Source organism: Saimiri boliviensis, chromosome 5 (assembly GCF_048565385.1).
Source record: "Saimiri boliviensis isolate mSaiBol1 chromosome 5, mSaiBol1.pri, whole genome shotgun sequence".
Taxonomy (NCBI): domain Eukaryota; kingdom Metazoa; phylum Chordata; class Mammalia; order Primates; family Cebidae; genus Saimiri; species Saimiri boliviensis.
This window is the reverse complement of record NC_133453.1, coordinates 95,877,842-96,166,199: the sequence shown is the minus strand read 5'-3', so window position 1 is coordinate 96,166,199 and position 288,358 is coordinate 95,877,842. Positions and strand designations below refer to the sequence as shown.

Here is a 288,358-nt window from a genome sequence, read left to right as displayed (position 1 = left end):
AATCATTCTACAACCTCCTCCTTCTAATGTTATGCAGAATGAATTTGTTCAGCACATGAATAATAAAATATTTCCATAAACTTTAAAAAATGTTATGAACAGAAAAAAAATCTTAAAATAAGGCAGAACCTTGATTTACTGAGATCACAGGTAGGTTAAAAAAGAAATAAGTAAAATCTAATGGTAGAAAAATGAGAGTTATTCAATATAATCAATTTTTTAAAAAAATATTAGTGCCTGTGGTTTGCTCGTAGTACTTTTAAAATAATAAATCTTAACAAAAAAGATGCATTTTTACTATTCGCATTTACTTTTTCTGAGAAATCAGACTTGCCCAGTATTTAAGAATACAGGCTTAAAGTCAACTGATATGGATGAATACAGAATCAGCTACTTCTTAACTGTGTAATCTTGGGGATAATATTGAACCACTCTGAGGTTTAGTATGTTTATCTGTAAAGTAGGAATAATTATTTGGGTTTCTGAGAGATTAAATCAATGATACATACAGAATGATAAAGTATCTTCTTGATATTTGGAATGTAATGAAACTTTTAGTGACTATATGAAACCTTAAATGTTAAATCTTGAGAGAAGATAATATTGATAAGGTCATAGTCCTGACCTTCATTGGATATTTATTTCTACTTTTTAATTTTTATTTAGATTGATTGATTGATTGATTGATTGAGATGGAATTTTGCCGTTATCGCCCAGGCTGGAGTGCAGTGGTGCGATCTTGGCTCACTGCAATTTCCACCTCCTGGTTCAAGTGATTCTCCTGCCTCAGCCTCCTGAGTAGCTGGGAATACAGGCGCCTACAACCACACCTGGCTTATTTATTTATTTATTTATTTATTTGTTGTGTTTTTAGTAGAGATGGGGTTTTGCCATGTTGGTCAGGCTGGTCACAAATTTCTGATCTCAGGTATACGCCTGCCTCAGCCTCCCAAAGTGCTGGGATTACAAGCGTGAGCCATCCGGCCGGCCGGAAACTTATCTCCATTTTCTATACACACTTTGAATCCTGAACAGAAAACCAGCAACTGATTCATCATAGTCATGTGGGACTTAAGTCAAAGAGTATAGCAGGATCAAAGAAAATGTAAGCCTGCTTTCAGAAAACAAAAGTATCTCAGAGCACATCCCCTACCCAAACTAAGCTAAGGTTACCATGAAGAATAAAGAAGATCACATGGTTAATGAGTATGCAATACGGCCTTTAAAGAAATGTAGCAGAATATAAAATGGGAAAAATACAGTAGAAATATAATGCTTACTCATAGAAAACCACAAGGAAAAGAGATTATTTGGAAGTTAATGACTGCAAAGGAAGACAAGCTGCGGTTTTCTCGCAGCTAAAGACTATGGAATAAAAGATGAACGCTAAGCTACTTAGGTGTGATGCTATGAATTCCAACTGTGTATAGAAGAGGGTTTGACAGAAGACTAATTTCTCATGAAGAAAATGTTTTAAAAATTAAGTACTTGAATCAATATATCATTCTGGTTTAAAAGCAAAAGTGTGGCATCTAGGGAATGAATTTTTATTTTTTAATCAAATGTAAATTTAAAAATAAAGATCCTTTACAATTTTATTTTAAGTGATCGATGCTACCATGAGTGATTACTTTAATTTTATTTTTGTAAGGCACACATTGATTAAAGATTAACTATTTGTCTCTAGTAATTTATCAACAGAAAAATGCTATTTTATAAAATATTCTAAAATAATAGAAATGCTTGTCATTATAGAAATATCCTATTTATTTCAAACAGTTTACAAGGTATCAATTCTATAATATGGACCTAATTTTTTTTGTAACTCATTTTAAAAGTTAATACTTGAGAATTAGGAATTTCATTTTATTGCACAATACTTGTCAGATTAATCAATCATTTTTGTTCATTCTCAAATTTTCAAGTGGTAGTGGAATACGAATTGGCAATCCATATTTATTCATTGATGCCCTGAGGAAACACAACTTTTCGTCGAATAAGTTCATTTCATAGAACTAAGCAAAATGTTTTCTCAAATTTGACCTCGACGTGGTGTTTTCCAAGACTTTTAGTACAATACATATTTTTTTTTTTAATTTGGCTAACATAATGAAATATGTCAAGCCTGTGAGATGCATGAGATAATTCACAAAATCTCTTTGATGAATTTCTTCTCAATATTTTTCAATTATTCCCTACTGGACTCTTAGTTGCAGTCCTTTCCCTTGTGTTAAATTTTGTATGTAAATAAACAGGATTTTCTCTTTTTAAAATTTTTGTTTAAATAGCTTTTGGGTTACAAATTTTTTTTGTTACATGGATGAATTATATAGTGGTGAATTATAAGATTTTAGTGCACCTGTCGCCCAAGTAGTGTACACTGTTCCTAATGTGTTTTATTTAACCCCAGCCACCTTTCCACCCTCCCGCTCTGAGTCTCTCAATTCTGTTATATCACTCTGTATGCATTTGTGCATTCATAGCTTAGCTCCCACTTATGAGTGAGACCAGACAATATTTAGTTTTCCATTCCCAAATTACTTCATTTAGAACAATGACCTCCAGCTCCATCCATGTTGCTGCAAAAGACATTATTATTTATTTCATTGCTGAGTAGTATTCTATGGTGTATATATAACACATTTTCTTATCCAGTCTTTGGTTGATTGGCACTTAGGCTGATTCCACTGCTTTGCAATTGCAAATTGTGCTGCTATAAACATGTGTGTGTGGGTGTCTTTCTCATATAATGACTTCTTTTCCTTTGGGTAGATACCTAGAGGTAGCATTGCTGGATCGAATGGTAGATCCACTTTCAGCTCTTTCAGGAATTTTCATACTGTTTCCTATAGAGGTTGTACTAATTTACATTTCTACCAGCAATGTAAAAGTATTACATTTTTATCACATCAAGGCCAACGTCTGTTGTTTCATGACTTTTTAATAATGGTCATTCTTTCAGGAATAAGGTAGTATCTCATTGTGGTTTTAATTTGCATTTCCCTGATGATTAATGACATTGAGCATTTTTTCACATGATAAATATGATTTTCTATAAGAAATTCTTAAGACAAATCTATAATACATTTTACTTTGAAAAACTATAGCTTGCTATTATTTATGTTTTGAAATATAGTGGTCATGTTTAAGTGTGAGTATTAAACAAAAGCTGAAATAAAATTTAGGTACCATTTTCTGTGTATCTTTTTTATAAGACAGAGATTAACATTATGGTTTAGTTTTTATTTGAGATATTATTTTTCAATGTTAAGAAATCTTCCATCACATTTGTAACCAGAGAGGCTCTGTATTAGTCCGTTCCCACTCTGCTATAAAGGACTGCTTGAGACTGGGTAATTTATTTTAAAAAGAGGTTGAATTGATTCACATTTTACATGGCTGGGGAGGCCTCAGAAAGCTTGCAATCATGGTGGAAGGGGAAGCAAACACATCCTTCTCCATACGATGGCAAGAAGGAGAAGTGCTGAGCAAAAGGAGGGAAAGCCACTTATAAAACCATCGGATCTCATGAGAACTCACTAATTATTATGAGAACAGCATGGAGGTAACTGCTCCCATGATTCAATTACCTCCCACCAGGTTCCTCCTGTGACACGTGGGATTTATGGGAACTACAATTCAAGATGAGATTTGGGTGGAGATAAAGCCAAACATTATCAGGTTACAAATTCTCTACTGAAATTATTCTTTTCTTCATTGTATAAATTTAAATAACTTAAACTGGATTCTGTGTGGTTGTATTAATTAAAATGCTGCCTTGCAAATTCATGCAGCTTAGGATAAGAAAGAGAACATTAATTACTGTTTTCTTACACCTGTCACTGCAGACCTCTCAATAACCCTTTGAACATCCTTTACCATGCTGTATCAGCTTACTCCAGTTTGCTAAAACCACAAAACACGAACAAAAGTATGCTTACTTCTCTATGGTGGAGCAACTAAAGACAAAAATTAATTTCATAAGTTAATAAAAGTTATTTAATAAAAGTTATTTTTAAAATAGAGTGGGAAGTTGCTGAGAGCAACCATGGAGTAAAAGAGAAAACAAAAAGTAGCTGCTAGATTAAAAGGAAATTAACTATTATTATGTACAACCACATATATGAACCTCAAATGCTCTATGTTCAGTACAAGAAACCAAACTCAAAAGGTATGATCCCGTTTATATTTTAGGCAAAACTCTGTAGTAAAGACAAAACTGTAGAGGCAGAGATAGATCCGTAGTGGCTAGGGATGTGATGAAGGAAATAAATGAATTACAAAGGAGCATGAGAAAACTTTATGAAGTTAAGAACCTGCCAGACTCCTTGACTGTGCAGATGTTCACCTGATGATATATATTTATCAAAATTCATGGAACTAGACACCTTTAAAAAAGATGTCGCTCAATATAATTATACCTTAGTAAACTTCATGATTTTAAAAAATGGATGCTATTCAATATTATTTTTCATATCCCTTAAATACAACTTCAGAGATTCTCTTATAAGAATAGCCCTAGCTTCCCGCTTGCTGCTCCAACCGGAAATTTCATCTCCTCTTAATCTCATTTCCCATTTCCAGGGTCCCCAAACTCCTGCCTTCTCAATCCCACCCAAAATAATGTCCAAATCTCTTAAAACACAAATAATCAATTCACTTAGAAATAATTTATTGCGCCGGGCGCGGTGGCTCAAGCCTGTAATCCCAGCACTTTGGGAGGCCGAGGCGGGTGGATCACGAGATCGAGAGATCGAGACCATCCTGGTCAACATGGTGAAACCCCGTGTCTACTAAAAATACAAAAAATTAGCTGGACATGGTGGCGTGTGCCTGTAATCCCAGCTACTCAGGAGGCTGAGGCAGGAGAATTGCCTGAGCCCAGGAGGCGGAGGTTGCGGTGAGCTGAGATCGCACCATTGCACTCCAACCTGGGTAACAAGAGCAAAACTCCGTCTCAAAAAAAAAAAAAAAGAAAAAGAAATAATTTATTGCCAGACAGGGAGATTTTTACCGGTCATTATTTTGAACGAAATCATTGTTTTTACCTGATCATAACCAAGGTCTTTCAAAAGTGTTTCTTTTCCTTCTTTTTTCTTTTTTTTCATAATGAACCACCTATCTCAAAGATGTGCTGTGTATACCCTCTCAAATGACAGTGGAAGCTATACATTAGAGTCTTCCCCACCAGACTTCCCAGTCCCAGGTGTAATTTTAAACAAGGGTTCTGTTGCCAAGTACACGTGTTTTCTTTCTTTCTGGTAGCTCTCATAAAAAGGAAAGGACTAGGTAATAGAAAGTTCATTTCCTACTTGAAATTTATTTTCAAACTATCATTTTTGGTTATCTAGTCTCTCTTCAGTTACTAGTCAGTCATATTATTTGTACAAATGACATAAAAGAAGAAAAACATTATTAATTTATCCATTTATTTGCTTACTTTCTTCCATAGATTTTCATTCAGAAAATATTTTACATTCAAAACGGATTCCATGTTAACAAAAATGTGTGTTAATTCAAAGTGATAAAACATATTAAAAAATACGTTGTATAGTTGTCTTCAAAAGTATTACACAGTAATTTCAAGCTTATGGGTATAAATGAGATTAATTCATATCTCCAGACCATCTCACCCATAGCTGAGCCAGTTCCCCAGGGTGTCATGCATATTGAAAGACAAGTATCTACAACCTTTCACATTTCTGCATGTCTTCCGAACAGAAGGCCTGGATGAGTATGCTTCAGAATATCTTATTGTATCAGTCAGGGGTCTCTAGAGGGACAGAACTAATAGGATAGATGAATATATGAAGAGGGATTTATTAGAAGAATTGACTCACACGATCACAAGGTAAAGTCTCACAATAGGTGGCCTGCAGGTTGAGGAACCAGGAAACCAAACCAACTCCCAAAAGCTCAGAAGTAGGGAAGCCGGCAATGCAGCCATCACTCTGTGGCCAAAGAGCATGAGAGCCACTGGCAAGTCGCTGGTGTAAGTCCATGACTCCAAAAGCTGAATAACTTGGAGTCTGATGTTTGAGGGCAGGCAGCATCCAGCACTGGAGAAAGATGGAGGCCAGAAGACTCAGCAATTCTGCTCTTTCCATTCCTGGTTTTATGCAGGCAGCTGATTAGATAGTGCCCACCCAAATAGAGGGTGGACCTGCCTGTCCCAGTCCTCTGATTCCAATGTTAATCTCCTTTGGCAACACCCTCACAGACACATCCAGGAACAATCACTTTAGAGACCTCTTTGACATTTTATTACAAATTTAAAAATAAATCTATTCAATGCCTGAGCAATTTAACTACTAGATTTTATCAAAGAAAATGGAAAAATGGAAGCATATTTATAAAAAGAGTTATTTATTACAGCCTAAAATTGGAAACACTAAATGTCTATAAAGAAGAAGAAGAAAAATATATATATATATATATTGCAGTTTATTCATACAATGCATGGCCAGGAGCAGAGTAAACCAAGGAAGGTATGTGTGTGTATGCATATAAGTGTGTGTGCATGTGTGTGTGTGTTTACATAAATGTGCATATATATAGGGACACACATACAAATATATGATATACATTTATCATGACTAGCTACATAACTTACAGGTTGCAGAATGGAAATATGAATCCTCTTGTTCAAAAGGCAGAAAAGTAAGTGTCATTACTGTGTTGCACAAAGCCAGTATTAAATGCTCCTAAGAGCATGTGGTAGAGTATGTGGAATTACTGAAATTACACGGCTCCTATGTCATAACTGAGCTATGCATATGAATTTTGTTCTTGCTAGAATGATGGAAATGTACACTAACTCAACTGTATTTATTTCATTTGGATACAGCCATGTTTAACCAATACTTACTACCTTCAGCTTACCGATTTATAAGAACTAATTGAAGGAAAAAGAACTATGAGTCGCCCTATCTTTTCAGTTCTTTCCCATTCAGTGTCACCATTTTTAGTATAAGATGTTGACTAATAAAGGGAAGCAAGACTCTGAAGAAAGGATACATTAGGATTCCTTGGTTGCCCGTGTTTCATAAAATGCCATTGCCTACTTTCGGTGTTGGAAGCAAGCTCTGGCTCAAACGAAAGTGTGACCTCTTCAAGCTGTCAGCATCTCCACTTGCTCAGTCGCAGACATAACATGCTTCTCCTGTACCACTTTGATTATTGTTTAACTCCCATGTATTGCAGCTCCACCAGCTATATGTGAATGGAGTGGCAAGGAAAGACAGCAGACGTATTATTTTATGTTTCTCTTCTGCTAATGTGCGTGCTTCATTGTCCCATTGGACTTCATTTACAAATCACAAGTTCAAAGATAAAATTATCAACAATTTTCAAGATGGCAACAGCAGAAAATTAAACCAAACATAGGTGCTTCTGGACCTGGGAGCATTTGAGACTATACATGCCGCATATGCAGAAACCAGCCCTTAGCAGTGGATAGATAGATAGATAGTTAGATGATAGAGAAATATAGAGATAGATGATAGATAGACTGATTGATCTATACTAGAAAAGCACTCTTTAAAAGGTGATATGGCTTGGATTTTTGTCCCTGCCCAAGTCTCATATTGAATTGTATTCACCAGTGTTGGAGGTGGGGGCTGGTGGGAGGTAATTGGATCCTGGGGACGGAATTCCCCCTTGCTGTTTTAATAGTAAGTAAGTTCTCAGGAGACCTAGTTGTTTAAAATTGTGTAGCACCTCCCACTTTCCTCTCTTCCTCCTTCTCTGGCCATGAAAGATGTGACTTCGTCTTCTTTATCTTCTGCTATCTTTGTAAGTTTCCCAGCCATGCTTCCTGTACAGCCGGTGGAATGCCAAGCCAATTAAACCTCTTTATATATTACCCAGTCTCAGGTAGTTCTTTATAGCAGTGCAAGAATGGACTAATACAAAAGGTAAAAACAAACAAACAAACAAACAAACAAACAAAAACTTCAAAGGAGAAACATGATGAGAAGAAGTAATCAAAATCTGAATATATTTTCATGAGACAAAAGAGTTTTGATGTGGGCTTGTTGAGGAAAAGATAAATCAAAAGTGACTCAAGGTTTTTGGCCCGAGAAACTAGAAAAGTCGAGTTATTATGTAATGAAATGGCAATGACTACAGGAGGAGGTGGTTTGAGAGATGAGAGAGATCAGAAGTGCAATTTTGGATGTACTAAGTTTAAGTGCCATTATACATCCAAGTGTAAATGTCAATTAGGCAGTTGGATATGTGAGTGTGGAGAGCAGAGAAGACATCTGAGCTGGAGATTTAATTTGAGAGTAGTCAACATACTGGTGACACGATATTTAAAGCCGTGAGAAGTGAGAAAAACTAATGCAAGAAGTAAGTGTAGATGGATATGAGAAAGGTGTGAGGACTGAGCCTTGGACGACTTCACTATTTAGAGATTAAAGAAATGACGTGTGACCTACAATGGAAACTTCAAAATTAACTTTGGCAAATGACTTAATCTCTCCAAATGTTTTTTATTTAATTGTGAAATAAGGATATTGACACTGACCACTTAAGATTGCTAGAAAATAAAAGACACGAATTTTAATTATCTAAAATATCCAGAATACACAACAAGATTGCCTTCTCATTGTAAGTGCAGGGTCTCTTATCTCTGGTTCATTTCCCATCCTTTCCTCAAAGGTCTCAAAACAAACAAATATACAAACTTGATTATTTTATTTATTTATTTATTTGTGTTACTTCTACTTGTTTCCTTAATGTTTTTCATTACTGGTCAATTGTTCAAGACAGGAAACATGATTTATTTGTCTTGGTGAGTACATTAAACACATTGCCTCACAATGAGGGTTGTTTTTTTTTTTTTTCAAATAATAATTATACTCTCAGAAGTAATGTGACTTCACAGTTCTTAAGAAGTCAGGACAATCAGGAATCTGACCTGTAAGAAATATGTTTTACATTTCTTATAGTTATGTTTCCTTTAACTTGGTGAACTAAAAATAATTTGAGAATGAATTTTTCATATTTTTCTTAAGAGCTAAGAAGAGTAACAGTGAAAATTCTAAATATGATAGCACCCATGGGAAATAAGTAACTCTTCTAACCTACTCTAAGATCTAAGTAGAAAACTAAATGTTCTCTGGCATTCTGTAGGACTTTTAAAATGTCAAGATAGCCTCCACTTCGATTATTCATAAATTTGAAGTGCCTCCATTAACATTCAAGCTTGCAAAGTACCTCTCTCTGGTTTTAGTGGAAAAACAGAGCTTTTTACATGAATGATAACTTATATACAATTGTGTTAAAGGGCTTTAACTGAACCCAGGGAGAAATAAAAAATGTTACATCTAACCCTATTCAAAGCTACTAAGCCTCTGATTTGGGTTATATATAGCTAAGTCAAAAAAATCACATAAATTTCAGCTAAATAATTTTCCTTTCTTGCACAGCTTTTCTCAATGGCTAGCCACTGAAAATATGCAAAAGGTCCTAGAATGGAAGCATTAAAAATTGACCCTGATGTTTAGTTCAGTGTTTAACTTACAGAGGTATTCTCTCGAAGAATGTGAAACTGGGAAATACTGGCCATTCTAGGGATGATGTCAGAACACAAACTGGAAAAGAAGAAACCACTCTGAATATACAAAACAAGAGGGAATGAAATGCAAGGAACCAGCTAGACTAATGATGAAACACTCCAGAAAACAACCAGTGAACAGGAGACAATAAGGCAACCTAGAGATTAACAATAGGAAGTTCCTGCATTTTCCACCACTAAACTAAAGGGACAAAGTAAGCAGGTGATTTTACCAGGGACAAAAGACCAGGATTATCTAGTGAAATCTGGGGCCAAGTTCACACTGACTTGCCAGCACATTCTTTCTGTATAGGACAGTGATTACAAAATTTTATGTTCATAAAAGTTACGTGAGCAATTGCTTAAAATGCAGATTCCCAGTACTCACCGCCAGAGATTCTGTTTCAGTAGAATCTGATGTAGCAGTATTAATCCCAGGAACATGTAAAACAAATACTCTTGGTGATTTTAATATATGCGGCCCGTGGGTCACATTTGTAAGTGCGTCATTAAGGAGTGATTTTCACGGAAGGCCAAATTATAGCAAAACTGCTATTTGAAGAGAAATCAGCCCAATATGGGAAGTGATGGAATTAGAAAATGTTCTGAATGCATTAATTTTATGCTTCCATTAATGCCTGGCTCTTCCATTGCTTTTCTCAGACTCCGTACTGATCACATTCCACCTCTCTCAAATAAAACATTTGAATTTAAAGATATATACTAATTAGAATTCCTTAGATTGCAAGTAATAGAGACAGATTCAGGTTGCCTCAGGATTTTATATCAAGTTACTGAGCAGTAAAATGAGAAAAAAAAAATTAAATGATGGTACAGCTGCTCCTGTGCTCCTGTAAAACTGAACTTGTAAACTATTATTTAGGACATTATAGTTAACATCACTTCTGGTGACCTAATAGAAGGTCTCACGACCTAGTCTTTCTTACACTCGCACATACATGAGGTTTTGCACCTCTTACTTCCTTAGTCACTCTTATGACTCAGTTTTCTTATTACCTCCTTCTTTTTGTGTGCCTTTTTCTCTCTAATTCTACATCCTTCTCAAATGATTCATTCATTGCTAACTCTGAACTTAAAGCTATTTATCTCTTTACATTCAAAGCTCTCCAAAAATGTCGCAATCAAGTAAATGAAATAATGAGATAGTATCCTATATGGAGCCTATATTGAGCAGAGGTCTCAGATTTGTTTAGGCTCTTCAGCAAGAATCATATTTCAGTCCTGCTTTAAGACTGCATTTCTTTGCATATTATTAATGGACAATTGCTCAAGTAATTTCAGCACATGACTAATTTTACCAATTTAAATTTGATGTTTTTTTTCTAAAGTCCATCTTAAAATTATGAATACTTTACTGTTAAATGCATGTGCTCACCAAATATTCACTACTGAAAATGAATTATCTACTACTCAAATATCTCTACTAAAGATGTTTTCACAATATAATTTGTTTGCCTAATCTAACATCGCAGATCATTTATTATTCCAAGGATCTTCCTTAAGAAATTAGCAACTGCTTTACTAAAACATTAATTAATACATACTAATGGTGTCCGAAAGACGTGGAATATGTATAATCATATATTCTTTTTCCAGTAGAATAGCTACTCAAATATTTAAAAATGTCTGTTATGGCTGTCTTAAGTCTTTTTTTTTTTTTTTTTTTTTTTTTTTTTTTTTTTTTTTTTTTTTTTTGAGTGGAAGGTGGGAAGGACAGAGCCTAGCTCTGTTGCCCAGGTTGGAATGTAGTGACATGATCATGGTTCATTGCAGCCTCAATCTCCTGGCCTGAAACAATCCTCCCACTTAAGCGTCCCAATTAGCTAGGACTACAAGAATACTCCACCACACCCAGCTAATTTTTATTTTTATTTTGTAGAGATGGGGGTCTCACTATGTTGCCCAGGCTAATCTCAAAGTCTGACAATCCCCCCAACTCAGCCTCCCAAAGCATTGGGATTACAGGCATAAGCCACTGCACCCAGTTCTCTTAAGTTTTTTTTCTCCAGGATAAATTCACCAAGTTCCTTTAATCTTTCCTCATGGGTGAGAGTTTTCAGACACTTCTGAATATACACTTATTTGCCAATAACTCTGTTACCCTGTGGTGTACAGTATTAGAGAAAATATTTCAAGTGTGAATGCCTAGTAGATGGAATGACTAACATTCTTTACATGGACGTGATATTTGATTAATACAACTTAATACCATGTCATTGACAATATTTTTAGTGGCATGATTAGGGTGCTGACACATAACTGAATTTGTCATGGTCAACAAAACACAAGACTTTATTATGATAGTGCCTTTGTACTAGATAGTCATTACCTACACAATGATTGTTTTATCATTACTAATAAAGGCACAAATTGGCATTTGTTCCTTCAAAATTTTATAATATTAATTTTTGTAAGAATAATTTGAAATATTAAATCATTTAATTTTAGAACCAAAAAATATGTTTCCATCTGCAGAGTCAAAACAACCAGAATTGACAAGATAATCTCTATAGTCCAGAGTTATTTGACCTGCCCTATACGTCAATTCTGTAGTTCTCTAATTCTACATGGGGTTATCTAAATATCATATCTATAACTAATGAAACTAATTTGGTTTCCAGTTAGCATTCACAGCAACATGCATGAGTCTGGAGGAGGACATTATGTTAAGTAAAAAAGTCAGGTACAAAAAGATAAATACTGAATGTTCTCACCCATATGTTGAAGCTAAAAAGAAAAATGTTCTTCATAGAAGTAAAGAATATTATTGTTGTTATTAGAGGCTGGAAAGAGTTGAGGGAGAGGAAGATAGGGAGAGGATGATTAACAGTCAAAGCCATAACTAGATGGGAGAAGTATGTTCTATAGCACTAGGGTGAATAGCTGTAACAATACTTTATTGTGTATTTTTATAAGCTAAAATAGAGGATTTTGAATATTCGCAACACTAAGAAACAATACATATTTATGGTGATAGATATGCCAATTACCCTAATTTAAGTATTACACATTGTACACGTGAATCAAATATTCCTCTGTATCTTATAAATATGTACAGTTACTATATGTCAGCTACAAATAAAAAAAGTGTATGAAGAGAAAAAGACATTAAACAAATATAATATACAGCAAAATAATGGAGCAGAATACATGACTCTTGGAGCTGCAAAATATATATTCTACCATATATCTGGATCACAACAAATGAATGGATAAACATATAGGGCACATAAGCTAATAGTACCAGCCTTAAAAAGTAAGGACATTCTGAGACATGCTAAAACATAGATTAATCTTGAAAACATTATGCAAATAAGTGAAATAAGCCAGTCACAAAAGACAAATAATGTATAATTCTGTTCATATGAAGTACTTAAAGACATCAAATTCATGGAAAGGGAAAATAGATGAAGATTGCCAGGGGCTAAGGGAACAGGTAATGGGGAGTTGTTTAATGAGTACAGTGCTTTAGTTTTGCTAGATGAAAAATAATCTGTGGATTGGTGGTGACGGTTGCACAACAATGTCAATTTGCTTAATGCTACCGAACTGTACAATAAAAATGGTAAAAATGATAAATTTCATGTTACGTATTTTTTACCAGAGTTTTCAAATATACTGTATTAGACACTGGCCTGGACAAATAATTTTCAATAATACCTCAAAAGCAAATGCAACAAAATCAAAAATAAACAAATAGAATTTAATTAAACAAAAGAGCTTCCAGACAGCCAAAAAAGCTCTAAAAAAAACCAAACACAAACTACAGAATGGGAGTAGATATTTACAAACTATACATACAACAAAGCACTAGTATTCAAATCTATAAAGAAGTTAAATGGCTCAACAAAAAGAAAAATTCTGTTAAAAATGTGTGGTAAAAGATATAAACAGACACTTCTCAAAAGGCATGCATACAGCTAACAAACATATTTAAAAATGCTCAACATCACTGATCATCAAAGAACTGCACATCAAACCACAGTGAACTACTAACTCACACCAGTCAGAATGGCAGTTATTACAAAGTCAAAAAATAACAGATGTTGGCAAGGCTGTGGAGAAAAGGGAATGCTTAAACCCTTCTGATGGGAATGTAAATTAGTTCAGCCAATGGGGAAAACAGTGTGGAGATTTCTCAAAGAATTAAAAATAGAACTACCATTAGACCCAGCAACTTCACTACTGGGCATATACTCAAAGAAAAATAAATTATTCTACCAAAAAGATACATCCACTTGTATGTTCATTGCAGCACTATTCACAATAGTAACGACATGGAATCAACCTAGGTGACCTTCATTGGGGTGATGAGTAAAGAAAATTTGGTACATATACATACTGGGTTACTATGCAGCCATAAAAAAGAATACAATCATGTCCTTTGCAGCAACATGGATACTGCTGGTGGCTGTTATCCTAAGCAAACTAATGCAGAAATCGAAAACCAAATATTACATGTTCTCATTTATAAGTGTGAGCTAAATCTTGAGTTCACATGAACATAAATATGGAAACATTAGACACGGGGACTCCAAACAGAAGGAGGCAGTGAAGGGGCAAGGGCTTAAAAACTTCCTGTTGAGGACTATGTTCACTATCTGACTATGTGATGGGAGCCTAATGGCAGCACCACACAATATGCCCTCATAACAAATGTACCCCCAGCAAATGTACCCCCTGAATCTAAAACAAAAATGGAAATTTAAAAAAACTAATAATAATTAACTAATAATAATTAAAGCCACATGGCGGCTTATACTTATAATCTCAGCAATTTCAGAGGCCAAAATGGGAAGATTACTGCTTGAGGCCAGGAGTTCAGGACTAGCCTGGGAAATATAGTGAGATCCTACTTCTAACAAAAAATCTGAATTTAACCAGGTGTGGTGGTGGACACCTGTAGTCCTAACTACTCAGGAAGCTGAGGCAGCAAAATCCCTTGTACCCAGGGGTTTGAGTCTGCAGTGAGCTGCAATTAGGCCACTGCAGTTCTGGCCTAGGCAACAGAGCCTGACCCAGTTTCAAAATAGTAATAAAAAGAAATAATTTTAAAAAATTAAGACAGTATCTTACATGTTAGAATGAAATCATGTTCTTAATTTGTCTTTACAACTTTTTAAGGTATGATCTTTCCATGGCATGATCTGAAACCATGTTTCTTACACTTGGGTTAAGGACTTCATTACACTCTTCAAAATGATTGAGGGGACTTCTGTATCTGGTCAAGATGGAAGCAGGTAAATCCACTATAAAATATCTTTTTGGTCACAGAAGAAGTCATGAAAAATTTAAAGTCATATATATTATGTTATTTTACTAAAATGGAGTTAAATTAGAAATCAGTAACTCAAAGTTTAATACTCTCCAACCATTCGCTAACTAAATTAAACACTTATTAATGTCCCATGGTTTGAAGAAGAATTGAAAGACAACATTGGAGAGTATTTGGAATAGAGTAAAAATGGAAACAAAATATGTTAATATTTTTAGATACAGCTAAAACAATATTTAGAGGGACACTTATGGCACTAAAACACACATATTTAAAAGAAGAAAGTTTCAGCTTAGCTCCTACCTTACTAAAAGAAAAAATAACATACTAAACCCAAAGTAAGCAGAAAAATAAATAAAGACCAAAACAGATATCAATGAAGTAGAAAACAGATTAAAAACAATAGACCAAAGCCAATGAATTTGTTTAACTTTTTTAAAAGTAATAAAACTCCATCCAGACTGATCAGGAAAGAGAAAACATGTTAATTAACAATGTCGAGGTTGAGCTAGGTGATGTCACTAAAAAAAATGCCAGATATGGCTGGGGACAGTGGGTCATGCCTGTAATCCTAGCACTTTGAAAGGCCGAGGCAGGCAGATCTCCTGAGGATGGTAGTTCGAGACCGGCCTGGCCAACATGGAGAAATCCTGTCTCTAATAAAAATACGAAATTAGTTGGGTGTGGTAGTGCATGTATGTAAGCCCAGCTACTAAGGAGGCTGATGCAGAAGAATCACTTGAAACTGGGAGGCAAAGGTTGCAGTGAGCCGAGATTGCACCATTGCACTCCAGTATGAGTGACAGTGTGAGACTTCATGTCAAAAAAAGAAAAATTGACACATATTACAACTATAACTTTATGACAACAAATTTGACATCTTAGATAAAATTAACAGTTCTTAAAAGACATAAGTTACTAAAGTTCACTTCAGAACAGTTAGATCACCTGTATATTTCTATATTCACACAGTCACTACCACCCCTAAACTGACCACTCTGGGGGGACCTGGAAATCATCCCACCACTGCCTATTACAGCCAGTACCTGCATGTACCACCAATAGGACCTAAGGAAAATAATGCCTGGGCTGGCTTTGCAACTCCACTGTTCTAAACTATGCAGTCCAGGGGCCTGAAGATCATCCAGCCCAGTCTACCACTGTTGGCATGTGAGCAGTCCTCCCAGGGACTGAAGGTTGGACCCACCCACCCTGCTATTACTACCATAGCTAGCATTCACCTGCGTGTACTACCTGCAGGCCTAGAGATGACTGAAAATCACATAATAGCCATCACCAACACCAGCATGCACCACTCAAGACCCAGCGGTCACTGCCTCTGATATCACTCATGCCACACCTGCGGTCCAGGGTCTGTAAAGCCCCTTACCCATCTGGCTCATCACTGCCACTAACAGCTTCTAAGCAAGCTACCTGGAGGCCCAAGAATTGACCTGCCTGGATATGCTAACACTGGTACCAGCGTATGTCACTCTGGTGACCAAGGACTGGCACAGCCAACCGACTGTTGTCACCACTGGGAATAGTCCCCAGCGAACTTCACTATGACCACCACTTAAAACTGCACTTTACCCCACCAAGGAAATCACAGACACCATGGATGCTATTTACATTTGCAAAATCATACAGAGACTACACTATTCATGCACCTAGAATCAAAGTCAAAGTGCCATATCCAGCAGATACCATAGACACATATTCAGGAAAAAGTTTTCCTCTCTGAAAGCAAATTCAAAACATAAGGAGAAGAGACTGTTTCACCAGATGCTTGGATATCAATACAAATACACAAGAAACATAAACAGGAAAGAAAATATGACACTGCCAAATGAATACAATAATTCTTCAGCAACATAGCCCAACTAAAAATAAATTTATGAAATCCTGGAAAAAGAATTTTAAAAAATGGTTTTAAAGAAATTCAGTGAGATAAAAGAGAATGCTAAAAACAAACAAACAAAAAATCAGAAAACCAATTCAGAAAATAAATGGGAAATAACCAAAGGGATAGATATTATTAAAAAGAATCAAACAGAAATTCTGGAACTAAATAATTTATTCAACGACCTACCAAATATATTTTTAAACATTAACAAGAGATGAGATCAGTCAGAAGAAATAATTTCAGAATGTGAAGACAGGTCTTTGGAAATAATCCAGTCAGACAAAAATGGAGACCTGAGATTCATGCCATCCCTGACTAACACAGCTGGCTGTTGTATATACCACCAGGGTGCCAGAGGACAAGACATTCGGCCTGGTTTGCAATTCCTTTGTGCCAAAGCATGCTGTCCAAGAGCCTTGGAATTGCCCGGCCCAGGCTACTACTGAGAAAAAAGAAATAAAAATGTTTTTAAAGAATCAAAAAGAATGAAGAAAGACTACATGAAATATAGGACATCATAAAGCAGCCAAATGTTTGAATTTATGGAGTCTCAGAGGCAAAGAGAAATAAATGGTGTTAGAAAACATTTTTTTAAATAGATTAAAAGCTTACCAAGTCTAGCAAGAGATTTAGACATCTAGATACAGAAGGCTCACAGACCCCCTGAATGGATACAATGCAAAAAGATCTTCTCCATGGAACATCAAAGTCAAACTGTCAAAAGTCAAAAACAAGGGCAGAATGCTAAAAACAGCAAAAGAAAATCATCTAGCCATTTATAAAGAAATCCTCATTAGATTAAGAGTGGATTTCTCAGCAGAAGCCTTACAGGCCAGGAAAGAATGAGACGACATATTTAAAATGCTAAAAGAAACAACTGGCAGTCAAGAATAGTATATTCAGCAAAGTTATTCTTCATGAAGAACAAATAAAGTTTATTTCAGACAAGCGAAGGCTGAGGTAATTCATTACCAATAGACCAGCTGTACTAGAAATGTTTGAGGGAGTCCTACTCTGGAATTGAAAAAAATGATATCTAATATGAAGAAAACATATGAAAATATTTTGTAATCACTGGTAGAGCAAACACATAAGCAAGAAAGAGAAAATACTCTAATGTTAGCATTACAGAATTACTAACTCACAATAAGAAACAATAAAAGAGAAAAAATGATATATAAAACCACCAGAAATCAATTCATAAATGGCAAGAAGTAGGATATCAGATAGCAATAATAACCTCAAAAATAAACAGCTTGCCATTTTAAAGATAGATTGGATGAATGAATTAACAACCATGACTTAACAATATGCTGCCTACAAAACACATCCCACTTGTAAGATATGTATGGAGAGACAGGAAAAAGATGGAAACAGGTATTTAATGCAAACAAACACCAAAAGCCAGCAGTAGTATACTTATATCAAATGAAACAGACTTTAAGACAAAAGCAGTAAAAAAAAAGTACAAGAAGGTTATTATATAACAATAAAGATATCAATTCAGCATAGGTTATAACAATTCTAAACTTATATTCCCCCAACACCAGAGTAACCAGATACATTTTTCCCATAAGCACATGGAATATTCTCCAGGACAGAAAATATGTTAAGCCATTAAACAAGTCTCAACAAACTTTAAAAATTAAATGAAGTATCTTTTCAGATCACAATGCAATAAAACTATAAATCAATAAGAAGAGAAATTTTGAAAGCTGTACAAATGCATGGAAATTAAAGCATATGTTCCTGAATGACTATTAGGTCATGTAAGAAATTAAGGAGATAATTTTTAAAATTCTTGAAACAAATGATAATTGAAACGACATAGGAAAACCTATGGAATACTGTAAGAGGAGTGTTAAGAGGAAAATTTATAGCAATAAAAACAATCAAAAAAGTAGAAAATTTTAAAATAAAGAATATAAGAGTATACCTCAAGGAGCTAGAAAAGCAAGAACAAACCATAGCCCAAATTAGTAAAAGGAAAGAAATAATAAAGATTAGCACAGGACTAAACCAAAAAAAAGACTAAAATAACAGAAGTTTATTAAAATAAAAAGTTGGTTTTTTGAAAAAATAGACAAAACCAATAAACCACTTGCTATACTAAGCAAGGGTGGGGGGGGGGAGGGAGAGAGAGAGAGAGAGAGAGAGAGAGAGAGAGAGAGAGAGAGAGATCCAAATAAACAAAATTGGAAATGAAAAAAGGAGACATTACAAGTGATACCACAGAAATACAAAAGTTGTTTAAATACCACTACGAACAACAATATGCTAACAAACTGGAAAACCTAGAAGTGGATAAATTCCTGGGCACATACAACTTACTATGGTTGAACAAGGAAGAAACAGAAAACCTGAACAGACTGATAATAAGTAATGAGATTGAATTGGTAATAAAAAGTTTTCAACAGAGAATGGTTTAGGACTGAATGACTTCACTGACAAATTTTACCAAACTTTCAAAGAAGAACGAAGACCAGTTTTTCTCAAACTATTCTAAAACAATGAAAAAGAGAAGATTTGTCCTGGCTCATTCTACAAGGCCAGCATTTCTATACACCAGTAATGATCCAGCTGAGGACAATATCCAGAAACCAATTCTATTTATAATAGCCTAAAAAACAAAACAAAACAAAACAAAACAAAACAAACTGGGAATAAGTTAACCAAGGACATGAAAGATCTCTACAAGAAATTCCATAAAACTAGTGAAATTGAAGAGGATAAAACAAACAAAAAAAAAATACATCTTATGCTCATGGATCAGATGGATTAAGATTGTTAAAATGATCATACTGCCTACAGAAATCCACAGAATTTAAATGCAATTCCTATTAAAATACCAATGCCACATGGAAATAGAAAAAGAAATTCTAAAATTTGTAAAGAATCAAAAAAGAGATCAAATAGTCAAAGCAATCCTGAGGGAGGAAAAAAAGTTGCAGGTATTATGCTAACCAACTTTGAAATATATTGCGAGACTATAGAAACCAAAACAACTGGTATAAAAACAGACACACATACATAGAGATCAATGGAATCAATCTAGCATCTAGAAATAAATACACTTAATTACAGCGAACTGTTTTTTTTTTTTTTGTTTTGTTTTGTTTTGTTTTGTTTTTTACAAAGATGCTAAGAACATACACTGGGGAAAGGACACTCTCTTCAATAAATGGTACTGGCAAAATTGGACATCTTTGGGTAGAAAAATAAAACTAAACCCTTATCTTTCACCATATACAAAAATCAACTCAAAATAGATTAAAGATTTAAATGTAAGACCTGAAATTATACAATGACAAGAAGAAAACATATAGTGAAAAAACTTCAGGACATAGGTTTAGTCAAAGATTTTTTGGCTAAGTTCACAAAAGCATAGATATCAAAGCAAAATAGACAAATGAGACTTTATTAAACTAAAAAGTTTATGTGCAACAAAGGAAACAGCAGAGTGAAGAGACAACACATGGAATGGAAGAAAGTATTTCCAAACTGTTTCTCGAATAAGAGACTAATATCTAGAATATATAAGAAACTCAATAGTTCCTATAAACAAATTTTAAAATGGGCAAAGAACATGAATAGACATATTTTTAAAAAGAAGGTTGTTTTGGCAGAGTGTAGGGGCCCACACCTGTAATCTTGGCATTTTGGGAGGCTGAGGTGAGTAGATCACTTGAGGCTAGGACTTGGAGACCAGCTGACCAACAAAGCCCAACCCTGTCTCTACCAAAAATAAAAAAATTAGGCAGGTTTGGTGGAACATGCCTGTAATTCCATCTATTTAGGAGGCTGATACATGAGAATCTCTTCAACCTGGTAGATGGAGGTTGTAGTGAGCTAAGATCACACCACTGCATGCCAGATGGGGTAACAGAGCAAGACTCTTTTTCTCTGTCTCTGTTAAAAAGAAAGAGAAAAAGAAAAAGAAGACTGTGTGAGGTCATTCTTACATTACTATGCTATAAATAAATACCTAAGACTGGACAATTTAAAAAGAAAATAGGTTTAATTGGCTCATGATTCTACAGACTGTATAAGCATGAGACTGGCATCTGCTCAGCTTCTTGGGAGGCCTCAGGGAGCTTTTAATCATGGTGGAAGGTAAAGAAGGAAGAAGAGCAGCAACATATGATATTATGGCAAGAGGAGGAGCAAAAGAGAGAGGGGGTTAGATGCCAAAAACTAACCTGAACTCACTCATCACTAAGGAGATAATATTAAGCCACTCATGGGGAATACACTCCCATGATCCAAACATCTCTCAAAAGATCCCATCTCCAATGCTGGGGGTTACATTTTAGCATGAGATTTTGTAGGAACACAGATCCAAACCTTATCAAAGCTGTACAAATGGCCAAGAAGTATATAAAAATTTTCCAACGTAATTAATCTTCAGTGAAATGCAAACCAAAACCACAATGAGATATCATCTTACTCCAGTCAGAATGGTTATCATTAAAAAGCCAAAAAACAGATGCTAGTGGGAGTACAGAGGGGAAAGAGGACTCATACACTGTTGGTGGGAATGTAGAATAGTAAAGCCATTATGGAAAACAGTATGGATATTTCTCAAAAAAAAAAAAAACTGAAGATAGAAATACCATACAACCCAGCAACCACACTATTATTTATCCAAAAAAAAAAATTGTAAAAAGGGATACCTGCACTCACATATTTATTGAAGCACTATTCACAATATCAAAGATATGAAATCAAACCAAGTGTCTATTAATGAATAAACAGATAAAGGAAATGTGGTATCCCTACACATTGAAATAATATTTAGTTGTAAAAAATAAAATCATGTCAATTAAAGCAGCATGGATGGGACTGGAGGATCATTATGTTAAATGAAGAAAGCTGAGCACATAAAGACAAATATGTCATGTTGTTACTATATGTGATAGCTAGAAAAGTTAATATCATGGAGGTAGAGAATAGAATGGTAGACACCAGAGACTGGGAAGGATGTGTAGGTACAGAGGCAATGGAAAGAGGCTGGTTAATAGGTACAAAGATAGATTGAAGATATAAGTTCCGATATTTATAATAGAGTAGGATGACTATAATTAGATACAATGCATTGTCTATTTCAAAGTAGCTAGAATAATGGACCTGAAATTTTCCCAACACATAGAAATGATAAATGTGTAATGGATACTCCAAATTCCCTGACTTGATCATTACATATCCAATGAATGTATGAAATAATAACATATAATCCATAAATCTGTGAAATATGTACATCAGTAAAAATAAACAATGAACATATTTCAACATAACAATTTATTATATAAGCAGAAAAAGAGCACATGACAAAATTTTAAAATTTGAAAAATGGTTATTAGCAAAATAGTAATAGAAGAAACTTCCCAGTCCAATAAAGAGCATCTGTATAAAATTCAAAGGTAACATCATCTCTACTGGTGAAACACTGAAGGCATTCTTCTTAAGAGCAGAAACAAATCAAGGATGTTCATCTCATTTCTGCTCAATATTGTATTGTAATGTATAGCCAGTGTAATAAGTCAATAAAAAGTAATAAAATGCATCTAAGTTGGAAAGGAATAAATAAAATTGTCTTTGTTTGTAGACAAAATAATTGTATACCTCTAAGATGAGTAAAATAATGAATGAAATCTCCAAAGAAGCTACTACAACTAAGAAGTGATATTGTTAAGGTTGGAGAATAAAAAAATAATTTAAAAAATCAATTTTATGTACTAGCCTAAAACAATTGGAAAATGAATTAAAACAGAAATGGAAACTATGTATCTAATATCATCCAGGTATGAAATTATAATATCTACTTACATAATAATATTTTAGTTTATTATGACAAAGTATATTTGCTGAATTTCTGGTGTTAAAACTTGAAATGGAAAGCTTCTGACAAGGGATAATTAAGCAAGATATGTGAAATAATGCATTTAAAAGTACAAAATATTTCTGGAAGAAATTATTGAAGTTGTAAATTATTTGATTTTTGTGGATACATAGTAGGTATCTCTATTCGTGGGGTACATGAGATCTTTTGATACAGGCATGCAATGTGTAATAATTACAGCATGGAAATGGGGTATTCATCCCCACATGCATTTATTCTTTCTATTACAAAGAATGCAATGACAATTTTTTAGTTATTTTTAAATGTACAATTAAATTATTATTGATTATAGTCACCCTGTTGCACTATTAAATACTAGGTCTTAGTCGTGTTTTCTAATTCATTTTTTCGTACCCATTAATCATCCCCAGCTCCTACCCACATCCCTACTACCCTTCCAAGGCTCTCATAACCCTCATTCGACTCTCTGTTTCCATGAGTTCAATTCTTTCGATTTTTACATCCTACAAATGAGAATGTGTGATGTTTCTCTTCCTGTGCCTGGCTGGTTTACCTAACATAATGACCTCCAGTTGAATCCATGTTGATGCAAATGACAAAAATCTCATATTTTTTTGGATGAATAGTACTCCATTTTCTATATGTACTACATTTTCTTTATCTAGTCATCTGCTGATGGACACTTGGGTTGCTTCCAAATCATGGCTATTGTGAACAGTGCTGTAGCAAACATGGGAGTGCAGATATCTCTTTGATATACTCATTTTCTTTCTTTTGGGTATCTCCCCAGCAGTAGGATTCCTGAATCATATGATATCTCTATTTTTAGTTTTCTGAGGACTCTCCAAACTGTTCTCCATAATGGTTATGCTAATTTGTATTGCCACCAACTGCATACTAGGGTTCTATTTTCTCCACATCCTCATCAGTATTTGTTATTGCTTGTCTTTGGATATAAGCCATTTTAACTGGTGTGACATATGTTATTGTTGTTTTAATTTGTATTCTTCTGATGATTAGTGATGCTGGATGTCTTTTCATGAGCCTGTTTGCCATTTTTATGTATTCTTTTCAGAAATGTCTATTCAAATCTTTGGACAATTTTAAAAATCAGGTTATTAGATTTTTGCCTATAGAGTTGTTTATGCTCCTTATATATTCCTGTTACTAATCCCTTGCCAGATGGATCGTTTGCAAATATTTTCTCACATTCTGTGTAATATGGTTGGATCCATGTCCAAATCTCTTGTCCAGTAGAAATTCCCAGAGTTCAAGGTTAGGGCCTGGTGGCATGTGATTAGATCATGGGAGCAGTTCTCATGAATGATTTAGCACCATCGCCTTGGTGCTACATTCTCATAATATTGTAGTGAGTGAGTTTTCATGAGAACTGGTTGTTTAAAAGTATGTAGCTTCTTCCTCACTCCCTGACTCCTTCATTTTGCTCTGGCCATGTAGAGTGCCTTCTCCCTCTTTGCCTTCTGCCATGAATGTAGGTTTCTTTCCTGAAGCCTCGCCACAAGCCAAGCAGATGATGTCAGCTGCTGGTGAGTGTATCAGTCTGGGGTCTGCAGGATGGTGGCCCTGTTCTCAGAGCTCTATTAGGGAATGCCCCAGTAGGGACTCTGAGTGGAGTCTTCAATCTCACATTTTCCTTCCACGCTTTCCCAGTAGAGGTTCTCAATGAAGGCTTTGCCCCTGCAGCAGACAACTGCCTGGACATCCAGTCTTTTCTATACATCCTCTGAAATCCAGTATATGTTTTTGGGACCTTTGCTGAAAATGAGTTTACTGTAGGTGTATGGATTTGTTTCTGGCTTCTCTTTTCTGTTACATTGGTCTGTGTCTCTTTTATGCCATTTACATGCTGTTTTGTTTTCTATAGCTCTGTAGTATAATTTGAAGTCAGGTAATGTGACTCCTCAAATTTTGTTCTAATTACTTAGGTTAACCTTGGCTATTATGGGTCTTTTGTGGTTCAATAAAATTTTTTTTTTTTAATTTTCCATTTCTGTAAAGAATGTCATTGGTAGAGATTGCATTGAATCTGTAGACTGCTTTGGGTAGTATGAACATTTTAACAACATTGATTTTTCCAATCTATGAACAGGGATTTTTTTTTTTGGTGTCCTCTTCAAATTCTTTTATCATTGTTTTATAGCTTTTATTGTAGAGATCTTTCCCTTATTTGATTAATTCCTAGGTATTTAATTTGATTGTGGTGATGTAAATGGGATTACATTTTTATTTATTTTTCAGATTGCTCACTGTTGGCATACAGAAATGCTACTTAATTTTATATGTTGATTTTGTGTTCTGCAACTCTATCAAATGTATCAGTTATAATTTATTTTGTATGTATATATCATCTTTAGGCTTTTCCAAATACAGGATCATATCATCTGCTAACAAAGGTAATTTGATTTCTTTCTTTCTAATTTAAATGCGATTTATATTTTTTCTCTTGTCTAATTCTTCTAGCTAAGACTTCTGATACTACATTGAATAGCAGTGGTGAAAGGGGCATACTTGTCATGTTGGGCATACTCATCATGTTCCAGATCTTAGAGAAATGACTTTCATTTTTTCCTCATTCAGTATAGTACTAGTGGTGGGTCTGTCATATATGACTTTTATTATGTTGAGGTATGTTCCTTCTATACATAGATTTTTTTTTTAGCACTTTTATCCTCAAGGGATGTTGAATTTTAACATGCTTTTTCAGCATCGATTTAAATAATGACGTGGTTTTTGTCCTTCATTCTGTTGATATGATACATCACATTGATTTGTCTGTGTTGAACCATCCTTGCATCCATGGGATAAATTCAACTTGGTCATGATGAATGATATTTTTAATGTATTATTGAATTCGGTTTGCTAATATTTTCTTAAGTATTTTGGCATCAATTTTTATTAAGGATACTGGCCTATAGTTTTCTTTTTTTGATGTATGTATCTTTGTCTGGTTTTGCTATCAGGATAATACCAGCTTCATACAATGAATTTGTAAGTACTCTTTCCTCCTCTATTTTTTGAAATAGTTTCAATAGGATTAGAATTAGTACTTCTTTAAATGTTTTATAGAATTCAGAAGTAAAGCCATCTTGGGCTTCTCTTTACTGGGAGACTTCTTATTATTTCAGTTTCATTAATTATTATTGATCTGCTCAGGTTTTGGATTTCTTTATGGTTCAATCTTGGTAGTTGTACAGTAGACAGGAAACTTGGTAGGTAGGAACTTGTTCATTTCTTCTAGATTTTCCAATTTACGACATATCATGCTCATAGCAGCCCATAATGATCCTTTGAATTTCTGCAGTATCAGTTGTAATGTCATCTTTTCATCTCTTATTTTATTCACTTGGATTTTCTCTCTTTTTTCATAGTCTGGTTAAAGATGTATCCATTTTGTCTAACTTTTCAAGAAACCAACTTTTTGTTTTATTGGCTTTTTGTATTGTTTTGTTCATTTCAATTTCATTTGTTTCTGCCCCAATCTTTATAACTTCTTTTTTTTCTACTAGTTTTGGGTTTGGTTTTTTTGCTTTTCTAATTCTTTAAGATACATCATTAGGTTGTTTATTTGAGGTTTTTCTTCTTTATTGATGTAGGCACTTAAGTCTATATACTTACTTCTTAATCTGGCTGTTTCTATATCCTATAGGTTTTGGTGTGTTGTGTGAAGTGATATCATCTGTTTCAAAAATTTAAAAAAAAATTTTTTTAAAAGTTCTTCATTGACCCATTAGCCATTCAGAAACATATTGTTTAATTTTCATGTATTTGTATAGTTTCCCAAATCCCTCTTGGTTTTGATTTCTAGTTTTATTTCACTGTGGTCAGAGAAGATACTTTATATTATTCTAGTTTTTCTGCATGCTTTAAGATTTGTTTTCTGACATAACAACATTGAGAGATATAGTTAAAATAATTTACATTTTTATAATCTTTTACTAATTGACTCATTTATGAATATAGTTACCTTCTTTGTCAATTCTTCATGGTTTTTGTTTCCTTTTTCAGGCGAAAAACCCGTAGGTGTGCCCTTTTGAGACTATTTTCTAGATCTTGTAGGCATGCTCTATTGTTTTTTATTCTTTTGGCTCATCTCACTCTGGATTTTCAAATAGCCTGTCTTCAAGCTCACAAATTCTTTTTTTCTGCTGGATCAATTCTACTATCATACTATTCTGATGTATTTTTCAGTATGTCAGTTGCATTTTTCATAATGAAATTTTAGAATGTCAGTTTGCAATTTTCTAGAATTTCTGCTTCTTTTAATTTCAATCTCTTTGCAAAATTTATCTGAGTAAGTTCCAGATTTCTTCCCTGTGTTATATTGAATTTCTGTGCATTTCCTTAAAACAGTTATTTTGAATTGTCTGTCTGAAAGGTCATATATCTGTTTCTCCAGTATTAGTTCCTGGTGCTTTATTTAGTACATTTGTTCAGGTCATGTTTTCCTGGATGGCCTTGATACTTATAGATGTTCATCTGTGCCTGGACATTGAAATGTTAGGTATTTATTTCAGACTTCAGAGTCTGGGCTTGTTTATATACATCCTTCTTAGGAAAGCTTTTCACATATTCATAAGGACTTGGATGTTGTAATGTAAGCTGTTTCTGCTTTAGGTGTTACCCCAAGCCAACTAACTCCATGGTTCTTGCAGAATTTTAGAGGTACCACCTTGTATTGAACAGGATCTGGATGAAGTTTTGGGATTATCAGGCAGAAACTCATTCTTTATCCTAACTTTCTCCCAAGCAGACAAAGTATGCCTGTGGTCACTACAACTAGGGCTGTGTTGGGTCAGACCTGAAACTTGCACAGTGCTGGGTCTCGCCCAAGGCCTACCTAACCACTCCCTGGCTACTGCCTATGTTCACTCAAGATCTTGCAGCTCTGCCATCAGCAGGTGGCGAAGACAGCTATGCCTGTGTCTTTTCTTTCATGATGGCAAGATCCCCCAGGCCCCAGGTAGGTCTAAAAATTCTGTCTGAGAGCCAAGAACCAGAACTACAGCCAAAATCTTAGAAATGTTCCTAGTGTTCTATTGTAGTGTAGCTAAGCTGTTACTCAAATCACAAGATACAGTTACTCCCACTCTTCCCTCCCCTTTTTAAAGGCAGAGGAGCCTCACTTCACGGCCACTGCCACCACAGGCCCACAGGGAGTACTGCCAAACTACTGCTAGTGCCCCTTAACCCTTTTCCCTTTTAGAAAAAAAAAAAAAAAAAAAAAAAAAAAGGCAGCTCTCTGCCAGAGCTCATTTAACTTTACATAAACGTAATCTTTGAGGCTGAAGCAAATCTGACTGATTTTTGATGTAAAAATAAAACATAAAAACTGTTCTTGAAGTTATTTCTAAACAGATCTCACATCTGAATCATCAGAATCATCTATTTTGGAAAAATCAGATTCATCCAATGAATCTTCAGCCAACAACTGATTGAGAAAGATGTTAACATCACACATAGGAATACTACATTTTATAGGGTTTGACATTTTCCGCAATTGAGAATTACTATATTTTGTAAACCGAAATACCACTACTAAAAACAGAATGCTGTAAATAGAATGACATCTTTTGTTTCCAAAGTCAATGTATTAAAGTGATATGAAAATAATAAAAGTGAGTTATTTTATGACAAAGTTATCTTTGGGTAGACGTTGCAGAGACAGTTGCCTCAGGTGAGTATTCTTGGGCAAACAGGAAAAAGATCATAGCCTAAAGGTTCTTCAGTCAGCTTGTAGCGAATGCCACGTGACCTGGGACTCACCCTTCAGGCATTCCCAAATGCCACATATGAGTCAAAGCCTGGAATAGGGGACCCCAAGAGCCCATTGTTGCTCTAACCTCTGTGGCCAAGCTGGTATGTAAGGTGCAAGACAAAGTCCTCCACTTTTACTTCTGCTTTTCTCAAGTAGAAAGGGTCTTGCTTCATAACCACCACAGCTGGGAATGTGCTTAGTCACCTGAAGCCAGCAAGCCTCAGAGTCTTCCCCAAGGCCCACAATCTACTACCTGGTTATTTTCATGAAAATAACTATGTTCAAAGACAAAAAACTTACTGAAAACTGGGACAAGAGTTTACAGTTTTGCAAATCTCTTTTTAAGCCTGACAATAGAAAACAATTAGATTCTCATATGATTTTGCTTTCAGTCTATTGGTATACGTGGTACTGGTTGATTAACTAAGGAAAACGCAGCCTCACACAGATACATAGCTGAAAAACACAATAATATTTTAATAGCCTTTTTTTCAGATAATTGTGACCATTATTTGATATTATATCAAAACTCAACAAGTGGAAATGTCTTAAAGGTGTGTTGCAATGTAAAAATTCAAATATATCAATATATTTCTCATGGTTTATTACATTAAAATCCATTATGCTATAGTGCACATTAAATGGATTTTATCCATGTATGAATGTCTCATGGATTGTAAATGAGAAAAATCTTGATTCTCTGAGTTCTGCAATTCTTTCCTGGTTATAACTAATCTCATTGCACAATCTTTAAGTAACAAATTTCAGTTTCATCTTGAGAAAAGAGGCTGTTTTCCCCTCTATCACCATTCGCCAGACCTTTGAGTTGAACTTTGGTTAAGTAAGTTAAAATAGTTAAGATCAGAACCCTGTGAGTAAATCTCTACCTTCCATCTCTTTATGCTTATTGTTATATGTGTAAAAACTGTTCTACTGCAAATAAATATTTATATTATTCTTATTACAGACTATGAGGTCTTCAAGATCTGCTTCCTCAAATATATTAACATCCTTCTTACTATCCTATTTGCTAAACTCAGAGTTTCCAGAATTCAACGTACTTGTACACATTTTGTCAACTTTGCTCACATCCATACATATACATGCATTCTTATTCTGGAGAGCTCTTTATCTTCTTAAGCAAAAAAGTTTAATACTGTGCTAAAACAAGATTATTTGCTATTATTTGAGACAAGCTTCCTTTACCATTTTGGATGAGATAGCGGGTTCCTTTCATGTACTGATATTAATACCTGATCCTAGCATTGTCTTGGTCTTCTTATGAATTAAGGAAAAGTAATCCTTCCATTTGGGCATGGGCTACACCTGAGTTGGCAGCCTAATGGAACCTTATTCAACGAGAACGAAGCAGGTCTTTCTCTAGCTGGACACAGCCTCCACGTAGGCACAAGAATAGAAGGGAAGAACTGGCTAGAACTTTGATATAACTCACCAGAAGTAGGAGTCCTCGTAAGATGACAATACACAAAAGCCTTTCTGCCTGTCCTAACCTGCCTACAGGGTTTAAATCAAATTAATTAATTAATTAAAATTTAATTAATTAATTAATTTTATTATTTATTTAAAATATTTTTATTTAATTATTTATTTGAATTATTTATTTAATTTATTTAAATTATTTAATTTTTATTTAATTATTTTTAATTAATTAAACATTTATTATTTAATCATTTAAAATATTTATTATTTAATTATTTAAAAATATTTAAAATAAATGTTTAAACATTTATTATGTAATCATATATTTAATCAAATTAATTAAATTAATTTTAATTAAAAATTAATTTTTTAATTATATAAGAATTATATAATTAGATTTCCTTTTAATTATGTAAAACCACCCTCAGGTAAACTACAAGCAACTTGAGAGAAGAATCTCCACTGTACCTGTGTCCCTAGGGTGCAGCACACAATCTGACACACAGAAATGTTCACCGTATGTATGACGAATAAGTGCATGTTGATGAAACATACCAACATGAATATCTGCAAGAAGAAATGATGTTCATCAGGGACTTCTCTCTGAGCTTGTGTCATGGTATATCTGTCTTGTATCCCTCAACCATCAAATTCAATACACCATCAATCTTCATTTGATAGATTAGTGTGGAAATTTAAAGCATTAAAATGAAATAATTCACAGAAAAAGATTTCTTTCTTTTCAAAATGGAAGTGTGAGATGTGAAAAGTACATGAATAAATATATTTTAAATACTAATTTGGGTGATAACCAAAGGAGAGAAAATGAAATTTTCAAACCTGCTTCTAGATCATGGAAGGTTCAGAGGAAATGAGACACCATGGAAGAGCACACATTTTTAACCTTGATGAGAATGGGTAGGTATGCTGGCTCAGTTCCTTTCTGGTCACATGAATTTGGGCAGACTGGTTATCTTCTCTGATCACAGGTTTGTCATTTGTAAAATAAATGTATCATTACCTCCATTGCAAGGTTGTTGCGAAGATTTAAAAATGAATGATGCATATAAAATACCTAGAATGGTATTTGGAACATTGCAGGCACTATGTGGTAGTTCTCCACAATTAAATATGATACAAATAGGAGAGCTATATATCTCATATTACATAAAGTAAAAGACTCTAAATAATTTTAGATCTAAAGTTCAAAGATGATAATAATTTATTTTACTGTTGGGTTATATCTGTTTTGGACACTTCCTTATATTTTCATATCAGTGATAAATACATAAAAAGGTGTACATTTAAAACTATTTAAGTGAATATACAGAATTTTTACGATGCATATTTTCTTCAAGTTGACTCCTGAGGAACCATTAAAACCAAAGAGACAGAGAAATGCATAGTTGCTTTATTATTTAATATTATATTTGGCTTCAAATAAACAAAAACATAACCTAGAACAACTTTGAAAATTTGAGTTTTGTTATATATACGGTAAAACCTTCAGAGGAAGCAGCCTAGAGCTGGTGAAGAAGCTCAATGTGCCAGGAAGGATGCAGGTTCTTCTATTTCCTACCACCACCACTGCCCCTGAATTTTCACGGTCCACTCTTTTTCATCTTTTACAGTGTTCACTCTCATGCTTGTTCTTCCTGGTTGGCAGGATAAATTTTATACCCCCAGAGATCACTCAGCTGCCATACCTGCAAGGATGAATGGAATTTTAATTTTGGCTTTCCAGAACTTAGAGTAGAGGAGATTGGGAAGTGAAGAGATTAGGAAGCATGTTGACTGAGGCCAACTACGATATCTTCTACAGCAACACATGTAGATGTTATTGTTGGCCTCAGTCAACGTATTCTTCTATCATACACGTTTAAATTTAAATTTCAAATTAAATTAAATTTCAAATGTGTATGATAACCAACACAAGGTTATCATATGCATGTTTGAAATTTAATTTAAACAAATTTATCAGCATTCTACATTATACTTCTTACTTCAATTGCTTTTGTACTTCAATATTAAAAATGTCAGCAGCAAAAAATGCACCCTGTTTTAATGCTGTGTGTTTAATAAAGATGCATCCTAAGACTTTTATATATAGAAAATTTGTTGAAAGAGATAGTAGCTTTATTTTGTTGATCCCCAATAATTCAAATTAGATTTTTTTACATGAATTACATAGTTACTTTTAAAGTTTTGATGCAATTATAAAATATCTTAGATTTGAACACTAAGTATTTTTTCAAGTAAGACATACATTCTGTGAACCAATTGTTAACTTGCAATATGTAGATGGTGTCTTTTACTAAAACCGTCAATATTTTATTATAATAAGGCATATTTTAAATAGTGGCAAATGAGAATACATAATATGCTGGGAAAAGAAACTGCTTTATGAAATAGAATCTGATACCACTAAGTAAGGAATAAATTTGTCTATATTTCTGAAAGATCTGTCAGTAGAGCAGACAGCTCTATAAGTGGGTGTTTCTTTTGTATTAACATCAAATCTTTAGATGACAATTTACAATATTTATATTTTATTTTTCAAGTGCTTACAAAAGTAATTTTTGATCACTTGTCAAAAACTAATTTACTTTGTGCATGTTAGAGCAAAATTAGGCAACCTGACTTGAAATATGACATAACCTTGGAAACTTTCAACATTTTTGTGTTTAGCCAGTCAGAATTTTTATCTTCCTTTCTAGTATTCCTGTATCTGCCTCTTATTTTTAGCACCCATTAACTTAGTTTTTACTGAAGTAGGAAGCACAAAAGTATCATAACTACTTTCCTTTTTGTTATTTTAGAACAAAACCAAATAAGTCAAATTAATTCCATTTATCTCATAAAAAATTCTTAAAATCAAGGCACATTCACATAATTATTTTCTTTGTTCCTTTTTTCTCCTTTTCTGTTTTATGCTACATGTTTACTGACCTGTTTTTATTATTTGTATAAGTATCTATCATGTTTATGAATGTCTGTTTCTTGGATGAAAAAAACACACATGGAATTGTAGCCTTTAAACATATGTTTTGGGTATATGTTCAGCTAGTGACATTGGTAAGGGATATAATTTGTAAGAGAATCATAGAAGCCAAGGAGAAATTACAGAGAAGTAGAAAGGCCCAGGAGGACAGATGTATTTACCGAGGCAGTGTAATGACAGATAAGCAGTATCAGTAATATCTAGTGATAAAAGACTGAAGGATTAACACATAATTTTGAGAGAAATGTACACTTCACATGGTTTGTTCAAAGATATCACTAATATATATTTTAAATTATTATGATGGTTAATTTTACATGTCAACTTAGAGGATATTTCTGAGTTCAGGATTTAAATCAGTGAGTTTTAGGTAAAGTAGATTGCCTTTTATAATGTGAGTGGGTCTTATTCAATAAGTTGATGGCTGACTGGAACAAAAAGACCAGCCTCCTCAAGCATGAGGGAGTTCTCCAGCAAACTGCATTAGGACTTCCTCTGCACAGGTGCCTATTCTGGGTCTCTAGCCTGCCAGCCATACTTTGGACTTTCCAGCCTCCATAATTGTGTGAGCCAATTTCTTAGAGTAAATCTCTTTATATATGTATCGGTTCCATTTCTTTAAAGAATTCTGATTAATACAATTATTCACAAAGAAGCTCAAATTTTGTGATAGGGAAAGTTGTAAAAGGTAGTCAAGTCTTCTTCATGGAATTACCAGTGCATTACACTTCACAAATATGTAAATTATTTACTGGTAATCACAGAAAATAAAATTATTTAGCTTCAATAATTACAGCTTTTCGAATTGAGATGGCTTCTTTTTTTACTACTTCTCACACACTACTCATAAGAATATTAAGTCAATACTTGATTTCTGATTTACTTTTTTAAAAACAAGTTTTTAAGTTATAGCACATCTCATTACTTGTTTTTTCTCACAACTCTGTAATTTGAATGTCTTTTCTAATCTTTGAGAAATAATGGTCAAAGCTTTGCTTAGTCAAGTTATAGCAGAATACTCTTTCTAGCCACCTGTTTTATCGAATTAATGGGCAATTAGTTGACTCAAACTGAGAAATGATTTCAAATTCACAGACTACAGAAAATATTTGCAAGAGGTCAGTAAAGAAATTAGTGAAAATGTTTTGAAAGATCAAAGTTTTTTCTCAATATTGCTTTGATTAAATTTATATTATGGATACATTTTATCATGCTACGCATTATGTTCATTTTCTTTATCTTTTTAAATAATTTTGTTGTAATTCACATACCAAAAAAATTCACCCACTGAAAGTATGCAATAGTGTTCAATATACTTACAGAGTTGTGCAGCCTTCCCATAATTTAATTTTAGAACATTTTCATTACCCACAAAGAAAACCCTCAGTAGTAACTTCCCATTTAACAGCCAACCCATCACCACCATAGAAAGCCTTACTTTCGATCTCTAAAATTTTCTCTATTCTGGGCATTTCATATTAATAGAATCATACAATTTCATTGTATGTATAGACCATGCAAATAAAAGTTAATGTTTTCAAGTTTCATCTATTTTGTACTGTGTACCTGGGCTTTGTTCTTTTTTTTTTTTTTTTTGAGACGGAGTTTCACTCTTGTTACCCAGGCTGGAGTGTAATGGCGCCATCTCAGCTCACAGCAACCTCCGCCTCCTGGGTTCAGGCAATTCTCCTGCCTCAGCCTCCTGAGTAGCTGGGGTTACAGGCACGCACCACCATGCCCAGCTAATTTTTTGTATTTTTAGTAGAGACGGGGTTTCACCATATTGACCAGGATGGTCTTGATTTCTGGACCTCGTGATCCACCAGCCTCGGCCTCCCAAAGTGCTGGGATTACAGGCGTGAGCCACCTCACCCGGCCCTGGCTTTGTTCTTTTAAATTGCCAAATAATATTTTAGTAATGGTTATACCACATTTTGATTATCAAATTCATCAATTGATGGCCATTAAATTTGCTGTGACTTTATAGTTTTTATGAATATGCTTCTATGAACATTAATGTACTAGTTTTTTGGAACACCTATTTTTAACTTTCTTATCTATATATAACTAGAAGTGGAATTTTGGGGCCACAGAGTAACTCTGCTTAACGTTTTGATGAGTTGTTAAACTGTTTCCAAATTAATGGTACCTTTTTGAAACGAAAACAACAATGCATGAGGGTTTCAGTTTCTCCATATTCTTATCAACATTTTTTATTGTCTTTTTATTTTAGCCACATTAGTGGTATCTTATTATGATTTGGGTTTTTATTACCTTAATGGCATTAATTTTGAGCATATTCACTAGCTTGTTAGCCATTGGTATATCATCCTTGCAGAAATGTGCATTCATATATTTGCTTATTTATTGAGATCTAGGATTACAAATAACAAATGCTCGATAAATATATATAGAATAAGTGAAAATGACTGCTTTTTCTAATTAATTTTGCTAATTAGTGGGCTATAAAGTTAGCATGCATCTCTTTTTATATCACCTGTAAAATAAATTAAATTGAATCTCTAATTAAAAACTCCTATAGTCAATATCATTATTAATGTAAACTGTTTTAATTTCTCCCTGAGATCTGGAAAAAACAATGTCTGCTATCAAAACATTTATTCAACATGTAATTGGAAGTCATAATCAGTGCAAGAGGATAAGAAAAATAAGAAGTTTGGAGAGGAGGAAACGGCTATTGCTAATCTGTATTTTCTTTTCTATTTAAGAAATCTTTGTTATAACAAGTTCATGGACATATTCTCCACTGTTATTTTCTAGAAACAAGCTATCAATAGAACTTTCCATGATAAGGAAACTGTCCTAAATCTGTGCTGATTATTACAGCAGTCACTAGCTGTATGGAAACGTTGGACTCTTAAAATGTAGCTATTACTATTGATAAAAATTTTTAATTCAATTTGTTTAGAGACAGGTTCTCCCTCTGTAAGAACTTTTGTTGATCAAACATGTCATTAAGAGAGTAAAAAAGATGACTCAGCAAGTACAAGTATATATTTTAATTATATATATTTGACAGATTTCATTGAAGAACACATATTTTTAATTCCTATAAATCAATAAGAAAAAAAGTCAACCAAATAGAAAAACAGAGCAAAGACTTGAAAAGACACTTCACAAAAAAAGATACTAAATGTCCAATCAACATCAAAAGTATACTGAAAGAAATATATTTATATATGTGAACATATGTGTACCAAAGTACATGAATTAACATGCACATGGCAGCACTAATTTAGCAGCTCCAAATCTGAAACATCTAAAATGTATGCTAATAGTTAAATAAGTAAATAAACTGCACTATATTCATACAATGTAATATTAAATGAGTTTACTATCACATTAAATATTAATTTAAGTAATATTTAATATTACATTTAATATTACCTTAAATGGGGATTCCTCCTCAACTCATTCTATGAGATAAGTATCATCCTAATATCAAAACTTGGCAGAGATACAACAAAAAAAGAAAACTTCAGGTTAATATCCTTGATGAACATCGATGCAAAAATTCTCAACACAATACTTGCAAATGGAATCCAGCAGCACATCAAAAAGCTATTCCACTACATCAAGTATGCTTCATCCTCGGGATTCAAGATTGGTTCAACATAAATCAATAAAAGTTCACATAAACAGAAATAAAGACAAAAACGACATGATTATCTCAATGGATACAGAAAAGGTTTGGGATAAAATTCAGTGTCTATTCATGTTAAAAACGCTCAATAAACTAAGTTTTGAGGGAACATACCTCAAAATAATAAGAGCCATCTATGACAAACCCACAGCTAACATCATACTGAACTGCCAAAAGCTGGAAGCATTTCTCTTGAAAACCAGAACAAGAGCAGGATGTTCTCTCTCACCACTTCTATTCAACATAATATTGGAAGTCCTAGCCAGAGCAATCAGGCAAGATAAAGAAATAAAGACATCCAAATAAGAAGAAAAGAAGTCAAACTCTCCCTGTTTGCAGACTAAATGATTCTATATCACATAAGTTTTGGGATACAAAATCAACATACAGAAATCACTAGCAGTCCTATACAGAAATAATAGTCAAGCCAAGAGTCAAATCAGTAGAGCAATCCTATTCACAACTACCACAAAAAAATAAAAAAAATAAGATACCTAGGAATACAACTACCCAGAGAGATGAAATAGCTCTACAATGAGAACTACAAAATACTGCTCAAAGGAACCAGAGAAGACACAAACAAATTGAAAAACATCCTGTGGACAGGCAGAATCAATATCATTTAATTGGCCATACTGCTCAAAGCAATTTATAGATTAAATGATATTCCTATCAAACTACCAATGACATTCTTCATAGAAATAGAAAAAAAATAAAAATTATATGGAATCAAAAAACAGCCCAAATAGCCAAGTCAATACTAAGCAAAAAGAACAAAGCTGGAGGCATCGCAACACTTCAAATTACACTGCAGGGCTACAGTAATCAAAATAGAATAGTACTTGTACAAAAACAGGAACATAGACCAGTAGAACAGAATAAAGAGGCCAGAAACAAGACCATGTATCTATGACCATCTGATCTTTGACAAAGTTGGCAAAAGCAAACAATGGGAGAAAGACTTCCTTTTCATTACATGGTGCTGGGATAACTAACTGGCCAGCCACATGCAGATTGAAGCTGAATGTCTTCCTTACCCCATATACAAAAATCAACTCAAGATGGATTAAAGACTTTAATGTAAAGCCCCAAACTACAAAAACCCTGGAGGATGACCTGAGCAACACAATCTTGGAGATAGAAATGAGCAAAGATTTCATGACAATGATGCTAAAAGCAACTGAGACAAAAGCAAAAATTGACAAATGAAATATAATTAAACTTAAAAGATTCTGCACAGCGAAAGCTTTCTGCATGCCAAAAGCTTTTTGATAGTTGCTGAGTACTATCAACAGGAAAAAAAAAAAAAAAACAGGCAATCTACAGAATGGGAGAAAATTTTTACAAGCTGTACATCTGACAAAATTCTGATATCTAACATCTATAAAGAACTTAAACAATTTACAAGAAGAGACAACCCCACTGAAAAGTGGAAAAAGGACATTAACAAACACTTTTCAAAAGAAGACATACATGTGGCCAACAAGCATATGAGAAAAAGCTCAATATCACTGATCATTAGAGAAATGCAAATCAAACCACTATGATAGACCATTTTATACCAGTCAGAATGGCTACGATTAAAAGGTCAAAAAATAACATGCTGGAAAGGTTGTGGAGAAAAGCGAATGCTTATACACTGTTGGTAGGAGTATAAATTAGTTCAACTGTTGTGAAAGTAGCATGGCAATTCCTCCAAGAGCTCAAAGCAGAACTACCATTTGACCCAGGAATCCCATTACTGGTATATGCCCAAAGGAATACAAAGCATTCTGCCATAAAGGCACATGCACACATAAACACTTATAATAGCAAAGACATTTACAATAGCACTATTTACAATAGCAAAGACATGGAATCAACCTAAATCTCCATTAATGATAGATCAGATAAAATCTGGTACATGTATACCATGGAATACTATGCAGCCATAAAAAGAACAATATAATGTCTTTTATGGGGATGTGGATGGAGCTGGAAGCCATTATCCTTAGCAATCTACTTCAGGAACAGAAAACCAAATACCAATATGTTCTCACTTACAAGTAAGAGCTAGTGGTGAAAACTCATGAACACAGAAACAGGAATGACAGATACTGGGATCTACTTGAGGGTGGAGGATGGGAGAAGGAAAAAAGAAGAAAAAATCACAACTGGGTACTAGGCTTAATACCTGGGTGCTGAAATAATCTGTACAACAAATTTCTGTGACATGAGATTACCTATATAACAAATGTTTAAATAGAGCCCTGAACCTAAAACCAATTTTTTTTAAGTAAGACCTTAAAACATTCTCTAATGTTAAATGTACTGCCAAATCCTGAAGAAAGACCTCTATTGACAGCATTTATTTTCCTAACTATAATTACTCTTCAATTATTTATCCACTCTGTTGAAGTTGTCTCTAGTAATTTATTATTTAAATTATTTTCTTCATATTCTTTCAGTAACATTACTTATTAACATTTGAGTTTTGAGTGCATAATTTTCACTCAACTTAAACAAAGGTCTTAAAAATAAACAAGTTACTCATATATTAGCAGTCATGGCATTAAAATTTATCTTTGAACTTCGTCCCATTTAGAGATTCATTCTTCTTTTCCCAGAACACCTGCACTCTACTCTGTTCACGTTTCTGATTTTCTCCCTTCCTTCTAACATTCAGGAGCCCTCTTGAAAACAGAGATCCTGAGAAAGGACTGAAACTCCTCATTTTTTAACCTTTACCCTTGTCATAACCACTGTCACAAATATATTTTAGATAAATCAGATGAAATTTCAATATTTTAATTTTTGACATACAAAACTATCCTGTGGTTCAAACTAAAATATTATCACTTTTTCTTATTCTCAAAATTCTGCTCATTCAATGTCACTTTACTCAGGAGAATTTCCCCAATTGCCTTATCCTGAAAAGATTTCTCCTCCCTAGGGAAATATAATCTGCAATCACACTGTCATTGATCCATCGTGTCATCACTTCTGGAGGTGTCTCCTGAGGGGAGACTAAGCACAAGTTTCAGCCAGGAGAACCGTGTTCAAATCCTGACTCTTACTTGCTGGGTGATGTTGGATAAGTTATTTGACCTCCCTTAAGTCTCGGTTCCCACACTTATAAAAGTTTCTGTAAGTACTGAGATTAGGAATTTAATATTTTATATACTGTGAATTTTATATAGTGCTCAATAAATGTAATTTTTAAAAATTCAAAAATGTTCCACTTTAAGCAGTTCTTTCAAATCACACAGAACTAATTTATAACAGTGACCACCAAACTCCCTACTATGTGACTTTTAGAAGCTAAGAAAGCTCTGTTGGTGCTAATTTTGTAAGATTTTTAAATTGATAACTGGCAACAGAAATATTCCCATACACCACTGTTATGTATTTACATTAGGTATATAATAATATGTTATCTCCAAAATATCACCTGTATGTGACATTATGAGGTATATATATGACATTATAGATATATATGGCATTATATTATATATAATACTGTAATTGTATCAGATGTAGCTTTCTTTATAATAAATATAAAACTAATAGTTTTTTAGGTTATCGCAGATAGGTATTTAGCTTTCTCCAAATCTTTTTTATGTCTTCTGCACTGCAATAGATATTCTTAGGTATTCACAATTTCACATGGCTGAGTATAAAGCTATAAGACAAATTCCTGAAACTACTTGGGTAAGTGAGATTTTTAATTTTGATAGATATTGCCATAATTGTACATTAAGGTGGAAGAAATTTACCTTCAAATAAGTCAAATATAATTTTAGCAGTTGTTTTAGAATGATAATTCTGTGTCAAATCTGGAAGATGTATTATAGCAAGAAACAATGACATGTGAGACACTAATTTAAATGCTAATACAGTGATAGAAAAAGGCAATAAGAAGTGAGAGGAAGTAACAATTTCTAGAAGTATTGAAGTAGCAGCTTTGAGAGGATTGAGATAATGGTACCTTTGAGTGCTCTATCCATAATGGCCTTAAGTATATCTTTTACTAAATCAATCAAACTGAAGTCCCAATAATTCAAGAGAAATCCAGTCCATTACCACCTCAACCTTTGACTTCTCGGCTCCTCTTGCCAAATTCTCACTTCATTAAAGTGCTACTAAAATGAATTCCCTTTGTCAGATATCTTCACTACTCTACATTAAGCCATTAGCATGAACTTTTCTCTCTTAAGACTTTTGGCCTTAAAGGTTAGCAAACCCCAAGTTCAAGTATTAGGATAATATCATTGAAAGCCTAAAGAATAAAAAAGTATCCTTAAATATGACTCCTTATTTAACCTCCAAATTATACCAAATTATACCAAGTTAAGCATTAAGAATTCTATAATCCCTAGAGGAGAGCTGTCCACGCGATTTACATGTAGAGAAATGTATGAATTTCCTCTGGAGACACTGAAATTTATCAGAGAATACGAGCAGCAACTCTTGATTATTGGCTTAAATCCTTTACCATTGATCAATCAGTTTCCAAAATCCTTATGGTATGCATGAAATACATTTTCTTCCTGATATGAGAAAACCTTAACCCTATGTTACTCTTCCAAATGTTATGTATCTATAAATTGGAAGAATGTAACTAAAGTTGTTTGTGATGCAATTTCACCTGGGAGAATGCTAGGACAGACAGCTAGGTTTTTGTGAAAATTTTTATTCAATACTTTTGCTCAGACCTGTATTCCATTTGAGAATCTCACTTTGGCTCACTTCTTCCCAAGATGGTATAACTAGCTGATTATGACATAAGAACAGTTTGGAAGATGGAAAAGGCAGTGATCCCTGGAAGACCACGTGAAAGCCTTAAGCAGATATCTTACTATCGGTGATGTCTATGGATTATGGGTATGCCAAACGCTTTTATTTTAATTTAGATTCAAACTGCATGCTAATATCTCTGAAATCTACAGCTAGCATAGGCAAGGTTGAAAGTGCGATAGAGCAAACAAAAACTAAACTAAATAAAACTGTTCATTTAAAGCAGCCAGGGAATTTTCTGCCTTCAAATTTTTAGAGATGATCCTACTTTCAGAGGGGCTGTTTTATTGTTCCAGGAACACTACACACTGAAAATGTGCTTTTTAATTTTGAGGATGTAAATCAGTGATGTGATTCCAAGGAATGCAATTGCCTTGTAAGACAATATAAAAAGGCTAGCTTTGTTGCAAGCAGAGTTGCATTTCCACAGATTGTGCTTCCCTGAGAGGATTGTTTTACCAAGGATGTATTTAGAATGTGCTGTCTCTGAAAATTAGCAAGCCCTTGGGGAAATTTTTATGAAAACAATGGCCACAAGATGTCAGCAATACAGACCCCTAAGGACTTCAGGAAAGACCTGAAAGCTCAATTAACTTGAGCTTGGGAAACAAAAATCAAACAGACAAAACTGTACATTGGAAATAAATTGGGCTTAGCTAAACATTGAACCATTAGAGTAGATTGTTGATTTCTCATGCTATTATTATTCAAGGCAAATAGTGTGTTTTTCAAGAGAGGGGCTGATGGAAGACTATTTTGTCCCAGTAGGATTGTTCTTTAGAAGAAGTTGAGCAGTTTCATGAGTGTGATTGTAAGTGAAACCGTCTTTAAACAGGGTAGAAATATTTATTAAAATCATTCAGGAAGAGGGCAAACTTGGAATAGATACTGAATTGGTGAGTTTTGCATTGGAAGAAAAGAGAAATATCTGTCCTTCCATGGGTAGTAGGATTGTCATGCTAAAGAGTAGTAAGATTGTCATGTTAAAGAATACTGGTTTAGATGGGTGGTAAGCAGAGGAATTAGGAGAAGTGGAAATTGGCCAATACAACATAGACACAGGCTGGAAGCCAGACAGGAGCTATCTTGTTAGGAGCCACTTAATAGTAAGTTATAGTTTAGGTGTATCTTTGAGCTCTGAGATTGGCATGTCTAGTACCAGTTATAAATTATGAACAAAGTTTTGTCTCTCTTTTCTAATGTTTTAAATTTCAACTTCCTCAATGAGAAATTAAGGACAAATTTAGGCTCATAGTTGAGGAGGGCAAGAAAGAAAAATCACAGATACAACACATTTATTTGCTCATTTTCCAGATGCTTGTCACAGACACTATTCTAGACGCAGGGAATACATGGGTGAGCAAAACAGTCTTGATAAATGAGACAACGTCTCTTATAGAGCTAACATTCTAAAGTGACGAGATCAATTAGGTAATCAGCAATTTTTAACAAAATGAATAGTATAAAAATTTTAGATACAAATTAGTATTATCAGAATAATAAAATAAGTTAATATAATAGATGATGGAGACATTATTTGGAAAGATGGCCAAGAAGGTCTCTTTTAAGAATGACTTTTGAATAGACACCTGAAATGATGAGAAGCCAGCCAACTCCTTATGGAGTTCTGTAAGGAGCTTAGTAAAAGTATTGTGTATGGAGAAACACCAAACTCCATAACCTTAAAGAAAACAGAGCTGTACTGTCCAATAGATGGGTAGAGAGTAAGGATCAATAGACCAGAACCAGATTCCAAAGTGAAGTGGAAACTGAAGACCAAGTTTGCTTTCTGGAATATGTAAGTGTAGTCTAGAAATTTTCAGAAATTATTTAGGAGGGGAACTTAGTGAAAAATACACACACACACACACACACACACAGACACACACTCTCTCTCTCTCTCTCTATATATATATATATGTAATAAAATTAGAGTGAGGCATACCATTCTGAAATACAAATACTGAGGGCAAATATGAGCTATTTTGTTACTTATATGCAAGTAAGTCATTGCCATTCCATTTATAGTTATATTTTTAATACAATACAATAACTAACTTGCTCTGAATAGGCATTAATTTTTGAAGCCAATATATCTAGATTTATACATACACACACACACACACACACACACACAGAGAGAGAGAGAGAGAGAGAGAGAGAAATCTTTGTTCACTTCAAAATTAAACTCAACCTTCACAACACGTCCCATTTTTTATTTGGGGATTTATGTACCAAAAAAACTGACATATTAATAGTGCCACGGTAAAACATGTGACCTAGGCTAAGTCCATTAGCAGTTTCTGGAGTTTTTAAAAGATTTCTGAGGCTAGATACAAGAAGCAAACATGTAATCTCATGAGCTGCTAGAAGCCGTCTTCATACCATGATAGGAAAAGCTTTAGAATGATACCAACCAATTTTAAGGCAAAGTGGAAAGTCAGAGGAAGCATCTTCCTTGGGAATGTCATTGAATATTGAGTCTCTCAATCAATCATTATCTGAAGACAGTGCTATATCAAATCTTCTGGTCATGTAAATCAAACACTTTCTTTTACTATATAAAACTTTTGTTTTTTGAATCTGGGTCTCACACTATTGCCCTGGCTAGAGAGCAGTTGCTCAATTATAGCTCACTGAAGCCTCAAACTGTTGTGCTTAAGCAATCCTCCTGCTTCTGTCTCCAGAGCATCTGGGACTACAGCAAACACCACCGTGCCCAGACAGCTTTTAAACTTTTAAATTTTTTTTAATAGATGGGGTCTTGCTACGTTGGTAGGGCTGGTCTCAAACTTCTGGCCTCAAGTGATCCTTCTACCTGAGCCTTCCAAAGTGCTGGGATTGTAGCTGTGAATCATCACACCTGGCCAAGACAATTTTAGCCATGTTTATTTATTCTTATTTCTAGCCCCCACCCTCTCCCAAAATTATAATATAAATTTGCCTGTAAATTGGTAGTTAGCTTATAGTTCATCAGAGTGCAGTGACTGGAAAATTTGTTAAATGATATGGAATTCTTATAAGAAAAAATGATAGACAAAATCCTAAAATCAGATCAGATGCACATAGAGTTTTATAAATATTGTAATGTCAGCACATCTTTTATGCCATAATTGATGCTCAACTATTTTTATATTACCAAAAATGTAGATATGTGAAGGTTTTCTTCCAAGAAGCTTGGTGCTCTTTGCAAGCATCACATAAATCCTCCTCATTATATCTCTGTAAAATAGTCAGGTGATAAGTGTTATTATTCATATTTAACCTGAGACAAGAGCAATTTAAAACTCTTATAATTCCATTTATCTAAAAAGATAAAACTAATTACCCCAGAAACATTAAATATAACTTGGCAGTGAGACATATTGGTACTGAGTTGCTTTAAAGTTCAATGCAACTAAATGCCTTTAAGTCTTTAAGCTTTTCTTTTTTACCATTTGAGAGAGCCAAAAGCTGATAAAGAAACTATCCAGTGCTCACTTCAAAATATTCACTTATGTGCTAATTTATGTGTCCCAGTTACACTATTAAAACAATAGTGTAATTTTAAAACTTAATCAATATGTTATTTATGTATAAAAAGACTAAATAAGGTCATCAAATAGAACAATGTTTTGAGATATTACTTAATAATGTATTAAAATAGTAAATGATAGACTTAACATTGATTCATTTAACTTTGTCTACCCCCCTCACCCTCAGTATTTCTTTAAACTGAAAACACAGGTTTTGAGAGATGAGTTGTCAGAGTTAGAAACTATTAAACTATTATAAGTATGTGGCAAGAAAAAATCTACATTAACCAATTGAGATAATTTATTAATTAGAAACTTACAATTACCTGCATTGTCAAATATGAGTACATAATCGCTCTTTCCCATAGTAGTTCTCTGTGAGTTTTAATCTCATTTTGTTTCTGTCATTAAATATTAAACATTTAGCATACATTGGGGTTACAGTTAGGAAATTCAAACTAAGCACAGTATCATTATTAAATGGGTATATCCTATCCACACAGATTGTCACAAAATCTGGTGCTTTGAATTAACTAGCTTAATTAATTAATCCATGATTGCCATCCAAATAGTCAAGTGTTCTTCAAGTATCATTTTTATACAAATGAGAGATCAGGTATCTTCCATAGACCTTCAAAAGAATAAATAGATTATAAATTTACTTTTTATAAAATCCCGTCAAAGGAAAGTAATGAATTTTTGTAAAGGGAGATTCTTATACAATGTTACTGGAAAAGAAATCAACTTTAACTCTTAAATGCTTTCTAGATTAATATGCTACTAGGAAATTCATTTTGGTGTGCACATCTATCACTTTAAGCTACTAATTGAAATGTCCTGGCCACAAAAGTCACCTTAGAGAGTGCAGGGTCATGACTCAGAAAAGTCAAATACTATTTCCAGTAAGTGTTCCTCCTGAAATGTAGAAAGACTCAGTAATTAAAAGTTTCTGTGATTGAAGTAAAAATTCTTGTAAACTAAGCATGGGTTTTTAATAAGAACTAAAAATTGGTATATCTGTTCTTTTAAAAAATTACAAGCTGGATTTTATTTATTTTTAATTATTAATTTATTTTTATAGAGACAGGGTCTTACTCTGTCACCCAGGTTGGAGAGCAGTGGTGCCATCAAAGTACACTGCAGCCTCGAATTCTTTTGCTCAAGTAATCCTCCTGCTTCAGTCTACGGAGCAGCTGGGACTACAGGCAAATGCCACTATACGCAGCCAGCTTTTTATTTTACTTTTCTGTAAAGATGGGGTCTCATTATATTGCTGGGGATGGTCTGAAACTTGCACTGCAGCCTCACACTCCAGGGCTCAAGTAATCCTCCCCCTTCAGCCTCCTGATTAGCTAGGACTACAGGTGTGCTCCACCATGCCAGGCTAAGAGCCAGTTTTGAAACAAAAATTTCCAAATGTATTTCAGTTTATTTCTAAAATTGCTGAAAATGGTAAGGCAATAATTTAGATAGCAGATGTCTTCATATTTTGGCAAACGGAATACATTAAATGCTGTAACAGTCTAGTTTCTTAAGTTAGACAATGTAGAAAAATAATCAAATACTCAAAAAAGCAATGTTACCCTAATCTTGATGGCATGTGGTTAGTGAGTTATCTTAAAAAAAAAAAAAAAACCAAGATGTTTCTACATTTTAATGAATGGCATTAATAACATTTATCCTGAAGACTTACTCAGGATTTTTTATTTGAATCTGTCAGTGTTGATAATACTGTGATTGTATACAAAAAAAGTAGATTGGTTAACACAGAAACCAATGGAAACCTTCCTAAAGTTTACTTCATAAAGGAATTTCTCAATTATGTTCATCTAATGACTATCTCATATGTGATATACATGTGCATGCACACACACAAAGGATGAAGACACTTAGCAACATAACCTACATGATAAAACTCCTTATCACATCTTAGGTCATGATGTGCAGTGCCGAAATGAGATTTAGATTTGGGTAGGGATTTGAGGGAGTAGTTGAGTAGCAGGTATCATCAGATAAGGCTCAGGTATAGAGTAGGATTTCAGGGATGAAGTGGGGGACGAAGTAGTTAAAATGTTGCAGTAAATTGTAATACTTAGTCTATTGGTTCATTTGTGTTGCTATTAAGAAATACCTGAGGGTGGGTAATTTATAAGGAAAAATGATTTTATTGCTCACAGAATGCAGGCTGTACAGGAAGCATGGGACCAGCATCTATTTCACTTCTGGAGGCCTTAGGGAGCTTTTACTCTTGGTGGAAGGCAAAGGGGGAGCAGACACTTCATATGACAAAAGCAAAAGCAAGAAGGAGAGTGGGGCGCCACACTTTTAAAAAAACAGATCACTTGAGAATGCATCATTGTTAGGAGAGCTCCAAGCCATGTGGGTTCTGCTCCCATGACCCCACCAGGCCCCACCTCTAAAATTGGGTATTGAATCTCAACAAGAGATTTAGATGGGACAAGTATGCAAACTGTATAACCTCAGAAAAATAAACTAATACAATAGATTATAAAGTAATTCATCAACTTGTGGCTGGGCATGGTGGCTAAGGCCTGTAATCCCAGCACTTTGGGAGGCCGAGGTGAGCAGATCACAAGGTCAGAAGTTTGAGACCAGCCTGGCCAATATGGTGAAACCCCATCTCTACTAAAATTACAAAATTTATCAGGGTGTCATGGCATGCACCTGAATACTCAGGTGCTCAGGAGGCTTGGGAGGCTGAGGCAGGAGAATCGCTTGAACCCAGGAGGCAGACATTGCAGTGAGCCAAGGTTGCACTCCAGCTTGGGTAACAGAGAAAGACTCTATTTCAAAAAATAAAAAATAAAAAAAAACGTAATTCATTGATGTTAAGTTTCAAATAAGTCACATAGATCTAAACCAGTAGCCTGTAGCCTCATTCCTTAGAATTGATACTTAAGAAATTAAGTATTTAAAAACCTTAGTGAGTACAGAAAAAACTGTATCAGTGAAAATGCTTTTTTGTGGTGACATTACATCTGCAGAAGTTACAAACAGTCTAAAATTACAATATGCAATTAGCTTATGTATTTCAGATTCACCTACTTGATAATTTTTGTGGTTTTTTTTTTTTTTTTTTTTTTTGGTCAGTAGCATTTCTTGAGTACCTTGTATATTCCAGGAAACATTACACGTGTTAGAGATAGAGTGGTGATACATTGTACAAGGGTCCTATCTTGTTGGAATTAGCTACATATCAGTCATAATCAGCTATGATAATCTTGAAGACTGTACAAGTATATAGAACAATGGTTATGCATTTTACAATTATTGACATTTAAAAATATATTTATATAGAGGTTATAAACATAGTGCAGAGCATTCTAAGGCATCCTTCACTCAGCTACCCCCAATGATAACATTTACGTAGCCAAAGTATAATGATCAAAACCAGGAAATTGGCATTGGCTTAACACTATTAACTAAATTATAGATTTCAGGCATATTTCACTAGGTTTTTACAGGCACACTTTATGTGTGCGCATGTGTCTCTGTGTGTGTGCATGTATAGTTCTATATGACTGTTTCACATATGCAGACTTGTAACCACCAAAAAATCAGGATACAGTAATATTCTCTCACTTCAAACAAAATTCCCCTTGCTATAATCTTCTACTCACACCCTTCCCACAGCATTAACCTTTGACTACCACTGATGTGTTCCCCATCACTATAATTTTATGGTTTCCAGAATAGTATACAAGTGGAATGATACAAAATGCAAGCTTTTTAAATTCTCTTTTTCACTTAGCATAAGGAACTTGAGATCCATCTAATTTGTTGCATGTCTCAAGAATTTGTTCTTTTATATTGCTAAGCCATATTCTCTTGTGAGGATGAATCACAATCTGTTTACACATTCACCCATAGAACATTTAACAATTGACTTTTGATCCTACCAGAGTGATATACATTATTAATATCTATTTTTCAATTATACAATACATGTATACCCAGCAAGGTGACTAGATCTATTAGGTGATTAATAAATACTTATTGCTTGAGTCAATTTCCAGGAAAAAATATAGAAAACATATAATTATATAGTTCACTCTGTGAAATATGTAGCAATTGATTTCATAATTTTGTTTTTATAGACTTCTATGTTTAAAAAAACATGGGCTATGTAACATTATAATTAATCTTCTAATGCTATCTTATTCACTATGATACCTTTGACATTCTATTAATAATTTTCTCCAAAACCTAGGTTATATTATCTCATTTAATGATCACAATTTTTAAAAAACTTTCTGTGAAGAAGGATTATTCTCCTCATATTCCAGATAAGAATACTGGAGTTCAGCAAATTAGCATACAAATTAGTTAAATAAGACACTAATTGCCTCATAGAAAAATGAAGTACATTAATAAGATGTCCAGTAATTTTAAAAACTATTTAACTATTCTAGTAAGCCCAAACATACTTATTGAAAGACCAATATTTTTTAACTATGGAACTATCAAAGATTTGTTTTAAGTGGTAAATACCCAAGACTTGTGATTCACTACTTATGGGATCAAAAGTTAGCATTAAGTTCCAGAGGACAATTAGCTATAAATATCTTCACCAATGTGACTTAATAAATCGATTTTTCTGAAAAAAATCATTATATATGTGTGGGGCATACATATATACAAATATGTATACACATATTTCTGCACACTCACACACATATACACCTGTATATATTTATTTACAAAGATGTTTATGCTAATAACAAAAACCTAAAAATTTTTAGCTCAGACACAATTTAAATATATAAAGTATAAAATAGCAACATTTATAGAATTTTGCAGGTAAATTAAACTGATTTTTTTTTCATGTTTTCAGTTATTTGTGATCCTGTTTTTTTGAGACAGGGTTTCACTCTGCTCATAATTTTTAAATATTTCCTGTGTTTTACAATATAGTATAATATCTGTTTGTAATAATTACATATTTTAAAATCAGAATATATATAAATATATATGTGTATATACACACACACATATATATATATACACAGAATATACATACAAATATATGGTTTACATCATTATATATTTTCTATGCTTGAAAATCCCTTCTCACTTTATGTCTTCCTTGGTTTTCACAATAGCCATTTAAGAATGTCATTATTGTTCAGTTTTGCTGTCAGACTACTGAGACCTAAATTGATAAGTGATCTGCCAATATCTCACAGATAATAAATGCCATAGTTCTCACAAGCAAGTTTTCTTTCTCAGAGTGTAGTATTCTTTTTACTGCACTCTGCTGACTGCATATGAAGTGTTACACTTCATGGGTAATAAATATATTTCACCATATTTGTGCACCATAATACTTAGGCTTGCCTAAGCAGTAGTTTTAAGTACATGGGCTTAAATTGATTATAGCAACTTTAAAAATTATTTAGTACTTGAAAATGTAAATGGCAACAAATTCATTTCCTATCAAAAACAAGATTTCCTAGTAGCTAAATATTGAATGGATCTATGCCATTCGTATTTCTGATACTCAGTTGCTATGAAGGACATTGAATTTCTCTGTAATGCAAGCATAGCCCAGGGGTGCTATGTTTAAAACGACATTGGCATTTCTATTAAAATTCCAGCCTTTCAAGGGTTTATGCCAAAGCCATAAAAATTCACTTTGATAGAAAGGCAGAATTGAAAGTCTCTGTGGAGATTGTTTTCTTTCTTTTTCATATAAAATCAGCCTACCTGCTTGTTTTCTTCATGAAATCCAAACACTTTAGCTGAACAAGAATTTTGTGCACCTGCTTGGTTGTTCAGTATACCAGCTCTCTACAAACCTGAGAAAACTGTAAGTTAGTTGTACAGTCTAAAGGCTTGTCAATCTTTGCTTATAAATCTAAAAACTCTTTGTTAATAGTAATGGACTGCAGAGCCAGAACGTTTTGAGTCACTGTGTCAACAGTTTATATTGACCAAAAAACCAAATGTTAGCTTTTCCACATTGTTAAAAAACTTCTATGATTTATGTTTTATGTTTTGAAGGGTGACACTCAAGCCTGTCCACTAACGCAGGGACACGCGAATTTAGAAATTTTGTCTTTATAATTGTTTTTCTGTCACTCAATTAAATATCTTCATGGAGTCCTAGAATTCTTTGTTTAGAATTGTGTTATTACTGTAGAAGATAAGTAGGAATACTAGACATAGCTCTGGGGTTTTTCTACTTTTAATTTAGGTTCAGGGAATACATGTGCAAATTTGTTCCATAGATAAATTATGTGTCACTGAGGTTTGGTGTACGGATGATCCCATCACTTAGGTAGTGAGCATAGTACCTGATAGGTAGATTTGAGCCCCATGCTCCGCTCAAGCATTCTACAGTGTCTGTTTTTCCCATTCTTGTGTCCATGTTTATTTAACATTTAGCTTCCTCTTATAAGTGAAAACATGCAATATTTGGTTTTCTGTTTTTATGTTAGTTTGCTTGGGATGATGACCTCCAGCTGCATCCATGTAGCTGGAAAGGGCATGCTTTCATTCTTTTTTATGGTTGCATAGTATTCCATGGTGTGTATGAACCACATTTTCTTTATCCAGTCTACCAGTGATGGGCATCTTAGTTGAACCCATATAGCCTTTGCTGTTGAATGTGATAAATATACAATTCCATGTGTCTTTTTGGTACAACAATTTATTTTCTTTTGGGTATATACCCAGTAGAGGGATTGCCGGGTCAAATGGCAATTCTATTTTAAGTTCTTTGAGAAATCTTCAAACTGCTTTCCACAGTGGCTGAACTAATTTACGCTCCCACCAGAAGTATATAAGTATTCCCTTTTCTCTACTACCTCACTATTGTTTTTCAACTTTTTATAATAGCCGTTCTGACTGGTGTGAGATGGTGTCTCATTGTGGTTTTGATTTACATTTCTCTAATGATTAGTAATAATGGACATTTTTTTTCACATATTTGTTGGCTGCCTGTATGTCTGCTTTTGATAAGTGTCTCTTCATGGTTTGTACCCATTTTTATTTTTATTTTTGTTTGAACTGTTTAAGTCCCATATAGATTCTGGATATTAGACCTTTATCAAATGCATAGTTTGTGTATATTTTCTCCCTTTCTGTAGGTTGTCTGTTTACTCCGTTGATAGTTTCTTTTGCTGTGCTTAAGCTCTTTAATTGAATCCCACTTGTTAATTTTTGTTTTCTCTGTTCTTAAAGGAGGAAATCAGATTAGCTCATGAAACATGCAGTTCAAATACATTGTAAAACATTCACTAAAAACCTAGATGAAAATTATAATGATGTTAAACACACTTTAACAGGGAATAACCTTATTTTTTAAGGATTTTATGACAGAAAACAACATGTCAACCTAATGCATAAGGAACATTAAGAAATATATAAAGATTTATCAAACAAAGTCTCAATTTTTTCAATTATAAGATGAGAATTAGCTCTGATCAGTGTTTTTTAAAATGAAAGAGTGCTGTTATACCTCCTTTAAAGTCATGAAAAGTCATCATGAAATTAAATAAATGGGTCACAACCAGCATTCTTCTAATAAATAAAATGGTATGGAATAGAAAAAATAGAGAATACCAAAGCCTATCATATGAGGGTAAGTGCTGTTTCATGGAACATTTTTTAAAAGATATGTTGGTACGCATCTCTCCCTGTATGTGATGTGTGTGTATAATCCACCATAAAATATATGTCCTCCTGTGGGTCATCATACATACAATTTTGATTAGATGGACTAGTTTCCTTTTATTTCCTAAGTTCTATAGTTTTGTAAACTGTCTCATATTTCATCAGGCTGTAACAACACTATGTCACATTAAACACTAATTTCCACTGGATTTAAACTTTCATCAGTTTAAGCAAGAAATTTGTCTCTTCTAAAATCCCCATTTTCCAAAATTGTTGTTATACAGAATATAGAGGCCGGTGGTATCCTTCTTGTGTCATGATGATTCTAGTATAATTTTTCTACTCTGGCATTTTTTTCTAGGAACTGAACCAAGCTTGTCCTGAGACTCATTTTCAGTCCTTGAAGTTTCTGCAAGTGTTGTATTTCATGCACAGTATCATGTTGACCCTGAAGCACCAAAGCTCTATTCCTGGGATCTCGTAGTGCAGTTAATGAACCGAATTATTTAAGTGTCTAGCTTGAACCTACTTGTTTTTATCAGATATCAAACCTAATCCAACTGACTAATAAGCCAATAAATGCTGTTCTATCAATTATCAATTTTTGTCATTACTCTCTCCTCTCCTTAAGTCTTCTTGCAAAAAGATTGTCCATATACCTCCAGCCAAAAGGTAAGGGCAATTTGTGGAGATCATTTGTCTATTTGCTCTTGACCCCTAACCTCCATTCTGCCTGACTCTGCTATGTGTTAGGAGACTGAGGTAAGCATATTATATTTCTCAAACCTCCTCTGACAGCTGGCTTTTTCATGAGTACTTATCATTAGGAGAGGGAAAATAAAATCAGAAAGCAGGAAAAAGTTTTTGCTTTCTGGTTCATTCACTTTGGTAGTTTTTGAAAACTGCTAGAAATGCAAAAAAGAGAGGATGATACTGGACTTCAGCAATCTGGCAAAAGCTCCCTTTTTTGTATCAGCCCTGGCCTGGTTACGCTGCAACCTCTTTGGTGGATCAAACAGCAGCTACAACAGAATTTCTAACAGAATTTCATCAGGCACGAGCTCACGTACTCCAGGTCAAGGACTTTCACAGCTTTTGACCTTTGAGTATCATATCTTTTGCCTTTCCTTTAGACAATATCACCCTTTCTCTCTTTTGATATTCTTGTCTTTTCTACATGTTTAAAGCCGGTACTCCCTAGGGCATTTCCTCTAAATTACTAGAATTGATCTATTTCTCTAACTGAACTCTGACTCAGTCCTTCCACATAAATGGGGATGGAAGACATATCACCAGAAACAGCACTATTTTGAACATCTGAGTTCCAGCTCTACTTTAGTCTATGGAATAAGAGATGAAGGCGTTTGCCTTGGGTTTAGGAGTAGTCTTAGCATTATTTTTTCCTTATTGATGCTTGGGGTAAATTAGAACACTGTTCAATAAAAATTCATTGCCGCTGATCTCCATATAGGGAGTACATTTCCCTACTCCACAGATGTGGAACATAGCCATGTATTTTCCTTTGATCCATGAGATATGAGGTAAGTAACAGCAATAAAGTAGCAAGCTTATGCCTTAGAAGGCGTCACATATTTCTGTCAATCCCTTGGGCATATCCTGACTGCTACCAGAAAAAAACTCATGCTTCAATTGGCTGCTTCTTCTCTCATCCATGCATGGATCAGAACTACCCCAACACACATGCAGACATGCAGCCCAAAGCTCAGTTGTCTCAGCCAAACTACAGGCCTGAGAAAATGGGAATAAAAGCTTTGTTTGTCTTTGAGATTTTGAAATGTGTTGATATGCTGACAAAGTTACTATTTTCATGGTTTTCTATGATATTTTACCTTTTCCTTCCTTATTGACTTATCTTTATGTAATTGATAATGTAGATAATCCCTGTGATCAATATCTGTGCAACTCTCTGATCTTGTTATTGTAACCTATTGTGACTGGTTGCATAACATCTGGTGATTTTATTTAAAGCCATGAGACAATGAAAATGTTACTAATTTTTCAGTACTTGCATAACATAGAAAGCAACTAGCAGGCTTGGTCAACAATTTCAAGAAATATTTCTTGGTTGGGCATGGTGGCTCACGCCTGTAATACCAGCACTTTGGGAGGCTGAGGCAGGTGGATCATGAGGTCAAGAGTTTGAGACCAGCCTGACCAATACGGTGAATCCCCATCTCAAAAAAAGGAAGGAAGGAAGGAAGGAAAGAAAGAAAGAAAGAAAAAGAAAGAAGGAAAGAAAGAAAGAATATTTCTAAAAAAGAAATTTAGCTTAAGCTAAAAATTTGTTATCCTTTATTTGTTTATGCATTTGTTCATTATTCATTATTGTAGGGAGTCCATGAGGCCCACACATTGATGTGCCAGAATGTAGGGATCCATCTTCCCATGTTGGGCACCAAAATGTAGGGAACCAGTCCTACGTCACCCGTAGGTACCCTGAGTTCGGTGGCAACAAAGGATGAGAAAAAGACAGATTAAGAGAGACAGTGGGACCCGGGGGACAAGAACTTTATTACTCTGGAGGAAACAGTAAAGACCCGGAGCTCTAATCATCCACACTGTTTATTGATTACAATGACTTTGATCTATAGGGTAGGAGTGGAGTGATGATGGAGTGAATCAGTGAGCTGAAACTGGTGAATCTTTCTAAGGACTGGTAACAGTGGCAGTTTGGGAGTTTCACAAAAGAAGAACATGTGGTTATCTTTAACCTATTATCTATGTGCACCTGGTGGAATGCAGGCCTTAAAAGGAGCCTACGAGTCTGGATACCTCATAGTGCTACAAAGGGGTTTTACATCTTTGAGCACAATGTTTATGATAATGGAGCCGAGGTCAGTCTGCACCGAAACATGAGGCATGAAGAGGCCTTCCTCCTCAGAGGCCTTCTGTAGACTTCCGCAGTTTGTTGTTCCTTGTTTATGTGTTACTCATAACCAGTTTATGTAGGCACTCTGTAAGTCCTTTCTCCTTTGCTGTTTTTCCCAACAATTATTATTTAAAGTGTGGAGAATACAGTATAAATCAAACAAAGGTCCTTGATCTCATTCTAAAACAATATAAATGAATAAATCGGCAATATAATGCCATATGCTATTTTAGATAGGTTGATCAGTGAAGATCTTTGGCCTTTTGCCATAGTCATCATAAACACTAGCAGAGTTTATGTTTGTGTTATTGTTGAAATATATGTATAAATCAATCATTTTATATATAAGATTAGTCCACAAATTTTCCTTTTTTCATTCTTTTTTTATTCAGCAATTTTTAAAATGAGATTCTGTGCCTTGCAAAATACTTTATGATGAAAAAGTTGGCATTTATTAGAAAGTTACCAAAGGGTATCTTTCAGAACCTGAATATAAGTATTTAAAGCAGACATATCAAATGATTGGAAATAGAAATTAGCAAATTAGCTTTCTCCATGTCTCTTTTCTGGATTTCCTCTGCTCTTTACTCTGCTTGATGAATATCTAATTTATTCCTTACTCTGCAAAATTACTTTCTCTAATTGCCCATGACCCAATATGGCCACTTTAGCCCCAGATTTAGAGATACTACACAAAGATAACTGATAACATTTTCTAATTCCAAATTCTTAGTAAAGGGAATCTTATTAACATTTACTAAGAGCCCAAGCTCAAAACTTCTCTAGGTCAGTGATTCCCAAAGTGCGATTTTTGTACCTGTAAGAGTAGCAACACCTGCTAATGCATTTAAGATGCAAATTCACAGGCCCAGCTCCAGACCTACTGAATTAGAACCTCCAGGGATGGCTGTCAGAAATCTGTGTCTTAAGCCTTTCAGGTGATCCTAATGCATATTAAACTTTGAGAACCACTGCTCTAGGTCACGCCTCTAGTACTAATGAAGTATATGAAAGTAGATCACTTATTTCATATAAAACTTAGTCATTTTTATGAACCATGGGGTAGGGCTGGGATGGATTTTGAAGAAATTTATTTTAAATGAAACAGAAAAATATGGGATAGAAAAGAAATGATTAACCTACTTAGTACATCCTAGGATCCTTCTCATCTTCGGTTCCATTAGGGAAATTAATTAAGCATAGACTGCCTTTCATCCAAGATTAGAATTTTTGTTAATAGAAATTACTTCTATTAATACAAAAAAATTATTTTTCATATATGAGTAAGTCATAAATTAGAACACACAAGAAATGTGTGCTTTCAATTTTTTTCCAGAGGAATCAGATCCAAATACATAGAAAAACACTTTAATCATAAGACCCATCGTAAAAAGTAGAGTGTTTGAATTTCTCTTATATTGTGTTTTAGATTTTAAAATAATATAAGTATTCTTTTTAGAACAGTTTGATAGCTAAATAACTTCCTGAGAATCCCAGCACAATATGGTTAATAAATACTGGATAAAGCTATGTGATGATCATAAAGTCTTTTCTCTGACATCCTTACATGCTATGTTAGTATTCAATTCATAAAGGCAGCAATGAGATTTAATGCATTGCTTGTTCAAAATATTTTCCAGTAAAATAAAGGCCTTGGTATTAGAGTACGTCATAGTAGAAGAGAAATTTCTGGTGATTTAATAAGCACTATTTACTCTGAAGAAGTAGGAATCAAATAAAACCCGCATCATCATAATGCTGTCCCAGGTACTGAACAAAGAAAACTACAGGATGTACCCTTTGTCCTTCAATAGTTTACAATCTGAGAACATTTCTTTTGCCTTAAAGAAACTGATTTAAGCAATCTAGCACAGAGAAGAAGTCACACACAGTGTTCCCAGGCAGTTAAAAAGTGGTTGAAACAGAAATGGAAGAGACAGGACTCATTTTGTATACACGGAAATACACAACTTCTAAGGATATGAAGACTTAACCTTCCACCTGTGTTAAACACTCATAAGGCAAAAAATAACTTCCTTGATTTCTGTTCAAAATTTTCCCACTGCAGTTCACTATCTTTGCTTCTCTGCTTCCTCTCTCAATGATAAACTTCTAAAGTAAACCATAGAAAGTGAGACAAAAATATATTTGTTTTGGGAAGATTACAGCCAAATAAAACACATTATTGAGAGCAGATGTGTGCAAAAGACAATGAAGAGAGAAGAATGTGTGTCATGGTAGAGACAAAGAGAAACAGTGAAACAAGACAGAGACATGACCTTAATTTGGCATGAAATAACAGAAAGAAAGCAGTGAGGATTAGAAGGTGCTTGAAAAAATGGAAAACTAAATCATAATCAAGAGTTTGAAAACTGTAAGTTTTTAAAAATACTATAAATATTTAGTATATACAAAAATAGATAGATTAAAAAACAATTCCTGAACCCACCGACAATGTAATCACAAGAACATTTCATACCTGTGTGCTCCTACTTGATTTTAACACCATCCTGAATTTTTTCATCATTCTCGTTTGTTATAAAATGAGTTTTATGAAATGTGCTTGTGTCAAAAGATGCATAAATTTGAAATCAAATTTAAATATTTTTAAAAGAAGATAAAAATAATTTTAAAAATAATGCTTTAGAAAATGACACTTATCTGTACATATAACTGATAAAACATGAAGATAAAAGTGGATCTAAAACTGGAAAATCAGCAAAGAATATATCAACAAAGTAAGCAGTTTGTAGATGGAGTTCAAATGATCCCTCATTTATGAATATGTATTATCAGTAGCAATTATAGAAATTTAAATTTGTAAAAACAATAATATATTACTTTATCACCCATAATAGTGTAAACAGTTGAAAAAAATATTAATATGCCAACAACGACCTGACAAATTCTGGGGAAATAGTGGTTTCTTTCATAGCTGATAGTATAGTAAAGCAGTGGATCACTGCTGGAGAAGACATTTGGCAGTAACTGTTAATAGTAAAAATGTGCACACACTGAGAGACAGAAATTCTAATTTTAAGTATTTAAGACAGAAGGAGCAAATGCATGCATGTATATGGAGGCATAGTAGGGTGTTTAATGAAGACATGCTTGCCAAAACAAACAGAAATCCTAACACTACCAAAACAATTAAATCTAGTTTGTTCATTTGATAGAATAACACACAGCAGCTTTGAAGCATAAACTAGACCTGCAGACATACCTCAGAGATATTGTGGGTTCAGTTCCAAATCATTGCAATATAGCAAGTTATACGTATTTTTTGGTTTCCCAGTACATAAAAAGTTACATTTGTAATGTATTGCAGTCTATTAAGTGTGCAAAATTATTATGTCTAAAAAATGCACACATCAATTTAAAATATTTTATTGCTAAAAAATGTTTACTATTGTCTGAGCCCTTCAGTGAGTTATAATCTTTTGCTGGCACAAAGATTGTAATCATTTTACTTCAATGTTGATGAGTGCTGACTGATCAGGTGCTAGTCACTAATGGTTGGGAAGGCTGTGGCAGTTTCTTAAAATAAAACACCATAGTGGGAGTATCGCTTGAGCCTGAGAGGTTGAGCCTGCAGTGAGCCATGATTGAACTCTGCATTCCAGCCTAGGCAAAAAAGCATGACCCTTTCACTAAGAAAATAAAATAAAATATAAAATAAAATAAAACTAAGACAACAATACCATATGGATTGACTCTTCCTTTTACAAGAGATTTCTTTGTAGCTTATGATGCTGTTTGATAACATTTAACTCACAAGTAGAGCTTCTTTTAAAATGCTTTGTTAACAAAACTTACAGACTATTCTAAATCTATTGTCATTTAAACACTGTTTAGAGCATCTTGAGGATGAGGAGGTTCTGTCTCAAGAAATCACTTTTGTTGCTCATCCTTAAACAGTAATTCCTCATCCATTAAAGTTTATCATGAGATTGCAGAACTCAGTCACATCTTCAGGCTTCACTTTTAGTTCTAGTTCTCTTGCTATTTCCATGACATCTACAGTTACTTCCTCCATTGAAGGCTTGAAAAGTCATTCACCATGACTGGAATTGGCTTCTTTGAAACTCCTGTTAATGTTGTTATTTTGACCTCAACCCACAAATCATGTTCTTGATGTCATCTAGAATAGTGAATTCTTTCCAGAAGGTTTTGAAATTATTTTGCCTGGTCCATCAGAGAAATCACTCTCTATGGCAGCAACTGCCTTCCAAAATGTATTTCTTTTTTTTTTTTTTTTTTTTTTTTTTTTTTTTGAGACAGAGTTTCGCTCTTGTTACCCAGGCTGGAGCGCAATGGCGCGATCTCGGCTCACCGCAACCTCCGCCTCCTGGGTTCAAGCAATTCTCCTGCCTCAGCCTCCTGAGTAGCTGGGATTACAGGCACGTGCCACCATGCCCAGCTAATTTTTTGTATCTTTAGTAGAGACGGGGTTTCACCATGTTGACCAGGATGGTCTTGATCTCTCGACCTTGTGATCCACCCACCTCGGTCTCCCAAAGTGCTGGGATTACAGGCTTGAGCCACCGTGCCCGGCCCCCAAAATGTATTTCTTAAATAATGAAACTTAAAAGTCAAAATTACTCCTGGATGGTTGCAGGTACTCCGTTTGGTGGAAAAAAAAAAAAATTACTCTTTGATCCATGGACTGTGGGACGGTTACATTAGCATGAATGAAAGCATGAATCTCCTAGTGCATCTCTCTCAAAGCCCTTGGATGATCAAGTGCATGTCAATGAGTGGTACTATTTTGACACCAATCTTTTTATGTAAGCAATGTCTCAACAACGGACTCAAAATATTCAGTAAACCATGCCGTAAACAGATGTGCTGTCATCCAGGCTTTGTTGTTTCATTTAGAGAAGACAGGTAGAGTAGATGTAGCATAATTGCTGAGGGCCCTAGGATTTTTGGAGCAGTAAATGAGCATTGACTTCGACTTAAAGTCATCAACTGCATTAACCTCCAAAAAGAGAGTCCACCTGTTTTTGAAATTTCAAAGCCAGGCATTGACTTCTCCCTTCTAGCTTGAAAGTTTTAGACAGCATCTTCTTCCAATAAAAGGTTATTTCATCTACATTGAAATTCTGTTTTTTTTTAGTGTAACCACCTTTATCAATTATCTTAACTAGATCTTCTGAATAATTTGTTGCAGCTTCTACATCAACACTTGTCTCACCTTGTACTTTTGTGTAATGGAGATGGCTTCTTGCCTTAAACCTCATGACCCAACCTCTGCTAGCTTCAAACTTTTCATCTGCAGCTTTCTCACCTCTCTCAGCCTTCATAGAATTGAAGAGAGTTAGGGCCTTTCTCGGGATTAGGCTTTGGTTTAAGGAAATGTTGGTTTCTTGATCTATCCAGAACACTAAATTTTTTTTTCATATCAGCAAGAAGGCTGTTTGGCTTTCTGTCATTCCTGTGTTCACTGCAGCAGCACTTCTAATTTCCTTCAAGAATGTTTCCTTTGCACTAACAAGGTGGTTAACATTGATGCAGGAAATCTAACTTTCTGCCTGTCTCTGCTTTCAACACGCCTTCCTCGCTTAGCCTAATTATTTCTGGCTCTTTACGTAAAGTAAGAGATAAGCAACTCTTTCTTTCACTTGAACACTCAGAGGCCATTGTAAGGTTCTAGTGGGCCTAATTTCAACATTCTTGTGTCTCCGTGAATAGGGCAGCCTAAGAAGGATGAGAGAGACAGGAGAGTGGCCAATGGCTGGAACAGTCAGAACACAAACAATATTTATTGATTAAGTTCACCATATCATATAAGTATGGTTTGTGGCACCCCCAAAACAATGATAAGAGTGACATCAAAGATCATTGCTCACAGGTCACTACAATACATAATAATAGTAATTTTAAAAATAGAAATACTGACAGAATTACTAAAATGTAACAGAGACAGGAAGTGAGCACATGCTGCTGGAAAAAAAATGGCACTCTTAAACTTGCTCAACAAGTTTAACAACAACAGGTTTGCCCCAAACCTTCATACTGTAAAAATAAAAAAAAAGCACAGTGTTTGCAAAGCACAAGAAAGTGTCATGCTATATGTGTATGGCTATATATGGGTTAACATAGGCAGATTAAAAACATATTTGGGTGGAAAAAAAGAAAATTATAAAATGAAACATACACCATACTCTTAATTATATAATATCAAAAACCTGCACCATAAATTTTATAAATGTTCTCACACATATTTGGAAATATAAACCGTCTCTTTGTTTTACCATAGGGGAATGCACGCAAATCAGGCAAGGATGGGGAAAGTGGAAGATAGTTGTTCAAAAGGACCTCCACCTTCTGTAAGCGGGTTTCTTCTTGGATGTTGTGGGTTCTTGGCCTCCAACCTCTTAGAGAATAAGCGGTGGGGCTGCTTCAGCTGCACCAGATGCTTGCGAAAGTAACATATCGCAGACAAAAAGTGTTGCAGAAAGGTGGTTTTGTTTAGGTAGAGAAAAGAGAAGGAAAGGTAAAGAAGAGAAGGACTTCCACAAAGAGTGCGGAAGGGGATTGCAGAGAGGGAATCCAGGAGGGAGCTCCCACCGTGTGGGCGGGGATTCCAGAAAGTTGGAAATCCAGCGCAGGTGAAGGAGCACGGACTTCTATCCTGGGAGAAACCCCCACCTTCTCCAAGCCCCTGGGCCAATCAAAGGAGTTCCTTAGAACTTCGCTGGAGTGATTGACTTTTAGTTTCTTCTCGCGCATGCGAAATTCAAACATAAACCGTTCAATCTCCCGGATGAAGAGAGATGGGAGGGGTCTTGGCACCAGGAAATTATTGCCTTTAAAGCTATGCCCCATCATGGACCCAAAAAAGAACGCATTCCCTCACTTCCAATCTCACATTCTTGTTATTTAAAAGACCAATGCAATAAAGTATTGCTTGTGTCACCAAAATTTAAAAAATGAAAATAAAAGTAAGATTTAGAAGGCATTTTCAGGAAAGCAAAAGCTTGAATCACACACTCAGGCTGGACTCTAAATGTAATGTATGTTATCTTTTCATGAAATTAGATGCACTGAATTATCATGGTGTGAAACTTGCAAATAACTGCTCTTCTTTTGAATCTGTTTACCTACATCTTATAGTTTTGATCTATCCCCCCAAGAAAAGTATGTACATAGCTTAGCAAGATTATTTCACTTGTTAGCTGAGTACTAGATGGTTACCATGCACCCCTCTCTGCTATGCATAATAGGAATACATCAGTAAACAAAACAACAGAATCTTTCCATGTGGAAATTATATTGTAGTATAATATGTAAAAATGTTAGACGATAGATAGTAGATGATATTAAAAATACAACAGAAGGTAAGATATAAAAGTTGAGGGAGTAATTGGGAATGAAATGTAGGCATAAGGATTATTAAAAGTTGTTACAAGTTTTGAATCATACCCTGAGTTGAATGGGAAGCAGTTGCTGAGTTGTAGGCAAAAAAATTATTTGTATATCCTTGGGTGTTGTGTTGAGAATAGAGCAAAGCAGAGCCAAGGTAGAAATGATAAGAATTGTTAGGATTCTACAGTAATCTGCACAATAGAATATGTTGTTTGGACTAGTGTAGTAACAGAGAGATGATGAGAAATGTTCAAATCAAGATCTGTTTTGAGTGTGAAGTCCATAGTATTTGCTGTCGGATATCCTATGGATTTCACAGGGATATTTTGCTCCAGAGAATGTAGTTATGTTAGTACAAATAAGCAATTTGAAATTTTAAAGAAAAGCATCATGGTCTATATTAATTTAACTTATGGAACAAAAAAAAAACTGGAATATGTGGATATTTTATTTTGATCCTAAAATGAATGTCTTTTTATAAAAAAAGCTAATGTATTAATATAACATTTTGGACTTCGATTTTAAGACTTGACCATAAATGATAAGAACTTAAACAAAGTCTCCAGTTAAACTAGCGAAACTTGAATATTCTCACTATGCTACTGTTTCATCACTCATGAGGCACTGATTTTTTTTTTTCATGTATTGAAATCAATAGTGTCTCCCAACAGCAATCAACTAGTGAGGATAATTGTCATTACTTCTATATGGGCAACCATCAAAATGCCAGATCGAAACTTATCGAAAAGGTAGCAGTGTCTTGCAGGAAGGCCCGGAGATAATTTTGTGATTTTTTAAAATTCTTAGATACTATGAGTAAAGAAATTGAAACAGAGAATATTTTGTAAAAATCTTGAAGTGGCATTTAAAAGTAAGCTAGATCATCATAATTATAAAGTTGTCTTAAGAACCGATTACTAAAGCGTTCTTCTATATATGATTTTAGGAAATACTATATTGTCAATGTTTTTGAAGATGATATCAATTGCTGAACTGAAAAATTACTCAGAAGATTTATAGTCTTATGTAAAATTTGTAGGAATAACTAAAACTGTTTTTTATTCTTTTCCACATGCTTGCATAAGGTTGATGAAGATATATCCCTTAAAAAGCTCTTTTAGTATACACATATAAAACACAAATGTAAGTGACAATAAGCATTGACTTTTAGTTTAATTGGAAGTATCTTTTTTAGAATTAACACTGCATCCTATAGTGAATGGTGAAGTACTCAATGTGTTTTAAAGTGATAGTTTTTCTTTTAATCAGAAGTAAGATCAAGTTAGCTTTAGAGGCTGCGATATCATCAAAGTGCATTGAGTCATAATTAGGAGGTCTAATTGTGACATTGACTTGCAGGAAGACAGTTGAAACCGGAATGCTTATTTTACTGGTCTCTAATGCAAAAATAAAAAACGATTAGGAAATAACACTATCTGGTAGAAGTAATTCTGTAAATTCACTTAGTGTCTCAAACATGGTTGTGGAATTTTTGCATGGCTTTTTATATACAAAATAGTAATCTACATGGCACATAGCATTTAGTAATCATTTTACCAGTGATGTGGCAATGAAGTTCAAAACAGTAACTTTTGAATTAACTATCTAGAAAAGCTCAAATATATAGCATCAACTCTTAAGTCAGTGAAGTTACCTCTTCGGGAGCCAGAGTTAGTATAATCCTTTTGGAAAATAGAAAAACAAATAAGTGCATCTGTTTCTTTGATAATAGAAAAATAAGTACAATTAAATAGAAACTGTAAATCAAATGTTTCTCTGACCACCACACATAAAGTAACATTTTGGTCACTGTCGCCTGCTTCTGCCTATGACCTGCTCCTTTGGTCATAATATGCATTATATTAGCATTTTCTATTATCTATTTTGTATGGTCGTTCTGTCTCTCAAGGGCATAATATCTACCAGAATAAAAACTGGTCAGGTTTTCTTACTGCTATATGTTTGGCTCTAGGGAAGTACCTGAGATACAGGAAGTTTCCAATTAATATTTGTGGTATGAATGAATAAATGTGGTGTTTGAAAAGAGCTTTGAGTAAAAATACTAAGTACAATATAAATGTAACAATATTGTTAATAATGAGAAAGGGGTACACGAATCTTAGCCTATATTTTCAAAGGCACATAGTACATATACAAAGTATGTAAGTGGGATTGTTCCCACATCAGTATATATAGAGAGAATATATACACTTTACGTACAGAGTATATATATACTGATATATATATCAGCATACTCTGTGTGTGTGTGTGTGTGTGTGTGTATATATATATACATATATATACACATCAGTATACACATATATATATATACACACATATCCTAAGAACCCATTACTAAAGTGTTCTTCTATATATGATTTTAGGAGATACTATATTATCAATGTTTTTGAAGATGTTATTTATCAATTGCTGAATTGATAAGTTACTCAGAAAATTTGTAGTCTAATTATGGAAAATTTACAAGAACAACTCAACCTGTTTTGAAATTACTCTTTCCCACTTACATACATAAGGTTGATAAACATATAACCCTTCAAAAACTCTTAGTATACACATATATACACTGATGTATATATACAGAGTATATATACTGATGTGGGAACAATCCCAATTGTCTGTGATGTCCAGGGAGTGAAGTGTTTTCAATCTAGAGGATAAGGCAAGGGTTAAGAAAATCAAATTTGATTTTTCTTTTATTATTCTGGCTTCTCTTGCTTCCATTGCATCCTGTCATATTTTAAGGTTAATTTTAATGTCATATATTCAATGACATGGAACAATTTGGTGATGGCTTTAGGAAGAATTTTTAGAGTAATTTTTATATCATATTTACTGAAACTTGAATTATTCCACTGTCTTTTCAATTGTTATATTTATACATTTTGATTATAAAATCACAGAGAGTTTTTTACTGCTTTGTGGTTCTTCCTGTTGCTTAAATTTAGAATATAGGTTTTAGTTATGAGTAAAAATTATTTATCTATTTTCTAAATACTTTAATTTGAAGTTGTTATTTAACCTTTTTCTTTAGTTTAGAGCTTTTCATCAACCATCTGTGAAATATTTATCAATGACTTTATATGCTTTGTGTTTGGCCTTAAGAAAAACAATTTTGTAAATAGTAGTTAGTGAATAAATAGTATACTCGCATTGACATTTAGATAAACCAGTCTTTGAAGGTTTTTTTTTTGTTTTGTTTTGTTTTTTTGTTTTTTGGTTGGTTTTTTTTTTTTTTTTTTTTTTTTCAATAACTGCTGGGTAAGCATACTTCACTTCTGGATATATAACTAAGCACAGTTACAGAACCGATCAAATGTTTAGTTGCTAAACAACCATTTTTCATATATTTTCTCTCCTTTTTAATGCAGAGAGGGCATTTTTAAAAAATTCCTGACAGTTAATATTTAGAATTTTCCAAATTGAATCTCATCTCAAATTCAAAGATTACCTCCACTGAGATAAACAGTAATACATTTAATAATGTTCTACAATAATTTAACAAAAGATGAATGTTCCCTTTTCTGTCCCTTTCTCTGACTGTAAATTATTCAGGCCATGATAATATTACTAAGAAGTAACACTTTTATGTCCTAATTAAATGTCACTAAGCACTAAGTATGTAATTACATGTAACTAAAATACTACATACTCTATTTATATTAACCAATTTAATCTCAAAACAGTCCCATGAGGAAGGTAATGTTTCAGAATCTCAGAAAAACAATATGGAGAGGTTAAGAAACATTCCCCAGATTAAGAAACTTTAAATGCAGATCCTTCCAACTCTAGTCCCAAATCTTAACCAAGATATAATAAAAAAGTAACATACCATAACAAGATACAACTTTATAAATTATAGAATAATTTTGTTAGAGTGGAAATGTCAATGGCTGATAAAAATGTATTTCTATTGTTATTTCTAACATTGCTATGTCTTAAAAAGCTGACTTGAGAGGACTGAAACTGATCTATATTTGAGAAAATACTGAGGTATATCTGCTACCATGGTAAACAAATCTGTAAATTGAATATGGTCACCTCCATTATATCTTTTATTATATCTTTGTTTAATTCTAAATTAAATAACACATATATGTCATTAGCACAATGTAAATTGGCTCAAATATGTTAGCATAGATGATTGCTTTGACCCATCCAGGCATTTAAAAATTATTAGTCATTTATCTTATAACTAGTCATACTAAACATTTTTTAATATAAATTCATTCCAAAGTAAGCTACAGAACATCTTCATATTCTTACCTATAGATGATAATATTTACATGTAATAAATATTAAATAAATATTTTAAATAAACAGACAACAGTATTAAGAACAGAAAAGTAATTGTTCACAAAAAGACATGAGGCATACCGATTATAAGATATTTACTTGTTTGCCCTGCAGGTATCTTAAAATTAATTTGTGATGTGTGATAGGCTAAGTAATAGCCCCTCAAAGATGTCCCTGTCCTAATCCCAACCCCTGAAACCTGTGAATGTGGTACGCTACATGAAAAAGGAAACTTTACAGATGTGACTAAGGATCTTGAGATATGGAGATTACATTGAATTATAAGAGAGAGGAGGCAAAAAGAACAAAGTCAGTAAAAGGAGATGTGACAATGCAATTAAGGGTTGGGATGATGCACTTTGAACACACAAGGAGGGCCAGGACCAAAGACTGCAGTCAGCCTCTAAGTACTGGAAAAGGAAATGGGATTCTCTCCTGAAGCTTCCAGAAAAAACATAGCCATACCAACACCTTAGCTTTAGACTTCTGACTACCAGAATTTTAAGAAAATAAGTTTGTGTCATTCTACATCACTATGTTGAGATAATTTCTTATAGCAGTATTAGAAAGCTAATAAATTATCGTTGTTTAATAGGACTTCTCAGACTTGCACCTCTGGCCAAGATTTGCTATCGCACCAGAAATAATCAAACCAAATAAAGCAAAACAAAAATGAACAAACAAACATAGATGAAAACCCGTTTTCAAAGTACTGGACATCAAATAATGAAAGATAGTCATTTTTTACAGGGAAATGAAATGAGTAAATATTGAATAAATATTGAATTGAGTCCTATAATTTTCCTAGTTTGCTGTCTTCAGAGAAATTTCAGGCCATGGCACATTAAGGAGGAAACTCGACGTAACACGGAGAACTAGCTGAGTTGAGGAGACAGAACTAAGAATTTGAAAGGAACATGGTAGCTAGATTTCACAGAACAGAGTATCTGAAAAGAGAGAACAGCTTCCCAGACATAGAGCCCTGGGAAAGCCACAATGAGGAAACTGCCTGAGGCTGGGGAAATGGCAACCATAATTAGAATGAGTAGGGCTTGGAACACACGCAGCTGGGAACTGTGTCCAACTCTTTCAGACACACTGGATAAATTCATAATACATGTGACACAGAACTCAGAAACTTTATCTCGGTAGTTGGGAATCTATACCTGTGAATTGAGCACAACTAACAAATTTTAAAAGTAACAGCTAAAAGGGTCAAACTTCTTTCCAGGTAACTTAATCTGAGTCTCCAAAGTTCAATGAGATATTACTATATACCTACTAGAATGGCTATCATAAAAAGTAGTGAAAACACCAAATGCTGGTGAAGATACAGAGAAGTAGCTGGTGAAAATGTAAAATATTAACAGCCATTCTGGAAAGCACTTTGGCAGTTTTTGAAAATATTAAATATGTAGCTGCCTTACAACCTAGCAACTGCATTTCTGAATATTTATCTCAGCAATGTGAAGACTACATGTTCACACAAAACACTTACATGAATGTTTATAGCAGTTTTATTCATAATAGGCAAAACCTAGAAACAACCTATATGCCTCTTACTGAGTGAATAAACAAATTGTGGTACATTTGCACTGTGGAATGCTACTTAATAAAAAGAATAAGCTATTGATACACACAAGAACTTGAATAAATCTCCAGAAAATTATGCTGAGTGGAAACATCCAATCCCAAAAAGTTACATACTGTATGATTCCATTTAAAGAACATTCTTGAAATAATAAAATGTCAGAAATAGAGATTAGATTAGTGGTTTCCATTGGCTAAGAAGTGAGGAGAGTAAAGTGGGTGTAGTTGCAGAAAAAAACAACATGAAGAATCTGTGTGTTAATGAAGAATCTTCCTGACAGGCCCAGCACAGGTCTTTTCCCAGGCACCCTGGCCTCCACTGCCAGGACACACTTGTTTGAGCTATAAAACTATTTATAAATGGATGATATCTGTCTTACTTTAAATTGGTAAATGAAGAGAATATATACTCTGAACTAAGATCCTTATGTGGAAATTGGAAATCAGTGTTAAAATAATAGAAAACTCCTAAACCCCTCACATATGTGAAAGGGTTAGTAGAAGATTAAGAGAAGGTTGTGAAAAAATTACATCTGGAGTAAATTGTGATTTTGCTGTCATTTTCACCTTTGACGTTGGTACTTCTCCCTTTGTTTGAAGTCAGTGGTGAGTAAAGATTGTAATGTGTGACCCCTGTAATTTGATTAGAGACAACTGGTGTCTTTTCTTGTCTGTATCATTTAAAGTGAGAGCAATCTGTTTTGATCTAGACTGAATGATAGGTGACTTCACTAGCATTGGTGGTGTATCTAATCAGAGTCTTCTAGACACGGATGTGTGAATATCTTCTGTGAGCCAGTTGTGGGCCATGCACATGAAGAAAAGCTATTATGAGATTGACTTAGGTCCCATAAATAAGGGCTGCCGAGAAGGTAATTAACTGGAGCAGAAGAGAGTGGAAGAAAGACAGATGTTTAAAGTACTCATATTAGTCTGCATGTAGATGCACTCACCCAAGTCATGGAAGACAGAATTATATCCAGGGTTCTCAGAACAAGATACAAAAGCACTGAGAAGAGAAAGGCAGCTGTAAATATCTGCAAGTTTCAGAAAGTGAGATGCCAGTTTATAAGAGTATCAAATAGATAAGAATTTCCTTGCTTCCATTTTCTCATCTCCACTCTGCCCCTCAACACATTCCTTCCCTTGGGGTCATACTTATGGTGTCCAAAACTACTTTTTAGGCAGCTCAGGGAGGAAACGTGAAAGGGCTGGATGGTAAAGCCAACCACTCCCTCTTTCCTATTGCAGACCTTTCAGCTGAATCAGATCTCAACCAGGGACAGTGAGGAAAGATCTTCACCTAAATTAAGCTTAAAGTTTTGAGTATTACATGGATTTTTTTCTAAGTTGACATGGCATTTTTTAAAAATTCTAATTGACCAGTAAACTATATTATACAGAAACATCTTGCAAATAGTGAAAATCAGGGATTGAAGATCTAGTTGAACCTGCATAGGAACTAGGAGAGATGTTTCTTTATGGTTATATGCCATTAATCCTAACTTTGAAAATATTGTGATTCATTTAATAAATAAGAATTCATTTAGTAAATACGTAAATTTGCTTAAAAATTGCTGAAAACCATTTAAAATTACTTTCTGAAAGAGAATTTCAACAGAAACATGAATAAGATCAAGTAGTACACAGTGAATTCAACCTGTTTGTATACAATCCCTGTACCAGAGCATCAGAATGTTCCTTTGAACACATGATGTCACTGATGATGGCACTTCTGATAATGGGCCTGTGAATGTGATTCTGCATTTAATGAAGAAACTTGTAGCATAATAACCTTTAACTATTATGAATATTTATAACAAAAATGTTATGCTTCTATATAACTGAAAAGATGTCAGTTTTTTCCCACTTACGAATAAGCTGTACATCTATGTGGGGAGCTTTATTAATCTTGATTAAAGTAATGATTTCATAACTATTTCCTATGAAAATCCTGGGCTGGGAGTCAGCAGCTCTGAGTTCTTTTTTGGCTCTGTTGCTGACTTAATGCACAACTCTAGAAGTGCTTTCTAACCTCTGAATCCTCTCTTTCATATATATTAAAGATATATGTCACAGCTACTCCAAATAGGCCAAGAAATTAGGCCTGTATATGGTATAGTTTCCCAATATCTGAAACCATCCTTTACCTTGCACTTAAAGAAGGCATATTTGAAGATTGAAATTTGCCTAAAAACGACCAAAAAAAAAAGTTTTTAAAATCCCATTTATAATACCATCAGAAAATAAAAATAAAGAATGCATTTAATGAGATGTGCATAATGTCTGCACAGGAAACTCAAAAAATCTTCAGTGAGAAATTAAAGAAGAGCTAGATAAGGAAAGGGATTTACCTTATTCATAGATTGGAAGCCTCAATATTTTTAAGCTCTCAGTGCCCCTCAAGTTGATTTATTGATTCAATACTATCCCAATCAAAATCCTAGTAGGATTTTTAGGGGGTAAAAATTGGCAAGATGGAAGGTGCTAGAGTAATTGTATATTCATATGGGGGAAAACTGAATCTTTCCCTCCATCTCATACAATACAAAACAATGCATGCAAATTCACAGAGGCACAAAGTAGAACAGTGTTTGTCAGAAGTTGGGGTGATGGTGGAATGGGTAATTATTGTTTAACAGAGTTTCAGTAGTGTTTGATGAGAAGTTCTAAAGATGAATAGTGATTATTTCACAACAGTGTGAATATACATAATGCCAATAACCTGTACAATTAAAAATGGATAAAATAGTACATTTCATATAATGTATATTTTACTATAATTAAAATGAAAAGAAATAATTTGGGCTTTGAAAATCAGAGTGGCACTAAAAGCAACCTCTCCTAACTAACGTGTGGCTTATCAAGTAGGATAGAGAAACCATTTAGCCTCTCTTAAAGGTTTGGGAAAAGATACTGAGTAAAAGCATACTTCAGACTTGAAAGCACACATTATACTGATGGAATAAAAATATATAGCAAATGTATGTTGAAAATACGGGCTTAAACCTGAAAGAAAATTAAATAACATGACTAGCAAGTGTGTGTTGAAAATATGTACTTAGAACTGATAGAAAATGAAATAACATAGCTTCCACCAGATCAAAACACTTAGATAGCCCTAGAGATCTGGCTTCTTGTACAGTTCAGTCATTTATGGACAGCTCCTGCAGTGATCAAAAATGTTTACTGATGGATATGTTTATTATCTTGATTTGCGATGATGTCTTCAACAAGCTATATATGTCAAATCCATTACATTATGCACTTTAAATATGTGTAGATTTGGTTTTTGTTTTTGTTTTGTTTTTTGTGTTGTTTTTTTTTTTTTTCTGAGACAGGGTCTTGCTTTGTCACCCAGGCCAGAGTGCAGTGGTACAATTACAACTTACTGCGGCCTTGATCTCCTGAGCTCAAGTGATTCTCCTGCCTCAGCCTCTTAAGTAGCTGGGACTACAGGTGCATGCCACCATGTCCAAGTCACTTTTTGGTTTTTTGTAGAGATGAGGTCTCATTATGTTGCCCAGGCTGGCCTCGAACTCCTGAACTCAAGTTATTGTCTCACCTTGGCTCTCAAAGTGTTGGGATTACAGGCATGAGTCACTGAGGCTGGCCAATATGTACAGCTTAATGTACACCAATTATTCTTCAATAAAGCTGTGAAAAAATAATTTTAGTGGATGATAGACAAAAGCATAAAAGCCATAAATATAAAACTTCTAGGAAAAAAGAATAATATCTCTATGACTTTACAGTAGACAAAGATTTCTTAGGCAGAGCACAAAGAGAACCAACAATAAAATCAGAAAAAGACAAGACTTAAACCACAAAATAATATGTGCTTATTAAATGAATCATTAAGAAAATGGAAAAGTAAACCACACACTTGGAGACAATATTGGCAATGCATATTTGATAAAGAATTTGTGCATAGGATTTATGTTAAAAAATCTCTAAAACCCAATAATTTTTTTAAAAAGCAAGCACAATAAAAACTGGCAAAACATTTGACACTTCCCCAAAGAACATACAACTGGCTAGTAAAACTATAAAAATGTACAATATTATTAGTCATCATGGAAATGCCAGTAAAAACCACAATAAAAAATCATTTCACTAGAATGACTAAAATTTAAAAGAATGGAAATACCAAGAATTCATAAACATGTAGAGATGCTGGAATTTCCACATATTGTGATAAAAGAGAAACTGTGTCATCACTTGGAAAACTCTGGCAAATTGCTATACAGTAATACTTACTGCATGACCTAGAAATTCAATCCTAGATATTTTCCCAAGAAATCAAAATGCATATTCCCAAAAAGACTTTTATAAGAATGTTTGTTATAGGTCTATTTAGAATATTAAAAGCTGGAAACAAAGTAAAATGTGAAAGAGTAAACAAATAGTAGGTATTTATATAACAGCACACTATTCAGCAATATAAATCAAAATGTGATCACGCCACACAACAGCATGGATGAATCTCACAGAAATCATTTTGAGCAAAAGACACCAGATATTCAAAATTCCCTTTACTTTCAGTTACAGAACAGAAAACATTGGTGATGGAGATTAGATCAATGTTCACCTGGCATGGGAAAAGATTGAGTGCACAGGTGCATGAGGAAACATTCAGAGGTCACAGAAATGTTCTCAGTTGTAGTAGTGGCTACACAGAAGCATATATTTGTCAAAACTCATTGAACCAATCACTTAACATCTGTGCGTGTTATGTCAAATATATCTTATGATGGTTAATTTTATGTGTTAACTTTGAGGTGTTTTTGAATAAGATTAATGTTTAAATATGTGAACTGTGAATAGGGGAGATTGCCTCCCATGATGTCACTGGGCATCATCTAATCACTTGAAGACAAGAAAATGACAGGTCTCACTGTTCAAGAAAGAATTCTCTAGTCAATTGCCCTCAGACTTCATCTGCACCATTGGCTCTCCTGGGTCTCCAGACTGCTAGCCCGCACTATCGCTTTTGGATATGCCAATCTCCATAATCTTGTAAGCCAATTATTTATAATAAGATAGATCTCTATCTAGAGATAGACAGACAGACAGATAGATAGACAGACAGACAGACAGACAGATAGATAGATAGATAGATAGATAGATAGATAGATGACGCAAAATATGCATATATCTTCTTCGTTCAGTTTCTCTGGACAACTCTATTATAGAACTCATCCAGGAAATTGTATAGAACAAATTCCTTAGAAACAATATGTTTGCTCTTTAAGAAAATTCTTGTAAGTCAATAGATTTCATGCCAAGCTAAGTATCAGAGAGTACACTTCAGAGATTACCAAAAATATTTTTGATTTTTCCTTATGAATCTTGAATGTTTCTACTACTAAAAAAATCAAGTTTGTGCTTCATTCTTCTGATCTCATCAATTTAACCACCCCAACCTCCTCCTTCCTAAAATTCCTAAGTCATTTTCCTCCATTAAATCTATTTCTAAGCAGTTATTTCTGTTTGTTCTTACTCCTAGACCATCATTTTCATGGCCGGGCTCCTACAGCAGAGTCTGTTGTTAGGCCATGACCCACCTGGTATCTCACAGCTGGAAGCTCTTGGAGTCTAAAAAGGACCCTTCTTCTTGAAAGCAAATGCCCATATCTGCCTCCCCAGCACTGTGTTCCTCTGCTCACCTGTTTGGCTTTTATCTACTGTTTCTGCTGATTTTCTTGGAATTTTGCTTTGTAGGAGTCAGCCAATTCTTGAGAGAAATTTGCAGGCAGATTTTTAAACTCATTTTTCTGAAGTTTCCTCTCTCCAGGACTTTTTTTCTGTCAAATCCTATCCATTTTCCCTACCAAACACACCCCTATAAAACTGGCCATTTTCAGCTTGGGCTGTATTACCATGAACTGAATGTTGGCAACCTTGAGAAGAGAGAGCCAAAATACCTGCATGTCAGTATTTTTCGTCCCCTTCTCTTAAAAGAGCCTTGCATCTTGCCTTTCTTAGTTCTCTCTAATGCCTTTTAATGGTTGCTTTGAATAGTTTATCTACATTTAATTATTGCTTTCAGGGACATGTTGGATAGTACTAGGGGTAACCACAGCAACCTTTAAAAATGTAAGTTAGGTAAAGTCACTCCTTGCCTTAAAACCCTTTAATGGCTTGTCACTACACCCTGAACAAATTCAAATACATAGTTTTGACTTAGAAGGGGCTTGTAATCTAACCCTTGCCTATCTTACCTAGTTCACCTACAGTCACCGTCCCATTTTTTTCAATGCAATCCAGTCACATATACCTCCTTACAAGTCTTTAAATAAGCCCCTTCCTGCCTTTATATTTGCTGTCATCTCACATCTGTTGGAAACACTGATTTCTAATTCTGTTATTGGCTAGTTTCTTCTCCTTCCCATGACTGATGCAAATGCAACTTTTCAGAGAGGTCCTTCTTGACCATATTATGTAATTTCATAGTCCCTTGTTAGTCATGATTTCTGCACACTGTTTTTCACCTTTTGCTTTCAGTGTATATCACAATAAATATAAATAATAAATATTTATATATTTATTATATATAAATATATATTTATTATTTGTTATATATAAATATATATTTATTAATTATATTTATAATATAAATAATATAATAAATAATAATAAATATATAAATATAATAAATAATAAATCACGGGCAAAGTCATACACAAAGAGCAGGGGCAAATGAAGCAAAAATAAGGATTTAACTGGGCAGAGGAGAATGTAATAACATCTGCAAAGTCAGTTTACAGAGCCTAATGCAAATGTAAAAGTTCATGGGAAGAAGATGAGAAAAATGAAAAAAGGTGTAGATGTGAGACGGTCCAAAGTGTTCTGTGTAATAAAGAGATTTGCTTCACTCTGTAATTTATTATCCCAATGAGCATTAATTAGAACTTAAGACCATTGTCTGAAAAACTATAATCAAGGTGTTCTTGAGTACCTGAAAGAGGCAGTCTGTGCATCTCTGATTAATTTTCAAAGGATATACTCACAAAACAAGAAATTTCTGACTTAAAGAATATAGGCATGTTTAAGGTTTATTATTCTAGTTTGTCAAAGTATTCTAAGACTGAATGTGCCAATTTACAAATAACTGGTAACATCCAAGAGTGCTAGTGCTTTGCCACATCCTCTCCAATCCAGAATAGTGCTGCTTTTTAACACTTTTCTCAGTTTAATGGAAAACGACACTTTCTTTTATTTTCAAGAGAAATTGAATGTATTTTCTCATATTTATTAATTGTATTTCAACAGTAATGAACTTTTTGTATACCTGAACCACTTTTTTATTTATACACACATTGTTTTTACTAATTCAAATAACTTTTTATATATCATGACAAGTTTTGATTGATGGTTTCAAATGAACAATTAAAAACATGAAATGATTCTATTTCTATCAGTACTTAAGCCAGATTTGCTTTGTGTATCTCTGGCTTCTTTTATGCAAGTGAAGAAATTTAACATTTTAACAGTGTCTTTTCTTCTTAATTCTTTTGGGCAATTAATTGAGTCTTTTGTTCTCAAATATAAACTATCTCCAAAGTATTTCACCTATTTATTTTGCGGTAAGATTAGTAGTTCTTTATTATACACATGGTATATATCTTTAAAGTGTTTTACTTTTAATTATATTCTAACTTTTGCCCTACTGAAAGTTTTATTTTATGTGGATAAATGTATGATTTTTTTCTTTATGGCTTCTCTTGTGGTACTATATTTTTAAAGTACTTTCTCATCCTAAGGTGCACTCAATTTTTTTAGTCACTTTAAAATGTTATGTCTTACAATTTAAATACATCTAGAATTTATTTTGACTTATGTGGTAAAATCTGGAATCTAAGTTACTATTTCCTAATTGTCAGTCAATTATCACTATATATGATAAAATAATCTTTTATCTCCTTAGCTTTAAGATCTCAATTTTTAAAAAAATAATCAATATAAATGCAAAATATGTATATACCATATAAGAATTCAGTACACCCACACACACCTGGATCTGCTTCCAGGCATTTTTCTCTGCTCCTTTCATATATCCACTAACATTTATAATTGTAGTTCTTAATTGCTAATTGTAAGATAAATAGAATTAAATTACAAATGATATTAGCCATTAAATTAGTAATCAAACTAAACAGTTAAGTATAGTATATAACATCTTCACTTTACATGTATATCTTTATATATCTTAAGGCAAAACACATTTCATGGTCCTTCTTTTAAAAAGCTATTGAATATTTTACTTTCTTTATTCTTAAAAATGTGCAATATTAAATGATTATCTTAAACCACATTTTATAAAGTGGCATTTGATGTAAAATTGAGAGTCATCTGGAGTTTAAAGTAAATATAAGGAGACAATTGTTTTCTGTAGAACTGGGATAAAAGTAGATTTCAAAGATTTGTTCAGCACTGTTGTTATTCATCCTGTGCTGTGCTGAGAACACAGAAACCTTTCAGTAAATATTTATTGATTGATTGAAAAACATACTTGAAGGCTTTTAAAATGTGATCTATTTCTCCAAGCTGTGCAAATAAAATTACACAGATAAAAAATACCCCTTTACAATTTTTATGACACACGCGTGTCAATCAGTTTGAATCAACAATTAATATAATGTACATTAGTTACTCATAGAAATCCCAGTTGTTTTAGAGTATATAGAAAGAAGTAGAAGATGCAATAAGTCTATCTTCTCAAAGAGTTTATAATCAAATCAGAGAAATATGTAATGTGCATTCAACCATTAAGAGAAAATTAAGAATTCCGAGAAGGGAGACGTTTGTAATGTCCAGAATCTCACAGTTTCCTCTCTTTGCCAAAAGAACAATACTCTTTTCCCTCAGGTACACAGAACAATAGGCAGGGAAATGATACAGCAGAGATTTGCTCCCCTAATGCCCAGGAATCCTAATGACAAAACTCCAGTGAACTATTACCATAGAAGTAAGTAGACTTCGTGGCTTCAATGGCAATTATCTTAGGTTGAATCCTTTTGAAGAGACATGCAATTGTGAAAACTAAAATACGATGTTTCAAATTTTTTTACACTCTTGTGCATTTTCCTTTTCTAAAAAAAAAAAAAAAAAAAAAAAAAAATCCCTTCTTTTTTAATTCTGTTTTGAGGCAAGTGGCTTGAGTTGTTGACATGGGTATCAACATAAGTATTCGCTTGGCTATTCTATAGTTTTTAATACTGCTCAGCTGTTTATGATAACTATTTTCTACATACATATTTTCTTTAATGACATACTAACTTTATAAGCACAGCTTATTTTAAAATTTTGTCAGTTTAACGGAAAATGACGCTTCCTTTTAATTGCAAGAGAAATTGAATGTATTTCCTACATTTATTAATTGTATTTCAACACTTAAGAACTTTTTGTATACAACCACTTTTCTATGTATACACACATTGTTTTTACTAAACTCAAATAACTTTTCATATATTATTGCAGGTTTTGATTGATGTTTTCAAATGAACAATTAACCAGTTTTAGTATTGCCCAGCTGTTGAGGTTAACTATTTTCTACATATCTCTTTTCTTTAACAACAGAGTAGCATTATAAGTACAGCAATACAAAGGAAACAAGAAAAGAATATTAAACACATTCAGGCTTACTGTGTGTTGTGTCTGTGGGCATGCAGCTTAGGCATCTTCAAGGGAATATACAATTCAATCGTTTTGACTATTGTTACTCTGGGCCAACTTACATGCAAGAATAAAGCAGAGCAGTTAACAAGCTAATAATAAAAGTTATATTCAGGCTCAAATGTAAATAATTAGGTAAGACTTTGTAGTTTTATTGTTAATATATGTATGTCATATGCTTTATAATAGTCTCTGTAATAGTTTATGTTTGCTTGAAGAATCAGTTCAAAACAAAAAGCTTTACAATAGACATGTCAACTTGAGCATGACATTTCAGATTTTATCCTGCAATGTTTATGAATTCTTTGCTCCATTAAGGCTTCACCTTAATAACCTTAGAAAGCCCTATGAGATTATCCATTTTAGTGCCTGTTGATTGACATTTATATCTTTCAGCACCAAAAGCTTTTATTTTGAAATTATTTATTAAGGGATTAAACTATTTCACCACATGCAGAGAATAAACACCTATTTTTCCTCTGATAAAATAGCAAGAAAAATAAATAAATAGGTGGATTTACAGATGTGTACCAAAACATCATGAAAGCATAGTTGATTCTGCTAACAAAGCTACCTTAATAATCAGTAAAGATCACTACCGATCGACTTCATGATAGCAATTGACATCAATAGTAAAGACAATCAGAATCATTCTTCCAAATATACTGCATCCTGGCTCAGTTATCTAACCTAGACAGGCATGGTTGCAGATACTAAACTCTCTCTGTCAGTCTCTTTTTCCTTCATTTTCTCTACAAATATTTTATAGAAAACAGATTGCATAGCCCACTTTTGACATTAGAGTTTCAGTAAGAAAATGAAACATTCTCTTTCTCTCCCCTAGACATAGGTAAAGATGGGTGGGATGGGTCCAAGACACATATGTTCTCAGTAACTTCTTGGTTTTGATGTGTGGCAATGAGTGAAAATGAAGTAACCAGGGTATCTAACTCCCAAATCACTTCTTGTACTCAGGGTGAATTGATCAACAGAGTTTATTTTCCCCAGGAAAGCCCTGTGAGCTAAAAGTTAACAATTTATGATGGTAAATATTATTTCATAAGTTAGGAACTTGGTTTTAGCAGTTATTCTTCTGAACAATTCACAAAGTTGTATCCAGAATGATCCAGCAACTAAGACAAAAACCTTTGAACTTCTTAACTCTTTGTAAAATGAATGTTCTAACCTAAGTGATAATTCCCAGTCTTAATGATCAATAAGAGTTTTTCCCATAGCTTCCTATTCTAGTCTACCCCTACCTATAATCTCTCCCAAAGAACTCTCAACAAATAGAACTTCTTGAACAAGTATGATGTTCTTCATCATCTTCTGTAAATCAACTTAGACATGTTTCTGTTGATATCAAAATTATGACACAGCTACTTGTTAGAATGGCAGCTGTTTATTCAATGTTCTCTCCTGCTACATTCATACCAGTAGCACATGGTATTGATAGTGCTACTTCACAGAGTTAGGAGAATTCCATGAATTGATGTATGAGTAACACTTAGAACAGAATAAGCCTTTACTAAACATTAATAGACTCCTTTGCCTCTTGCTGTGGCTGTTGGTATTGCATGCATATCTACCTCACCCTCCAGCTTCCTCTCCAACCATCCCCCCGACAACCATGGTTGGGACCATTGCAGCTACTAACCCGAAGGCAACTGGGAGTGGAATGATGGGGACGAGGAAGACACAACCTTCACTTTACCATTTGGACGCTGGAGTGAAAAAGGTCCTCCTCTAAATCCCTCTCTACAGTATTGTGGCTGAAGTGCAACTTTTACAAATGTTTCACTGAAAGTTCGTGAGTAACCAAGTGGTATACAATCAGCAGTTATTTCTAATTGCCAATGCTTGTGGTTCTTTTCAAAGTCCACTAGTCCAGGCTTATATTCATGGAAAAATCTAGCACTCAAGTTGACAACTTGCTTACAACGGCTAGGGGTCAGCTCAGTTTTCACCATCAAAAAAGCAGTGGAGCATTCTCTTCTAGGTTCAGTTATTATAGAGTCCGGGGAGGAAAATTTCCCCATCACCCAAACCCAAGGCTTCTATCCTGAATTCTCATTTCTTGTCCCTGATTCTGTCTTTCCTCCAAGTCATTCTCAACAAGAAGTCATTTCTGCAATGTAACAATGCAGTTTAATGTAATTTAATCCAATCTAAATCTCTTAAAGAAAAGAGATGTTTCTACCATCTGTCTCCTCCTGTCTCCTCACCCAGGCCGAAAACAGCAACAATGTCAGAAGAGATAGAGCTCTGACTCAGAAAAATGCACACAATTTTATATTGCAAAGCTGCATATTTAGCTTCTCCAGCTAAATCATCTGCATTTAGGTTAATGGGCACTTCGGTTCTTCCCATAGAGCAATGGTTAGATGCATTATGGGACATTATGAACATTTACAGATACATTTGCTAATTATTCCAAAAATTGTTTTAATTGCCTATTATATGTTTGCCACTGATAAATAAAAATAAATATGCAATTTTTAAGAAAAAGGAAAATATTAGGCTGTCTTTTGAAGCTAAAATTTAGTGATAGAGAAATAAGCTAAAAACAGATTATTATGAATGTTATGAATTTCTGTAAGTTTTGTAAAAGAAATAGAACCTGGGTAAGTATTGAAAATACTTACAAAAAAATTATTTCACTAAATGTAATTAAAAGTAGTATTAAAAATTATGAAATGTGGGGAAAAGTAGCAAATTTGGCATGCATATTGGGATAAACCTTTTGAAAATAGTATTGATTTCCAGGAACAAATAGAAAAGCATACATCATGTGAACAATACTGTCCTTATGCGATAATCAATAAACAACAAGAGTAGCCTGCTGCCCTTCCTCACCTGCTACCTGCCCTATTTATTATAGTTTCAGTCACCTTTTAGAATTCCTATATGTGTTTCTTATTTACTGCTTTTCCTGTTTATTCCCACTAAGTTCCAAAAGTGAAAGATTTTCTTGTCTGATGAATACCACAAACCATGAATGGTGCCTTACATGCAGCAGGGGCTCAATAAATATCTTTAATAAAAGCATATGTATGTAAATTAATCAACAAATGAACATATTAAAAAAACTGATAATTTCAAGACAAAAAATACCCATAATATTAGATGAATTATAAAATTAACTTGCATTTGTGATTTTAAAAAAATAAGATAGGTGACCACCAGATATAGTGTCTCAGGCCTGTAGTCCTAGCTTAGGAGGGTTGCATAAGGCCGGGTGTCCAAGACCAGCCTGGGCAACAGAGTGAGAATCTATCTTTAAAAAAATAATAAAAATAAAAATTAGCCTGATGTAGTGGTGCATGCCTACAGTCCCAACTATTCAGGAGGCTGAGGCAGGAGAATCCCTTGAGCCCAGGAGTTTGAGGCTGGAGTAAGCTATGATCTTGCCCAGCCTGGGCAGAGTGAGACCATGTTTCAAAATAAGCATTAATAAAAGTGATTTTATTAATCTTCATTATCTTTCCTTGTACCTACAGAAGCCTGGTGCAATTTCTATAGTTTGTCATTTTAATCGCTTATATGTTTTATTAATATGCAAGAAAACAGTGAGAAGGAATATGGGAATAATTTGTATTTCCATATTCCAATTTATATGAGCAAATGTAGGGATTTTAAAAATATGCTAATATAATAGTCAATATGTTCAATCATCAACTCTGCAAATACTTTTTGAGCACCTACTATGTAACAGTCATATAACTCAAAAAAAAAAAAAAGAATTTCTTACCTCATGGAAACAAATGTAAACCAATACACAAACTGAATCATCCCAGAGAATGCTAAATTTAAATGAAAAAATAGGGTGAGTAAAAAATAGGGATTTCACTTTTTGTTAAACTATTTATGGGCAATCTCCCCTGTGGGTGACTTTTGAACTGATGCAGAATGGGAAAATTGCACTTGCTGCAAGGAGATTGAAGAGAAGAATATTCTAGGCAGAGAGGAGAGTGAGTACAAAACACTAGAGGTGACCGAAATGGACTGTTTGAGGAATGAAATGAAGGCCATTGTATTTGGAAATAGCTGAGAAACAAAAGAATTACAATGTGAGTTCAACTCAGAAAATTATCAGGAGCTAAATCATGTAAGGCTTGGATGACTATGGATAGAATTTGGTCTTCATTTCTTGTTCCCTTGTAATTTTCCAGAGAGTGTCATGCTACAAATAATGCAATTTGATTCCTACTTTCAAAAGATATTCCAGCTATATACAGAAAAAGGCCATACTTGGGGGGAAAAAATATTTATTATGTGTAGTTTCTATTAAATTCCTCAATGAGAAAGTGTAACAAAAAGGTAGTATTGAATTACTACTACAATTCTATGCATATGTATTGCCTTTCATGCATTAAAAGTCACAATTTTTATAATTTTATTCATGTATATCACAAATATAAAACTTCTAATTTTTCATTTTTTTCTTCAGACACATTTTAAGTTTTTTTTTTGTTTGTTTTTTCTTTTTCCTTTCCGGTTTTTTTTTTTTTTTTTTTTTTAGAACTAACCTAAATTCTCCTGGGTGTGGGAGAGAAAATTAATGACAATTATTCCAGTCCAAGACTCTTACTTTCTATAAAGTAACCCTAAAGTTTGGCTTACTTCAGCCCTAAAAGAAATGACATATTAACCCTGGCTGACTATAATGGGTAAATATGATCAGTATTTTACTTCTTACGTCTCCTGAAAAACTAAAACCTGACAGGATATGGTAAATTTAGAGTCTTACCCATGAAGCTGTACCAACTTTAGTTTGGCCAGTAAGTAGGTATTTTTAAATTTGTACGATAGATGTGACTAAAACAATTGGTCTTGTTGACATTGTTACCTTTGGGTGGATATAAATAAATATTAACAATATAATTTACCATTGCACATTTTGGCAAGAAAATTTTTACCATTCATAAAGTCAGGTTGAGCTTATTCTCCATGGCAGCGTCACAGCCTACTTCTGATGGAAAACATTTTTAATCACAATTGGCTAAGTCATTTGTCTTAGTGAGACCTCACAGGCAATAGATGGCATCAGCAAGTGGATATAGGAAAACTGTCATCATTAATTATACTGAGGACTGCAGTTGGGGTCCCTGAGCTTCCAGTCACAGACTTATAATGTGGGTAATACAATTTGTGAATCAAAGACAATTAAGTGTCATATATAATTGATGTCGTTCTATTTGCCTCTTTAATTGCAAGATCAACTCTGAGTCTACACGATGGTGACTAGTATCCAACTAATTCTTTGGCTGTGTAATCTGGATTTATTAGTGGCATTTTATTTGAGCTTCCTGAAAAGTTTCATGACAAACAGCAGTAATGAGTAACTTTAGCCAGTATATACACAAACAAAGTGAAAGACTGAAGAAAGTCTCTGGCTAGTGTTTCTCTGTAAATGTTGATCATCAGGATGAGTAAAATTTCAAGGAAAATTTGCAAACATAGAGTTTTCATTTTTAGAAAATTATTGGCTGGACACCATGCCTCCCACCTGGAATCCAAGCACTTTGGGAGGCCAAGGTGGGCAGATTGTTTGAGCTCAGGAGTTCAAGATGAGCCTGGGAAGCATAGAGACAGCCCATCTCTGCAAAAAACTCGAAAATTAGCCAGATGTGGTGATGTGCACCTGTAGTCTCAGCTATTCAGTAGGCTGAGGTCGGGAAGGATTGCCTGAACCCAGGGATGTCAAGGCTGCAGTGCACTGTGATCACACCACTGCACTCCATCTTGGGTGACAGACTGAGATCCTGTCTCGAAAATAATAACAATAATATTAAATGAATAGAAGAAATTCCTGTAAAAGTCATTTAAAATAAAATTATTCATGAGTGCCAACATTTTGACAAATGGAATGTAACTTTAGAATGTCTTTAATTGGATAAACAAGAGTATATAAGAAAACTTGCTGCATCTTTTAGCCCTGGTATAGTAAATGCAAATTCAGTCAACACTAATGGCTATAAATCAATATTAATTTGATTACTTATGCATTCAACTATTGCCCTAGTATTTTCTCTTGTGGAATTTACAGTTTAAAATGCATTTTCTACTTACACTCTTCCATATTGATCAGGATTATAGTTTCTTATCAGCTCTGGTTCTGTAGCATTTTGCTATGCTATTTTTTCCTTTTACGCTCATTCATGTCTTTCATATTTTTAGTCTATTGAGCATTGCACTTTAATTTTGGTCAGTCTATTTTTCTTCTCTAAAATTACATTGGCATTTCTACTAACATGTATTAGAATTTCTATATGCTGATTCATCTACTTTTTATATTTAGGAAATTTTTAAAAAGAAATTTTATGTGCCCAAATTCTCCTCTCCTCTCCATGCAGAGATCTCTGGTTACATAAATCAGTGATCAAAAATGCACCTACCTGTCACTTAAAACATTTTGCAAAATGTAAGGTAGCTTTTTGTAGAAATCCCAAGTTAACCTTCTAAAAGGTTCATTTATAAACCACTAAGAGATTTACATGATTCTTAGAAACAATCACTATTTACTTCTCTCTTCTTGGTATTCACATTTGTAAATTAATGTGTGTGTGTATGTGTGTGTGTGTGCGTGTGTGTGTGTGTGTGTGTGTTCAGTGGACTTGGGAGAATTAGTCAGCTCGGTATGATTATGTAAAAACCACGTTTAACCAAACATAGAGGAACTTAATGACATTTTTTATGTGTATCTTTCCTTCCTTTCCTTTTCCTCCTTTTGCCATTGACCTATGAATATAAAATAGCTTAGGGATGGCAACACTGTTTAAAGATGTTAGTTCTTGCTAACTCCCACACAGTGTAAGTGCCTCTAGAAATACAGAGTAACATAGGCACATTGCAACTTGATCTTCTTTGCTGTATTTTGTGTGTGCATGTGCGTGTGTGTGTGTGTGTGTGAGAGAGAGAGAGAGAGACAGAGAGAGAGAGGGTATGTGTGGCGTGTGTGTGTGCATGTTGGGGGAAGGTCTGGCAAGTGGGCTGTGAAGAAAAATAAAATACTAGATGTCATTAATATGATTATAGCTATCCTTCTTACATTAACTCATTTCCTCTCTGCAATTTTTGTTATTATTGATTGAATCTAAAGAATTTTCAGACTAAGCTAAACTTAAGTCAATTTGGCTACCACTCTGTTAAGGCAGACAAATTCTGAAACGGCACTGCTTTAATACATACCTTCTCGATTTCCCTCTTTCTCTTGAACTAAATAAAAGCCTTTAAATTCACCAACCTGTAATGAGGTATGAAAACAGTACGCCATTAACACAGTAATGCTTTGTCCCAGGGTCACTTTCATATGGCTAAGAGAAAACATCACACTCTCTTTGACTCAAAGTAGCCTACATATTCAATATGGTATATATACACAATGGAATATTATTCAGCCTTAACAAAAAAAATGGAATATCCTGCCATTTGCAATAACGTGGCTGAACCTGAAGGACATTATGCTAAGTGAAATAACCAGGTACCAAAATAAAATTACTGCATGATCTCACTTACAGGTGGAATCCAAAAAAGTTGAACTTATAGAATGAGACAGTGTGATGATTGCCAGAGGCTGAGGGAGGAGGATGAACAGGGAAAAGAGAGAAGCTGGTCAAAGGGCACAAAGTTTCAGACAGGTGGAATAAATTTGGGTTATCTATTGTGGAGAATGGTGACTGTAATAAATGAATATACATCGTGTATCTCAAAATTGCTGAAATAATAGATTTTAAATACTTTCATTCTCCGAAATAAGTGTGTGAGGTAATAGATTCCTTAGCTAAGCTGATTTATACATTATATACATTTATCAAAGAATCACACATTACCTTGTAAATACACATAATTATTATTTGTCATTTAAAATATGATTTTTAAAACATACTCATGTTCTGAAGGTGAATTCTTTCCAGCTACAAGCTTTCTCTATCCAAAACTGATATTTTATCTTCCATATCCACAGAAAAAACAAAATTGTATGGGATGAGGTCTTGCTATGGAGCTTAGGCTGGTGATAAATGCCTTGCCTCGGCCTTCCAAGTAGCTCCACAGAAAATTTTACTAAGAGTTAGACGGAATAGGATAGAAAAGGGCATTCTGTGATCATGTTATTATGTGTAAAACTTCCTGTGACCAAGAGCTCATCTAGTGATTCTCATCTATATTTGACCTTGCTCGTAAGTCAATGGATCGTTCATGGCATGTTAGAAACATAAATAAGATAATAATGCACTGATGACCGTTCTATACAGGTTTTCAAAGAAATGTCCCACAAAAACATCTCTAGACATATATAATATTATGTATTATATACATATATCCTAGGGAGATTCTGAAATCTAAAAAATTTCCCACAGTAGGTACAATTGTCCTTAAATATCCACAAAGGATTGGTGTCAAGACAATTCACAGATATCAATATCAATGGATGCTCAAATCCCTAGAAAAAAAAAAATCACGCCTCTAATTCTAGCAGTTCGGGAGGCTGAGGTAGGCAGATCCCTGGAGATCAGGAGGTTAAGACCAGCCTGGGAAAACCTTGTCTCTAGAAAACAATTAAAAAATTAACCAGGCAGGCATAGTGGCATGTACCTGTAGTCCCAACTACTAGGGAGACTGAGGTGGGAGGTTTGCTTGAGGCTGCAGTGAGCTGTTATCATGCCGTTGAACTCAGCCTGAGCAATGGAGCAAGACCCTATCTTTAAAAAAAAAAATCAGTATTTTCATATAACCTATGTACATCCTCTTGTATTCTTTAAATCATCTCTAGAATATTTACAATAGTCAATACAATGTAAATGCTATGTATATCTGTATTTGCATTATTTTTTGCTGTATTTTCAATTGTGTTTTTTTTTTCTGAATATTTTTGATCTGAATCTTTTTGAATCTATGGATAAAAAACCCATGGATCCAGAGGGCTGACTGTACTGAACTGGGACTTGACATTAGACTCAATCCCTTCAAACAATACTTAGAATTGACAAACATCTCCAGAAAGGATAAAAAACAATGACCCAGTCTTGTGCCCATTATGGTGAGCAGTTGAAGGGGGTCAGAATATGCCACCCTAAACATGCCACTTTGACATAAGAATTATTTTGAGTTGAGTTCCAGAAGAGTTCTCTGCTCTCTCTTTTAACTGCCTAAAAGTAGAGCATAAATTTCCCTTTGTGAAGGAATCCTCCTCTTTCCTTATGTCAGGAATAAAAGAGCATTCATCACTAAGAAAGAATTTACACTAAGAGATATTTACATCAAGAGACCTTACTAAAATAACCTTATCTTCCCTCATAAGCTTCCTAGTCACTTCGCCAGGATTTCTTGACCCTGAAGCCCAGATTCCTTTTCTTTTATTAAAAACTGGTCCCCAAGTCAAACCACTTTGAGTTTTCCTTATTTTCTGTGAATTCCCACAAATATAAAATATTAAACTGTACTAATCTCCCTTTTTCTAGTTTAATTCATGAACCCCTAGTTACTTAAAGTAATAGAATAGCACAAAAGATCCTCCTTCTAAGACAATAGTATGTATAATTTTTTAATTTAAAAAAATTTAAAAGTCTCCATACATTATCCAGTGACCAGTCCCAATAGTTTAAATTCAACCAACCCTAATGGGTGAATTCATGTCAGGCATTTCCTTCTCATACATTGATATGAAAATATTTCTGAAACAAGTGAAGCACTAAAACGTAATTGAAAAGGCAAGCAGTACGGGAACACTAGCTAAATTGAAGTGTGAGACAGAGAATAATGGAGGATACCTATAAAGGGGCTTCCTATCTTACTATTTTCTCTATATTTGACCATGCTCATAAATCAATTTATTATTCATGTTAGAAACATAAATTAGGTCATAATATCTTAAATTAATGCACTGACGACAGTTCCACAGAGAGTTTCAAGGAAAGTACTGATGCTTTTGGAGCTCCTTTTTGACATTCGGGTTGGCATCAAGTACAAAACATCTCCTCCTACCCATTCTTTAGGGACCTACTAAGCGACAGAATTTTGATGGGGCAGCACCCAAGTCCATGTAGCAGATAAGATACTTTTGCTTTTATGATGCCATCTGCAGAGAAATAAATCATCTTAAAGTTGACTGAGTGTGTCCTATGTTCACCTGCTTGAACAAGTTTAATGTAATTGACTGACAATAATAAAAGGGGATTAGAGAAAAAAAAGGCCTCAGTATTGTCAAGTGAGTGTCACCCGATCCCTGACTTCTGAAAGATGGTCAGGATACAGATGGGCTGAAAGAAAGAAGAAGCTATCCAAGGAGAGCAAAGACAGACAGGACATAAGGAGTGTGACAGCGTGGCATCTGTGTTTGTGCTGGGAGAGTCTGCATGCAGTGGAAGAAATGGGAGGAGAGGTACTTTGCATAGTTAAAAGGTTAGTCTGATTGAAATAGACAGTGTATGTTGTTAACTAATAAGGGATAATTTAAAACTGTACAGTTCACTGAAATTATTGAATGCTATAATTGGGGTTTATTTTTGTATCACATTTGACATCTCAGCACAGTAGCACAGGTAGCACACCGAGAATTAATTAATTGAGAGCATCCTCTGGAGGTGAGGCTTTCATGCCTTTTCCTCCTCTGCATACCCGCATATGAACCTAATGGAAAATCTGCATCCAGACAGACCAGGATTCTATATCTAGCAAAATATTGAGGCCATTTTTGAAGGGATTATATAAAGAGAAAGAAAGAATATGTAGAAAAACAAAAATTGGTGGAACCCATATCTGTAATGAGAGTTGAGTATATTACTCTAAATGTTTATACACAATGAACTATAACATCTCTGCAATGAGTTTTGCTATAACTTTTGCTCCTCCCATTGAATAACTAGCGGAAACCATTGGCCAGAGTTTTTCTGATGATCTACTGGATTTGTTGCCTGTGTCTTGTCCTCTTGCTTCATGATCCACATTAATCCTCAGATAGTTCTTAATATTCTCTGGTTAATTCCTTTAGCAGCATTTGATGTTTTATTTCTGCTGTTCATTCCAGCTTGAGTGGCTTATTAGTGTGGTCTTGTCCTCTTAGCAATAAATTTTTGAAATGACAGACAGAGAATTCTAAACTTCCCTTAGAGGAACTTATGAATAGAACCAATGTTAAGAGAAATGGGCCAATAGGCCACTTACACATGCGGATTTTCTACCTTTGAATTATCCCAATCTTAGAAACTTAGACAAGCATTGTGTTATAAGCAGATAAATACTCAGAGCATAATACTTAATAACTTACTTCCAAAATTTGGTGGATTTCTTTGCAAATATTTATGAATATACAATATCACTCCATGCCTGGACCTAATATTCAATATGAGAACGCTGAGTGCCTGCTTGCATTGCTGATCAAATCCTTTGCGTTCTCGTGTCCACCATGTGGTGTAGCTATAAAGATGGATAGCAGCAGAAAAACTAGCAGGCCCCTGTGCAGTGAGTCACATGGGAATGACAGACGGCATGACAAATAGACAAAGCAATCAATCAGTCAACATTCATATGCCATGCCACTACTAGGGTCCCCGCTAGGAATCAAAGAAATAGATGACATTGATCTTGCTTAAAAAGATCAATTTGGAGGTCCAACATTTATTCCAATATTTTCAAATATTTATTTCAGTGTTCCAAAATTTAAATATTTATTAAATAATTAAAATTTTAAGAGCAAATGACATTAAAGGAAGTTAAATATCAGTGTTATGTGGAATCATCAGGGCTAAAAAGGCTTGAAAAATATCTTTTTTTTTTTTTTGGTAAGACTTTGCAGCAGGATTTAAGACAGAAGTTTCAGAAACAAGTATGAAAGGTACTGTAAGAAGTGGGAACAAATGTAACAAAGACAGTGAAAAATGACTGAATGTGGTATATTATGGAAATAGGGAAATAGTGAGATTTTGCTTAAGAGAAACCTTCATCAAAACACAGCCTGAAGTACCAGAAGACCATCTGCTCAGCAATAGCAAATGTAGAGATTCACTTAGCATAAGCAAAGAAGCAACAATTCAAGGGAAAAAAACAAAAGGTATGTAAAATTAAAAGAGCTGGCTAGGTGTGGTGGCTCATGCCTGCAAACCCAGCACTTTGGGAGGCTAAGGTAAAAAAATATTGCTTGAGCTCAGGAGTTTGGCACCAGAATTGGCAACATAGGGAGACTCTGTCTCTGCAAAAAATAAAAATAAAAAACAGCCAGACACAGTGACACATACTTGTGATCCCAGCTACTTGGTGAGAGGCTGAGGTGGGAGGATTGTTTGAGTCTCAGAGGCTGAGGCTGCAGTGAGGCTTGATGGAACCAGTGCATTCCAGCCTCGACAACAAAATGAGTCTCTGTCTCCAAAAAATACGTGAATAAAGTTAAAAGAGCTTTAAAATCCTGTTTCTTACTGATAGTCTGTTGACATTTTGCACACAATAGGTGTCCAAATTATACTACAGAATTATTGTCTGGGCAGAATAAAATACATCGCTTTAAGAGTCAAATCAAGACATGTTTCCACCCGAATATGTTTTGACTTTGGAGATTTAGAAAGATCAATTTCTATCAGTGGTAGAGGGCTATACTCTGAATATCAAGTTTAAGATCCATCATTTGCTTGAGCTACATTATAGTAGTTTAATTTTTAAAACAACACAGTTGAAATAGTTTTTGGAGCTAGATAATAGATTGTAATACAGACTAGAAGGAATTGCAGTACATTTCTTCAGGGCACAAAGCAGGTGCAGTTATGTCTCTGCATGTGCATCTGATGCTTATGTATTTTAACTGTAAATTGTTTCTTTTAAGAGAGAATATTATATTGAATATTGATGCAAAGGCATTATATGTTTGTGTTTTATTTTCCTGAGATATAAAACTCATTCTCCACCAATAATGAGACTTCGATGAAATATTCCAAAGTGTTTGTAACAAATCTGGCATTTAAGGAAGCAGATTTATATAAGCTATAGCTGAGATTTTTTTTCTGTATCTGTTTCTGGTTTCTTCATAATATTTTATGCAGGCTTATTATGATTTTATCTATAGGTGCATTTAAGTATGTTTTGAATAATGGGAGGAAAATTAAAACTTGAAATTTATCAAAAAACTTAAAAGTGAGTTACCACAACAAAGAGTTCTTAAATAACAAATTTTAGAAGTCGGATAAAATTCTTCCTAAGTGCTTTCATTATATAAAGCAAATAGCTGAACCATGTCAGGTTGTAACATAGTAATCAAGAGAAAGGGATTCCAGGCTGAGTTGCAGCTTTCACTTTAAGCCCCGTGGAGGTCAGGCTGCTTCTCACATGGTTGCTGATGGAAGCTGTAGCTTCAGCTTTTGTGGTTAAGAAGCTGGGTATGTCATGGACCAATATTTCAGATACACTTGCATTCAAGAATGATTTTTCCAGTTCTTCCCCAAGAAAAACTGTTCATCTTGATGGAAACATGACAGAAGTCTTGCAAAAGTACAAAAAGGGTGAAACAAATTATTTTGAGGTGTTGAAGAGCCAGTTGTGAGATTCAGACATAAAGGATGACCAGTTCTTGAACTGGCTGCTAGAATTTCGCTCTTCTATCCTGTACTTGGCAAAAAACTTTCAGCAGCTCCCCAGTATTATATTGAGATTGCCTTGATTGAACAGAATTCAAACAGTGGTGAAAAGAGTATCTGGCTTCTCTGGGTAATTTGTATCAACAGACTGTCTTCCTTAGCCCATGGCTCATCATAATTGCTTCTCATTTGGGGTACCCTCCCTGAATGATCATTAAGAAGAGCCATGTAAACATTTCAGATTCTGATGATGGAGATGATTATCTTCCTGCAAAATTTTGACACGTTATAGAAACTTGCAAATAATAGCAAGATGTGTCCCTCTGGCACAGTGGTTTTTTTTTTTTTTTTTTTTTTTTTTTTTTTTTTTTTTTTTTTTTTTTTGGCCATACTGGTTCAATCAGAGAGAACACTGAAATATTACATTCACAACATACTAAGGATTAGTATGTATTTTCCAACCTTGAGAAATGAAATTCTGGAGCTTGTTATTAAAAATATACTCAAGTTGGATGTCAATGCATCCTGGCAGGATATTGAAAATGTTGAGGAAACAGCTCAAACTTGTGATGTGATGGGTCCCATGGAATGATTGTTTAATGTGAACGAAGATGAAGAGACCGTTTCGAAGGCTGACCCCAAATGGCTGGGTCAGATGGTACACCCTGTAGCTGAATGCCTGGACATTCTGCTGTCTTTGCTTTTGCAGAACGTGATGTCTGCTATGTACAATTGATGGTAAGGTTGATAACAACAAAACAAATGATTTATAATATATCACAAACTGATAAAACATATTTGACAAACTCCTGTTGCTCGTGCCTGCCTACTGTCATGTACAGTTTTTCATGTTTTACTTCCATAGCCTAAAATTGGGACTCTCAGGAGCGTTTTTGGAACATCGCTGGGAAAAAAAAATGCAGGATTCAAATAATCCTGCCATCATCAGGTGAGCTGCTGGAAATAATATTGGAAGCTCTTTGGTAAGTGTTAAATTCATTCCTCTCATTACAACTATAAACTCATGTCTAGGTCTTTTGGTTAACTGGCCACACAAATACCTTAAAAACAAGGATCAGAAAACAAAGGCTTTTGGTGATGATGCTCTCCATCGATCATTTCATTCAGCCTTCCAAGTTATGTTCGGCACCTTTGTTTTTAGACACAAGCAGCTTTTAAGTGGAAACCTGAAAGAAGGTTTGAGATGTCTTCAATGCCTAAATTTTTAAGGGATACTGCCTAATCAGCTAAATCCTCCGAAGATTTGCCTGCCCTCAACAGTTACCTTATTCGCTGCTATCACAGGTAAAAAAACAGCTAGTCTGCTCCACTAACAGTGAGAGGAACAACGGCCGGAAATACAACTGATGGGAACTCGGTGTGAATGTGCACCAACCCATTGGACGCCTTCTTCCACTTTAATCCTTGTGTCCTTAAGCGGTCAAAGAAAATCATTGATTCTATTTATCAGATATGAGAAGACATAAGTGCTGAAGAACCTCAGGAATTTAAGAAACCTATGAAACAGGAGATGGCAGAAGATGAAGATTATCTTGTGAAAGGTGAAGTGCCACAAAATGATACTACGATTGGGAGTATGCTGAGCCACTTTGATGTAATGCACATTTCCCAAGTCCTTCAAGTAGTGTGGGCTCCACACGTGTGTTATACCTGGCAGATCACCTTCTCATCTCGGGGATTTGTGATTGAGATGCAGCGTTCTTTCCCATCACTTATCTCGCTCTTCAGCACCTGTTCATGTGGGCACCACCTCGAACTAGAATGAGCACCTGACTCGGATATCATACTTTCGAGTTAGACTTGAGTGTCTGAACAGACGTTTTTTTTTTTTTTGTTTTTTTTTTTTTTCTTTTTTGTTCCCCTTAGCGACAAAATTAGAAGACTGAATGTCATGTGCAATATTTTACAGTGGGGCTGATGATAAATGTCGAAGACTTTGCTTGTTTGTTTAAGAAGGACTTTGCTTATGCCTTATAGCTTTTTTGACCTAATTATTGTGTAATTTCTAGTATAGACGGAAGCCTATTTTGACAGACTGTCTTTTTAACGTAGAATTTGTCAGAGCCATAGTCATGAAACTTTGCTTTTAGTGGAGAATCTTCTAGGGGAAATCCTGTATTTAAAGACTCTGAATACAATGTGTTATTTTTGCTACACTGTTTACCTTCTGCTGTAGTTATGTGTTGGAATATTCCTGTAGGGTGAGGAGAAAATGGAAACCGGGGAAACATCCAGACCCGGTCTGGGACAAAAGGGCTTCGGGCCGGCACTGATCTCTAGGTACCCCAGAAACCGATGAAAGCCAGCAGAAATTACAAAGACAGAATCGGGCCGGGTGCGGTGGCTCACGCCTGTAATCCCAGCACTTTGGGAGGCCGAGGCGGGTGGATCACGAGGTCGAGAAATCGAGACCATCCTGGTCAACGTGGTGAAACCCCGTCTCTACTAAAAATACAAAAAATTAGCTGGGCATGGTGGCATGTGCCTGTAATCCCAGCTACTCAGGAGGCTGAGGCAGGAGAATTGCCTGAACCCAGGAGGCAGAGGTTGCAGTGAGCCGAGATCGCGCCATTGCACTCCAGCCTGGGTAACAATAGCGAAACTCCGTCTCAAAAAAAAAAAAAAAAGAAAAAGAAAAACAGAATCAGGCAAATAATATACTTTCATGGTGAGAAAATGAGTTAAAAAAAAAATGGATATCCAAGTAAATGTGATTTACATTGACAGAAAGACTTGAGCTTACATTAAACAAATGACATCGTATTTTCCCCTTTGACTTTCAAGTGCCCCATTAGAACTAGAAATGGTCTTTGGTAGTAGTTAGGTAGAGTGTTTTTTTGACCTGTTATCAGTTGGTTATTTTGAAAATTTCTTTGTTCAAAGAGGAAAAAAATTAGGGCCGGGTGGTGTGGCTCTTGACTGTAATCCCAACACTTTGGGAGGCTGAGGAAGGAAGATTGCCTGAGTTCAAAAGTTTGAGACCAGCCTGGCCAAAATAGCAAAATCTCGTGTCTACAAAAAGCACACAACAATTGGCTGGGCATGCAGCTTTAGTCCTAGCTACTCTGGAGGCTGAGGCAGGAGGATGATGTGAGCCCAGGAGGTGGAAGCTGCAGTGAGCTGTGTTTGCACCCCTGCAATCCAGGCTGGACAACACAGTGAGACCCCATCTCTTAAAAAAAATATATAGGTTATTCGGTGGAATGGTTTTGCTAGTAATAATAAGCCAAACTTAACACTGCAGTCTTTGTCCAATGGCTATGCCTATCATGGATTCAGGTTGGTGAAATCCCTTTCTATGAACCTCTTTTTCTATTTTCATAACTAAGCACTGGGAGAGAGGGCAAGTCTAAGACAACCTGGCTTTATAACAAATTTGCCCAGGCACTGCCAGAGTCATTTTGAAGTTCGAGTATATTTTTGCTTTGTTTCTTTTGTTGTTGTTGTGGTTGAGACCTTATGCATTTATTATGCATACTTTTTTGTTTACTTTGGAAATGGCCGTCTTCAAGCATATTTATTTTTCTGCCACTTCTATTTATTTAAAGGCAAGCAATATTTTCTTGATCACACATATTTTGTATTGAACCACTTCCTCTTTCCTAAGGCTTTGTATGCTACTGCATAATTACACTGGTGGCAATGTAGAGTTTGAATTTTAATCTATAAATTTTTTTTTGGAAAACAGAAATTGCCATTGATTCAAGGTCTGGATATTGGTGATTTGATTATGGTGACTTGGTGGAAAGTCATTTGAGAACCTTATGGTTCTCTTTTTTAACTGCTGACACAAAGGGGATATTTGTATATTGGATAAAATGAGTAAATGAAATTGTATTTATAGAAGTTTAAAAATTACAGTAGGGGTAATCTTTGTGGGTTGGAAGACAGTTTTAATGCAGAAGGATCTATTTACCAATAAGTCTGTTTAGTTTCAAAAGAATTTGAGGTAAAAAATTCATTGTGAAAATAAAGCAATGATATGATTAATCTAGAACTTTCATTCTTATGCCAATAAAGGGAGGTACCCCAATTTTAAAAAGACTTTTCACGTTAAAAAAGAGAGAGAGAGAGAGAGAGAGAGAGAGAAGGGAGAGAGAAACTGACTGTAATTCAGGACTCTATACCCAGCCCTGAATCATTCATTTGCCAGGGAAAATAAAGCTATCTATTGATATGCAAATAATCAAAACCATGCTATTCTACACTCATTAGGGGAGATACGGAACAAATTAAAACCATACAACAAACAACTAGAACAGATTGCTCAAGTATCATTACAGATGACTTTAAATGAGAGAGCCTCCAAGCAAGAAAAGGACATTTTATGAGCTCCATTCAGGGGGAAAAAGATTGGGGATGCCAGAAGTCAAATAATAAATACAGTAATTATGATATTTGGTCAGCCTACATGCTTTATTGAAGCACAACCAAAGTCCTAGTCTTTACTAATTCTCTATCCAATTGTGCTCAGCCTGAAGCTATATCTATGTAGTTTTATTTTAGTGTCTACATTTTTGTGAACAAGATTTCAATTGATTTTTCTTTTATATTCATATTTTATTGTTTCGATCTTCCTGTTTTTTACTTCTTAAATAATCTAAAACACACTTATTCCTTGGATCATAATTTGATGGGGAAGAAATTTATCATCTGAGTGCTTAATCATTGTGTATGTCTTTCTTAGTGTTATGCTACTTAATATAATTTGGGATTTTACTTCTCAGACTCAAGAAAGAATTTCATATGATTATTAATATTCTCTCTGTCCTCACACTCTAATTGCCTTACTCAAATCATGCCCACTCACTCAACTCTTTCTTTTTCCAAAGTGACAGTCACAGCTCCAGTAGCCCAACTTGTCAGAGACACTTCTGTCTCCTACAGGAGCCAAATTTGTATGTTTTTTTCTTTTCACCCAGGTCCAGAGCCCTTTAGGCCCATAACTTCAGCCCGACAAACTGCTTTGCTGTTTTTCTACTTCTTATTCACAGAAATATGTCTCCTTTTAAGTACAGCTATGATTATTTTGCTGTACTTTTATCATATTATCATATTATCTATTATTATTTTCATAATATTGTTTTATCATAGTATTTATTATTGTTGTTTCGAGGAGTATATTGTGTGGAAGTCTTCCCTCTTCCTGTCTCTTTCCCTCTATCTCTCTCCCAAACACATACACACCAAACACATACACACATATATGTTATTTTCTTCTCTCTCTCACACACACCAAACACATACACACGTATATGTTATTTTCTTTCCTTTGATCTATTCCTAACTCAGTTCCCTCTTAGAATAAGAATTGATTATTTCCTTCATAATCTAGATTCTTCCCAAACCACTGTTCATGCCATTATTTATATCCAGAGGACTTTTGAATAATATATAGTATATGCATGTATGTTTTATCCTCAAAAATTGCATTATATACTACATAGCATGAAAATGTCATGATTGTGGTTTTTGCTGAATATTTTACTTTTGCTATCGCTGTCGATATAGATAGATATTATTCTTTCTATTGTTATATACTATTCCCTTACATGGATATCACATACTGTGTCTCTTCATTTTTCTTAGGTTTGACAACATTTCTAATCCTTGCTATGGAAAGCATGCTTATATGGACAATAGCCCACATTTCTCTCTGTAAGTGAAGAAGTGTTTCTGTGGGATCCAGTACAGATAAGGCTGATTTCCAGCTGGATGGGAAGAGCGCTATCTGTATCTCTGGAGATGCCTAAAAGTCTGGTTTTTTTACCCTTTTACCAAGGAAAGGGCAGTGGAATTCATGATATTCTGTTCAGGGTTTGAAACTTTCCTAGGTACCCAAAGTTTAGCTTCCTTTAACTCTGTCACCCAGGCTGGAGTGCAGTGGCAGAATCTCAGCTCCCTGCAACCTTGACCTCTCAGGCTCAAGCAGTCTTTCCACCTCAGTCTCCCGAGTAGCTGAGACTACAGCCATGCAGCCCAATACTGGGCTAATTTTTGTATTTTTTGTAGAGATGGGGTTTTGCACTGTTGCCAGGCTGCTCTTCAACTCTTGGACTCAAGCAATCTGCCTGTCTTGGTCTCCCAGAGTGTTGGCATTCCAGAAATGCGCCACTATACCCAGCCCAAAGTTAGCTTCTTTATTGATGACTTTGTCTTAACCCATTGGATAAGACTTTGTCTTAACCCATTGGATAAAGTATTGAGAGCATTTGAGGGGAGCTCTTCCAAAGACAAAATTCCTAGCACAGATCCTAGAAATTTGAGTCAGAGACTCAGCTCAGTCTTAAAGCTCAAAGATAGGACTCCGAAGAGCTCACGCTATAGGTATCTCCTGGATTTCCAATGCTTGCTTGCATTCTTTAGATAATAGGTTGGTGCAAAAGCCTTAAAAGCCTCAAGGAGGTCTGGTGAGTCACTTCAAATAACTAATGTGGGGAAAACAGTACAGACACATACCCAGGAGTGAAACTGTGAGAACACTGGGTTTGTTTCTAGCTCATGTCAATAAACTACATAAAGCTATTCATAACGGCTTTACTAGGATGGAGTCCACAGTGGACTTCCTACTTTTTCACAGTCTTTCCAGCTGTAAATATGATCTAAATTTTTAATTTTTAACAACATGATTAGTATACAAAAATATTTCAGCATGGCTTTAACATGCATTTCTCTGATCTCTAAAGTGTCCATCTCTTTAAAAATGTATTGGCTATTCAGGTTTTCCCTCTTGGAAATTGCTTAATTCCTTGGAAATTTTTCCGTTGTGTTTCTGTCTTTCTCCCTGAGGAACTTCTTAAATATTCCAGATATAAATATTTTTCTAATCTGTTACTTTCCTGTTAACTGGGCCTATTATATCTCTACTTCAGTTTCCTTATTTGTAATGTAGAAATAATAATACCTATAACTCTTTTTTTTTTGCCTATAAGGTTAAATGAGATAATGCATATAAAACACTAATACAACATCTAACACATAGTTAGGGTTTAATATTTACCACGAATTTATTAAACATCTTTCACATTGAATTGACTTTTTTTTGTACCTAGATATGTGTATAAATTTAGGAAATTTATTTTAATCTAGATTTAAACTAAGTGTTTTTTCAGTAGCATATTTAATCCCAGACCAAAATTTCAGACTAGACATATAAAGTTTAGCATGTAGACTACTGTGATAGATGAAGATGTGCTGAAAAGTAAGGAGCGTTACTCTGTTCTTGAACTCACATTCGCTGAGCACTCCTGCCTGTCTGGGAAAGCGATCCTACCCTTAAATCTGACCTCCCTTTCTGCATCAGGCACCTGAACTGCTGATGATGGAGGGGTTCACAAAAGTGTCCATCAAATCTGTATCTTTATATTTTCAAAACTGTGACACTTACATCATTATTACTCTTGCCCTTCCTGCTTGGTGTATTACCCAGGTTGTCAAAATATTTTTAAAAAGACATGAAACACAAAATCTATATTGTATCTGATTTCCTTTCCTGAAGAAAAACAAACCTAGAAGGGAAAAGAAAAAAAAATGCTGCTAATGTCATGATAGAGAGTAAAATCATTCATAAACTGATGAGTCAAGATGTGTTTTCTAAAATTCATATTATAGATATTAGCAAATCCAGATATGAAAGACAATGGGGCAAATGGAATGTTCTTAAATGTGCATAGATTTTTTCTGAGTAGAAAGTTTTTCTTTCAGTTGCTAAACAAATTCTCTAAACATTAAAAAGATTTCAGATGTTATCAGGAAATAATCATTTATTTAATATAATCAGTCAAGTAAATTGCTATTTAGTAAATTCCCACTCCAATGTCCATTCTTAGCTCTGTTAATTCATACTCTATTCTTAGTTGGTGTCTTTACTAGCAAGGTGTCCTGGTGAGCATTTTACATTCACTTATGCAAATCAGATTAGTCAAAGATGCGCACTGCCCCAAGATTGTGTACATTCAGCCAAGGTTGAGAGACAGCATTCCATTCCTTAGTGTTTGTGCCTGGAGTATTCTGGAGTATTCTGCTGCAGAAATGAAAGACCACATCTAGGTACAGAGGAAAAGAGTGAAGTGTGAGCTTTTATTAGCAATGTCTGCCATAAGCAAATGAGAAGGAATAGGTTCACATGTAAACACTGGAAACCTCTCTGACTTCTCCAAGCAGAGCAGTTATTACCTCTTGCTGTTCCATGAGGATGTAATTTCAGAATATTTTGAAGGGCTCAATTCTAATCATGTTCTCTGGACATCTAACAGACTAAATATAAATTTAAAATAATTACTTTATTTGGAAGATTTCAGATCAGCTATGGGCTTTTACTACTTTAATCAATAAATTTAATTAATTTGTCAGGTAGATTACCAGATATAACAGATTTAGAAATTGAACATATGCTAGGGTTTTCCAAGTGTATTCATAATTGTTTTGTAAACCATATGTCAATAGGCTCAAGTCTCACAAATATAAAGGAAAGTGTTTCTTTTATTGTTTTGTACTTTAATTGTGCTGTAATCAAGATATCGAGCACAAGAAGAAGGAGTAATAGACACAATAGGGATATCTCACATATCATGAGTTGGACTCATTTAATAAACAAAGACTTGAAATCAACAGTTAAGCTAAGAGACAGAGTTGCAAAGAATAACCTTGTCATATGATCTTTAGCTGAAAAGGTAGTAAACACAGTCTTTTTTGTGGACATGCAGTGGAAAGAATTAGTTCTAACTGCGGGTTTCTCCTACGATCACAGAAGCAACTTTATTTTTGAGAGAGTAGGCTGTTGGGTGTGACAATGAGGAAAGAAGTGCGGATAAAGCATTTCCTCTTTGTAAAGCTTCTCCAGCCAGAGTTTAATAATCTCAAGGGGCATTCTTATTAATGTGATAACTGTTTTTATTTCTTTTTTTTATTTTTGAGATAGGCTCTTGCTGTGTCGCTCAGGCTGGAGTGCAGTGGTGCAATCTTGGCTCACTGCAACCCTGCCTCCTGGGTTCGAGTGATTTTGTGCCTCAGACTCCTGAGTAGCTAGGGTTACAAGCACACACCACCACACTCAGCTAATTTTTGTATTTTTAGTGAAGTCAGGGTTTTGCCATGTTGTCCAGGACAGTCTCAAACTCCTGGTTTTAAGTGATCTGCCCACCTTGGCCTCCCAGAGTACCGAGATTACTGGAATGAGTCATTGCACCCAGCCTAATGTGATGGCTTCTTTAAAAAAAGCATTTGTTTTTTCTGGTGGATTTTTTTTTTTAATTTTAATTGAAATTGCATGTCTCTGCCACGTTTTACTTGTAAAATATTGTTGGTGAAAATTAGACTAAAATGAATTTACTGACCAATGACTAAAAATCATGATCATATTTCAACATACTTTTCTATTTGAAAACTGAAAGTAAGTACTTGCATATTAAAGGATTTTAAACTTAACCTGTAAAAAATAATACATATTGTTTGTGTAGAATAACTTTCTCTTTTATCTACTTAATTTATGCCTACTCATGCTAAGAGCCCAAGCTTTACTCATGCTAGATCTAGAGAGTAAACTGATACTCAGACATATGGCTCAACATTGTTTTTTGTTTTTTAGTTTTATTGTGTTTTTAAGTTTTCTATTCCATTGTCATAATGCTTTTATTTTTGCTGTCAATTTTAATTTGTGATATTTTAATACATTTAATTTATTAACATAACTATTTATTAGTGGATTTTGGTGAAGACACAACACAGAGGCAATATATCTAATTCATTATATAATTTAATAATCTGAATTCAGGAAACATTTGATTACCTCCTATGTAAAAGGCACTAAAGAAAGATAAAACTTCAAAACCTTTTTACAAATATTCTAGTAAAAAAGATAATTGACTTGGTCTATTTGCATTGCTATAACAAAACAACTTAGACTGGCTCATTTTTAAAAAATAAAAAATGTATTTCTCACTGTTCTGGAGTCTGGGAAATCCAATATCATGGATATTGGAATTATAAAGACAGGGAATGAAGTTAGGAAACTCCAAAAAGTGTTGTAACATGATGACACAGGATTTGTCTGGGTTTTTCAGATCCTCTGCCTGGGCTCGATCTGCCCACTTGGCCTGGCGGGCTGTTGTCGGCTCACTCCCAGGTTCCTTGATCACCACATCTCTGCACACAGCCCGCAGAGGGACCAGATGTGCCCCAAGGGGCTTCCACGGCTGGGTGCCCGCCTTAAGACAAGGGGGACGAGGTGGTGCTCGGAAACTCAGAGATTCGAGCAACCGCGGAGCACCAAGTGGGTGTCACAGCTTCTTCTAGGGGTGTCCCGAGGTCTGAGCCACCAGGGAATGTCACGGCTGTCTCTCTCCTTCTTGCCTCTTGCATCTCGGAGAGTGAGGACACGCTGTATAAGCTCGTTGGTTCTAGCCGCCTGTGGCCTGAATGAACCTGGGAGTGTGTGACAGCACTGGCTCAGAGTCCCAAGGTCTGGGCCCCTCGAAGGATCACAGCTCTTCTCATTCCCGCGCCCGCAGCTCAGTGAGCTGGCCAGGAGTGTTACAGCCTTTTTCGCTCCCATTATTCAGCAGTTTCCAGGTTTTTGTCCTGCAACCAAGAATAAGGTACACAGACACCGCAGAGTGAGCAAGGCAGAGAATCATGTTATTGAGCAACAGAAAAGCTCTCAACAACAAGAGGGGACCCAAAGTGGGCAGCCCCCTGTGTGAGAGGGGGCCCAAAAGCAGGTAGCTGTCTGTGTGGCTGAGTCTGGGGTTTTTATAGGTTGGGACGAGGAGGCAGGGGTTGTAGGTAGCCCTGGAAAAGGCAACATTCCAGTGATTAAAAAGCGTTATTCATCACGCCTATAATCCCAGCACTTTGGGAGACCAAGGTGGGCAGATCACCTGAGGTCAGGAGTTCGAGACCAGCCTGACCAACATGGTGAAACCACGCTTCTACTAAAAATACAAAATTAACCAGGCTTGATGGCACACCTGTAATTCCAGCTATTCGGGAGGCTGAGGCAGAAGAATCACTTGAACCCAGGAGACAGAGGTTGCAGTGAGCCGGGACGGCACCACTGAACTCCAGCCTGGACTCTGTCTAAGGAAAAAAAAAAAAAAAAAAAAAAAAGCATTATTCAGAAAGGACCAATTAGGAAAGAGTGAGCAGACAGGAATATTCTCATTCTGGTTGGGCATAGAGTCTATCTGGAACTGGCAACTGGATTTTCAGGCTTTAAGTTGGCTTTGGTTTGAAAACTGGGTTTTATCAGGAATCCAATTCTGTCTGCCTAGGAATTTGTCTGTTTCCTGCCACTGTCAATAACCAGTTAGACTGAGACCCACAGTGGGAGGGGAAATGGTATAGAAGGAAGGAGTAGACAGTCATTGGTCAAATTGAAGACTTCATGTTTTCTGTTTAAAAAAAAAAACAACAACAACAACAACAGAATTATGATTCTATGCTTTTTGTGAAAAGTTATGGATAAGAAGAAATTAAAAAGCAATTTCTTCTGCCTATGCCTTCTTGCTGATGATTTGTTTGTTCTATATTAGCGTCTTTCTATCAAGTAAAAATCTAGAGTATCCTGCTTAGCTACTCGTTGGTGTCAGTAAAACATTAACCTACTATATTGCATTCAGCCTGTGTCAGTGCAGTGAGTCCAAAGGTGCATTTGTCAAGCACGGCAAAGATACAGGGTTGCTGTATCAGAGGAATTGTTTTTTATTTGTTTGTTTTGTTTTGTTGTTAGAGAGAGGGTCTCTCTTTGTTGCAAAGGCTGAAACACAATGGCAGAATCGATATAAATGGTATGTAGATATTTATTTAGGTATATGTCTTTTTAAAAAACTAAATCAAATGACACAAGTGTTGAAAAAGAAGAAATCAAATAAAATATACAAAAATATAAACAAAAAGATTTTCCTCTATTAAGATAAAAAATTAAATGCATTAACAAATGGGAATATTTTATTGAGTAAAGTGAAAATAAATAATAATAGTTTTTATTTATCAAAAACATTAACCTGTGTATACACTATATATTTCAATACTTTTTTCCAGTTTGTCATTTGTCTTTTGTCTTTATGCAGGAAAGTCAGGAATGAGGCACGATCATCAAACCTGGAAACTAGAGAGCACTGAAGCCACTCAAGAGTCTGAAGCACGGGTAAGGTGAGGCCAAGTGGCCAAGAGATGCCCATGAAGGGAATGCAGGGAGAGATCCCAGCCTTCACAGAATGGGAAGCTTGCAGTTACAGTGAAGAAACAGTTTTAACTTAGCATGACATTTATAAGTTGGAAGAAAACATTTCCAACAAATAGAACTGATTATTACTCAGGATATAAAATGTTCTACTACAAATAATGCAACAGGAATATGAACCAAAGTTATGATTACCTTTGCCTTAGCATTTAGCTAGAGGTTTTGAAATCCTCTTGATTACATCACAGCTGAGAACTACTGAGAGTCAATGATCCTGCTCCCTTCACTGTGTTGTGGCAAAGAGGATAAGAACCGCTGTTCCTGGGAAGTTTGATAGAAAATTGCAAGGTCATCTTTTCATGGTGCAGATCCTTTCTCCTTGAGAACATCCATATTGAATTGTTTTTCATATCCCATAAAAAGACCATTTTTAAAATTTAAAACATTAACAATTTTTAATAATGAACATTAAAATAGCCAGGAAATAATTAGAATTATGAAATTAAACCAATGAGAGAAAGTCAAAGAACAGAATCCAAGAAACTAAAAAGTTGAATAAAAATAAAGAATAAACACCATCATATAAGAAATAATAAAGGTTAAATTGTGTAACAGAAAACCAATTTAAAATAATTAATACTGAAATCAGTAAAATAAAAATAAGCATAATGGGGAATTATGGAATAAACTAGGGAAAGAAATAAAAAAACTAAAAAATGACAAAAGAATTAATATTGAAATAATAATAAAAGAAAATGTAAGAAACAAATTGGACAAAAGTGAAAGAGATAACGAACTTGACTGGAAAAAATAGAGTTAAAAAATAAGTTGAGGGGACAACTCAGTGGCTCATACCTGTAATTTCGGCACTTTGGAAGGCTGAGGTGGGCAGATTGCTTGAGCTCAGGAGTTTGAGACCAGCCTGGGCAACATGGTGAAAACCCGTCTCTACAAAAATACAAAAATTAGCTGGATGTGGTAGTGTGCACCTGTGGTTCCAGCTACTCGGGGAAGTAGAGGTGGGAGGATTGCTCGAACCCAGGAGGCAGAGGTTGCAGTGAGCCATGAGTACACCACTGCATTCTAGCCTGGGCTGCAGAATGAGACCCTATCTCAAAAAGAAAATGGAAAAAAAAAAAAAAAGTCGAGAGTAAGGGGATGCAGGGATTTCACTGTACTTTCTGCTCGGTTTTGCTATGAAACTAAAATTGCAAAATCCGATAGAATAAAATCTCTATAAAAGAATAAACTTTTTTAAATTAAAAATAAGCTGAAAAAGGAAAATACAGTTCAAAGCCATGTAAAACAACAAATACGGTAAAACAATGCAGTGGGGGAAAAGCTGTATTTTAGGCAGAATTAGTATATCCTGAATAAAAAGAATTAGCATTGTTATGAGTGATATAGCTCAAAGTTATTGCACATGTACTTGACTGTTTACTTCGCATGTTTGTACAATTAAACTTTGTATAATCTTTTTACAAAAAATGTAAATACAGAATCTTTCAAGGTGAAAATAAAATCTGAAAAAAAATTAGCTCTGATGAAAATAGATGTGATACAATTCCTTATCAGCTATTTTTAATTGAAGTAGTATTTTGCAGCTTAGATTCCTATTCTTAGCAAGTTTTGGAACTTTAGCATAACTTCATAAAATGAACAGGAAAACTTATCTTGTCGTATGGTCTGGAATAGTTTGAATAACATGAGACTATCCTAATCTTCAATGTTGTGTTAGAATTCATATGCAAAACTTTTCAAACATAATGTTGCCTTCTATTTTTTTTCTGTACTTTCTGGCAATAGGGATGTTTCCTTTTATACACTAACTCTTTAAACACATTTTTAATCTCCTCTAAAGCAACTGTTTTCTTCAAGTATTTCTCTTATTTGGTCAGTTTTAAAAAATTGTATTTTGCTAACTATATTTTTCCTGTAAGTTACAAAAATATTTCTATAAAGGATACTATTTTCTTACATGAATACAAGTTAAAATTTCAAATGCATTTGTTCTTTTGTTTCTTGCTAGCTCTTATTCTTTATTTTTTATTTTCCTTCTTTCTTTCTTTCTTTCTTTCTTTTTTAGTAGAGACCAGGTTTCACCGTGTTAGCCAGGATGGTCTTGATCTCCTGACCTCGTGATCCACCTGCCTCAGCCTCCCAAAGTGCTGGGATTACAAGCGTGAGCCACTGCTCCCAGTTCTTTTATTCTTATCTAATTGTCTGCACCTTCCTTGTCTAGATTCAGAGCCCCTTAGAAGTACTTTTCTTTGGCTTTTGAGGCTATACTGCACCATTCTTCAGATTCGAGTCAAATGAACACTTTCTCCCTGTCTGCAATGTGGGATTAAGACAATTTAGGAATTTGCTATATTTTGGTGTCTGTGTACTATAAGCTATGGGAAGTCACACGACTGGCAAATTGGATATCAATACTGGACACTGCCAAAATGGGAACTTTAATAGCATGTATTAGTGACACTAGAAAACACTTTGCCAGACAAACATAGGTAGTAAAGCCAAATGCCAGAAGAGGATTTTGGAGTGACATCTCCAAACGTCAGCTCTATACTACCCCTGTTGATAGTCATTTTTAAAATTAAGAAAGGTTTTTTGTTATGAGTTGTTACGGTAAAAGAGGGCATGCGTATTGTACTTTGTACTATGGGGAGGAAAACCTGGTGTATGAGCGAGCGCTTTGTCTTTAAATGGAGAGTTTCTAATGCCTGTTCCCATTTTCCAGAGTCATCATGATGTCAGTGATGTTGTTATGTGGTCAGTGATGTCAATATTACTCAAACTTTCGGTTTTCCGTGTTTTACAGGGACCTCAGGGAATCCGTAGTTATCAAAGGGGTGATAATAGCAGTGACAGTATTCCTTTGCAGCGAACTGTATTATTAAATAAACAGTAACATCAACAACTACCATTACAAAATGGTTTATTTATTTGAAAGCAAACCATTGCTCTACTGTGGGAGTTTAAAAATCCTTCACGGTAACTTACTAATTAATCAATCTTCTATATATTCAAACATGATAACTCATTAAAATAGGACCAGCAATGTTAAAAGCATTTTCTTACATCTAAATGATTTTGGATATGCTTTATAGCTGAGCTCTGATTCTTTTATCAACCACTATTTGAATACAAAGGGAAAGAAGTGGATTATTACATTAATTCTAAATCCTCACGAAAACAATCAGAAAATTGGGCAAATTGACTTGCAAACACATACACAGAAAACCGCTAAAGTTTCCCTGCTACAGCACACGGTTTAGATCAGGCGTCCCCAAACTAAGGCCCTCTGAGGCCATTTATCCGGCCCCCCGCCGCACTTCAGGAAGGGGCACCTCTTTCATTGGTGGTCAGTGAGAGGAGCACAGTATGTGGCGGCCCTCCAACGGTCGGAGGGACAGTGAACTGGCCCCCTGTGTAAAAAGTTTGGGGACGCCTGGTTTAGATTGTTTTCTATACCTTTGTGAATTTAACAGTGAGGGAAAAGTTCTAATCTAGTAAAAAAGGAATGGGTTATAGGAATTTTCAATTCTAAATAAATTTTAGTCACCAACTGACAAAATGTCATTTGCTTATAATGAGCCCTTGCATTTTTCTCTGAAAAACTGAATATACGATATATAGAGGATGGGAAAGTCCCTGCCCATTACTGGGAAATTTTTCTAACAACCAGAACATGTACTTCACGGGAAAAAAAAAAAAATAGATTGTCTAAATAGAGCATAGTGATTCATTCGCATATTAATTTGCTTTGCTTTCCTAGTTCTAGAAGTGAGGGAGAGGAGAAGAAAGAAGAGAATGGGGAGGACACGAGAATGCCGTGGAGGGAGGAGAGGAAAAAAGAAAAGGAGAGAGAGGAAGAGAGAAAGGGAAGGCAAAAGGAGGGCACTGGAGAAAGAAGAGAGGCCAGAGGGAAAGAAGAGGGAGCAGCAGGAAAGCAAAGAGAGGAGAAGGAAGGGTGCATAAGCGGAGGGGAAGAAGGGAGAAGAGAGAATTTTGTGTGTGCGGTTTTTCCTATTGCCCCCTACCCCTATAGGGAAGATGCTGTATTCCTTGGCAGAAATTGCTTAAGGCAAATCTTCCGACCTGGCATTGAGCAAGTTTTGTTACGTTATATTGGTCATCCCCAAGGGGGAGTTTGGAAAGACTGAGTGTGCGGAGCTCCAGGGATAGGGCGAGGGGAAAGGAGAGTCAGGAGGGAAGAGAAGGAAGCAATGGGCCCCTCCCACATGGGAAATTCCCAATACCCTGTGGAAAGAAGAGAGTCCCAATAATGACTCAGAGTAAATTTCCCTCCTAAGAAGTCAGACGTGAACTCTGAATTTTTATTTAATGAAAAAAAAAAAAAAAAAAAAAGCGTATTGTGAAATTTTCAATTTACCCTAGTTTGAGCTGCAGCTTTTCACTACTTCTTCCCTAACTTGTCCCTCAAGATGAAGTTTTTCATTTCATTTCTAGAGGCTACTTTCCATAATGGGACCAGAATCAGCCACCAAGCAGTGGCCCTGTCTCTAATCTTATCACTCATTTATGTACTGAGGACCCAGCTTTAGAGTGTCATGATCGGACTCAGTGCAGCCTTGGATTCTTTTTTTTTTTTTTTAATTTATTTATTTTACTTTAGGTGCATACTATACTATATCTGGCATTTCTCCCCGTGTTATCCCTCCCCATCCAGCCTTGGATTCTTATAGAAAGAGTTTGCTGCTCTGAATTATTTGGTTAATGATCCAGCAAGTGCCCATTTTAGTCTACTAAATGCTAGGCAATGGCTAAACTGTGACAAAAAGGCCCCAAAGAATAAGAATAAAGTTTACAGTTCAAGATTACCTTCTGGGAGAACAAAACTTCCCCGTATTTCCAATCATCAATTTATATAAAATAAACTAAATCTTATCTAAAAACAAATGAACCTATTCAATAGATATTTATTTAGCTCCGTACATAGGCAGAGCTCTAAGGAGGATAAAATCATTCTTTTCCTCTCAGAAACATATCATATTGTGAGCGGGATGACATACCTGGAAATTAATAGACAACTCAGATTTTTACAACAGCTTATTCTGGCAACACTCTTTTTCTTCCTGTTTCCAAAAGAAGGAATGGTGGCTTACGCTGTTCTTTGTTTAACCTCCACTGCTGGCCATGTAGTGGGTCTTGCTTTCGCCCCTCCCTGTGTGACTTGCTCTCTCACAATCCCCGTACGTATTTAGCAGCCTAGGTTATTATAAAAGTTTTGCTCCCCATCACATCCCTGGCATTTCACTTTGTGCTTGGTGCAAGTAGTACTCGTAATATTTTTCTTGAGTGAATGAAGGTGTCAACTGAAGAATGATAGGTTCGTAAATTTGGAAAGGAGAGCTTCATTTCACATAAAGTGTTGCAGCCTGCAGAGTGGCATTCTGACCTCTGAGAAGCACAGCCTCTGGTCAGAAGCTGGAAACCAACATTATGAGGGAGGGGAAAAAGAAAAGAATTTATGCTGAGCAGGGTAGCTGAATATACATCTTCAATAAGCTATAGGGGGATCCATGAATATTCGTGAAAGGAGAAAGGTGCGCATGCACAATCAAGTTTCATGCCTCTTCGTGAGATCCGTGTTTATAAAATGACAGCCTTAATACAATCTGAAGGGGCAGTTTTCAGCCCAATGTGAAGCAGAAGACATGAAAACTTTTACTGCACATTCTCCATAGACTAGCCAGAAACACTCCAGAATCAGTGATCTCTTTTTGTTCCAAACCACATAAGGGAGGGATAACGTCAGACGATGGTTGATGTCAGTGGTGGAGTCTTTCGAAATAACTGGTTTCTGTTTAGCCACAGGGCAGAAAGCCTAATCATAGTTAGTGATGGAGCAGGTATGTATTCCACCTCCTATCCTGTCATGGCCAAAAACTTAGTTTTCAAGTTTATTCTGGGGTCCCCTTGGCCAAGAGGGTGTCTGTTCAGTTGGTATAGAGGATTAAGATTTTATTTTTATTTCTCAAGTGTAACAAATTTTAAGAGAGAAAGAAATTTATAAAACATAAGAAATAGAGGTATAGCTTGGAACTCCAAGCAAGTTCTTTAAAAGTGACTAAGTTAAACAATAGTTTTTAAGATAATATTTTGATGAAATTGTTTTTAATCATATTATTATGAGATTTTAGAAGAAGCAGATCATGTGAAAACAAAACCTTGGTATGTCCCTATCTATCTCTATCTCTAAATCTATAGTCAGTCTTTAAAAGAGTGACACAAAAATGACACAGACCCACTCTCTGGTTCACTCCCCATATATTAGAACCTGGTAATCTTCCAAAGTTTTTACAGCATAAGGCGTACACAGAATAGATTTTTTTTTAAAAAAAGTATATTTTCTGAAATTCCCTGAATGAATTCAAATTTTTACTCTTCCAAGTTAATCAATTGGTAGTCTATAGGATTATTGTAAAGATACAATTGATGAAATTAAATATGTTTTCTTATCACTGGTCGATTACTTGGATTAAGGTAATTTCATGGACTTTATCTCCCCTCTTGGAAAGTGGAGAGTAGCACTTTTTGTCTGGTTAATAAAGATTAAAAAAAAAAAAAAGAATATGTCATTTTTGACCTTGTGTCATGGTACCTATGGTTTTCTACATGCATGGTTTCATCATCTTCATAATCTTGGGAAGAAGATATTGTTATGTTCATTTTATAAACAGGAGACTGAACTGCCACAAGGATTAAGTGAATTTCTCAGGATTATACAACAAACACTTGATAGAAATGATTAAATAACACTTTACTTGATTTGTTGTGGGTTACTAAACAAAGCATAGGTGTGCATAAGTCATTCAATTATTCGGGCACAGTCTCCACGCTTATTTCTAATACCAAAAGTCTTCGCTCTTAGTTTTTAATAACTACAAGGATAGTCACTGAAAGATCCAAGCTCCGGAATGAGCCTAAAGAGGTAATCAAAGTGGAACAATAATTCACAATCTTGGCCGGGAACAATAATTCACAATCTTGGCCGGGCGCGGTGACTCAAGCCTGTAATCCCAGCACTTTGGGAGGCCGAGGCGGGTGGATCACGAGGTCGAGAGATCGAGACCATCCTGGTCAACATGGTGAAACCCCGTCTCTACTAAAAATATAAAAAATGAGCTGGGCATGGTGGCTCGTGCCTGTAATCCCAGCTACTCAGGAGGCTGAGGCAGGAGAATTGCCTGAACCCAGGAGGCGGAGGTTGCGGTGAGCCGAGATCACGCCATTGCACTCCAGCCTGGGTAACAAGAGCAAAACTCTGTCTCAAAAAAAAAAAAAAAAAAAAAAAAAAAAAAAAATTAAAAAATTTAAAAAATTAAAAAATTCACAATCTTAAAGGAATAATTTGTATTAATGGGTTTGCCAGGATAGTTTCCACTTGAAACTTCAAATCTTCTTTCTTCCTTGTCTTGTGAACGGTCCAGATTTATTTCTTAGTTTTCTTTAAACTCACGTATTAGGCAATGGGGTGTATTCTGGAACTGAGAGCATATTTCAAACTTTTGACTAAGAAGTTTGGCCATAAGACTAAAGTCCTCAGTGTATTTGACCATGTGTACTGTCTCAAAAATTCAGAGTTCAATGTGAAGAAGTAAGGCAAAATTTGGAATTCAGCTCTAAGACAAACTCATCAATTCAGGTGCCAGAAATTTAAATACTTAAAGGACAAGGAAGTATATGTTTACCTGAGTCTAAAGAGCAAAGTTGCTTCTGGAAAGAAGCCCTGACTGGAGGTGCTGGCATTTGAAATATTGGGCGGGCACACGGGTTGCTTAAATTTCTGACAGTGGCTGGTGATTACAGATTGGTTAGTGGGAAGTAAAGCACGTTTGTAAATTCTCCACTGGGTGGAATCTGAGCAGTTCTTTGAATCTCTCACCCTAAAATCTGGCCTGAACATTGGCAAGAAATTCCTGAGAGTTCCTTGAAAGGTTCTGGGAGCCGAGCACCCCACTGGAATCCTAGGTAAGCTCAAGGTGCTGATAAAAACTCTCTACCCTAATGTTTACTCTGTGTTTTTTCCAAATGGAACTTCTCTCAGCTAGAATCCTTGTCACAGTGTTTTAAAGGTTTTTTTCTGTTGCTCTCTTCTTTTTCTTTTCTTCTCATATTCTTTTCATAAATAAAAATGGTATGACTTTCCTAAAAGCCCCACCTTTAAAAATGGGTTAAATGAAGATATCTTTACCAATGTAATGGAAAAGAACTCAAATCCATAGTGTACTGCTGTGTGTCTACTGAATATGGATACATTTGATAAATCAAAGTTAGTCCTGTTCTTACTTGAGTTTAAACAGTAAGATTAGGTCAAACTCCAGATGCGGGAAAGATATTCTTAAACAGACTTTAAGTCTGCTGTTTACTGGTAACTTTAATTGTCTTTTTATGCTGCTACATGTCGTATTAAATATTTATTTAGAGAAGTGAAAATGCCTATTTCTGGCCCAGAGTTTCTTCCCCTTTCATTTTATGAAACTGTCATTTCCCCAAGAAGAGATAGTTGAGACACTTTTTAAAAATACACTAGATTTTCTTTTTTTTCTTTTGAGGAGGTGAGGTGTTACTTGGTAGTAACATTGAAGCAAATGTATTGATTTTATTAATGTGCTCAGCAAGTAATTCATATCCTAGATTTGAAATATACATTTGTAACAGAGTAATGTTACCCATTTCTCAATGATATGCTTAAAGAATCTTGCTCAATAAGTATATTGTTTTTCCTTTTTTCTTTATTAATGAAAAACTACACGCTTTCTCCACATATTTTTAAGTCAGGTTCTAAACTTTGAACTCCTAGGTACAATTTGTTCCTTTCAGGAGCAAATGTGGAACTATGTAACGATTAACAGTTATTTATTTAACTGTTTAGCCCTAGATAGTAGGTGACTAGCAGATTCTGAATTCTGTGATTTCCTTAAAATCAATCAGTTTTTAAGTATTATACAAGTTTTTTTTTAATTTTAAAGCTGTAGCTATCTAAACAAAATCGTGAAAACACTATTTCCAAACCTAAATTAAGGTCACATTGGTACTGTCTATCAGAAGTTATTGATAATTTTTTAAAATTACAAATTATCTTTTATATTTTTATAAAGGACCTAATGTCATTTGAGCTTAACCACAATCCTTTGAAGAAAGTGGAATTTAACTTTAAATAGCATTGACAAACAGAGCAGTTAGGTGACTTGCCTGAGACCATATGATATGTGTGTCCCCACTTCTTGACAAAATTAACACTAAATATGTAAAATTTGAAAAATTTGTAAAATATGTAAAAGTTGAAGTTTTTAATGCCATAACATTATGGCTTATGAACACGAATTGTCTTAGCTGATGAAGTCAATGAAGAATTAAGCAGCAGTTAGTATGAATGAATAAACTTCATCCTTAGAGTGAGTGCACTATGCTACCCCGGGAACTATAGACTATATTTAAGTCTATGTGAAGTTGCGCACACTGGTGGAGCGGGGCAGGGTGCACTCGTTGGGGAGATACTATGCCCATCATGTATCTCAAGGTACCCCAGGTGTGACAGGCCCAGAACCAGAGCTAGCCACTTTAACTTTCGCTTAGCTGAGGCTGGACTGGGAAGGACGGATTCAAAAAGGCAGATCAATTCATATATACCTTGTGGTCCTTTGCAGACTGAGTGTAGGACTGCAAAAAGAAGCCAGAGACAAAAGGAAATGAGCTGAAGACACACACACACACACACACACACACACACACACACACACACAAATCAGGAAGCAACATGCAAAAATAATAATAATAATGAAGTGAGAAGTTCAAGGCGCCTAGTAGGAAATGTGCTATGTACATTCCACTCACGAACTTTGCCAAAGACCAACACAAGGGACTCAGCATCTCTGGCACAGTTAAGTACCATACAGTGCACTCCACTATCCTTGTAGTCCATTTGTGTTTCTACTCTGTCTGTGCCAGGGTTTCATCTCAAAATGGAGGAAAAGGATTCTGATGCCTCAAGATTATTAGAAGGATTAAATAAGATACAGATAGAAAGAGGCTAATGAGTATCATTTTTAAAATAAGGAAAGTTGAATCTTATTCAAAATATGTTGGTAACAAGCTAATCTCTTTATTCAAGTAACCCCACTTAGAGTTGAAAGTCACCTCCTATGAACTCAGAGCGCTCACCTTCCAAAGAAAATTGCAAATATAAGGCAAGCTCTCTTGACTCTGAATTTCATTAGAAATGTTTGCCTAGGTCTTTCACATATGGTCAGAATGAGAGAGGGTGTGCATCTAGTAATATGTCATGTCGAATTTTTGTTTATTCTCTCAAACTGCCACTTTGGGGGCAGGGGTACTCTGCCTAAATGAGGTAGCTATAAAGATAAATTAAACATAATTCAGGCCCCCAGGTAGAGTTCAGTTCAATACGGTAGAACAGTAACTCAGTCTAGCTACTGTAAGTAACATATTTGTAGTAAAACTAATTTGATAGTGAAACAGAAAAGGATCTCAGGGAATTTTAGGAATAGCCAAGAGAAATTGATTCCCTGAAGCCTTGCACATGGCATGTTGCATGAAGGATTCAGTGACTCTCAAGATGGGCTTGTCCTGTCACCTTTTCAGGAGACATAGCTATTCAATACCCTGCCATTGTGTAACTAAGTGACTCTCACTTGCTGCTGGAATCACTTCATGCTTTTCATGCTTTAACAATCACTGGTTCTGTTTTACTTTGAAAAATCAGTCATCCCATGACAGTATTCCTCCTAGACCCTAGTATTTCATAGCTTTTATCTACGAACATTTTAAATTCTTGCTCCTGTATCTAACTGAAAGAATAAGCACATCTCGCAGCTCACATTCCTGAAAGAATTTGATTATATGCTCAGCTAAACATCATCACTGTTTGATTAGAGCTTTAACAGCAAATAATTCACAGATCTTTGATGAAGCTACAATGTCGTTAGTGGGTAAGTGTCCAACAGAAGTCTAATAAACTATGGCCAGGCAATTGATAATGCCAAGTGGTAAAGACACAGTCATCACTCTTTAAAATGCAGGTTCCTTTATCAGAAAGCTATAGGTGGGACCCATTTAGAATCAAGTTTTAGGCATAGCAAGTGTTTTTTATCTTTTCTATCCATACGTGTGTTCAAATAAATATAGTAACTGGTACAATTATCATAAATAAAGTTCATATCTTAATTGTTATAGGTGTTCAGAGGAAGACAGGCTACTTTTACTCGAGACATTGTAACAGGCCTCATGAAAAATTATTTGAGCTAGGGCTTTGAAGGATGGCTAGAATCCAAACAAGTTCAAGGGGAGCAAAACGCTTTAGGCAAAGGGAATGGCATGAGAAAAATCACAGAAATAGAAAATTTTATGTGGAGGACAAATAATACTTATGGTCAGATATTGAAAGCACCATTCATCAATGTTGAAGTCATACGCTTTTGTACAGAACCATGGATTGAAGCAGTTAGGAGTCATGACTGATATCAAAGTAAAAATCATGCAATGGTGAAGCTTGGTATCTTTGTCTGGGAATATAAAGGATGGCTTATCAGTGGAGACCACTGACAATTGAGAAAGAAAGAGCCCATAAAATACAAGAATGAAAATTGAGAGTGCAAGAAGAATGCCTGTTTTACTGGCATTACGCAACACTCAGATATACATCTCTTCATTGCCAAACACTGTGTGTGTTAGTGAAGGTAAAAGAGGAAGAGAGACAGAAGAACACAGACTGAATTGAATTATAGAGCTTTAGTTTTGTTTTCGTTTCGGACCCCAGGGGTTCTAGGCCTTAAGAACAGTCTGAATTGAAAAATATTAAACATATCTTGTGATCTAATATTCCCCTATAACATAGACTCAAATATTCAATTACCACCTTGACATTTCTACCTGCATTTTCAATACTTGTTGCCCAGGATGGAGTGCAGGATGCAATTAGCTCACTGCAACCTCGAACTCCTGGTCTCCTACCTCATCCTCCTCTGTAGCTAGGACCACAGGTGCATGCCAGCACACCTGTTGGTTTATTTGCAGAGATGAGCTCTTGCTAAGTTGCCCAGTCTGGCCTCGAACTCCTGGCTTCAAGCAATCCTCTGCCTCAGGCTCCCAATGCTGTGGTAACAGGTGTGAACCAAGACACCCAGCCCACTAAACTGAATTTCAATTTCCTTCTTCAAAATTTTTCTTCCCCACATATTTTTATTTCAGCACATTTCACATATTTGCCCATAACCCAAAGCTAGAAGAAAGCTCCTTTCGTGTCCTTACTAGAAGTAATCTATCAGCCAGTCCTATCTACTTTTTCGCCAAATCTCTCACAAATCCACACTCTTCTCTCTACCTTTGCCCTCATCACCAAATTTAATTCACCACCGTTTCTCTCCTGAACTACTGCATTAGCCTTAATTGGTCTCCCTTTCAACTCTTAAAACTCATTACAGAGCAAAGTGATTTTCATTTAATGTAAAATTGTATCACATTACTTTTCTACTCAAAGCTCTCCAATGGTTTCCCATTAAACTTAGAAACAATTTCAATTTCGTTCTGGCTCCCAAATTTCTTTATGATTACCTTCTGCCTCTGCTTTTCGCACATCGCAGTTCATTACCCTTCCTTCTCTCTTCTTCCCTCCCTAGTGCGTTTAGTTGAATAAGCCAAGCCCATTTTTACCCTAGGAGCTTTGTACTTGTTGCCATGTTCCTCCAGGTTCAGGTCTTCACATGATGTAGAAATGCTCATCTATCACTTTTTCAGAAAGATGAACATGACCCTCTAAGGTAGCTCTTCCATGCTCCAGTGGACTCTACCTTAAAGGTTCTACCTTATAGAGCTACCTTAAAGGGTTATGTTCATCTTTCTGAGAAAGTCACACTCCAGCGACTGTGTCCCATTACTCTGCTGTCCCATTACTCATAGCTCTTAAATCTGAAACTACATTGTTTTTCTATTCTTCCACTAAAAATAAACTGTACAAGGGTTGGCACTAATGCACTATCTCTTACACTGCTGTCCTGCCAGTGCTCGGAGTCACATGGTAGGTACCAAATAAATATTTGTTGAAAGAGTAAATAAATAAATTAATTAAATGAAATCAGCAAAACTATATGTAAATTTAACCAGCCCAAAGAAATTTTATTTCCTGTAATATCATTCTTGTTCAATTAAAAAAAAAAAAAACTAAACTTAGAGGAAATATAAACAAACAAGCAAGCTCAGGTGAAATTTTAAAAATCTGTGTTTCAATCTCCAAGGTCATTTATCCTTTTCCAAAAAGGAAATGTGGCATGATGATTAAACAGAGTATAGTGTGGTTTCAAGAAACATCACACAGTCCTGTTTGTTCTAAGATAATACATATGGTGTTGACAAAGAAGAAATTTATAATTATTAACAGCACCAGGTGGATGAATCTCTTTGGTATTCATATGAACAAAATGCTAACATTTTAAGTAAAATTACCTTTTGCATGAATATGATTTTCACTCACAGCAAACAATTTTGTTCAGGTTCAGTATGCTCATAGTTTTCAAACCATGATCCAAGACACACTGGGGGTGGGACAGTGGCGTTGGGAAACAGAGAAAGACAAGCTAAGTGAGTCACTGCTTTCCTGCACTTTGACAAAGATCATCCTTACCATTTTTTCCTCATAAGATACCTAGAGGAAAAGGTTATGATGTTATATATGTTTGGAAGCCACAAATGACATATTCCTGGATAATAAGAATGGAATGAGCTCATGTTTAGTGAGAACTTACTCTGTCCTGAGCACTATTATCTAATTTAGTTCTTTTAATGTCTCTAAGTTACTATTATTTTCTTTTCTTTCTTCTTTTTTCTTTTCTTTGAGTTGCAGTCTTGCTCTGTCGCTCATACAGTGGTGCAATCCCAGCTCACTGAAACCTTCATCTCCTGGGTTCAAGCAATTATCTTGCCTCAGCCTCCTGACTAGCTGAGATTACAGGTGCCTGCCACCACGCTCAGCTAATTTTTGTATTTTTTTAAGGACAGATGGGATCTCACCATATTGGCCAGGCTGGTCTCGAACTCCTGACCTCAAGTGATCCGCCCACCTCAGCCTCCCAAAGTGCTGGGATTACAGGCATGAACCACCACGCCTGGCCTATTTTCTTTTCTTTTTTTTTTTTAAATACGTGAGAAAAACTCATGCATGGGGTTTAATGCTGGTTGGTTAAGTATATTATTTCTGAAGTTGGGAAAAAATAAGTCTAAAGGGCTCTTTTCCACAGGAAAATGATGGTGTCTAGATTATGTTTTATTATTCTATTTCAGTTTAAGAGAACAACTTGTAATGGAGCCTTCATCTCTTGAGCTGCCGGCTGACACAGTGCAGCGCATTGCAGCTCAACTCAAATGCCACCCAACGGATGAAAGGGTCGCTCTCTACCTAGATGAGGAAGATAAGCTGAGGCACTTCAGAGAGTGCTTTTATATTCCCAAAATGCGAGATCTGCCTCCAAGTAAGAACACTGAGAAGATTTTTTAAACGGATTTATTGATTTATTTATTTTTGCTACTGCATGTGTTCATTATAGTCTTTGAAAATCATTGTTTTATTACATAATAGAGCCGTTGCAATTATGTTTGAAAAACAAAAGGACCCTGGTGCTCTCAATCAACCTGTCAGCCTACCTTAGCCTCAAATTCTCTGTTTTCTCTCCTCCTCTGAAAATGCATACAGGGTACTTATACTGTCAACTACTTCTCTGAACAATCGAGTGACTGATTGAAAATTATAGGCAGATACATTTATTTGTTCTCTCAGCACTTGGGATTCAAAGCAATTCTTTTAGAATACAATGTTAGAATAGCTCCTATATTGTGCCACTTAGTTTATGATAATGTGATGTTTGTCTTAGAGAGAATATTATTTTGTGACCTGGATATAATAGGAGGGATGTTATATGAATAGCCATCTTTTCATGCTGTAAAGATGGCGAGGGTAAGAGTCACCAAGAAAAGAAACAATGAATGTCCAATAAATACATACTATATTTTAAAATAATATAGTAATCTGACTCTGTTCTGGGTTTGGGGAAGTCATTTTAAAATAATCAAACATAAGTAGCAAAGATATAGCAATAAAAAGAAATTCATCAGATTTAGCTTTACACCATTTTTTCATTAATTAAAAAAAGGTTCCCAGTTTGAATGGAATTAGTCTACCAAACTGGGTTTCACATGCTTTATAATAGTCTGATTTCATTTTATTCAGATTAAATGAGGTGCAATTTTGGGTACAGTACTCAGGATTCACGAAGGCCAGCTAATAACATTTTAGGATGTCTGGTTCATATAACACTAATATATACTATGTAACAGATGTGAAAACACCTATTCATCTTCTACTATGTACCTAACAAACCATAGAACTCTGGAAGGATGAAAGAAGAAAAATACCTGTATCCAACCTAAAATTGCATATTACCAATTGAGGGAGACATTGATAGAAATGACAGGTAGAAGATACCAAATAAAACAAGACCAAATAAAATAAGTGAAGGGATCTGAGACAACAGAAGAAAAATCTAGGTCATTCTGGAAGCTAAAATTAAAAGGACATTTTGATTTGACTCTTAAGAGATAAAATACTGGTGATATGTGCATCACACAATGTGGAAACCTTTAGAAATAACGAGGACCCACATGAGTCAAGTCAGGTCTGGTTGATAGTGGCCCTGCCTTGATGTGCTCTCTGGCCCACAGGACTCCTGTACTGAATCAGAATCCAGTTTAAAAACAGCATTGTGCCCCACTAATCACCAGGAAAATGCACGTCAAAACCACAGGGAGCTATCACCTCACACCCCTTCCTCTGAGTACTATTAAAAAGTGCAGGATATAAATATTGCCTAGGATGTAGAGTGATTGGAACTCTTTTGCACTGTTAGTGTGAACATAAAATGATGCAGTCACTCTAGGATGTCAGTTTCCTCAAAAACTGAAGAAGAGAATTACCATATGATCCAGCAATCTCACTTCTGGATATATTGCCAAAAGAATTAAAAGCAGGATCCCCAAAATATATTAGTATACCCATGTTCATAATAGTGTTATTCATGATAGCCAAAAGGTGGAAGTGGAATTAACCCACATGTCCATCAATGCATGAAAAGACAAGCAAAATGTGTGTGTGTGTGTGTGTGTGTGTGTGTGTGTGTGTGTTTGTGTGTGTGTGTGATGAAACCTTATTAAGTTTTAAAAAGAAAGGAACCCGTGATGCATGCTACATGGGCCATATGCATGAACCATGAGGACATCATGCCAAGTGAAATAATCAAGATGCAAAATGAAATATCCTGGATAATTCCAATTATAACAGTATCTAGATTAGTCAGATTTACAGAAATGGAAAGTAGAATGGTAGTTGTCACAAGCTTGAAGAGGGAGAAGGGGGGAGTTATTGCTTAATGGGTATAAAATTTCAATTTTGCAAGGGTGAGAAATTCTGGAGATTGATTGCACAACAATGTGAATGTACTTAACTGAATTGTATACTTAATATTGTTATGAGGGTAAATTTTAGGTGCATTTTAGCACAGTATTTTAAATACTTATCAAAAATAAAAATGTTTCCCCTTAGATAAAAAGCAGCATTGTACATATAACCACCTCTATTATACTTGAGTTGACTTAGAATCCTAATTATAGGTATAGTATTGATTTTCATTAGTTATCCAATAGAAAGTAATTCTGAAGGACTACTACGTTGGATAAGTCATTGCTGATTCTTAAAGAGAAGATACTGAAATTGATTTAATAAAGAATTTAAACAATTTGCTTGTTTAAAAAATATAGTTTTGCTGGACACAGTGGCTTACACCTGTAATCCCAGCACTTAGGGAGGCTGAGGCTGGAGGATCACTTGAGTCTAGAAGTTTGATACCAGCCTGAGCAACATGACAAAACCCCATCTCTACTAATGATACAAAAATTAATTAGGCATGATGGTATATACCTATAGTCACAGTTACTCCAGAAGCTGAAGTAGAAGGATCACCTGAGCCCAGTAGTTCAAGGCTGCAGTGAGCCATGATCACACCACCGCACTCCAGCCTAGGTGTTAAAGGAAGACCTGTCTCTAAATAACAATAATTATTCTAATAATTTGAATGACATAAGACTTTATTGACCCCAAGTGTTCTTTGACATCAGTGATCGTCAAAATGCGGTCCCTTAATCAAAAGCAGGATGTTCACCAGAGACCTTATCAGAATTGCAAGTTCTTGGGTCCTAACTCAGAATTACTGAATCGAGATTCTGAAGGTGAGGCCCAGCCTTCTGTTCTAGATCAGCTAGGATGACATGGTATCCCAGAATTGGGTCAATTAATTCCCGTTCTTGCTATTTTCACTTCAGTTGCATCTTACTGCCTAAGAATTCATCCATTCCGCAAATATTTATTAGTAATTTACCCTCCTCGAGACACTTCTCTCAGAACAGTTCAGAGAACCAGAGAGCAAAGCTGTCATATGAATGTCTATCTAGTATGACAACAGATAATAACCAAACTTAGAAACAATTACGTGCTACCTTTAGGTAGCACTTTACGTGATAATGAGGACTGTGAAGATGAGGGTGTAATCTTACCCAAGGTAGTCTGGGAAGGAAATGCTGGTGAGGTGCCATGTGAGCAGAGATGACAGCACTGTGAGGAAATGAGCCTCATGGAGCACAGGTGAAGCTGAGCCTGGTGGTGGTCCAAGTTCATGTTGGACATAGGTACCAACTCAGGAGCACATGATGTTATAGGGGCAAAAAGATAATACATTTTTCATATCTATCACAAGGGGAATGGCTGATGCTTCTATAACAAAGACAGGTAAGCAATAGAAAAACCCAGGGAAAACTCGTGATTTTATGCTAAGTCAAATGAAAGAAATGAATAGATGTGAAGAACTAGAATTGGAATAAAACATTACGATCTAACAGTAATCAGTGGGCAGTGGCAGGGGGACTCAGCAAGGTCTATATTTTTTAATTCTTCTTGGTCCCTCTGTGTAGCATTCCTTCTCTCTGAATACAGGGCAAGGCACCTGTCATGTGAAGGTCTATCAGGAAGAAGGGAAAAGGTCAGTGAATGAGCTTTCTAGGTTTTATGGTTTGCTTTAGGAGAGGATTTCAGTTTCTTTGACTCACCTGGCTGCAGAGTACAGGGCAGTGGATTGGAGAAGATCCAAAAGACCTTGTTTCTGAGGCCCTAACAATCTTCTTCAGTTCAAAGTCCTCAGCATTCCAAGGTGCCATATTTTAGAGTATTATGTTCTGACCCCCAATGGTGTTGAAAGTTCCTTCTTTTTTGTTTTGACAAGACGTAAATTCATCAGGAAACCAATGTTTCCTATCTTATTAAAACCTTCCAAGAGCCTCTAAAAATGATAAATCACATCAAATCATTTTGGGAGACTAGCATAACACCAAAAACAAATGTCTTTTAGCAGCTCTTAACAATGGAAAACAAAGAACAGAAATAAACAAGTTTTGAACAAATGTAAGGATCACAATTCCCAATACGAGATTTTTTTTTTTTTAATCTTGAAGAAAGGCTATAGGCATAACCTGTAGTTTTGATTTTTTCCATTACATATAATGTTTTCTCTAAGTTTCTAATGTAATTTTATTAAAATAAGTACTTTTCTATTCTAAGATGGTGTCTGAGATGTTATCGGGGAAAGGGGTCAAAAATATTTTTAATCAGTTTTTGTACTTATGTTCAAGAGCACAGTTGAAAAACAAGCAAAGGAAAGGAGGAAGAGAGAGCAAAGAAAAAAAAGAAAGAAGAAAGGAAGAAATAAGAAAGAAAAGGAAGAGAAATGCAGGGCATACATATGGAAAGACATCTTTCTATTTTTTTTAAATCATAAATATTCCTGTTTGAAACATCCTTATACCTAGATTTCTGAAAGCATATTGGATAACCTCATAAGATTTATGGTTTTTACGTGGGCACAAGACAAAGACAATCTTTTTCACAGTGTCAAACTGCCATCCAGGAAACTAGGTGTGCAAATTTACATTTCCTCCAACAGTAAAGGCAATTGCCTCACTGACTTTGGGGATTAGTAGGTTTGTTTTCGTTTCTGCTATTTGGGGCCAGGGTCTTGCTCTGTCACCAAGGCTGGAGTGCAGTGGTGTGATCTCAGCTCACTGCAGACGACCTCCCAAGGTGAAGTGATCCTTCCACCTTAGACCCCAGAGTAGCTGAGACTATTGGTGCATGCCACCACAACTGGCTAATTTTTGTATATTTTGTTGAGGCGGGGTTTTGCTGTGTTGGCCAGGCTGGTCACAAACTCCTGGACTCAAGCAGTCCTCCTGCCTCAGCTTCCCAAAGTGCTGGGATTACAGGTGTAAGCCACCAGGCCAGGCAGGGTTAGCAGTTTTAAGAATATCTGCTCATTAGATAACAAAAAATTATTCCATTCTTGTTTGAATTTGCTTCTTAGACAACCTTTGGAGATAGTTTTCATAAACTCCTTGGCCATTGCTTTTCTTTTTGTCTTAAGTTGCTCTTAATGTATAAATTTAATTTAAAACTAAAATAAATATAAGTGGTAATTAAAAAAAAATTTCTCTTAAGGATATAAATTCCTTCTTTCATGTATCTTAGGGATTTTAAGTGAAAATGTCCAGTCTATATAGCAGGCTAATAGCTAATAGCAACACCAGAAATGGATTCCAAATATTGTGACTGCTAGCCCAGGTCTCTTGACTCAATCCTGCTTTTGCTTTTTTTTTTTAAATTATTCAATTGAAATATAATTTATGGACCATAAAATTCACCCATTTTAAGTATACAATTTAATAATGTTTAGTAAGTGCATAAGATTACACTACCATCATAATCCACTTTCAGAACATTTCTTCATTCCTCTTTTTTATCTCTAGCCTAGGCAACTAGTAATCTATTGAACTTGCCATTATTTTGACCTGTATAGAAAATTATTAACTCGAAGAAATTTTTTACTAGTAAACTATATTTGGAATTATTTATTTTAAAAAGTCAGTGCTCCTTTCACTATTCTTTTCATAGCCAAATAATCCTCTACTTCAGTCTTACCACATATCCAGGAGAGAGATCAGTAAGTGACAATCAACTTTAGTAGACTCTAGTAAGTAGGTATAAATTTGAAGTCATCCAAACAAGATCATCTGTTACTTTACCCATGTAATTATTTGGCCTCGGATATAACTGGGATAACAAAATAGTCATGCTTAAGTCTGTCTCCAGGGCTTCCATATAACATCGTAGAGAGCCTCTTAAATGCAACTGTTTGGAGGCTTAGAAGGCTGCGACAGATATGAAGTATCAGTGCATGAAATATAGGAAAACATACTTTTCTCTATAAACTAGAATTCTTTACTCAACAACAGATAAAGATATGTTAAATAAAAGGTTTTATCCAGCTATAAAAGGATATGTATTTATAACTAATTTTAATAATCTAGTAAATCTCTAATTTTCATAAGAAAAGCAATTAAGTGTATTCCTTAGTTAGAAGTTGCATTTTATAGACATTGCAACTTTTTTTTTTTAGATGGGGTCTTGTTCTGCCTCTCTCTGTCACCCAGGCTGGAGTGTAGTGGTACAATTTTGTCTCATAACAACCTCCATCCCCCTGAGCTCAACGAATCCTCCCTCCTCACCCCACACATCAATTAGGTGGGACAACAGATGTGTGCCACTACACCTGGCTAAGTTTTTATATTTTTGGTAGAGATAGGGTTTCACCATGTTTCCCAGGCTGGTTTCAGACTCCTGAGCTCAAGTCATCTGCCCATCTCAGCCTCCAAAGTGTTGGTATTACAGGCAACAGCCACAGCACCTGGCCAACATTACAAACTTTTCATGTTACTTGAATTCTGCATTCTAGTGGGCATATTTGTTATCTTGCCATCTCATTTGCATTGGACTGTCTGCTCCCTGAGTGTAGGAACTGTCTTCTTTCTCTGTGAATGAGTGGGAGTCACCCAGGCAGACCTTAGAGTAGAGTGAGGTCCAGTCACAAAGGGGGAACAGCATTTGCAAACACACAATAGAAAACATAGTTGCTTTGACCCATAAAAATAGTTTTACATGATCAAATTATGTCATGTAAAAAGCTGGGTGTGGGTAAATAGTAAATAATAAGGTGTGGAATAGGGAATGCAGGATGCTAGGATAATTGGTATAATTGGGTGGATAGTAAATGAGTGCTTAAGACTAGCAGTAAATATGAAGAAGTAAATGTAATACAAGTGGATTAAAAGGAAAATATTCAATAAATATATAAAATACTATTAAATAAACCTGATTTAGTAGTAAGAGAGACATAGCATGAACCATACTTTCTGGTTTATATGAATAGAGGTGATATTTACTGATACAATTAACTCATTTGGGAGCTAGTCATTGAAAGAGAAACTTGTTTTTTCCTTGTTTGTTTGCCGCTCTGTCACCTGTGGCCTTGACTTCCAAGTCCAAGTAGGTGGCAGCTGTTACAAGCAGTGAGAAGCAGACAGGGACAAAGAAGAAAAGACAAATATGCGTGTGCGCTCCCCCTTGAGAAAGGTTTCAGAGGTTGCCTCGTGACCTGTTCACTTAAGCCCGCTGGACCACTGGTTGGTCATGGCCTTGCCTATCTGCAAAGAAGATTGAGTATAAAACACAGTTTTTGTTATTGGTGGCCACATGCAAAGCTAACAATTCTATTTCTGTAAAGAAAAAATGAAATGGCACTTAGGGTACAGCTAGCAGTTGAGTTTAGTTAGAAGGTAGTAATGTGACAGCCATCAGCATTTAGGTAATAGTTGAAATGGTGGGGATGGATGATATTATCTAGGCATCATACCCAAGTGAGAAGAAGGTGGTGGAAACAAAATCTTAAGAATTGACAAAGAACTCTAGAAAGAGCCAAAGACATAGAAGAACAAGGAAAATGTAGTATTCTCAAACCAAGGAAAGTGACACATTCAAAGAAATGATAGCTTGCCATCATCAGCTATCACAGAGACTGTATAAGCCTTTCATGTTAGCAGTCAGGAGAGATTTATTAAATTGCCTTAACTTTAACAGCTTCAGTGGAATGACAGGGAGGGAAACTATTTATTTCTAGGTGTCATTGAAGGAGTAAAGTATTGGAAATGAGATTTTTAGACTTCTTTTCCAAAAAACCTTACTATAAAAGGAAACCTAGCAAAGAACAAAAGGAAATGAATGAATGTTTTTCAAGGAAGGTAGGGGCTTGAATATGATTATGCACTGAGAAGACAGTATGGGAAAAAGAGAAGCAGACAGGCAGATAACAGAGGTAAACCCTATTTTCAACCAAGCAGAGTCCGTACTGGTTCTGTTGTCTATTTCTACCTTTTTCAGGTCATGGAATCCAATATTCTAAGATAATGCAAATTGCTGAAGACCACCTTTGTCTACTCTCTAAGGATATATTGGCATCTATGTCTAAGGTCAGCATTAGACAGATTGAGGTTTTACAAAGAAATCTCAAGACAGATTGAGGTTTTACAAAGAAATCTCAAGGTCCCAACCAACTGTTCCATATTTTTGACAATGTGATACCAGGCATACCTCAGCCATAGGACAAAGGACTGGGAATAGAGAGATTCTTACCAGGAGAGTACACTTTCACTTGGCTGGGACAATGCTTGGTCTTTTCTTGTCTTGGGAACTCTTTCCTCAAGGGATTTTATCCACAAAGATGTGGAAAATCTCTTTTGGAATCCTCGGAATACCAAGTATTTCTCCCTCAGATGCCATACCAACCACCAATCTAGGCCTCGGAGAGAACTAATGGGTTCCAAATTAGACAAGAATATCTAAGGAGTGTGTGCAAGTGAACTGTAGTGACCCCACATTTTTCTCCATCTTTCTCCTGAAATTATAGGAAAAATATTCAAAGTCCAAGAAGCTTGTTGGGAGAATAGCCTTGTATGGGGCATCCCTATCAGAAAAATGAAATGAATATTTCCTCAGCACACCACCAGGAAATTTAATATTATGAGGTATAGAGCAACACAAAAAAAGTTCACTCACTACATTCTGAATAATAGTAAAGAGAAGAATATACTTTTTATTGAGTAAAATGCACAAATCATACATCTCCATGAATTTTATAACATAAGCACATCTGTGTAACAAGATCCTACATCAAGAAACAGCATTGCCAGCACTTGCGGAAACTGCCTTGTACCCACCTTCAGGCACTGCCTCTACAGGGTTAACCAGTGTTTCTGTAGCCAGTATTTGAGTATCAGTTTCTGAAGTTTTACCTAAAATTCACTCCAAGTTCTTATTCATTCAAAGACCCAAACACGGGGATCTGGTCTAACATATGTGAATGCCACAACTTTAACATATATTTAAGAAAATAGGTTTAATAGAAAATAGGTTTCAAATGAAATTATGTATGTTTCCATAGAGAGAGAGAAATGGAATATTTGTTTGTTTGTTTGTTTTTGAAATGGAATTTCGCTCTTGTTGCCAAGGCTGGAGTGCAATGGTGCAATCTCATCTCACCGCAACCTCCACCTCCCAGGTTCAAGTGATTCTCCTGCCTCAACCTCCTGAATAGCTGGATTGCAGGCATGTACCACCATGCTCAGCTAATTTTGTATGTTTAGTAGAGACGGGGTTTCTCCATGTTAGTCAGACTGATCTCGAACTCCTGACTTTGGTGATCTGCCTGCCTCAGCCTCCCAAAGTGCTGGGATTACAGGTATAAGCCACTATGACGGGCTTACTTCCTTCTTTAAACTAATGTCATAGTTCAATTATTTAAGCCAGACAGTTAAAACTGGTTCTTTCTGTTCAAGTGTATGACTCACCCCTGTAACCCAACACTCTGGAAGGCTAAGCCAGGAGGGTGGCTTGAGTCTAGGAACTCAACATCAGCCTGGGTAACATAGTGAGACCCTGTCACTACACACCTTTATCATGTTCATAATTTTATTTAACAAATGCTACTGGATCATGATGTTTCCTGCATTTTATTTTTTTTTAATTTCATCCTAAGATCTTTTATCCCTCATTAAGAGGGATTGGTAGAATGGTCTCTTTCCTGACAGAAGTGTGAAATAACTTGCTCATCAGGAGAATTTTTTATTGATATTGTTAATATTTAAATTCACATTCCATAAAATGGAATATTTTTTCATACAGTCTGAATTTTAACACATGTATAGAATAATATAAACGCCTCTTCTTTCAGTATATAGAACAATTCCATAACCCCCAAAAGACTCCTTTATGCTAGCCCTTTGTAACCAATCTCTCTGCTATATGTATAATCCCTGACAGCCACTAATCTATTTTATATCCCTATACCTATTTTATATCCCTATTGTCTTTTCCAGAATATATGCAAAATATTCTCTTTTCCAGTATATGTGAAGAAATTATATACTGTATTCAGTCTTTATATTGATTTCCTTTATTTAAGGAAATGCCTTTGAGATTAGCAGTTATGTCAATGAAGTGTTTCTTTTTATTGCTGAATAGTCTTCTACCCTAAGAATGGACTGCATTTATTCATTTGCCCACTAAAGAGCATTTCAGCTGTGCCCAGCTTTGGTGATTATGAATAGCTACTACAAACATTCATGTACAGGATTTTATGTAAATGTAAATTTTTTATCTAAAATTATTTTAAGATCAGATAGTAAATATTTCACTCTTTACAGGTTTCAGGTATTCTTTTTTATTTTTACTTTTTGAGATAGGATCTTGCCCTGCCACCCAGGCTGGAGTGCAGTGGCATAATCACAGCTCACTGCAGCCTTGATCTCTCTGGCTCAAGTAATACTTCCATCTTAGTCTCGTGTATAGCAAGAGCTACAGGTGTGCACCACCACACCAGCCTAAGATTTTAACTTTTTGTAGGGATGAGGTCTCACTCTGTTGCCTAGGCTGATCTTGAACTAGACTCAAGCAGTCCCTATTCCTTGGCCTTCCAAAGTGCTAGGATTGCAGGTGTGAGCCACTTCACCTTGCCAGGCCTCATATATTCTTTCTCTTTTTTTTTTTTTCCTTTGACCTTTCCTAGTTTTCCTTCTTCCATTTATAAATTGTAAAAACATTCTTAGCTTTCAGGCCATACAAAAACAGGTCATGGGCTTGATTTGGAACTCAATCCACAGTTTGTCAAGTCCTGTTTTAGAATGCTACAAGTCGATTGCTGGATCATATTATAGGTACATGTTTAACTGTAGAAGAAACTGACACATTTTTCCAGAGTGGCTGTACCATTTTGCATTTTGCATTGCCACCATAATGTGTGCAAATGCCTATTGTTCTCCATCTTCACCCCCAGTTGGTATTGTCAGGTTTTTTATGGTTTTGTTTTTAGTCATATGTGTATGTAGAAGTATCTTATTTTGGTATTTATATGCATTTTCCTAGTGGATGATGAACTCAACATTAAACATTTCATAAGCTTATGTACCATCCATACTCTAGAGAAATGTCTCCTCAAATCTTTTGACTACTTTTTTTAATTGGAATTTTCTTTAATTGTTGAATTTTGTTGTTTGAGCAGGGGGAGGTGGATCTGTTTTTTATTATTATTTTTAAGACACAGTCTTGTTCCATTACCAGGCTGGAGTGAAGTGGTACAGTTAGAGCTCACTCCATCCTTGACCATCTTGGGCTCAAGAAAAATCTCCTGCTTTAGCTTCTCGAATAGCTGAGACCAGGCATGTGCCACCATGCCTGGCTAATTTTAAGAGACAGGGTCTTGCTTTGTTGCCCAGGCTGGTCTTAAACTCCTGGCTTCAAGAGATCCTCCCACCTTGGCATTTCAAGGTGCTTAGACAACAGATGTGAGTCATGTTTTTTGTTTTAAAAGAGTTCTTTATGCATTCAGGGTACAAGTTGTTTGTTAAATAAGCGATATGAAAATATCTTCTCACAGTCTAGCTATCTTTCTAATCTCTTATTAGCATCTATAAAAGAACAAATGATTTTAACTTTGAGGATGCACAATATATATTTTTTTCTTTTATGGATTGTGCTTTAGGTACCATGTCTAAAAGCTCCTCACCTAACCATCAGTCCTAAAGATTTCTTTGGCCCATAATTTATTTAGAAGTGTGTTGTTTTATTTCCAAATCTTTGGACATTTCTCAGTTTTCTTTTTATTATTGATTTGTAGTTTAATTCTATTGTGGTTAGAGAACATTTGTAAAGGTTTGTTTTTGACCCAGAAACAATGGTTTCTCTTAATGCCTCTCCATGTGCATTTGAAAGAATATTTATTCTGCTGCTATTTGCTGGCATGTTCTTTAAAAGCCAGTTACGTTCATTTGCTTCATGGTGTTTTCAGTTCTGGGGATTATTTGTCTACTGATAAAATGTAGACCTAGTTCCTCAGAGGACGCTGGTCGCAGATTTATGGACATAATCATAAATCCCACTTAAGCACTATTCCAAATTGCTGAAACTCAATTCAATATTACTACCAACAATAACAACACAACAAATAAATCACGTTAGTACCACAGTTATTAAGACTGGGACAGTTTTACAATTAGACAGTTCTTACCCAACAAATTTATATTAGATCCTTGTATTTTTCTTGGTAATACTAGAGATCCAAATAATCAAACCACAAATGAGCCAAACACAGTTGAAATCTTTATGCTTTCTATTACTAATTATAATACAATCAGCAACAATTTCAGGTTCACCAATCTGTAGAAACATTGTATATCTTTAGGGATATGCTTTTCTTCTTTTTCTTTAAATTTGGAAATAAATTATTGGTTAAAAAAATAAGCAACACTCAAGTTTCTCAAATGAACAATCATAGTATGTTGGAATTTTAACCTATATTTTCTAAACAGAAGAGCATTCTAATAAAATCCCTAAACTCACTTGGCTTTTTAGTAGAGTAATATTTTCACATGCAGATATGGAGGAAAATATGTTAAATGTAAATTCTTTTTTCTTCACTCTATTCATTTATGTATTTATTTATTTGAGACAGGATGTCTCTTTGTCACCTAGGCTGGAATCCAGTGATGCTATCAGAGCTCACTGCAGCCTCAACTTCCTGGATTCAAGTGATCCTCCCACTGCAGCCTCCTGTGTAGCAGGGACCACAGGCATGCACCACCACCTGTGGTTAATTTTTTTAAAATTTTTTCCCAGACGTGGTGTCCAGCTCCTGAGATCAAGTGGTATGCCCACCTTGGCCTCCCAAGATGCTGAAATTACAGGCATGAGTCACTGCACTCAGCTGAATTCTTCTCAAAACCAGTAAACCACACGTTTCCCATAGAAGTTAACTTCCACAGAGATGTTTGTTCTTTTTTTTTTTTTTTTTTTTTTTTTCATACTGCTTTACTGCCAGGCCAAAAAATTGTCATCAAGATCCTAGCAATTCCTTCAACCAACCCCAGGACTTCACTTCCAAAATAACTATTTAGCATCAAATGTGCTCTTAAATCATAGACCACAACTTTCATAAGCTTTAATTCTTAGCTGTGTCTTAGGATTTTCCTGAAATATGAAAGGCAGGAAGTTGTATTCCCTAGTTCGAGGGGAAAAAATCAATTTGGATTCAATGGTATATAAACACAAGAAATATTTACTTCAAAAAAATTGTTATAAAGCAAAATATGTTACAAACTAATTTTTCAATCTGACCTCAAATACCTAGATAGTAATATTGCAAAAATAAACATTAATTATGCAGAAAGAATTTTTAAAATTTTGCAATGCTGAAATTAATGAGAGGAAATACTGATACTTCAAATATTTTTTACCCAGACAAGCCATTTAAAAAATATTGGAGCTTATCTTTGCTTTTTTATCAAAAGGTATTGTTACTTCTAGATTTCCTCTTCAATTTGTAAAAAGAAAAGGAAAATATAGTTAGTTTCTTATTAAACTTACAACTGATTTTCAATATGAGTTTGTTCATTGAGTGTTTGCATATGTGTGAGTTTGGGAGTTAGAAGTATGTTGAGATTTTTATTCTTTTAGCTCTTGGGGCAACTGGACTGGGCCCTTCACCTCTGTCCTAAAGTAGCCTTTTAATTTTATTACAAATGGCAAACAGTGTAATTTCCTGTATGTTTCATCCGTGAAAAATATTGGAAAGTTTTGAGTTCATATGTATTCTATTACTGAATTTTAAAATATTTAAAATGGACTTAATTAAATCTTAAATTACAGTAAACTTACACTGTATTAAGTTGAAGGTAAGCTACCTTCTGTGACCTTGGATAATTTAATTAAATAAAGGAGTCTCATTTTTTTGTTGTTGTTTACTTTTTGTTTTGTTTTTAATGAGTATATTAAATGCCAGGCCATCTGCAGTGAGTTCACATAAGGAATTGGTTGGGGATCTTTTTAAAGAATATGCCTAAATTAGAGTCCCTCGTCAAAAAATTTAGAGTTTCTGAGTCAAACCCAGGGACTGTGATAGCCCAGTATCTAATCCCTTATAAAATATAAAATGCTCTATTTTCTAATTATAGAATTAAAACAAATTATTTCAGGAATATTATTATTACCAGTTTTAACAGTAACATATCTGTATATGTGTAATATTAACATGAATGGCAGTTTATGTCATTCAAACACAGACTGTCTGGTACTTGTATCTAACAATGCATTTACAATTGTGGTCATGCATGGCCAATGTTGATTATGTTAATAGGATGTTCTAAACATACATCAAATGCTTTTTTTGTGGAAGTCATTTTGACAGATAATCCGTATATGTAGAAGATACAAATCTTTACACAAAAGCTTTAACATAGTTGCAATTCAAATTCAAATTAGCTTTATTGGGATGCCAACAATGAATATATTAAGGGGGCATACAGGCATAACTCATTTTATTACACTTCGCTGTCTTGTATTATTATTTTTTTAATTTCAACTTTTATTATAGTTTCAGGGGATACAGGTGCAAGTTTATTATATGGGTAAATCACATGATGCCAAGATTTGGAGTACAAATGATCCTGTTACCCAGGTAGTGAACATTGTACCCAAAAGGTAGTATTGTTCCTACCTTCATAGCTCTATGTACCAAATGTTTAGCTCTCATCTAAAAAGGAGAACATATAGTATTCAGTTCTCTGATCATGAATTAATTCACTTAAGATAATGGCCTCCAGCTATATCCATGGTATTGCAAAGGTCATGATTGCATTCTTTTTATGACTATGTAGAATTTCTTGGTATATTTGTAGCACATGCTCTTTGTCCAATCCACCACTGAAGGGCATCTAGATTAATTCTATATCTTTGCTTTTGTGAATAGTTCTGCAGTGAATCTACAAGTGCTTGTGTTCTTCTAGCAGAACAACGTATTTTCCTTTAGGTATATACCTGGTAATGGGATTGCTGGGTCAAATAGTAGTTCTATTTTAAATCCTGTGAGAAATCTCCACTGCTTTCCACAGTGGCTAAACTAATTCATATTTCTACCGAAGATGTACAAGTTTTTGTTTTCTTTGCAACCTTATTTTTTTATTTTTTAGTAATAGCTGTTCTGACTGTTGTGAGATGGTCTCTCATTGTGGTTTTGATTTGCATTTCACTAACAACTATTAATGTTGAGCATTTTTTCATTTATTTGCTGGCTGCCTGTATGTTTTCTTTTGAGAAGTGCCTATTCATGTTCTTTGCCCATTTTTTAATGGAGTTATTTGTTTTTTGCTTGTAGAATTGCTTAAGTTCCTTATAGATTCTGGATATTTGATCTTTACAAGGCATAGTTTGTGAATATCTTCACCCATTCTGTAGGTCTGTTTACTCTGCTGACAGTTTCTTTTGCTGTGCAAAAGCTCTTTAGCTTCATTAGGTCCCACCTCTCAGTTTTAGGGGTTTCTTGAAACTGCTATTGAGGACTCAGTCACAAATCCTTTGTCAAGCCCACTGTCCAGGATGATATTTCTTAGGTTTTCTTCTAGGAATTTTACAATTTTAAGCCTTACGTTTTAGTCTTATCCATCTTGAGTAAATAGTTGTATATGGTGAAAGGTAGGGGTCCAGTTCCATTCTTCTGCATATTGCTGGCCAGTTATCCCAGCATCACCTATTAAATAAGAGTTCTTACCCCATTGCTTGTTTTTGTCAACTTTGTCAAAGATTAAACTGTTGTAGATATGTGGCTTTATTTTGGGTTCTTTGTCATGTTCCATTGGTCTATGTATATGTTTTGGTCCCAGTACCATGCTGTTTTGGTTATTGTAGCTTTATAGTTTGAAAACAGGTAATATGATGCCATCAGCCTTGTTGTTTTTGCTTAGGATTGCTTTGGGTATTCAGACTCTTTATTGGTCACATATAAATTTTTAGAATAGATTTTTCCATTTCTGTGAGAAATGATATTAATAGTTTGATGGGAATAGTTTTGAACCTCTAAATTGCTTTGAGCAATATTGTGGTTTCCATAATATAGATTCTTCCAATCCATGAGTATGGAATGTTTTTCTATTTGTTTGTGTCATCTATGATTTTTCTTTGAGCAGTGTTTGTAGTTCTCCTTATAGAGACCTGTCTCTTCCTTGGTTAGATATATTTCTTGTTGTTTCACTGTTTTTTGGCTGTTGCAAATGAGATTGTATTATTGATTTGGCTCTCAGCTTGAACATTATTGGCATATAGAAATGCTCCTGATTTTTTAATGTTGATTTTGTATCCTGAAAATTTACCAAAGATGTTTAGCAGTTCTAAGAGCATTTTGTGGAGTATTTAGGATTTTCTAAGTATAGAATCTTATCATTAGTAAAGATAGATAATTCTTTTTCTATTTAGATGTCTTTTCTTTCTTTCTCTTGACTGATTGCCCTGGCTAGGATTTCCAGTACTATATTGAACAGGACTGGAAGTGCTGTTCTCACTCTCAACAGGAGTGAGAGATATCTTTGACTTGTTCCAGTTCTTGAGAATGCTTCCAACTTTTACTCATTCAGTATGATGTTGGCTGTGGGTTTATCACAGATGGCTCTTATTATTTTGAGGTATGTTCATTTAATACCTAATTGTTAAGGGTTTTTATCATAAAGGGATATTGGATTTTACTGAAAGCTTCTTCTATACCTATTGACATGATCATAAGGTTTTTGCTCTCAATTCTCTTTATATAGTGAATCACATTTGTAGATTTACATGTGTTGAACCAACCTTGCATCCCAGGAATAAAACTTACTTGAATATGGTGAAATAAATTTTTGATGTGCTTCTGGATTTCCGTTGCTAGTCTTTTGCTGATGATTTTTGCATCTGTGGGGATACCGACCTGTAATTTCGTTGTTGTTGTTGTTGTTGTTATTGTTATTTCTTTGCCAGATTTTGGTATTGAGTGATGTTGGCTTCCTAGAATGAGTTGGGAGGATTCACCTTCTTCTTTTTTTGGAATAGTTTCAGCAGTATTGGTACCAGCTCTTCTTTGTAAGTTTGACAGAATTTGGCTGTGAATCCTTCTGGTGTAGAGCTTTCTTTGGTTGGTAAGTTTTTTACGACTGATTCAACTTTGAAACTCTATTGGAATATTCAGGGTCTTAGTTTCTAACTGGTTTGGTCTTAGGAGGTTGTATCTTTCCAGGAATTTATCTATCTATTTCCTTCAGATTGTCTAGTTTTCATGAATAAAGTGTTCAAAAGAGTCTCTGACGAACTTTTGCATTTCTGTAGGATTAGTTGTAATGTCATCTTCGTTTTTTCTGATTGTGCATATTTGAATCTTCTTTATTTTTCCCTTTTTAATCTAGATGGTAGTCTGCCAATCTTGTTTATCCCTTTAAAGAAACAGCTTTTTGTTTTGATAATCCTTTTAGGACTTGATTTCATTCTTTCCTGCTTTGATTTCAGTTATTTATTTTACCAACATTGGGGTTAGTTTGTTCTTGGTTTTCTAGTTCCTCTTGGTGTGTTATTTTTGTTAACTGTAGATCTTTCTAACTTTTGATGTAGGTGCTTAGCACTATAAATTTTCCTCATAATACTGTGTTTGCTGCATCTCAGAGATTTTGGCATGTTGGTGTGTCTCTGTTTTCATTTATTTCAAATAATTTTTTGATATCTGCCTTAATTTCATTTTTCACCCCAAAGTCATTCAGGAGTAAGATGCTTAATTTCTATGTAATAGTTTACTTCTGAAAGATCTTCTTGGTATTGATTTCTACTTTTATTCCACTGCAGCCTGAAAGTATGTTTGGTATGAATTTGATTTTTTTTAATTAATTGAGATTTGCTTTATCTCAAAGCCTGTGGTCAATTTTAGAGTATGATCTGCGGTTGATGGGTGGAATATTTTGTAGATGTCAATTAGGTCCAACTGGTTAAGTATTGAATAGAAGTTTAAAACTTCTTTATTAGTTTTCTGACTTGACGATCTATCTAATGCTGTCAGTGGGTGCTGAAATCCCCTACTAGTATTAACTATCTAAGTCTTTTCATAGGTCTAGAAGTACTTGTTTTATGAATCTGGGTGTTCCAATGTTTGGTATGTATATATTTAGGATAGTATAGTGTTCTTGCTTAATTGAACCCTTTATCATTATGTATTGTCCTTCTTTGACTTGTTTTATTGTGTTTTCTTAGACAATCTGGCCACTCCTTGGCACCATTTCAGCAGCCTCTATTGGGGATATGGTAGCTGATGCCTAGCTGCTCAAGGATCCAAGGCCTGTGAGCTTCAGTGGTGCCCCTGCAAAGACTCTAGGCTGATCTCTGTGTTGATTTGGAGTTCCACTGGGGTCAAGGGCTTCTCCCATGCCCAGGATTGCAAAGGTCTATGGCAGAAATTTGGATCCCCTGGGAACCCTCACTCATCAACCCTTTCCTGACTTTAGGGAGCTTTCCCCAGCCCTATACTGGTCCCAAGTGGGCAGGTCCTTGGCTTCGCTCCTGTTTTCTCTGTGGAGCCTATGGTTCTTGTTGAATCCAAACATGATCTCTTAGATGATCTACTTAAAGAGGTATCATTTACTCGCCACTTTGTTTCCTCTCTCAATTAGAGCAGCACAAGCACACAGTAGCTACTTCTAGTCAGCCACCTGGAACACCTCACCTGTTTTCCTGATTGGAAAACTGCCCATACCTGGGGAGTTCTGATTTTGCTTTACAGTGCTTTACAGATACTGCTTTTTTTTTTTTTCCACAAAATGATAGTGGCAACTCCAATTCCAGCAAGTCTATCAGCATCATTTTTCCAAGAGCATGTGCTCACTTTGTGTTTCTGTGGCACATTTTGGCAATTCTCACAATATTTCAAACTTTTCCATTAGTATATCTGTAATAGTAATACGTGATCAGTGCTCTTTGATATTATTATTGTAATTATTTTGAAGCAACATGAACTGTGTTCATATAAGATGGTGAACTTTATCAATAAATGTTGTGTGTGTTCTGACTGTGCCAGAGACCAGTTGTTCTCAGCCTCCTTCTCTTTCCTTGGTCCCCTCTATTTTCTAAAATACAACAACTTTGAAATAAGGGCAATGAATAACCCTAAAATGGCCTCCAGGTTTTCAAGTGAAGGGATAAGTCGCAGATTTCTCATTCTAAACCAAAAACTACAAATGATCAAGCTTAAAGAGAAAGATAAGGCAAAAGCTGAAATAGGCTGAAAATATGACCTCTTATTCCAAACAGTTAGCTATGCTGTAAATGGAAAACAAACAAACAATAAAAACAGTTATTGAAGGAAATTCAAAGTGCTACTTCAGGGAACACGTAAAAGACTGGAAAGCAAAACAGCCTTACTACTCACATGGAGACAGTTTAAGTGGTCTGGATAGAAGATCAAACCAGCCACGTTTTTTTTAAGCCAAAGCCTAAGTCAGAGCAAGGCCGTAACTTTCCTTAATTGTATAAAGGCTTAGCAAGCTGAGGAAGCTGCAAAAGAAGAGTTTGAAGTTAGCAGAAGTTGGTTCATGAGGTTTAAGGAAAGAAGTTGCCTCCGTAACATAAATATGCAAGGTGAAGCAGCAAGTGCTGATGCGGAAGTACAGCAAGTTATCTGGAAGATCTAGCTAAGACAATTGATGAAGATGGCTATATTAAACAACAGATTTGTAGGATTCTTTTTTTAATTTTTTTTAAATTTTACTTTAAGTTCTGCGATACATGTGCAGAACAGTTTGTTACATAGGTATACAGGGTTTTCAGGATGAAACAGCCTTCTCTTGGAAGAAGATACCATTTAGTGTTTCATTGTGCCTTTGCAAAAATTTTGCTTAAGAACCTAGAACAGGTGACTCGAGTCAGAGGCAAGAAAACTATAACATGGTACCATGAGTCCCAAAATAAACATTCAGTATATAAAGGATCATAAGATTTGAATTTGTCTGTAAAGCAAAAAGAGTTTGATATATAAATGTTGGTCTCTTGAGGAACAACTTAATCAATTTTGCTCTCTAATTTAAAGTTGAGCTGTTTTTCTCTTTTAAATCCCCCAGATGGTGGCTTTCCAGCCTGGATAATTACAAAAATAAAATGAACCAGCCTGGATACATTCAAAAGCATTTTATTCACCCTAACTGTTGTTTTATTAACCTAAACCAGTTGGTATGGGCCAGCTCTGAAATGAACATGTGGAAATAAATAACATCTTTGTCATGAAAAATGATCACTTACCTGATAGCACCCTACGAATGTGGTTGATAGTCACCAGTTGTATTAACAAGTTTTTTTTTTTTTTGGAGAAAAAATAGTTATTTTAAAACGACTTCATCTTAAGAAAAATATTAAGAAATTTGAAGACTTTTCTGATGATGTTATGGCTACATATTTTAAGCCTTTATTTTTGAATCCTTGCTTATTTCAGGGGCTTCCATTGTCAGTATACAAATGAAGAGTCTTATCTGCTTTCTAAATATGTTCATAACTCATAGATGCCAATAAGAATATTCAGTTCTTTGGGGGAGATGATCAGAAAGAAGTGGGCTAAAAAGCAGATCTGGGGATCTCCAATCCGTAATCAAATATCGAGATTAATTGTATCACTTGCACTTATATTGATTTCAATTGGAGTAGCTCACCCAAGGGAATAATAAAAATCTGGAATAAAACTGATTTATGAAAACCAAAAAAAAAAAAAAAAAGAAGATGCCATTTAGAATTTTCATAGCTAGAGAGAAGTTGGTCCCTTGTTTCAGCACTTCAAGGACAAGCTGACTTTCTTGTTAGGGGCTAATGCAGCTGGTGCCTTTAAGTCAATGCTCATTGACCATTCTGAAACTATTAGGGCCCTTAAGTATTTTGCTAAATCTACTCTGCCTCTGGTATATACATAGAACAACAAAGCTTGGATGACACCGCATGTGTTTAAAGCAAGGTTTACTGAACATTTTTAGCCCAGTAATGAAACTTACTGCTCAGAAAAAATAAATTCCTTTCAAAACATTACTACTCACTGAACATATACCCGGTCACTCGAGAGCTCTGCTGGAGATGTACAGGGACATCATCAAAGTTTTCATGTTTGCTAACACAACATTCATCTTGCAGCCTGTGACCAAGGAGTAATTTTTGCTTTCAAGTTTTATTATTTAAGAAATACATTTTATGGCCAGGCACGGTGGCTCATGCCTGTAATTCCAGCACTTTGGGAGGCCAAAGACAGGAGTTCGAGACCAGCCTGACCAACATAGTGAAACCCCATCTCTACTAAAAATACAATAATTAGCCGGGCATGGCAGTGCCCACGTGTAATCCTAGATATTCAGGAGGCTGAGGCAAGTGAATCATTTGAATCTGGGTTTGGAGGTTGCAGTGAGCCAAGACAGCACCACTGCACTCCAGCCTGGGCAATAGAGCAAGACTCTGTTCCCCACGCCCTGCAAAAGAAATACATTTTATAAAACTATAGCTGCTGTAGATAGTAATTCCTCTGCTGGATCTGGGTGAGGAAATTGAAAATTTTCTGGAAAAGATTCAGCATTCTAGATGCCATTAAGAACCTCTATGATTCATAAGAGGAGTAAGAAATACCAACATTAGCATAAATTTGGAAGAAGTAATTTCAACTCTTATGGCTAACTTTGAGGGATTGAAGACTTCACTGGAAGAAGTAACTGCAGAGGTGGTAAAAATCACAAAAGGACTAAAATTAGGATTGGAATCTGAAGATGTGACTGAATTGCTGCAATCTAATAAGAAAACTTGAATGAGGAGTTGCTTCTTATGGCTGAGCAAAAATAAAAAAGTGGTTTCTTGGCCGAGTGTGGTGGCTCAAGCCTGTAATCCCAGCATTTTGGGAGGCCGAGGCGGGTGGATCATGAGGTCAAGAGATTGATACCATCCTGGTCAACACGGTGAAACCTCGTCTCTACTAAAAATACAAAAAAATTAGCTGGGCATGGTGGCGCGTGCCTGTAATCCCAGTTACTCAGGAGGCTGAGGCAGGAGAATTGCCTGAACCCAGGAGGCGAATTGCAATGAGCCAAGATCACGCCATTGCACTCCAGCCTGGGTAACAAGAGCAAAATTCCGTCTCAAAAAAAAAAAAAAAAAAAAAAAAAAAAAAAAGTGGTTTCTTGAGATAAACTATGCTCCTGCTGAAGATGCTGTGAACCTTGTTGAAATAACAACAAAGAATTTAAAATATTCCATAAAAGTGGATAAAATCCTATCAAATAGTATTGCATATTCCAAATAAATCTTTTTTTTTTTTTTTTTTTTTTTAAAAGACAGAATTTCACAAGGTTGCCTGGGATGGAGTGCAATGGCACATTCTCAGCTCACTGCAACCTCTGCCTACCAGGTTCCTGAATCAGTCTCCCTCCAGAGTGGCTGGGATTAGAGGCACAGACCACCACATCCAGCTAACTTTTTGTATTTTTAGTAGAAACATGATTTCACTATGTTGGCTAGACTGGTCTCAAACTTCTGACCTAGAGATCTACCCACCTCAGCCTTCTAAAGTGCTGAGGTTACAGATGTGAGCCACTGCACTCAGCTGAACTCCGAAGAGATCTTGTGAAAGGAGAGTCAGTGCAATAAATCACTGTTGTCTGATTTTAAGAAATTGCCTCAAGCACTCCTACTTTCAGCAACCATCACCTTGTTAAGTCAGCAGCCATCAATATTCAGGCAAGATCCTCTGCCAGCAAAACATTTATGACTCACTGAAGTCTCACTGATTGCATTTTTGAGCAACAAAGTATTTTTAAAATAAAGATATGGACATTGTTTCTAGAAACAATGCTATTGCACCCTCAATAGACTATGGTAAACTGTAAACCTAATTTTTATATGCACTGGGAAACCAAAAAATTTGTGTAACTTGCATTATTGTGACACTCACTTTTTTGTAATGGTGGAAATGAACCCACAATTTCTCCAACCTATGCCAGCATTTCCTTTGAGAAAAGTGAACTTGCTGAAAAGTAGCATAGTGAAAACTATACGGCTCCAGTGGCTAGAGGAACACCAGGGTCCTTGGTCTTGTGCCAATTTAGATAAAATGACATGGACACACATGGAGTGGATTTAAGGAACAAAGAGTTTATTTTTATTTTTATTTATTTATTTTTTTGAGACAGAGTCTCTCTCTGTCTCCCAGGCTGGAGTGCAGTGGTGTGATCTCCGCTCTTGCAACTTCCGCCTCCCCAGTTCAAGCGATTATCCTGACTCAGCATCCCAAGTAACCAGGACTACGGGCGTGTGCCACCACACTAGGTTAATTTTTGTATTTTTAGTAGAGACGGGGTTTCACCATATTGGTCAGGCTGGTCTCGAACTCCTGATCTTGTCATCCTCCTGCCTTGGCCTCCCAAAGTGCCAGGATTAGAGGCAGGAGCCACCATGCCCAGCCGGAACAGAGAGTTTAATAGGCAAGAAAGGAAGAAGCAGCCCCCCTGGGGTGGGGGGAGGTGTTCAAGCCAAGAGAGGAAACCCTGAGTGCCTCGGAAAACAGCCAGTTATATTAGGAGGCTGGAGGAGACATTGTTTGATTTGCATAGAGCCCAGGGATTGGTTTGATGAGGTATGTCATTCAGGTAGGCCCATAAAAAAACTGGCCCTTTCAGCCTAGCCTTTTAATATGCAAATACAAGGTACCTTGATGTTCTGCACACATGGGTGGGGATATAGAGGGGAGGCCATGTTGCCAGGCACATGTGGGAACAGGAGGAAGATGATGGAAATCATCATGTTTGGGCGGACCCAGTTTCTAATGGCCTGCGATTCATATTAAAGCTTGCCTGCCTGGCTGTAATAACTGGGGATTTCCTGCTAGACAAAAAAACATTTCTGGAGCTGCTTTAAAAGAAACAGAAACTTCCCAAGAACCTCTTTTCATCTCTATATGCTTAAAATAATTTCTTATTAACTTCTATAACAAAAGATACTTCAAAAAGGTCGTGCCTGAGAAGTCTGCTTGTTGGGTTCTGGTAATTTTTGCATAAATATTCTAGAAATATATTGTATGAGGTGGGAAGTGGTGGTAGTGAGCAGATCATGAGATATCAGCTGAAGTATGTATTAATTCAGAAGACTGGAGATTGAAGGTCTCCAGTGGGAAAGAGATTTTAACAAACTCACCAAAAGTAACTCATAAGGCAAAGAGCTAATCAAAAAGCACCAAAGATGGACTAAGGTTTTCTTGCCTTTCTTTTTCCACTCCATTGGAGGAATTAGAAGCAGCAGCAGTGAGGAACAAGAGAAATAAATTGTTTATAGACACATTCCTTTGTTCCAAACTGCAGTTTTCTGAACTTAAGTCAGGCATGAGCTAGGATTGGGGAGAAGATTTAAATCGGAAGTGATCATGATATTTTGAAACTGGTTCCCAGGTTAAACTTCATATCAACTAAGAGTAAGCTCATAAGGTCCACAGTGGTGGACATTTTTGATGCACTAAAATGCTCCCCAAGCAATCAAGCAAGTTTCCAGAACCATGAGCTTTATAGCAATCATATTGTAGCCTTTTCCAAGAAAGGACCATTCAAGAAGAATGGCTCTAACACTGTTGACTTAAGAACTAACTGCATCAAACTCTGTTTGTCAAAAGCTAAAACTCTTGAGCTCATAAATAAGTTCAAAGTCAAGTGAACCTTTAAGCACGGTGCTATGAGTTCAATTATCTTTCCTAAAAATTCATATCTTGACCACCTAACCACCTGTGTCTAAGAATGTCTTTACAAAAATAATCGAGTTAAAATGAGGTCATTAGAGTGGACCCTAATTCCATACATTGTGATGTTCTTATTAAAGGGGAAAATTGGGGAACAAACAGGCATACTGGGAGAATGTCATATGCACAGAAAGATGGTCATCTATAAGCCAAGCGGAGAGGCCTAGAACAGATTCTTCCCTCACAGTGCTTGAAAGGAATTAACCTTGCCAATGTTTGATTTTGGACTTAGAGTGTACAAAATTGTGAGACAATAAATTTCTGTTTAAGCTACCCAGTTTGTGTAACTTTGTTATAGAAGCCCTAGTAAACTAGGAGACGTGTTACATGAAGCAAGTACTCCCAGCTCAAGGAAGATTTATTGAATGTGGACACTTGGCTGATAGGGAGAACTGATGAACTCTTTTAACAACACCTGATCTGTGCCAGAATTTGAAGTGTGACCCTAAGGCAAGGCTCGGGAAACTCTCCTTTCTTTGTGGAATAAACTTTTTAGGATCACTACCACCTTTATTTATCTATGGCTTTTTTCATCCTACCGTAACAAAAAAAGAGGAATTGCAACGGAGACCACATAGCCTAAAAAGCCTCAAGTATTACTATCTCACTTTTTCCAGAAAAAGTTTGCCTTGCCTTGCCTTCCTTAAAACAAGGATACTGGTTAAAGATCCTGCCTGCTGGGTGTTAACAGAATGAATGCAGCAAGTGATCTGATCTGAACATAAACCCACAGGATCCCCAGATCATGACACCGCTCAGTGTTTTCTCAAAGTAGATCTGGACAGTATGGATTAAGAGGAAGAAGTTGAGACATCTTACCCCCTTTTCCTCTCCCTAATAAGATCAAGCTAAATTCAATGGAGGAAGACTTTCCAGAGAACAAGAAGCAAAGGCACTAAAAGAAACAGTTAGAAAATGATACCTAGAAGAAGAGTGAGCTGCAGTCTTGAAGCACTGTGACTTAACCAAAGCTTGGGGATCTGTTAACAAGACATGTTGATCAAGCAGTTCACTTTGAAAAGGAAAGTTCCCATAAGCTCCACGACCTTTGTGAAAAGACCATTGAAGTGAAACAGAAAACCAAGAGGACCACTGAGAAACTCCAAAAAAAAAAAAAAAAAAAAAAAAGTAACCCCTAATTGGCAACACCTACTTTAAAGAAAAATGTAATAATATCATAAGTTCTACAATAAATGTTTATCGTAGCACTAAACTCACAATATGCTAAAAATTGTCAGTGCAGGAGACAGAAAATATCCTGATGAACAGGAATGACTGGTATACATTAATCCTGACTTGCCTTTGGGAAAAAAAAAAGGTAAATGCAGTAAATGCTTCAGAAAGGAGACTCTCTCCCACTTCATAAGCATTAAATATTAAACAAGCGGTCCAACAGAATCCATGACATTGAGGTGTACAAGAGTCAGGAGTTGGCACTAAAGGACCAGGAGTTATGGATGGACCTAGAGCTCTCATATTCTCAAGGGTTGTATAGAGAGAGCATAGGAACCATGAAAAATGTAGTTATATTCCCAAAGGCATTAAACTTAGACTCAAGCTAAAAGGAGATAATCAGCAATGTCCAATGTGACAAGAACGATTGATGTGATAACGTTTTCTTTAAAATTTTTTTTTTCAATTAAATAGAGATGGAGTCTCACTGTTGTTCAGGCTTGTCTCTAACTCCTGGGCTCAAGTGATCCTCCCAGTTTTGCCTCCAAAAGTGCCGGATTACAGGCATGGGCCACGGTGCCTGGCTGACATGATAACTTTGATGATGGGAAATGGGGATGCATATCTAACCCTAGGTCCCGAAAATAATGGGTATCTTAACCAACTGGACTCTTCTGGCACACATGTGTAAACAATACGTACACATCTTTTACTGGTCAGGTTTAAAAGTTGCCAATGAAAAGCAATATCCATTAAAGGGATCTGGTTGAAATATATCTTTAAAAAGTCTTTAGAGGTTTAATTAAGCAGTCTGAAGTAAGACCAACATAGTACTGAATGATTCCAATGAGATATAAAGGAGCAGCTTAGTCTTTTTCTTCCCTAAGAATTAAGAGAAAACTCAGTAGTTTACAAGTATTATTGTTAACTTGTGACTTTCTGGACTATGCTTGAAGCACATGGATTGGTTTGTTTGCAGTGGTAAGATGAGGATAAAACTCATCAAAGTTTGATTTATATAAATAAGAAGTAGATTTGGAAAGCAATCTTTGCCTATATGCATTAGTACTGTGCATACTTGTGTATGGATATAGAATGTAAAAATGGATAAATTCAGTATATCTACTTTAGTTATACAAATAATTATTTACATATTTTTTAATTGCCATGTCTACAACACAAATTAATACGATGTTAGTACTGGCCTAAATCCTGGTAATCTTCTTATACAATTAGATAGGCTGATGTATTTCCTATTTAAAAAAAAAATGTTTTTAACTCTTTTGTAATCCTTTGGTATTCATGATTGGAAGTAGTTGCTAATTTAGATTTCCTCATGGAGCACAGTAAATATCAGATATCATCATAATAGCCTCTATAGTCTTCAATTATATTTTAAAATGTAAATGCAAAAGTTAATTATTTTTTAGAAGACCTGATGTCATCCTTGGGAGTAATTTTTAATTACTTTTTATCCTTCTTGGAGTTGATTATATTAATTATTTGTACTGGCTTAATAATATCATATGGAAAATTTCTTTCTTTTGACATTTCTTCTGTTTCAGTTGATTTATCATTAGTGAATAAAGATGAAAATGCCATCTATTTCTTGGGAAATTCTCTTGGGCTTCAACCAAAAATGGTTAAAACGTATCTTGAAGAAGAACTAGATAAGTGGGCCAAAATGTAAGTATTATTTTCAAAGCTACTATACTACATCTCATACAAAAATTTACAAAATCACATTAGGTTGTCTAGTATTTGGAAAGCTGTGTAACAGAATCCTAGTACAGTCATCCCTTGGTATCTGTGGAGCATTAGTTCCAGGGCCTCCCTATAATTCCAAAATCCTCAATGGCCAAGTCTCTTAGATACAAATGGCATAATATTTCCACAGAACCTAGGCCTATTCGTATACTTTAAATAATCTCTAGATTACTTATAATACCTAGTATAGCATAAATGTTATATAAATACCTGTTATACTGTATTGTTTAGGGAATAGTGACAAGAAAAAAATTCTGTATATGTTCAGTATATATGCAGCCATTCATATTTTTCCCCACATATTTTTGATCCGCTGTTGGTTAAATCCATAGATAGGGAGCCCATGGATACAAAGAGAAATCTTAGCTGCTCAATAGTCTTATTTTATTGGTGAAATAACTGAGGATCAGAATAAGGTGACATGGCAAGTTAGTGGCAGAGTCAGGACCAAAACTTTTACAATATTTAAACATTTAAGTTTCTCTCTTGTGTTGACATCTCTAAACCACATGTTATCATTTTATTTTATTTCTTTAATAATTAACAGAGGAGTTAATGTTTAGAAGCTTCATTTCTTCACAATTAGGCTAAATTATGAATACCTATTTTTGTGATAACCAGAAATATTTTAAAAATATCTTCTGATTATTTGAAACTGAAAAAATCGATATGAAGGTGAGCCAATCATGACGGTCATGAAAAAGTTTCAGAAAGATGAAACCAAACCAAATAGAATTTCAGAAGAAAATAGCTGTGATAGAAACTCAGAATACTTTCTTTACCTTTCTTCATTCTTCATGCTACTGGCTTTTCAAATTGGGAACAGTATCCCATTCTTTTAAGTTTTGTAGGCCAGGCACGGTGGCTCATGCCTGTAATCCCAGCTCTTTGGGAGGCCAAGGTGGGCAGATCACCTGAGGTCAGGAGTTTGAAAACAGCCGGGACAGCATGGTGAAGCCTCATCTCTACTAACAAAATACAGTAATTAGGCCAGGAGCAGTGGCTCACACCTGTAATCCCAGGACTTTGGGAGGCCAACACTGGTTGATCACCTCAGATCAGGAGTTCGAGACCAGCTTGACCAACATGGTAAAACCTCATCTCTACTAAAAATACAAAAATTAACCCGGTGTGGTAATAGGCACCTGTAATCCCAGCTATTCGGGAGGCTGAGGCCATAGAATCAGTTGAACTCAGGAGGCAGATGTTGCAGTGAGCAGAGATTGCACCACTGCACTCCATCCTAGGTGATAGAGTGAGACTCTATCTGTATCCATGGGCTCCCTATCTGAGGAGCATTAGTTCCAGGGCCTCCCTATAATTCCAAAATCCACAGTGGTCAGGTTCCTTAGATACAAAGGGCATAATATTTCCATAGAACCTAGGCCTATTCCGTATATATTAAATAAATAAATAAATAAATAAATAAATAAAGTTTAGCTTACACTGACCACACAAATGATTATAACCATGGCCATTAGATAACATTACAAAGTTCTTAATTGTAGTGATTAAGAATGTAATTTCACAACCTGATGCAAGAATGATAAAAGTTTATGTAATTTATTAATCATGTTATAACTTTATCTGTATAACTTTTATGCATAATTTGCAAAATACATATCACCACATTTGTTCTACTAGGTTTTAGTATTTAATAAATGGGGGTCACAGTTAATAAAAATGGTTAATATTCATTTTTGGCCTTAATGTAAGAGAGGGCAAATAATTAGATTGAACGGATTTGAACTTTATAGAGTGTCCTTGCCTCTTGGATGTTCATTCAGCAAGGCTGTGCATTTTTATCCTTTAGGCATTTAAAATATATTCTGCCCTGCTATTCTCTTCCTATCTTTATGGTCATTCTACTTAAGTAAGAAACCAGTTGATTATTTTCAAGACTTTAAAGTTGCATTTCAGGAAAGTACCTCTTGCCCTTCTATTGTTTCATCTTTTATATTTCACCTTGTAGTGATAGAAAATTTCATCTTTTTAATTAAACCTTCTTACTGAGTTTTCATTAGACAGATGATTCAAAAAGATTGTCTATTTTAATGCTTCAGACAATGTATAGTGAATTAAAGAAGACTGCTAAGCAAATGGACATCTGTTCCATCCTCGCTTTGTTCATTTTATTTAGTCTTCTTGTAATCTGTAGTGACTCAGTCAACATCATGGCCCTGCCCATAAATGTCCGCAGTGTTAGGGGTGCCTGATCACATGCCTACTCTCCCTACCTCACCAAACATTTTTGATCCCAAAAGGCTTTCCTCATTATTATTTTTTACCTCCCTAATATTTAGCTTAAAATCCAACTTTTGAGCTTTTCCAGCTGAAGTTCTGTTGGGAGGAAACTTTTTCCCACCAAGTACTTAGGTCAAAGTGATTGGAGGCCTGCCAATTAATTGACAACAGACAGGTTAACAGGAGAAAAGTTTATTTCACACTCAGAAGAATTCTACAAGGGGTAATTTGCTGAACAGCCACAGGTAAAGGCTTATACCAGCTTAACTAAAAAGAAGAGTTTTAGAGCTTCAGTGGAAAAATACAAAGGTTTCTATTGGGCTTTTTCATCCTGATGCTAATGGGCAGTATCCTTCCTAGCTGGAAGCTCCCAAGAGGGAGATGAATAGCAGCTGAATTTGTACCTCCGGGTGCTAAGGTCCATCTAACTCTGAGGATGGGTCAGTGGCAGCTGTATTTTTAGGAGGCTTTGCTTAAGTTTAGATAGCATTTCTTTCTGTGGCAGCTCTTTGTTCAAATGTGTTCAAAGTAGTCAGATCAGGCATGGTGGCTCATGGCTGTATTCCCAGCACTTCGGGAGGCTCACGTGGATCACTTTAGCCCAGGAATTAAAACCAGCCTGAGCAACAAAGCTACAGGTGCAGTGGCTACTGTCTGTAATCCCAGCACTTTCGGAGGCTGAGGCGGGTGGATCACAGGAGCCCAGGAGTTCCGGACCAGCCTGGGCGACACTGTGAGATTTCATCTCTACAAAAAAAAATACAAAAATTAGCTGGGCATAGTGGCTCATGCCTGTAGTCCCAGACACGGAGATCCCAGAGGCTGAGGTGAGGGGATGAATTGCTCCCAGGAGGTCAAGGCTGAAGTGAGCTGTGATTGTGCCACTTCACTCCAGCCTGGGCTACAGCAAGAGCCTGTCTTTAAATATATACATACATACAAGTAGTCTTCATGACGCTTTAGTGGGCTGTTGATCTCTTCATTTTTCTTTCTGACTGTTGCCTTGTTTTTTGTACTAAAATCAAACCCTGCATGTGTTCAGCTGCCTCCAGATCCAGGGCCTGCCCTGATTGTGGTAAGTTTTGCCTGATCATTTCTTCCTCTTTGCCTCCTTCAGTGCCACTTCTGCTCTGCTTCTTGGCTGATACTCAAGCCAGGTCAGTGACCCCCTTTCTTTTTGACTGATAGATTATGGGAATTGCTGAGTGAAAAACAGCTACACATTTACTAAATACTATAATGCACATTGAAAGTAGTTGCTTAGTTGAAAAAGGTAATGTTAAAAATGTATAATCTTGACCAGGCACCATGGTTCAATAATGTAATCCCCAACACTTTGGGATGCCAAGGCAGGCAGATCACTTGAGCTCAAGAGTTCGAGACTAGCTTGAGCAACATGGTAAAACCCTATCTCTACAAAATAGGCCAAAAAATTTAGCTGGACCTAGTGGCACATGCCTGTAGTCCCAGCTATTCTGGAGGTTGAAGTGGGAGGATTGCCTGAGCCTGGAAGGGGTGGGTTGCAGTGACCCTAGATTGTGCCACTGTGCTCCAGCCTGGGCAACAGAGTGAGACCCAGTCTCAAAAATATATATATAATCTTAACAGTAATATAAAAATTAGAGTGCCTTGGCAAAGCAAGATTTTACACAGGCATACAGATGTCAAATTTCTGTCCATCAGAATACTATAAGGTAGGAAATGCCATTTGGCTCATGGATTCCACCTTCTCCAGTTTTATGGCCAATTGTAGGCATACTGCCTACCACACTTAAGTATTGAATAAATGATTTTTTGTCATAATACAGCCTAAGTTTGAAATTTATAGCTACCATGTTTGATTTCTTATACTAAGGAAAAGTCAAGAATAGAGGTACAACTAGAAATATTTTAGGATCTGGCTTAGTTTGTTCCTGTTGCTATACAAAGTACCTGAGACTGGATAATTTATAGAAAAGAGAAATTAATATTCTTATAGTTCTGGAGGCTGGGAAGTCCAAAATCAAGGTGCTGGCAGATTTAATGTGTGGTGAGGTCTGCTCTCTGCTCCCAAGATGGTACTTTTTGCTGCATCCTCACATGGCAGAAGAGGCAAACCCCTGCCTCCCACCTCTTTTATAAGGGTCCTAATCCCATTCATGAGGGCCCTGCCCTTATGACTGAATCGCCTCCTAAAGACTCTACCTCTTAACTGTCACATTGGCAGATCAAGTTTTAACATATGAATTTTAAGGGGACACTTTCAGATGATAGCAGAACCAAATGATTTCTAAAACACGCTTACTTAAGGCAACCTGTGAAATAGTTTTCTTAGAAGCTTTTAGCTCTGCATTAGTTTTAAAATGCTATTACCATGGTTTTGCATTTTTATTTTCAACTCTACTGGATTTCTAAAGATTAATAACATATTGAAGAATATATTTGTTTTGTAAAACGGCAATATTTAGACAATTTCAATATTCTGAAATAGAAAACTTTTTGGGTGATTATATTTATTTGATAATAATTACAAACAAAATGGTTTTGTAACAATAAGAAGCAACAATATGCCTGAAATCTATCGGTCTGTTGGAATGAGTAGGCAATAAGCATAAAGTATTTGGGGGGAAATATTTTATATTAAATATTTACTAATGACCTAGATTATTTTAATGGAGAATAACAGTGGTTAATGATCATAATGCCACAATTCAGCTAGAACAGAAGAATATATCAGTTCTGAAGAGCATTATGATATGCTGGGAAATGGGTATTATGTCCCCAAAATAGAATCACAATATTTAGGTCATTTACATTGTCAAATCTGCTACATAACGGTGTTCTCTCTTTTTCGTAAGAGCAAAAACCTACTACAGTTTTGCCTGTACAGGGATTCTTCTAAGAACTCTGACAGTTTAGGTAAGATTATATAAAGATGAAGATATCTTTTCAAATTACATATCAGGAATAAACCACTTAGTTTACTTTACATGACAGCATGTTGTGCTGACAGGTCACTTATAAAACACGCCAGAGAGATGCAGATGCCTCCTGCAGCCCTCTAGCCTCCTTTAGTTTAAGCATTTCTTCCTCTAAAAACAATAGTGTTAGAATAAGAGAGCATAAGAAAATACATACTGTGGCATGTTACAAAGATTTTCCACATATCTTTTTTGCTTTTGTTTTTCTAATTAACATTCTTTTTATTTATTTATTTATTTATTTTTTATTTATTTATTTTTGGAGTCAGGGTCCCACTCTGTTGCCCAGGCTGGAGTGCAGTGGTGTGATCATAGCTCACTGCAGCCTCAAACTCCCAAGCCCAAGGTATCCTCCCACCTCAGTCTCCTGAGTAGCTGCGACTACAGGCACATGCCATCAAGCTTGACTAAGTTTTTCTTTAATTTTGAAAAGACAGTATCCCCCTATATTGCCCAGGCTGTTCTTAAACACCTGGGCTCAAGCGACCAACTGGCCTTGACCTCTCAAAATGCTGGGATTACAGGCATGAGTCACCATCCCTGACCTCCTGACATCTTTATTGGCTAATCATCAATTGGGTCATGGAAAAAAATTATAATGTAAAGAAGGCAGGCTGTGAAATCTTAATTATTTACTTATGGAAGGAAAGTTTCTCAAAATAGGCCATTTTTCATTTTGTGGGATGGTTAAATCATGGTCCTACTTTAAATAGGACCCAAGTTTCTGTTAACTTCCTAATTCAATTTTACATCCTGCAATCCTAATTTCATGAGTAAACACTCCTAGTAGATGTCTCAGAAAACACGCACTTATTGCAATGATTTATCCTGAAGCTGAGTTAACTCTCTCCCATGCTCTCTTTTCCTCTCCAGCATTTGTAAAAGAAGATTGCATCTATGCTGCAACTATTTTAAGTAGTTTTGTATGAGCAATATAATAATTTTTTTAACTCTAATACTGATGTTTATAACTGCACTTTAATCTGCATCAACTCTTTCTAATGACAGGCCACTTTACTTTGGGTTTATTTGGGTAACACTTTCTAAATACATTTCACTACCGCAGGCTAGTGGGCTAACGAAATGAAGAAGCAGACTGTGTGGTATTTTAAGGGGAGGAAGATGCCAAAAGCATTGCAGGAAGAAACATATCCTTAAAGATTATTAACACGGTGTCTGCCAGAGTGAGGAGTAGGTGGCATAATATTCTGAGATATAAATTCTCTGAGGCAGAACATAGAATTTTACTACCTAAATGTAATAAGATGTATTGTGCTATCAGCAAAGGCCATGGAGCTCTATGTGATTAAAATAAAAAAGGATCCAAGTATCTGCCTTTAACTACCATTTAATGATAATGATTTTTGTCTTTAGCATTTATATTGGAAATCTTGAAAGAGGCAAACTGCAGGCTATCTGATACTAATATGAATAATAATAACTAACAAATGCCTGTTTCTTCCATCCTTAGTTCATAGCAGTCTATGTTTATTTTCAATGAAAGTCCTCTTCCTTCATCTTAGTTTATATGATAATAGAAATGTTAGTTTAAAAATTGACTTCTATCCACATGCTGATGAAGGGAGTTTTTGCATTAGATTCACAGTAGGAAAGAAGACTCAGAACGGGATACTATGCAACTGTCTCTTTCATGTGTTATCTCATTTATTTCTCATGGAAATCCTTTAAGGTCCATAGTGTTACCCATTTACTTGTACAAATGTGGAAAATGAAGCCCTTGTAGCTTCTAATAAATGTGGTCTCATGACCAGTAGTGACCTGGAGCAGGCTTATACCAGATGACAAAAGCCAATTATTAAGTACTCAGAATTTTTTCTGGTAGTATGAAATCACCCGTGATGGGAGTGGGTGATTTATATCCTGGAAACCTGCAAAGGAGGAAAAACAGTGCTCCAGTCCCCTGGTCTTTCCACCCCACTTTGGGCATGTTTACCAGCCCACCACTGCCAGTTTACTGACACAGATTCAAACCCAAGTTGGTACTGTACTAAAAGCACATTTTCATTCCTTTCCTTCAAGCTGACAAAGCTTTTGAATTCCAAAAGAATTCAGAACTCTTACCCAGAGAAAATGGGGTTCATTCATGTGTTGAGTAATAAAGGTCTTTCCAGGGACATGGATGAAGCTGAAAACCATCATTCTCAGCAAACTAACACAGGAACAGGAAACCAAACACCACATGTTCTCACTCATATGTGGGAGTTGAACAATGAAAACACATGGACACAGGAAGGGGAACATCACACACCAGGGCCAGTCGGGAGGTGGGAGGTTAGGGGAGGGATAGCATTAGGAATACCTAATGTAGGTGACAGGTTGATGGGTGCAGCAAACCAACGTGGCACGTGTATACTTATGTAAGAAACCTGCACGTTCCGCACGTGTATCCCAGAACTTAAAGTATAATAAAAATAAAAAGTCAGAGGAAGATATAGTGACTCAAATATTTAATATTTATCTTTTTAATTGTGAAACTGCCTTTGGGATATTTGTTTATTATCAAATAAGTTTTAAAATATTGCTTAATTCTAAAATATTATTTAAAATAAATGATTTTTCTGTTGTTAAAAAAAAAAGAGAGCAGGTTTTGATCAATAGGAATTTGATTACTTGGCACAAGTATGGAGGACACTGAGAGTTTTCACAAAAGCAGTATCTCCCAGAGGGAAAGTGACAGGGGCATTTTATGAAGTAATAAGGGAGAAGGTACATCATGGCATGTAGAGGAAGGGACCCAGTTGCACAGATGTAGTGAGTAATCATTCCAGTGTGTAGGTCACTTATGATAATGAAGCTATAGCTCCTCTCTAGGATGGAGACTTTAGCATGATAAGGAGGAAAATTCACCGGGGCTCCTCTCTGAGTTGCTGGGGTCTGTCAGAAGCTAGCTTCAACCCACAAGCTGACAGCATTCCACACCAGGCTTGGGAAAAAAAAAAAAAAAAAAAAAAAAAAAAAAAAAAAAAAAAAAAAAAAACAGGTGTCAGGAGGGCAGGTGGCTGTAAAACAGGCTGATGGCTTAAATCTAAAGTTCCCTGGTAAAAATTAAAAAATTAAAAATAAAATAAATGTTATGATCCCTGGAGACCCCCTGCCTGCTTACAGAACTATCAAATTCAGGGCATCGTAAGATACAACAACGTAACAGCACTCAGAGGCATTTCACCTTAGTCCTGTGTTTTGATTTCTTCTTCTTCTATGTTTTCCTGTATTTGCCCTCTTCATTTCACTGAAATTTCTTAAAAGTTGCAGTACTCTATGTATTTTGCATTTTTCTACTATGACTCCTGGGATATTGACTAGACTAATAAAATTGAGCTGAAATGTGACAGATTGAATTGCTAGCAAATAGGTCAAGCCAAGTAGTGCTGGCTTTGATTATTCCTAAATTTTGTTATTTACCTATAAAATGGTATGAGTATAATCATATTTTATATACTTCTCTTAAATTTACATATTTATAGCCATTTTAAAATGTCAATTTATAATTATTTCTGTCTCTAGCCTTACAAAATAGTATGTAAGTTTCAGTATAGATACTATACTAAAGGTATAAAGGTGTAGATTCTATATTTTAAAATGTCAAAATAATTAAGACCAAAACAGACTCTAGAATGTAGCAAGATATTAAAATAATATATAAACAATCTCCCCTCTTCCTAACAAAAAGAAAATAAAAGAAATTTATTTTTTTTCTTTTTTTTTTTTCTTTTTCTTTTTAGAGTTAGGGGAAAATAGAGAAAGAGGTGAGATGCAGGTGAGAGGAGGATAAATGATGGTATAGGGTCCCTGAGAGGTCGGGGCATGGTGGAATTCATTTTTTTGTTTGTTTGTTTTTTTTTTTGTTTTTGGTTTTTGTTTTGTAAGAAAAAGAATAAAGAAGAGGAAGAAAGAGAAAGAGGGAGAGAGGATGGGGGTATTGCTTTATTGCCTGGGCTAGAATGCAGTCTAAATATGGGTATGCCTATAATTGTCTTATAATGGAGACATAAAAGAAAATGAGGGAAGAGAATAACAAATAAGGAGCCAACCAACATTTCGTTTAAACTTCTAAGTTGATTTGATGTGGTACTGATAAGAGTGTATATTTTGTGTATTTAAAGTGGAGAGTTCTATAAATGTTAATTACGTTTACTTGTTCCAAATCTGAGTTCAAGTCCTGGATATCGTTGTTAATTTTCTGTCTCATTGATCTGTCTAATATTAATGTTGAAGTCTCCCACTATTATTGTGTGGGAGTCTAAGTCTCTTTATTAGTCTTGTATGTCTGGGTATTCCTGTATTGGGTGCGTATATATTTAGGATCTTTAGCTCTTCTTGTTGTTGCATTGATCCTTTTATCATTATATAATGTCCTTCTTTGCTTCTTTTGATCTTTGTTGCTTTAACGACTATTTTATCAGAGGCAAAAATTGTAACTTCTGCTTTTTATTTATTTATTTTAGCTCTCTGTTTGGTTGGTAAATCTTTCTCCCTCCCTTGTTTTGAGTCTGTGTATCCTTAAATGTGAGATGGGTCTGGATGCAGCATACTGATGGGTTTTAGTTTTTTATTCATATTGGCTGTCTGTCTTTGGATTGGGGGATTTAGTCGATTTAAATTTAGAATTAATAATGACATGTGAGTTTAATACTGCCATTTAATATTAGCTGGCTATTTTGCCCATTAGTTGATGTAAATTCTTCATTTTATTGATGCTCTTTTTAGTATTTTTTAGAAAGGCTGATACTGTTTGTTCCTTTCTATGTGTAGTGGTTCTTTCAGAAGCTCTTGTAAAGCAGGCCTGGTGGTAATGAAATCTCTGAGTGCTTGCTTGTTCACAAAAAACTTTGTTTTTCCTTCACTTATGAAGCTTAGTTTGGCTGGATGTGAAATTCTTGGTTGAAGGTTCTTTTCTTTAAGGATGTTGAATATTGGTCCCCACTCTCTTCTGGCTTGTAGGGTTTCTGCTGAGAGATCTGCTGTAAGTCTGATAGGCTTCCCTTTGTGGGTAACCTGACCTTTCTCTCTGGCTGCCCTTAGTATTTTCTCCTTCATTTCAACCCTGGTGAATCTGACGATTATGTGCCTTGGAGTTGCTTTTCTTGAGGAATATCTTTGTGGTGTTCTCTGTATTACCTGGAGTTGAATATTACCCTGCCTTACTAGGTTGGGAAAATTTTCCTGAATAATATCCTGAAGCGTATTTTCCAGCTTGGATTCATTCTCTTCGTCACATTCAGGTACACCTATCAAGCGTAGATTAGGTCTTTTCACATAGTCCCATATTTCTTGGAGACTTTGCTCGTTCGTTTTTATCCTTTTTTCTCTAATCTTGTCTTCTTGTTTTATTTCATTGAGTTGGTCTTCGACCTCTGATATCCTTTCTTCTGCTTGATCAATTCGGCTGTTAAAACTTGTGCATACTTCACGTAGTTCTCGTATTGTGTTTTTCAGCTCCATCAATTCACTTATATTCCTCTCTAAATTGTGTATTCTTGTTAACATTTCATCAAACCTTTTTTTAAAGTTCTTTGTTTCTTTAGATTGAGTTAGAACAAGTTCTTTTAATTCACAGAAGTTTCTCATTATTCACATTTTGAAGCCTGCTTCTGTAATTGGAACACACTCGTTCTCCATCAAGCCTTGTTCTGTTGCTGATGAGGAACTGTGATCCCCTGCTGAGGAAGAGGCATTCTGATCTTGGGTATTCTCAGCCTTTTTTGGCTGTTTTCTTGCCTCGTTATAAATTTATCCATCTGTGGTCTTTGTATTTACCATCTTTGTAATTGGATTTCTGAGTGGACGTCCAACTTACTGATTCCCAGCACCGAAATCTGAGCAACCCACTGCACCAACTAAATCAGTGACGTTAAGATTGATGGTGCTTTTCTGACGCTGCACCAAGAACCGACGCTCTGAGGCACCAGCAAAACCTCCTCGCCGGTCACAAGAGTCATGCCGGCGACCCGTGGGGCTCCTCTGCTGGGAATCTCCTGGTGCGTGAGCAACAAGAATTCATGTGAAGGTGTGGCATCCTCTCGTTCTTTGTGCTTTCACTGGGAGCTACAATCCCGAGCTGCTAGTGATCAGCCATCTTAGATCTCTCTCCAAGAAATTTAAAAAGAGAAGTTAAAAGACATTGATCCCAAGTATTATATATTTTGTTTTAAAAAAGCTTGATTTTATATAAATTACTAACACATTGAAAGATCCACATAGAAATGTTTATTTGCTAAAGCTGATATTTGAAATAATCACACCCATGCACACAAAAGTTAAGAAATGTTTGTCCTTTTTCAATTTCAGAGCAGCCTATGGTCATGAAGTAGGGAAGCGTCCTTGGATTACAGGAGATGAGAGTATTGTAGGCCTTATGAAGGACATTGTAGGTAAGTACAAAACACTGAAGTTTTTCCAAGTGAATTGTAAAGATATTATAATTTAGTTATGAACACAGGTTGTAAAGTCAAAATCTTATTGAAGAGCATCATGATTTTCTATTTTAATCTATAATAAAGAGGAAGAATACTTTTAAACTTGTTAATTCAAAGATTGCTATTGTGAGCATAATAAGGTTATTTATATAAAAATAAAATATGTATGTTATTATTTTTTCTTGTATACTTTAAAAGTAATATTTATCACACCCATGAAAAACACATGCATTATATTAATCTACAATTGAATAAATTTCATAAAAATCAACTGAAATGAAATTTTTATAATTTCACTATTAATAAAATGAACATTTTGACATGCTAAAGGTGTAAAACACCAATCATGTTTTTGCTCATTTCAATTCAGTCTTTGGTGATCTATTTAAATTTTAGCTTCATGCTACCGAAAATGACATAGCTGATGCGTTTTTAGTCTAAATCGGGCTATTCTAAAGAGAGTTATATATACTATCGGTAGTATTTAAGATAGTTTTAGATGATAAATGTGTTAAAATTTTGGAAAAAGTTATTTATTTAAATGGCTTAAATATTGAGCATTGTTTAAAATTTAAGGTACTGAACAAAAACATTATTTACATTTTGAATTGGAGTGGTACTATTTGGAACTTTTACAGGACTTAGGAAAAACTCAAGTTTTCAAATCGTTTGTGAAAGCTTATTCTCTTACAAGCAAATATAAAAATATCTTTATGGCTGCATTCCACTTGAATCTTGACCAGTAATTAGAGAGAAAATCAACATGGCTAGAAGGGAAATGGGGTGAGGAAAGCTGGACTTAACGCATAGGAAAAACTATGGCAACTGGCAAATCATTAAACTCTGGAGAGTATCTTGTTTATTTAAAAAGTAATTACTGATTATTTGCTGTGTGTCATGACTTGTGGGAGCTCTGAGGACGTAAAAGTGAATGAGGGCTGGGCATGGTGAGGCACACCTATAATCCCAGCAGTTTGACAATCTGAGGCGGGTGGATTGTTTGAGCTCAGGAGTTAGAGACCAACTTGGCCAACACAGTGAGATACCACCTCTGCAAAAAAAAAAAAAAAAAAAAAAAGTCAAAAATTAGCCAAGCTTGGTGGTACACAGCTGTAGTCCCAGCTAGTTGAGAGGCTGAGGTGGGAGGTTAGAAAAAAAAAAAAATTACAAAATCTAAACCCTGAAAGATAAAACAGAATGACAAAGGAGATGATATTAATGATATCTGGAGAGTTGGATAGCAGATAGACAGCCAGTTCCAGTAAAGGTCAAAACCAAGAATCTCCTCCCACACCAGTAGATTCTCAAAACACAGTGCACTTGATCAGGCCAACAGAATTACCTAGAGCAGTGAATATTCTGATGGAGAAAATTCTCATCCCAACAATCCCGAATTGCATTTAAATATGTTCAAAATTGCTGGGTGATAAATCCTTCATTTGTGTTCATTTGTTAGAAGCCAATTCAGACATTCAAATGTCTTAACATATAAATAAACAAACAGACCAAAAAAACTGAAAAAAGAATCACATTTAATTTGACCAGGGAATATATGTTTCTCTTAGCTGTGGATTTTTTTTCTACTTTTATTTTGTATCCTTTCAGAACATAAACTTCATTCTAATCCTGTTACTTTGTTCTTAATATTTATCATCCTCTAAAGAGATGTTAGAATGTTTATGTACAAGCTAGGGAAATGGTAAAGTAATATTATTCAGTGAGATTTATTTATAAAGCCAATAAAACCTGCAAAAAGGTTTCCTTTGACCATTTAAAACTTTACAGCTCTTTTGCTACTTATTAAATGTGCAGGAGTTTTGTTGCCCAGTAAATACATGTATGTCACATAAAGATCACTGAAATTTCAAACCAACCACCTCTCATTATTGTTACCAAGGAAAAACAAAAGATAAGAGAAAGACTAAATGTTCAGTCTTGTTTAGAAAAGTAAAAGGAATAAACTTATTTTAAATTTCTAAAAGAAAATTTGTCAACCATAGATGCGGGGAATTTCTACCTGTCTTTGAAAAACCACATAGTAATATAATTTATATTCTGCCCAAAGACTGCCTCCACTTCAGATGCCAGTCAAAAGTCCTATGAACCACCCTTACTTCTGATGGACCACCTGTAAATTCAAGGATTTCCACAGTGCCCTTCACAGGTTCCATAATTCGCTAGAGCAGCTTGCAGAACTTTGCTTTCACTTTACTTTCTGTTGACCAGTTTACTATAAAGATACAATTCAGAAACAGCCAATGGAAGAGACGGATAGGACACAGAAATGAGGAGCTTCCTTGCCTTCTCTGAGCCTGCCACTCTCTTGGCACTTAAATATGTTCATCAGCCTAGAACCTCTCTGAGTCTTACTGTTCAAGAGTTTCTATAAAGCTCAATCCCAGCCCTCCTCTCCCTCTGGTAGGTCAGTGGGTAGAGCTAAAATTCCACATCTTGTCCCTCTAATCACTTGGTCTTTTTGATGAGCAGCCCCTCATCCTGAGACATCTCTCAGGGCCGCAACCTAAGTCACTTCATTAGCATCAACTCTCTTGTGATTTAAGGGGGCTTGTTATGAATAACAAAATACACTTTTACCACTTGGAATATCCAAGGGTTTTAGGAGCCCTGTGCCCTGAGCTGGGAACAAAAACCAAATATTTCTTGTTATACCACACCTATGGGACAAAGTTCCTTTAGTTTTCTGCATTTTTGTCTTTGAATGCTGCATTGGTTAAATCAGATGTGTTTGATCTCAAATGTAATGTGTGATAGAGAGAGTAAAAATTATTTCTTAACATGGCAAAGAGTTCTGTAGACCTGAAACTTCATAAACAAAATATTTATAACTTTCCCAGTCTCAAACCTTACATGGCAGATGTATTGTCACATTTTATTTGAAGTCTTTTTAGTGGTCTGGGTTGTAAATCAGAGTTATGAAGGGTGTGACAGCTCCTACGGTTAGGGAGTTTGGAGCCACAGGAATTTAAGAAATTTGCCATGCTGGCTTGTTACGGAACCCATGGCCTCACCTGTAGGTAACTTAGCTTCCTTAACCTTTGGGTATATCTTTATCAATAAAAGAGCATCTGTTTTGGTCTTTCAGATCATACTATTATCTCCAAAATTTTTAACTTCCAAAATTTTATACATATTAGTCAGAGAAATGGTCCTTACTTAAGTCAAATTGAAAAATGAATAAACCAGGTACAGTGGCTCATGCCTGTAATCCCAGCATTTTGGGAAGTAAGGCAGGAGGATTGCTTGAGTCCACAAGTTTAAGACCAGCCTGGGCAACACAGTGAATCCCCACTTCTGCAAGAAACACATACACACAAAAAGTAGCCGGGCATGGTGGTGCGTGCCTGTAGTCCCAGCTATTCAAAAGGCTGAGGTGGGAGGATTGCTGAAACCTGGGAGTTTGTGGCTCCAATGAGCCATGATCATGCTGCTGCATTCCAGCATGGGTGACAGAAAAAATATGTATATAACTTCACTTAATCAGACTCTTTTAGAATGTGTTTGTGTGTGTGTGTTAATTTTATTTGCAATAAAATTAAGCCACGCAGCTTCCCATTTTGCTTTGGTTACTAAGAAGTTCTGAGAAAAATTTGATCAATTTTGAAGTAACAAAAACATTTCATCAATTCTAATGTGTTTCTCATCTGCATTTACTATGTTGATACTTTCTATCATTCTTCCTCAAATAGTTTTGTATTACAATTTATCTCATACCCTCTTTGGAAGTGTGGATTTAAGTGATGAAATAATTAAAATAATTGTATTATAACTGCAGTAAAGAGTAGCAAAGATCAAATTTATTTTTCCTGCTTGCTAATGTTACCAGTAGCGAATCCATATGGGTGTGCCGCAACCTCAATTCTTGCCTCTTCAGAAGAAATAATTCAACTGAGGGGCATAAGGCAGGAGAGATCAGGATCAAGTTTTAGATCCGGAGCAAAAGTTTATTAAGATTTACAGCAGGAATGAAAAGATGTAAAAATACGCTTGAAAAAGGAGGCAGCAACTTGAGAGATCAAGTGTGTGGTTTGGCCTTTGACTATGGGTTTTATTTGTTGGCGTGCTTCTGGGGGTTTGTGTCCCTCCCCTCTGATTCTTCCCTTGGGGTGGACTGTCCTCGTGTGCATTGGCCTTGCCAGCACTTGGGAGGGTCTGCATGTGCAGTGTGTTTACTGGAGACATGCGTATGCTCACTTGAGACATTCTTCCCTTGCCAGCTGAATGTCCCTAGAAAGTCATGTAAGAGGCATTAAAACACTGCCGTTTTGTCTCTTCATGTACATGCTGAAGCCTACTCACCCAAATCCTGAGATATTGGGAAGCTGCTGATCACTAGTTTCAGGTTTTTTTCTATCTTTTGGGAGACTTTCTTTCCCCAGCACTGGATGCAATCAATTGTTATTTTAGATGGACAGTTAACATCACCTGATGGTCACCTGACATTCTTGGTGATGGGAGGGAGGACTCTCCTGCCCTGCTCATGTCTGCCTGACTACCTACTGTAACACTAGGCTATCTAAATGTGCCATGAGCAGGCAGACAGGTTGTATATTTTGGATCATGATTGAATCTTCCATGTTTTTAAAATCACAGCCTTCAGTTTACCATAATTTTCTTTTTAAAAAAAATGAACAAGAGGATAATAAAAATTATGTAATTGTGTACAAATTGATAGAGCAGATAAAGAAGAAAAAAAAATAATAAGCAACCCTATTTATTCATAGACATAGAAAAACTTCAATTTCAGATGAGAAGAAAAACTATGAATGAAGCATTTTATAGAGAGCCAACAATTCTGCAAAACATGGAATAACTTTCCCTTATAATTAATGTCGTATTATCAACATGGTAGAAATAAAATTGCTGAAGAATATTATTAATGTTATTATTAAGCTTATTTTTCCCTGGATACATAAAAATCACAAAGGATTAGCTACATGCATTTTAGATTATAAAAATGGTATAATGTGACCATAAATTTGCTTTATGAAATTTGTGGCTGACCCTCACAGAAGCAATAATCCCTGGAAGCTGTCCCCGCCACAGTTACAGACCCTCAGTCATGCACCAGCCACTTCTAAAGGCTGCTGAAATTTGTTACTTGAAAAATGGAGTGTAAAGTTCTTGGAGTTTGCCTAATTACAAACCTTGCAGGCAATCCACAATAATAGTTTTGTCTGCTGAATAAAATATACAGAACATGGTATGGCAGTTATGAGACCCATAATGAACCCTCTTATCCAAAGATAAATAGCTTAGGGCCTTGTCATCCCCACTTTGCAAGAGATTTGAAATTATGTTAGGATTAAAAAGGCACAGAGTTGGTTATGAGCCTGGTCTCAAGTCAAATACACAGAGTATTTTCTGTAAACCATGCTTGAATCCTAAAAGAACACTCTTATTTTATTTTTTTCTTCTACAAGACTTTCAGTCCATTAGTTCATCTCTTTGCACATCAGTTTTCTTGTTATGAAATGAAGAAAATCAGAGTAGGTACCACATTGAGTTGCTATGCAGACTGAAATAATACAAGTCACATGTTTAGAAGTGCTGAAATACTTAAGGGATCCATAAACATTAGCTTGCTTTGAGACCAGAAGGCAGTTGTTTGCACTTAACTAAACTTTATCTTCTGGTAAAGCAAAAATATGATGTTCAATAAATAAACAAACAAGAAATAAACAAGCAGAGAAGCGCTCTTCAGAGTAGAGCACTGGCTCACACTCATCTCAGAAGTGATTCAAATCTTGACATTTATTGCAGTGAGTCATAGACGATCTTATAAAGTAAAGATCCTTTCCAAACCTGCTAAGCTTTCTGGAAGCATTTAAAAAAATTTTCCCCTACGTAATTGGAGCTCTCGATGTTTCCACATTAACTCAAAATAATTAGGAAAAAGTAAAGGAATAAAGAAAAATAACTTGAGTAAACTTCGGTTAACTTCTTAAAAAAACATTTTTAATGGAATGTTGATGATATTGACACATCTTAGAACAATATTGGTTTCAGAAATCTAATTTGAACTGAAAAAGATAGTCCAATCAGGTAAATAATCTTTTGAAAATACAGGCATAACTTGAAGATATTGTGGCTTGGCTCCAGACTGCTGCAGTAAAGCAAATATTGCAGTCAAGCGGGTCATACAAATTTTTAGTTAACCAGTACATATAAAAGTTATGTTTACACTGTACTGTAGTCTATTAAGTGTACAATAGCATTACATCTAAAAAGCAATGTGGATATCTTAATTTAAAAACAATTTTATTGCTAAAAAATGCTAACAATCATCTGAGCCTAAAGTGAGCTGTAATCTTTTGCTGATGGCGGGTGTCTTGCCTCTATGTTGATGGCTGCTGACCAGTTGCAATGGTGTTACCTGAAGGTTAAACCGGCTATGGCAATTTCTTAGAATAAGACAATAATCGGGTTTGCCACATCAATTGACTCTTCCTTTCATGAAAGAAGTCCCTGTAGCTTGTGATGCTATTTGATAATATTCTACTCACAGTAGACCTTGTTTCAAAACTTGAGGCAATCCTCTGAAATCCTGCCACTGCTTTGTCAATTGAAGTAATGAAATATTCAAATCCTTTGTTGTCATTTCAACAATGTTCACAGCATCTTCACAATCTTCCAAATCTTAATGAACCATTTTTCCTTGCTCTTTCATAAAAAGGAATCCCTCATTTGTTCAAGATTTATTATGAGATTGCAACAATTCAGTCACAACTTCAAGCTCCACCTCTAATTCTAGTTATTTGACTATTCCACTACATCTGCAATTATTTCCTCCACTTGAAGTCTTGAACACCTCAAAATCATCCATGAGGGCTGGAATCAAAGTCTTTCAAATTTCTGTTAATGTTGATATTTTGACCTCCCATGAACCATGAATGTTCTTAGTGGCATCCAGAATGGTGGCTTCTTTCCAGAAGGTTTTCAACTGACTTTGCCCAGATCCATCAGAAGGGTCACTATCTGTGGCAACAATATCCTTCAAAATGTATTTATTTCCAATTTTTTTTTTTTTTTTTTGAGACAGAGTCTCACTCTATTGCCCAGGCTGGAGTACAGTGGCTCGATCTTGACTCGCTGCAACTTCTGCCTCCCGGGTTCAAGTGATTCTCCTGTCTCAAACTCCCGAGTAGCTGGGATTACAGGCATGCACCAACATGCCTGTCTATTTTTTATAATTTTAATATTGGCCAGACTGGTCTTGAACTCCTGACCTCAGGTGATCCACCCACTTTGGCCTACCAAAGTGTTGGAATTACAGGCATGAGCCACTGCACCTGGCCTTTTATTCAAATTTTTTATTTTTATTTATTTTTATTTTTATTATTTATTTTTGAGATGGAGTCATGCTCTGTCATACAGGCTGGAATATAGTGATGCAATCACAGCTCACTGCAGCCTTGATTTCCTGGGCTCCAGCAATTCTCCTGCCTCAGCTTCCTCCGAGTAGCTGGGACCACAGGCATGTGCTACTATGCCTGGCTAATTTTTGTATTTGTGGGTATAGATGGAGTTTCACTGTGTTGCTCAGGCTGATCTCAAACTCCTGAGCTCAAGCAATCCAACTGCGCAGGCCTCCCAAAGTTCTGGGATTACAGTGCCCAGCTGCTAACTTTTATTCTTAAAGAATACTAACCGAAAGACAAAATAAATCCATGATCCATGGACTGCAGAAGGGATGCTGTGTTAGCAAACTTGAAAACTTTAATATTATTGTACATCTCCATCAGAGTTTTTAGATGACTTAGGTACACTGTCAATAGCAGTCAATGTTTTGAAAAACATCTTTTTTTTTTTTTTTTTTTTTTTTCCTGAGCAGTAAATCTCAACAGTGGGCTTAACACCTTCAGCAAACCATGCTGTAAATAGTCGTCCAGGCTTTGTCATTTCGTTTATAAAGCACAGGAAGAGTAGATTTGGCGTAATTCTCCAGAACCCTGGGATTTTTTTAATGGTAAATAAGTATTGTCCTAAACTTAAAGTCATTAGCTACTTTAACCCAAATAAGATTCTGTCTGTCCCTTGAAGATTTGTAGCCAAGACCTTCTTTCTAGCCATAAAAGTCCTAGATAGCATCTTCTTCCAATAGAAGACTCTTTCATCTGCATTGAAAATCTGTTGTTTAGTGAAGCCTGCATCAATGATCAAAGTTTAATTTTCTGGATAATTTGCTGCAGATTCTCCATCAGCACTTGCTGCTTCACTTTACACTTTTTGTTTTTCAATAGCCAACTTGAGACAAGTTGATTAGTAATTTCATGGTACCCTTTCATGGGCTGATTCTCACCTCGCTCCTTCCCCAAGCATCTTCTGTGAGTGATGTCAGACACGATATCCTTTTGTTGTTCTTTGTCCAGCCATCCTTAAAGACCCCAGATACAACTCATCTGTAAATGATCTCAGTATGTGTCATCTTAAGTCATCTTGTTAACACAGACATCTCTGAGTTTCCCAAGAAAACTTCGGTTGAGTTCTCTAAGTTGAAACCTTGAGAGAGGAAGATTTTCAAGCAGGAACCAGACAAATTCATGTAAAACTTGCCACTACACTTCTTCAGGCTCCACTTCTAATTCTAGTTATTTAGCTTTTCCATTACATCTATAATTATTTCCTACGATTGAAGTCTTGAATCCCTCAAAGTCATCCATGAGGGCTGGATGACCCTGTGGTCACACCTGTGTCATAGAAAAGTTCTGTTTTTTATACTGCAGATGGGATTTCCTCTTCAAGCTTACTATACTGTGTCTTTTAAAAATGTAGGTGAAGACATCAGTATAAAAGTTAATGTCCCAAACAGCATTATCCTGAATATTGCTGTTTCTTTAAAAGCCTTTCTCGCAGCTCTTCCAAGATGGCCATTAACATTGCCTTCCTTGCCCATTTCCTTGATCCCTTGAATGGGCTCAAAACTTTGGTATACAAAAGCATTCATTGCACTTACTTGGTTAAGAAAGATGATACACCAGGTTCTTTTGATCCAAAGATTATCCTGGGAATACTTCATTTGGGCCAAAACGAGGGATTATTCCAAAGAAGAATGAAGAAGCAATTACTCCTGCCCCTAGTAATATACTCTTGGACAATGATTATGGCTTGCATTTCTGCTGATGTGCTATAATTACATGTAAGTATATAAGGAACCTGGGGTAAAATCATGGACTTTCTCTCTTTTGCTGGCATCATCTGCAGAAATATCATGGGCATCATGAAAGGCTAGATAGCTGTAGGCTGAAAAAGAGCAGGGTTCAGTTTGCTGCTGTCAGGATGCCCTGTTGAGAGAGTGCTCTTCAAAGGTTTTTGTATCCTTGGGTCCTGCAAATCAGGCCTGGATGCATCTTCATTTTAGAAGAGCAGTAGCCTCTATTTTTTCAGTTGAAATGACCAAATTTATAAGATCTAATAATTGTGTCCACTGAAGAAATTATCAAAAAGGGATCTGCATTTGACAATACAGAAGGATATGTGGACCCTATGCATGCAGTAGCACTGCTGCAGCCTGTTCACTGCCTGGCTCCCATGCTCCTCTTCCTGGAACTTATGTCCACCTTGAACTTCCAATCTTCCATGCTAGTTTCACACTTTTCTTCTTCATCTTCCTCACCTCTCTGATGCTTCAAAAACTGAAGAGAATTGAGGCTGTGCTCTGGTTTAGGCTTTGGCTTAATAAGATTTGGGGGCTAATTTGATCATCTGACCAGACCACTCAAACTTTATCCATATCAGCAATAAGTCTGTTTTCACACTATTGATAAAGACATACCCAAGACTGGGCCATTTACAAAGGAAAGAGGTTTAATGGATAACTCATAGTTCCATGTAGCTGGGAAGGCCCAGGATAGTGGCAGAAGGTAAGGAGCTTCAAGTCACATCTTATGTGAATGGCAGCAGGCAAAAAGAGAGTTGTGTAGGGAAAATCCCCTTTTTAAGCCATCAGATCTCATGAGACTTATTCACCATCAGAAGGACAGCACAGGAAAGACCTGGCCTCATGCTTTAATTACCTCCCACCAGGTCCCTCCCACAACACATGGGAATTCAAACCATTCCACTCTTGGCCCCTCCCCAAATCATGTCCTCACATTTCAAAACCAATCATGCTTTTCCAACAGTCCCCAAAGTTTTAACTCATTTCAGCATTAACTAAAATGTCCACAGTCCAAAGTCTCATCTGAGACAAGGAAGGTCCCTTCCACCTATGAGCCTGTAAGATCAATGATAAGTTAATTATTTCCTAGATACAATGGAGGTACAGGCATTGGGTAAATACAGCTGATCAAAATGGTAGAAATTGGCCAAAACAAAGAGGCTACACGTCCATGCAAGTCCAAAATCCAGTGGGGCAGTCAAATCTTAAAGCTCCAAAATGATTTTTGACTCTATGTCTCACATCTGGGTGATACTATCCAAGAAGTGGGTTCCCATGGGGTCTTGGGCAGCTCAGCCCCTGTAGCTTTGCAAGGTACAGCCTCACTCCTAGCTGCCTTCATGGGCTGGCATTTAGTAACTGTTGCTCTTCTGGGCACATGATGCAAACTGTCAGTGGATCTATTATTCTGAGTTCTGTAGAAAGGTGGCTCTTTTCTCACAGCTCCACTAGGTGGTGCCGCAGTAGGGGGCTCCCACCCCCCTATTCCCTTCTGCACTGCCCTAGCAGAGGTTCTCCATGAGGACCCTATCTCTACAGCAAACTTCTGACTGGGCATCTAGGCATTTTATGTATCTGAAATCTAGACGGCAGTTTCCAAACCTTGACTTCTGTGCACTCACAAGCTCAACACCACATGGAAGCTGCCAAAGCTTAAGGCTTGCACCCTCTGAAGCCACGGCCTTAGCTGTATGTACTTTGGTCCCTTTCAGCCACAGTTGGAGTGGCTTGGACCCAGGGCACCAAGTCCCTAGGCTGTGCAAAGCAGGGGAGTCCTGGGTCCAGCCCATAAAACCACTTTTTCCTCCTAAGCCTCTGAGCCTGTGATGGAAGGGACTGCCTTCAAGACTTCTGATATGCCTTGGAGAAGCTTCTTGGGGATTAACATTCAGCTCCTTGTTACTTATGCGAATTTCTTCAGCTGCCTTGAATTTCTCCTCAAAAAAATGGGTTTCCTTTTCTACCTTGTTGTCAGGCTGAAAATTTTCCAAACTTTTATGCTGTGTTTCTCTTTTAAAACTGAATGCCTTTTGGTGGCACATGCCTGTAATCCCAGCTACTCAGGAGGCTGAGGCAGGAGAATTACCTGAACCACCTAGGAGGCGGAGGTTGCGGTGAGCCGAGATTGAGCCATTGCACTCCAGCCTGGGTAACAAGAGTGAAACTCTGTCTCAAAAAACAAAACAAAACAACAACAAAAAAAAACTGAATGCCTTTAACAGTACCTAAGTCACCTCTTGAATGCTTTGCTGCTTAGAAATTTCTTCTGCCAGATACCATAAAATCATCCCTCTCAAGTTCAAAGTTCCATAAATTTCTAAGGCAGGGGCAGAATGCCACCAGTCTCTTTGCTAAAGCATAACAAAAGTCACCTTTGTTTCAGTTCCCAACAAGTTTCTCATATCCATCTGAGACCACTTCAGCCTGGATTTCATTGTGCATATCATTATCAGCATTTTGGTCAAAGCCATTTAACAAGTCTCTAGGAATTTCCAAACTTTCCCATATTTTCCTGTCTGGTTCTGAGCCCTCCAAACCATTCCAACCTCTGCCTGTTACCCAGTTCCAAAGTTACTTCCACATTTTTGGGTATCTTTTCAGCAATGCCCTACTCTACTGGTACCAATTTACTGTATTAGTTTGTTTTCATGCTGTGATAAAGACATACCTGAGACTGGGCAATTTACAAAAAAAAAAAAAAAAAAAAAAAGAGGCTTACAGGAGAATTCATAGTTCCACGTTGCTGGGGAAACCTCACAATCACAGCAGAAGACAAGGAGGAGCAAGTCACATATTACATGGATGGCAGGAGGCAAAGAGAGAGCTTGTGTAGGGAAACTCCTGTTTTTAAAACCATCAGATCTCATGAGACTTACTCATTATCATGAGGACAGCACAGGAAAGACCTGCCCCCATGATTACTTCCCACCAGGTTCCTACCACAACACATGGGAATTCAAAATGAGATTTGGGTGGGGACACAGCCAAACCTTATCAAGACTGTTGATCTTTCTTATCATTCTTGTGTTTGCTGAAGTAGCAATTTTAACTTCCTTCAAGAACATTTTCTTTTTATTTACAACTTGGCTAACTGTTTGGCAAAAGAGACCTAGCTTTCAGCCTCCCTCAGCTTTTGGCATGTCTTCCTTATTAAGCTTAATCATTTCTGGCTTTGGTTTAAAGTGAGAGACTTGTGACTTTTCCTTTCACTTGAACACTTAGAGGTCATTGTAGGGTTATTAATTGGCTTAATTTCAAAGTTGAGTCTCAGGAAATAGAAAGGCTGGAGAAGTGGGAGAGAAATGGGGGAAGGGCTGATCAGTGGAGCAGTCAGAACATACAACATTTCTTAAGTTATCTGTTTTATATGAGTGTGTTTTGTAGCATGCTAAAATAATTACAGTATTAACATCAAAGATCATTGATCACAAAAGTAATAATAAAGTTTGAAATATTACAAGAATTATCAAAATGTGGTACAGAGACATGAGGTGAGCAGATGCTTTTGGAAAAGTAGCACTGATAAGCTCTCTTGATGGAGGATTGCCACAGACCTTCAATTTGTTTGTTTGTTTGTTTGTTTGTTTGTTTAAAAAAAAAAAAGACCAGGTGTGGTGGCTTACACCTATAATCCCTCCAGCACTTTGGGAGGCTAAGGCAGGCAGTTCACCTGAGCTCAGGAGTTTGAGACCAGCCTGGACATGGTAAAGCCCTGTCTCTACCAAAAATACAAAAAATTAGCTGGACATGGTGGAATGTCCTCCTACGTGGAGGTAGGAGGATTGCTTGAGCTTGGGAGACAGAGGCTGCAGTGAGCTGTGATTCTGCCTCTGTACTCCAGCCTGGGTGACACAATAAACAAAACAAACAAACAAACAAAAAACAGTAAAGTGAAGTTCAATGAAACAAAATGTGCTCGTACACTAAAAATCAGTCTGTTGTAGCTGATGTTAAGAACACTAAATTCTTTAGTGTCTTTAGGTCATATTTGTAATAAACAGTTCTGTTAATGCTTTAAAAATTTACTATTAGCACCACCCCCAGTTATAAGTATACACATTCATGCATGTTGGACTAACCCTGTCCTTGGACAAAGGTAAGTAGCAGATGAAGACTGCATTTTTTGCTGTGCTCAGTTAAGTTTAATTTAGGGTGGTCCATTGTACAATAATGTTTGTGTATGTGTACAGACAAATTATTCAAATCAGGAAGGGATTATTTACAAAGAATTGACCGAAGCATGAGAAGACCATTGGAAGTGAGAAGAAGGAAGCTCCTTACCAAGTATAAGGGTAGTTTAATTCTGCCCAGCACATCTGGAGGGGAACATGTGCATATGTTCATCACATTCCCAAGCCAGAAAAATTTTAGGTGATTTAAAATGAACATTGTATTGTTTGAAGAACAAAAGTGTTCTAGGAATAATCTTTTTCTTTTTCTTTTCTTTCTTTTTTTTTTTTTTAGATAGAGTCTCCTTCTGTCACCTAGGAGCTGATAGCACCGCCACCTCTCCTCTCCCACTCCGCCACCTTCTCCAGGCTTAAGCAATACTCCAACTCAGCCTTCTAAGTAGCGGGCCCCACAGGCATTCACCACCACACCCAGCTACTTTTCTGTGTTTTCAGTAGAGACAGGGTCTCACTACATTGCTCAGGCTGGTCTTGAACTCCTCAGCTCAAACAATCTGCCCACTTTGGCTTCCCAAAGTGCTGGGATTACAGGTGTAAGCCATCACGCCCAGCCTATATCCAAATTTCTTTTTATATGTTTTTTGTTTCTTATTTCTTTCTTTGTTTTTGTTTTTGCTTTTTTAAAATACAGGTTCTCACTCCGTCACCCAGACTAGAGTGTGGAGTGCAGTGGTGCAATTATAGTTCACTGCAGCCTTTAGCACTCTTTCTGTCTCAGCTTCCTGAGTAGCTGGGACTACAGGAGCATGCCACTACAGCAGGCTAATTTTTAAAAATTGTTCGCAGAGACAGAATCTCACTATGTTGCCCAGGCTGATCTTGAACACTTGGGCTCAAGCATTCCTCCTGCCTCAGCCTCCCACTATATTCATTTTAATCAGAATGTGATGTTTAAGCAAAATTAGAATATCTGAGCTTCTACAGCAAGTCTCCCCCTTCCTGCCTCTTCCATTTCTTGATGTTCATTTGTTGTAACTATTTTTTCTTTTATTTTTGCCTCACTTTATTCTTTGAAATGCTTCGCTGTCTACTAATTCTGTATTTTTTTCATATTACTTTTTCTTTCCCCCTTCTACTCGCCCTGCCACTCTTTTTAAATAAATAGTTTTCACAAAAGATGTGTGTAAATAACAGAGAGTCAAGAGTAAGATGAAGTTAGATACTTTAGATAGTTTTTGTTTTAGAAACAGCAGTAAAAGTTCACATCGTGGTGGTTCTGTGGTCGGCAGGTTCAAGCCAACCTATTCCAACAAATTCAAGCCAACAAATCTGAGGAAGTTGAAAGGCCCAAGAAAGAGACTGACAAAACCAGTTTATCAGAAAGAAAACATTTAATAGGGACTGAGAAACAGAAGTCACCATGTCCTGGGAACTGGCAACCGCAAGATTAGATAGTGAGTCCCTTACACCATTACCCACCAGATGTAGGACTTATATATAACAGAAAGATTATGTGGGACAAATGAAGTCAACCCCTCAGGGAAAGGCAAAAATGCTATGTGAATCTACCTAAGGGCAGGATTTATAGTAGCAGTAGTTAAAATAGAAATCTTAAAGGCATACCCAGCATAAGGGTTATTCAGAAGTCACCATGGTGGAATAAAACCCAATATGGAGTTGCTTTAGCCTCCACAATAATGGAGAGAAACAAATATAACGGAGATGGCAGTATTTTTTAGACCGTATTTCAAAGAAATCTTCTCTTTGAAATGTGGAGAAGAAGGTGTATGTCACGATATGCAACATAAGCTTATCATATTCATATCTGTTTAATATATCTAGGACAAATTATGTAGTTCTAGGAATATATACAGTGAGAGTTTTCTTTTTGAGATACGGGGTTTCACCATGTTGGTCAGGCTGGTCTCGAACTCCTGACTTCGTGATTCGCCCGCCTTGGCCTCCCAAAGTGCTGGGATTACAGATGTGAGCCACTGTGCCTGGCCACAGTAAGAGCTTTCTTATTGTCCCTTCACTTTAGATATTATTCACCTTACAATGATCGGATATGCATATTTTAACATGGACCACTTGTTCATCAACCTTATATATCAAATGGAGAAATCTATGTAGCAAATGCAAGAAGTTGTTTTCCTTGACCCAATAAAGATACAGGACCTTCCTTAAATGGCTATGTTAAAACATAAATTCTTAAATTATGTACTTATTTACATGGCTTCTTCCTTCTAGTAAACTTATCCTGGAATGTATCTATTACATTTATTCTACTTACTGTCTATTCTTTTAAAATGGGACTCTATCAGAAATATCCCTCTGGATACAAAATGTAGGATTTGTGTTACACATTTTCTCTAACATCTAGTTCAGCCTTAAAACATTAAAGTACACATCCCATTTTTCTCAGTGACAGTAAAGGGGCATAATTTCTATTACATAGGTCTAATTGTCTTGAAGAAATATAAGAACTCAAAACATGGAAGGTATTATTATTTTGTTATTATGTTTTGAATTCTTAAGTAGCCAATATATTCTCTGTCTCTGGGTCTGTTTCTAGGGTCAAAACCCTTGTTAGCAGGAATTAGATCAGATTATATTAATAATTATATAGTGGATGTCTTACTTTTGCTATTTTCTCATCAGACAATACATGTCTATATTATCTTTTATCTCAGTGTGTATGAATAAACGTCAGAGCTATTTGGGTCATAATTTGCTATACAGCTTTGTTGTCTTGTATATCTCACTGTAATAGCAGTGAGTTATGATTTACAAAGTAGCCTCCTTTTATTAAAGGTGCATTTTAATTTGATGTTAGAAACAAGCAACTTTAAAAATGTAATTGGCCTTAATACCTTTGAAGATGTACTTACAAAAATATGCTCCTTGGGAATTTGACAATCGAGCTGATAATAGGATATATCATTTTTAGTTTACAGGAAAAAGCAAGTGTTTCATTATTTTGTTATTTACTACATCATAAAAGAAATATAATTTTTAGCTAGCTATGTGCTTCTAAGTCCAGATATCATTTGATAAAATGAGTCAAGTGGGAAAACTATTTCTTTGTGATGACACATCAAACATGCCCTTATCTCTAAAGACATTAAGAATGATTGAGTGAAGCCTTCCTACTTTGTTTTTTCAGTATCTTTAGACATAATAGAAACATCTAAATTATATGTTTATTTTACAGGAGCCAGTGAGAAAGAAATAGCCCTAATGAATGCTTTGACTGTAAATTTACATCTTCTACTGGTAAGTTTTCTTTCACACTAAAGTTTAGAACACATTCGTTTATAGCATCTGATGTTTTTCTATCTTTAATCCATGAGCTTCTAGGGTTTACTTAAAAACAAATTGTGAAGTTATTTTCATTTTTGCTAGGAAATGCTGGACCATGATATAATAGCTTCTTCCTAATCTTGGAAGAGTTGACTCTTGAGAAGAGCTTTAGAATAATGAACAGTTCTTATCTGAGAAAATAAAGAATAAGAGCCATATTGGGTAAATAGACAAACTACTTTCAAGCCTACAAGACACTGATGTACAATGCTAGCAAAGTACTGAGCTTTTTGAAGAGACAATTTTCCAATATCTTCAGCAGAATAAGTTAATGGATCAGTATAGTTTTGTAGATTGATATAGGTTAAAAAAGACTTGGAGAATTAAATTTTTTAAAAGGGGTCTAGTACTTTAAAAGACTTAATGTATTTAAAGTACTTCTTACATCTTACTCAATTAATAGTTTTACTTTAAAGTGTCCAATGTGTTATCTGTTTGGGATATTGTGTTAATGGTGACTGCCCAAGGCTTTGAAAAATTGACTTCATTTTTTAAGTATGTTTTGGAAACATGTCTTCAAGTTCAGATATCCCTGAATTTGACTCCCAGCTCAGTTACATAATGCCTATTTGACATGGAAAAAGATTTTTGCCATCTCTAAGTATTAATAGTCTCCTTTGTAAAAATGGGAAAAATAATATCTACCTCAAAGATCTGCTTGAGGATTAAATGTAATAATATGTGAAAATTGCTTTAGCACCCTGGTCAGTGATCAACATCCAGTTAACAGTAGCTATCATCTTCATTGTTATTACTGTAATATCACTCTCTAGGAAGAGTGTGGAGAAGTGAAACAGCCTCACTTTAACAAATGACCTACTGTCAATACGAATAAGACATACATAGACCATAATATTTCAATGTCATATCATTGAAATTACTATGAAATGTTTTGGAGAGGTAATTTTTCAATTAACATCTTTTTTTATTAATCATCTGATTTTAAGTTTTATCAATTAATATATAAGCAAAGTTTGAGAATTTGTTATCTCATTCACATTTCCCCCATTTGCTGTTTCATTGATAAGCAAATTGAGTCAATATCTTCTTTCTCTTTGCAATTCACTGGAAACATGGCTAATTGAAAAGATAGCCTTGACAGACAGTTTAGATGTGGAGTTAATTAATGTCTTTAAAATGCTGGAAATTATAAAATGAAAGTGTGGCATAAAATGAACAAATGTATAAATTGGGCATTAATGCTTTCTCAATAAATCCGTTTTATTGCAGTTATCATTTTTTAAGCCTACGCCAAAACGGTATAAAATTCTTCTAGAAGCCAAAGCCTTTCCTTCTGATCATGTAAGGATGTCTTCAAATTATATTTATGTTCTTTTCTATTCTTCTGAGAGGAGCATATCATTTGCCTGACTTGAATGTATACTCACTAGTTTTCTCCAAGTAATCTTACAATAAAAAGATCTGTCAAATGCGTTTGATTTAGATTTTTAAAATAGATTGTAGCTTTATTTCTTTTGTTAAAATGAAACACATGTTAAGGGAAGAGAGGATTGGATAGGAACATTGATTTATTAGTCTTTTTAAAGATAATTGAGCAAACTGCTGGTCTAAATCAAGTACAGTTATAAATGTTTGATTAATGCTTGTTGCTGTTTTATTTCATGAAATCAAATCAATACAAGTGCCAGTGCTTAACCCTTTAGTTAAATGGAATAGAAACTTTTATTTGTCCAGTTTGTTTTCATAGCATGCTAGCATAAATGTTGGTCCATTATTATCAAAAAATTATTAATTAGATATTTAAAACATTTCTTGTCATTTACTAGAAAAAGTCATGTTTTACTTTATTTCATCAGAAACTTGATTTCTTGCTTGAAAAGATGTTTGTTCTTACTTGATAAGAAATTTAATGGTTTCAGACACAAACACAAAAAAAAGTACATTGTAAGACTGGGAACAGTGGCTCACACCTGTAATCTCAGCACTTCAGGAAGCCAAGGCTGGAGGATCACTTGAGTCCAGGAGTTTGAGACCAGCCTGGACAACATAGTGAGACCCCTGTCTCTGTAAAGTAATTAATTAATTAATCAATTAATTAAATTTTAAAAAGTACATTGTATATTTTAGTTTCAGTGTTAGAGAAACTTTATTTTTCTATATTATTCCTGTCAATTATTCTAGCCTACATCTTGTAATTTTAGGGCAAGTAATTATGTCAAAATGAATAAAACCCTAATATCTTGCTAAAATGTGTAAAAACCCTGATATCTTTCAAAGATTCCAGGTCAGTGTGGTGCTTATCCCCTTATATATCTTGTACTCTTAATGAAGTAAACTTCATAATGCCTTTTTTTTTTTTTTTTTTTTTTTTTTAGCTAACTTACTCTTCCTAGAGTAAACCATTTATACTTCCTGTGTTCAAGAATAGCAAATCTCTACTGTTCACTTTTCTTATTGCACAAATTCTGGTTTTGACTAAGATGATTTAATTTCTTATTCTAAAGTCTCTTATAATTCCTTAAGTCAAGAAGATCCCTATGTTTTCAACCATCTCAAAGAATGTTCAGAATTCTATATGTAAATTTTGTTAAGTGGTTCTTCTCTCTTGTGTATTTTGTTTAGGTCTTTTAAACTTCACTTTGGAGTTAATGTCATAAGATGCCTTTATTTTTATTTATTATTTGTTTTTTCAGTGTATTTTTGTGCTCTCAGCTTGATTTGATATATAAATCATTTTTCCTTTTTAGTATGCTATTGAGTCACAGCTACAACTTCATGGACTTAACATTGAAGAAAGTATGCGGATGATAAAGCCAAGAGAGGTATATGAGAAAGAAATAAATGTTCATTATGCACTATTTAGTATTGATTTTTTTTTCATTTTTCTCAAAAGTTTATTAAAATCTTCATTACTTTAGTGGAACTTTCAAGAAAGCATAAAGGACGTATACTTCTGTTACTATTAGATCATTTTGCTTAAAATAGAGAATAACTCAGATATCTATTTATTTTCATTTTTCAAGGGCTAGCCATATGCAAGCAAGCTATTTTTCTATTAATACCACTGGAGTCTGCCATATTCTTCGATGGGATTGGAAAAGGGTGACAAATTTAGTGTACCATTTTCAATTTCAAATGTCATGCCCATGGGTGCCATTAAAATCATGCTGAAGACCAGAATTATTTGTTGAAGTGGAATCGTGACTATCTTTCATGTCCCCTCTTATCGTATTAGACTTTTTCTTTGTGTTTAGACTAGGATAGTGTAGAACAGGATGTGGTATAGTGGGAAGAGCTTGGACTTTACAGCCTGGCTAATATTTCCAGTGAAATCGCAGACTCTCTAGCTTACTCGGTATGTGACTTTGGGAAAGTTAAATTATTCTCTGAGACTCCTTTATATTTAAACAGGTAGCAAAAGAATGTATCTAATCAGGCTTGACCTAAGATCTAAATGTGTACTTTACATTAATAGAGATATAAGGCTCAGCTGCATAGACTTTGACATATAAACCCTGCAGCTTGTGTAATTTGTCACCATGAAAATCATACAGAATAAATTTTAGGTTTCACATAAGATGCTCCCAGGCCACTAAGTCATTGTTTGAACAATTACTTCTTTCAACCCAGAATTACTTTGAATAAATTAAAGATGTACTCTATTCACTTCAATTTGCCAACATACAATAAATTAATGGAATAAAAAGTTCTCACAAGAGAGGATATAAATTGTTAATTACTAGCAAAAATGAATATAGCTGCTAATATAAGTGGCCAGATTGTGGAGTTTCATGAGTTACTCATAATCTTGGAACACTGTTGAGCATTACCTAGAACAAGTCAACATGAGAGAGGGCAATATCCTGTCACTAAGAAATATATTTCTTCTATGCTTAATACAGATTTTTTAAGATAAAAATTAAGTGTTAATATATATGTATATGGTATTTTCCTTAACATTTTATTGCAAATTATGTGGGTAAATCTTATTAGATGATTTTAAGAATAAAGAATTTTGGATTGCCAAGTTATTAATTTTACTTACAATTAATGAAATACTTTTCTTTATATAAAGTATGCTTCACTTAATAAATTTAGAGATTTTAGTGATAATCTCATTGATACTGATATGCCAATTTTTTGATGCCCGTTTTGTAAACAAATTCCAGTTTCTTCTAGTAGAGAGTGCATTACACACTCTCTCTCTCTCTCTCACTCTCTGTCTCTCTCTCTCAACATGGAGCAGAGTAACTGGCAGATAGCAAGACAGTTAAAAATTAAAAGTAAAATGTAAGATAATATCTTAATGCACTTTCCCCAAATATTGATGTTATTAATGATGCAGTGACCTCAAAATCATGTCAGACAGCACTGGAGAAAATTCATGAAAACTTCTTGAGTAGATCAGAAATGCTAAAATACCCATAGATACTTCATATTTAACTAAATTTTTTCAGCTCTAGTTGTTGACAAGACCAAATCTAAATTCACTCACAACTTTCAGTAAGTAATCAATCATTAGTTGTAGTGGGAAGATATAAGGAAAAAAACTTCTCTAATATAGTGAGTTTTATTGATATTTTTCTTTTTGTTGGAGTCTTGATCTTTAGATTAGTTTGGAGGAGATTTTACTCTTAATATAATAGAAGATATTGGCTAGGTAATACTCAGATGAAAGATATGCAAGTGTTATGTTTTCTTTGTTTAGTTTGGTTTTTTTGAGACAGAGTCTTGCTCTGTTGCCCAGGCTGGAGCACAGTGGCACTATTCTCGTGCCTCAGCCTCCAGAGTACCTGGGATTACAGGCATGCATCACCACACCCAGCTAATTTTTTGTGTTTTTAATAGAGCCTGGGTGTCACCATGTTGGCCAAACTGGTCTTGAATTCCTGACCTCAAGTGATCTGCCCACCTTGGCCTCCCAAAATGCTGGAATTACAGGCATGAGCCACCACACCTGACATGTTTTCTTTTTCTGGAAAAAATAGCAGGATACTAGATTGACAAATGGAATACCAGTTTCCAACAGTGTATCTTGCTATATAATACTTAATGGACTTCTTGCACTTTGTGCTGTTTTGTTGATCAGGAATAAGGTACAAACAACTTATAGCTGTGGAAATAGTACCGATTAATTAAAAAATACTGGAGAACAAATCAACCAATTAGATTTTTGCAGATTTTTACTTTAAAAACCGCTTTTTAATGTTCTGTTATCATTTCTTAATAATAAAAATTATGCTCAAATGCTGCTCTTATGGCAGAATTTTAAAGAGGTTTATCAAAAAAAAATCTTCTATTTTATAATGCAGAAGACCTCATGGTGAAATTTAGATTGGCAAATATGAAATGACAAATTTATTATTGCTGGTGTGACATAACTTGTGCCTAACTTGATTTAGGGGGAAGAAACCTTAAGAATAGAGGATATCCTTGAAGTAATTGAGAAGGAAGGAGATTCAGTTGCATTGATCCTGTTCAGCGGGGTGCATTTTTACACTGGACAGCACTTTAATATTCCTGCCATCACAAAAGCTGGACAAGCGAAGGTGTGTATGTCATTTTTTTCTTCCCATCTTACTCCAAACATCACTCTACTTAAGAGTATTCTAATTGTATTACTTGTGAAGTACTTAAGCTTGTGTCTCAGTAAAACTATTTCAATAGTTAAAAAAGAGTAAGCCTTACATTTAAAAGAAAATCTGTATTGTTTTTTGCTTTAGGCAACTCTATTTAAACTGCTATTATTTTTTTTTTCAACTTCTGTGGTCTCACCTCCTTAGTAGCAGCTGCTCTCTGCATTTGCCTCTAGTCAGCAGGCCAGGCAAGCTGCAGGTGATGTCATTGGTACTCAGCTGGTCAGTCAGCAGGAAGCAGACTAAATACTGAGGAGAGGAGCTACATGCTAGGTCTGTTAAAAACTCAACTGGTACTTTGTCATCCTATAACTCATTCTAAATATAAATCAGTTTTCACTTAGCTCTGAGTATCTAAAGATGGAAAAATGCAGAATTAAACTTTATCAGTAGATCAAATTTTATACAAGTTACTTTAAAGAGGCCATTTTATTCCTAAGAATCTTGAAACTTTTTTATACAGCCTATAATGAGAGCTTTATTTTTTTCCTACACACTACTAAATCATAGTTAAATTGTTTCGAAGTTATGTCTCTTTGTATATAAGTGTTTGTAAAAAGTTTTTCTAGTATTTATTTGAAAAAGATTAAAGGGGCAACATTCAACCGTCACAATTTGTGTTTAAAATCCTTAAATAGCACTTCTGTTTCATTTAGCAATCAAGTCATGTATTTAAAAATGTGACAATTGAATTTTATCCTGAACATTAATAAGTTATGGGATTAATATATGTGTGAGGTCTACTTAATATATTCAGTTATTGAAACTAATGAATGGAACTAATGAAAAGATATTCAGTACTGCTATCAGCAGTCTCTAGGAATTTCTAACCACGATTTCCAACTGGTTTGATGGATAACTCTGAAAGTGGTGCATTACAAAAGATATAAAGATAATGTCTTCTTAATTTAGATATCAAATGTTAAGCACCAAAATAAAGGGAGGCCAATAAAAAAATCATATTTTAAAATGTTATGCAAGTAATCAGCAGTCCCTGCTTCCTTAGTATACATGTATGTCTCATTAACCTTCCTGGATATGAGACAGCAAGATACAGAAGAAAGACCATGGGTTTTCGATCACACAATCTGAAGTTCAAATCTTGGTTAGGTCATTTAATTGTTACATGATCTTGAGCACGTTGTTTAACTCTCCGCATCTCTCTCTTTGAGAGTGCTAATTTAACATAACAGCACCCACCTTATAAATTCAGCGTGAGAATGGTGAATATAAAACATCCAATGGATTGGCATGCATTTTGCTATTAAATGATGGTTCCTTTACCTTTCTACTGTTCTCAATGATATGACATTACAAAGTGGTTGAGATAGACACTGTCTTTGTTTCCCACTAAGACGCAAAATAAACTTGTTTACTTTAGGTTTTATATGTAAATCTCATACATAAGTACTTTGTTTTTTTTTGTTTGTTTGTTTGTTTTTTTTTTTTGAGACAGACTTTCACTCTTGTTACCCAGGCTGGAGTGCAATGGCATGATCTCGACTCACCACAACCTCCACCTCCTGGGTTCAGGCAATTCTCCTGCCTCAGCCTCCTGAGTAGCTGGGATTACAGGCACACACCACCATGCCCAGCTAATTTTTTGTATTTTTAGTAGAGATGGGGTTTCACCATGTTGACCAGGATGGTCTCGATCTCTTGACCTCATGATCCATCCGCCTCGGCCTCCCAAAGTGCTGGGATTACAGGCTTGAGCCACTGTGCCTGGCTACATAAGTACTTTGATTGCTAAAGCCATTTGTTAAGTGTTTTGCAGGCTTTCTTTAACTTAAAAAATATAATAAATGCCTACTAAGTTTAATAAAAATATAATAAATGCCTCCTGGAACTCTCAGTCCAATAGATAAAGGTAGGAATAAGCAGCTTTAAATGTAACTACAAAGAAGTAATCAATACTATGGTAATAAAATGGGGATATAGCAGATGTAGATGTATCCATTATCAAGATTGTTCTAACGAATTTTTACCCTCTTGCTAGACAGTTCCTCCTATTATCAATCAAGGTGAAGCAAAGTTGTTTGAAGTGTAGACTTCCATATGTCTCATGGGTGGTCTAGTCATCTAAGAATACAGCTGAAAGAGAGGCAGAGAGGAAATTAAAAGTGTCAATTACGAAAGAGATGGAAAATTCTAGGGACAAAGGGCATAACACAATCATTATTAGGTTTGGACATTTGAGGCATAAAAATGTTTCCAGAAATAAAACTTGGTGGGAATACAAAATGATAGTGGGATGGAGTAATGAAAGTCAATCAGGAGGTTCTGAAGTAAAAACTTCACAGTCATGTATTAAGGAAGTGGAAATAGAAATTTTGAAAAATATTTTAATTTAAGAAATGTATACACACCAAAAACAGCATGATTCATAAGCAAATAGCTTCATGGGTTATTTGAGCCCTTATAACCATCACCTCTATCAAGATAAAAGTATTTCCAACAGTCAGAATCCTTAATTGTGTCTTCTTCCAAATACTACCTGTTACCTTCTGTCTTTGTCCACTTGGGCTGCTATAACAAAATACCTTAAACTGGGTAATACAAAAACAACATAAATATATTGCTAACAGTTCCAGAGGCTTGGAAGTATAAGGTCAAGATGCCAGGCGACTTGGAGTCTGCATAGGGCTGCTGTCTGTTTCACAGATGATGCCTTTTTGCTTTGCCCTTCCTCTCATGGCAGAAAGGGTATGGGGCTTTCTAGAGACTCTAATACAAAGTGACTAATTCCATTCATGAGGAATCACTTAATCATGACTTAATCAGTTGCAAAGACCTGGCCTCCTAATTCAGTCACATTGGGCATAAGGTTATAACATATAAAATTGGGGGTTGAAGAGACCAACATTTAGACCACAGCATTTCCCTTTCAAATTTACCATTCTCCTGACTTCTAACCACATAGTCAGCTTTATCCATTTTGAACTTTATATAAGTGCATTATTTTCTCTAGTTTTGAACTTTATATGAAGGCATATACAGATTGAATATTGCTTACCTGAAATACTCGGAACCAGAAGTGTTCTGGATATTTTTGAATATTTGCATTATATTTACTGGTTGAGCACACCAAATCTGGAAATCTCAAGTGCTCCACTGAGATTTTTTTTTTCTTTGAGCATTATGTCAGTTTTCAAGTTTTGGATTTTGGAGCCTTTCAGATTTCTGAATTTGGGATTTTGGATGCTCATCTTTTTTAAATATTTTTTTTGTGTTTGGCTTATTTGCTGACTTTTATATGTGTAAAATTTATTCATGAAGTATATAGCAGTACTTTGTTTTCATTTTAATTTCAGTGTATTTTTACATAGTATGAAATAGACCACGGGTTTTTTTTTTCCATTTTAATTGGAGTAGATATTTGAATTTTATTTTCATTTGAGAACTATTAATGTAACAATACATGGTACTCTAAATATTTACATAAATTTCTTTAGGTACACATTTACACATATTTCTCTAACATATATACCTAGAAGTATAATTTCTGGATCATAAAGTATATGTATATTTATTCCTAATTAATAATGTCAATCCTACAAAAAAGTTGTTCTTCTACCAGCGTATATTAGACTTTGTTTCTCTACAGCCTCAACAATAGTTACTATTTTCAGTCTTCATAATTTTAGCTGTTCTAATCAGTTTGCAGTGGTAATGTATTGCTGTTTTATTTTACAATTATTAATAAGATTGAGAAACTTCCAAATATTTATTAGCTTTCTAGATATCTTGTATGAAATGCTTGTTCAAATGTCTTGCCCATTTTTCTATATAGTTATCTGTCTTTTCCTAATTTGATTGTAGGTGGTATAGTAATTGATTTTGAAGGAGAGAGAAAATACAAGATTTCCAGTAGTCATCAAAGAAGAAAATTAATTAATAAAAAGAACAATTGATAGTATGACTTTGATTCACACAATGAAGTTAAGATACTAAGGTTTTCTGTTTGTTTGTTTTTTAACTGAGGTGGTCTGAGATTGTAGCAGGTAGGGGAGGGCAGGAAAAACAAGTTAGAAAGCTCAGTAGCAGGGGAAGGCAGCATGTGGTGAGAGACATCAGTTTGAATATGTCACTTCAAGTTGAAGATATGCCAACTCATCTTTTTGGAGCTCTATCTTACTTCCAGGCTTCCATATTTTTCATATTCTGTTACTCGTTTCTACTGGGAGTTTCTTCTTTCCTATACCCACTAATTGTAGATGTTTACAATTGTCTCCTGCATTATTACCTCTAGTGATTTTTAATCACTGCCATAATTCAGCTATCACTGTCAAGTTCAGACTCCAGGCTACTCATACAATAGCAAATAGCCTGCATCGTCCCAGTATGTCTTGATGTCCTATGTGTATTTTGGGATCAATATGCTCCAAAGAGATTTGTGTCACCCACAGGATTTCTCTACTGTATTATCATTCCACCATCTTTCTGGACTAGTACACTCAGCTTTTCTATTCTTGACCTTTCTAACCAATCTCTTATTAATTTCATCTTCTCAGAGTCTGTCTTTATTTCAATATTTCTGAATCAAATATGAGTGTTTTCAGCTGCAAGAAACAATATTAACCTCAGCTGAAAAACACAGATTTCTTTTTCTCACCATGTTAAGACTTAATGCAAGAGGCTGCTGGGTGCACTCAGCAACTCACTTATGTCTGAGTGCCATTACCCAAGTCTCCTTAGAGTTTTCTCAGACGTTTGCCATCACTCTCACAAGATATTTGTCTCAAATTCAGATATCTCATTTCTATTTAAGGCAGAGAGAAGGAAGAAAGGAGAAGCAGCAGGACAGCTTCATCTGTTTCTTTCACCCTAAGTGCTAAATCTTAACCAGAAAAAAAAAAAAAAAAACCTAGCAGATTCCTGCTAATGACTCACTGCTTCCTGAAATGGCAGCTAAGAAAGAGCATGAGTAAGGAAATATTTCACATCTATGGCCCTATAATAGAGAGAGACTATGAGGAAGGGGTTGGGAATGAGATTCAAGTTAGCTAAACATAATATTTCTTACTTTCCTCAATTATACCCTCATAGGATCTCATTGTTCCTAACCCATTTTTCTCTTTTCTCTTTCATTGCTCCTTTTTCCTTTTTTCCTCTCCCTTTATCATTTCCCCTCCCTTTCCATTATTTATTTTCCTCCCCTTCCTTGCTCTCTCTCTTTCTTTTTTCTTTTATCATCTCATTTCAAGAAGCATTTGAAATAATTCATAAAAAATTAATAAGGTGACAATAAAACATAAAGAGGGAGAAATCAAGGCTATATGCCTAGATCATCTTGAGATGTGAATAGACTATCCCACAAACTTAGTTTATGATACAAAATAGGAAAGAAATAATGAAAAAATATTTTCAATAAGAACTCTTGGTATGTTAGGTAGAATAGTTATTGGTTACAAATAGAGTCACAAATGTGTTTACAATGATAGATGTTTATATTTTATTCATGCATCAGGCAGAAATTAACTTTCTCTTCATGCATTAATTCAGGTTTCCAGTGATTCAGGATTGTGTTCTTTGGCTTTTGTGTCCTAGAGCCTCTGGATTCAGTCAAAGGAATGCACACTGACTTCTTAAAAGTCTTCGCTTAGAAATGGCAAAATTTACTTCCACTTAAATTTCATTGATTAACACTCAGTCCATGCCCTTTTCTGTGAAATGAAGTATTACTGCATGCTCAAGAACATCTGTTAGTTTTGCTACACCTGGAACTAGATATTGTGTGTTGCTGATGGAGTAGGAGACTTATTCTTATATGCAGTACAGTATTTGCATTACATAATGCATAGATCAGGAAGACACAGTCAGACCTGGACTTGACCCTAGGTCTCTATATTACTTTTCAGCATAGTTTTAATTCACTTACTAATGTAATTTAATTTGTCCATTTAACAAATGAGAAAAATAATAGTGTCTACTTTATAGGTTTGTTCTAAAGAGAACTAAAAGAGATACCATTTTAAAAATACTTAGTGCTTAGCAGATGGTAAGCACTTAGTAAATGTTAGTAGTTGTCAACATGTTAAGAAAAAAAAAAGTACTATCCAGGCTTGTTGGAAAAGAAATAATGAAGAAATGAGATTTTTAGACAGAAAGCAAAATATCTAGAAATTTTTTTATTAAAGGCTTTTACTGAATAGTTCCATACTAGAATTAAAAAAAAAAAAAAAAAAAAAAAAGACTAAGCAGTTTGGTCAAGACTCAAGAGACTAGACTGGAGTTTTAAAAAGTCGACAGATGAAACTTATAAAAACTTTAATAATCTTATTTTTTTAAAAACTCAGGGCAAACTCTTCATACTCCATCCTTTTCCAATTTCATCTAAAGTGGCTTACAGCACATGGAAACTTAAATGGGGCCTGGTAGTCAGGAAGGTCCGAATAAATATTTGTTGAATGAATGAATGATTCCCTTAATTTTTCATATCTTTTATGCATTTAATCTACCTAAATGGTTGCTGCCATATTTAGATTGTTTTTAGCGTATTGAAAATTCAATGCAAATGGTGGTTAAAAAAAGATGAAATTCTACAAACTCCAACATTGTTTTATTAGCTTCTACCTCTTTGTGTGCCGTAAGATGCTTTGTTTAGGTGCAAATATCTCACATCTCTTAAACCTAACCATAAGCTGTTTAAATTATTAATAAATAATCACAATGATAGCTCAAGCAGTTTGAATAAAAATGAATTACTTCTGGATCCAAATAATTTAAGGCAAAATCAGAAATACGAATAAAGACATCATTAGTAAAACCGTTTAGTAAAATCACAGTTACTCAAACCACACTTACATGTAAATGTCCACCTTAGCGACCCTTCCATTTATCTTCAGGTAGGCCGAATTATTTTTTAAAAACAATTTTGAGATTATTTTAAAACATAAATGATTGAATGATCAAGCCTCAAATTTCTACAGAAAGCTTGGCTGTGATGCTTCTTGTCCTGACGATTAGAAGTTAACTCTCATAATATCATAGTAGAATAACATCTCTGTAATATCTCTATTACAGTAGAATAATGTCAATAACATATGGGATATCAGAACTTGAGCAATGAATTAGCTAGAATAAATGAGTACTAAATACTTTTATATACAAATATATAAATTAGCATAATGTATAAAATTTTTATTCATAAAAATTAACCTCTTTCATAAATATTTAATATTGGAATGTTAAATAGTAAGTCATCTTCACCAGAAATTGTTGACATTAAAGATATTTTCTATTGTCATTGCCCATTCGCCCAGTAGGGTCTTATCATTAGTGTATAAGAAGAATCTTGTCTCTATTGTTCCTATGGTAGAACCATGGAGTAGCATGCATTTGGATCTTTTATCAATAAATATTTGATCAGTAAATTATAATAAAGGAGTTGCAAATACAAACACCTAATTTAGCCTGGAGTGTCAGGGTGAGATCTTCTTAAAGAAGATGAGATTTAAGCCAATTATAGAAGTATGGGTAGAAATTATCAGGTAATATGCCCTCCAGGGGACTTTTTTGTGTGTGGTAGGAACTGTTCTAGAAAGTTAAAAATGTTGGTAGGATTTCAGGAAGCAAGTATTTCAGCGTGATTTGTAAAATTTTAGAAGAGGAAGGACAATAACTGAGTCTATAAAGCAGGCCAAAGGCCAGCTAAAGGAGGTCCCACTGAACCTTTTAGCTTTGCCCTGAAGACCCATGGAAAGCCACTGAAAGGTTTTAGCCATTCAAGGAGCCAGATTTTTATTAATTTTACAAAGAAATCTCCTGCATATGGTGAAGAGAATAGACTGGAAAGCAATACAAAAAGAGGCAATTGCAGCATTTTTACAAGAATTTAAAAACTCTCTGTTGGCTGGGCACCATGGCTCACACCTGTAGTCCCAGCACTTTGGAAGTCTGAGGTGGGTGGATTGCATAAGTCTAGGAGTTCAAGAACCTGAACAACATTGTGAAACATCGTCTATATAAAAATTTAAAAAAAAATTAAAAATAGCTGGGTGTGATGGTGTGTGCCTGTAGTTCGAGCAACTCAGGAGGCTGAGGTGGGAGTATTAATTGAGCCCAGGAGGTGGAGGCTGCAGTGAACTGAGGTTACACCATGGCACTCCAGCCAGCTGGACAGAGTGAGACTGTGTCACAAAATAAATAAATAAATGAATACACTCTGTCATTATGATACAGTTCAAAAGATGAAGGTATGAAAGGAGTGATCCATTTCATGCACATAATTTTTTTAATCTCTCAGAAAATCATTTTTATTTATCCTCATTCCCTCAGTGATAATAAAAACTGCTGTTGTATAAGCATCAGAAATAAAATATCTATACTGAACTCCTATATTTAACTCATCTTTGATTCTAGTCACAGAATTCAAGACAAAAACAGGTTAAACACACACACACATATATGTATATATTTATAGGTACGTTTATATATGTGTATATATGTATGTGTGTATATCTACTTGACGCATATTTTCAGAGTGATAAATGATGTACTATGTCTGTTCATGTCAAATATTGACTAAGGAATTTGAACCTGTACTTCGATGAAGCAGAAAATGACATAAAGCTTAGATGCAATGTTCCATTAACTAATTGGCCTTTACTCTTCACTTTGGAAATAGTGGAGGGTTGTTTTGTTCAGACAGGGAGTGAACAATCTGTAGTCTTAAATCAATGCAGGTGGAAGGCTGAAATATATCAAATAAGTTAAAATATGTTGGTGAGGATCAGTGTCCAAGAATCTGAAAATTTTGAGCTATTTCTAAGAAGTCTTCATCAAGTATTTAATTTAAATTTTTGATTAAACAGACCATTTGAAAAATAATGATTAATTCTCAATGAGAATTGAGCCTGGACTCCAGATGTTGTTATAGAATTACAAATCTGGGAAAAACAAGCATTCTGGTTGTCAGTCAGGATCTCTGCTTCTGCAACCACCCTTATCAAAGCCGTGAGGGATATCTATTTCTCCTGATCTAGTCTCATTCATTGGCATAACAGCTAAACTTAGGGACTCCCAAAGGAAGTATTACAGTTAAGTTTTTTGTAGGTGATATATATTTCATAAAACACTTAAGTTGCCTAAGGCCCAGGGTATATTCTTGAATATTCCATTTTTCATGCCTCTTGACTAACCAAGGAAAGCAGATTTGTCTGGTTGAACTGAAAAACAAAAGTGTTTCAACATGAAATGTATACATCAGTTCCAATTTATTCTACCCTCCATAAAAATGGAAAGGAAAGGCTGTGTCCCATGGCAATAAAAGTAGAATTCCAAAAGATCTTTAGGCAGAAAAAAATTCCCAATAAAATATGAGAGATTTCTTCCACATCGTTCTCTGAAATTCAATTCTTTCATCAGTTACATTATTTATGCAAACAAGATTAGGGATGTCAACATGAAAGGTTAGTTGATTTGAAGGGAAAATGTTTATTTTCCCAGCAGATAATCTATCTTATGGAGGAGGGTAGTGAGGAAAGAAGATAATCGTCACATCGGCCTCTATAAAAACCGGCATCAAAGGAAGCAATTTAGAAGCAATATCTTCGAGAATTGTCCCATAGGTATCTATGCAATATTATCAAATTCAATATGTAAATAAATATTTTAAAATAAAGTAAATTTGGTTGAGGAATAGGCCATTCAGGTTGACACAGTAATCAGCAGAAAAAATACCTTATGGGAGACTATTATTTTATATCTAAGTGGGGCTATCTCCAGATAGAATTGTCACTAGCCTGTGATGGATAAATTAAATACTTGCTTTAAGTCCAATTTATACTAAGACAAGTAGGTAAATTAATAAATAAAGATTGAAAGTCACCACGTGTGTCTGAAAAGTCAGTTGGACTTTGTTGGGAGGGTTGTGATTGGCCCCATGTTTTGCTTACTTGAATTTCCTACATCATGTTTCTCCCACAGGGTGACCATTTTTCTTTCACTATCTGTGGCATAGAATGCAAATAACTTTAGCTCTTTATGATTTTGCATATGCTGAATTATCAATATCATATTTTCCACTGTTCTCCTTCATGTAACTTTTATATCAGCTAAGCCTGAAGTTGCACATCTTCCCTTTCCAGACAACCCACTTTGTGTCTCCTTGTCTTTGTTTTTATCTTTCCCTCCACCTACATATTCCCACATGTGAGCATTCTCTTTTCCTCTACTCCAGCTCAACCATTACTTGCTTCATAGGTTACAGCTTGTCCTAGAGATTTGCTTTGTGTAGGCCCTCATTATATTAGCAAATGTGTATTTTTAAAATGTAATCATATGCCAACAATAAGAAATCACGAGATTTCACATAGAAACTCCTGGTTTCAAATACCTTCTGAAAAGTTAGAAAAATTAGAAAAATTATTCTTATTGTCACCTATAGGGCCGTCATTTCTATAGGTGGGTAGCAGCTCTGCCCCTTAGATGGGGCTTAAGCTCTTCAACACAACTGTTTACCCACTGAGCTCACCATCGAAGCCAAGTCACAGCTGGTGAATATATGTATATGAATACCACAACATTGTATGTATGTGTATGTTTGTGTGTATGTGTATTCACATTATATGTGTGTGTATGTTTGTGTGTGTGTGTGTGCGTGTGTGTGTGTGTGTATTCATGTTTATGTTGTGATATTCTTACAATAAAGTGCAAAATAAAGTATTTCTTACAGGCCCAACTCATACATTACTTGACTGACTCTTGTAGAAACCTGTATGTGAAATCCTTGACCTTTATTAGCAAAATTTTCTCACTTTTAGGTATCTGGATAAATCTGTCTTCCTGTTATATCTCCACAGCATGATGAAAAATATATCATTTGCCACCATTTGCACTGCCTCATAATTACTTCTATGCCTATTTTAACTCTCAAATTTAGGAAGCTATGTCAGTAGAGTGTTCAATGACTGATTGAGGGTAGACCTTGCAAATTTCACAGATTCATGTGCTTTGTACATAGTTTTTCATCGTTAAATACATACCTGCTAGATAAGTGGCTGTATAAATGTCTGTACGTCAGCATTCAAGTGGGCCAGGTTGATTTGATGGAACAGTACTGCATAAAAAGCACAACTGTGTTCCTGTTTAAAAAGAATCAGAAGCTTTTACAGAATTACTTATAATGGTTAATTAGTCTAAAACTCAAGAAACTTTTTGTAAGTTTTGAGTTCCTTTTCAAATGCCATTTCTATTCTTTGACACACTTAGGACATGCCGACTGCTCCATTAAGTCATTAAATATTAAATGAACTAAATTAAGCTTGAAAAATTACCTTAAGCTATTTTTCCCATCTTGAGTCTCTGAAATAAATCAAACAAACTACATTTTGTGTGAGGTCCTTGCCAGCCAGAGAAAGACTGTAGAAGTGAACAGCTTTTGACTGAATTTGTTTAATTTTTCTTGGTTTTTGTACTTATTTTTGACAGTAAGTAAAGACAATTATTTTTTTTCTGGTAAAAGAAATAGCTGAAATATGCTCTTTAAAGCATACACTTTATTTAAAGTAGTATGATTATTGTACCTGCAAATTACACAATAGTTTAGGATCTCAGGACTGGTTTGCTTTTTCTTTCTTCCAAAGCCTTCGCTTTTCCACGCAGCTGTCAGCTCTCTCTCATACCTTGTCAATTCACACATTTCCCTTAAATTTCATCAGCAAAATGTTCATTTTCTTCCCTCCTATCTCTCTTCTCTGGATTTGACAATCTTGTCAATGTCTACTTTAAGCAAGCAGGGCTGAAACAATGAATCTAGTTTCTGAAATAATGCCTTGTAAAACTGTGAATGATAATAGCTACAGTTGATGGCCTACTGTGTTTCAGGTACTTGACATGTACTTCCAATTTTCTTAGCAACCCTAACAGTAAGCTTTCACCATGGCTCATTTGAAGAAAGTGAGTTTGAGGAGTATAAGCACTTGCCCAAGGCAATTTAACCGGCAAGTAAAGGCTAGAATTGGAGTCTAGCTATGGCTGATACCAAAGCTCTCTTGCCACAATATTGTCTTCTCTCTGTATATACATACGAATTTGCCATTTGTAGTCAATTATGTAGACTACAGAGACAGAGGCCATACATATATAAATATATATAGAGAGAGACATATAGAGAGAGAGAGACACAGAGAGAGAGAAACAGCAAAGACAGAGGTTTTTCTCTGTGTGTGTGTGTGTGTGTGTGTGTGTATATGTATACATGAATTTGCCATACATAGCTAATTAAGCAGACTACAGAGACAGAGGTCTCAGATTCTGAAGAAAAGAAAGGACCAAGAAAAAGTATATATTTTTTCTTTGATGTTTGTAAATGCTAACACCAATTTGCCATTTCATGATTAGTGTGTGTATATATATATAAATATGCATATATATATATATATACAGTGTGTATATATTAGTATATACACACACTATAGTGTATATACACATGCTATATATATGTATGTAAATATATAAACACACTAATCATATATATCATATATATATAAACTAATATATATACACACATTATACATTATCTATATAAACTAATCATGTAATGGCAAATTGGTGTCAGCATTTACAAACATATATATATATATATATATATATATATATATATATATATATGATCTTTTTGTTGATCTTTTCTTGGTAATCTGAAACATCTATGTAGTCTGTATAATTGTCTCTCTAGAGAATATTGAAAACCTACAAGTTCAAGTTTTACTTTGCTCCTAAATGTCAAGAATAGGCATCAAAATTCTTTCTGAATTAGATTCTGCTCAGTGCATTCATCAGTGTTTCTTCTCAGAACTTCAAACCTACTCTTTCCAATTACCCACATACAGGGAGGCCTCAAGACACAGGCCCCTCCATGCCCCATTTTCTCCTTCTGGCAGTTCTCTTAGGCAGTTGCTCCATTGGCAACAGCTCCCAGCAATGATGGCCCCATTACCACTCCCATCAGCGTATCTTCAGTGACCTGTGGGGTGTTTGCAGGAGCTTTCCCTCTAATTAAGAGCTTGCAAGTCTCTGTCTGATTGGGAAACACAGCTACAAAACACTGGAGAGAATTCCAGCAGGAAGTACTCATCTCTCCCTCCCACTCTCTAGTACAAGCTGAGGTGCACATTACTCTCAAGAAATTTTATTTCTTCAGATGTATAATGACCTCTTATTTTATGTCAGGCTCTGGGTTTAAAAAGAGACAGAGAGAAAATGGAGAATAAAAATAATTCCACCATCTCTGTCTAAAGAACTCAGAATCAGATATGACATAAAAATATGTAAAGAGAATATTGCTTTGGACTGTGTTAAGTGCTTGGCAAGGGGTGACAATAGATTCCCTGAGGTGTCTTAGAAAAACAACCTCAACCTGTTCTAACACCATGGAAAGTACGCTTATGCATACTCCGATTCATTTAGCTTTAAGGGTGGGCAAAACCTCAAACTGTGAATAACCTCAAGGAGAGCATTCAGATAGTTCAGAACATTCATTCCCATTGTCAACCAAAAAGTATGTGAGACAAGTTTTGCTCAATTTAGAAGTTTATTTTGCCAAGGTTAAGTACGTGCCCTGAAGAAATAAACACAGAATCACAGAAACTGTGGTCTGTGCCTTTCCACAAAAATAATTTTGCAGGCCACAGTATTTAAAGGGGAAATGTGGGCTAGAGGGGAAAAAGGAAGGCTATGGTACCCCACATAGCGCATGAGAGAAGAAGCAGGTAAGGGAATAACCAATTATGTATTCCTCTCATGCTCAGTAAATTTTTGCTTTATATAAGATAAGGTGAACATAGAGTAGGATTTAACCTTTTATCTATAGCTATCTGCTTAGGAAAAATAGGAAAGGCAGCTTCTTGCATGACTCAGCTCTCAGCTTTTTCCTTTTGGCCTCCTGAATTGGGGTCCCAGTTTTTATTTTCCTTTCACACCACTGAAGTTGAGAAGCTGTAATTTCCCCGTCATCTATTTGCATAACTAGAGGGCATAACAATGGTGCCAGATTCTTTGCCAGTTTTCTCCAAGGGGTAACTGGCTAGCTATGTAAATCACATTGCTGGAAGCATTCTGGAACTTAAACAAATGGTAACTTGAGTTACATATTAATTTTTTTAATGTAATGGCTCTCCTTCCTAGGAAATAAATGTAGCCCAAGAAGACCTATAGAAATGGTGATAGCTTGGCCATCTTCAACATGTTCACCATCGCCATTCAGGAATCCAGGGTTTTCATCCAAAGACAAGCATCTGCTTGCTTGTGTCCACCCTCTTCTCTCCAACTACCCGTTTTGTGTCTGTTTTTTCACAGGACATTACGGTCATATTTTCCTTTAGAGTAACTATAGGTATAAGCTAATACATTTTTTTTAAAATATCAGGGTACGGCTTGAAATTAGTGGGCAATAAAATCCTAATGATACAGTCAAGAGGCAGAGAAATACCGGGTAGAAGAGGGCAATTCCCCAGCAAAGGCCACATCCTCAAGCCTGGAAACCACGGCCCTAAATGAGAACAGTTGTTTCTGTTTTACCACCTAAATGTTGTGTTTTCCAAACCATCCTGGCCCACCATGCCCCCCTACCCCAATCCTGTAATCATAAAACCCCCAAACTCCTCTGGCAGAGGAGCAGAGTGGCATGGCAAAGAAAGAGAGAAGGAGTGGCTGAACATCAAAGAGGCAGCTGGACAGTCGGAGAGGGGTTCAGCCGGGACAGCCACACTGCAGGGGAAAATTAGCTACCTACTCCATACCCTGTCCAGTTCCCCATCCCACTGAGAGCCCATCTCCATCACTCAATAAAACCTCCAAATTCACCATCCTTTAAGTCTGTGTGACCTCATTCTTCCTGGATGCTGGAGAAGGACCCAGGTCCCAAGAGGGCAGGGTATAAAAGACTGTCACCCTGACTCCCCACGGAACCTCTTAACACTTGGCCATTCGTGGAATTAATTCATTAGTTCAATGAGTTTCTTGATTGCTGTGCACACTTTTCCTGACTGCTAAAAGAGCATTAACTGTAACAGACCCCTAGATGCTACCATGGGTCTGGGGCCCAAAAGTGCTCACCCTGGCCCCAGCACCCACGTGCCTCTGTCCTCCCTCTCCTGCAAGGGGTTTGAGCACAGCAGCTGAGTAAGTGAGCCACACGCCTTTTCACAAATCCTATGAAGGGTTCCAGGGAGCTCTCCCACCTCCCTAATTCTGCGTGAGTCTAATTTGCACAAGTTGATAAATGGATATTTCTTGATGAATTCATATTTCACTGTTTAGCTTATCCTTGAATCCAAACCAGAGTTTTTAAATCACTAGGTAAACATACCCTTCTGCTTTCATTCTGATTCCAAGTTAAAGGTACTCATTTTTAATTCAATGAGTTCTTCGACTGCTGTGCACACTTTTCTCATGATATCTTTTTAATTTTTTATTCAGAACACTTCCTTATTGGATTTCTTATCTTCGAAATTAATGTCACAGGTGCGACTAGCTGGGGCCTGTGTCATGGGTGGTAAAGGAATTTACCAAGGCAAACATAGGTAAAGAAAGGCAGATTTATTAGAGAAAATATGAGGATACCTTGCAAGAAAGCAATGGGCATTACAAGAGAGAAGGGGCTGTCTGCAGAGAGGCAAGGGCTGCAGGGAAGTTGTTTAGGGCTGTGCTGGAAGGGGCTACATGCTGACCGAAGTCATGCTACTGGAGCTATGTGTGGAAGGAGGTCATTGTGCTCACAGGTTGCTTGTGATGAGCATTTCTCAGAACAATTATTCGTTGTTCTCCCCCACCTGGGGCCCCTTCCTTGTTGTTGCTTGAGTATCTTATCAGGACTCCACAATTAACTTATTTGGTAAAAGATATATTTGAAATTAATCATTAGGTAAATTACTTTAATTTTTGGTTATTTATCAGAAGGCTGTAAACTCAAAAGTGTCTGAAACAGGTCTCGGTCAATTTAGAAAGTTTATCTTGCCAAGGGTAAGAAATCACCCATGACACAGCCTCAGGAGGTCTTAATGACATGTGCCCAAGGTAGTCAGGGCACAGCTTGCTTTTATACGTTTTAGGGAGATATGAGACATCAGTCAGTTCAGATCAGATTTACATTGGTTTGATCTAGAAGGGAAGGACAACTCAAAGCTGAAAGCCCGGGAGGAGAGGGCTGGGCTTCAGGTCATAGGTAGATTTGAAAATTTTCTGATTGGTAACTGATTGAAAGCATTATTATCAATAGAAAGGAATGTCTGAGTTTCAATAAGGGGTTGTGGACACCAAGATTTTATCACCCGGATGAAGCCTCCAAGTAGCAGGCCTCAGAGGGAATAGAATGTAAACATTTCTTATCAGACTTATGGTCTGTGTTGATGTTGATGTTGGAAACTATAATGAGGACTGTCCTTCCCCTCTTCCATCATGGCTGGAACTAGCTTCTCAGGTTAACTCTGGAATGCCCTGGGCCATGAGGAGGGGTCCATTCAGATGGTTCTGGCCTTCGAATTTTATCTGTGGTCTACAAGGTTGAGGCTGATATCTTATCTACCATCTGAATTTTTCTTGTTTCTGTTCCTGTTGGGTGCTGAACTAAAATGTGAGCATTTAGAATTGATTTTCAGGTGGCTAGCTTCGTGGATGGAATTTTGTGTGGATTTATATTACATGCTGTTTATTCATTTTTTGATCTTGTATATTATGTCTAAGAGCCATAGGATTAAAATAACTTAGAACAGTATTCTGGTTTTGTCCTGCAAAAAACATAAGCTTTGGGTCCGGTTGCCATGCTACTTGACTTCTACTAACTTTCACTGAAGCTCCACTTGAAGATTGCGTCTTTTTCCTTTTTATTTGCATTGGTTTTCATTTTCTATTATTTCATGTTTTAATAGTGAAAAGTTGCTATTCTCATTGAACTATACTATATTGGTATAAATAAGTGAAGCTTAACACATTGCATAAAAAAATAGTAGATAGCTATATTAAATAATTTTTGGAAAGAAATTGTGGCATATAGAACTTACTGACTTTAAGTGTAGCATGAACATAATATGTAAAATAATGCATAGTTCCCACTCATAACCAGGGAGTTGGGAGAAAAGGAAACAGAGAGAGTGAGAAGGATTTTTGAAGACCATAGCAAATTTAGTCTGCATGAAAAGCAGAACTTTCAGAATAGAAATTCACTTTGAAAAGAGACATTTACAGAGATAGTAGAGGTCCCTCTTATGGAAATATTTACTGTTGTTTTTAACTTAGCACCAAAGTATGCTTTTGAATCATAACACTTGAATGAATTCTGGAAAGCTAAAAGCTCCAAGACTGTGGCCAAAAAACCTACCAGCTTTCCTCTTCCTCCTTTCCATTCCCAACTTTCTGTAGTACTATTCAACAACTCCCTAATTAGGAATCCCTTTAGGAAATTCCAAGATTGGAGTTAACTAGTCAACCTGTTATTGCTAATCACTTATTCATACCCTCTATATAGAGATGAGCAGCATGTGCACACACACACACACACACACACACACACACACACACACACACATTTTCCTGTACCATTTTCTTTTTTAGTCCATTTTCCTCAAATTTTACATCATACATTTTTAAAGGTAATATTTTCCAAATTTATAGCACTGTAGTTCTTGGACTGTTTCTTATTACTTTTGCATCAAGCAAGGAGTGATATTCAGAACACTTAAAGATCTGATTGGTATGGTATAGAAGCTACATTTCCCACAGTCATGAAGAAGGTCATACTCTATGCTAACACCAGGTGGTATCCATCATTAGCCTATTAGAAGGTACTGATAGTCCCCTGGAATTCACCCACCATGATGATAGTGGCACTAGCAAAGGCATTGTTTCATCCACTGGAATCTGGGCCAGCCCCTAGCAGTGAACATTCATAGGCTGATATTTGCAGACACCTCTCAGGAACCCAAGGGTGGCAACCAGAGTTGGTTATTCAGGTGGCTTAGGACAAAGACTTTGAGCTGGGCACGGTGGCTCATGCCTGTAATCCCAGCACTTTGAGAGGCCGAGGCAGGCAGATCACATTGAGGTCAGGAGTTCAAGACCAGCATGACCAACATGGAGAAACCCCATCTCTACAAAATATACAAAATTAGCCTAGCATGGTGGTGTATAACTATAATCCAAGCTACTCAGGAGGCTGAGGCAGGAGAATTGCTTGAACCGGATGGCAGAGTTTGCAGTGAGCCAAGATTGTGCCATTGCACTCCAGCCTTGGCTATAAGAGTGAAACTCCATCTCAAAAAAAAAAAAGAGAAAGAGGACAAAGACAAAGACTTTTTATGTACCTTAACTATTTTAATATTTTAACAATTAATAGGAGCCTAGCTTCTCAATGCATACCATCTATATATCAGCCCTGGTTATATCCACAAATATCTTACCTTGTACAAGTACTTTTATTCACACCAAATTTGCTAATTATTAATAGTCTTCACAATTCATAGTTTTTTTTTTGTTTTTTGTTTTGTTTTGTTTTGGTGAAAAAGGAATAAACTAAATGATAAAAATAATAGTCCGAAATCAATTTGTTACCAAACCAATCAATAAAGATCTTAGAGCTTTAATGCTACTAGGAAAATAATTCAGCTTTACCATTTCATATTTCATTTTAATAAATAGACAATTAATCAAAGTTAGGAGAGAGTGAGATAGCTTTTTTCCTGGAAATGTCAGCACAGGCCCTATGTATCATATTATTCCACTAATTAGAAAATTTCTTAGTATTGTGTTAGTGAAGATGGCAAGGAGAAAATACACATGATATTTCTTGTTAATTGAGAATGATTTTGAACATATTCTCAACTACTATTTTGTCCAAGATACTTCATTTTAAAGATGTCATGTCTGAATAAATAGCATACGCAATAAAATTGCATCAGAAACAGAATCCCTCAAATATGATTCTTTTAAATTTAACATCACTTTAGAGAATAGCTATTGACTTCTGTAAGATTTTATTATTTGTTCATTCGTTTATGTATTTATTCAACAATTATTTTGGTTCATACTGTGTGAAAGAAGACAGTAAGACTGGAAAATTGTTACAAGAGAGATATGCAGACAGGACTGTAGCATAAGAGGGAAGAGGGAGACTGGCAAAAGAATCTTGGCTCAAAGTTATCTGTTGATCACAATCTGAGCTTGCCAGGAAAATGGAGGCGAGAAAGTGCATCCCCAGGAAAGGGGAAAGTTTATGTAAATAGATAGAGGTATATATGGGGTATCTGAACAAGGAGCATTTAACAGATCGTAAAGGTAAAGACCTTTTACCCAGGAGATCTGGGTGTGGTGGTTTACACCTGCAATACCAGCACATTGGGAGGCTGAGACAGAAGGATGGCTTGAGCCCAGGAGTTCAAGACCAGCCTGAGCAATATAGAACTCATCCTCTACAAAAAATACAGAAAAGTTTAAAAATAAATAAATAAATAGCTCTGTTATCAGAAAAGGGCTCCCAATCCAAGAGACCCCAAGAGAGGGTTCTTCGATCTCTCACAAGAAAGAATTCAAGGCAAGTCCATTAAGTAAAGTGAAAGCGAGTTCATTAAGAAAGTAAAAGAATAAAAAGAATGGCTCCTTTACAGGCAGAGCAGCCCCAAGGGCTGCTGGTTGCTCATTTTTATGATGATTATATTTTTTGTTATATGCTAAACAAGGTGTGGATTATTCATGGGTTTTTTGGGAAGAGGGTGGGCGATTCCAAGAACAGAGGGTTCCTTCCCTTTTTAGACCATATAGGGTAACTTCCTGATGTTTTCATGGCATCTGTAAACTGTCATAGCACTGATGGCAGTGTCTTTTAGCATGCTAATGCATTATAATTAGTGTATAATGAACAGTGAGGAGGACTAGATGTCACTCTTGTCATCACCTTGTTTTGGTGGGTTTTGGCCAGCTTCCTTACTGTAACCAGTTTTATCAACAAGGTCTTTATGACCTGTATCTTGTGTTGGCCTCCTATCTCATCCTGCGACTTAAAATGCCTAACTTACTGGGAATGCAACCCAGCAGGTCTCAGTCTTATTTTACCCAGTCCCTACTCAAGATGGAGTTACTCTGGTTCAAACACCTCTGATAACTATACCAAAGACTATGAGTTGCATTCTGAAGTTAATGGGGACTCTTTGAAAGGAGGCAGAGAATCTTATAATCAAATGTATGATTTAGAACATTCCTTGGAGGAAGGCAGACTGAAAATAATCAGAATGGCCTGAAAATGATTACAATAGTTTTGGATTAACTATAAAGTAAGGTGGCATGGTGGCTGACAATGCTGTGCTGGTTGTGTCGATGTGACTGTGAGCTGCGCCAGTGTGAGTGTGGTGGTGTCGATGTGACTGTGAGCTGTGCCAGTGTGAGTGTGGTGGTGTCGATGTGACTGTGAGCTGCGCCAGTGTGAGTGTGGTGGTGTCGATGTGACTGTGAGCTGCGCCAGTGTGAGTGTGGTGGTGTCGATGTGACTGTGAGCTGCGCCAGTGTGAGTGTGGTGGTGTCAATATGAGTGTGAGCACCTGTGGGTAATTTTAAATAAAATGTGTTGAAAACTACTTGATTTTTATTGAAAAATTGCGCAAAGTAGGTAGTCAAGTATAGAGTGTATGCTTTCACCTCTGCATATCATGTGGCAAAACATTCATGAGGCAAAACAATGAAAATATCTAACTGGATGGGTGTAGACAGGTTTTGGAGAACCATTGGTTTTTTTTAATGTTTACGATGCTGCCATCTAGTGACACTTTTGTGAAATCACTTTGCAGTGATATTCATGTTTGTATCTTACAGTTCTTTTCTCAATGCATTTTATGTTTTAATAATTCATATTGTATACCAACCAATGGGGAAATAATTACAAATGCATTAAGCATATTGTAGGAGCTGTAATTGATTTTTCAGCATGGTGCCACAAATGTGGCCACAGGGATTTTAATAATGGTATGTTGTAGGTAAAGTTTTGTGGCTTCTTCAATGTGCCGTTCTTTATAAGTGATTGATAATTAAAGTGCTGCTTTTTCTATTTCCTGAGTTTTCTTAGAAAAATTGAGTTATACAAACAAATCTTTGAAAATCCGAGCTGTAAAAATTGCTTCATAAAAGTTGCTTTAATTGAAAATATTGAGAAGAAAAGATGGTTTAAAATTTAAAATAATTAACTTTTATTTTTTTACATATGAAATTTCAGTATAATAAGTGTATGTTAAAATGTAAACAAATAAATTGTGTGTGTGTGTGTGTGTGTGTGTGTGTGTGTTAAACCTAAACAATCTGCAAACCTAGGATTTGATGACTTGATGACTTCCAAGTTTTGATGAAGATTAACTATATATAGGTTCTATTACTCCTTAAATTTGCATTACAATGGAGTACTTGTCTTATTTTCATCATATGCATTGCTCATTTTTTTGATGTAAAACAAAGGATAAATTAATCTCCCTTCCTCCCCCCAAAATCAGTTATATTGTACTGGTAAGAACTTTCCTTTTGTGAGATACTGTCTCCAGTCATATTATAGTGAACGACATTTTTAATTAATTAACTTTTCAGTATATTGAGGTTTCTTTATGCAAACCAATGCTATAGGGTAGAAGTAAGCAAATCTTTCTGTAAAGAACCAAGTAGCAAATATTTTAGGCTTTGTGGGCCATATGGTCACTGTTGTAACAACTCATTTCTGCTGCTGTAGAGTAAAAGCAGCCATGGACAATATTTAAACAAATAAGACTGGCTGTGATCCAGCATTAAATTTATAGAAACAGACCATACTTTGCATGCCTCTTCTCTAGGGAAAACACCTGTATTTCTAATTTGGGTTTAATTTTTCTTAGGAGGTGTTAGAATACTTCTAAAATGTATTCAAATATTTACTTCAAAAACTTTAATTCTGCCTGTAATCCCAGCTCTTTGGGGGTCCAAGGTGGTTGGATCACGAGGTCAGGAGATTGAGAACAGTCTGGCCAACATGGTGAAACCCTGTCTGTACTAAAAATACAAAAATTAGCTGGGCCTGGTAGCGGGCACCTATAATCCTGGCTACTTAGGAGGCTGAGGCAGGAGAATCACTTGAGACTGGGAGGTGGAGGTTGCAGTGAGCCAAGACTACATTACTGCACTCCAGCCTGGGCTACAGAGCAAGACTCTGTCTCAAAAAGAAAAAAAAAAAAAAACCACACTTTTAATTCCATTTCCATTAAGGGTTGTGTGCCTTTAGTGCATTTGATTTGGTAAACTATTCACAAACAAAACCAGAGGCAAAATGTTTTGCAAAGTTCTATCACCTGTAATTAACAATCGGTTTTAAAATTCATGTTCATGTACAAAGTTGTCTCAGTGTGGGAATGAATCTTTGTATTTTTCTCAGTAAACATTTTAACATTTTGGTATGCAAAAGGTTAAATGACTTCAATCATCGACAATTAAATTAGAAACTTATTACTTGGGTACAATTTGGATTATAGGTATTCATTGTTCCATTTTGTGCTTCTGGGAATTTAGTGGAAACAGAGATTTGCTTTTTTTAGCATTGTGAATGCCACTAGGCAGACACACAAAACACTTAAAACCTCTTGACAAGTAAATAAGACAGAATGGAGCCAGATCAGAAGAGACTCTTAGGGTACAAAGTCACTGTGTACGGAGAAGGCAGTACTGTTAACATTCAGCTTTGAAATTCTCTCCCAAATAATATCATTCTTCCTCTTTATTATTGGATAAGAATACTTTTTAAAAATTAAGCACCATATAAAACAGCTGGCTCACAATGAGGATCTGTATTATATCAGAGTACGCATACATATTTCCTTACAGAATAGCATTAAGCAAGAATTGATACCTTTTTTTTTTTTTTTTTTTTTTTTTTTTTTTTTCTTGAGACAGAGTTTCGCTCTTGTTACCCAGGCTCTGGAGTGCAATGGCGCGATCTCGGCTCAGCGCAACCCCCACCTCCTGGGTTCAGGCAATTCTCCTGCCTCAGCCTCCTGAGTAGCTGGGATTACAGGCACGCAACACCATGCCCAGCTAATTTTTTGTATTTTTAGTAGAGACGAGGTTTCACCATGTTGACCAGGATGGTCTCGATCTCTTGACCTCGTGATCCACCCGCCTCGGCCTCCCAAAGTGTGGGATTACAGGCGTGAGCCACTGCGCCCGGCCGATACCCTTATTCTAATATGAGAACTAAAAGAACTCAAGCAGTAACTGATCCAAACCTCCATCTTTTAATCCTTTGGCATCTTGCACTCTTTAGGAGGAATGGCAGCTGTAATTCCTAACACCAAATAAAGGATGTCTTGCATTTTTTGGAGTGAGCATCAATTTGCTCTTGCCTTAAAATGCTTTGTAACAAACCATCTCAAACCTCGTTGGCTTAAAACAATAACCATTGATTTATGGGTCACTTTGGTGTCAGAGCATCAGGGCAGGACTTGGCTGGAAGGGATCTGCCAGTCTCAGCTGAGCTCACTCATGCTTCTGTGGCCAACTGCAAGGGGTGGGGAGGGCAAGTAGGAGCAGCTGATTGAGTTCAGGTGAGGATGATTATGATCCACATTTCTTTTATCTTCCATCTGGGCTAGGAGTTTGGCCCAAGCACATTCTACTCATAGAGATGGCAGACAGCAAGAAAGAGCAAGCTTAGGCACTCAAGTGAGTAAGTCAAATATTTGCATAAATATATTGCTTTAAGATAGCCATCCTACCTGAGACTTTTTATTACATGTGCTAACATTATTGGTCAAAACAAGTCACATGGCTGATCTCAGTGGCACAGACTTACACCTTGCCCACAGTGGGAGGAACTAAAACTTATCTGGCAAATAACATGGGCACAAGAGAGGACAGAGAAGCAGAACTATTAGTACAATTTATAATAGTGTATATACTTGAACTGATTAAATATGCTCATAAAGTGGGATTAAGTGCTAAACAAGAAAACTGTTGACTCTTTCAGATTACTAGAATAAACTAAAGCAGCAGTTCAGAAACTTTTTGTGAAAGGAAACATTTTACACTCTTAAAAACCACTGAGGGCCAGGCATGGTGGCTCATGCCTGTCATCCTAGCACTTTGAGAGGCCAAGGCAGCTAAATCACGAGGTCAGGAGATGAAGACCAAACTGGCTAACACGGTGAAACACCGTCTCTAGAAAACAAATAAATAATAAAAAATAAAAACCACTGAGGATCTTAGGAGATTTGACATTGGCTCTACATCTATATTCACTGTATTTATAATTAAAACAAAAATTTTAAATGTATTTATTTCAGATTAACAACAAATACATTACATATTAACATAAGCATAATATTGTCATACAAACTATTTTCTTTAAAAATCAATAGCATTGTTATACTTGGCAAATCTTATTAACATCTGGCTTAACAGAAGACAGCTGTTTTTTTATGCCTGCATTCAATCTCTTTTTTTCCTCTTTTTGAATCTTACAAAGCAATAGGTACTCATGGAGATATGTAGTCAGAAAGGCAGGAGTAGCTGAATAGCCTTTCAGTCAATTTTGTGTATTCTTTTATATTGTATCAGAATTTGACAAGTGAGAACGTTTTGGGAGTTGTGGTATAGAATTTGAAACTGAAATCACTGAACTTTCTGTACTTTATTACATAAAAATGCATTGGCTGAACTAGCATTTTGAATAGATCCTTTATCAATGCACAAGATGTAACATCAAGCATTAGCCATTCAGGAAATATTGGTTTGTTGAATTATGTGTATTTTCCAAATATAGATATATTTAATCATATAATATTTTTAAATTATATATTACTACTATACTCATCAGAATTATCTCAATAATGGGAGCTAGTCCTACTCATGGAAGTGGATATGTTTTTCAGTATTCTAATTTCCCCTGGAAACTCCAATTTTATCATTGGGAACAAATGTTTAAGTTGTTTTCTTGAAGTGACACTCCATTTTCAAAAAAATATCTGTTAAATACATCACACATAGGAATTATCATTGTTTGTCAGTTGCTTTTTCATGCAGAAAAGGTTGTCCATGATATAAAAGTAGCAGGTTCAGCTTACTATTCAAATAATTGCATAAATTTCTTTAAGTTAGCCATCCTACCTCAGAATGTAGTCAAGGGCTTTATGTGTACTTCCCACATTCAACATTTAAAATATAAGAATTAAGATATTGAGATTTAATGAAAATTGACCATATTTACCACTTTCACAAGGAGATTTTCACTTGAAACTTTCCCATCATGCCTCCAACTGAAAGGCTGGGACCACTGTAATGATTGTAATGATTGCTAGGACAGTTTGGGGCTGCTACCTTGGCTCCTGCTAAGGTGGCAGCTGTTTTACTCATCACTGCTTTTGCATTATCAATGAAAATGTCAATCCAGTGAAAAAGGCAAAGAATGCCTTAGTATTATGACAATGGCTTTGATCTGGTGGGCCTCCTGAAAGGGTCCTGGGAACTGTGGATCATACTATGTGAATCATCCATCGCATTAAAGAGCAAACCATAATTTATGGAACAAAAGTTTGTCAAGTATTTTCTTAACTATACTTGTACTTATTATTTCTAATCATTAAGCGAATTTAACGCTTATTATTATGTTCTTTCCCTAGGGCTGTTATGTTGGCTTTGATCTAGCACATGCAGTTGGAAATGTTGAACTCCACTTACATGACTGGGGAGTCGATTTTGCCTGCTGGTGTTCCTACAAGGTACAAATAAGTTCAGACGGTTACATCCCTTCATTTCACATTGACATTAGTCTGAAAAAGAAATGCTCTGTAGGCCAATTTTAAGGATTTGAGTTACTTTCCCTATTTCTTTTATTAGTATATTTTCTGATTTTAGTTAATAGAGTTATATGATGGAATAGTATAAGTAATTTAATTCTAGTATTTCCATCAATATAGAGAAATTAACCCATCAATTCCTAGGTTGCGATGAAAAAGTCAGGAGGTTCTGGAGAAAATGTCCTACACGTAAATCAAATTGATGATCGTCTTAGATTTTTTTATTGATAAGTTGTGAAATTTCTGCATATATAAAGATAATTTTTAGAGAATCAACTTAGGATTCATATTTTAAAACAATTTAATGACAGGGAGCATGAATATAAACCAATTTTAATTTACTTGTTTCAAAAATATACTTTTGTTATTATTACAATATCTTAGGACAAACTAATTTCAACATATAAATTTTGAAGCCAGATCTCAGTAAAACTGCTTTCTACCAGCTGGAGCAAAATTTCCCCATAAAAGTAACAGACATTTATTATCAACCTAATAATACTATTTTAAATTTGTTTTTCTTTGAAGAAGGTGACCCAAGTTTTTTTATCATAAATACACAAAAAAATTACATATTTTGAATTGGTCAGAAGTTGTGGTTTCTATTAAAAAATTCAAATGACTGCATTGTTTAGTTTTGTCATATATTCAAGTAAACCCACATAATTTAATTTATTTTCAATCTAGTATTTAAATGCAGGAGCAGGAGGTATTGGTGGTGCCTTTGTTCATGAAAAGCATGCCCATACGATTAAACCTGCGTGAGTATTATCTTTATATAATTCTTTGGTTATGAATAAATTAATTTTCATTAATATGTTAAATTTACATGAGTTATTTAAGATGATATCCAATAGGAATTAGGATTGGATTATAATTATTTTCTTACTCTACTAACAACAATTTACTTCATTTGAAATAAATACTTTTCAAAGAATTCAATTGGTTGAACAAGAAATTTAATCAAAAAGGAAAGCTTTAGTGCCAAAATTGAGTCACTGCAATCATGCAGAGCAGATGGTTTAATGCAGAGAGACCACTTCAATATTTTTTTCAAAAATTAGAGTTCAGAAAATTTCAGATTCCTCACATTGACGAATAAATCAAAGGCAACCAGAGCTGTGCCTAATAGAGCCTTAAATGTGGCATGTTATTATTAAAATTACGTCTACCTTTAAAGCTATAAATGTTACGTGATGGCTTGTAGGGAATATCTTCTGTCCTAAAAGACTTTATAATCCATGAAATCCGAAGAAGCTGAACACTGAACAACAGACTGACTACATAAAAAGTAATACTTTTCTGTTTTATAGAACTCTTCATATTTTAGAGCAAGTATAAATGCAAATGTAATACACCAACAAACTTACACATTTTTATTTGACTGGGAAACTCGTAAGTGTTCCTTTTACTTTTTTTGTGGTATGGAGATAAAGAAATAATATGCTGGGAAAAAAAAAAAACTTTTCATAGTTGCTGTATTGGCATATGTGTGATGAGGAGACTGTCTAGACTCCTAATAGATAATGTAATAATGTTTGATTACTTTTCTGAATTTTCTCAGCCACTGGCTGAGTGGTATAATCTTTACAGAATTGAAGCTGAATTAATAATAGAGTTTGGAGCACCTCACATTTCTAAAGTTCTATGCATATAAATCCTAGGAATTTAAAATGATTTTCTATAGTTTCTTTAATTGTGTCTAAAATTGTTTCAAGGTTTTAAGGTTTTAAGCTTAAAGAGAACATTTTCTTTAGACAAGTATTCGGTCAAGCAGACATCTTACTTGAATATCATTATTAGTGCATTATATTTTCTTCCATGTCCCAACATCTCTGAGAAGATTAAAAAGCATATATTATAGGAATACCATGTTTTCCACATAGACAGTATATAAGATATTGCTTGTTTTTGTATAATGACTCAAAACTCTGGCTATTTCTCATCTCCATTTATTCAAATTCAGATAAAGGACCTGATGTATTACATCAACCCAAAGGGCAAGCCAGTCCCGGGTTGGAGGGGATGGTGGGGAGGAAGAAGTAATATACACAAATTCTAGCGATGTCAGTGTTAGGAGTTAATCTTTGCCCTCCTAGCATGCACAGGTCTTGCACTTGAGATTTATCTCACCATAGTCAAGAAACAAGGGCAAAGGGGTTGTATTGTTCACATATGCCTCATTTTGTGGAATTTCAAAATCTTCTAGACAGTGTTTAAATCTATGTTAAGTCTATGCTCCCAGGAGAAAGACCATTAGGTAGACCAGGTTCACAGTTCAGCTTGGTCTCTTGGTGGTCTGTAACCTGGAGAATTTTCTTTGACTGTTCAGTGTTCTGGTCTCTGAACTGAGATAATATCAGCCCCTACCTATAAGCAGTTATTGTGAGAATAAAATGAGTTGATGTATGTAAAACACTAAGTGTAGCCACTAAATAATTTAATATGGTTTAGATTTGTGTCCTCACCCAGATCTCATGTAGAATTGTAATCCCCAGTGTTGGAGCAGGGGCCTGGTGGGAGGTGATGGGATAATGGGGGCAGACTTCCCCCTTGCTGTTCTCATGATAAGAGTTCTTACAAGATTTGGTTGTTTAAAGCGTATAGCACCTTCTCATTCTCCCTCTTCCTTCTGCTCTGGCCATGTCAGATGTGCCTGCTTCCCCTTTGCCCTCTACCATAATTGTAAGTTTCCTGAGGCCTCCCCAGCCATGCTTCCTGTACAGCCTGCAGAACTGTGAACAAATCAAACCTTTTTTTTTTTTTTTAACAAATTATCCAGTCTCATGTAGTTCTTTGCAGCAATGAGAGAATGGACCAACACAGCATTATACATGATCAATATGTGTGGGGTTATATCAAAAAAATCAAAATTTAAAAAATACAGCAAAAAGATGGGTCACATTCTTAAACACCCTAGCCCAAGTATTGTTTGATAATTATTTAGTACTGACTTCTACCTACTTTCTAGACTCACTGTGAATTTGCACGCTAACATTGTATAGACTTTTGCTCGGTTGTCGACCATTTCTCTCAAGCAGAAAATATAACCCCTAAGTTTATGGTTTGTAATTTTGTAGGACATTAGTTTATAACTATCACCAATTTTATTTTTGCAGACCTTTGATGGACTGACTGTACAATATAATCTCCATTCTTTGGAGATATAGTCTCTCTTATATGCTGTAAGAGAGTTTTCTGGCCTTCCTACCATCTTACTGATTCTCCCCCTATTTAGTGGGTTGAATTAGATTTTTCATGGCTGTTTATTTTGTAGGTATATGAGAACCTTGCTTTTAACTTTTTTGGAAAATTATATGTTATTAGCTATTGTTGCATTTTAACAATTTAGCTACGGAAATTTATGGGACTTAAATTGGGCTTGACTGATGAAAGACACGTTAAGAAAACCTTGGTTATTTTTCTGTTTATTGTTTTCTCACACTCTTAAAACTTCTTTTTAAGTGATGTCAGTGACTAATTTCAGTGCTGTCACCTGCTAGTCTTGGCTCTCTATTCTGCACTAGGTACCTTATGTTGTACTTCATTTGTGTTAGGAGAATGGAGCACTTTTATTAGGAATGCAATGCAGCTGATTTGGACAAATCAAGAACAAGATATTTTCCAATCATCTCTTCTTTGTCCCTGATAGGCAAAGAAGTGTTTGCTGAAACTTAACTTTGTGTCCCTTAGTGTGTTTTAGTTTTTGATTCATCTGAAAATCAAATACCACCTGAGAAGAGTGATCAAGACCCAAAAGCCTTACAGTATCACGCTGCCCAAATAAGGCTGATTGTTCAGATGTTACAACAATGTTCCGCATATAAAAGTATTGTGAATATGGGTGACAGGAAGTTTTCTTGTGATTATTATTATTATTTTTGAGATGATGTGTCACTCTGTTGCCCAGGCTGGAGTGCAGTGGCATGATCTTGGCTTACTGTAACCTTCACCTCCTGGGTTCAAGCAATTCTCCTGTCTCAGCCTCCCAAGTAGCTGGAACTACAGGTACCTGCCACCACACCTGGATAATTTTCTATTTTTAGTAGAAACAGGGTTTCACCTTGTTGGCCAGGCTGTTCTCAAACTCCTGAGGTCATGTCATCCACCTGCCTCAGCCTCCCGAAGTGTTGGGATTACAGGCGTGAGCCACTGCGCCCGGCCACGAATATCATTTATAGTTCCAAGGTCAGATCCATTTTAAATTTTCTGTAAACTTTAGAGTTTGTATGACTACTGACTGTATTTGCCAATTAATAATTATATTTCAGTCGTTAGAACTCCAAAATCAGCCAGTTTAACTATGTTTAATAAGCCTTCCATCACCTTACTTTTCTGTTCTCTTAGAGCTTTAGAGACACAAAGAGTTTTTCACTGTTAAGGAATTCAGTATGTAGCAGAGAACCATATGGAGAACATCAAATATAGTGGGATGAATATAACTGCTACTGATGTCACCCTTTGTAAAGCAGTCTTTGTTGCTTAAAAAGGGTGACATCTAGTGGCTAAACATGTTATTTCAAATAAATAATATCCAAAGAACATTCCTTCTCCTGGTCCACTCATTCACTCTATAACAAGTATTTTACAGTACTTGTTAATTTAAATACATGCTTGAATTATGTGTTCTTCTTTTTCATAATTTGACTATATGTTGATAGTGTAATAATTGTGCAATTGAAGCCTTCAATAACGAGGTAGAATGTGATGAAAATTGGAAGGAAGGCTGAGAGGGCATTCTAGGTGCTTGGGTAAACAGAAAGCTTAACGGTTCATAAAGGCTGAGCTAAGAAAGGAATTATAAGCATGGGTGACCCACCTGGTATAGAGACTGTATCCCCAGATATATAACATTGCATTTTAGAAGCCTAATATTTGGTATATAATTTTGAAATAGCCCTTTATGTTACGTTTCCATTAGCAACTGGCAAATTGCATCTGTACCAAAATATTTTACTTCCTTTTTTGTTTAAATATACATGTTGGATATTGTTCAAAACCTATGACCCAAGGCTTTCCAAGAGCCCTTTGCCCATAAAGAGAATGAGTAAATTAGACACCAGTCAACCCATTACATTAAGCATCATAACTCAAGCTGTTATTCTCAACTAGAATTTAACCTTTTCTTAACTCATTATTACCTTTGCTCATTGCAATGTCATATTCTAAGCTTTGTCTGTACGGAAAATTAGGACTTGTCATGAATAAATAACTTATTTGATGGTTTTGCCCCACTTCAAGGCAGACTTCAATTCAGTCTGCACAGTTATTACTCTGAGACAAGAAGGGAACTACTCTTTTTTTAAAATTGCATTTTAGGTTTTGGGGTACATATGAAGAACATGCAAGATTGTTGCATAGGTACACACATGGCAGTGTGATGTGCTGCCTTCCTCCCCATCACCTGCATCTGGCATTTCTCCCCATGCTGTCTCTCCTCAACTCCCCACACCCTGCTGTCCCTCCCCTGTTTCCCCCTGACAGACCCCAGTGTGTGATGCTCCCCTCCCTGGGTCCATGTGTTCTTGTTGCTCAACACCTGCCTATGAGTGAGAACATGCGATGTTTGATTTTCTGTTCTTGTGTCAGTTTGCTGAGAACGATGGTTTCCAGATTCATCCATGTCCCTACAAAGGACACAAACTCATCATTTTTTATGGCTGCATATTATTCCATGGTGTATATGTGCCACATTTTCCCTGTCTAGTCTGTTATCGATGGGCATTTGGGTTGGTTCCAGGTCTTTGCTATTGTAAACAGTGCTGCAATGAACATTCGTGTGCATGTGTCCTTATAATAGAACAATTTATAACACTTTGGATATATACTCAGTAATGAGATTCCTGGGTCAGACGGAATTTCTATTTCTAGGTCCTTGAGGAATTGCCACACTGTCTTCCACAATGGTTGAACTAATTTACACTCCCACCAGCAGTGTAAAAGTGTTACTATTTCTCTACATCTTCTCCAGCATCTGTTGTCTCCAGATTTTTTAATGATCACCATTCTAACTGGCGTGACATGATATCTCAATGTGGTTTTGATTTGCATTTCTCTAATGACCAGTGATGATGAGCATTTTTTCATATGTTTGTTGGCCTCATATATGTCTTCTTTTGTAAAATGTCTGTTCATAACCTTCACCCACTTTTGAATGGGCTTGTTTGTTTTTTCTTGTAAATCTGATTTAGCTCTTTGTAGATTCTGGATATTAGCCCTTTGTCAGATGGGTAGATTGCAAATTTTTTTTCCCATTCTGTTGGTTGCCAATTCACTCTAATGATTGTTTCTTTTGCCATGCAGAAGCTGTGGAGTTTGATTAGGTCCCATTTGTCTATTTTGGCTTTTGTTGCCAATGCTTTTTGTGTTTTGGTCATGAAGTCCTTGCCTATGCCTATGTCCTGAATGGTTTTGCCTAGATTTTCTTTTAGGGTTTTTATGGTGTTAGGTCTTATGTTTAAGTCTTGAATCCATCTGGAGTTAATTTTAGTGTAAGGTGTCAGGAAGGGGTCCAGTTTTTGCTTTCTGCACACTGCTAGCCAGTTTTCCCAACACCATCTATGAAACAGGGAATCCTTTCCCCATTGCTTGTTTTTGTCAGGTGTGTCAAAGATCGGATGGTTGTAGATATGTGATGTTGCCTTTGAGGTCTCTGTTCTGTTCCATTGGTCTATGTCTCTCTTGTGGTACCAGTACCATGCTTTTTTGATTACTGTAGCCTTGTAGTTTAGTTTGAAGTCCAGTAGTGTGATGCCTCCAGCTTTGTTCTTTTTGCTTAGAATTGACTTGGCTATGTGGGCTCTCTTTTGGTTCCATGGGAAGTTTAAGGTGGTTTTTTTTCCAGTTCTGTGAAGAAGGTCATTGGCAGTTTCATGGGGATAGCATTGAATCTGTAAATTTCTTTGGGCAGTATGGCCATATTCACAATATTGATTCTTCCTAACCATGAACATGGAATGTTTCTCCATCTGTGTCCTCTCTTATTTTGTTGAGCAGTGGTTTGTAGTTCTCCTTGAAGAGGTCCTTTACATTCCTTGTTAGTTGTATTCCTAAGTATTTTATTCTCTTTTTAGCAATTGTGAATGGCAGTTCATTCTTGATTTGGCTCTCTTTAAGTCTGTTATTGGAGTATAGGAATGCTTGTGATTTTTGCACATTGATTTTGTATCCTGAGACTTTGCTGAAGTTGCTTATCAGTTTCAGGAGATTTTGGGCCGAGATGATGGGGCCTTCTAAATATACAATCATGTCATCTGCAAATAGAGACAATTTGATTTCCTCCTTTTCTAATTGAATACCCTTTATTTCTTTTTCTTGCCTGATTGCTCTGGCTAGAACTTCCAGTACTATATTGAATAGGAGTGGTGAGAGAGGGCATCCTTGTCTAGTTGTAGATTTCAAAGGGAATGCCTCCAGTTTTTGCCCATTCAGTATGATATTGGCTGTTGGTTTGTCATAAATAGCTTTTATTATTTTGAGATACGTTCCATCAATACCTAGCTTATTGAGGGTTTTTAGCATAAAGGACTGTTGAATTTTGTCAAAGGCCTTCTCTGCATCAATTGAGATAATCATGTGGTTTTTGTCTTTGGTTCTGTTTTGTGGTGAATTATGTTTATAGACTTGCATATGTTGAACCAGACTTGCATCCCCGAGATGAAGCCCACTTCATCATGGTGGATAAGCTTTTTGATGTGCTGTTGCAATGGGTTAGCCAGTATTTTATTGAAGATTTTTGCCTGTATGTTTATTATGGATATTGGCCTGAAATTTTCTTTTCTTGCTGAGTCTCTGCCGGGTTTTGGTATCATGATGATGTTCGTCTCATAAAATGATTTGGAAGGGATTCCCTCTTTTTGTATTGTTTGGAATAGTTTCAGAAAGAATGGTACCAGCTCTTCTTTGTATGTCTGGTAGAATTCAGCTGTGAATCCGTCTGGACCTGGGCTTTTTTGGGGTGGTAGGCTATTAATTGCTGTCTCAACTTCTGCCCTTGTTATTGGTCTATTCAGGGTTTCGACTTCTTCCTGGTTTAGGCTTGGGAGGATGCAAATGTCCAGGCATTTAAAAAATATGGAATGCTTCATGAATGTGAATGTCATCCTTGCTCAGGGGCCATGCTAATCTTCTCTGTATTGTTCCAATTTTAATATATGTGCTGCCGAAGCGAACATGAAACTATTCTCAATTGTACAAATTTGACAATCTGAAATGTTTCACTAAGAAAATGCTTAAATAACATTGTAAATTTTAAATTTTTTTGAAGTTACAAATAACCCTCATGGCACACTTTAGAGGACTGTTTAACCTTTTAACTTTAGGAGTTTCAAATATATGTGAATCCTTTAAAATGATTCTTCCGTAAGAGCCTATACACTAATATTTAAGATACCACCTCCCTCTTTTTCTTTCTTTTTTTTTTTTTAAATAGAAAGTTTACTGTGAAAACAGGAGCAGATAACATAAGGTATTAAGGTCCCATCTATCCCTTACTTTTCTATGTTAGCCAGTAAAATCATACATGCTGAAAAACTGCTGTTCCTCACTTTTCATGCTGGCATGGCAAACCTCCACATGTGTCCATTGTATTAGATCTTCTAAAATGCACATTTCCCTTGGGATACTTTCCTTCTAAGCTTTTTTGAATGGGCAAGAATGAGGCCAACTGATAATTTTGATAAAAATGCTTGAATTTTAAATCATGCCAACACATTTCCGTAGTCAGTGAGAGGTATTTGATAGAAAGTTTTAAGCAGAGATGACATTTTTCGGGCTTTATTAAGGGCTTGAATCACCTCCTTTATTGTAACAAGTAATTTGCTGGTGAAAAACCACCAGCTTAAGAGGCTGGCTGACTTCAGTGCATGGTTAAGGAAATGCAAGTTATTAGTATTTGGCAATAATATTTCAAAAAGAATACACGTCAAAAAATTTCCAGGAAAGTCCCAGAAAGAATAAAAATAAACATCCAGGAATTTCAGCAAAAGACTTAAAAAATTATAACTTTATACCATGCTTGCTCCAAGTGTACAATTAACCTTGTATAGGGAGATCATCTTTTGCACATTATTCTAGGGAAGAGTGACTTACATATTTCAATCTATATGATTTTCCAGGCAATGGTTGAAAATGCTGTAGCACAAAACTTATCTATAATTTAAAACCTGTTTTAGTTTCCAAATGATCCCTTCTGAATTACTACTTCTCAAGTCCATGTCTAGTACCTAAATAAGCTCTTCTTGTTCAAAGTTTAAGAGATAGGTCACAGTGGCAAGATGTGTGACTTCACAACATTTCTGCTACTTTCAAATGAGATAGACCAGTATCAGTAGATTTCTCAGTGAGAGTTTTTATAGAATCCCCAGTTGAAATATGACCTTGGCCTTCTGAGGCAACTGTTCTGCTTATCTAGCCTGTATTTAGCCAGTGTTAACATTGATGAATTTCCAGCTACAACTTCTTGGCCTCTCAGCCATATATAATTGGCTGTCTCCATTGTCTTTAATATTTGCCTTTGGTATTTGCTTCATCTCTAATATTTGCTTCTGTGGTACCATTTTCTTTTGCTTCTGCTCCAGTGGATGTGAGAACTCTTCTGTATTTTAAAAGGTTTGCTTTTACACCTTTTCATTGATTCTCTCAAAACCTCGATCCTCTTGCCCAAAAGTATCTTGTCCACAGTCATTTCAACAATACACAATTAGTGTAGAAGAAACCAATTTTCATTTCCAACTTTACCACTTGCACAATTTTTAGCCCTTATTTTCATCTGATTGCAAATTGCAAGAGTCTGTTATTATTCAAAAATTATCTCAGTCCCAAAAACTACAAAGAAAATATTCACCAATTAACCCCCAACTTATAAAATTTCTCTTTACCTAAATATCATTTTCCAGGTAGTATTAACATCTATCTACATGAATTACTCTACAGTGTTAGTCTCTTGCTGATCATATGATGTCATAAATATCAGATCATACCATGAAAACGTAATGAAAATGAATTGTAAAGTAAGATTTTTAAGGGAGATTTAGGATGTCATGAAGCAAGTGAATTCGGAAAACTTCCAAATCACTAAATCATGGGCAATGAGAATATGTCAGGGCAGTTAACAGGTACAGTAAAGGACATTTGACAACATACTTCAAAAGGAAATAACTTGAATATCAAGCATTCAAGAAAAATGATGAATGCCTCACAAATCTTTGTAAAAATTGTCTTTTTTACAAACATCTTGAAAAAGTTAAGTATACTATAAAAGAGATTATATTTTGCTACCATAGCATTTTGTCAACAAATATACCAAAAAATCAACATGCTTATCCTTATTCTTAATTATTGGCCTATTATCTTTCTAATCTACATTTTTTCAAATCATAAATTAAATTCTAAAAATACTTTTAAGCTCTATATTTTAAGAGACCATCTGTCAAACCTTTTCTTCAGTCATTGACTTTAAAATTGATTGATTGATTTAAATGTTTTTTCATATTTTCTTTTGTCATCAGATAAGAACTTTGGATATGTCTGTACACTTCTTTCCATCTCAGAAACTAAATATGGTAAAACTTGCATTTTATCTCACACAGGTACCTTTCTAAGGTGATCTTTGCTTTCTCATGTAAAGAGAATGATCCTGAGTTTATTAAGGAGATGTGAACATACATAACCAACAAATATTTTTGAATAAAAAATTTTATAGATGGAAATAAATATAGGCTATTCCCTGTGATTTTAAAATGTTATAATTCATTTGGAGATATATCTTTTAACTAGTCAAATAAGTGACTTAAATCACAGACAACCCAAGCTTAGAATATGTGCCATAAGGCCACCTCTGATTAATTCCTGGGTGAATTCACAGACTGCTTTTGCCAAAGGGGCAGTAGAGGCATAGCCGACTGGCTCAGAGCTGCTTGCGAAGAGCTTGAGCACGGAGGTGGAGAAACTTTCAGATACAAATCCTCTGTAAAATTTAATGCAATACTAAGTGAATAAATTTACTCTGTTACATTGAAAACTAAAATTGTTGCTGATGAGAGAGATTCACTTCATAAGTTCCATAAATTTAAGGGGATATAAAAAAGAAGGAAGAATTACTTAAATGGCATTTCTTAAAGGGATATGCCAAGTGATCTTTTCCTTTTTATTCTCCTCGCTAGAATTTTTATGGAATCAGAGTTATTGACTTAACATTTTAAAGCCTGCCTTATTATCATAAAATTGCTCTTTATCTTTTGACAATATTTTTGCCATCATAAGCAGTGGTAAAATCGTGATTGTTTTAAGGTCTCCCTTAGCTCTGGGGACACACTCATGAAGTGGGTTACACCTGTCATCTGTCTTAGTCCTCAAATGGTGACTGTAAGGAATGCAAAAGTAGACACATCACTTGGAGAAAACTCATCTAGGGAATCATGGCACACAACCTAAACTTATTTTCATTTAGAAAACATTTGTATCAATAATTTAGAAAGAATTTTTAATTTTTTTTCCAGACTTGACAATTTTTACTGTGTGAAATTCTCCAGATAATTTTCTTGTGTAGTGAATTTAAGCTGTGATCATAAAAATAACTTACATGCATTGAGGCATCAGCACAGTTAAAAATAAATTTAGTAAATAATATGTATTTTTTAACTCTAGAGATCAAGTAATCCCAGATCTTAAAGAAAGCCAAAATCGTAATTATCAGTATAAAAAAATACATTAAAGCTATTCTTGCTTATAAATCACTTCTCTCAGATGATGAAATAGTCATTAATTTGAGAACACTGAAGTCCTTTGAACCCTAAAAATTTATTTTCTATTCTAAAACTGCAGTCCAATGCCTCTGAAGATATATACCTGAAAGATCAATGAACCTTTCAGGTATAAAAAGTAAAACTTGTCAAAGAGCTTCAGCTCTTGTTTTAATTACTTCAAGTTATATCCCTAAAGTAACCTTTAAAATCTGCAGGGGCTTTTTTTGTTTTTTAAAACTATTAACTGTAAAGACCTATTGCTACATTTTCATGTGTTCTTGTTTAGAACATACATGCATCCATCTGGCTTTTTATGATTGCCAAACAGCCAGGGTGGAAATTTGTTGTAATACTCCATGCTGTGTGAAGCAGCATTGTGAGCTACCTCAGCAACACAGACTTAATGGGTCCCAGAACTTCCAACACTAGAGCAGGCTAACTTCACAGACTACACAAGAATGCTTGAAATATATTACTCACAACAAACTTCTGAACCACGTGATTCATCTTCTCTATGTTCACCCATTTTTGCTCTTCCAGGGGAAGGAATTTGATTGGATGCAAAATATTCTTTTGTCCAGAACTAGTGTCTGTGGTCCTCACAACTAGCCCATGTATAGATTGCTTGCTTTGGCTCCCATATCAATCTCTGCTCCAATCAGCTTTGGTCAGGATTTCAGAAGATTTGGCACAAGTCATGGCAATTTAGGCGGAAAATAACCATGTGACACTATGTTTTTTAAGGGCCCAGTAATCCCTATGAAAATTCATTTTAGCATGTCTAATACAGTTGCCTAATAAGTTTATTATAGATTAAAATCTTAATTCTAAATTCTTTGAGTCCTGGGACATTGTCTTGTTAATTTTTCTTTACTTTCATAATCTACAGTGCCCAAGAAAGTATTTTTTTAATGTTGGTTGTTGAATATACAGCTCTTTCTTTACTCTCATCATAATAGACAAACCATCTTCTAGCATATGGAAGCATTTCTACTTTGCAAATTATTCTGAAGTGGGTATGATTTGCAAAATACTGTCAAATTAAATATGCATTTCCATATGCTTCTATGAAGACCAAATATATCCATGAAAACTAGCTACAGACAACTTTAAAATCCCTCATGAATTTTTAATCAACATTGATGAACAAAATTCAAGTAGTTCTTTCTAAAGTCCTAAATCTAGAAAACTTTCTGTTCTTGGGCTTGAAGCATTAGTATTAACTCAAAAGATTATTTTGCCAATATTTCAAAATAATAAGATATTTCAAAAAAGTATATTCAGAAAATGTTCAAAGGCTTTTTTGTTAATAATAGTCTCGTGCCAAAAAATATTGACTTAGCTCTTGTAAGAACAACATGTTGAAACTTCAGAAAATAATTTTTATTAACTAAATTTATCATTTCTGGAAGTACTTTTTTATGACTATGCTTATCATACTGTTAGCTTACTAGATATATTTGAACAAGCCTCTTACAGAGTGAGATTTGAAGAGGTAATTGAATATGTAACAGAACCAAGTGAAGCACTAATATTTACAGACGAGTGGGCAAATTAGAAGAAAAAAATGGAACTGAGTTTTATGATACATCCTAAAACTACCTTCTAGAATAGCATTAAATCAGCTAACTTTGAACAGAGCAGAACAATTGTGATTCAATGAATATTTTATAAAAGTAGGAATTGATAGAGATCTTTTTAAACTAAGAGTATGTTAGCAATATTGTACCTGCTTAATGTCATGTCATGCCAAGCCTTCTAATGGGCGTGCTTGGGGACCAGTTGCTGACATCAAGGGGTGAATGTAGAGTTTATGAGCTGAAGCTACCTACCTTCTCAGTTTTCAACACTTTTTCTTTGTTATTAGGACCTTTGAATCCGTTTTTGTCACTTAGCCATACTTTTGATTTTCCTACCACTGGGCTGATTACCAACTGCATGGATTTAGATTCTGATTGCCCCTTCTCTCATTGTTTTTGTTTTGTGTTGTTTTGACCACTTGTTTTGATTCATATCTGCTGTTTTGTCTGATTGTTATTCTCTAGGCACTATTTCTACGTTCTTTTTATGTGCCTGAAGTACTGTTATTTCTGCATTCGAATACCTGCTTGCACTATACCAAGTGTCTCTTGTTTCCTGAGCCTTTCTTGTCACTACACATGGTAGTCTAGCAATATTAATGCCCTACTGTGGAAACATGGCTGAAGATCTTGACTAGGGGACTTACGAACCCATGCAACCATGCCTTAGACCTACCAACCTGACCTTACTTTCTGGAAGACAGAATTTTAGTATAGTCAAGCTTATGCTTTTTGTAGTAGGCCATACAATGGATTTATTGGCTAAAAAAGATTGTTAGTGGACGTGGAAAGCAACGTTTTGGCTGATGCTAGATGAATAGAGCTTGGAACAATAAAAAGGAAAAGCAGAAAATCTTTACCTATTCATGAGAAAAAGTGAGTATGTAACTGAACATTATGAAAGTATTTTGACATTTTTAAAGTTTTAAAATTTTATTTTGTAGAGATAAGGTCTCACTGTGTTGCCCATGCTAGTCTAGAACTCCTGGGCTCAAGCAATCCTCCCACCTTGTCTTCTTAAAGTGCTTACATTACAGTACCTTGTAATCCCAACATTTGTTGCTGACTCTATGGCTCCTTCTGGTGCCTAATCCAGAACTTTGACATATTCTCCTTGAAGTCACAGCTTTATAATGCTTCTGTGCTATATTTGCACTGGTTAAAGAAATATTTACTGAGTATCTACTACATTCCAGGCACTTTTAAATATATTTGGGATGTATCAATAAATTAAGCAACAATCCCTAACCACACCAAGTTTATATTCCAACAGGAGACAACAGACTAAACACATCATAAAGAGCCAATTAGTTCATGTGCTAGAAAGGTAATTAGTCCTATGGACAATTGCAAAAGTACAACAGGAAAAAGATATAAGGAACACCCTATTTAATATCCTTGACAATGTACAGTATTTCAAAAAGCACTCAGGAAAGCCCACATTGAAAAAAATGAGATTTGAATACAGAAATGAAATGAGAGAGAGGGCCAAGCAGTTACCTGGTGAAGGAAGTTCCAGGCAGAGGAAGTATTTTATCAAAGACTCTCAGACAGGAGTGTAGCTTGGATGTCTGAGGAACAGCAGGGTTACCAGCATGGTTGTAATCAATTCAATGAGCAATAGATTAGCAGATAAAATTAGGGAGGTAAAGGCATCCAGATAATGCAGGCCCATGTAAGGCACTCTAAAGACATGAATCCATTGGCCATTTTGGCAGAAGAATAACATGATGACACAACTTTTAAAATGGTGACGCTGGTGGTTTTGTTGGGAATAGATTCCACAAAGTTTAGTCTGGACTTTAGAAGACCTACTAGAAAAACAGTAGCTGGCAAGAGGTTATAATGATTTAAAGTGGGGTGTGGGGTGAGTGATGTGAAATAGTAAGAGTCTGGATTCTATTCTAAAAGATAGATGGCAGGACTCAGAGGGTTCCAGAAGAGAAATGTAACAAAGAACATTTGTTTAAGGGAGTGGACATTGCATAAAAAGAACGGCAGCTCTGTCATCTTAGCCGATTCCTGTCTATCCTAGTCTAGCATTCTGCCTGCCCAAAACCCTGAGCGCAATACTCCAGTAATCTGGAGAAAATTGCTTTTATAGCATCACTGGTTCATTTTTAAAAACCTGCCCCTGATGGTTTTGCATTTTTTGTGAATATCCTGGGTCATGATGGTCTATATCTACATTTGGACTTTAACAACTAATAACTGTGGAATCTTAGACTACTTATCAAGAATTTTAGAGCCTCCATTTCCTCCTTTATATTCTAACACGGGTAATGATAGCATGATTCATAAGATTACTCTGAAAATTAAGTGATTGTTTTGAATGGTATCTAGCTCTAATAATACCTCAATTAATATTTGTTTTTGTTGTTCTAATATTATGAAAACAACTAAAAGAACCTAAGTGTGTGTCTGGGGGGGGGGACACATGTTCTAAGTTAAACTTGTTTGATTATTTTTATAAGACCTTAGCTGAGTGTTTGAGGAGTCATCAATTACCTAGGTTCAAGTTGTGAGCTATCAATTGGAAGATAATATGGGAGACAGGCTCTCCAATATGTTGTTTTACTAAATATAATTGTTTTATTTTCTTATTTTATTTAAATTAGTAATGTTATTCAAAACTTTAATCTAGTTAACCAAATATCAGTATGGGCTTTTATATTAAAAATATAATATTATTGATGTCGTGCCTCATGAAAATATTCAGCGTAACCTGAAAAATATCACATATCAAAGAAGAGAGCCCACGATATCATTATTTAACAAGGGATATGGGTACAATTTGTTGAGAGGACAGGTTGTTTCTCCCACAATTTTTGTTAAAAGAAAGAAAACATTAAAAATGGAAAAAAAAAGAATAGAAACATGAATATCAGTTAAGGGTTGGTGGTTTGCAGTGATATGACATTAAGCTAGTAACTATTTAAAATATGGTAATAGCAAATGAGATGGAGAAAGCAGGACAGTTAAGAGTTATTTAAAAATTGAATCATGAGGACATAGAGAAGAGTTTGAATAAAGTGGTGAGAATGATGCAAAAGCGATAAATTTGATGTTTGAGTAAAAGAATGCTAAGTCATTACTCCAATGCCACACAATTTCTTCATTTGTCAGATAAAGAATATATATACATAGAAAATACTGCCCTGTCTATAGTAAATGATCAAGAAATACATATAGGTATACATCTATATACATAATGCATATGTGTGTATATATGTATTATGTATCAGTATTATGTATATGTAACTGTGTACATGTGTAGTGAATGCTCAAGTTATATACATATACACTTGCATGATGTATATATGTATACATATGTATGTATGTATATAGATATATATGTATTTCTTGATAATTTACTACAGACAGGGTAGTATTCAAAGCATTGGGGATACAGGGATGAGCAAGTCCCCATTGTCCTGAACTTACCATTCAGTGTGGGCAGTAAAAGAAGAGAGATGTTGGGGGAACCTTACAAAGATGACATGTAAGGTAACTGGAGAAATCCCCTAACTTTCAGTCAGACTGAAAGGGAACAGGTAGTAACTGTGGGGTAGCCCTGCTGGGCAGGGTAATTTTCCATGCATGCCAGTCAGGGGCCAGAACATTCAGATCCTTATGTTCCAAGTTAGGAATTTTGGTTGTTGTTTTAAAGACAAAGGGGAGCCACTGACTGTTCATGTGGAACAAGATTACAGATTCGGCTCTCTTCACCTCTCTAAGACTTGGTTTGTCTGTGGAAAAAATAAAGACTACAGTGATCTCAGGAAGATTCTCTTCCAACTTTTTAATGCTGTCATACTCAAGTGATAAAAATGAAGCATCAGAATTAAGCGAACTGCCGGTAGTGAGAGCTCAGAAACTAAAATGAGTTTGGTGGAAATCCGTGCACCACTGGCTGCATCGATAACTTTGGTGACCCCTTCTTTCCCCTCCTTTGTGAAATAAGTGCATGCTATTATAAGGTACAGTCAGTTCAGACAACTTTATAACAAATTTGCTATAACATTCTTATCTTTTTCCTTCTCAAGTATGAAAGAGTACTAAGTATATATTTTTTAAACTTCAGTTGCTAAAGTTTTTACTATAAATATTAAGACTATATCAAAGTTATTTAAATGGATACATTTCTGATTACTCTCTAAACAAAACAAACTTTGTGGAACTTTCGACTCCATGAACCTGATTATTTGATGAGGAAATAAGTAATATACTTTGGATTAGGTTATAGAGGATGCCAGGATGACAGACATTCTAACTGATCTCAAGTTGCTATTACAGATTGTGCTTATTTTGAATAAATAATCATGCCGTACCCTGCCTGTTCCATGTTTTTGCAATGCTATGACAATTTGTCTGATTCAGCACATTTTTTACAGCCAAAAAAACAGTAGGACAATTGTATTTAATTTTAAGTTATAGCCTTTAGGAAGAGAGAGAAGAGAAAAAAGAATGTTCACATTCCTGAACACAAACTTAAATTATTAAATGTATGGTAATAAGTTGCCAAATTGGAGAAACTTATGACAGCAGTCTTCTCCAAAAATATATGTTCTTAAGAAAGATTGTGAACTAATTTTATTATATTTTTGATTTTGTGCCAAAGATGAACTGATAATTTAACATAAGCTAAGAAGTGGTTTTTTTTTTTTGTTGCTGTTGTTTAGTTTTGGTGAGGTTGAGGTGAGGAGAAGCAAGGGGTTTAAAAGATAAGTTGATGAATGACATATTTAGGAATTAATATTGAGCATTTTACCATTAAAAACTTGCTAAGGAGATCAAGAAGAGTTTGGATATTTCATTTCATAACTCCTCACAGCCAAAATCATATTCACTAGGTCCCTGGTGTCTTTCTCTTACTGAATCTGAGTATCATACTTCAAAGATGCCTTTATGATAAGCAATGCTTTCCATTTGATAACATTCATTTGAAACTCCTTTTTGGGACTTTATGTAATGTTCAAAGAACATAAAGCATATTAAGATCTCTGTTTTCATTATTCATTGGCTCTCTTCCAACACCTTACTTCTCTCAGATTTTGTTAATATCTCCATTCTTAATAAATCAACTACCTTCTTGATTTTTAATTTTTGATGAGAAAACATTTGAATTTCTAGTCCGAGTACGAGATTGTATCTTAATTGTTATTGTTTAAATTTAGTTTTTAGGAATGATTTATGAGTCCATTGTGATAATAGCTCCTTATAAACTAATTCAGTGGTTTTTAATTTTACGTTATTAGCTTTCAAATATTTGTTTTTTAAGAATTCAAGATTTCATTAAGATTGCATTTATTTTGTGTTTGGATTTTACTCTTACTACCTTCCAAGTGATGGGCTCTTCAGATGAATTTAACTTCCTTCTAGGTTCTGTGCAAAGTATTTTGTGTTTGAATGTTTTTTTTTTTTTAAATAATCATTTCTTCGATTGGTTTTTAAAAGGCTTTAAACGCCCCCATTTCTGTTTGTAAAGATTTAAACTTGTAACAGATGAGGGATATGCTTATTCAAGTTTGCTAAATCAAGTGTCTAGGACCATGTGGTTGAAGAAAGGCAACTGCTTAAAGAGATTCTAAAAGAATAGAAAAGGTCAAAGAAACTTTTTTTTTTTTTTTTTTTTTTTTGTGGGAGTGGGCATTGTACATACTAAAAAGAACAGCAGCTCTGTCATCTTAGCCTATTCTCGTCTATCCTAGTCTAGCATTCTGCCTGCCCAAAACCCTAAGGCCAATGCTTAAGTAACCTGGAGAACATTGCTGTTATAGAATCACTGGTTCATTTTCAAAAACCTGCCCCAGATGGTTTTGCATTTTTTGTGAATATCCTGGGTCGTGATGGTCTATATCTACATTTTGACTTTAACAATTAATAATTGTGGAATCTTAGACTACTTATCAAGAATTTTAGAGCCTCCATTTCCTCCTTTGTATTCTAATGTGGATAATGATGGTATACTTCATAGGATTATTTTGAAAATTAAGTGATTACTTTGAATGGTGTCTGGCTCATAATGAAACCTCAATTAATATTTGTTTTTGTTGGTCTCAATATTATTAAAACAACTAAAGAACCTAAGTGTGTGTGGGGGAAAACACACATGTTCTAAGTTAAACTTGTTTATTTTTATAAGACCTTAGCTGAGTGTTTGAGGAGTCGTCAATTACCTAGGTTCAAGTTGTGAACTATCAGTTGGAAGATAATATGGGAGACAGGCCCTCTAATATAGTTTTACTAAATGGAATTTTTTCTTTTCTTATTTTATTTAAATTAGTAATGTTTTTCAAAACTTTAGTTAACCAAATATCAGTATGGGCTCTTAATATTAAAAATACAGTATCATTAATGTTGTTCCTCATGAAAATATTCAAAATAGCCTGAAAAATGTCATACATCATAGAAGAGAGCCCCACATGTCTTGTTTTACAAGGGGTATGGGTAAAAATAAATGTTAATAAGATAGAAATATCTTCTTCTTGCTATAATAATCCATTGAGATGATTAAATTTCTTTTTAAGAAATGAAAATGTAGAGCATTCATCTTACAAGGCTGCAGTTTTTTTCCAGAGAAAATAACATTTAGAATTTCATTAAGATTGAATTAATACCAATTATTAATACCAATTATGATAACAATGTAATTGTTAATACTCTATTACAAATAAAGATGTAAAGGAAGAAAAACATCAATGAAAAATCAGTGATGGTCTGAAATAATTAGCAACCAGTGGTCCTAAGTCTTTATAATATGAAATATTTCTTCCCCTCCTTTTCTATTGCTACATGGCAGAAAACTACTTGAGTCTGTATTTATTACTGGTTGAGTTGTTTTGATGAATAATTTATTTAAGTAATTGCTATGACCAGAGCATTCAATGATATCACTCTTATATGAAGATATTAATCTTTATGCCATGTTTTGTAGAAAATTATATTATTTTCCAGCTGCAGAGTACTCTGGCTCCATTTACAATTCATTGTGAGAGAATCATAATATCAATAACCCCTATTAAGAACTATTTTCTTTATTCTATTTCTCTTACTATTATTAGGTCAAAATAGAATACATAGACAAATCTCTAAATTTAACATTTTATTTGAGAATCATAGAATTGCAATTTGGGGCACACATAGAGACCAGGTAGTCATCAGTATGTCTAAAGAACAGCAACAAAAAAATACTGTGGTATTTATTTTAAAGAAATATTACATATCTTTTTGAAAGAAAACTCATCATCCTTAGAAAAGCTTTTGAGAGCTGGAAAGCTCTGATTGGTGAGTGATGGTAGGTAAAACTAGTCTTAGAGTTATAGCATGTGTTTCAGCAAATACTAACTGAAACTGGTTTTAGCATTACAGCAGGTAGTTTCAGCAGCTGGGTTTGTGAAGAATTCAATTCTTGGAGCAGTGTTATGTACCCTGAGTGCTTTTCTCCTCTGGCCTTTAGATTTTTATTTAGGTGAGTATGACAAGAATGACCCAATTTGTATAATTGGCATTCACTCTCTTCTCTCCTTATAATGACTTCACTATTGATGTTGATGAAACAAACATCTGGAGTCTCTGGTTTCATATATTTCAGTGTTTTAGTCCACTTAATGCCTCACTCATGATGGAATATGACAAAGCACTTTGTCTTCCTTATGTACTTACTGACTGTTAAGGTATCAGGCACCTGACTCTGATTCTATTTTCCTTCTCTTCATTCCTTCTATCTCACTTTCTCTCCTGGACTCTTACTTCTTGGTGTGGAGTTGCAAATTCTGCTCTAGGGAAAAGGGAGGGAGTTAGACAAATGCATTTACACTAGGAGTCAAAAATGGAGAGCACTTTAAGAGTCTGCTCCTCACCATTTCATTGAATATACTTAGTTACCACCTACCCCAGCCATACTCACATCCAATAGACTTTTAAACTATTGGGCACGGATGGTGGGCAGAGACAATGTCTGTTTTGCCTTATCATGCTGTCTCTATCTCTGGCTTCTAGCAAAGCATCTCATTAACTATTTTTGGAGAATGAATGACTGAAACATAAGAAAACTCTAATAAAACTCAAAAAAGAAGGATGATTTAATTAGGAACAGAAACGCTAGAAATAGAGCCCCTAGTAACAAGTATTGACTGTAAAGCTATTAAACCATTTGACTTTACTCAGCCTTGCTTTTCACCTCTGTTCTTCCATTCTGTTTCCAGGGACATCTCAGCCTCTACTTTCCTACTGCTTGTTAAGACACTCCGTTTTACTTTTCCCATTAGCTTTGTTCTCGCTGTGCTGTCTTGATCACAGCTTCTTGCTTGTGGTCAGTGTTCTTGTTTATTTATTGAACAGGACATTGGCTTAACTAGCTGTTCCCCTTTGGTTGAGTCACTCGACCACTTTAAGCCTTACTTTAGTCTAAAATGGTAGAAAGTAGTGTAAAAATTAAGTGAGAATACAGGAAGTGCATGTGCCATTTCGCAGCAAACATGCCTTTTAGTTTCCATCCTTTTTTGCTTAGCTGCTGGCTGTGCAGAAATGTTGCTCAACTATTTCTTCTGAACAGGATTTCTTATTGGCACCGGAGCCAATCATTTGATTCGTCAGGCCGTTCTTAAGCGTTCCATGGGATTTTATAGCTTCCATACAGAAGTAATAGATTCACAGGTAATGGGGGTGGAGAAAGACAAAGGATGGCAAACAAGTAGAATCATCAGTGGAGCTGGTTCAAAGTCCAGATGGTCCTTTGTGTCCTTTGTATGAAGCTGTTGGAAATATATAATTTCGTAAGTGAATCAATGCAAAAGAGAGATGCTAGCGTCAGATAATGAGGTAGGCAACTTCGAAATTCTTTCTTTGTAAACAGTCATGTTGTACTTAGACTTTTCAGATATAAAGTACTTCTGTAACTTCAGTAAATAAAACATTAATAAAACCCCAATGCCTTGGCCGCAGTTATGGAATCAGTTATAAGTTCTTTTTTTCCTAAGAAGAACACGTTTTACTCATCCTGTAGTCCCTTGTTTCTTTCATATTTGGGTTATGAAAATGTCATCAGTATTTTCAAGCACAAGTTATTATTTCCTCCTGTGATACTGTGTTTGAACACGAGGTCTTTGATGTTCTCTCCGATATACCCAGCAATCATCATAACTCATACTCTTGAATTTTTAATATCACTCCACAAACAGAATTGTCAAGTTCTGTGTTCTTTAGTGAATGCACAAAAATGAAAGAAAAGTTTGCTAAATAAGAAAAAGGTTGAAATACTGAAATATGGCTCCTGATTTTTGTTTTGATCCCATTGAAAAGAAATGGGAAATACATGTTGCTATTTTTTTTTCTTTGCTTTGTCTCACAGCCGCTGTTTGCATCAGGTTTTTTAAAAAGAAAGTGCCAAGGGGTAAATTTTTAATAGTTTCACAAAAAGCATTATGAACATAAAGGTTCATGTATTATCTTTAATATGAAAATCTAGGACAAATAGTTTTCTTTGATAAATTTTAGCATTCCTTCTTTTCAAAAGATACAAAATACAACAAAATAATAGTCAATGGCCCTTATCGTTCTTAACTATGGTGAATGGATCTGATTCATTTAGGCTGGAACTCCTTCCTTATTTCCTCCTTTTTATGCAAACATAATCTTACCAGTCTTAACGGAGGAGTCATAATAAGTTCGGTTCAGTACTCAGCACAGGGCCATTCATGCTTGTGGGAAGAATGGGTTTTGAATATACATCATGGTAAACTTTGGTACATTAAATAAGCAATTACTTTCTAAAATGGTTTCGTTTCTCCACACAGTTTAACTCATTAATATAGCTCAGTTATCTGTTCAAATTAACTTACGATAGCTTTCTGATCCTGATTCTGATATTTAATACAAAAACAATTCTTTACAAAACTTTGGTGTTCATACTTTAAGATTTTGTTGTTAATTTTACCTGTCATCAGAAATTTGATTATTTTACTTTATTTTATTCTGTAAACCAGATGATATGGGTTGGGTTAGGGTCTAACAGTGGACTATAAAGGAAGGAGTAGATGACAAAGCCATTTTGAGGAATAAACGATAAAATTAATGACTCCTGAGACTCAAAGAGAACAGGGAAATAACCTAATGCTGCCCAATACAGGTGTCTAAGACTACCTAACAGCAGAAAGAGTTGAGCTGATGAATAAATGTAAAGAAAAAACATGAATGCTGTGTTTGACATACTGTGTTTTGGGCGGAGGTGGAACCAGAAAATAGGTCGTCTGACTTCCAACCAAAGACATTTCCCCATTATTTGATTGATCTTCCATGAAAAAAAAAAGTCACTTTTGATTTCCTTTAAACTTTCAGAAGACAAATTACTTAATATGCCTATCATTTTGACAGATTCATCAAAATCTAACAAAACCGTTAGACGATAAGCTTTTACATTTCCTTCCCCATGTATTAATTTTCAACCGTAAGGTTTAAGATCAATACCAGATATGTTTAATGAGGGAGGGGAATCTAATGTTTAAAATAAGCTTACCTTGACAGACACTGCACTAGAAGCGTCACGTTTTATTTATCCATAGCCCTATAAAGCTGTAGATGAAATAACTGGTACCCCACTCTCTACTGGTAGAAAGTTGTGGGCTTGAAATTCAAGTCTCAGGTCCAGTAAAATCTTCCTTATCAGCTCTCAACATGGATAGTTCTAAATGTGTTGAAGCTGCTGGAGGAATAAAAACTAAAGGCAGCCCAGCATGAAGGCTCACACCTGTTTTCTTAGCACTTTGGGAGGCCAAGATCATTTGAGGTCAGGAGTTTTAGATCAGCCTGGCCAACATGATGAAAACCTGTCTCTACTAAAAATACAAGAATTAGCCAGGAGTGGTGGTGTGTGCCTGTAATCCTAGCTACTCGGGAGGCTGAGGCAGGACAATCACTTTAACCCGGGAGGTGGAGGTTGCAGTGAGCCAAGATGGTGCCACTGCTCTCCGGCCTGGGTGACATAGCAAGACTCTGTCTCAAAGATAAAATAAAGGCAATATTCATTTTTCCTCCTGAGCATACAATACTATCTTTACTGTCAACAATGTTCCCTAAATTCTAGTTAAACTAGGTACTACTAACTTAAGGACTTAGGGTGATGAAATGATAGCTCATTAGGTTTCACCTGGAGGGAAGTTAATCTGGCATGACCAGTATCTAACCCCTCCACTAAAGGGGTCACTAGTATTATTTTCACTGGTCTGGGGCCATCTGATCCAATGCATCATAGTCAAATCTCCTCAAGGCTAACACAAATTATGTTTTCTCTAAATAAAAACCAACACAAAATATCTTGCCCTAGCTCAAGCTAAGAGTGAGGCTTCCTGATAAGTAGTTCATCCAGACTCTAGGGATATGTTTTCCCCATGTTGGAGAACTGAAAGGACTACCCTGTCATGGAGATGTGGACTATTTGATGAGTGTAATAGATTATTCAAGTCCGATACCAGCAAATTCATTAATACTATGATGAGACCATGGTCACGGAAAGATCAATCCTTCCCCCAGTTAGTGCTTTAAAGCACTAACACTGCTTTAAAGGGAAAATAATCTACCTGATTGTGTCTGAAATTTGCTTAGGTCATTAAAGGAATTTCAGTTTAACAAGTACCGGTAGAGCTCCCATATTCCAGGTTCCATGTTAGGGCCCAGACATGCAAAGAGAAACAGCACAAGGCCCTGCTTGTAAGAATTTCCAGTGACCTAGGAAAACCAGAAAGAAAATAGTCTGGCCCTCTTTGTCAACAAGTCATATGTGCATCTATAATTGGCATGAGAACTTGATGAAAAAAATAAAAAGAAGAAAGGCTCAGTCATATGTCAATAAATTTTTCAGGAAAGCAGAAATATGCAAAGTTGTATATTTGCAATAGTATAAAAATATATAGTACAAAAATAGTATAAATATACAAACCTTGTATATTTTCAATAGTACATTTTTTCTTAAGTATTTCTGTTATGATTGCAAAAGAGAAAAAAACTGGAACTATTTAGGTTGGTTCAAAAGTAATTGCTGTTTTTGCCGTGGAAAGTAATGACAAAAACCACAAATACTTTTTCACCAACGTATAATATTTCTGGGTAAAGAATGATAGAAAAACTTCAGATTATTGGTTTACAAAGACCAGTCTGAACAGATAAGAAGGGAAAGCAAAGTAAAGTTTGCTGCAGCCTGAAGTGACAAGCAGACATTATTGCTTCCGTTCATGCTGTGTTCTGACAGTCCACAGAAGTCCTCAGAACCCAAATCACTGAAGCTCTAAGAAGAGCCTAGAATGCTAATGACTCTGGGAGGAAATATCCAAAGTCTCTGCTGATTCAGCCAGAGAAAATAACAGTGGTTGTCTCAAAATTGGAAGGTCTCTTCAAGTTGGAGGTTCTCCAAAATATAAATGTTTCCTGCGACCAGGAAAAACAGAATAAAGCAGCTCTAACACAGAAGGGGCTCAGAACTGGGCATGGTGACTCACATCTGTAATCCCAGCACTTTGGGAGGCTGATGCAGGTGAATCATCTGAGATCAGGAGTTTGAGAGCAGCCTGGCCAACATGGCAAAACCCTATATCTACTAAAAATACAAAAAATTAGCCAGGCATAGTGGTACATGCTGTAATCCCAGCTGCTCTGGAGGCTGAGGCAGGAGAATCACTTGAACCTAGGAAGTGGAGGTTGCAGTGAGGCAAGATCTGCCACTGCACTCCAGCCTGGTGACAGAGCATGACTCCATCTCATAAAGAAAAAAAAAAAAATAAAGGGGGAACTATGGAGTAGAAAGATCCCTGTGTAATTTCCCATAGTATTTTTCACATTTTGGGGTTTTTTTTTCTGTGTACATTTAAGGTCTATAACATGATGAATGGGATACATAAAAGCAATAAAACGGTCACGATAGTGAAGTAGATTAACATATCCATCATCATACAGTTACCTTTTTTTTCTAGCAGGAATAGTAAAAATCTACTCATTTGGCTTGAATGCCAAATATAGTACGATTTTAATACCTGTAGTCTTCATGCTGTACATTCACTCTCTAGACTTGTTCATCCTGCATGTCTCCTACTTTGTGTTCTCTGGCCTACCTGTCCACATTTTCTTTCATCACGCCTGTCTTTGGTAACCAATGTTTTGTTCTCTATCTCTGTATATTTGATTTTTTTTTTTCAGATTCCATACATAAAGTGAGATCATGCAATTTTTCTGTGTCTGGCTTTTTTCTTTCTTTTTTTATTAATTTTTTTGGAGACAAAGTCTCACTGTGTTGTTCAGGCTGAAATGTGATGGCTATTCACAGGTGCTATCACAGCACAATGCAGCCTTGAACTTCCAGGCTCAAGTGATCCTCCTGCCTCAGCCTCCCATGTAGCTGGGACTATTGGTGTGTACCACCACACCTGGCTCTGGCTTATTTCACTCAGCATAATGTACTCCAGGCTCATCCAAGTTGTGGTAAATGACAAGACCTTGTTCTCTTTTAGGGCTAAATAATCTCTCTCTTTCTCTCACTCTCTTTCTCAGTGTGTGTGTGTGTGTGTGTGTGTGTGTGTGTGTGTGTGTGTTTTCATCATATTTTCTTTTCCACTCATCTGTTGATGGATGCTTAGGTTGATTTCATATCTTTGCTGTTTTGAATATACTACAGTGAACATGGGAGTGCAGATATCTTTACAAGGTGCTGATTCTGTTTCCTTTGGGTATTATGTCCAGAGGAGGAATTGTTGGGTCTTATGGTAGATCTATTTTTAATTTCTAGAAATTTGATAATTTTAAAGAAAAGTTGCATATATAAATGTCACCAGGCCATGAACTTAAATGATCAAATAATTCTATTTTCTTTGGTTTTATCTGTCTGAATTTAATTCTATCATGAACCCACATTTGTTACTTGCAGGAAATTTGGTCTTGTAACTCTGAATCCATACAGTTTTCAAATCAGGAGAAATGACAACACAAGATTTAATATAGGATGGAGAAACAGGAACAGATTCAAAACTGGACCATCAGATGTTTTGTGTGTTTGTTTTTGGTTTGTTTAGAGACAGGATCTGGCTGTGTCACCCAGGCTGGAGTGCAGTCGATCATAGATTACTGTAACCTTGAGTTCCTGGACCAAAGTGATTCTCCCACCTTAGTCTCCCAAGTAGGTGGGACTAAATGTGTGTGCCACCATTCCTGACTTTTTTCTTTTTCTTTTTTTTTCTTTTTTTTTTTTTTTGAGACGGAGTTTTACTCTTGTTACCCAGGCTGGAGTGTAATGGCGCGATCTCGGCTCACCGCAACCTCCGCCTCCTGGGTTCAGGCAATTCTCCTGCCTCAGCCTCCTGAGTAGCTGGGATTACAGGCACGCGCCACCATGCCCAGCTAATTTTTTGTAGAGATAGTATAGAGGAGTAGAGATGTGGTTTCACCATGTTGACCAGGATGGTCTTGATCTATTGACCTCATGATCCACCCACCTCGGCCTCCCAAAGTGCTGGGATTACAGGCATGAACCACCGCGCCCGGCCCTTTTTTTTTTTTTTTTTTTTTTTTTAAGAGACAAGTCTTGCTATGTTGTGGAGGCCAGTCTCAAACTCTGGCTTCAAGCAATCCTTCTGTCTTGGCCTCTCAATGGATTGTAAGTTTTCTCATCAGATTTAGTGCTTTTCTGGAAAAAAATCATTAGACAACAATTCTGAAGCTAAATATTAAGTGTATGCCTAAACATTTAGTAAACTTAGTGAAAAAGGTCTGCATAACTCACTTAAAATCAAATAGTACAAAAACAAAAATTAAAAATTCTAATGGAAAAAGAGGGTGTGGGGAATCAAATCACCTATCCTATGTGCATGTTGGAGATGGAGTGGACAGACCAGGGGCATTATGCAAAATGCTCTGGAGCCAAGTAGAGTGAATCAGTGCATGGTAATTATTCAGTGTCAAGGCATAAAACTGAAAATATGATCAGTATGTAAGTGCTGGATATTTCATGACTCATGACCTGATAAAGATCATCTGTGTGTCCTTAAATGTCCTTAAATGCCAGATATAAGCTTGGATATTTATGTTTATGTAAATGATACTCCTTCTTTCTTCCTGGGTTTTTGTCCCTCCTTTATTTTGTTGTGTTTATGGAGATGAAGTGCCACATTAGGGAAATCAGGATCAGGGAAATATAAACAAATTTGTGAGCTTACAGATGAGACTATCCAAAACATTTCCCCTCAAATTAAGACTGTATCTTTTGAGATACACTGGAATCAGTGATGTCGGCTTGGAAGCTCAGATTTTCCTAGCAATGAATAGTACAGCTTAGACAGAATGTCAGTTTCAATAGTGAAATTCATTGATAGGTTCTTTGAATTTAACTCAATGGCTTGAGTTGAGCTTGGAGTAATGCCAGAGGCATATCTTGCTCTAAGTATAGTCTATTTCCTCACACCTGAAACACATTCTTATCTCCTTTTCTTTTTTTCCTCTGGACTATTCAAAATCTGTCCTTTAGCTAGTAGTCTAAACAAAAAACAATTCTAGAATATAGTTTTCTCTTAAAGTTCGTCCTGTTGAAATATTTTAGCAAGTTACTATTTAAAATTAAGCTTGCCCTGAGGCTTTGAAAAGTGAAAGTGGATGTCTCTACAGATAAAGTATCAAGTTTATTACCATCACGTTAAATTTTACAGTCAGTGATTATTTCCTTTGGAATAAGATTTATGTACTTCACCTCTGAGGCAGGACCTCATATTCGTCCATATTTCAAATTCTGTTTTTCACATAGATGCACATTTCAATATGTTCACATATAATTTAGGAAACAATTTTGTTATCTCTAAAAGGATTATACAATGATTTCTTTCCTGTACACAATGCAGTTTGAGAATTTTCTGAGTGAATATGGATTGTAGAAATTGTTACCAGAAAAGTCTCAAATACTTTATGTCTGCCTTCTAAATGTTCTTGATAATTTTCCAAGTAAAAATCCATTATGATTAACTTGACAGCTCATACAAACCACTGCGTCCTAATTTTTTTCTCCTAGTTTACCACAACTGGTGTAGTTCAGTTATATGAACTGCCGTTTATATTAGACATGAGAAAGGTTCTGACTTGTGTTCTAACCATGCCAAAAAGAAAATTAGAACTTTTGATAAGTATGACATTATGGTTTAGTTTGTTTGTTTTTTATTTTTATAATTTCACCTTTTATTTTACATTCAGAGGGTGTCTATGAAGGCTTATTAACCTGGGTATATTGTGTGATGTTGAGATTTGGGGTCCTACTGATCCTGTCACCGAGGTACTGGGCATAGTACCAGTAGTTTTGTAATTCTTGATCCCCTCCCTCTCTCCTTGCTTTAGTAGTCCTCAGTGTTTATTGTCATCATCGTTATGTCCACATTCCCATCTTTGTGTCCATGCTTAGCCCCTGCTTATCAGTGAGAACATGTGATATTTGGTTTTCTGTTGCTGTATCAATTTGCTGAGTATAATGGCTTCTAGTTGAATCCATGTTTCTGGAAAGGACATGATTTTATTCCTTATTATGGCTGTGTAGTATCCCATTGCGTATATGTGCCATACCTGTTTTAGCCAATCCACCATTGATGGGTGCCTCGGTTGATTACACGTCTTTGCTGTTGTGAGTAGTGCTGCAATGAACATATGAGTGTATGTGTCTTTTTGGTAAAGTAATTTATTTTATTTTGGATATATACCCAGTAATGGGATTGCTGGTTGAATGGTAGAGGTAAGATATTTGAGAAATATTTAAACAGCTTGCCACATGTCTGAAAAAATTTACATTCCCACCAACAGTGTATAACTGTTCTCTTTTCTTCACAAGCTCACCAACATTGGTTGCCTTTTTACCTTTTCTTTTTTTTTTTTTTTTTTTTTTTAAGATGGGATTTCACCATGATGGCCAGGCTGGTTTTGAACAACTCCTGACCTCAGGTGATCCACCCACTTCAGCCTCCCAAAGTGCTAGGATTACAGGCATGAACCACCACGCCCGGCCACTTTTTTACCTTTTCATAGTAGCCATTCTGATTGGTGTAAGACAGTATATCATTGTGGTTTTGATTTGCATCTTTCTGAGTGATGTTGAGCATTTTTCATATGTTTGTTGATCAACTGTATGTCTTCTTTTCAGAAGCATCTGTTCACGTCTTTTGCCCATATTCTAATTGGGTTGTTTTTTTTCTTGTTCAATTGCTTAAGTTCCCTTTAGATTCTGGATATTAGAACTTTGTCAGATGCATAGTTTGTAAATATTTTCTCCCATTCTGTAGGTTGTCTGTTTACTCTGTTGATAGCTTGTTTTGCAGTGCAGAAGCTCTTTAGTTTAATTAGGTCTCACTTGTCTATTTTTGTTTTTGTCACAATTGCTTTTGAGGATGCAGTCACAAATTCTTTGCCAAAGGTGATTTCCCTAATTGTATTTCTTAGGTTTTCTTCTAAAACTTTTATAGTTTTAGGTCTTACATTTAAGTCTTTAATCCATCTTGAGTTAATTTTTGTTTATGGTAAAAGGTAAAAGTCCGGTTTTATTCTTCTGCATATTGACAGCCAGTTATCTCAACACCATTTATTGAATAGTGGTGTCCTTTTCCGATTGCTTGTTTTTGTCAACTTTGTCAAAGATCAGATGGCTGTTTGTGTGCAGCTTTATTTCTGGACTCTCTATCTTGCCCATTGATCTATATGTCTGTTTAGTACCAGTACCATGCCATTTTGATTACTGTAGCCTTAAAGTGTAGTTTGAAGTCAAGTCATGTGATGCCACCAGCTTTGTTATTTCTTCTTAGGACTGCTTTGTCTATTTGGGCTCTTTTTTTGGTTCCATATATATTTTAGAATAGTTTTTTCTAGTTCTGTGAAAAATAATGTTGGTAGATTGATATAGGAATAGTGTTGAATCTGTAGATTGCTTTGAACAGGATAGCCATTTTAGCAATATTGATTCTTCCTACCCATGATCAAGGAATGTTCTTCCATTTGTGTCATCTCTGATTTCTTTTGGCTGAGCCTTGTAATGATCATCTTGTAATGATGTTCTCCTTGTAATGATCATCTACCTCCTTGTTTAGATGTCTTCCTAGGTATTTAATTTATGTTTTTTCAACTATTGTAAATAGGATTGTATTCTTTATTTGGCGTTCAGCTTGATTGTCATTGATGTATAGAAATGCTATTTATTTATTTTTTAACATTGATTTTGTGGCCTGAAACTTTATTGAAGTTGGTTATCAGTTTCAGGGACTTTTTGGCTGCTTCTTTAGGGTGTTCTAGGTATAGGAGGATATCACTAGTGAAGAGAGATAATTTGACTTCTTCTTTTCCTATTTGAATAATTTTTATTTATTCCTCTTGCCTGATTGCTATGTCTAGAACTTTCAGTAATATGTTCAATAGCAGTGGTTAAAGTGGGTATCTTTGTCTTGTTCCACTCTTAGCAAAAGGCTTTCAATTTTTCCCTGTTCAATTTGATATAAGCTGTGGGTTTGGCATCTATGACCTTTATGTTATTGAGGTGTATTTCTTCTATAGCCAATTTGTTGAGAATATTTATCATGAAGTAGGTTGAATTTTATTAAATTCTTTTTCAGCTCCTACTGAATGATCATAGGGTTTTTCTCCTAGACTGTGTTCATGTGATTATCACATTTACTAATTTGTGTAGGTTGAACCATCCTTGCATCTTTGGGGTGAATGCACTTGATCATGATGAACAATCTTTTTAATGTGTTGTTTAAATTGAGTTTCTATTATATTGTTAAGGATTTCAGCAACTGTGTTCATCAGGGATATTGCCCCGTAGTTTTCTTTTTCTGTTGCTGTGTCCTTATCTGCTGTTGGTATCAGGTAATGCTGGCCTCATGAAATGAGTTTGAAAATATTCCCTCCTCTTCAACTTTTGAAATAGTTTGAGTAAAATTGATATTAGTTCCTCTTTAAGTGTTTGGTAGAATTTAGTAGTGAATCCATCAGGTCTTTGGTTTTTCTTTGATGGGAGACTTTTTATTATTGCTTCAGTCTTCTTATTGTTTCTTCATAGCTCAATCCTGATAGGTTGTGAATAAACACAGGAATTTATTAATTTCTTCTAGGTTTTTCAATTTGTTGCATGTAGCTGTTCATAATAGTCTGTAATGATCTTTTGTATTTCTGTGGTATCAGTTCTAATGTTTCCTTTTTAGTTTGTGATTTTATCTATTTGAGTCTTCTTTCTTAGTCTGGCTAAAGGTTTGCCAATTTTGTTTATCTTTACAAAAAAATTCACACAGCATTTAAAAAATTATTTGCTTTATTCTCAATTTCATTTATTTCTATTCTGATCTTTATTCTTTCCTTCCTTCTACTAATTTTGAGTTTGGTTTGTTCTTACTTTTCTAGTTCCTAGAAGTGCATCAGTAGGTTTTTCTATTTGAAATCTTTCTACTTTTTTGATGTAGGCACTTGCTGCCATGAGCTTTCCTCTTGTACTGATTTTGCTGTATCCCATAAGTTCTAGTGTGTTGTGTTTCCATTTTCATTTGTTTCAAGACATTTTAAATTTCCTTCTTACTTTCTTCATTGACCCACTGGTAGTTCAGGAGCATGTTGCTTAATTTCCATATATTTGTATTGTTTCCAGAGTTCCTTTGGTAACTCATTTTTGGTTTTATTCCCTTATGATCAGAAAAGATACTTGATAGAATTGCAACATTTAAAAATTTGTTGAGACCTGTTCTGTGGCCTGAGTATATCCTGGAGAACGTTCCATGTGCTGACGAGAAAAATATGAATGCTAAAGCAGTTGAATGAAGTATTCTGTGTCTGGTACGTCCATTTGGTTGACTGTAGTTTAAGTTTGATATCTCTTCGTTGATTTTCTGTGTGGACTATTTCTAGGTTCCTTTCAATATTGTTCTGTTACTAAAAAGATGCACTACTATAATTACACTTAATTTACTTCATACTTATTTAAATACTTCTGGAGATTAAATTTCCCAAAGTGAATTTCCTAGGTCAATCATGTTTGTCTTTATAACTTTGGAAGCTATTGCTCATTTGTTTTCACAAAGATGCATCACATTATACTCCCAAGGTAATACATGGGAGTTAGCCTTTACCCATAGTCACACCAATAGAGTACATAATCAGACTTTTGTATTTTTGCCAATCTGAGAGGTGAACAATGGTATCACAATGTAGTTTTAATTTGTATCCATATTATTCGTAATTGAAGAGATTTTCTTTGTAATTTTTAAGAACAATTTGTTTTTCTTTTCTATAAATGATCTATTCTTATCTTTTGGCCATTTTTATTATATTTTTATTATTGCTTTATTGATCTTTATATACTCTTATACTAGAAAGATTAATCCTTTGTAATATGATCTGCGGAGGATTGTTAAAAAGTATATTTGTGCTTGATTGGACTTTCTCTTCTGATTCATTGGTCTATAGAAATGATCCTGAGTTTCTCTAGCTTTATTAGTATAATAAATTATATATTAATTGTTTTGGTAACAAAGATATTGTTTTCCTTTTGGAGTTTCACAATATTTTAATATCTTGTCAAAGTACTTCACTTCATTGTTCTTGTTTTTTAGAGATTTCTTAATATTATTTGTTTCCCCAAATTACATTAGAAACAGCTTTTCTGTTTCACAAATGAAAACCTATTTTTACTGGTGTATCAGGCCTTTCTCACATCGCTATAAAGAAATACCTGATACTGGGTAATTTTGAAAGAAAAGAGGTTTAATTGGCTCATGGTTCTGTAGGCTGTACAGAAAGCATGGTGCTGGAATCTGCTCAGCTTTTGTAGAAGCCTTGAGAAACTTAAAATCATGGCAAAAGGCAAATAGGGGGTGGGCACCTCACGTGGCAGGAGCAAGAGAGAACAAGGAAGGAGTTGCTACACACTTTTAAATGACCAGATCTCACAAGACTAACTTACTTTTGCAAGGAAAGGACCAAGATGGATATTGCTAAACCATTCATGAGAAATCCATCCCCATGAGCCAGTCATCTTCCACCAGGTTCCACCTTCGACACTGGGAATTACATTTCAATTTGATATTTGGGCAGGGACATATATCCAAATTATATCAACTGAGATAATATTAAATTTGTGCATCAATTTAAGGATAATTGACATTTTTCTTGATGTCAAATATTATTCAAGTATTTTTGTTATTTGGGAATGTAGATCTTGAACTTTTTTGGTAATATTCTGTAGCAATTTTAGATTTCAGATATTTATTTCTTATATTAATTTTGCACCAGACTATCATACTAACCTATCTTTATATACATATTAGGCATAAAATTATGTAACTTGAAAGTATAGTAGTAATAACTTACATCTTCTTTCCAATTTTTATATCTACAAAATCATAGTATTAATGAGAGTTACTTTGTTGTTGTTAAATCTGAGTTTGACTTTCAGGCTGAGATTGCTGTATTTCAGTACGTTAGGTATCTTTCTACCGTTGTTTTCTCTAGATTTTTAAAGACAAGAATAATTTCAGATTGTTATCTACAAGGTTTAAGTAGTTAATCTTATGATTATTTTCCTTTAGCTAACAAAATGTATATTAGTAAATTTGCTAATGTAGAGCCATTTTTGCTCTATGTGAATTCTACGATTCATAATGTGTTATTATTTAATATGCTGTGAGAATCTGTTTGTAGTATTTTATGATTTTTGTATTAATATTAAGATTGACTATTTTATACATGCAATTCTAACCTGGTTTAATATTAATATTATGATAACATCACAAAAAGTAATAGTATCTCCCATACCTCTTTTTTGATTTGATTTTTGTTTTCTATGCACTAAATTAGTTTAAATAGCATTGGAATTATCTACTGAAAAGTGTTGACAGAATTTCCTCATGAGATCACCTTCTTTCGTGATTTTAGGTGTTTGAGCTTTTTCTCTATTTCTATTAAAATCTGTTGGTTTCCGTTTTTGTTCCTTTCTAAGATTAGGTTGAATAAGTAATATTCTCCCAGAAAATTATTCATTTGATACAGATTTGTAAATTAATTTAAGCAATGTCTGTCTTATGATGTGCTTATTTTTCCCTATTTTGTGAATATCCCTCTGCATACATTTTTCTTTTCATAGCTATACCTTCTTGTGTTTTCTTGATTAATTGGTATTTCTCTCCTTCACCACAACAAACTTTTAATTTCTGTATCAATGTAAACATGATTTTATGTTTTCTAACTATTGATTTCAGCTTTGTCCTTTGTTAATTGCATACTACTGCTTTATTTTAGATTCTTTTTGTGTATTTTTATAATATTTTTTAGTCTTATTATTGATTTATTTGCTTTCTTTCTAATTTTTATATTGAGCTACAATTTAAAGCTATGAATTGTTCTCTCTGCACTGTTTTGGCAATTTCCCAAAAGTCTTGATCAGGAACTTTTAAAAATCATTCGTATAAAGGAAATTTTACCAATTCAGTTTGTATTTCTCTTTATCCTAAAAGTAATTTCAGATAAATTTACTTTTAACTTGCCAGATAATTGAGTCTTTTCATTTTCTGAGTTTTTTGTGGATTATTAGTCCTACTGGATTTTACTCAGATACTATGGTCAACAATATGTACATTTTGGAAATATTGAAGATTTTGTGTAGTTACAGTAACATTTTATGAGCATTTCTTTTGAAAGCTATAATCTTTACTTCAAGTCACAGCATTAAACATTTATGTTAGATTTACCGTCTTAATCGATGTATTTGTCCACTTGATTGATCATGGACTTAGAGAAGTTAATAAAACTTCTGTCACAGGGTATTTGTCTCTTTTTACGGTCTCTGTGAAGTCTGCTTTATGAGTGTTGGTATTGTGTTATGTTATGAACAGCAATTCTTAACTGTTTTATTTTTATTGTGAATTTGTCAAATTATTGATGAAACTATCAGGTGATGACAGATTAGGTTAGAGGAAGAGGAAAGCTGCTGAATCTATCATTGTTCAAGGAACAAAACTAATAGAATAAAGGAAAAGAAAAATTCAACTTAAAACCTTAAATATCAGAATAACTACTAACTAAAAAATAATCAGTAAAAAACCAAATCATTTCATGCTGACTTTATAAAAAGCATTAGAAATAGAAAATATGACATTAAAAGACACTGACTTAAGATCAGACATATTTGTCAAAGTAATAAATATCAACAAGTTTAATTCACATATTGAAAGATAAAGTTACCAGATTGTACTACAAAGCAGAGACTCAATTAAAATAAATAACGCAGAAAAAATATAATAAAAGGACGACCAAAAGCATAAATAGAAAATTAAAAAGAAAGCAAAATGCGATCTTTATATATGACAAGGTGGAATTCAGACCAAAAATATTAAGTGATAAGAAGGATACTTTTGTCAATAATTTTAACTTTCTTCATATTTGCTTTGTAATCTTAGATCTGATTATACTTGTTTTACCTGAACTGTCAAGTTTAAATCCCCCTATTTGTTTAGTTATTTTTATGCTTTCATATAGCATTTCCTCTTTACTGGTACCTTAATCTCCACATTTGTTTAGTTTCAGTCCTATAATTAAATACGTTCAATAGTCACAGTGTGTCATTTTGTTATAGTTTCACCAGTCATCTCTTGGCTGACTTAAATTCTTTTTCAGGTAATGAAGAATGCATGGGAAAAATATTAGCAGAACACTTGCTTGAACAATAACAGTAAAACTTATGCAATTCTACTTAGTCAAACATAGCATTCATGCATCACGTTTTTTTTTTTTTTCTCTCAGCATTGAACATGTATTTCTACATTAGTCTCTGTCATTGAATGGTTGCATTTGATAAATTTGAAGCCAGTCTGACATTTCCTTCTTTATTCTGACTTAACCTTTTTTGAGTGGAACTCCAATTTTTCTCTATCCTTAAAATCCAATAATTTTAATAGACAGGAAACAAAATTGACCATTCTGAGTTAATTCCTCCCACCTAACTCAGAGGATGGTGTGTGTGTGTGTGTGTGTGTGTGTGTGTGTGTGTGTGTGTATTTTATTACGTTTTAGGTTTTGGGGTACATGTGAAGAACATGCAAGATTGTTGCATAGGTGCACACATGGCAATGTGGTTTGCTGCCTTCCTCCCCATCACCTATATCTGGCATTTCTCCCCATGTTGTCCCTCCTCAACTCCCCAGACCCCAGTGTCCCTCCCCTAATTCCCCCTCCCCAAACTGACAGCAGTGTGTGAAGCTCCCCTCCCTGTGTTCATGTTGTATTTTTTCAATGTAGATTCAGATCATTTTTTGTTTCATCAAAGTTGTCTTGAATCGTAACTTTAAGAAAATTTATTTTATGCTTTTCTTCTTTGGAAACTCATTTTGATTATGATAAAACTTATTTATCTGTTTACTAAATTTGTCATTTTCTCTCTAAATGATTTTAAATATATCTTTTTATTTATTTTTTCTCACAACTCTTTTTTGTCCTTGCTAGTTTTTCCACAGTATCCTGCCTTTCTTGCAGTTTTTCAAATCTTTTTTCCTTTCTTTTACATCCTTTATTTTTCTTTTCTAATTCTTCCCAGATATATTCATTCTACTGCTACATTTTTACTTGGCTTTTTCCAAATACATGTAATATTATTTCATTAAGCTTCTGTTTTTTCTTGAGTTATTCATTTTCATTACATTTCTCATCCACTTTCAGGCAATCTTTTCCTGATGCATATTTTTCATCTGTTTGTAGATTTCTCCTATTTTTCATGGAAGATATTTGTGTTAGTGCTATATTCAGTTCTTTTTTCATTGTTCACTGATCGTGTTTAAATTTCCCTGATTAGCAGTTTGGGGGAGTTACCTAAGCAGGGATAAGGGAGAAAGGACATTGTAACCCTTCATTTGCTCACTATTTCCATCTCTTAAGGCTCCTGTTGATTCTTTATATGGACGTGCTTCCTTTTTCTGCAGGATACATAATGTAACTGCTGCTCTAAAAATGGCCCTGCTCTCTTGTATCCATACCCACAATTGTATCGAGGATGTAGCTTTTGAAATTCAAATTGGGCACCTTGTCTTTTCTTTAGAGAATTGTTATTTTTATTTTTTTTTTAAACTGGAACTTCAGTAGATATTCCATCAGTTGAGTTTTTACTATTTTGTTCTGAGTTTTTTCAGTTCCTCCTATGCAGATTCCACCCAATATCATCATTATAGGCAGAAGAACCAGTGGGGACAAAAAGAAAGGATTATTAGGTTCTCATAATGAATTACTTGAAATGAGACAATAAATATTAGAAATAAGGTTTGAAAGGTATGCCTAGGCTGGTACACTATGAATTTTAATAAGTTAATGAGAACTGTATGATATTTTTAAGTGATGGATTTTTAAAAATTAATCATTTTGCACAATTAATTAGACTCTGCTAATTAATTCTATAAAACTATATGCAAAATGCATGAAAGAAGATATTTTTGAAATTAAAATAAATTTGGACTAATAAAGAGGAGTTAAAATGATAATTAGAACCTTTCTTTGATGTAACAATATATGCTCTTTAAGAAAAATCTGAAAAATATAAGAATAAAGCATAAATTAAAATATTTAACATTTTAGCCATAGTTAAATATAAATGCATACATTTTATTGTTTTAAAACTAGAATCACACTCAAAATATTGTGATCGCCATTTTAATCTTTTTGTGTATGTATTATTTTAAATACGGTTTTTCTAATGGCTGCAGAGTACTTCTTCATATGCCATGGTGCAATTTGTTTTTATCAGTTTCTCCATTGCAAGATATTTAGGTGGTTCTGACACGGATAGTTGTATTGTGTTGATTGTCCTAATGAAGCATGATTCTCCTGACCCCCTGTGGAACTCGTGATAGGGGTGACTCGTTTACTCAGCCCGCTGCTCTCAACTCCTTGCGGGAGGGAATGCACGACAGAAGGAGTACAGGATGGGAGCTGGAATGAATGAGTGCTGGAATTGGCTGGCCACTTTGGCGCTGGGAGGATCATCCTCCACTCACTCAGACCTGCAGCGTTCCACCCCTCGTGGGAGGGAACGCGCAGGTGAGCTGGTGCAGGAACTGGCAGGAGCGAAGACCATGCAGGCCCCACAGCAGAGCCCAGGCGGGGGTGCCTGCGACTCTCAAAGCCCCAGAGGGCATGTTACAGTGCCCTTTTAGCACTGCTGTCCTCAGTAGGCTTGTGTTAATAGCTCAGTGGGGCCTCTGCCTTTTCCATCCCTGAGGGCAAAGGGCCGGTGGGACAGCCTTTCATGCCTGCATTCATGGCTCCCAAGCTCTTGTACGGTGTCCAGGAAAAATGAGGTCACGCGAACAAATTGAAGGATGGTAAACGTGGGGAATTTTGTTTTCGGTGAAAGTGGCTCTCAGCAGGAAGGGGAGCTGAGAAGGGGATGGGATGGGTAGGTAATTTTCCCCTGAAGTCTGGCTGTCCCTAGCCAGATTCTTCTCTAAAGTTACACTGCCACTCTGTCCCTTGGAAGTCAAGCCACTTCTCTCTGACGTCCAGCTGTATCCTGTCTACTGGCTGAGTCTGGGATTTATATAGGCACAGGATGGGGTGGTTTAGGAAAAGGCAACATTTGAGTGAGAAAACGGGGATAGAAGTTCTCACTTTGGACTGTGGTTTCTGGCTTTCTGGCTTGAGGGCGGGGATTCCTGGGGACCCACTCTTCTCTACCTAGATTTTCTCCCCACTTTCCCTATCACTAGTATACAAATCTTGGCGTACTTCAAATAGTGTAATCCAAATAGCGTAACCCAATTTAGATAAATTGGAAGGAGTAAAATTTCTGGGACAGAAAACAATGCATATTTTCCATATATCCTCTTAAATTGTCCTCCAGAAAGATTTTTATTACTTATTTATTATCATTATTCAACAAGTGGCTGATTTCCTTTTCTTTGAATCTTTAATAAAAATATTTACAATAATTTTTAAATCATTTTGCATGTTTGATATATAAAATATGGCGTCATCTTTACATTATACTGTGAAACATCGAGAGTGGGTGTTTTTGCTTGTTTTGTTTGCTTTTCCTGAATTCATGGGGCATGGACGTTTTTCCTTTATAAATTGCCTGTCCATGCTCTGTGGCTGGGTCGCTGCTGGTACGTTGCCCTTTTTCTATGTAAAACCTCAGCAAAAAGACTCTTTGGTGTGGCACAAATATCACTTCTCTTCTCCATCTCTAGTTTCTCTTCCAATTTTGTCCATCTTTTTAATACAGAATTTAATTTAAATGTTTATAAATTGTTGGTATATTCTTTTGAATCTTCTTCTGTTTTTATACTTAGAATTTTCTCTTTTGAAAACCATGAGTATATATATTTTTTCACTTTTGCATTTTGAAAATGTCATAAGAGGTGATAATTGTGACATGATCTGAGGACTGTTTCTCTATTTACTATCATATCTCATTTGTCTCACTGATTAGTTTTACTAGAATTATTCTTATTCATGTACTGCATTTTATAATATGCTATATTATCATATAAAGCATATAAGACACTATTATAGCATATTCCTCTCTATACTTTTCTATTATATAACAAAATTTGTTATGTTCACCCATATACTCTATATAAATTTTAAAACATTTTGTCATGTCCCAAAAAATGGTGCTTTGGAATTTTTATTTAGACATCACTAAAACTAAAATATTATTTAGGGGTAATTAATTTACTGTAAATAAATATTTACAATAATTCAGTAAATTTAAAACTATTCTAAAATTTAAAAAATATATATTTTTTAAAAGATAATGGTCATTGATTTCCAGTTATTTCCTGCTGGAACTCTCCATTTCAAATTCACTCTCTTTCTAAATTTCTTATATTTTTGTCTAAATTAGTTTGTAGTCTTTTTCATCTAATATGTACATACATATATGATTTTTCCTGTATATTTTGTATTTTATGTCTAATTTCACATCTTAAAAATAGTATGAAAGCAACCAATTTCTTTAGAAAATTATTTTTAAAATTTTCAACAATAATATGGGTTTTTGAGGGTACATTTCTCTTTAGAGATTCTATTGTGAAAATATCATATTGTTTTATCTTTTGAGCTTTTAGCTTAATTTTAAAATAGAAACCTACTTAATATTTTTGTTCATTTTATTTTAAATAAAAAATGGTCATTAACTATAACTCTTAAGTTGATATTCCACAGAAAAATAAAATAACTAATCATATAGATAGGTAGATTTTATCCTCATTCTTAACATTATTAATATTAATTACCTTATGATAGCATATAACATTTTATCTGCTGAAGTATTTGATGACTTATATCACAAATAGCTTTATAATGCAGGCCCCAGATTTCTAAATTAGTAGTATTTATTTTTATAGATCAAAATATTATGTCCAGGCACAGTGGCTCATACCTGCAATCCCAGCACTTTGGGAGGCCAAGGCTGATGAATCACTTGTGCTCAGGAGTTTCAGATCAGCCTGGCAAACATGGCAAAACCCTGTCTCTACTAAAAAGACAAAAAGTAGCCAGGCATGATGATGCAGGCCTGTAGTCTCGGCTACTTCAGAGGCTAAGGCACATGAATCACTTGAATCCAAGAGGCAGAGATTGCAGTGAGCTGAATTCATGCCACTGCACTCTAGCCTAGGCAACAGAGTGAGACTCCATTCAAAAAAAAAAAATGGAATGTTTTTATTTATATTTTAGGTTAGTGGGATGGTTTGGCCATGAACTCAGCACCAGATTTAAGATGGATAACAGTAAGTATATTTATTTTGCCTAATAAGTCATTTTATTTTAACTTTATTTCAATTTTCATCTGTCTTTATATTACGTGTAATGTGTATGCCCCAGGAAGAATGCACTTCGAAAATGTCACTGAGAATTCTCAAATAAGAAATGACATATCCAGAGTGTAAGACTAAAAATTTATAGATTTTAACATTATTTTGAGTTTATCCCTTACTAAGGAGGTAAAAGAAAAAGAAGTCCAAGTTAAGGGTCACGTGGCTTGGTCAGATGCCATCAACACAGAGTGCCCGAAACTCTGGGCACAGAGGACAGGAGGAAATTTGCAGCTTGGAGTCAGATTTAGAAAGACTTGACTGTTAATCACACTTTGCTGCTTAATAGTTTTTGGATCCTGCACAAGTTATACCATCTTGTGTGTTTTTTTCTTTCCCACTTACCTAATGTGAATAATAAAATCTATTTACAAATTTGGTTTTAGGGTTAGTCAAGTTCAAAACAATACGCTAAGCAGGACATAGCAATACCTTAATAAATATTCATGTTCATTTCTCTTTTTTCCTAAATATTTTCCTTTTGTGGCTTTAGCCGTGTACCAAAGAGTGTAGCAATTCCTGTGAGCAGTTAACCCCAGCAGATAGAAATGAAACTCTACCATGAAGAGTTGCATTTTCCTGAGTGACTCTATTTCCCAACCATATGGGATACAGAAAGATCATAAATGCTTTGAGAGTTCAACATAAACTTGATCCTTCATATTGTTTTAAATCCTGAGATACTGTTTTAAATTTGTTTTCATTTTTTATTGATTTTATTTATTTATTTATTTATTTATTGAAACAGGGTCTTGCTCTGTCACCTAGGCTGGAGTACAGTGGTGCAATCATGCTCAGCTCAGCCTTGATATCCCTGGCTCAAGCAATCTTCCCGCCTTTTCCTCCTAAGTAGCTGGGACTATAGGTGTGCACCACCATGACTGCCTTATTGTTATTATTATTATATCTAGTAGAAATGAGGACTCACTATGTTGCCCAAGCTGGCCTGAGATTTATATACATACACACATATATATATATATATATATATTTGAGATGGAGTATTGCTCTGTTGCCCAGGCTGGAGTGTAGTAGCATGATCTCTGCTCACTGCAACCTTCATCTCCTGAATTCAAGCAATTCTCTTCCTCAGCCTGCCGAGTAGCTAGGATTATAGGCACCCACCACCACAACTAATTTTGGTATTTTTAGTAGAGATGGGGTTTCACCAACTTGGCCAGGCTGGTCTTGAAGTTCTGACCTCATGATCTACCCTACTTGGCCTCCCAAAGTGCTGGGATTACAGGCCTGAGCCACCACACCCAGCCCTAAGATAATATTTTGTCTATACAGATGCTCTTTGACTTACAATGAGATTATTTCCCGATAAGCCTATCACAAACTGCAACTATCTTAAGTAAACAATGCATTTAATACACCTAATCTATGGAACATAACAGCTTAGCCTAGCCTCCCTTAAAACAAACTCAAAACACTTACATTAGCCTAGAGTTGGGCAAAACGATCTAACACAAATCCTATTTTATAATAAAGCATTGAACATATTGTATGATGTATTGAATACTATACTAAAAGTGAAAAACAGAATGGGCGTATGGCTACTCAAAGTACGTCTTCCACTGAAGATGTACCACTTACGTATCACTGTAAAATTGGACAATTTTTAGTCAAATTATTAAGTCAGGACCCATTGGTGTTCAGATTTGCAGCAACCAAATTGCAAGATTTGATATTTCAGTCAAATCAGGACACCTATGTTTTATCTTGGCTGTTAAAATAATTAGATGTTACCATGCTGGTTATTTAAATTATTTGAGATGGGTTTTCTTATTTGAAAATAGAGGAGTTGAATTTGATCAGGGGTAGCAAACTTTTTCTATGAAGGACCAGATAGGAAATATTTTAAGCTTTCTGTGCTACACAGTCTCTGTGTCAAATACTCAACTCCATCATTGTGGTGGTAAAGCAGTCATAGATTTTACATACATGAAGATTGTGGCTAGGTTTTCACAAAACTGTGTTTTAAATAAACAGGGCTGGGTGTGATGACTCACACCTGTAATCTCAGCACTTTGGGAGACAAGGCAGATGGATCAATTGATCGTAAGAGTTGGAGACTAGCCTGGGTGACAAAGTGAGAGCTCCTATCTACAAAAACTACAAAAATTTGCCAGGAGTGGTGGCACACACCTGTAGTCCCAGCTACTGGAGAGCCTGTGGTAGGAAGATCACCTAAGCCCAGGGAAGGTCAAGGCTGCAGTGAGCCATGATTGAGTCACTGCACTCTGGGCTGGGTGACAGAGTGATACTCTGTCTCAAAAACAAAAACAAACTAGTGGGTCAAATTTGGCCCACAGGCCATATGGCCATATGTATTAGTCTACTTTCACGCTGCTGTAAAGATACCACCTCAGACTGGGTAATTTATAAAGGAACGAGTTTTAATTGACGCACAGTTCCATATGGCTGAGGAAGCCTCAGGAAACTTGCAATCATGGCAGAAGGCAAAGGGAAAGTAAGGTACATCTGATGTTGTGGCAGGTGAGAGAGAGAGAGAGAGACAGAGAGAGAGAGAGAGATTGAGAGAGAGAGAGAGAGAGAGAGAGAGATTAGGGAAAACTGCTATTTTTTAAACTGTCAGATCTTGTGAGAACTCCTTCATTATCATGAGAACAGCACGGGGGAAACCACCACCATGATCCAGTCAACCTCACATTAGGTCCCTTCCTCGACATACGGGGATTACAATTTAAGATGAGATTTGGGTGGGGACACAGAGCCAAACCATATCACCATGATTTGCTTAATATTGGATTTGATGACTATATAAAGAGTCATGTTTTAACATTAGTCAGTCATAGTGTTATCTCTGACTAGCCATCTTAACCCTATTGAATTTAACTTGCTACTGTTCAATCGACTAGGAGAGTATCTGCTATTAATTTACCTTTTTAATATATTATACTTAGGCAGATCTTTTTTTTAAAGCCCCCTCTGTTGTGTGTGTGTGTGTGTGTGTGTGTGTGTGTGTGTGTGTGTGTGTTTCTAAGAGAAACCACTTGACCTAACAATCCTAGAGCTAAAAGTCACCTTCATAGGTCATTTCATTCATATTTCTGCCTTCGGGGGACATTACAATTACATGTCACTCCAAACTGATGCTCTCTCTCATTGACATCGTTTCATAACAGGAAAGCAAAGGTTGAGCAGAACAAGGAATCCTGGGTTGGGAATAGGAAGGCAGAGAATGGGGTCCAGAGAAACTTCCAGAAGAGGTCATTTTTACCTTGGGTCTAAGATTTCTGGTGTTCTACTAAGAAGGTGAGGACAAGGGAGGTGGGAATTGCTGGTGAAGAGGAAATAACAATATTTTAGCTCCATGGAATTAAATATCTCAGAACTCCTACCCAGGAATAAAAGTTTAAGTCTTGCTCTTTCACTCTCCAGTACTTTAGTAACTTTATGGCCACTTTTAAAGTTCCCCTCTTTGATAATGACATGATATTACTTTCTCAGAACTGCGGTTAATCCCTGGGGTCTGTGGATTCCGAATTTCAAATCCTCCCATGTTGTTGGTCTCTTCCTTACATGCCAGTTTAGAGGTAAGTGATGTATGTTTCAACCTCCCCACATCTTTGCCATTTTTCCTGATCTGACTGTGACAGTTTGTAGTACTTTCTCAGCTGCACAGCAAGATGATACATGTGCACTGTGCATGAACAAGGAAAAGAAGGCAGCATTCCCCTTTAGGATAATGATGTTGTGGTGGGGGGGTCTCACTTCATTTATGTCACCAGGCCCCAGCACAATGCTTGGCCCTTTATTGGCACATAGTCAATATTAAATGGAACTCTTTGGGGGAAATACATGTTTTATTCCACTTAGAATCTGTTTAAACATGAATAAGTTATTTAACCTTCTCTTAGTCTCTCTGTATACTAAATAAGCATGAAATATTTAGTTCTTTATAAATTCACTTATTCAACATAAATTTATTGAGAAAATATTGCGTGTCTGATGTAATTACTGGGCACTGTGCTGCTTCTAGCTCATTGCAGATGAATGAACTGACCAAGTGCCACGTGACAAAGCTAGGAAAGACTTACTTGAAGGAAAAATAATGAATAATCAGAGTAAACCAAAGATTAAACAAGGTTGTCTCATGAGGTAGGATGGTTTTATGATTTTTGTTTTATTTTTTAATTGGGACTCCTATGACATTATGTCAATTTATAGTCTTCACTATCACGGACTCAATATTTTCCTTTAAATTAATTTATACTTTTATTTAGGTAAATTTAGTCTTACCCTGAAATGATAGATATACATAACAAGAAAATGAAATTGTGATTCCTTATATACTATTATTTATGATTAGACTAAATGTAGTCAAGTAAAAATATATTGGTAATTATATAGTATATAATTCATAATAATGTGAATGTATATTAAGTAAATATATATTTTGTATACATTTATTTATTTATTTTTTAATTTATTTGAGACAGAATTTCACTCTGTTGCTCAGTCTGGAGTGCGATAGCATGATCTTGGCTGACTGCAACCTCCACCTCCTGAGTTCAAGTGACTCTTCTGTCTCAGCCTCTGGAGTAGCTGGGATTACAGGCATGTGCCACCACACCCGGCTGATTTTGTGTTTTTAGTACCGACAGGGTTTCTCCATGTTGGTCAGGCTGGTCTTGAACTCCTGAACTCAGATGGTCCGCCTGCCTTGGCCTCCCAAAGTGCTCGGATTACAAGCGTGAGCTTCTGTGCCTGGCCTGTATACATGTATTTAAGCAAAATATATTTTAAGTAAATGTGTGTATATATTTCTAACAGAGGTTTTATAAAGAAGTATTCGAACAAGGATTTGAAATTTTTCATATCTCCTTCTAAAATCACGTAGTTTATGATATTTTAGTAAAAACTTATAGAGGATTCCAGCATCAAATGAGTGACAGGATGAAGATTCAAAATTCCTTCTAATCTAAAATGGCATAATTCTGTGAGCACGTATAGCAGTTTCTCATTCTGGCCACTGGATGGCAGCATCAAGTTCCTCTGTTTTTATTAAATTCACCACTGGATAGTGATAATTACATTTCACTCCATCCCAATTTAAAGCGCACCCACTCAGTTTAACCACTAGATGGAGCTTGTGCTGTTTTCACTTCATGGCAGCAAACGAGATTTTTCAGCCAGTGATATATATTTTTGAAAGTTTTTTTGAGTAAAAATCTGCTTAGTAAAATAGATAATGATATTTGAGTTGTTTTTATAATTCAGAGAAATTTTTTTAAACATTTTAAAACAAAATTAAGTTTCTGCATTCATTCCAAGTTTATATCTGGTAGAAGATGTGTGATCATATCAGAAGCACCATGACATACCTTAAGAAGAGCTTGTACCTAAAGTAATTTCTTCTGAAGGGCCATGTCTTTGCAAATAACTTCTCAGACATACCTGAAATTTCCTTTTAGACATCCTCACTTTGGCGTACTTTCTGCAGTGGGTTGGCTTTCCTAGTAGTATTCACCCTTCTGCTGTGGGGAAAAGGTACATTCTTATTTTTCCTACCACATTGTATTAAGAGTCACCTAGACAAAGTTTTTATTTTCAATCATAATCTGAGGACTGATTCTGTTTTTCTTTTTAATATCTAAACTTAACCTCAACCTCCTGAGTAGCTGGGACTGTAGATGTGGACTACCACACCAGGCTAATTTTTGTAGTTTTTGTAGAGACAAAGTCTCACTATGTTACCCAGTTAATAGCTAAACTTAAAACCCTAAAAGCCACAAGAAGAAGGATATGCACGTCTCTGGAGTTTCTAATTCACTTAGAATTTCTCTCGAGCCTCTTACTGCTCATTTCACCGCCAAGACTATGTTCTAACCAAAATTCTTTAGTTAACCAAGCCTTATTTTGGTCAAAGTGTTTTTCAAAATTCTTTCCTACTGTAAATTGCAAAAATTTTAAATTACAAACGAATGCATCAAATTGCTTCCTGTTCTCTGTTAAAACATCCTATTTTCTAGACATTTGTGGGCTTCTGATGTAAGTATCCGTGAATTAACAATGTTTCTATTAATACTTACCTTATCTTCCTTTAAATTTTATTTATGTATATTTAGAGATGGTGACTCACTCTGTCATTCAGGCTGGAGTACAGTGGTACGATCATAGTTTACCATAGCCTCAAACTCCTGGGGTTCAAGTGATCCTCCTGCCTCTGCCTCCTGAGTAGCTGGGACTACAGGTCTGCGCCACAACACGTGGCTAATTATTATTATTTATTTTATTTCTTTATTTTTGTGACAGGGTCCCCCTCTGTCACCCCTACAGTGCAGTGACGGGATCTCAGCTCACTGCAACCTCCACCCCCTGGGCTCAGTTGATCTTCCCACCTCAGCCTCCACACTAGCTGGGAGTGCAAGAGTGCACCAATACACCCAGTTAATTTTTGTACTTTTTGTAGAGACAGTATTTCACCATGTTCCCCAGCCCAGTCTTGAACTACTGGCCTCAAGCGATCCTCTCCACCTCAGCCTCCTTAATAGCTAGGACTACAGGGCATGCCACTGCACTCAGCTTATTTTTTAATCGTTTTAGAGATGAGGTCTGGCTATTTCGTCCATGCTGTGCTGGAACTGCTGGCCTCAAGTGATTCTCCTGCCTCAGCCTGCTGAGCAGTTGGGATAACAGACATGAACCACTACACTCAGCCACCCTATCTTTTTAAACAAGTTTATTCCATTGTAGAAGACAGGTGGTTGAAGTTTGAATAAATGAAAGAAGTAAATGCATGCATCAAACTGGCCCTTTGTTGTCTCTACTTTTCTTTTGAGAAATATTTAACATAGTCAAATATGAACTAGAGAAGAGTTTTTATACTTAAGAATTAATTGTATATAAATCAGACCTTAGATTTTTAATACAATGGCTTTAAAAAAATATATTAATATGCCTTTTTTATAAAAGCATGTGTATATGGTTGATTTATATTAAAATGGCATGTTATAATCAGTTTCAAACTGACCTTTTATTTATATTTTTGGATCTGAATCATTTATACAATAATTCTTAAAATATTATGGATGAAGGGATGGAGCCTGAGGCCAGGAAGCTGGGGGCCAGTGCTCTCTCCTTCACTGGGCACTAAGAATGGCCTCACACAAGCAATGAGTCCTTGAGTCCTTTTGAATGTATTTGCCTTTTTTTTTTTTTTTTTTTTTTTTTTGAGACGGAGTTTCGCTCTCGTTACCCAGGCTGGAGTGCAATGGCGCGATCTCGGCTCACCGCAACCTCCGCCTCCTGGGTTCAGGCAATTCTCCTGCCTCAGCCTCCTGAGTAGCTGGGATTACAGGCACACGCCACCATGCCCAGCTGATTTTTTGTATTTTTAGTAGAGACGGGGTTTCACCATGTTGACCAGGATGGTCTCAATCTCTTAACCTCGTGATCCACCCGCCTCAGCCTCCCAAAGTGCTGGGATTACAGGCTTGAGCCACCGCGCCCGGCCCTGCCTTATTTTTTAATGTAAGATATTTGGTCAAGATTACTTCAGAAGTCTCCTCAATTTTCAAATTACTGAAATGTAAGCAATACATATAGTTTGAAGGTTCATATCTATATGTAGCAATAGGTAGACAAGTTTTAGCTCCTTTGAGTATTCTGACTTCATAATGAAATAAATAGCTTCAAAATACAAAATCAGAGCATTCAATTAAAATACATGCTGAGTCAGAAGACTCAACAAAGAAATGTACTGCTATGTTTCCTTTCAGAGTTACTAAGGAGCCAGTTTTAAGAATTTAAGAGAAAAATATGACTATTGAAAACATCACGCTAAACTTATTTTTCCTGTTAAAACTTATCTAGCTTCTCTAGCTTCATGTTCATTTAGCCGGTAAGAAAAAATAATATAAGTAGTTAAAACTCTGCCAAGAATTATCTTTTAAGCTGAATATTTTTCAAACTACAATTTTCATTTCTTTCTAATTTTAAAAAAAATTCTTTTTCAATATTGAACACATAAAACATATGAGAAACAAAAAAGCAAATAGAATATTTATGTTACTTCCCTATTACTCTCTCTCAATATTTTTATGTGAGGCTCAGAATAGACTTTTACCCTGTGTGGGATGAATTTAAAAGTGCCTCAGAATGCAGGTGCCCTTGTTGTGGTTGTAATGGGGAAAATATGTTTTATATTTTAAAATTATTATTAAAGAGTGACAACATTCTCCAGTATATTAAGATGGAAGCTATTTGTCATACCAAAAAAATTTGGTTTCTAGTTATCCAGAGAAACCTGTAAGAGCAACACCTCCAAGCCCCTTTTTAAAACTAAATGCAAGTAATATTCCTCAAAGTTTTGCTAACCTATGCATACAAACGAACTATCATTAAATGTGATACCTCATGTATTGATTGCCCCTATGTACACAGTAGGGCACCCATAGCAGAACCACAAAATTTCCTAGAATATTATTAAGCTCCAAAGAGAATCGTGGAAAGATTCCTCACATGGTTTTTTATTCAAACCTCACAGTGAAACCAGCTGCAGCCTGTGCCTTGCCTGTCCCTGTTCCTCTGGGAGAATTTTGATTCTTGACCCTTGACCCAAAACTTGGCCATGTTCCCTTGAGTCCTTATTATGCGAAGTCTACCTACATTTTGTTTGGCCCAAGAAAATGAAGAGATGCCTCCTACGAAATTCTGTGTCATCTAAGTGGTCTGAGTCTTGGAGCAGTGTTATCGGCACTCCAGATCTTGGGGGCTTATGAAACCAAGATGTCAGCCTATACGTGAGCTGTCACTGTAGGCTTCAGACATTGTCCAGGAGGTGTGGGTGAAGAGAGAGGCGGGCACTATTCTGTTCTCTGTTTCTCCTCTCTTGCTTAGATATTATTTACCTTCAGTACAGCTCCCATCCTCTCCTTCAGCCAATCCGTAGCCTCCATGCAGTATAGTTCCAGGAACTCTGTGGCTGAATGAGTTGTATTAGAGTGCCTTCCTACACATGCCATGTGTACATACAGGAATAACTGTTTTCATAGACTTGGTAAAGTCTTGATATCACCAAGTGACCCTAGCTTTGCTCTCGATATCTTTGCTCATGACACAAGGAACATTAAGTGGCAAGCCAGTGCATCACACTCTGTTTGCAGTTCATTCTGTTCTTATACATAGGATATATATTTTTACACTCTACTTGACCTTAAGAGATAAGCCAGAAAAGCACATCTGTTCTGACCCCTAATATTCCAGCACCAGTTACTGTGTGCCCTTGTCACTCATCTTAATATAAGACAACTCAGGCAGCAAATGGCAGTATTTTCACACCAGTGCTAGAGTTTAGAAGGGGGAAAATGAGAGAAATGCTTCAGTAAAAATAAATGCATTATCTAATGTGATTTGCTTCCCTCGCTGAGAAGACTTAGCACTATTATTTAACTGCTTGTTTTCTTTCTTTTAAGCTGGGAGAGATTTAGGAGTCAGTAAAATAGTTTTAAATATTACCAGTAACACAGCTTTCCATATTTGAACGTTTAGATCATATTGCACTTTTTGTGGGACAAACTTTACATCAAAGTAGAAAAGGCCTTCTTATGATTTCAAAAAGCGGTTTGGAGAAAAGCTTACATTGTATGCTATTTAAATGCATTTATTAAGGTATGTCTTACTGGATTATACTAAGTTAATTTAAAATAATTGTGAAGGTATGCTCCCGGACGAAACTGAGGGTCAGGCTGCTGTTTCTCATGGCCTAATAACAAGATGCAGATGAACTGGGGAGGAAGAGAGTTTTTATTTCTGTAACCAGTTACAGGGAGAAGGCCTGGAAATTATCTCCAGACCAACTCAAAATTACAGATTTCCAGAGCTTATATACCTTCTAAGTTATATATCTATGTGTAAGTGTGCATTCTTCTGAAGACATAAGTGATTAACTTATTTTAATCTATAAGGTCTGAGTCCTGAAGATCTTTCTCTGGAGCCTCAGTAAATTGACTTAATCTAAATGGGTCCAGGTGCTAGAGTGATTACCCTTATTTTGTCTCCTGCTAAATCACTGAGGCTTGAGGAGTTCATTTAGACCTTCAGTAACTTGTTTGTGGAGTCCTGTGGAGCTTCTTCAGACCCACAATAAAACTTGTTTAATCCTAAGTGTGTCCTGTTAAGAATTTCTTCATTATTTTGTTATGCTTTAAGGCCCAGGAAAGGCCTAGACAAAACTCTCGATGGGCTTTCGTTACATCCCAGCCTTTGTATAAGGGCACTGGCTTTTTAGGTTTTTAATATTTAACTTAATCAGTCAGTACTAAGACAGTTGTGATGGAGGCCTGTGTTAGTAAGACCTGGCCTGCCACAGGTACCTGATATTAACTTACACTTTCTTCCTTTGCAAGTATTATTTAAGTGACATTTGTACAATTTTTCCATCATGGAAAATTTATCTTCATTGTTTAATAGCAAAGCATTTAAAAGAGGGCATGATTTTACAAAAAAAAAAAAAAAAAAGATTGTGTAAAAGGAGATATTTATCAGAAGGGTCAAATGGGCATTTCCTTTTTTATGCATGATTTACTCTAAATTTTTGCTTCTTTGTAAATCAATGAGACACTTTAATCTGATTGTTTCTCATTCCACAGATCTTTAAGCAGGCGACAATGAAGGCATTGCGAAAGAAATCTATTTTGCTAACTGGCTATCTGGAATACCTGATCAAGCATAAGTATGGCAAAGATAAAACAGCAACCCAGAAACCAGTTGTGAGCATAATTACTCCATCCCATATAGAGGAACGGGGCTGCCAGCTAACAATAGCATTTTCTGTTCCAAACAAAGATGTTTTCCGAGAACTAGAAAAAAGAGGTGTGGTTGTAAGTACATCTCTTGCTTTGCTACCAGACTTTGTCTATGGGCTGTGTGTTGGGGATAAAATTTGGATTCTTTGGTTTATTTATTGTTGTTGCATGTGATTTCACATCAGTCCATCAATTAAGGATAAATTAAGGGCCAACTAAGCCCTCAGCACTGTGCTAACTGAAGGCATAGAAATCCATCATTTCTGATAAAAGAGAATATACCACAAACTTGGGTTATAGGAATAGTTCTTCATCACTTACTCATTCTTTTCATAACAGTTTGCAGAAATGAAAGCATTACTATTTTATCGTAATTAATCAGGACATTGTTTTCACTAGTTTGTACTATAATTCATGTATTGAATGAATGGAATTAAAGATCATACCAATTTATTGAAGGGTTAAAAAAATCTTGGTTGCTTGATCAAATTAAGTTATTTTCAACCTTGTCACTTAAGTCAAAAAAGATACATATACACTTCTCAGGAGTGGTAACACTGCAAGGAATATTTTTTTTTAAAAGAAAAAAATTACTCTGGTAAAATAGGAATAATTTTTTTCAACCCTTCACCCTATATGACCTTCTCATTCTCTTGAAGAGAACTAAGTAAATGTGAACTAGTAATTTCAGGGAAAAAGGAGAATGTATCTACTTCCAACGATAATGGAATTAAGGCACTGGTTGGCTCACGTTTACCTTCAAACGTGTAGGAGATGTTTCCCCCAGATGCTGGAGGCACTAGTCAGAAGATTAGGATTCTAAATTAACCAATGCCATTGTCAAGCTCTGTCCTCCTGGGAAAGTTCACTGGGATCTACTGGCTTGAAATTTTCATCTGTATTTGGGGTTTAAAATTAATTACCTCCAAGAGTTGTGATTGGACTGAAATGGAACAGCACACATAAACTATCTACTATATTGTCTAGCCTATAGCAAGTGTTTTTAAAGTTAACAGTAGTGATCTCCAGGCATGTCAAAGTATCTGGTGCTACTTCAGGACCTATCAGCATTCCCAGGAATGTAGCCCATTTCTTACCTGCAGGATTAAAGATTACAGAATTAAGTTCAAGGATTATATACTAAAACTCTCCAGACCCCAGTGGGGTTTTTATTCATTTAAATTCATCCAAAGGTTCCATCCCTCCAAGGGGTCCCCACAGGAAAAAAAAAAAAAAAAAAAAACATTAAAAAACTATATATGATCTATTAATTGCTTAAGAAAGATAGCTGCTGAATAGATTTCAGAATTTATCTTGGCTATTCATGCACCAATCCATTATTATTTCTTAAATTATTATCAAGAGAAAAGTTTCATAAGCCACAGAAAAGGATGAGTTCATGTCCTTTGCAGGGACGTGGATGTAGCTGGAAACCATCATTCTCAGCAAACTGACACAAGAACAGAAAACCGAACACCACATGTTCTCACTCATAGGTGAGAGTTGAACAATGAGTACACATGGACACAGGGAGAGGAGCATCACACACCGGGACCTGTCAGGGGTCAGGGGATAGGGGAATGATAGCATTAGGAGAAATACCTAAGAAAAAAACACCATGTTTTATTTAAACATTTTGCTTATATATTAATTTTTAGGGAAATCATTATGAAAGTGCTTTACATAAGTTTATCTCAAATGCAGATTTTCAGTATGTGAAAAATGCAATATTATTGTGGCTTTATTTTTTCCCCACAGTGTGACAAGCGGAATCCAAATGGCATTCGAGTGGCTCCAGTTCCTCTCTACAATTCTTTCCATGATGTTTATAAATTTATCAATCTGCTCACCTCTATACTTGACTCTGCAGAAACAACAAATTAGCAGTGTTTTCTGGAACAACTTAAGCAAATTATACTGAAAGCTCCTATGATTATTCAGTATTATTCAATTTGTAATTATTGAAAGCTTGTCACTGTATTGATCACATGTAACTAACAATAAATAATTACCTTACAGAAAATCTGATATAATTTTTGAGAGTCTGTGGCACTGAGAAATTCACAGGACTGCCAAGTTGCTTGGTGTTTAGGGGACCAAAGACTGTGTTGGTTTAATTATGGTGTATACAGTCTCAATAAGCTGTCACATTTCATGGTCATTGAAATGTTTTATGTTGGTTTAACTTCTGGTTTAAAATGTATCAAAGTTTCTTTGATGCATTGTAGTTGAACAGTCTGATATAGATATGTATATATATATATATATATATATATATATATATATATAAAATTTTGAAATGTTACATCCAATTCCAATCTAAGGAAAAGAGAATATATTTCCTGGGATAGTGCCTTTCGAATATTTTTGGAGGACAATCCACATTGCTCCCGCTGGTCTCAAATGTCAGAAACCAATGTTTATGCATATAGATGCCAAATAGTATTGACTCTAAGATATTTTTGTCATAGTTTAACCTCTTTGAAAGAGGACACATCTTTCTTTTTTTCTTTTTGGGGTGTGTGTGTGTGTGTGTGAGCAACATGGCTGTTTATTCACCTGGGTGCAGGTGGGCTAAGGCCGATAAGAGCATTAGCAAAGGGCAGTGAGATAGGAGTTGGTTTTATAGGTTTGGGTAGTTTTTTGGGGGGGCAGGGGTGTTGCAGAGTAAGTTCAGTTACAGTGGTGGGGGTTAGGGGCAAGGAGCATACATGACCACCAGTTCAGTTACAATGGCAGGGTTAGGTGAGAGGTATTTACATTATCATAAGAACAGTTAAGATGGCAGGGTTGGGTGAGGGGCGTTCGGGGTAAACTAGGATGGGCGATTAGGGACAATGGCGAACGGAACGCAGGTGGAGGGGTGGAAGACATCAGCGAGGTAAGCAGGACTTCAGACTTTCAGGCTCCAGGCTTGCATATGGAGACCTGACATACTTGTCCTTTTGTATAGGGAGAAAAATTAGAGAAGAGGGAGTGATAACAGGTTTCAGGGGGTGGGGGCGAAGTTTCTCAAGGCTTCTTTGAGCAGGATTGGGGGCGGGGTGGAAACCTAAAAGTGGGAAAGAATTGAGACTACTGGGAGATTTGGGGGAAAGGGGTAATATTGTGGGGTTGTTAGAAGGAGCATTTGTCATATGGACTGATTGGTTATTACCTGTATACAATTTTGTAGGAATTGAGAGATTAATTGGAAAAACACAGAGTTTAAATATGAGAAGGAGAAAGACAGTATTAGAGAAGGTTAACTGAGTGGAGGGAGAGCTTTTGTTTTTATGGTGTATGAGGAAGCCTGTGGTATACATAAGCAACCGCTCACTTTTATTAACAAGATTGGGTTTGAGCAGAGAACAGGGGCCAGATTAAGAGTGAAATATTAGCTGTAATTGCCTGGAGGAAACGTGCAAACTGGCAACTTAAACAAAAGCAGGGCATGCAAAAGTAAACGAGTACAGTGAATTTGAGTGCAGACAGAAAATAATAGAAACAGACTTTTTGAGGGTGTAGTTTAAGTAATAGGTGCAACTGCATAAAGATGGAGAAGGTGAGGGGCTGAAAGTAAGTGTGTGAGGTGTAAAGAGAAAACTTTGGAGGTTGTGAGAGCTAGAGGGTAAATGGGGCATAGCCTGTGATTTTGAGGGATTTTAAGAGTATTAGAGCAGCGGCTGCTCCTCTATGTGCTTCTCACATAGGCCTGGCTCCTATGTGAGAATCCCTACCGCTCGGCCCTGGATTTTAGCAGTATATAATGAAAAAGTGTTGAGGCAGGTTGGGGAGAGCTAGGGAGGGAGCAGTTTTAGAGCTGTTTTTTAAGGAGCGAAAGGAGGAGTGAGGAAAGGATTTAGGATTAATAGGGTTCGGTAAGTTTTTTTTAGTGAGTTCAGACAATGGCTTAGTTAGAGTAGCAAAACCTGGTATCCAGAGGTGAAAGTAGCAACCACACCCAGGATGGAGAGAAGCTGTTGTTTGGTGGGTGGGTTGGGGTTTGGGAAATGAACTGGATACAGTTCGCAGGGAGAGCGCATGCATGCTGGCAAAAGATTAAAACAGATGGGTAAGAAATTTGGGCTTTGGAAGGGGATACACGATACCCCTTTGAGCATAGATGCTGAAGAAGCAGGAGGGTGAATTAAAAGGCCATGTTGCAATAGAGAGTGATAACAGGTTTTACTTTTAAAGCCTGTGTGGGATGGGGTACTGGGGCTGGGCAGGGTAAGGGTGGTAAGGTTTTAAAGGGATGATGAGGGATGAGTGACTTACAGCAACCGATGGGAAGGCGGTGTTTTACACCCTAGGGTTAAGGTCGGGGAACATAAGGGGAGTTATTGAAGGATGGGTTTGGGGAAGAGGGTGGCAATGAGTTGTGGTTGTAGCCCAGGAATAGTTAAGGAAGCAGACAATTTTGCTAGGATATCTTGGCCTAACAGGGGAACTGGACAAGTGGGGATGATTAGCAAAGAATGGGGAAAGGAGTGCCGGTCTAATTTACAACAGAGTATTGAGACGCCTGGAGGGCTTGCCATCAATTCCCACAATAGTTACGGAGGCCGAAAGAAGGGAGCGTGGAGTGGGTGGCCTCCGTGTTGATTAAGAAGGGGATGGGCTTACCCTCCGCCATAAGAGTTACCCGAAGTTTGGCGTCTGTGATTGTCGAGGGGCTTCGGAGATTCTAGGGCAGCGTTAGTTTTTAGCTGCCGAGCTGAGGATTGGAGCTTCAGGAGCTCTGGGAGCAGCGATGCGAGTCAGACAGTTGACTTTCTGTGGGGGCCCTGCACAGATGGGGCAGGGCTTAGGAGAAATCCTGGGCTGCGGGCATTTCTTGGCCCAGCGACCACGTTTCTGACACTTGAAGCAAGGTCCAGGAGGGGCGGCCTGACGCTGCAGTCTGGGTGCTCCGAAGTCTCTGTGAGCTGGTGGTGTGGCTGCTGTTTGTCTTATGGAAGAGGTAAGCATCTGCAGTTCTAAGATGTGCTACCCCCCAACCCCCCTGGCAGATTTTCCCCTATTATTGAATACCTTGAAGGTGAGGTGGCTTAATTCCTGTAGTGGGGTTTGAGAGCCAGATTTTATTTTCTATACCTTTTTGTAATGTTGGGGTCGATCCGGTGATAACATACATATTAAGCGTTTTTTAGGGGTGAGAGTAGAAGTAAAGATGACATTTAAGTTACTCCAGGTGAGATTATAGGACTGGGTTAAGTATTGGAGGATTTGATGAAAAGGAGCCTAACCTGTGGCCAATTTGGAAAGATTGGATAAAGGGAAAGGAATGTGCACCTTAGCTGGCTCCAGCCACCTCTGGAAGGGGGAATTGGTGGGGGGGGGGGGCGCGGAGGAGGTAGCTGAGGGACTAAACTGTAAGCTGTAACCACATATGAGGTGGGGAGGTGACAAGAGGCATAAGGAGGTGGGTTGTGGGCAGAGGAAGAGGAGGAGGGCTCTGGGGGTGGGGTTAGGTTCCGGATTAGGGCCTGGTTTGCACAGGTGGAAAGGATAAAGGTTGGAAGGATTGGTTAGGGAGGGATTGGTGTGTAAAAAAATGCCTGCACGTAGGAAATTTCAGACCATTTGCCTGTATGGAGACAAAAATTGTCTAAATTTTGTAAAACAGAGAGGGAGAAAGTGCCATTTTTTTGGCCAATAGGAACCATTGTTTAACTTGTATCGTGGCCATGCAGTGTTACAGAAGATGATGAGACGTTTGCGTTTTAGGTTAGGAGACAGTTGAAGAGGCTTGAGGATTTTTAGAACACGGGACAGCGCGGGGGCGGGATAGAGCACGGACGATTATCCATGGTTCTGGAAAGGCAGCAGAGACAAGGAGAATAGACAGGCAACCCAAACGCTCGAAAGGCATCCCTGGTTGAGCCTGGGTTGAACCTCATCTTTGGTGGGTGGTCAAAGAGAGTGTCCTCCACGTTGACCTGCCACCAATATTAGCCATGAGCCTGTGGGCAATGTTCACTAGGGTGAACGTCTCCGCAATAGTCAAACCGCCGGGGAAACTGGGTGCCCGGATCTGTGACCTACTTACGATTTTCCAGTCATGAACCTCATGGAAGAACCTGGTTTACCTGATTTTCCTTGTCTTTGCGGTGGAAAAAGGATGAAACCAAAAGGGGGAGGAAATGGAAAGGAAATGGCAAAAGGATGGGAAAGCAAAAAAAGAAAGACTGCTTACCAAAACAGCCGGTAGTGTGCGTCTGTGGGCTGGTCTGATGACCCCAGGTCAGTAGATGGATCTCTTCATGGAGGGAGCACAAGAACAGGGACAGGGGTTTGGTCTCCCATAGGAGTTCCCCCGTCCCGGGTGTCTGGCACCAAATGTTGAAAAACATGCGCTTTGAACGAAGAGACCTTCCAAACAGGCTTTGTGTGAGCAACATGGCTGTTTATTCACCTGGGGGCAGGTGGGCTGAGGCCGAAAAGGGCATTAGCCGAGGACACATCTTTCAATTTTCAATCAATAATTCCTTACAATCACCATTGGCCATCTTTCTCATTACCATCTCTGAAATTAGCACGCATCTCAAATAAATAAGTACCATCTTATATTTGATAAAAAGTCTAAATAGCAAAAATAAAAGCTTTTACAATTATTTGCCTGTGCTCTAATATGCATTATTCTATTTTATCTCATTAAAGAAATGTTGGAAACACATTACATTGATTTCCTCACCCACCCGTGGGTCCTAATTCACACATTTTAAGTATTGTTTTTTCTTTGATATTATCATAATTTCTTTTTAAGTGGGGATTTCCCCTAAGAGCTTAGATATTGTATTACTATGTTTCAATAGTAAATAAATCACCCAAGATCTTTTTGAGGATAAGAGGTAGGAAACACGTGCTCCATCTCTTGACCTTTATCTCAAATCTATGGACCTTTCTTACCCACTATGAAAACCCTAAAGTTACACTCAGCTCTGTTGGACTTAATTAGTTTTCAATTGTTGATACCACAGTCATTATTTATAAGTTGACAAAATAGTGTAGATTTGTATACATAGCCAGAAAGAAACAGTGACATAATCGTTGCCCCTGATTATACAATTTTTGTTTAACTTGCATTGTGGCCATGCAGTATAATGACATGAGAACATATGGACATAGGGAAACAAGGTGGAGAACAGGGGAAGGCTACCATTAGGAGAAACACTTACTGTATTATTTACAGAAATATCTACTGTAAAAGATACTATTAGGAGAAATACCTACTGTATTGTTTACCTCTACCATCCAACACTTCACATGGTAGAGGTAAACAATAATATGTGAAACTCCAACATTAACACCTGCCAACCAGCAACTACTGATATTTATCAAGTGTTTACCATGTACCGTATATTGTGCTATGTTACTCATGTTATCTCCCTTAATTGAGTAGCTACATAACTGCCTTAGCAAATCTTCCCATTGCAACTAATTCTCACAGATGGAAGAGTTCTCAAAATCTTAAAACTGAAGCCTAAGTAGATTTGTATATATATATATATATATATATATATATATATATATATATATATGTATATATGTGTGTGTGTGTGTATGTGTGTATGTGTTTTCTGAAGTTAACCGTAGTGATCTCCAGGCATGTCAAATTATCTGGTGCTGCTACTCCAGGAGCTATCAGCATTCCCAGTAATGTAGCCTACTTCTTCCATGCAAGATCAAAGATATATAATACTTTAAGTTCTGGGATACATGTGCAGAACTTGCAGGTTTGTTACATAGGTATACATGTGCTGTTGTGCTTTGCTGCACCCATCAACCTGTCATCTACAGTAGGTACTTCTCCTAATGGTATCCTTCCCCTTGTTCTCTACCCCTCAACAGGCCCCAGTATGTGATGTTTCCCTCCCTATGTCCATATGTTCTCATTGTTCACCTCCCACTTATGAGTGAGAACATGTGATGTTTGGTTTTCTGTTCCTGTGTTAGTTTGCTGAGAATAATGGTTTTATGAATGCATCCTTTTTTATGGGTGCATAGTATTTCATGGTTTATAATATGCCACATTTTCTTTATCTAGTCTATCATTGATGGACATTTGGGTTGGTTCCAAGTCTTGGCTATTGTGAATAGTGCTGCAGTAAATATACGTGTGCATGTATCTTTATAGTAGAATGATTTATAATCCTTTGGCTATATACCCAGTAATGGGATTGCTGAGTCAAATGGTAGTTCTGGTTCTAGATCCTTGAGGAACCACCACACTGTCTTCCACAATGGTGGAACTAATTTACACTCCCACTAACAGTGTAAACTCTTCTTGTTTCTCCACATCCTCTCCAGCGTCTGTTTCCTGACTTTTTAATAATCACCATTCTAACTGGCATGAGATGGTATCACATTGTGGTTTTGATTTGCATTTCTCTAATGACCAGTGATGATGAGCTTTTTTTCATGTTTGCTGGCCATATAAATGTCTTCTTTTAAACAGTATCTGTTCATATCCTTTACTCAGTTTTTGATGGGGTTGTTTTTTTCTTGCAAATGTGTTTAAGTTCCTTGTAGATTCTAGATATTAGCCCTTTGTCAGATGGATAGATTGCAAATTTTTTCTCCCATTCTGTAGGCTGCCTGTTCACTCTGATGATAGTTTCTTTTGCTGTGCAGATCTTTAGTTTAATTAGATCCAATTTATCAATTTTGGCTTTTATTGTTACTGCTTTTGGTGTGTTAGTCATGACGTTTGCCCGTGCCTATGTTCTGAATGGTATTGCCTAGGTTTTCTTCTAGGGTTTTTATGGCTTTAGGTCTTATGTTTAAGTCTTTATTCCACCTTGAGTTAATTTTTGTATAAGATGTAAGGAAGAGATCCAGTTTGAGTTTTCTGCATATGGCTTGCCAGTTTTCTCAACACCATTTATTAAATAAGGAATCCTTTCCCCATTGCTTGTTTTTGTCAGGTTTGCCAAAGATTAGATGGTTGTAGATGTGTGGTGTTATTTTGGAGATCTTTTTTGTGTTCCATTGGTCTATACATCTGTTTTTGTACCATGCTGTTTGGTTACTGTAGCTTCATAATATAGTTTGAAGTAAGGTAGCTTTTTGCTTAGCATTTCTTGGATATATGGGTTCTTTTTTGTTCCATATGAAATTTGAAGTAGTTTTTTTTTTTTTTTTAATTCTATGAAGAAAGTCAATGGGCTTGATGGGAATAGCATTGAATCTATAAATTACTTTGGGCAGTAGGGCCATTGTCAGGATATTAGTTGTTTCTATCCATGAACATGGAATGTTTTTCCACTTGAGTCCTATCTGATTTCCTTGAGCAGTGGTTCATATCTCTCCTTGAAGAGGTCTTTCACATCACTTCTAAATTGTATTCCTAGGTATTTTATTCTCTTTGTAGCAATTGTGAATGGGAGTTCAGTCATGATTTGGCTCTCTGTTTGTCCTATATACCTATACTGGTATATAAGAATGTTTATATTTTTAAGATAGAAGACGATGTCTCCCTGTGTTACCCAGGCTGGTCTCCAACTCCTGGACTCAAATGATTCTCCCACCTTAACCTCCTGAGTAACTGAGACTTTAGTCACACACCACCATGCCTGACCAGAAATTGTTTTTCAACCTCACAATGATAAACAAAACATGTGTTTTCAGTTCTCATGGAACATTGAGCTTAGTAGGAGAAACACATGAACTTGTAAGAAAAGAAGTAAATCTAAAATGACAAATTGTAATTTCTATGAAAGATAAATAGATGACACTATGAGTAAAGAAAACTTCAGAATATTAATTAGATGGTTGAGTGAGGGGAAGTAGTGGAAGGTGCTTTTAAGTTTATAAATGTTCTAAAATATTTCATGCTAATCCCAATAAAATTATATCAAATTATATGTACAAAAAGTTGAAAGCATAATCCTATGTACTCAACACCTAGGTTAAAAAACAGCATTAAAATTCTTCTTCCAGCTCACATTCTGCTGTCTTCCCAAATCCACAGATAACCACTGAATTATATTTTGTTTTCTTCATTCTCTTACTTTCTTTAAGTTTTACACCCATGTATGTACCCATAAAAATCTATTAGCTAATTTTGGATGTGCATGAATATTGTATAAATGCAATTATACTGTATTTATTCTACTTTTGCACATATTTTTAGATCCACCCATTTGTGGCATGTAGCTTTCCATTCATTTTCACTGCTACACAGTATTGTATTTCAAATTTTACATTTTTTAGGGAAGAGTCATAAACCATCTTTAAATTCTAATATGCTACAAGTAATTTTGTAAACAATGTGAGGTGGTGATTCTATTTCATTTTTTCCCATTTAGATAATTTATATTAATAATTTCTTCTCCTTCATAAGTCACATTTCTATATATCTATGTAAATATAGATATGTAGATATATGAAAACTATATATATATGGACTTCTTTCTAGATATCTGTATTTTCACAGTGGCTAATTTGCTTGTTTTTTCTTTTTTCTTTTCTGAGACAGAGTTTTGCTCTTGTTATCCAGGCTGGAGTGCAATGGCTCGATCTCAGCTCACGGCAACCTCCCCCTCCTGAGTTCAAGCAATTCTCCTGCCTCAGCCTCCTGAGTAGCTGGGACTACAGGTGTGTGCCACCATGCCCAGCTAATTTTTGTATTTTTAGTAGAGATGGGGTTTCACCATGTTGACCAGGATGGTCTCGATCTCTTGACCTCGTGATCCACCCTCCTCGGCCTCCCAAAGTGCTCGGTTTGTAGGCGTGAGCCACCGAGCCTGGCCTGCTTGTTTTTTCATCAATACTTCATTGTCTTAATTACTACTACATAGCAGAGCCTGGCATCTGCTAGATTAAATCTCTCAACTTCTTTTTAAGATTTCCCTGGATTGTCCTGGTTATCCTGGGCCCCCTACTTTTTTATATTTATGAATACATCTAAATAAATTTAGAATAAACCTATTGTGTTCTTCAAAACCGCTGTTGGGATTTCAATTGAATTGCAATTAAATTTTAGATCAGTTCTGAAAGAATTGACTCAATAGTGAGACTTCCTATCCAAGACCATGACATTTATTTCTATTTATTTACCATTTCTGTAATGCTTCTCAAAATTTTTTATTTTCTTCATTATGTAAATGCACATTTATAGTTTGACATATTCCTAAGTACTTACAAATGTATTGTCACTCCACATTATCTTTTTTGTTGTTGTTTTAAAATATAAGGTCTTGCTCTGTCACCCAGGCTGTAGTGTACTGATGTGATTATAACTCACTGCAGCCTCAAACTCCGGAGCTCAAATAATACTCCCACCTCAGCCTCCAGAGTAGCTAGGACTACAGGCATGTGCCACAACACCTGGCTAATTTTTAAGCGTTAAATTTAAAAAAGATGTTGTAGAAACAGGGTTTTGCTATATTGCCCATGCTGGTCTCAAACTCCTGACCTCAAGCAATCTTCCTCCCTCAGCCTCCCATACTGGGATTATAGGCATGAGCCATTGCACCAGCCTCAGGTGTTATCTTTTTATATAAAATTTAACATTTAACTGATAGTTGGTACTGTAAATACATGAATTTAACTGACATACATTGATTTTTTTAATGTAGGAAATTATCTGCAAACGAGCACATTTTTCATTTTTTTCTCATTTCCTTTCTTTTTTTTTTCTTTATGACACAGGATGTCACTCTGTTGCCCAGGCTGGAGTGCAGTGGCACATGAACACAGCTCGCTGCAACCTCCAACTCCTGGGCTTAAGTGATCCTCTTACCCCAGTTTCTCAAGCAGCTAGGCATATAGGCACATTCCACCATGCCCAGCTAATTTTTAAAAATAATTTTTTGTAGATTCGAGGTCTTGCTATATTGCCCAGGCTGATCTCGAACTCCTGGCCTCAAGCAATCCTCCCTCCTCAGCCTCCCATTACAGGCATGAGCTGCCAATCCTGGACCTCATTTTTTTTTTTTTTTTTGAGAGTTTCTGTCACCCAGGTCGGAGTAGAGTGGCATGATCTTAGCTCACTGCAAACTTTACCTTCTTGTTCAAGCAATTCTCATGCCTCAGCTTCCCAAGTACCTGGTATTACAGGCATGGGATACCATGCCTGGCTAATTTTTGTATTTTTCATGGGGTCAGAGTTTCACCATGTTGGTCAGGCTGGTATCGAACTCCTGACTTCAGGTGATCTGCCCACTTCTACCTCCTGAAGTGCTAGGATTACAAGTATGAACCATAACACCCAGCTCCTAATTTTCTTTTTGATTTTTATTTCTTTTCCTCTGTTTTTATTCTTTTGGATTTAGGGATATATGTCGGTATGTTGAGTCTGTTTTTTCTTTCCATTTGAGTGGAAATTATACACTTATTCTTTGCTATTTTAACAGTTTATCTGTATTTTAACATGCAAACATAATGAAGTTTAGAATTAGTCATTTTTTAACTCTCCTTCTGACTAGTTGAAGAAATGAGATGCTTTAACATGAAACAGCCAACTCTTGTACACTATTGCTATTCATTATAGCATTTTTAGTCTAGCTTCCTCCCTACACACACACACACACACACACACAGAGTCTCTCTCTCTCTCTCTTTCTCTCTCTCTCTCTCTCTCTCCTTCCCTCCCTACCTACCCTTTCTTTCTCTCTCTCTCTCTCATTAATCTCTTCTATTTCTATCATTCAGAATTTTATTTATGGATGAAGTACATATATAAGTTATTAGAATTCATCTTAATTAAGAACTTTTAGTGGTAAATTGTATTACTCTTTGGGAAAAACACTTTTGTTAACACTTTTTTCTCGTTACTAAAAAATAGTTTAACTTGATATAGAATTCTATGTTAATAGTAATTTTCTTTCAGGAAGTAAAAAATATTAAGTTACAGTGTTTTGGCTTCCATCACTGCTGTTAAGTATTCAGCTACCTCTTACTACTTTGCTCTTAAGAGCTCTTTGTCTTTAATGATGTGCACTTTTATTATGATGTGTCTAGACAGTTACTGTGTTTATTCTACTTCTTTATTTGCTGTCCATCCAAGATTTGAGACTTAATGACTAAAACACCAAAAGCAATTGCAACAAAAGCCAAAATTGACAAATGGGATCTAATTAAACTAAAGAGCTGCTGTACAGCAAAATAAACTACCATTCAGCATTACATTGTTTGTCGCTTTGTCACATGTAGCTCTTATTATTTTGAGGTTTGTTACTACAATACCTAGTTTATTGAGAGTTTTTAACATGAGGGAATGTTGAATGTTTTCGGAGGCCTTTTTTCATCTTTTGAGATAATCATGTGGTTTTCATCTTTAGTTCTGTTTATGTGATGAATCACCTTTACTTATTTGCCTATGTTTAACCGACCTTACATCCTGGGGATAAAACCAATTTGATTGTGGTGGATAAGCTTTTTGATGTGCTGCTGGATTGTTTGCTAGTATTTTATTGAGGATTTTTGCATTGTTGTTCATCAATGTTATTGGGCTAAAGTTTTCTCTTTTGTTGCTGTAGCTCAGCCGGATGATGCTAGCCTAATAGAATAAGTTAGGAAGGAGTCCTTCCTTTTCTCTTTTTTTTTTGGAATAGTTTAGTAGAAATAGTACCAGCTCTTATTTGTACCTCTGTTAGAATTCAGCTCTGAATCCATCTAGACCTGGACTTTGTTTGATTGGTAGACTATTTATTATTGCCTCAAATGCAGAACTCAGTATTGGTCTATTCAGGGATATCATGTCTTTCTAGTTCGGTCTTGGGAGGGTATCTATGTCCAGGATTGTATCAATTTCTTCTGGATTTTCTAGTTTATGTGCATAGAAGTGTTTATTATATTCTCTGTAGGTTGTTTCTATTTCTGAGTGGTCAGTGGTGATATCCCTGTTATCATTTCTGATTGTGTTTGTTGATTCTTCTCACTTTCCTTTTTTATTAGTCTAGCTAGAAATCTATTTTATTAATTTTTTCCAAAAAAATCAGGTCTGAATTCGTTAATTTTTTGAAGGGCTTTTCATGTCTCTATGTCTCTATCAGAGCTAAGTGAAGGAGTTCACTTCAGCTCTGATCTTTTTTATTTCTTGCCTTCTGCTAGCTTTGGAGTTTGTTTACACTTGGTTCTCTAGTTATTTTAGTTGTGATATGCTGGTTTCAATTTGAGACCTTTCTAGCTTTTTGATGTGGACATTTAGTACTATAAATTTCCCTCTTAACACTGCTTTACCTGTGTCCCAGAGATTCTAGTATATTGTCTCTCTGTTCTTATTAGTTTTTTATTTCTGCCTTAATTTATTATTTCCTCAACAGTCATTCAGGAGCAGGTTGTTCAATTTCCATGGAGTTGTGTGGTTTTGAGTGTAGTTCTTAATCTCGAGTTCTAATTTGATTGTGCTCAGGTCTGAGAGATTGTTATAATTTCAGTTCTTTTGCATTTTCTGAGGAGTATTTTACTTTGGTTCCTGTGATCCATTTTAGAGTAAGTGCCATGTGGCAATGAGAAGAATGTGCATTCTGTTGTTTATGGGTGGAGAATTCTATAGATATCTGTCAGGCTCATCTGATCCAGAGCTGTGTTCAATATATATGTGTTCAGGTCCTAAATATATTTATTAATTTTCTGTCTCAATGGTTGTTTAATATTGTCAGTGGAGTGTTAAAGTCTCCTGCTATTATGGTGTTGGAGTCTAAGTCTGTTTGTACATCTCTAAGAACTTGCTTTATGAATCTGGATGCTCCTGTATTGGTGCATATATATTTAAAATAGCTCTTCTTGTTGAATTGAACCCTTTACCATTATGTAATGCCTTTCTTAGTCTTTTTTTCTTTTTTAGTCTTTGTTGTTTTAAAGTCTGCTTTGTCAGAAACTGAGATTGCAACCCTTGCTTTTTCTGTTTTCTATTTTCTTCATAAATTTTTCTCTATTCCTTTATTTTGAGCCTATGTGTATCTTTGCAGGTGAGATGGGTCTCTTGAAGACAGCACACCAATGTGGTATGGCTCTTTATCCAGCTTGCCATTCTGTGTCTTTTAACTGAGGCATTTAGCCAATATACATTTAAAATATACATACATTGTTATGTGTGAATTTGATCCTATCATCATCATGTTATATGGTTATTTTGCAGACTTATTTATGTGGTTGCTTCACAGTGTCATTGGTCTATGTACTTCAGTGTGTTTTTGTAATGGCTCATCACAGTTATTCTTTTCATATTTAGTGCTTCTTTCAGGAACTCTTGCAAGGCAGGCCTGGTGGAGATGAATTCTCTCAGCATTTGCTTGTCTGAAAAGAATATTGTTTCTCCTTCTCTTATTAAGCTTATTCTGGTCAGATATAAAATTCTGGTTTGAAAATTCTTTTATTTAAGAATGTTGAATGTTGATCCCCAATCTGTTCTGGCCTATAGGGTTTACACTCATAGGTCTGCTGTTAGTGTGATGGGCTTAACTTTGTAGGCAACCTGGCCTTTCTCTCTGGCTGTTCCTAACATTTTTTCCTTCATTTTGACCTTGAGGAATCTTATGATTACGTGTCTTGGGGTAGATCTCATGGAGTATATTACTAGGGTTCTATGGATTTCCTAAATTTGAATGCTGGCCTATCTTGCTAGGTTGGGGAAGTTCTTCTGGAAGATATTCTGAAATATATTTTCCAACTTGATTCCATTCTTATCTCTTTCAGGTACCCTAATCAGTCATAGGTTTGGTCTCTTTGCATAATTCCATATTTCTCAGAGGTTTTATTCATTCTTTTTCATTATTTTTCTCTAATCTTGTCTACCTATCTGTCTTATTTCAGAAAGATAGTCTTCAAGCTCTGAGATTCTTTCCTCTACTTGGTCTATTCTGCTATTGATGCTTGTGATTGCATTGTGAAGTTCTTGTATTGTGTTTCTCAGCTCCATGAGGTCAGTTATGCTCCTCTCTAAATTGGCTATTCTGCCTATCAGCTCCTGTATTCTGTATCATGATTCCTAGATTATTTGGATTGGTTAAAACATTCTCCTTTAGCTCAGTAAAGTTTGTAAAATTCAGCCGTCTCATCTCCAGCCCAGTTCTGTGCCCTTGCTGAGGTATTGCAGTCATTTGGAGAAAACCAGGCACTCTGACTTTTTGAGTTTTCAGCATTTTTGCATTGATTTTTTTTTTTCTCATCTTTGTGGGGCTTATCTGCCTTTGATCTTTGTGGTTGGTGACCTTTGAATAGGCTTTTTGTGGGGTCTTTGTTGATGTTATTTTCTGTCTGCTTGTTTTTCTTTTAACACTCAAGCCACGCTTCCGTAGAGCTTCTGTTGTTTCCTGGTGGTCCATTTCAGACCCCAGTTGCCTTGTTTTTTCCTAAACCAGGAAATATCAGTGAATGCTGCAAAATAGCAAAGATGGCAGCCTGCTCCTTCCTCTGTAAGCTCTGTACCAGAGGAGTAGTTACCTGTTCCTGGCCTGAATGTACCTGTAGTTAGTGGCTAGAGACCCCAGTTTGGAGGCCTCACCCAGTCAGGAGGAACAGGATCAGGAAGCTGCTTAAAAAAGTGGTCTGACTGCTTTTAGTAGAGCAGATGTGCTGTCTTGGTGGGTGGGGGGGGAGTCCTTCTTTGTCCAGACCCTTTGGACTTTCCAAACCTGCAGGCTAGAATGGCTGAGTCAACCAAATCATGGAGATGGTGGCTGCCCCTCCTGATCAGGAGCTCCATTCCAGGGAGAGATTAGAGCTTTGTCCATATAACCCTAGCTAGAGTGGCTGAAGCCCCCACAGGGACATCCCACCCAGGACATCCCTGGCCATACTATTTTACCTCCACTCCAAACATTCTGTTGCTACTTTTAGTACCCAAACTTCATCTAGCAATTCAGACACAGCATCTAAAGAGTTCTCCTTAAAAAAAAAAAAAAAAAAAAAAAAAAAAAAAAAAAAAAATTCTGTCTTCATCTCTCCAGCCATCTCCCTCCAAAATAAACAAGGAAAGTTTATATGAGTACCTGGATTCCAGCAGGAATTAAGCTGGTTGAGTTTGCTTATGTGAGCTCCTTCACATAACAGCCCCATATACACTTTGGCTAGAAAATTCAGTGACGTTTTTTTCTTTCTTCTTTCATTGTTGTTGGATTCTGATTACTTCCATCTGGCTTCAGTGGGTCAAGCGGGATCCCTGGAGAAAAGCTCAACTCTTCTCAGGGTGCACAGCAGGCCAGCCTCCGCAAGTGAGCTGGGGCTATTTTTTCAGGGTCGGGGGGCAGGGTGAGAACAGAGGATGGGATGCTCCAAAACTCGCGTAGGTGGGAGTGAGAGCTTGTCTGCTAACATGGTGAGAGCAGAGGGGCTGTAGCCAGCCACTTGAAAACCTCAAACTCCACTTTTTCTCACTGTGCATATACATTAAAAAATCTATTTTTATTAAAATATATTAAAATATTCACATGAAAAATACCCATATTAAAATATATATTTATTAAAAATATATATAATATATGGTTATATTAAATATACATATTTTATTGCAAATATGTTTTATTAAAATGTATAGTAAAATATTTAGAAATATATATTTATAGTCACATATATTAAATAGATGTATTTATAGTTATCTATATGTATAGATATATACATATATATATTTGACACAGGGTCCCCCTCTGCAGTGGAAAGTGCAGTGGCACAATCTCAGCTCACTGCAACCTCTTCCCCTGCTAGACTGTTAGCTAGACTAACAAAGAAATAGAGATAAGAATCTAATAGACACAATAAAAAATGATAAAGGGGATTTCACCGCTGACCCACAGAAACACAAATTGCCATCTGTGAATCCTGTAAACACCTCTATGAAAATCAAATAAAAAAATCTAGAAGGAATATATATATTCCTGGACACTTACACCCTGCCAAGACTAAACCAGGAAGAAGTTGAATCCCTGAGTAGACCAATAACAAGTTCTGAAATTGAGACAGTAATTAATACCCTGCTGAAAACAAAATAAAACAAACAAAAACAGGACAAGATGGATTCACAGCTGAATTCTACCAGAAATACAAAGAGGAGCTGATACCATTCCTTCTGAAACTATTCCAAACAATTGAAAAGGAGACACTCTTCCTTAACTCATTTTATGAAACCAGCATCATCCTGATACCAAAATCAAGAAGAGTCACAACAATAAAAGGAAAATTCAAGGCCATTATATCTCATGAACATCTATGCAAAAATCGCCAATAAAATACTGGCAAGCCAAATCCAGAAGCACATCAAAAAACTTATCCACCATGATCAAGTCAGCTTAATCGCTGGGATGCAAGGCTGGCTCAACATACCCAAATCAATACATATAATCCAACATATAAACAGAACCAAAGACAAAAACCACATGATTATTTCACTAGATACAGAAAAGGCCTTTGATAAAATTAGATATCTCTTCATGTTAAAAACTCTCAATAAACTAGGCATTGATGGAATATATCTCAAAATAATAAGAGCTATTTATGACAAACCCACAGCCAATATCATAATTAATGAGCAAATGCTGAAAGCATCCCCTTTGAAACCCAGTGTAAGATAAGAATGCCCTCTCTCACCACTCCTATCCAATATAGTATTGAAAGTTCTGGCCATGGCAATCAGACAAAAGAAAGAAATAAAGTATATTCAAATAAGAACAAAGGAAGTCCAATTGTCTCTGTTCACAGACGACATAAATTTATATATAGAAAACCCCATCGTCTCAGCCGAAAAGCTCCTTGAACTGATAAGCAACTTCAGCAAAGTCTCAGCATATGGAATCAATGTACAAAAATCTCAAGAATTCCTTTACACTGACAATAGGCAAGCAGACAGCCAACTCAAGAATCAAATCCCATTCACAATTGCTACAAAGAGAATAAAATGCCTAGAAATACAGCTAACAAGGGACGCAAATGACTTCTTCAAGAAGAACTACAAACTGATCGAGGAAATAAGAGAGAACACAAACCAATGGAAAAACATTCCATCTTCATGGATAAAAAGAATCAATATCCTGAAAATGGTCATACTGCCCAAAGTAATTTATAGATTCCATGCTATTCCTATCAAACTACCATTGACATTCTTCACAAAATTAGAAAAAAAAATATTTTAAATTACATATGGAATCAAAGAAGACTTCATATAGCCAAGACAATCTTAAGCACAAGAACAAAGCTGGAGGCATCACACTACTTGATTTCAAACTATATTATAAGGCAACAGTAACCAAAACAGCATGACACTAGTACCAAAACAGACATATAGGCCATTGGAGCAGAACAGAGACCTCAAAAATGACACCACACATCTACAACCTTCTGATCTTTGACAAACCTGCCAAAACAAGCAATGGGAAAAGGATCTCCTATACAGTAAACAGTGCTGGGAAAACTGGCCAGCCATACTGCAGAAAACTGAAAATGGACACCTTCCTTATACCTTATATGAAAAGTAACTCAAGATGGGTTAAAGAGTTAAATGTAAAACCCAAAACCAGGTATTTGGGAGTCTGAGGCAGGAGAATCGCTTGGACTTGGGAGGCTGAGTTTACAGTGAGCTGAAGAAACCGAGGCAACCTAGAAGAAAACCTAGGCAATACCATTTGGTACATAGGCATGGGAAAATACTTCATGATAAAAAAAGCCAAAAGCAATTGTAGGAAAAGTCAAAATTGACAAATGAGATCTAATTAAACTAAACAGCAAAAGAAACTCTAATTAGAGAACAGGCAAACTAAAAAATAAAAGGATATTTTTGCAATCTACCCAGCTGACAAAGGTCTAATATCCAGAATTTACAAAGAACTTAAACATAGTTACAAGAAGAAGCAACCCCATCTGAAAGTGGGTGAAAGATATGAACAGACACTTCTCAAAAGAAGACATTTATGTGGCCATAAAACATATGAAAAAAAAAAAATCTCAACATCACTGATCATCAGAGAAATGCAAATCAAAACCACAATAAGATACTAACTCATGCCTGTCCGAATGGCTATGATTAAAAAGTAGGAAACAACAGATGCTGGTGAAGCTGTGGAGAAAAAGAAATGCTTTTACACTTGGTGGGAGTGTAAATTAGTTCAACCATTGTGGAAGACAGTATGGCAATTCCTCCAGGATCTAGAACCAGAAATACCATTTAACACAGCAGTCCCATTACTGGGTATATACCCAAAGGAATATAAATTATTCTACTATAAAGACACTTGGACATGTATGTTTATTGCAGCACTCTTTACAATAGCAAAGACATGGGGCCAATCAAAATGCTTATCAATGATATACTGAATAAAGGAAACTTGGTATGTAAAGGAAACTTGCCATGGAATACAGTATGCAGTCATAAAAAGGAATGAGATCCTGTATTCCAGCACTTTGAGAGGCCGAAGTGGGTGGATCACCTGAGGTCAGGAGTTCAAGACTAACCTGACCAATACGGTGAAACCCCATCTCTACCAAAATGTAAAAAACTAGGTAGGCATGGTGGCACGTGCCTGTAATTCCTGGTACTTGGGCGGCTAAAGCAGAATTGCTCGAAGCTGGGAGATGGAGTTCACAGTGAGCTGAGATCATACCATTGCACTCCAGCCTGGGAAACAAGAACAAAAATCCATCTCAAAGCAAAAATAAAGGAATGAGATCATGGTCTTTGCAGAAACATGGATGAACCTGAAAGCCATTATCCTCAGCAAACTAACACAGGAACAGAAAACCAAATACAACATGTTCTCACCCATAAGTGGGAGTTGAACATTGAGAGCACATGGACACAGACAGGGTAACAAAACACATCAGGACCTGTGGTGGGGTAGAGGATAAGGAAAGGGAACTTTGAGGATGGGCCAATAGGTGCAGCAAACCACAATGACACATGTATACCTATGTAACAAACCTGCACATTCTACACATGTATCTTGCTTTTTTTAGAAAAAGAAAAGAAAAAAACATTATCTCCCATTTATAAATCACCCATTATGAGTTAATGTTTTTGGATAAAATATTTTCCCTGAGACAAAATTTATTTATAATATAACTGCAGAAATAACCACTACTAGTCTTTTTACAAATTTCATCTGGGTTTTTTTTCCTTTCTTTTTGATTATATAAGTATTTTATTAATCTTAATTGCTATAACCACTATTATCAATATGTCCTTCCTTATGATTTATGTGCTTGTCTGCCTGTAAAAGTATACAGCATAATATGTAGGTTAGTTTGGTTTGTCTTTTTTTAACCCAACCAGTATTATATTACACATATTATCTGTGATCTCTATTTTAAAAAATTCAACAATTTGCTGAGAAATTTTTCTGTTAGTACATGTTGTCCTACATTATTTTAACTGCCACACAGTACTCTACAGTAAAAACACAACAATTTACTTAGCCATTCTCTTGATGATGATTTAGGTTACTTCCACAGTTCTGCTAGTACAAACATTTCTGCCTTCACATCCCTGTTTTTGCATTTGTGAGTTATTCTCCAGGGTAGATGTTAACATATGATCCTGCACTCAAGGTCTGGCCCAAGTTCATTTTCTCTAGAAGCAAGACCAGTAAACTTCATTGTCATTTATACTTCTTAACTCACAGCAGTTTCTGGACAATTGATCGTATACAGTGAGAGTTCCTGTACTTTTATATTTTCTATTTGGCACCTGTACCATTATTTAGTATTTCCAGCACTAGAACTATCTTTCCTCAAATTAAAAATGATCACTTTGAAGGATTGTATCTTATACTTTCTGTATCTCAACTGTACCCTGCTTTGTACATAGCAGATATTTAGTAAATATTTGTAAATGCCAGCAAGATCTTAAGAGAATATATAGTCTTGTCCATATATAATCTTGTCTTGGAATTAATATGTAACTATTCTGTCACCTTATTTCTGTACTCCACTATAGGACTGCATAAACTCTACAGTTGTGATATCAATGCTTTGAAGCTTTCTGTTTGTAGACATGAGCCTCACAAAAGACAAAACTGAATGTCTTACTCAAGTCCAAAATATTACACCTATGATTCCCTTTTATTCCCTTTTATTATTCCCTTTTATTTATTTATACATTTTACAAAAGGAAATGAATTATCTGGCAAAATTTATACTTCAGAAAATGAGACGAGAGAGTGCACCATCATCAAGATGGTGAACCAGGAAATATAGACCCTCTTTTCCCCAGAGATAATGAGTTTAAAACAATATGTAAACTACAGTAACACTGTAAGAACTGTGGAAGACCAGCTGCTTGGATGGCTGAGGCAGGAGGATCACTTGACCCCAAAAGTTTGAGGTTACAGTGAGCTATGATAGCACCACTGCACTGCAGCTTGGATAACATAGTTAAACTCTATCTTTAAAAAAAAAAAAAAACTAAACTATAGAGACCAGCTGTGAAGCAACAGCACCTAGGCCATTGTAAAACCAAGACAGTACTCCTGTGAAAGGAGAAGGAAAACTTGTGGCATGTTGCACACCTGTTTGTGCCCCTCTCTCTCTACATGGCATATCATAGAACAACCATGAGGAATCTCTAATGAGATTCAGGACACACTATTCCAATTTGTCACTTTGGCATTTGAGAAAACAGGAGAAACAAGAAAGTTTCTTTAAACTTATGTTTTAGTCCATTTTGTGTTGCTATAAGAGAATCCCAAAGATTATGTATTTTAAAAAGTAATTGCTTTTCAGTTCTGGAGGTTGAAAAATCCAAGGTCAATGGGCCCACCACTGATGAGAGACTCCTTCCTCCATCATCCCATGGCAAAAGACAGAAGGGCAAGAGAGCATGAACATGTGTGAGAGAAAGGGGACCAAACTCATTCTTTTATGAGAAACCTGCCCCCATAATAACTAACCCACCCCCATGGTAATGTCATTAATCCATTCATGAGGGCAGAGTCCTCATGACATAATCGTATCTTAAAGGTCCTACCTTTCAACACACAAAACAAAATGTTATTCAGCCTTAAAAAGAAAGGAAATTCTATCACATGCAACAACATAAATAAACCTCGAGGACACTGTGCTAAATGAAATAAGCCAATCATAAAGAGACAAATACCTTATGATTCCACTTATATGAAGTATCTAAAGTAGTGAAACTGAAAGAAATAGAAAATAGAACAGGGGGAGGAGGGTAGAAGAAAAGGAGGAGTTGCTATTTAATGGGTTTAAAGTTTCAGACTTGAAAGATGAAAAAGTTTTGGAAACTTGTTTCACAATAATATGAATACACTTAACACTTAAAACTACAGCACTGTTTTCTCAACTATGGTTAAGATGGTAAATTTGTTATGTATTTTTACCAGAATAAATAAAAGTGATACTAAAAAAATGAAAATATATGGTTATATTAAATATATATTTTTATTACAAATGTTTTATTTAAAAATATATGGTAAGATATAGTAATATATATTTACAGTAAATATATAAATATGTTTATGGTTATATATAGTAAATATATATGTATAGATATCTTTATAGTTTTATATACATATATAGTTTTGAGACAGGGTCCCACTCTGCAGTTGGGAGTGCAGTGGCACAATCTCAGCTCCCTGAAACCTCTGCCTCCTGGGCTCAAGGAATCCTCCTGCCTTAGCCTCCTGAGTAACTGGGACTACAAGCATACACTCATGCCCAGTTATTTTTTTTATTTTTTCTTGAGACAGGGCTTTGTCATGTTACCCAGCCTGGTCTTGAATTCCCAGGTTCAAACAATTTACTCACCTCAGCCTATCAAAGTGGTGAGATTACAAGCATACTTAGTATATTAATTCAATTGAGAGCCAATATGCAGCTACAAATTATCAGAAGATACCATTTTCTTGCTGATCCCTTACATATACCTTTGGTTATTGACATGATGCAGGTGTCTCCTGCTAGTTTGTTTGACAGTTCCAGGCTTTTTCCATGATCCAATTGGTTATCAACACTGAAGTTCAATGTCTCTAGAATTTGGCAGAAATTCTTCAGATGAAATTCATCTTTGTTCCTTGCTTGCTTCACTGGTTCCTGTTTTTATTTCACTTTGGGATTCTGAGACTTTCTTATTTTCATGCTATTTTACTTTGAAAGTTTTTTTTTTTTTTTTTAACTTTTCTGATATCTAATTCCCCATAACTTGACCAACTGTCAAGAAATGTTTTATAACTGAAAACAAACAAAAGTATGTATTTCTGTTTCCTTAAGTAGAATATGTAGAAAATTACAGTTTTTTAATAACTCATGCAAATTTATATGAATGTCAGTTCTTTCACAGTGATCTTTTGGGGGTACTACAATATATAGGGCTGTTTGTTTAACACTGAGTTATATTTATTTCATGTTTCTTTAACTTATTAAAAAATGGACTGCAAAAAGACTGAGTGTGAAGTCAGTAAATTAATTTCAAATTAAATAAATTTTTCTACAGCTATTTTATGCTCAGTAACTTTTCTACTTATTCTTGAGCTCAAAACTATATGGGTTCACATTTAAATTATATGACACATTTTCTCCATAAACTGAAGTTGTTAGAAAATTGATTTTTTTTTTTTTAAGTAAATGAATTTTTGCACTTCAAGAAAGAAACCTGCAAACAGTCTGGAAATATTGCATCAATAAAGCACAACCCAGGAATTAATGGATTAGGGCACCCTGTTACTAAGCTTATGGATGTGATGCTTATGTGGGCCATTAGCATGTGCACTGTATATATGATATGCCCTATGTTCTCTTCCCACTAATAATTTTATTTTTACTTTCAGCAAGATTTATTCCCAAATAACACAATAATGATGGAGGTCATTGTGAAGTAGTGGATTTAAATAGTTCTGATGTGGTTTTGGTTTATTGCAATAATTGTTTTGACTAATTCTCTAGTTTTTCAACTTTTGACTCTTTAAGATGGCTCTTGAGTACTTTTGATATGACCCTATATATTTTTTATAACTTCATAGCATTTGGTATAAAAACATGTTGGCTTGCATTACATATTTCCAACCTCAAAGTTGTTATTTACTTATCTAAGACTATGCAGTTCCTTTAATAAAAATAAAAAAAAATTTAAAAAACATTATTTAGAAATCATAATCTTACCAGAAAGAGTGCTCATTTTAATTGAGCCGATCAGGTTTCTAGGATTTTTTACTTAACAGGAAATACATGTTTTAAAAATATAAATTATATTCTTATTTCACAGTGATATATTCAATTTTATCCAGGAAAATATGTTTTATTTAACTTGTTTAATTTTGTAGTTTTATCTTTGTGGGAAGGAACTGGTAAGAGAAATTAATCATCATTGGGGCAGGGCTTTCCCATGATGTTCTCATGATAGTGAATAAGTCTTACAAGATCTGATGGTTTCATAATGCAGTTTCCCTCACAAGCTCTTGTCCTGTGTGCACTATGAGACATGCCTTTCATCTTCCACCATGATTGAGAGGCCTCCCCTCACAATGTGGAATGGCATCTGTAAATTGCCCAGTTTCGAGTATGTCTTTATCAGTGGTATGTCTTTATCAAAGCATTCAAGATGTGGCTTGGGTGCTGTTAAAGGCATTCAGTTTTAAAAGGGAAACAGAGCATAAAAGTTCAAAAAATTTGTGGCCTGGCAATGCAATAGAAAAGGAAAACCAATTTTTTTGAGAAGAAATTTAAGCTGGCTGCAGAAATTGAGAAGCTGAATGTTAATCACTGTGACAATGGGGCAGGTGTCTCCAGGGCATGTCAGAGACCTTTGTGGCACCCCCTCCCATCACATACCAGGAACTTTAGGATGAAAATTGGCTTTGTGTGCTGGGCCCAGAGTTCCTCTTCTGTGTGCAGTCTAGGGATTTGGTGCCCTGTGTCCCAGCTGCTCCAGCCATGACTAAAAGGAGGCAAAGTACATCTTTGGCTGCGGCTTCAGAGGGTGGAAACCCCAAGCCTTGGCAGCTTCCATGTGGTGTTAAGCCTGGGTGTACAGAAGTCAAGAACTGAGGCTTGGGAACTTACACCAAGATTTCAGAGGATGTATGAAAATGCCTGGATGCCCAGGCAGAAGTTTGCAGCAGGGCAGGGACCTCATGCAGAACCTTTGCTGGAGCAGTGCAGAAGGGAAAAGTGGGGAGGGAGCCCACACACAGAATCCCTACTGAGGCACTACCTAGTGGAGCTTTGAGAAGAGAGCCACTGTCCTCAAGACCCCAGAATGGTAGATCCACCTACAGCTTGCACCATGCACCTGGAAAAGCTGCAGACAATGCCAGGCTGTAAAAGCAGCTGGGAGGGGGCTATACCCTGCAAAGCCACAGGGGTGGAGCTGCCCAAGGCTGTGGGAGCTGATGTCTTGCATCAGTGTGACCTGGATGTGAGACATGGAGTCAAAGATGATCATTTTGGAGCTTTGAGATTTGACTGCCCCACTGGATTTCAGACTTTGATGGGGTCTGTATTCGTTTTGGCCAATATCTCCCCTTTGGAATAGTTGTATTTACCCAATGCCTGTACCCCCACTGTATCTAGAAAGTAATTAACTTGCTTTTGATTTTATAGACTCATAGGTGGAAGGGACCTGCCTCTTTGTCTCAGATGAGACTTTGGGCTGTGGACTTTTGAGTTAGTGCTGAAATTAGTTAAGACTTTGGGGGACTGTTGGGAAGACATGACTGGTTTTGAAATGTGAGAACATGAGATTAGGCCAGGGACAGAATGATATGTTTTGGCTTTTTTCCCCACTCAAATCTCATCTTGAATTTCTATGTGTTATAGGAGGGACCCGGTGGGAGGTAATTGAATCATGAGGGCAGGTCTTTCCTGTGGTGTTCTCATGAAAGTAAGTAAGTCTCAGGAGATTTGATGATTTTATACAGAAGAGTTTCCTGGCACAAGTTCTTCTCTTGTCTGTCATCATGTGTGATATGCTTTTCACCTCTGCCATGATTGTGAGGCCTCCTTAGCCACGTAGAACTGTGAGTCCATTAAACCTCTTTCTTTTGTAAATTGCCCAGTCTCAGGAATGTCTTCATCAGCATGTGAAAACAGACTGATACACTGATTTATAACTAGTAGATAAATAACCAGGAACTTACCATTGGCATTGGAAGTAGGGTTGTGGGACAGTCTTGTGGAACTGAGCCCTTAGCCTGTGTAGTTGAATGCTATCTCCAGGTACATCCTGTCAGAATCGAATTTGGTTAGATTTAAGATACCTGGCTGGTGTTCAGTGTAGAATTGGTTGCTGGTGAGGAGAAATCCCTAAACATATTTTGGTGACCAAAGGTAAAGCATTTTTTATTGATTCTTGTGTGAGAGAATAGAAATAACACTTTTTCCCCCTATATTCTTACAGCCACCAATTGGATACACTGTTTCAGTATTTTGAAATTTTTCTTTTAATCTTTATACATTTTCTTTTTAAATTTTTGATTCTATAATATCTTCAACCTCTCCAATTTATTCCCTCCTACAATGTATATGTATTTTTCACATTTCACTTTATCCTTCTACGTATTACTTTTTTATATAGTAGAGATATATAGGCAATTAGGTGTGTGTGTGTATGTGTGTGTGTGTGTATATATATATATACACACACATATTCACAATTCTCTCTTTTCTCAGATATAATATAGAGCATCTCATAAATACTTCACATTGGGAAATTGTTCTTTATAGAAAGTCACAGATAATATTTAAGGAAGAAATGACAATGTAATCATTTTTCAACACTTAGGATAACAGATTGAGGCAAAGATGAAACATTAAAGGAAAAGTTTGTGAGAACTATTAATATATAGTGGAGGCATCATGTTGTTACAACCTTAATGCACTGATTAATACTAATACCACAAAAAATGGAACAACATATAATTATGTGCTCAATGTGATGAATATGAAGTTGACTGTACCGTTATGCAGTACACTCAGGAAATAAGAAAGCAAGTCCAATCAAAATAGCCCTAAATACCTTCCAGTTTATAAAAACCATGAAGAATAGAGGGACAATTCAATGATACCATAAGGAATCAAATGCCAGACATGCAACATAACAGCTGATTGGATTTATTCAACATGTCAATGGCATGAATGCAATAGGAGGCAAATAGGGGAGAAGGCACTACCCTGAATTATGATACTGAAGAGACATAACAAGCAGATGCAATGTGTGAACTTGGCTTGGATTTTCATTCAAAGACCAGCTATAAAAAGATATTATTGTGAGAATTGAGGAATTTTGAATGAGAAATGTATTTTTACCCAATTTGTTAGCTGTGATAATAGTATTGTGGGAGTAAGAAGCTATTCATATTCATATATATATATATATATATATATATATATATATATAACATAGAAGTGAAATAATACAAAGTGGAATTTGCCTTAAAATTCATCTGCAAAAATATAAAAAAGAATGATAAAAGTTGTAGTATTATTCTAAAGCTGCTGAAACAAATTTCAGTTGCTGAAAATAACCCACATTTATTATCTTACAGTTCCATAGGTTAGAAGTTCAACATGGGTCTCATTAGGTCAAAAGAAAGGCCTTGGCAGGGCAAAGTTTCTTTCTGGAGGCTCCAGGGGGAACTCTGTTTTCTTACCTCTTTTAGATTCTAGAGGCTGCCCACAATCCTCGGCTTAAGGTCCATCATTAAAGATGGCAATGTTGCATCTCTCTACCTACTCTTTCGTAGTCACATCTTCCTCTAACTCTATTCCTTTTCCTCTCTCTTCCACTCTTAAGAGCCTCTATGAGTCTATTGAGTCCAACTGGACAATCCAGGATTATCTCCCTATGTTAAGGTCAATTGATTAGTGAGCTAATTCCATCTATAATCACAATTCCTCTTTGCCATATAATGTAAAATATTCATGTCTCTGAGGATTAGGACATGGATATCTTTGAGGATCATTAGTCATCTTACCACAGGAAGAAAGGAAGGAAGAGAGGGAGGGAGGGAGGGAGAGAAGGAAAGGAAAGGGGAAGAGAGGAAGGAAAGGGAAGGAGGAAGGAAGGAAGGAAGAGAGAGAGATAGTGGGAGGGAGAGAGGAAGAAAGGAATGTTAGAAAAAAGGGAAGAAGAAACAAGTATGAAAAAATCTTGATAAATTTGAAAACTGGGTAAGTAATATATGGAATTCTCTCTACTTTTGTTAATGTTTGAGATTTAAGTAAAAACAATGGACAGTGATTACTTGGCTGAAAATATGTGACACCTTCCTCAAAATTTATGACTTCAATAACTTCTTGTATATAATCTTTTTTGCCATATATTCTGATATTGGAAACAATCCCTTCTGCTTTTGTATTAGTCCATTCTCATACTGCTGAAAAAAAATTTTTGTGAAACTGGGCAATTTATAAAGAAAAGAGATGTAATTGACTCACAGTTCTGCATGGCTGGGGAGGCCTCAGGAAACTTACAATTATAACAGAAGGTGAAGCAGACACCTTCACATGGTGGCAGGAGAGAGAAGAAAGGAAAAGAGAAGAGAGAAGAGCCCCTATTAAACCATCAGCTCTTGTGAGAACTCACTGTCAGAAGAATAGCATGATCCAATCACTTTCTACTAGGTCTCTCCCTTGACATGTGGGTATTACAGTTCAAGATAAGATTTGGATGGGGACACAAAGCCAAATCATATTATTTCACACCTGACCAAATCTCAGGTCTTT

At 35.7% G+C, this 288,358-nt stretch overlaps 1 protein-coding gene, 1 non-coding gene and 1 pseudogene across 6 annotated transcripts; 2 read left to right on the top strand and 1 right to left on the bottom strand.

Annotated features, from left to right (window-relative positions):
* Window positions 1-91,598: 91,598 nt before the first annotated feature.
* On the top strand, window positions 91,599-92,428 carry LOC101029305 (putative RRN3-like protein RRN3P2; annotated as a pseudogene).
* An 11,084-nt stretch (window positions 92,429-103,512) lies between these two features.
* KYNU (kynureninase) lies at window positions 103,513-260,796 on the top strand. Of its 5 annotated transcripts, none has more exons than XM_074399733.1 (15): window positions 103,513-103,643; window positions 103,926-104,002; window positions 118,364-118,551; window positions 145,926-146,046; window positions 157,641-157,723; window positions 174,291-174,352; window positions 175,670-175,741; window positions 177,148-177,222; window positions 179,803-179,949; window positions 205,647-205,745; window positions 206,511-206,584; window positions 247,849-247,901; window positions 251,463-251,548; window positions 258,608-258,838; window positions 260,522-260,796. In XM_074399733.1, exons 3-15 carry the CDS (start codon window positions 118,383-118,385, stop codon window positions 260,645-260,647), a joined length of 1,398 nt encoding a protein of 465 aa, XP_074255834.1. In that variant the 5' UTR covers window positions 103,513-103,643; window positions 103,926-104,002; window positions 118,364-118,382; the 3' UTR covers window positions 260,648-260,796. The 5 variants fall into 5 exon arrangements, 3 of the variants coding, with proteins under 3 accessions (XP_074255834.1, XP_074255835.1, XP_074255833.1); XR_012517773.1 differs by lacking the exons at window positions 103,513-103,643; window positions 103,926-104,002; window positions 260,522-260,796 and adding exons at window positions 111,643-112,039; window positions 251,138-251,267; window positions 251,995-252,113 and having other exon boundaries at window positions 258,608-258,684; XM_074399734.1 differs by lacking the exons at window positions 103,513-103,643; window positions 103,926-104,002; window positions 260,522-260,796 and adding exons at window positions 111,644-112,039; window positions 251,138-251,267 and having other exon boundaries at window positions 258,608-258,700.
* LOC120364383 (U6 spliceosomal RNA) lies at window positions 213,891-213,995 on the bottom strand. Its single transcript, XR_005579645.1, has one exon. It is a non-coding gene; the product is annotated as a U6 spliceosomal RNA (small nuclear RNA).
* Window positions 260,797-288,358: the final 27,562 nt, after the last annotated feature.

Coding starts and splice junctions, on each gene's coding strand:
- KYNU (XM_074399733.1), top strand. CDS start 118,383: ATGGAGCCTTCATCTCTTGAGCTGCCGGCTGACACAGTGCAGCGCATT. Junction 175,742..177,147: donor AAGCCTTTCCTTCTGATCAT/GTAAGGATGTCT, acceptor TTTCCTTTTTAG/TATGCTATTGAGTCACAGCT. Junction 205,746..206,510: donor CCTGCTGGTGTTCCTACAAG/GTACAAATAAGT, acceptor TTTTCAATCTAG/TATTTAAATGCAGGAGCAGG.